Source organism: Trichosurus vulpecula, chromosome 8 (genome assembly GCF_011100635.1).
Source record: "Trichosurus vulpecula isolate mTriVul1 chromosome 8, mTriVul1.pri, whole genome shotgun sequence".
Taxonomy (NCBI): Eukaryota; Metazoa; Chordata; class Mammalia; order Diprotodontia; family Phalangeridae; genus Trichosurus; species Trichosurus vulpecula.
The window spans coordinates 144,191,379-144,479,736 of NC_050580.1; the positions used below are offsets into that span (position 1 = coordinate 144,191,379).

Consider the following 288,358-nt stretch of genomic DNA (forward strand, 5'->3'; position numbering starts at 1 on the left):
AAATAAGTACCAAATGATACGATTTGTGTTATGACTCAAGAGGGAGCAAAAATCAACAATGGCTGGAATGGTCTGAGAAGAATCCATAAGCCGAACAAGGCAGGATTGGGATAGAGAGAATTACAACTCAATTAAACACATATTAAGAAATATCACTGGTATAAGAAATACCTCAGGTGATAGAACTCCCTCTTCAAATGCAGGTCTGGACTTGTGCAGCTTAACTATCTTAGAGAGTCACCTAGAACACTGAGAGGTTAATTTTGCCCAGGATCACATAGGTGGTATAGGTGAGATAGGACTCAAAATGTGGCCTTCCTGTTTTTAAGGCTGGTGCTTTGCTCTATGTCACACTACTCATGTTTACTAAGCACCTAATAAATGCTAGACTTTGGAAAGATGAAGAGATGAAATAAAGACCCTGATCTGAGGGAGCTTACAACTTAGTAGTATGGGTGGTTGGTGGAGAATTAGACATACAGGAGTAACTAAAAGTTAGAAAATGATCAGAGTAGACAGATTCAAGGAGGCAGAGATCACACCTGGGTAAGGAAATAAGGGTATGATTCATGAAGGAGATGGCACCTGAACTAGTCCACAGAGGTTAAGATGTTGTTTCAACAACCTGCTAGCAGCTGCTGTAGGGGTGTAAGACCCACCAACAACCAGCACATAGAAAGCTGCCAACGCAGGTTTTTTTGATCTGCTTTACTAAGGAAAGCAACATTAAGGGGTTAACAATCTCAATTTAATCCGGCATGCAAATATCATTCACTTAGTTCAAGGGGAAAAGCCAGTACCCTGAACTTCAGAGCAAAAGCAAATTACAAACATCGACAGACTTGGTCTGATTCAAATCTCAATGCATAGTTACCAGAGTTTAACAAAGTCCAAACATCCGGGTTTACAAGCTGGAGGGCTCTTAACTACAACTGCCCAGAGTCTCCACATCAGCACACCTTCAAGAGAGCCCTAAGCAAATAGCTCTGTTCTCCCTTTTTATACAGTTTTCAGAGGTCATCAACTGTCACCTGAGCAACCAGAACTTAAGCTCTAATTGGCTCTGGTCTTAGCAACTCCCCTTAGGACCCTGAAGGCTTCACGCCCACATAGGCTTAGCACCCAATAGATAGGGGTTTGCACCTGGGGCTTAGCACCTAATAAGACTCAATCAAAGACACCCAACTTAATTGATGTTACAGATGTCAACAGACAGACATGAGAGAGCCTCTGTCCCAGGCATGGAGAACACTATGAATAAAAAGCATAAAGAGGAGAAGGGCAGGACAAAATCTGGGAGCAGTGAGTAGCCGCATTTGGCAGGACCGTAGGATATATCAATCAATAAGCATATTAAAGCATCTTCTCTATGCCAGGCCCTGCGCTAGGTGTTAGTGATAGACTGGATTTGATGTCATTCATTTAAGAATTCTCAGGTGATTATACTCCTGTAGATACCCTGTCTCTGCAGATGCACACCTAGACCTCTTCAGCAACTGAAAGCCTTAGAGGATTGCCTTGGGCCCGTGGTCATAGCACAGTGGGCTCACAGGATACCAGTAGCTGAGGGTAATTGGAAAAGGCTTCATGGGGGTGTTTGAGCTGGCATTTAAAGGAAGCTAGGGATCCTAAGGAGCAGAGAAGAGCATTCCAGGAATAGGGGCCAGCCTGTGCCAAGGCATAAACACGGGAGATGGAATGCTGTGCTCAAAGGGCAGATGTGAAGAGTTCTCTAAAAGCAGGTAGGAAAAATAGGGTGGTGCCAGATTGTGGAGTGCCTCCAATACCACATTAAAGAACTTTTTTTTTCATTTTGTAGGTAGATAAGGAGTTTACATGAAAAAGAGTTTTGGATTTTAGGTGAAGGGCATATTGTAAACAGAGAAAGCTTTCCATGAGAACATCACAATCTCTAATGTTCTCACTATACTTTGTTCCATTTTATATATTTATAGTACAGTATGATTGCTATTATTTTAATCTCATTCTTTTTTCAGTGGAATTGGATAGGAATGGTCCCAAGACAAGTCACTATCCTGTTATTATTTTAAATTTAATGTTCTATGAATTATTGCACACAATTTTTCCTCTCCCTAAAATGAGTGTTCTCCAAGCTTCTATCAAGAAGTTCTTGGCTTTCTCTTCCAAGGCTCCAGTGATCACTTCAATACAGATGCCTCTCCAGTGCCAAATCTTTTGCTACACTTTTTCCTACAGTTCCAGTCTTCTATGGATATCTTTTTTACCTTTATGACCCACTGGCACCAACTCACCTGGTTTACAACTGAAATTAGCTTCCTCCCACAAAGCTACTCCTTACCCAATTTCTGAATCACCATTCTTACAGTTCTCAAAGCTAATAACCTTAGCATCAGAGAGAGACAGTATGGCAAGAGGCTGGTCTTGAAGTTGGAAGACCTAGATACTGTGTGGCCTCAGGGCAAGTAAGTCACAACCTTTCTGTCCCTTGGGCAACTCTGCGTCACAGACAAGTTAACAATCTATACTGGTAAAGGTTTCCAGGCCAGAAGTTCCCCACAAAATAAAATTTCGTGTCTGAACATACACATAAATACATGCAAAACAACTTTGGAATTGTCTTTTATTCTTCCCTTTTTTGTCCTACACATATGATCAGGTGCCAAGGTAAGGTATTTCTACCTTTTCTTACATCTGGACTGTCATTTCCAGTCCCAGTGCAAACACCGTAGCTCAGATGCCCATGTCTCTTCTCATCTACTTTAACAGGTTCCTGATAAATCTCCTTACCTCTATCTTTCTATTCCCTCTTCAAATCCCCAAATGAAATCTTCAAATCTTACTCCATAGAGCTACCTAATGCACTGCCATCACTGAGGAAAGGAGCACTGTGGGCCAATTTTCTTCATTACCAGCAGCAACTTCTACTGGCTACCTCCTACATATAGGCATATGGACCCAAGACCTTTTGACATGGCAGCATCCCCCAGATTACTGGCCCAGTTTCCAGCCCAGCCCTAGGGAAGCCAGGCAAGTCAAACCACCATCATCACTTTGAAAGCTATCTACCCTCAGACCCCAATAAACTTTAGAACCTTGGGAGTAACAATGCTTCCAGCCCACTGCCCACAGCCATCATCCTAGAAAGCAAATATTTTGAGGATGCAGTCTTTCAACTGTGCCTATACGTGCTTACAGCCACATCTATCAAAGATACAGAAATAAAAGTTTTTGCCACCAAAGTCTCTGGCACTGTCAAATGATTCAACATCAGAAACTGATAATTTTATCAGTGGAAAGGACATAAAATTCCTATTACCACCTGATATGCTGCTGTACTCTGAGAACCATGAGCCCTTTCCACCCAAGTTGCAGCTAAAACTTCTATGGGTTGTCCTCCCATGCTCCTTGAAAGCATGGACTGTCTTGCTTTTCTGTCTGTACCCCCAAAGCTTGGCACACAATAAATAAGCACTCATTGTGTTCTTCATTTTTTCCTTATCATTATGTCTCATTTCCACTCAAAAACCCAGTGTCTTCTCCAAGGCCCACCAAAATAAAGTTTCAGGGCAATCTAAAATCTAGTGCCACCTTACCTTTCCAGACAGTCTTAATCCCCTTACCACTTCCCCTCCATTCCAGCCAAACTGCACTATTTTTGTTTTCCATTTCTCATGCCATCCTTTACTATAGGGATTTCCAACTGTCCATTCCTTCCTTCAAGGCTTAACTCAAATGTGACTCCATCACGATGCTCCTGACCCTGTGCTTTGCCTGGCTCCCTCAGTCTAGAGGAGGTCTGACATCCTCTGACATGACAAAAGAGGCCCAGGAAAATTAAATAATTTGCTTGAGACTGCATTGGTAATACAAAGTGGAAGCAGGATTTGAATGTGATTCTTAACTCCAAATCCAGTGCTCCTTCTACTACTTTGTATGATACAGGGTGTCCTAAAAGTCTTAGAACAGTGTTAAAGTTTCATGGATTATAACTGCACCAAGACTCTTGGGACACCCCATAAATATCTCTGTGCTGTAATTTCCTGTTATTTCCTGTTATATTCTTGAGAATAAGCACAGTCATTTTTCACCTCTGAATCCCCATGCCTTGCACGTAGAAAGTGCTTAGCCACATTTGTTAATCTGAATTGAAGTGATGGAATTTTGTCTGTATGTGGATTTCACAATCTGCTTTAAGGCATAAATATAAGTAATCTTATAACAGAAATATTAAATACTTTATCATAGTCAATGGATATAGTTTCTGCTTCTAAGAAGAGAAACCATAGACCTGTAATTTTCAAATTAGGTTCAAAATCTTTAGATGAACTATTAAATATTGACTTTGAAATCACTGCTCATGGCCCAAATAATTTCTGAAAAAAATTTTAAAAATGTATGCAAACATATTTGAAGGTACAAAAATACTTTGAAATGCTAATTCTATAATCTGCCTAAGAAATTACAGGAAAAAATTTCCCATTCATTTACATTCAATTTTCAATTCAAGCCTTTACTATGTACAATACTCAGTAACAGAGATACACAAATTTAAAACAAAAATAAAAATCACAAAAACTGATTAGTCCCTGATGCCAAGGGCTTTAAAATCTGACAAGAGCTGCATATGTAAGTATCTGACTATCAAAAAAGAAACATAAAGCCTATGGAGTCTAATGGAAAAAAAAATGAGACTGAATAATACATGACCAAAAAGAAATACTAATGCTCAATAGGAGTTAACACTCAATTTCTTTTATGTATATTTATTAGATGGCCTTTCGGATTATATTTAGTTATAAAGAGAGCTAATATAGTTCAATTTTAAAATATTTATTTTCAGAATATATATGCCTCCTAAAAATTTTATCAAACTAATATGATAATATGTTAGAGGACAGTCACTCTATCATATAAATAAATCCTTAAAAAAACTGAAATGCTTAATCTTTTAGCTATTCAGATAATTGAGGAAACACAGTATATAGCTAGCCTCAAACAGCAAATTCCAAGGGATTCCCTGCCCCACCCTTAGTTAACTGATATGACTCACGAATGAAGCATTTCTGGAGTGTGACCACAAAATGAATTTAAAAGGCTTTAAAAAATTTCAACTATAGCTCCATTGTTAACAGGATGAGGAAATGATCCATTGGAAAAACAAATTTATCAATGATTATTTAAGTTAATTAGAAATGCTTTGTAAATTGAAATAAACTAGTTTATATGAAAGCTAAGATTAGTTGAATTTTTTAATGTGTAACAAAACACACAAGGTGAACATATTAGAATACAAAACTTTTATCTTACAAATGATATGAAAGTGCTCTGGAAAGATCTGTTTAATTTACCTTAGGTAATAGAAATAAAAAATGTAAATGTGCTCTATATGGAGTACAATTTGGTCTTATTTGTTGCCCTCTTTCAAATTCACATCTCTAAAAAAGTGGTCACAGATAATCAATGACACAAGAAATAACTGCAGTCAATATAAACCCCCTCAATAGTTTTGAACTTTACAAACAGCATGTGAACAAAACATCTCTTTGAAATCACAATACTCAGAAGGGCTAAGACCAAAATGTGACTGAATTTTTAAAGCCACCAAACCTGTCGAACCAGAAAATGTTCATTCCTTTTACAAACTTAGGGTTATTCAGTCAGAAAATGTAATTTGTGAAGAAGGGTAGTCTGTGTTTCTTGATTTTAGTAGTGAAACTTTAACAACTGTAAAGATCAATGATCAAATTCTGATTTATGAAAAAAAAATCTTGGTAGGTCTCCAGCTAAAACCTGATTGCTTTTCTCTGATTTATTTCATTATCTTAAAATAGTAAAGATGAAAAACTTCGCTAACTGCAAAGGTTATGAGAACAAAATTCTATCTTATTTTACAATACTTATTGACATGGTCAAAGTTTTTTTTGTTAAAGCACTTTGGATAATATCTATAGAATGAAAAGGTCTTCTCTTGCTTTATGGTTTAGTAAACTTAGTGACTTAAAAAATCAGCTGCCTTTTGGCAAGAATTCCTGCTGAGTACTGAGGCACATTTAGCAATTGTGAAGAGATGATTATGTTTTCCAGAAAATCTCTGGTAGTCCTTCTAACTGCAAGAATAAATATCTCTTAGGTATATTTTTCCCTGAAATGTCTTTATTTTGCTACAACTGTCCTTTCTAAATTATCATTTTCCACTGTACTGACTTTTTATGGCTATTTTACTTCCTTTTCTTTGGAACCACTCCTTCGTTTTCGACTTGCTGAGCAGGCAGGTTACTGTTCTTTGTTTCCGCAGTTACTGGATTCCTGTGGCCAGGAACAGGCACTCTTGTTCCACCAACCTGAAAGAGATGAACAAGTATAACATGCTGCAGTTCAAAACATTTGCAATCAATCCATATTCTGTGACTTGATAATTTCTAAGAGGGTTATTCACTCTGTAGGTTAAATCTGTTGAATGTGAAAATCTAAGGCTGGTTTCCTTCCGCCACTTCAGTCTGCCATCTCTTCTTATGGTAAATTGGCAAGAGAATTTTCAACACAGCTCAACATTCCTTGAATTTTTTTTTAATTGAGAGGGATAAGAAAGGGAGGTTGGAAGTACTCCTCTCTCCTATCTCTAAACAAATTTGCCTGAGTTTGTTTTGAGAAACAGGAGGGTTTAAAAATGTTTGCTTGATTATAGAAATGAAGCTGGAGAGAAGGGAAAGGAAACAGGAAAGAAAAACAATCAATTTAGAACTAGAAGGGATCTAAGAGATAATTAGGTCCACTCTTCTCATTTGACAAATGAAGAAATGCAATGCTTTGTCATGCAGAAAGCACTAAATAAATGCTTGTTGATTGACCCAGAGTCTAATCAACTAATAAATAACAGGACCACATCTTAAAGCCAGGTCTTCTTGGTTCCAAATCCTGTGCTGTTTCTACTACATCAAAGGGTAGAGGAGGAAATGAATAGATGGGCAATTAAAGGAAGAGAAATAAGGTGAGAGAATAAGTCTGAGAAAATAAAATAAGACAATAGAAATGGAAAGAGGAAAAAAAGGGGAAAGAGAATTGAAGGAGAAAAGGAAAAACCATGGAGAAAGGAAGACAAGAGATGGAAAGAAAAGAAGAGGAGGAAAACAATTACTTATGGTCAAAAGCCAAACAGAAGTTTTCAATTGTCCTTACCACTGTTTGCCACCTCTACAATCCCCACTGCACATCAATATCAATATTTGCCCACTCGATTTATAGAAAGCGATTTAACCAGATTAATGACAACTTTTAAGGAATATGCCATTTTTTAAAGGCACTTTCAAGTTGACACGGAACCATTAAATACTCTGATCTCATCATTCAATCAATTCCAAGTATACCTAACTGTACTCTAATCTAGGAGTCATTTCTCCATTTCTTGTCCACAACGTGAAAGAGATTTTGTCAAATGATTTACTAAGATACATGTAAAGCTATACTACATTCAATCAACTCATGGTCCTTTTTATATGGGTTTACAAATATTATAAAGTTTAACAGATGAATCCATTTATAGACAAATCACTGAATACTACAGCTGATTATTATTATTAAACTACTTAGATATACTTTCAGGTGGGAAAGAAAATAAGGGGAAAGCAAGCATATATTATGAATTCAGTTGAAAGGCTGACTTCTATTTTGATATTCTCTCAGATGGTTGGCCTAGTGCTTAGATGTCAACAGATGCCCATTTTCTTTTCTTTTTTTTTTAATAGCTCTAGTATCTGAACAGCTATCATGGCAATTAAACATAAATTTTGAGAGCCTCACAAATAAAAGACAAAAACAAAGTGGAAGCTAAAGGGAAGAACGGCTCACAAGTTCTCTTTAGAAGTACAAATAAAGAAGTCAGTAGACACAAACCTTCAGTGGTGAGCAAGCACAGCAACCTGGGTACTTCTTAAAATACCACCCCACTACCCCTTTCCCCAACGAAACAAACATAGTGCCTTCAAATTTTGTTACAGAAAGGGCTTAATATACCTGGAATAGGATCTAGAAAAGACTGATGATTGTGATGTTCAAATAAAAACATCACAGAGGTGGAGAGCTAGAAGGGTCTTTAGGGGCTATCTTATGCAACCCCCTCATTTTACAGAAGAAACTGAAGCTTCCAGGCTATGTGACTTGCCTGTACTCATATTACTAATATGCAAATCCAGATATAAAATGCTGTTTTGCTTTACAGCCACACACAACCATCTTTCCAGTCTTCTTACATTTTAATCCCTTCTATACACTTTACAATCCAGCATCTACCATTCCAACTCCCAGCTCTGTGCCTTTTCCATGGCTGTCCCCCTTGCCTAAGATGCTGCCTACTGGCTTCCCAGATTTTCTTCAAGATTTAGTTCAAATTCCACTGTCTACAAGAGGGCTTTCCCATTCATTACTCCAATCACAGCTTGTACCTTTTTCTGAGATTATTTTCTATCTATTCTGTACAGATAAAATGGTTTACACATAGCTTCCATAAGAATGTGAGCTCCTTTGGGCAAGCACCATGTTTTTTGTCTTTAGTTGTATCCCTAGTACTCAACACAATGCCTGGCACAAAGTGCTTAATAAACACTTCTTGACTGATAGATCTTTTTGACTCCAAGTCCTGTACTCTATGCACTGTGTCATATTCCATCCAGTTATCTATCTAAGCCATACTATTATCTGACATAATACCACTGCCTTGCTTCTTTCCACCCAGATCAGCACCCTCTCCTTCAGAACTCATGTCTCAGTTCCCAAGCAAATGGGCCCTTCCCATCCACCCCTCTCTCACCACCGTTCACCTCCTACACTGGGCATAATAACCAAATCAATAGTACCGCTGATCCTAGAAAGGGTGTGACAACTGACTGCCCTAAGGATCAACTTATTCCAATCCTATGAGACCATCCTGAGGCAAAATGACTACCCACTACCACTTCCCTATATGGACTCACTGTCTTCCCTATTAGAACATAAATTGTTCTTTGAAGGCAGGAAACTCAGTTTTTAAATGTATCATCAACATTTAGCATAGTACCTGGCACACAGCAAGTACTTAATAAATGTTTTTCCTCTTTCCTTCTTTCATGATGATATTTTCTCAAATCATCCCTCTTCCCTCAAACTACTCAAATCCTATAAACAATACACTCCTTCACTCCAGCTCAAATACACAGAGATGATCATTCTTAAATCTGTCATCACCCACAAGAACTGGTCTACTTCCTTGATAAAGAACTCTGGAACTCCTTTATCTGAACATAACTACTTGTTATCCTATCTCTCCCCACATCTTACTCCTTCTAAACCTATTCCTGTGACCTCTAACCCCACCACCCTTCAATACTTTCCTAGACCATCACACCACTGCAGTGGATGAACTGCTCTCCTTCCCCAATTTCACTTCCCTTAGTTAACCTGTTGAACTTCACACAATCTCCTGTCCCACCAACGTCTTACCAAACTCTCATCCTGAATCACATCTGCTCTACCACTTTTGCTCATGAGCTGTCGAACAAACCAGAGAAAGTCACAGAATATCCTAATTGGATCCACCATCAATTTACTTCATTTAGTCTCATCAGGGCCCTCAAAGCAGCAAGGCAATCCTTTTGCTTTTCCCCAAATGAATCTATTCCATTCGCCTCAGCAGCTATTCAAACCTCTTTGATCCGGAAGTCCTTCACATCTCCTCTGCTCACCCTTTATCTGAGAGTCTTGCCTCCTACATTACTGAGATTATTAAGGTCTTTGGTCAAGAGCTTCGGCTTTTCAGGGTCCCTTTTGCATCATCTTTCATTATGTCCTCTTTTACTCCAGCCTCAGAGGAGGAGGTGGCCAGTATCCCATAAACTCTCCATTCAAACCCAGTCCATCTTTTCCACTAGATAATAATAACGACAATAACAAGTACTTATATAGAACTTTAAGGCTTCCACAACTCTGGGAAATAGATGCTATTATTATTCTAATTTTACAGATGAGGAAACTGAAGGCCAGAGGAGTTAAATGACTTGAGTCCGCATTATACATTTGAGGCTGGATTCAAAATCAGGTCTTCCTGACTTCGGGTCCAATGTCACCTAGCTACCTCAAGATTGAACCCACCTCCTTTGAATGGTACAATCATTCAATCTCTTCCTACATACAGCTTCCTTCCTTCCCTGTTGCTTACAAATATGGCCAGTCTCTTCCATTCTTTAAAAAGCCCTCAGTAGACCCAACCAACCCTGTTGTCACCCTATATCTTTCCTTCTTTTTTTTCTTTTTGCAGGGGGGAAGGCAGGGCAATTGGGGTTAAGTGACTTGCCCAAGGTCACACAGCTAGTAAGCGTGTCAGGTGTCTGAGGCTGGATTTGAATTCCTGACTCCAGGGCCAGTGCTCTACTCAATGCGCCACATAGCTGCCCTGCTCTTTCCTTCTTTTCTAAGATTAACTCTTTGAAATAGCTACCTAGACTAACAGGCCTCAACTCCTTTCTACTTAGTCTCTTTTAAGCCTCTGCAATCTGGCTCCTGACCTTATCACTCAACTAAAACTCCTCTACCCAAAGATAACAATTTTTGGGTAGTAAAGATTAAACTACCAAATGTATTTCTTTTCTCAATTCAAATTCTTCTTTACCTCTTTGTGGCATTTGATACTACTTACCACCCTTTTTCCTTCTGAATAATTTCTATGGGTTTTAAAGACATTATTCTCTCCAGGTTCTCCTCCTGCCTACACGACACTCCCTCCTCAGTCAGTCACCTTTGCTTGATAATCATCTGTGTAATGCCACCTAAATAGTATATCCCAAAGCTCCCTGCATCCTCTTCCCTTTTCTTTCCATACTCTCTCACTAGTGACCTTACCATTCTTATGGGTTCCATTAACACCTCTATAGAGGCTACTCTCAGATGTATATATCCAATCCTAGTACTTTGCTTGTGCTCTAGTCATCACCAACTCATTAGACTTTTCAAACTAGATATCTTTTAGTTATAACAAAATCAACATGTCCAAAATAGAACTCATTCTTTTTCCTTCAAAACCTACTCCTCTTTAAAAATTCAGCATTTTGTTTCCCCCAATTACATGTAAAAACAATTTTTAACATTCACTTTTTAAAATTTCTAAGTTGTAAATTCTCTCTCACATACCCCGCCCCCATCAAGAAAGCAAGCAATTTGGTAGAGGTTATACATATTCATTCATGCAAAACCTATTTCCATATTAGTCATGCTGTGAAAGAAAACAGACAAAAAATGAAGAAAAATAAAGAAAAATTATGTATATCAGTCTGCATTCAACCTCCATCAGTTCTTTCTCTGGGGATGGACAGCATTTTTCATCCTAAGTCTTTCAGCACTGTTTTGGATCACTGTATTGTGGAGAAGGCTTAGCCAAGTCATTCACAGTTGATTATCATACAATACTGCTGTTACTGCAGACAATGTTTTCCTGGTTCTGCTCATTTCACCTTACATCAGTTCATCTAAGTCTTTCCAGAAAATCTACCCCTCTTCTTGAACTTCCTTACTTCTATTTAGGGCACCAGCATTCTTCTAGTCATCCAAGTTAACAAACCTGGTATTATATAGTTGAGTACAAAAATACATTTCACTAAATAGGGAAAATAGAAGGAAAAGTGAGAAAGGGGAATTAGTGAGGGGAAGTTAATAGAGATTAGTCCTAAGCATGTACAAAAATATTTGTTGCTCTTTTTGAGGTAACAAATTTTGAGAATCTGAGGGGGTGCCCATAAATTAGGCAATGGCTAAATGAATTATAGTATATAAATGTAGTGGAATGCTACTATGCTGTAGAAAATGATGAAGGGGTGATTTCAGAGAAACCTGGGAAGACTTGTATGAACTGATGCAGAGTAAACAGAATCAGAAGAGCAATCACTACAAAGACAATGATATGATAGATAACTCTGGAAGAAAAATAATTTTATTTGGTAAGTTAGTCTAGATTTTTTGAACCTTGCTGTGATTTTATTACAGTTTCTACCATTTCCTTTCATAATGTGCACTGAACAGTAAATCAAGGTTCCTTAAATATGCCTTTTCTAATTTCTGGTGGCAATGACTAGATCTTGAATTGATATCACAACCCTTCCATTTCTATAAAACAAATCTGTACGTCTCAATTATCTCTTAGATACTTCTCAACATATTGTTGCTGAGTTTATATGAATGGCATTCCATAGAGGGCATTTTTAATTTTATTTTGGATCTTAGCTTATTTTTACTGGCTTTGTCTAGAGATAAACTACATTCAGTTATATCAGACAAATCCAATGATGTGTACTTGTTAGCAACCCTTACTATTACTTGAAGCAGTCTGCTTGTTCCAAAAGCATGTCTGTAGGTTTTTGAATTGTCATTTACTCTTAGAATGTCTATCAATCTTCTTCCTCCTTTTTGATGAGGAATCTATTGATAGCTACGTTCCTTAAAGGGATGGGTCCTGTGTTTTGTTAATATTATATGGGTTTTTGTGAGGGTACCTTCTGAAGCTGTTACTAAAAAGTTCTTTACTTCTTTCTTTGTCCATTTTACAGCTCCAAAAGTATATGTTGTCTGGCATTGAAGAGATGTTAACTGTTTTAAAATGTGTTCTTCGTATTTGGCTTTAATTTCGAGTTGCCACTGAGTTTCTTGACATACACAATGTTCTTCTAGAGAGCCTTATATCTGATGTGAGCCTGGAGAAGACTAAGGTATTTTTAAGTATTTCATTCATCCACTGGTTCAATCTAGACTCTAGATTCAAACTCAAATCCTAAGTTTTTATTTGTCCTTGACAAATATTAAGAATTTCATACTTACTGAGTACAAATGACACTTGAGTATCATAGAGAAGGATTCCACAAGAGGAAGAAGCTGTTTAACGTTCCATACAACTTTTGGCATGACTACCTCTTCAACCTCAAAGACATACACGGGTCTATTCAGGACAGAGGATAGTAATTTTAAAGCTATGTAGAAGTACAAGAAGCTTAAACTATTTCTCTGAAAGACGCCACACTTTATATCCATTGCTGTTAGCATCATTGTGGTGGCATATTGTAAACAGAGAAAGCGTTCCAAGTGGACATCAAAATCTCTAACGTTCTCACTGTACTTGGTTCTATTTTAAACATACGCTATTTCTATTATTATTTTAATCTAATTCTCACCTTTTTCAATGGTGTTCAGAAAGAAATGGTTTTAAGATAACTCACTGTCCTGTTGTTATTCTTTCATATTTAATGCTCTATGGATTATTGCATAGGTTAACAGAATAGCTGCTTCTCTGTAGTTATCAAAAAAAAAAGATTCATCTGTAAACTCATCTCCATAGGAATAGTGTAAGCATTTCTGGTCAAAACTCCAGGAGCAGAAAGGACAACAGGATTGACATACACTTCGCCCCTGCTCCCCCCATGGTTTTGAGTTCTTCTTTTCTGAAAGCTTTTCATTCCATACAGCTTGGAGATTATAATTTTTTATGATTACCTATATTAAAAACATTCTTAAGATTTTTATGTCTCAGCAATTGTGGGCAAGAGCTTTGTCTGTCAAAAGGGTCTGTCAGAAAGTCTTACTGTAGGTTTCTGGTAGAGTTCTCCAAGATACCATGAGGTCTGTAATTTGGGCACAAAGATTTTTTTTTATCTGCCACTTCATGAAACATAGCAAGCTTCTAGTATATCAACAAAGCCATTTAGTCATGTCTTGATCGGTATTTTGGAGATATTAAATTTTTGCAGTTTATAAAATAGTCAATAAACATTTATTAAGTGCCTACTATGTTCCAGGCACTGTGCTTAAGCACTGAGGATACAAATACAAAAATAAGATAGTTCTTGATCTCAAGAAACTTACAATCTAACAGGGGAAGACAAAACACAAAAGAAAGCTCTAAAGTGTGGGGAGATGTTATAGCGGGGGGAAGATACTCAAAATGGGGGCATGATGGAGAAATCAAGCAGAAAAGTGCCAAGGTAGTATAGCTAGGTGAGATATCAGATGTCTGAGCTGAGGTGTCTCTTTAAATGGAGGTTTGGAATTCATGGCTCTACCCCCCAATCAGAGAGGCAGAAGAGATTTTTCCAATAATGAGCTTTTTGGGGCATGGTAAAGTCAGTCAGAGAGGTTCCAAGGTAGTGCAGCAAGGGGAGAAAAAGGAAATCATGTGAGAAATGAGTGAAAAATGCTTCCTTACATAATCTGCATTGATAAGTAAATCCTAGTTCCTTAAAAATAATCCTATAATTTGTGATGGCAATGACCAGCAATAATAATAATAGTAATCATAGTCATTTCCACTACTCTATCACCATCACCATCACAATCATGATTACTCCTCCTTCTCCTCTGCCTCCTTGAATATTTAAGTCTCTTAAGTGGAAGGGGGATTAGACTTTTTGCTTAATCACAAAGGGCCTGGAGTCAGTAAGACTCATCTTCCTGAGTTAAAATCTGGCCTCAGACACTAGCTGTGTGACCCTGGGCAAACCATTCAACCCTTTTTGCCTCAGTTTCCCCATCTGTCAAATGAACTGAAGAAGGAAATAGAAATAGCAAACCAATCCAGTATCTTTGCCAAGAAAACCCCACATGGGGTCATGAACAATCAGATATGATTGAAAAATGACAGGACAACTACAAGAGGGCAAGTGAGATTAAGAACAAAGGGCAGATACTGAAGAGAAGCTGATTTCAGCTTGATATAAGAAAAAATTTCCCAACAATTACAAATATATAATAAAGAAATACGCTACCTTTGGGGCAAGTATGCTTCTGTTTGCTACAGGCTTTCATTTGAAAGCAGGGTGACCACTTCTAGGGAAGGAGATAATTTTTCAGTTACAGCTTAGATTAAATGGGTGTGAAGTTTTGCCTAACTCTAGAGACTTTTTAGGCAGCTCCTAGTTGAGAGTAGATAACAAGAATGTGCAGTGCACCCAAGTTAACAGGATTTCTTTACTTCTTTACCAGTATCTAGGAACCGGGGAGCAACTGTGGATGCTGGAAGTAATTTAGGGTCAAGGACTGGAAGGGAATGAGAAATGAGGGCCAAAGAATTCAATTCAAGGTTGGAGGAGAGTGCCTTGTGAAATTGTAAAACTTTAGGCTCAAGACTATTAAAGAAGGAAAGAGATTCCAGAAAAGAAGTTACTAGGGAAACAGGGAAGTATTAGTGGTCAAAGTGAGAAAGAAAGGCAGGAATAGAAATGAGGCGATGGGAAAAGTAGAAGGCCATGAGAATGATCAGAGGGAAATTTCAGGGTTCAAGAGGAAAAACTCTAGTAAGCCAAAGTGAGAAACTCTAAATATTGTAAAAATGAGTTATTTGATGTTATCATTCTGTTGCTATCACCATTATAAGGCAATCTTTTCCCACCCCAGAAAGACTAGCTTCATTTTAAGAAAACATTTGGAGCCAAATACAATGCTTTTCCCTTTCAGTTGATGAAGTAGCTGAGAATCCTAGTATTAAACTGTTCATTTTCTCTAAAAAGAAATAAGCCACCCCACACACGCAATTATGTGTTTGTCTGACAGACTATAATCATAGTTTCTAAATTAAAAGGAAATCACATCCACCTACAAAGACCATAAATCTCTCAAAAATAGCTCTTCAATCATTATTATTGTTAAGATTGCTAAGAAAAACTTTTGTAGAATAGCATAGGAATAAGCACTTATCCGAGGCATAAACGAGAAGAAAAAAAACTGGAACTACAAATAGAGCAGTCTTAAGTGTAAGGTATTACAACTTTCCATTTTTTTCCCCACTGCTTCCACCCAGTTAATCATAAATTAGTTATTTCTTGGTCAAGTAATCTTATAAGAACATAAAATGGATTCTTCATACCTCAAAGTGGGACTCTAAACTAAAAAAATTTGAGGATGCTAAAAAAATTTCCTAATCTTTGTGAACTAAGTACATTTTATACACACACACACATATGTATGTGTGTATGTATGTACGTATGTGTTTACATACCATCTTCTGAATAAACTCATGGTAATTTACTGCTTAAAACATGGCAAAAATAATATTTTTAATAATTTTTTAAAAAGAACAAAGCCTGTCTTTTTTAAAAATATAAAGTCCTCAAAAAGTCACTGTTTTCAAAAAGAAGAAGGAACATATGCTTTTAGGAACCTGAAATGAGCAGATAATAATACCCAGGCAATAAATCTGGTTCTGATTTTAGCAATTAAGGAAAAATGGGAACTCATAGTATGTCACACAGTTTTACCTTTCTGATAATGGAAGGTATATAAGCTTATTGGCTCACTGATCCAGAGCTGGAAGGAAATGCAAAGATCATTTAGTCTTTGCTGGGAAAATATTATTCTCCTTTAATTAAATTCCATTAGGAATTTATCAGATTGGTCCTTATATAAAGGATATCAAGTAACATTGGATCCAAGATTTAGAGCTGGAAGGGAGAAAACACCTAGTCCAATTAACCTGACTTTACAAATGACAAAAATAACTCCCAGAGAAGTAAAGTAACTCTCTCAAGCTAGTACTATAGAACTGAAATTCAAAGTCAGGTGCTTTAATTCCAAATCCAGCATTCTTTGCACTATACAATATTACTTCTTTGAGCACATAAACGTTATAATTAAGTGAACATTTTGACTTATGAAGTTTGCAAAACAAAATTAACCTTTTAAAAGTTTATTTTTAGCTAATTTTCAACATGACACAAGTCCTAACAACTAAGTTTGTTCCATCAACTGAAGTGAACTAACACTGTTTACACTATTTCCAATACTACTCAACAGGACTGTCAGCAGAATTTTTACAAGCTGATTTGAAAACTTTGTAGAAAAAGAATAGCTAATTTGCATGCTTATATGCAGATGTGACTAACACATTGCATTCCATAATCTTGTTAGGGGCTCTGTATTTTGGAAAACCTTTCAGGATTAATGTTCCAATTACGAATCTCAGGTAACCCACTCTAAAACAGCAAATGCACCATTTGATTTCAAAACACATCTTACCTTTTGCAGCTTTGTAGGGCCTTGAGATTTAGGTGGGAAAGTACAAGGTATTCTTCCATGATGAATATGATAAGGTAATAAGACAGTGGGATCTAATGGAACCCAGGGAACGGAAAGACTGGATGGTACAGCAGGTAAGTTGCAATGAGCTTTATGCAAATTATAGACTGTTCTAGAAAATTGTTCATCAGAGTTTTTGTAGATCAAAAGTGAAGAATCTTCCGCCGCATGACTCAGCAAGTAGGAACCCTCCTGCAAACTAAATTAATACATGCATATATATTACAACTCAACATTTCTGATGATTATGTTAAATTCAAAATCATTTTCTTAGTTTTGATTCATCTAATAAAATGAAAATAATTATGCAACTTCATTGATGAAACTAGTGTTAATAAAATGCTACCTCCAAATATAATAATAATTTAATAAGCAAATAAACTATTCTTACTTTTTCTTTTGAAATAATTATCTCCTATTTAGCCTGTGTATGGCTTGTTTATACATGTTTGCTTGCTTGTTATCTCCAAATTGTGGGCTCTTGGAGGGTAAGACTGTCTTTTACCTCTTTTCATATCCCCAGAGCTTTTTGCATCCCACAGTGCAGGGTGACTGAATGATAACCAGATTTTTTGTTTGGTTAGTTTTCAGGGAGTCTAACGATTTTTAAAATTCTCTCTCCTTGACCTGTCAATTATTTTTGATAGTGGATGTCTCACATTTTCTTCCACCTATTCAGTGTTTTGATTTTATGGTAAAATTTCTTGTCATCTAAGGTCTGTTCACGCCATCTCAAGGAGTCCATTTCCTTCATTAAAGTTTTCTACCTCCTGTTTTAAGCTCTTTTTTCTCCTTCCAATTTTTTTCTCAAGAGCTCTAATTTTATTTTTTACCTCATTGAAAAAAATTAACTTGACAAACATTAACATAAACATATCTATATAAAAAGAACAGAAAAGGGGAATTGCATATGAAACTTAATTTCTATTACACATCACTTTTAAAGAATATAACAAATTCAGAACATTAGTTCCAAAGATGTCCTGCTTTCTATTCTCTTTTGTGCATTTTAAAAGTGCTCTATGCTCTTTTCTTTCTTTTCTCCTTTTAATTATTGGGGTTAATATCACTAAATTGTTATCCTTCATGTACCAAATAAGTATAGTCAAGCCAAATAAACATAGTAATCATGTGTAAAAATCTACATCTCATTCCATACTTCTAGTCTATCACTTCTTTGGCAAGAGGTGAAAAGCACATACTTCATTACTGATTCCTGCAAGCCAAGGATGGTCACTGAATTGACCAGAACTCGTAAATTTTCAAAGTTCTTTTTCTTCGCATTGTATAAACTGTTCTCCTGGTTCTGCTCATTTCACTCGTCATCAACCATACAAATCTTTCTAGGTTTTTCTAAATTTATCCTTTATCATCATTTCTTATGATGTAACAATATTCCATTACAAATACGAGAATTTGTTCAGTTATTTGCCAGTTGATGGGTTATAGCAAAAAGTATTACTATAAAATTTTTGTACAGATGAGTCCTCCTTCTGTGTTTTCTTTTTTTGAGGTATATATCTATATAACTCAGATATATATCTATATTAACAAGTCAAAAGTTCAGTGATTTTTTGGATACAGTTTCAAATTACTTTCCAAAATAGCAAGACCAAGTCATATCTCCAACAAGAGAGCATTAGTATGCTTGGCCTCTAAGAGTCCCTCCAACAATTAATATTATTATTTTTATCTTTGCCAATCTGATGATGTGAGATAGACATTCAGAGTTTAACCTGTTTTCTAGCTACCTTGTGTTTTATAGATACCTTACATACAGCCCCTTGGAATCACTAAATTGTTTGTTCCACTCTATTTTTCAGCAGGGAGTCTGAGACCTGGGCACATTTTTCATGTTTTGCGCTAAGCCATTATTCCAACTTCTGCCTCCAGATGTTTCATTTTTTTGTTTCATTCTTTTAATTATTCTAGTAGTCCTTAGAGCCAAGCCATTTTTCTCCCTCTAAGGATCTGCTTATAGTTATTACAAAATTATTCTCTTCTTTTGGGTTCACTAATCCTTGGGCATCTCTTAATCCATATTTTTTTCATTGTGATAATTGGTTTTATGTACTTAACTCATATCTTAGCTACTCATTTGGGACTTTGCTTCAAGGCAAGGCCCCAACATATTTTCTACTCTTGAATGAGGTGATCAGGCCCTTTTTGGTCCTGTCCTTGATATCTGGTGTTCCTGACAGTAGATTCTACCTCCCCTGTCTTCCTGTGCTGTGACTGCTGATAAGGACTGGCTCTATCCCTTATTGTGCCTAGCAGTTTTGACTAACATTTAAAAAATCAATGAGCAACTTCCTGAAAATATTTATTTTTATGCTTTCACATTTAATTTTTTAAATTAATATTTCATGCTTTCACACTGCGAACACTAACTGTGATTAATTTGGCCAAATCTTGCATTCTAGGACTTTTTCAGCCAACAACTTTGCATCAAATGTATCTGTAACTGTCTTCTATAAAAAACACATGTCTCTGTGAGTGGCCTCTCTACTATGTACAGTATAAAAGCTTGTTCCTAAGAACCCTCTGAATTTGACTTTTTTCAGACTGTGTTTTCATTCTGAAAAGAGGAACATATTGCCATTTTATCTAAAAATGGGGACCTGTGATGTCTAGTGCACTGAAAAATTAAGTGATTTACCTTAAATTATTTGTGTGACAGTTACACAGTTAATGTGGGCCAGAGGCAAGACTTGAATTCAAATTTTCTTTTGCTATGTTTCTTAGAAATATTCTCTGAAAAAATAAGGATAATGGAATCCTTGCACCAAAAAAGAGTATGCTGGATATCCACAAGCTAATATTAATAAAGCATAATGTACTTCAAATGATAGGTATGTTTATATGTTCAACAACTGGCCTGTGTTTAACCTTAAGGTTTGGGTTTGGGGATGAGGACATACAAACACACACACACACACACACACACGCACACACGCACACACGCACACACGCACACACACATATATGCCTTAACTCCCTGCTCTATCCCTTCCAAAAATGGGACTAGCTCAATCTAAAATTAAGTTATACTATTTAATGAACAGTAATTACAATTTACATGCAAAACCCCCTAAATCCAACCCTGACAAAGTAATTAACTAGAATGTACCCCAAAAAGATCTTTTCTATGCCATGTTCCTAATAGTTCCTATTTGTTTGGGTTATAAGAAACTCAGAGAAGATAACGTAGCACTCAGAAACTGCTTACCTACTTATTTTCTTCAGAACATGCTGGAGAACATTAAATGCATTTGGAGTACTATGAGGAATAAATACAAACAAAATAAAGTTCACAATGCTAATCCTTACAAATGCAAAACAAGTCAACTGTTTGCATTAACTAAAAAAGAACAATAGTACTGACAATCCAAAATAGTAAATTTAAAAAATTATCTTTAACTTGAATTAGGAAATAGACAATGACTCCTAGATTATAAACTCCTTGAGAGTAGGAATTATGTCTTATTTATCTTTGTATTTTCCACAGCATCTATCATAGTACATTGACTATGGTACACTGAACTCTTAACATTTGCTAGATGAACAATTTTATTTTTGTAAATCTATCTATGTTTGGTTCAGTGTGAGCTCAGGGTAAATGTGGGGAAATCATTTTATCATGTTTTCTGAAAAACACTCTCATATTCAAATTGTATTTTAAGATGTTCAGAAAAGAACTTGATTCATTTAAGAAACATTATTGGTTGGAGAACTTCAGCAGACCCGGTATAGGAAAGAGTTACTCAAAAAATTACCCCTTGTTGTAAATTAAACCTTGAAAAAGAATTAGAATTCAGAGTAAATTGGTGGCTTCTGGATGAAGGAAGTGTTTTCCACAGGAGGAAACTCCTGAATGAAAACAAAATAAGATGAGGAAAAAATTAAATTTAATCTGTGATGTCATGTTATTTGGGCCTTTTTTTGATCATAAAGAAACAGAATGTGGAGAAGTTTTTATGTTTGAAAAGAAAATAGACTCTAAGTCCTATCAGGAAAGCTGAAGAGACAAAATGATGTTTTGAGTAGAAGGCCACAAGAAATCCAGAAGCTGCAGCTTTGGGAAGACTTCTTTTTTAATATTTGTTAAGTATTTAATTTTCCCCCAGTTACATGTAAAAACAATTTTTAACATTAGCTTTTAAAACTTTTGAGTTCCAAATTCTCTCCCTCACTCCCTCCCTCAACCCACCCCTCATTGAGAAGGCAAGCAATTCGATATAGGTTATACATGTGTGGTCATGCAAAATATTTCCATAACAGTTATGCTGTGAAAGAAAACTTAGACCAAAAATTTTTCTAAATCTGAATCTGTATTGGCTCTCTTTGTTGCGTTTCTCTCATAGGAGTAAGTGAATAGTACAGCTATTGCTATTTCAATAGTGAAGTTCTTATTGAGAAAGCAGTTAACCAGATTTTATTCTTCCCCTTCTTCTGTGTTAGCCATGCCTGCATGCCTCAACCTACACATTAACAAGTATCGATTGTTTGTTTGCCTGCTGACAGTTACAGGAACTTCTGATTCCCAAGAGAAAATAATCAGCCTTTATAAGGCTTGCTGTGCAAATTTAAACCCAACAAAAGATGTAAAATACCCTAACATACAGATTAATTTTAATCCCAGCTGAGGCCAAACATAGTTACAAATGAATTAAAACGAATTTATGAGCTCATATCAACTGACAGTAAAAGAAAGCTGAAAAACAAACTGGATAACTCAGAATTGAAATAAAATAGAATTTAATAAACAAATGAATAAACAAGGGAGAAAATCCCAAACTGTAGAGTACAAGGAAGACTTATGGAGATTAAAACTTTAATGTGGATAAATCACAAAAAGATAAGAGATGGGGTTGTAATTGGAATTTTAAGAAGGAATATAAACTTTTTTAAGGGTCAGCTAGGTGGTGAAGTGACTAGAGCACCAGGCCTGGAGTCAGGAAGACTCATCAACCTGAGCTCGAATCTGACTTCAGACACTTCCTAGCTGTGTGACCCTGGTCAAGTCACTTAACCCTGTCTGCCTCAGTTTCCTCATCTGTAAAATGAGCTGGAGAAGGAAATGACAAAGGACTCTAGTATCTTTGCCAAGGAAACCCCAAATGAGGACATGAAGAGTTGGACACAACTGAAACGAATGAACAATAACAAATAACCTCTTGAAGAAAGGTTATACTGTGCCCAATTTGTGTGACTCTGAGAGACTGACAGTTCTATAAGCAGTGATACCTTGTACTATTTCCTATGGTCATCTGACTTTACTTCCTCTGACCTGTTTTGCTAGTAGTGTGGGCCACACCAGATGCCTTTGGATGACCTCAGAGACATATTTTACAAAGTCTTCTCAGTCCCTGAAATAGCAGAGCTGGCTGCTCTGGGCATTTTATTCTTGATTTGGAACTAGTACAAAGGTAAGTCATTGTCTTATCAATTTTTTTCACCTACCACAATAAATTAAATTGTCTTACTTGAGTGTTGCAAATTTCTCTTTGAGTCCATCCATCGGAATTTCTTCAAGCATAAAAAGCTTTGATGTAAATGCATCAACATGCCCTGAAAATATAGGTCAAACCTATTTTTTAAACTGTCACAAAATGAAAAAGGAGAATCAAAATAATCCCCCCAAACAAATTAGTTTCTTAAACCCTTTAAAATGGTTAAACATTAATCAAAGTACTTTAAGTTCTCCTTAAAACCTCCTATGTACTACAATTTCAAATTAATTTTAGTCTTTTTAAAAATGACTTGTTACTATTGAAAGTTTTTTCAACTGAAAATATTTCCAGTATTGAAGTAAATTGACATCAAACTTGTAATTTGTAGATGTCTTTATTTTTAAGCTTAAAAACTCAAGATTTTTTCAATCTCAAAAGTTCTATAATTTCAGTGATATACACAGCATCTTATTCATAGCCATCACAACAGTGTAAACTCAAATGGAAACGGATCTCTGCAGGCCACATATTGACAAAAACTAGAAATTAACATCATCTGTGTTGTATTGTATTTTCATTTATTTTGTTAAACACTTACCAATTATATTTTAACCTGGTTCTGGCTCATCTCCAGTGTTTGGCACATACAGTGCGTTTGACACCTCTGCACTACAACATGTCCACACCTTAGCTGACAATTTCTTCAATTATTTTGGGCAAAAATAGTCATCATTAATTATTTTGGTGGCTAATTGTTGGGTGATTCTTTAAATTTATCTAGGCTTCTCCTTTGACAGCAATCTGTTGCTAGGCCTATACTTAAAGTCTTTTCAGCTTAAAAGGACCTGCCACAACTTAGGTCATTGGCCTGGCCTTCAAAAGCCCACCTTCACTTTTATTCTACAATGAGACACTGGACTAGGACTTTAGTAAAAATGTCCAGTGTAATGTCAAATTAAGCAAACTCACTGTGTTTATCTCCAAAAAACATGTTTTTATGATTTAATTTTGGTTGTCAAAGTATGACTAGATAAGAGGTATTTCATTACACAGTTAAATGTATTACTACTACAGTTGCTAAAATTCACCACAAGACTTCCCAATAGCTACCTCATGATTTAAAATAAAAAAGACTAATGTAGAACTACACTTCAATATGCCAAAGATTCAGGATTTTATCCATATGAGCACTTCCTCCAATGCAAATTACAAATCTTCCTTGCTTTAGGAGATGAGGCCAAAAATGTTATTACATATTTCTAAGACCTCGTTATCAAAACAAAGCACCTAGCAAACTAATTTAAAATAAATTAAGGTAACTTAAATTGAAGAATCTGAAAAACTAGATTTCTTAAAAGAAATATTTCCACCCTAAGGTTGTTACTGCTAGCAAGCACTTCTTTGGTTAGCTGTCTCCAACACTAATGAGAAATAACATATCATTTTCCAAAACAACAAATACATTCTTCCTTATATCCTCTTAAGTTATTTGACTTCATAAACTATGTTACTGTTTTCAATTTCACCTTTGCATCCCTATCACAGTTACTCATTAAATGGCTTCTCTAAAGAAGAAACAAGTGAATGGTTTGTTATAAAAGGGAAAGTAATTTTTTTAAAAAATAGAGCTTGCTAGCCCTGATAAACATGCTAATTGTAAATAAAAGCTTCGATAGTAATGGAACTTTCTTAAATGATATAAATGTTTTCAAGTGAAATCATAGTTTATATCTAATGGTTTATATCAAATATACTCAGTCAAAAACAATTACTGTACACAAAGCACTCTCCTTGGTGCAATGGAAGTTCATAGTCTGGGGAAAAAGTCTTCCTGTTAGGAGTTTACATTCTATAGAGGGAAGATAGGATGACATAAATGAAACAAGCATATCTGTATATATGTTAGAAATGACAGGGTTTTTTTTCTTTTGGTTTTGTTTTTTTTTTTTTTTGCAAGGCAATAGGGATAAAGTGACTTGCCCAGGGTCACACAACTAGTAAGTGTCAAATGTCTGAGACCATGTTTGAACCCAGGTCCTCCTGACTTCAGGGCTGGTGCTCTATTCACTGCGCCATCTAGCTGCCCCAGAAATGACAGTTTTACGGAAGTATGGATATTTTGAAGTAATTAGGGCCTGGTAGTATTAGTCTGAAAAAGTTTGTTAAAGGTAGATATTATGAGCTCTGTGCTATTTAATATTTTTATCAATGACTTAAAGGCATAGGTGGTATGTTTATCAAATATGAAGATAACACCAAGTTGAGATGAACAGCTAACACCCTGGAGGGCAGAGTAAGGATCCAAAAGGATCTTGAGAAGCCATAATATTGAAGAGAACCTAATAAAATGAAAATGAACAGAGATAAATGCAAAGCCTTGCAGGTGGTACAAAAAATCAACTCCAAATGTATGAGATCAAAGAGGCATTGTCAAAGAGCAATCGTTATGAAAAAAGTCTGGAAGTTATAATAGATTACAAGATCAATGAGTTATAAGTGTAATACAGCAACCAAAAAGAGTCAATGCAATCTTGGGACTACATTTAGGCACAGCTTACAGTAGATAGTCTCACTGTACTCTACTCTGGTAAAATCTTATCTAGAGAATTGTGTTCAATCGTGGGCACCGGAGTTTAAGAAGGGTATTAATAAGGCACAGGTTATCCAGTGGAGGATGGTAAAAGGCCTTGAATCCATGTCATATTAGGATCAGTGGCAGGAACTGGGATGCTTAGCTGAGAGAAGAGAATACTAAACAGTGCCAAGATATCTATCTTCAAATATCTGAAGGGCTGTTGGGTAGTTTATTTGCACCCTCATTCCATAGAAAATCAGGGATGGGACCCACAGTAACTGATTAGCTGATCTCTTGGAGTCAGAGTCACATAGAGTCCTTGGGAGTCCAAGAGGATTAAAATGGTTGCTGTTCATAGCAGTACTCATGGGCTTCCTCAGAAGGCAAAGAGGAAAGAAGCAATAGAACCTACCAAGTTAGCTTGTAACCAAATAAAAAAATAACATTTCTATAGTGCTCGAAGGTTTGCAAAGCACTTTAAATATCTCATTTGATCCTCACAATAATTTTATGAAATAGATGCTGTTAAATATCCCCATCTCACAGATGATAAAAATGAGGGTAAAGGTGGTTATCCAGGATCACATTAACTATTACATATTTGAGACTGATTAATTTAAATTCAAGTCTTAACGCCAAATCGAGAGCTCTATCTTCTACTAGCTGATGTCACTACCTCTATATATGACAGGTTAAGAGTACCAGGAAATGGTTTTAACACTGAATAATTACTCTCCTTGCTGCTCCTCGCAAGGGACTCTCCATTTCTCAACTTCAAACATTTTCACTGGCCATTCTCCATGCCTGGAATGCTCTCTCCCCTCATCTCTGTTTCCTGGCTTTCTCAAGGTCCCAGCTAAAATCCCACCTTCTTACAAGAACCCTTTCCCAGTTCCCCTTAATGCTAGTGCCTTTCCTCTAAGATTATCTCCAATTTATCCTCTATAGGTATTTTGCTTGTAAGCAGTTGTTTACAAACGTGAGCTTTTGGACAAGACTGATTTTGCCTTTCTTTGTATCCCCAAAATTTAGCACAATACCTGGCAAATAGTAGTTGCTTAATAAATGCTTATTGACTCACTGATAACACTGGTGGAAAAGGTCTGAATAGGTCTAAAAACAAAGGAAGCTTGAAGCTAAGCACTCTGAGCTATGACAGCTCTGGTTCCATAATCCACGATCAAATGTAAAATACTCTGACCTTTAAAGCTCTTTAATATGGATCCTCTCTACCTTTCCAAACTTCTGCTTTTCTCCCACCCCTCACCCTGCCCCCCTGCCCCCCCCCCCACATACCCTACAATCTAGCTCTCCTGATCTACTTGCTGCTCTTTGCACAAAGCAACCCATCTTCCATTTCCATGCCTTAATAATGGCTTTCTGTTGTGCCTTAAATGCTGGTCAGCCTCACTGCACCTCTTACTATCACTGGCTTCCTTCAAGACTTGTATTATATCCCACCTTCAAAAGGAGGCCTTTCCCAGTCCCAACCCTATCCCCCCAGCTACTAGTGCTTTCCCCTCTCAGATTACCTTCCATTTACTCTGTATATATCTTCTAAGTATCTACTTATTTACTATTAGAACATGAGCTCCTTAAAGGCAGGCACTGTTTTGTCTTTTTCTGAATCTGCAGACCTTAGTATAACTCTTGGCACATGGTAAGCATTTAATAAGTGTTTGCTGTCTGACTGAATCTTTTCCCCAAGAGTGAGATAAACCTCTATCCAGGTGGGATGAATTACCACAAACAAGATGTTAACAGAAATGCTTCAAAAGTTGAATAACTAAACTTTTTAAAAAAACAGTATTTTATTTATCTCAATTACGTTAAGACAATTTTTAACATTAATTTTTTATAAAATTTTGAGTTCAAATTTTCTCCCTGTTTCCCTTCCTTCTCCCCTCCCTAAGAGGGTAAACAATTTGCTAAAGGTTATAATATGTGAAATCATGTAAACCATATTTTCTATATTAGTTACATTGTGAAAAAAACCAGCTTGCACATATTAAACTTCTACTAGCAGCAATAAAAAAGTAGTAGCAGCAATACACATTTATATTGTTCTTTATGGCTTACAAAGCACTAAGTATAGGAGAAATGCAGCAAAATGCAGGTGGATTCCTAGCCACTTCCTAAGAGGGAAGAAAGTAATTAAACCTAATAATTACATAAATCAATAAAATCCTTATAAACTAAACAGGTATTTCAATTATATTTTCCAGTTAAACTGGAATGTTTTTTTTTGTTATTTCATTCATTTTTACTGAAAATCTTTGCAAAATGTAATGTCTCCTTGCCTGCCTAACAATATTACAGTGACAATAAGTAAATCATTGTTTGATTGCAATGAGTATAATCAGAAGCAATTTTTAAAATCTTAGAGCAAGAAATAGGTAATATAAAAGAAGTTACTGTACGCTAATGAGGCAATAATCCAAAAGGAACATGAATCACACTTACCAACATAAAACAAGCAGTTAGAATGCAATAAACTCTCGGTCCATAAGCGACAAAGTTCACTTTCAGTAAGAGCTTCCACACCGTAGCAAGCTTGATACTCCAGTTTTGGCAATATGTAAACTGGAGATTGCTAGAAACACAAAATTAAACTGCTGAAATCTGATTTAATTTATTATTAACTATAACAAATATCTCATATACTTGCATATATGTCATACTTTTCAAAGCACTTGCACATAAATACATTATACTCTCACAACCCTATAAGGTAGGTTAGGTATTAATAGGGAAGATGGGTCTTCATAGATCTATCAAATGGGGCCTTGGTGAGGATGAAGCAAAGGAAGCAGTCAGAAGTATACTATTTTGCTTGGTGGTCTCATCAGCTGCCATGGAATCAAATATCATCTCTATGGAGATTATTCTCAAATATCCTTATCCAGCCCTAACTTTTCTCCTGACTTCTAGTCTCACATTCCAACTGTCTATTGGACATTTCAAACTGGATGTTCCACAGACCCTTAAACTCAATATGTCCAAAACTGAATTACTTATTTCCAGTCCTCCCTCCACCCTCATCTCTCCTCTCTTCCTAATTTTCCTACTATGAACAAGGTTATTATCACTGTCCTCCCAGTTACCCTGTTTCACAATCCAGATGTCATTTTTGATTCCTCATTCTTACCACCAATATTCCATCTGTTACCTTCCTCTTTTACCCCTACTCCAAATACTCTGCAGTCCAGTGACACTGGCCTCCTGGCTGTTCCTGAACACATAATCCTCCATCTTTAAACATTTTCGCTAGCTGCCCCTCATTCTAGAATGATCCTCCTCATCTCCAACTCCTGGCTATCTTCAGGTCCCACTTAAAATCCCACCTTCTACAAGAGGCCTTTCCTGATCTCTCTTAAAGTTAATGCCTTCCCTTTAAGATTATCTCCAAATTATCCTCTATACTTATCTTGTTCATACAGAAATCATTTGCATATTGGTGCCCCTATTAGATTGTAAACTCCTTGGGGGACAGGGACTGTTTTTGCCTTCCTTTGTATCCACAGCACATAGCAGAGTGCTTGGCACACATAGCGAGCATGTAACAAATGCTTAATGGCTTGACTCTGAAGTAGAAAGAAAGATTAGATTTATTCTGCTTGGCCAAAGAGGACAGAACTAGGGCTCCTGGGTAACAGTTGCAGATAGGCAGATATCAGCATAATGTGAACCAAAGATTCTAAAATTTTAGGCTATCTAAAGGTAGAATGGGTTTGACGAAAAGTCTTCTGGCAGAATGTGGACACAGACCATTTGTCATGCTGTGATGGAGGGGGTATTTCTCCAAGTCTGAGATCCTTCTGTCATAAGATTCCAAGATCTAAAGTGACCTGCCCAAGGTCATAAATGGTAGAGTCAGGCTGTAAGCTATATAAAAAGCTCTAATGACTAGAACTCTGAATTCTGTGACAATACCAGATAAAAGAAAATTAAATAAGAAAAAAATTTTTAAAAACTAATTAAAATAAATGTAATAATTTTACAAAGATACTATTTTTATGGGTTTGTGATTTGGGGGGAGAAGGGCTCACTATGAATATTTGCATAGGAAACTATAACCCATTTCTATGACCTCTACTGCCATCTCCAGGAATTTAAGAGAAAAGAAAATAAATTATACCACTTAAAATATTTGGAAGAATTATTTTATGACAACATTTTAAATATTTAAATATTTTAAATATAGCTACAGATGTCATATGTTAACATTTGTTTTTTTTTCTTAGACATATCCTCTGGCTCTTATTTTCCAAAATAATAACCTTATTTGGATTTCTCTCCCTCTCCTCTATTTTCTCACATCAGCCACAAATTAAATTCTCATAAGAGGTTTCATATTTTATACCTTCTTAAGATCTTACTAGACACTTTTTTCCTTCAAAATAACCCTAATATTGGCCTTTTGTGTTCTGTTCCTGCAATTCCATACATTTTTTAAATAATCAGTCTTGGGAACTTCACATTTCATGAAGTCTTTATGAAATTAGGTTTATTTAGACAAACACTGATAAAACCAGAACATTTTAAGATCACTTCATTTGAATTTCATAAACAGAATTTTATTTAGAAATTTGAACACAACAAATAACTATGTTCCAAACTTCATCACATGGACCAAATTAAGCCTCTCTAGTTCATTCTAACATTTGCGAGTGGTTGATTCTCTTAATTTGACCTCTGAATGACAATGATTATATAACACAAATCAGATTATTTAACTGACTACACTGGAAAGGTAAAAGACGGAAATGAAGTTGCACTGAGGTCTAAGTACTAGTTATAAGTGCAAAATATGGAAGAAATAACATGTTAAAATCAGAGAGGCAGATTAGAGAGACTTTCAGTTCTTAGGTGCCAGTAGCCAGGAATCTTCATAATCTAAAGTCTTGCCTAAACAACTTTGCTTTTAGGGAATAAATGTCTTTTGCTTAAAAAACATTATTAAAATCTAAGCACTGGCTTTTAAATAGCTCAGGCTAGTAAAGTTTCTAATATTTATAAATATCCTAAGAATGACCTCCCTTTTAAGTTTTGATGAGCTGGTCTTGCTTCTATGTTAGTATTATGCCATTTTTAAAAAAAAAATTGGAGATGTAAAGGTGTGCTCAAATTCTTTAGTCAATACACAGCAACTTTCATATCAATTTCTTCTTTCTAGATGGAAGTCATTATCCAAGTAACACTGGAAAATTTTTATTTAAAGAGATGCTGGCCATCAACCACTTCTATGTGCCAGTAATTTGGCATACAATACAAGAAATGGATAGGGGCCCATAGGCCAGAAAATGAAAATGAGGTTGACCCTAAAAGAAATCACATGTGACAAGAAAAATTTAAACCAAACAAAAAAAAACCCAAACTCTAAAAATTAAATTCATGGCATGGGTACTTTGCGTAAAATTACTTTTGCTCTGTTATAAAATTTATCATTTCTAAGTACAGAAATGGTAAAAAAAAATGTAGTAAGTAGACCTAAAAAATTTTAAATGCAAACTTATATTAGTTCCTCTAAACTATATCAAATCTGTGACATTATCATTCTTTGACTTTCTCCTGCAAAGCCATAAATGAAATCTAAATTCAGTTCAAAACATTTCTGAAAAATAATGTTTTCTAAAATTCTGAAATAGAATCAATGATGATAAAAGAAACTATCAGAATTGGGCATTTAGTAATTTGTTCACATTTTCTCTCCTTCAAACAGAAGGAAATTAAGAGATATGAAAAATAGCTGAACTCAATCATTAACATCAAGAGAGCATATTATATAACCTAAATTAGGGTAAGCATCTCTAGCAATCTTGTGAGACAAAGTCCAGCCATTAAGCTGCTGTCACCAGCACCTGGTACAGTTTGGGTCTTATTTTTAGGATGTGAAAAGAATAATTATTAAGAGAATATTAAAGCATTTAAAATATTAAAGCAAATATTAAGGGACCCTGTGTGACTATTTGCTGAACAAGACAAGTTAATGGCAGAGATGGAGCCAGAACCCATGTGACAAACTAAGCTGACCAAAACATCTAGTTACTCATCACACTGTCATGTCTAACCACAGGAGAAAACAAGTTTACTGTATAGAGAAAAAGAGGTAACATTTAATTCAACATAACTATAATAATTCCAGAATGATACAATGCTTTCATAGATTCAGAGAAGTTATACACACACACACACACACACACACACACACACACATACACACATAAGCAGGCCTTAAATTTAAGAGAACGATTAAGGATTTTATGCTACAATATGAGCTCTAAAATTCATCAAAGTTGTTTTCTGCCCATTTTAATCAACTTACAGGGATGTAATAGTCTTATCCAAGAACTCCATAAGCTTTAAAAGTTCCAGTCATCCTTATTTAAACAATATTTTATTAAGAATAAAGTGATTTAAATTGTGCATCAAAAAATGTCTCACCCTAGAAAAGTTACTATTGATAAGCTTTTATTTCATCTGGACCTGTGATTTCCTTGGTATTAGAGGGAACCAGTAGAAAAATTCTATATGAATGCAGTTTGCCAACTGCTCTACAACTTAAGGGTCTTAGAGACTTTTAAAATAATTTACAACTTTTTAAAAAAAGCATCATATATGTTTGCTGGTGAGTTTTATATACTAGTATTAGCTTTAGAGCTGAAAAGAATCTTAAAAGTAGATACAATCCAATTCTATATTTTACAGATGATGAAATCGAGACCACCCAGGAAAGTTCAGTAACTTACTCAAGATCACAAACATAAGCAAGAGACAGAGGTGAGTTTCAAAGTTAAGACCTCAGACTGCAAACTGGGTGCTCTTTATATTATTATCATTCTGTCTCTCATTTAAGTCTTCCTTTTTTTTCAACAATTACTTACCCTTCTAACATTTCTCAATTTTTTGGAACGTGGTCTTGTTCCTACTTTCTGGACACCACAACGTACAAGTAATAGCAGATCTTGAAAGTTGAATAACTTATAAACAAGATTTCCTTCCTGAGGTGTTAAATATTCTGATTTGTTTTCAACAAGCATCTGAAGGCTGTGTGGTAGCAATCCTTAAAAGTAATAGATTTGATCAATTAGACTGTATGTACTAATTATTAGTACATTTTTACATTATTAAATTAATACATTTTCATCAATACAAATGACAAGATGATATGACTTCAATTATCTATCTTTCTATAATGTATAGAATATTTTCTTCTCAACTTTGTGTGACCATTTTCTGTTACTAATCCTACCACTATTTCTGCTTTTTTGGTGGGGGACAGTCTTTGTCCCAGAAGGACCTGGAAGTGGAGGTTTAAAGCTACAGGAAAAAGCACTATGGCTCTGGATTCAGAGGACCTCAGTTTAAATGCTACCCCTCATGATTACTACTTATGTGACCATAGGTAACTTACTTAACCACAATGGGCCGCAGTTTCCTCAACTGCAAAATGAAGGGACTGGAAAAGGTGGGCCCTTATATCTCTAGATCTATGATCCTTTTGAAATACTACCTCCTTTACTTTCAAAGAAAATGTGACCAACAAAAAAGCAAACTTAGTGAGAGAAAAAGAAAAAATTGTGTTTGGTACATTTTTAAAAGTGATGTTATTCAATCCTAGTACAGTAAGAATTTGGCTAGAGATGAGCAAAAGAAGAAGGAAAGAGGATTAACTTCCTATCTCCATAATGTGGCTTCATATATTTTCTTTCCCTTAAGGAATGTGATTTTTCTGGAACATTAGTTATACTTATATTCACATCTAATTATATATAAAGGGTATTGATACAAAAATTCTGTAATTAAAATTGAAGATTATTTTAACGGCACTATTCAAAGACAGATAAACTATCAGTCAACTAATACATTATTGTATGCATTCAAATACTGATTCTAGCCCAATACAAAACCAACTTTTCTCTTGTATGACTACTTTTATAATTGATAAAATTTTTTAATACCACAAATATAACTTATTGGGAAAAAAAGAAAAAAGTTAGCATCTAAAGATAAGATCTAGCAAAAGAGAAGGAATCAAGAATTAAGTGACGTAAAGTATAGTGTTCATTATTTTCATGAAGAACCAACATTCTTTTTTTAAATAAGCGTATGACTATTTTAACCAATTTGTGATGGTTCTGTCCATCAAGTCAAAGTACATATTGAACGTGATCAACAAATACAACAAAACAGACACTGTATTTGTCTGCCATTACAACTTTTTTTTGGTAGAACCCCTTGGACTACTCACATTTTATTTGAATAATAATCGACAATCTAGAATTGGACAGTTTAAATTAGCCCATTCATTTTATATCAAGGAAGCTAAAGCTTAGCAGAAGAATATTGTATTAAGTAGTAGAGTTAAGAGTATCAAGAAAGGTCACATTTTACATGAAGAAGAAAGCAAAGAAAGTATGTGAGGAAAGGAGCAAGGAAAACTATTTGCTAAAAATGTCGTGTGAAAAAACAATTACAAATGCCCACTTACGTCCTTTCGGCTTCTGAAATGTTGCAGACCACTTAGATGCTGGGGTAGTGGTAGCAGTGGCTGGTTGCTCTGGAGCAAGGGCTATGGGCTGGTGTTTAGAATTTTCCAAATTCACAAAGGCCTGCTCAGGCATTTTTTTTGAAGCTGGTTTTAAGAGTTCATTTTGCATTTTTAAAATCTGTCCGACTGGATCAAACTTCTTATATAATCTTTTGCCAGACTTTTTTGTAGCACATTTCTTCTGCTCAGGACTACAAGTAGCATTAACTAAGTTTTCTGAAAAAGTCTGAATAGGCACAGGAGACCTTAAAGTATCTAGTACAGGACTTGAATTAAGGATAGGACTCTCTTGCTTGCTATTATTTTGATTTTTACATTCCATGTCAATAATTAAACGTTCTTCATCTGTATCACTATTACCAGAAACATTTTGAGTCTTACTTGCTTCTGATACATCAATTCTTTCTTTAAAGGTATTTGTTTTCTCCAGGACCTTTAGTTTAACAGCACCACATTCTTCATCGGTGGTTGAATCATTTTCTTCACTTAACTCGATTTTTTCTTTTTCAAAGTCTTTGAATGAGGAGGAGTTATATTCAGACTGCTTTGATTCACCACATGAATAAAACTGTGTGTTTTTAGGATCTAGAACATTGTCACATAATGAAAATTCCTGATTATCTTTAATTTTCTGCTCTTCTGGCCCACTGGTTACACTGGTCATCAGCTGTTTCTCCTTTTTCAATTGCTCCATCAGAATCTTTGATAAACTTATAGGATTAGAGGGAATGGTTGCTGTGCTGGATGTTGTGGGAAGGCTTGCTACAGAAGACGATGTGGGAAGGCTAGATGTGTTCAAAGTCTTTAGTGGCTTATTAGCTGTCACTCCAAAAGTTTCTAATTCTGTAACATCCTCATCAAAATTCAGATCTAAGTCATCAAAAGTCTGAATTCTTCGGGACTGTTTAATATCAGAAGGCACCTTAATAAAACAAAACCATTATCACACTATTAGTAAAAAGTCTGTGATCCCACAAAATAGGGTTTGAGAGAATTTCTTAAGATTGACTGAAAATGATTAAGCTTCTAAAAACAAAGATGATTTCATTTTTTGTTTCTGTATCCTAAGCACCTCAAGCAGTGGTATCTGGCATATATCACTTACTTAATAAAGCATATAGACCTCTTTTACATTTTTCTAAAACTTACAAAAGTGAAGGAATGTCAGATGTTTATAAATGTGTTTCCTCACCCGAGCATCACTTTCATCCCACTGAAATATATTCTCCTCAGGTTTGTCCTCAGGTTTGTCCATAAATACAGCAGAGACAGGAATAGCTGAATTTTTGGTTGTCAAAAGATCCAATGGTGCTTCATGAAAAATCTGATTTCTCTCTCTCACTGTCATTTCTTTCTTGGGAAGAGGTGAGTCAATATAAATTACCTTCACTGGCTTGGAACCTTGTGATGAGAAAAAAGGCATTTTTATTTGATAAGAGCAAGAACGGTGGCAACACAGTGTATATGAAGTATAAAAAATATTGGACTAAAAGTAAGGAAATATCGGTTCTATTCCCCAAATTATCACTTTTTTGTGTGTGACCTTGGGCAAGTCATTAAAACTTGTCTCATTTTCTTCATTTGTAAAACAAAAGGGTTGGACTAAATAATCTCCAAGATCCCTTCTCTTCTCTAAAGTTCTCTGATTCTATTGTCAAGAGAAACATATTTTATCTTTTTCATGTACAAGGAATTGGAACAAAAGGCATTTTGGGTTTTCTAATGTGATCTGAATTAAAGATGGTTCTCTCAAATCTAGTCCAATTTTTTTAAAAGTTAAATGAAATTTATACCATAGGGAAAAATTTTCAGAATCTAAACTTATTACAATTTTATTTTCCAATCAACTTCTTCCTTGCTAGGTAGTTAATGTCATTAGCCATCAAGAACATTTTGCTTACTCTAAAGAGTAAAAATATTTTAACCAGTAAGGAGGGCATTTCATTTCACAAGTTAATGCAGATAGGTTTCTTATCCCAACTCAATGTTAATTGCAGTCTCTCTAGAGGTTGTTTCTATTCTCAGTAATGAGGTAGAACAAGGTCTAGAAAACTATAAGATGACTTTGCCATGAGTTTTTCTCCTTGAAAATAGAGGACAACTAGTATTTTTGACGAGAAAGTCTGTAATGATTTTAAGACAGAATTAAATCAATTCAGCTTTAAATAAGTATAGTACCTTATAGTTTCAGATAACCACTGAAAAATTAGTGCAGATAAAGCATCAATAAATCTAAATTCATACAACAAATAATTAAGTGTCCATTATATTCAAGGCACTATGTTAAAAAGGGATACAGAAGTAAATAAAGTTTAGTGCAAAACCATAAAATTCATCAGAGCCACATTTATTTGCACAATTTATAAGCTCTTTATGTTTTGAAATGTTTGTTTATTGACAACTGTTAAGTTTACACAAAAAGATATTTAAGAAATAAACAAAAAATGAAATAAAAACAAAATGCGTTAAATATCTGGGAGTCAATCTACCATGACATACTCAAGATTTATATAAACACAAGTACAAATTAGAGTGATGTTCATCATTCATGGTTGAACCCCACCAATATAATAATAATGATGTTACCCAAATAACCGATTTAATGCTATACCAAACTATTATTTTTTTAAGTCAAATAAAATCATAAAATTCATTTGGAAAAACAAAATGTTAAGGGAGATGATGAAAAATGATGGTAATTCAGGGGAAATCAACTCTCTAGATATCAAAATATATCTTAAAGTAATATCAAAATTCTTTGATACTGGTTTAAAAAGAATTTTTTGCACTCTATGAGGAATTTATAGAAACATGGGAAGACATGAAATAATATCAGGTAAAGTAAGCAAAATCATTAAAATACATACATAATTATAACAACAAAAATGGAAAGAGATAAAACAAAACTAAACACAGATACAAATGGATACATTTTGTAGCTATCTATGCATACGTTATATATATTCACAGATACCTTAAACAAGATATTTATCTCCTTGCTTATAGCATTTGAAAAGAGGCATGAAAGTTTATACAATCATAAAGTATTTTCTCCCCTTCCCTCTTGCAAAATCAGTGTTAGGGAAATCACAAACCTGTAACAGGAATAATCTTCACACACACTGGAATTTCCCATTGTTCCTTGTAATTAGGTGCGTGATTATTCAACAAGGCAAATAATGATCGACTAGTGAGAGCTATCTGAGGATGATATCTCAATACAAGCTTTTCTGCATTTGGATCTGTACTAATATCCTGAAAACAATGAATATTTCAGTTATTTCTTTGAATAACACATTTCTTTATTAATCAAATGTATATAAAATGCAGAGCAAAGTTTGGGGAAAGGAGTCCCAGGACAATTAACTTAAAAATATCTTAAACCTTTCTGTTGGATGCACAAAAGATAATTTGCATTTATTTAATTTACTTTAAAACATCTTAGGACAACCATTATGTTAAGTGTTACTCACATAATGCATTGCAGCAGCTTTCTGCTCTGGTGTATCAGTAGCTGATGTAGAGTTATAATCTATGGAGAGTTGCAACTCAGCCGGCATCGAGGGAAATGATAATTTTGCAAACTTTACATTACCCTAAATAATATGAGGAAAAATTAATGTCTTACTAGAGTGATGGTGATATAAGTTTTTTCTTAGTAAATCTCCATTTTTCTCATCACTGAAAAACAGAACTGAACTCTAACTTCTTCAACATAGCCAAAGTCTGTTAGTAAATATTCATTAAGCAAAGGTTCTCTATGAAAAGGTAACTGCAAATCAGGAGTACAAATAGTCTTTATGTCTTCATCAGACTGATCCTGCCAGTACTTAGGTCAGGGAAGCAACTCTCAGAAGAAAAAGGTACCCTGAGAATCACTGCAATTCTTACTACAATATCAACTATGATATGGCACCAGTGAAGCAAACATCAAAGACTAAACCCTGTCTTAGTGAGAACAAGGAAAAAACTATTTCTAAGATAGAAAACTCGAAGGAATGGAGAAGGGGGAGAGGCCTCAACAATGGGGCTCAAGCTTCAAGGTTTTACTACAAGGATTCCCTTCATAGGAAGGACTGTGGGAACTACTATGGTAGGGCAAGTCCCCACCTGCCTAATACATGTCACCAGGTTCCTTACTGGAGGATGGGCTAGCATGCTTCTGCCAATGTCTCTTTTTGTGAGTAGGAAAGAGATGTGGATACAAGACAGTATCATGCCAAAATCCTTTCCCATTTCTACATTCTATCTAGCTTCCTCCTCTATCACAGGCAAGTTATGTTAGATTGTGCTGGAACAAAGATTATAATGGGTTCTCAATGCATATTAGATATTTACGCTGAACACTTATCCATTTTAATCAAATCCATAGGACCCCAATGCAAAGACATATGACAAGCTATATCACATTAGCAATAAATATTTGTATAGAGGAAGTGTCATCAAAAATATTAACAAGGACATCAATCAACAATCATTTATTAAGCCCTTAATACGTGCCAGGCATTGTGCTATTCACTGGAGATACAAAAAAATAGTCCCTCTTCTCAAGGAGTTTACAAGGTACAAGAAGAGACAGTATGTAAATAACTTTGTATAAATAAGATTTTTATATATATATATACATACATACATACATATATATATATGTATGTGTGTGTGTATGTGTGCATATAAACATAAAATGAAGTTAACAGAGGGAAGATGCTAACACTAAAGTGAACTGGGAAAGGCTTCTTGCAGAAGGTAGGATTTTAGCCGGGATTTAAAGGAAGCCAGAGAAGCCAGAAAATGAGATAAGGAAGAGAATTGTAGGTATGGAGGGCAGACGATGAAAAGGTCCAATGAAAAACAGACATTTCAATATCTGAAGGGGATGGGGGCAGGGGGGAGAAGAGAGTAGGACAGCATTTATATAACACCTACTATTTGAAAGGCATTGTGCTAAGCTCTTTACAAATATTAACTTCTTCCAATGGTACAGATTGCTATTGATCCATGATTCCTCATCCTGCATAATTCTTGTTCACGTATATCTATAAATTCTCCATCCTGGTTCTACCTACTGTATTGAAAAAAAAAAAACCTCTGGTTTTTTAACATTACTTAGGTATCTGTGCAATATTCAGTCCTACGTATATGTTATCCTTTACAGGATTCCCTACAAGGATGGCCTTGCTTCTTTTTGAATCACAGGAATCACAGACCACTTAGTTATTTTTACACTATTTCTTATACATGGGTCATTTATCATTGGTAATACGTTGCAGTTTCTTTAGGCTTAACATATATCTGTCTTTTTCTCTTTTGTGTTATATGCTAATCTGATTTTTCACAGATTGTGATATTCCAAGATTTGCTAACATATTTGCTAACATTACCAGAAGAGTACAGGTGCCAAAAAAAGATGAATTTTTGTTTCCTGAAGCATCTTGGGATAAGTAAAAGCACTATATATTCCTCTAGCAGCTTTCCAGCCTACTCTTTTCCTCTTATTCAAATCCTGCTTACCATCCATTTGAAGTATCAATCCAATAGAAAGGTACTGATGAACTTGGTCTGTGGGTTATCTAATCAACTATATTGTTATAATACGGAAAACAGGTTTTCTTTATTCATTTTGCTTTTTCCAGTGTGAACTTTTAGACCATACTTTTCTAAGTGATTGTAGCTCTCATCTACAATAAGAAGCATGTGGGGAACTTCACAATCTATAGGAAATCTCTCCTGAATTTGGACTCTGAAGTGGACTAGATGGTGGCAAACATCTCGGGTGAACATACATTGTAGTTCTATGCTTCCCATGACGTTACGAATCAAAGAACAATGAAATATTTATAGTGGCACCTTTTGTGACAGCAAAGAGGTGGAAACAAAATAGACCATCAAAACAAATTGTGGTATATGAATATAATGGAATATTACTGTGATATAAGAAACAACAAACATGACGAATACAGAGAAGCATGTAAAGATTTATATGAACTGATACAAAGTGAAGTAAAGCAGAGCCAAGAAAATAACATATACAATTACCACAACAATGTAAACAGAAAGAACAATCGCTACAAAAAAATGAAACCGAATACTGTGAAATTAAGAACAAGTTTGGCCCCAAAGAAAAGATGTAAGAAAACACACCTTCCCCCATCCTTTAGAAGAAGGAGAGGTCCATGGCAGTGAAATATTGTATCTTATTATTTTCAGTGTGTTAGTTGGTTTTAAGGAAATTTTTCCCTTTTTCAAAAAAAATTTTTGTTATAAGAGATGGCTCTCTGGGAGGAGAGAGGAGGATGGATAAAGAAACATCAGTGATATAAAAACAAGATATATAAATAAAAATCTATTACCTAAAAAAAAAAATCAAAGAACTGTTAAAAGTTTTCCCTGTGATTTTATCTAGCACACTTTGGATGATCTCAACATATATAAGGGGGAGAAAACTTTTGGATCTCTTTAAAGTGAAATTTTGCTCTATTAAAATGTGGAATTCACAGAAGTGAAGGAAAAGCAGAAAGAATCACAAAAAAGCAGAACGGTTCTGAAATTCGTTGTTTTTGTATATTTTATATGAAATGTAAGTAGCATATACTGGATATCCATAGTTACATGTACAATCCTTCTGAGATATGTGGAATGCTCCATTTTGTTTGGCAATACAATCAAACAAAAAAAAATCAAATTTATTTCACGGTAAAAAAAAAAAAAAGTCATTTTATCTTCTATACCTGTCAGCTGTGCAACTATGAAGATATGGTTTGCTACAGGATTTCATTTGTGAAGGGCTAGCTGTTTCCTTCTCATCAAGTATGTCCTTGATATATCACAGACATCATTCTCATAAAAATTTTACAAGATGAAAATAGGCTCTTGCTAATCTTGATTTACTATAAATCACTTTTTTGGAGTGGTAATGCCATTTGTGATTTTAACCAATTATTCAGTATACTGTCCAACTTGAAGCACTCTGAGACTCAATTCTACAATATCTTCTGGCACAGATTTCTTCTGTGTATACTTGATAAGGTCTAGCTACTATTCCTATTTTTGTCTTTCCATTTCTTAATATACACACTGGAAATCTAGATGCTATATTCCAAATGTAGTTTTCTACTGTCACTGATAAAGAAAAGAATTTGTTGCAAAAATGTCAACAGATTTGTTCAGTTTTTCACCAATTAGGCCTTTCTCTAATTTTCATCTTCTCTTAAGATGATCTGGCTTTCTGCTACCTTTTTTCTCTATATCACTTCCTTTTATTTTTTTCAGCCAATACAACTTCAAAATCTTTCACCATCATCCTCTCAGCTCTTGCAAGTTAGTAAATATTTTAAAGCAGTACTGATCCCAGGTAACTTGCCATTCTCCAGTAGCTCTGTTAATGGAACATCACAACCCCAGTGGGCAGTCCCTGGTGGCCTCCCTTCTTTCCTCACCTGCTTTTCAGCTTCCTTTTATGTGCTGTCTTCCCCTATCAGATTGTAAGCTCCTTGAGGGTAAAGACTATCTTTCTTTTTCTTACTGATATCTCCAGCACTTAGCACAGGGGCTGACACATAGTAGGCACTTAATAAATGTGTACTGACTTTAACTGAATCCTCAGAAATGTGTTTCTCCACTTGGCAAGGAGATAAGGTGTTTTCTGGTTGAAGTGGATTCTAAGTTCTTTGGTCTCCTTATTATAGTGACTGCTTTCTAAGTAGCACATGAATAACTAGAAAAAAGGTGGATCAACCATATAGTGAGAATTAAAGTGAGACATGCAACTGCTCCTAAGATATCTGGAATTTTTATAAATGTTTACAAGCAATATACATAGTAATGTGTTGACAGATAATCCACAGGGGGGAAGAGATGCCCATATTGATAAAATCAGTGATCCATTCAAGTACTGAAAAAAAAATCTTATTATCACATCAAAACCCTCTCAAAATATAAGATGAAGTCTATGTTCAATGCATGGAAATTTTTTTTTCAAAAAGCACAGTATTAATACTTGAAGTACAAATATACTTTACCAATGCAAGGACAGTTTTTTCTAATTTTAATCCCATCTCTGTTCTAGTTGGGAGGAATCCCATTAAGCTAGTGATTTCATGGAGTGAGTAGATTTCAGGATACTTTTTCACTTGTTCAACTGAAGCACTTAAAAATTGCTACAAGAAAAAAAGAAGAATCAGCATGCATAATATTTTTCTGACAATGTCACAAAAACTAAATCTACTTGCATGATTACTTCAGGTATAAAATAATAAAGCAAAGTATGGGTGTAACTACACATAATTCCAAATAAGATATAATTAATGTGAAAATAGTCATATTATTCATCAACATTCTGAATATTTTTATCTTAATTTATCTGTTCATGTCTAATTTCTCAATATAATGAAAATAAATTTTAGCTGAATTGCTTAAAATAGACTCAACAAAACTAAAATAAACATGCATATGAAAATCTAAAACAAACAAAAAACTGTTATTCAGGCTGCTGATGAAATAAAAAAATTATTATAATAATCTTTCCACTGGCTACTGAGACAATTAGATAAATTAATGGAATTTAAAACTGTAACTTTAAAAGATAACAAAACTCCATGAAATGATTTAAACCCCTTCAAATTATGTTATTGAAAGTATCAAAAACAGGGAGATTTTTTTTTAATTTTTAAAATTTTTTTCCAATTTCATTTTAAAATAATTTTTAACATTCTTTTTTTTAAATTTTGAGTTTCAAATTCTCTTCCTCCCTCTCTCTACACTGAGAAGGCAAGCAACATGATACAGATATATATGTGCAGTCACACAAAATATATCCCCATATTAGTCATGTTCTGAAAGAAAACACAGACCAAAAAAAAAAAAACCTAAGAAAAATTTTAAAAAGCATGCTTTGATCTGCATTCAGACTCCATCAGTTCTTTCTTGGGAGACACACACCATTTTTCATCATGAGTCCTTTGGAAATGTCTTAAATCACTGTACTGCTAAGAATGTGCTAAGTCATTCACAGTTGCTCATCATGCAATATTACTGTTACTGTGTACAGTGTTCTACTGGTTCTGCTCACTTCACTTTGCATCAGTTCATTTAAGTCTTTCTCCTGCTCACCATTTCTTATATCATAATTGTATTACATCATAATCATAAACAACTTGTTTAACCATTCCCCAACTGATGGGCATCCCCTCAATTTCCAATTCTTTGGTGAGATGTTATATTTAATTTTGGCTGCAAGGATCATTTCCCCTTCAAACTGCTAGCAAAAGATTAAAGAAACTTGGAAATTTAATTATGGAAAAAGTTGAAATGCATAGTTTTACTTTTAAAATCCACATTAATTGTGATAACAAATAAGTGATTAAGGAAACAAAGAATTTACTTTCTTTGGTAATTGCACTACCTTCCAATTTCAGGACTCTTAATCACAAATACTTTCTCCACCTGCTAAAAGAGAACCTTTTTGAACCTAATTTAATCAAAAAAGTAGTCTAATTTGTATAAATGAGGTTTGGGTTTTATTTATTTTGTTCCTGATTTTTATTGTTATCTTTTGTTTTTACTTCACCTTTTATTTCTAAATGTATCCTTTCTGTCTCATCTTTCTAGAGAGCCATCCTTTGTAACAATGAATAAAAGAGGGGGAAGAAAGCGGTTTAGTACAACTGAACAACACTATTTCTGATGGTAATGGTCCTAAACCACCCTGCCTACAAAGAAAAGAGGTAGATTTCCTCCTCTCTTCTTCCTGCCCTAGCTTGTTCATGACAATCACAGAACACTTTTTACTTTTGTTGAAGTCATACTGCATATTACTTTCCTAATAATTTTTACTTCCTTTTGCATCAAGTTATGTCTTCTCATGCTTCTCTGAAGTCTTCATATTCACCATTTCTCAGGGAACAGTAATATTATATTACACGCAATTACAATTTGTTCAGCCATTCCCCAGTTGATGACCATATGCTTTGCTTTCAGTTCTTTACATCTAAAAAAGTTCTGCTATAAATATTTTGGTGTCTACAGGACATTTCTATCTTTGATGTCCTTGGAACACATGTCTAATAATGGGATCTACAGGGCAAAGGGTTTTGGACATTTTAGTAATTTTCTGAGTATTAATTCCTAATTGCTTTCCAGAATATTTAGACCTTTTTTCTAAACAATAACTTATATGCATGAGAAAACTGATTTCATCACTTAGTCTTGATAATTTTATTTATTGACTTTTCTCATGCTTGTTCGAAGTGTTTGGAACTTGAATAATCTGCTTACCCCAGGTTTTAAGTTTTGTTTTTTTGCAGAAATATGTCAGATGTCTTCTTTTGGTGGAATGGTCAACTTCTGTTGAGGATAAGGCACTGGTTTGCACGATATGTTACATAGGATTGCAGCCTGATCTCCTCTGTTTTTTTCATAAATGCAGAACAGCAATGTTATTCAACTTGTTTTTCTTCATATGTCTTTCTTTTGGTTACTTGCAAAGTTTATTGTTTGTTACTGAAATAGTGAAATGTGACCACTTTACATCTTGGAGTTTGAAGTTCAGGGTATTTTTCTAGCAAAAACCTGTAGATTCTCTCAAGCTAAGCTTTATTATCTATATTCAGAAGTTCTAATCTAGGCAACCTTCTTATACTATTTCCTGCATTGTGGAACAGAGGTTCTCTTATTTGTCAAGTTCTTTTGGGAGACCCTGTAATTCTGAAGTTACCTTTGTGCATCCTGTCTTCAAGGTCAACAGTGGGTTTGCCTTAGAGCTTCTACTTTAGATTTTCCATCATGCATTCAATTTTTGTTTTAGGTTTTTGAATTCTATGTTGAAAGCTCTGATTTCCAACTTAAATTCAGTCCTAATTTCTTCTTCTAAGAGTTTTGCTTCTCTTTTCAATCATTCTAGAATTCTTGCTATTGTTCCAGGATCTCTACGGAGTCCACAATTCTCTTTTTCATCAAGTAACATTGATTCATTTTCTTTTACATTATGCTTATTCAATGTGTTTTGGCTTCACTTTTTAAGATCACCTCCATATTGTTTTCCTTTCTTTGTACATTTTTATTCAGGTATTCTTCCCTTATCTTTTTTTGGTCTTTAAGCTTTTCTCTTCCTGGTTTTGGAATTCCTGCTCATTCTCTGGTCCCTGCCCTTTCTACTGCTGCACAGATAAATGACAGGACTATTGTGAAGCCTCAGCTTTCTCAGGTTTGGAGACAGGATTCACTGGGCCTAAGTCTGTACCCTAAGCAACCTCTTGGGGGAGGGGACTGGCCCCAGCCAGGCTTCCAGTGCCCTTTCCCTCATGACCTATGCAAATTACAGTTCCTTTTCCTCATATCCAAGAGGTTTTTGCTCTTTGTTTTTGTATCATTGCACCACTTTAACAGGCTGGTGAAGCTTATGTACCTTCTTAGAATGATGTTTTAAATGCATGAAAAAGATTACAAAAGAAATTACATTTATCAAATATTATATTTAATTAATAATATATATCACAAATAATATATTTATTAATAAGAAAAAGTTCAGGGATCCAGGTTAAGACCCCCTATCCCAGTATACAGTTGGGAACATCACTACATTCTCCATCAATGTCTTCTTTCACCATACAGATGGGGCAGAATCAGAGTCTGCTATTTCCTACAGAATTGTGGAGTTGGGCTTCAGGAAGTCACTGCTACGAGAGCCCTATAGCTGAAACCCAAGTCATAAAGCAAGCAGGCTTGCTTGTACTCTTTACTGTGGACATGCAGAGTTAGATGGAGATAGGGAAGGTGGATGGGAACTGTAAATGCTAACATTCTTGAGGCTTTTTACACCTTCCCTTTCCAAAGGCAACATAGCATAGTGGACAGAAAGCCAGACCTGGGTTCCAGTCCTACCTCCAACACATCCTGGCTGTATGACCCTGGGCAAGACATTGAACCTGTATTCTAGGCAATTCTCTAAGACTCTGAGATGCAGAGAAGTTGCTATCCTGCATTGAGAGATACAGTTTTATCATCCAAGAGTTTTCTACATCAATGAACTAACAGATCTAGCCCCTATCTTTTTTTTTAAATTATCTTTACATCTTAGATAGGGGTTGTGCATTCTTATCTTGTGGAATCAGCAACAGTACTCAACATCTAGAATATAATTCCTTTCTTTTGAAGTTGTGAGGTTGAAGAAATTTGCAGAAAATAACCACTTCACTATTTTGCCAGTTATATGATCCTGACAGACACTACTTTTTCAAAGCTTCATTAAAAATATGTTTTATGAGAGTTTGGGGGCAGAGCCAAGATGGCGGCTGGAAAGCAGGGACTAGCTTGAGCTCCCCGCCAAGTCCCTCCAAAAACCTATAAAAAATGGCTCTGAACCAATTCTAGAACTGCAGAACCCACAAAATAGCAGAGAGAAGCAGGGCTCCAGCCCAGGACACCAGGACAGCCTGGGTGGTCTCTGGGTAAGGTCTATCCTTCACGGAGCTGGGAGTGGAGCAGAGCAGACCCAGCGTGGGCGGTGCGGACCAACCAGAGCAGAAGCCTGGCAGATCGTGCCCTACTGCCCTGAATCAGTGAGCTGCAGCAGTTACCAGACTTCTCAACCCACAAACACCAAAGACAACAGAGAAGGTTAGTGGGAAAAGCTGCTGGAGACAGAGTGAAAAAAGGAGTTCGAGGTTCGGCCACCGCCCCAGGGGCAGCAGAGGTGGGGCAGCGACAGAACTATAGCTGCAGTTGCTTCTGACCCCAGGCCCACCTGGTGGAAGGAATTAAGTGGCAGATCAGAGCAGGAGTGAAGAGCCTGCTGAAGATCTAAGTCCAGTCCGGGCTGGGGGTTCTTGGGGAAGGAGGACTGCTGATGTGGCAGAGCTTGGAACATAGTTCTCTTAACTCTACAAGCAGTCACACCCCACTGAAAAACTCAAGGGTCAAGTTAGTTGGGTGGGAATACAGCCAGGCAGTGAAAACGCACCCAGATTCAGTCTCAGACTTTGGAATCTTTCTTTGGTGACAAAGAAGACCAAAACATACAGCCAGAAGAAGTCAACAAAGTCAAAGAGCCTACATCCAAAGCCTCCAAGAAAAACATGAACTGGTCTCAGGCCATGGAAGAGCTCAAAAAGGATTTGGAAAAGCAAGTTAGAGAAGTAGAGGAAAACTTGGGAAGAGAAATGAGAAGGATGCGAGAAAACCATAAAAACAAGTCAATGACTTGCTAAAGGAGACCCAAAAAGATACTGAAAAATATACTGAAGAAAACAACACCTTAAAAAATAGACTAACTCAAATGGCAAAAGAGCTCCAAAAAGCCAATGAAGAGAAGAATGCCTTGAAAGGCAGAATTAGCCAAATGGAAAAGGAGGTCCAAAAGACCACTGAAGAAAATACTACCTTAAAAATTATATTGGAGCAAGTGGAAGCTAGTGACTTTATGAGAAATCAAGATATTATAAAACAGAACCAAAGGAATGAAAAAGTGGAAGACAATGTGAAATATCTCATTGGAAAAACCACTGACCTGGAAAATAGATCCAGGAGAGAGAATTTAAAAATTATTGGACTACCTGAAAGCCATGATCAAAAAAAGAGCCTAGATATCATCTTTCAAGAAATTATCAAGGAGAAGTGCCCTGATGTTCTAGACACAGAGGGTAAAATAGAAATTGAAAGAATCCATCGATTGCCTCCTTAAATAGATCCCGAAAAGAAAACTCCTAGGAATATTGTCACCAAATTCCAGAGGTCCCAGATCAAGGAGAAAATACTTCAAGCAGCCAGAAAGAAACAATTTGAGTATTGTGGAAACACAATCAGAATAACCCAAGATCTAGCAGCTTTTACATTAAGAGATCAAAGGGCTTGGAATACGATATTCTGGAGGTCAATGGAGCTAGGATTAAAACCAAGAATCACCTACCCAGCAAAACTGAGTATCATGCTCCAAGGCAAAATATGGACTTTCAATAAAATAGAGGACTTTCAAGCTTTCTCAGTGAAAAGACCAGAGCTGAATAGAAAATTTGACTTTCAAACACAAGAATCAAGAGAAGCTTGAAAAGGTAATCAAGAAAAAGAACAAGAAAAAGAAATGCAAGGGACTTACTAAAGTTGAACTGTTTTGTTTACATTCCTACATGGAAAGATGATGTGTATGATTCATGAGACCTCAGTATTAGGGTAGTTGAAGGGAATATGCGCATATATATATATATATATATATATGTGTGTGTGTGTGTGTGTATATACATATATATGTTTATGTATATATATGTCTACGTGAATGTGTATGTATGTATATATGTATGTGCATATATATATATATAGAGAGAGAGAGAGAGCGAGCAGGCACAGGGTGAGTTGAAGATGAAGGGAAGATATCTAAAAGAAACAAAATCGAATTAAGGGATGAGAGGGGAATATATTGAAAGAGGGAGATAGGGAGAGACAGAATGGGGTAAACTATCTCGCATAAAAGTGGAAAGAAAAAGCAGTTCTGTAGGAAGAGAAGAGAAGGCAGGTGAGGGGGAATAGGGGAATCTTGCTCTCATCAGATTTGACCTGAGGAGGGAATACCATACATACTCAATTGGGTATCTTACCCCACAGGAAAAAAGGAGGAAGAAGATAAAAAAAAAGGGGGGGATGATAGAAGGGAGGGCAGATGGGGGTCGAGGTAATCAAAAACAAACACTTTCGAAAGGGGACAGGGTCAAGGGAGAAAATTCAATAAAGGGGGATAGGTTAGGAAGGAGCAAAATATAGTTAGTTTTTCACAACATGAGAATTGTGGAAGGCTCATACATAATGATACACATGTGGCCTATGTTGAATTGCTTGACTTCTTAGGTAGGGTGGGTGGGAAGGGAAGAGGGGAGAGAATTTGGAACTCAAAGTTTCAAAAACAGATGTTCAAAAACAAACAAAAAAAAGTTTTTGCATGCAACTAGAAAATAAGATACACAGGCAATGGGGCATAGAAATTTATCTTGCCCTACAAGAAAGGAAGGGAAAAGGGGATGGGAGGGGAGTGGGGTGACAGAAGGGAGGGCTGACTAGGGAACAGGGCAACCAGAATATACACCATCTTGGAGTGGCGGAGGGAGGGTAGATATGGGGAGAAAATTTATAATTCAAATTCTTGTGAAAATCAATGCTGAAAACTAAACATATTAAATAAAAATAAAAGAGAAAAAAATTTAAAAAAATATGTTTTATGTTCAGCAAATTGGGACCGTCCAGGAAAATTGAGAATGTAGCTGCTCCATCAGACATTCTATGTTATGTACTAATCTACTGAGAGAAATGATTATTGATAACCAATCATTTGGGGAGATCCAGAATCCACCCCTTTTTATGATGTCTTAATTTTTAAAAGTTCAGTCTCTTGAAGAACATTGCTGATAATGAGATTGGACTAACTTTCTTGTTGAGACTCCACCAAGGTGGAGTAGCCATTGAATTCTGCTCAGGCTTGGGTGGGGCATAAATTCTTTGAATAGACTGCCCACAACTGGGGGTAGTCTGGGTATAGAGATAGTCTTTCTCAGTCCAAGAGTGACATGATGTCACTCTCAGCCCCTCATTGTGATTAGTTCTCTCATTATTAACCAATCACCCAGGGGAACACCTACTCTTCAAAGGGTATATAAACTATGACCCCACTGCCATGATTGTCTTTTGGTCTAAGACAGCCAGCCAAATGACCATCCTTTTATTAATAAATGTGGTAGGCTTATTAATAAAATGATTAACTTACCAAGAAACTATGTCTCTTTTTAATTGCCATATTATCTAAATTAAAGTCCTTCCATATTAGGAAGACCTTGGTAATGAAAAACAAAGTCTTTTAGGGAATCTAAAATTATTAAAAACAAACGTCTTGTTTCAAAAACAATGCATCTAAAAACAAAAGAGAGCTAAAGTTTTCAATACGAGTCTCTAAAAAATCATACTTTGGCAATAATTTTATTAAAAACACCTTCCCTACTCAATATTGCTAACAAAATAATTATTGCTAGCTTATTCCACATATGAAAAAATGGACTAGATACTGCATTATGAAAGCCATGTTTAGATCCCATAAAACAAGAATCATAAAACTTCCTACATTTTAGTTCACATGCAAAAAATAAATTCTCATAATTCTTTTGTAAGCTTTGTTTTTTCTTTAAAAAAAAGTTTTCCTATCTTATTTTTATATCAGCTGTATTTCCATATATATCCTCCCCTCTCTAGAAAATCATTCTCTTATAATAAAATGAAAAAGAGGAGAAAAAAAAGTTGAGAAAAACCTAATCAACATACATCAATCAAGTCAGTCAGTATATACAATGTTTTATACCCATTGTCCCTTGCCTCTGCAAAGGGGAAAGGAGGTATATTTTCTCAGCTCTTTTTAGTATAAAATAAAATGCACAGGATTACAAAGAAACTAAACTTGGTTATTTTAACCCTTATATTATTTCTTTTTTCTGTTTTTGCTTTTCCCATTTATTTTATTGTTTTCCCGGTTCTGCTTCCTTCATTTTGTACCAGTTTACAAAAGTCTCTCCATGTTTCTCTGAACTCTTCATAGTCTTGGTTTCTTTTTTTTTTTTTCTGGAGGTGGGAAGGCAAGGCAACACAGCCAGTAAGCGTGTCAAGTGTCTGAGGCTGCATTTGAACTCAGGTCCTCCTGACTCCAGGGCAGGTTCTCTACTCACTGGGACACCTAGCTGCCCCAGTTTTCATTTCTTATGCAATAGTAATACAATACACCTAAAGTACTCTCTATTTGTTTATCCATTCCCCAATGAGTAAGCATTTTGGTTCTACTTCTTTGCTATACAAAAAGTGCTGATGCAAACATTCTAGTGTATATGGGCTCTTTCTTTCCATCTTTTAACTTCTTTGACTATAATACCTCACAGTGGAGCATTTGGTCACTTTTTTTTAAGATAATTGAAAAATGCTTCAGTTGATCAATTTTAAATAATGAAAGGTACATTTCAGATATGATAACGTATTTGTGGGTAAAACTATAAAAATCCATGAAACTGTAAGTAGCACTTAACATTTGCTGGATGACTGACATATTAATACTTAACATGCTAGGGTAATAATCTCCATAGTTAGCTAGTTAATTTGATCAAATAGCCAAAAATCACTTGATATGTTAAGTTTTACATATGTTTACATATGATGTGGCAAATACTAAAGTTAATGTACTGTCCTGTCTAGTTTGCTGTACTGTGCTTTCCTGACTAGTGACTTCAGCACCCTGCCTAACCTTGCAAAAGGAGCAAATTTAGGCTTGACGTAAAGAAAATCTTAACAATCAGTACTATCTCAAAAGTAGAATGAGCTGTCTCAGTGTTGAGGGTTTGGGAGATAAAGTCCAGGAACCCCAAGACTGGAGTTCCCAGACAGGGTAGTTGAGGGGGAGTACCCCACGAGGACCTGAGTACTGGAGAGGGTCGGGGCTGTCTGGAACGAATTCGCGGACTCAAGCATTCTTTAAGTCAAAGTGGCAAAGATTTATTACGCTTTTCAGCGGGCAAGAGTTCTTAGGGACCCTGCAACCTTACGGGGTGGAGGTAAAGTTTTTATAGGATATTTGATGGTAAAACATGTGCCAAATATGTTAATTAGGTGATTTGGGGTAGAATTAGGGAGTGGTTAAGGGGTGGTCAGTTCTTAAAGGAACATGCACTTTTTGTATCTACTGCGCAGGTATCTTACCCAGAGTTCACTGGGAAACAGCCCTAGGTGGGGGCTACATGGAGGTGTGTTTTTAGGCCTGAAACGTCACTAAGTCAACTAATGGTCAGGGCTGACTGGGAAATACCAGGCTGCTTCCATCAGTGTCTTGCTAGACAAGAAGAATGTAAAAGAGTATATATATGTCTGGGTCTAGCATGCATATGATAGAGGTCAGTGAGTAGTAAATATCTCTATGGACCAGTACACAGCCAGTTCAGCACGTATACAGGGAGTACAAACTAATAAATTCTATAAGTACAGCTGGCCACAGTATCAGGAGGAGAGAGAAATGTTTTGTTAAGGCATGCTGTCCTGCTTTGCTAGGACCAATGTTTTGAAGCAAGGGAGAAATATCATTTTCAAACTGGATGTGATTTTGGAACTAGGGTCCAAGCACAGGCACCCAGCACCCCATCATCAGGAGATGGTGGAATCTCCTTCACTGAATTTCTTCTAGCATCGAGGAGAACTGGCAGAGAAAACTCTTTTCAAGGCATATGTTGGACTAGATGGCCACGAGATCCCTTCCAACTCTGAAATTCTGTAATTCTATGACTAGTACTGCTTAAGACATTTTTACCTGTACAATACATTAAAGAATAAAAGAAAGGAAATGTCAATAGATTGAATTTCTGAATTGAAAGTATATTTGCAAATGAACTAAAGTAGATTAATCATGAATCACTAAAGCTGGAAGGGACTTTATCTCAAAGGCCATTTAACCCAACCCCCTCATTCTACCTGAGGAAACCTGTGAAGCCCAGGGAAGTTATTTGTCTACAGTCACACAAGTAGTAAGAATCAAAAAGACAATCTGAACCCAGGTCCTTTGATTCTAGAGGGACTTGTTCTACTCTAACATGCTGCTTCCTACATGCAAAGACATTTTAGAATCTGCTGCATACTAAGGGCAAATACATTTTTGAAATATTGTTGAATATTACTGTTCAATTTCCATAAATGATATTATCTACAAACATTACTATTCTTTACCTTTGTAAATACAAGTGCTTCATCTGAAAGCATATCATAATCCTGACTGCAACTCTTTGCAGCATTCTGAAGAAACTTTAAAAATTCAGCAACTTCATCATTTATACATTTCTTCATGTCCTAAAGGGAAAAGAAAAAAAAAATGAGCTAAGGTATAATAATCATTTGAGTGAGGACTCTGATAATAATTATTTAGGCTGAAGTGTTATTGCAAATCTACTATGATACTTGGCAACACATGGAGGATTAATGAAGTGTTTTAGCAACTTTAAAAATGTCCAATAATCCGTTTTAGCATTTTTCTAATTTCATTATTGCATTATGTTCATTAAATAAATGTTTATATATATACACTGATAAAAATGAATGGGTTCAAACTTTTAACTAAATATTTTTAAACAAACCATTGTGCTTAAAGTTATTTTATTATGGCAATCTAAGGGCTAATAGGTACAGAAAATAAAGAGATATCCATAAATTTTCTTTAAAAACAAAATGTTTAAAAATAATTTGAATTAATGACTTCCTCAAAAAATTCAACATCAACACTTCATTCAAAATTTAAATGTAATAAGAATCTGATTTCCTTGGACTAATTTAGAATTTGTTACATGGTAATAAAGGAGCTATCTTCAATACCTTTTAAAAAGTCTGCTACAAAAATAATTTTTTTTTTGGTTTTTTGGCAGGGCAATTGGGGTTAAGTGACTTGCCCAAGGTCACACAGCTAGTACATGTGTCAAGTGTCTGAGGCTGGATTTGAACTCAGGTCCTCCTGACTCCAGGGCCAATGCTCTACTCACTGTGCCACCTAGCTGCCCCCTACAAAAATAATTTAAGCAATATTTATATAATAATTTTTACCTGTGACTACTGTTCAAACACTAAAGAAACATCTATTTACATCAGATTTATTGCAAGGTCAATAATACTTGGGCTGATGTACTAAAATAAGTTATTCTTATCTATTTGCCACTACTAGGCTAAATTCAGTTAGCACATTTTCAGTCTAAGCCGTATACCTGAAACAAATAGTACGGCACATAAAACGCCCTATAATTCAGACTCTTCATTTAGTCAGTTTGGCTTATTTAACCTGAGTTTTCAATCAAGTTTCTGAAATCTTTTGTCTCTTCACCATAATTATTTTAAATTATTTATCACTAAAACACAATTTGTTGTTCAGTGATGCCTGACTCTATGTGATCCCATAGACTTCGTCTATGAGATACTGAAGTGGTTTGTCATTACTTTCTCCAGTGTGTTCCCATTTTGAAGATGAGGAACTGAGGCAAACAGGAGTTAAGTGACTTGCCCAGGGATGAAGCTAAAGGCTAGATTTGAACTCAGATCTTCCTTACTCCAGACCTGATGCTTTATCCACTGTAATCTCCTAGCTGCCTCCCAAATACAGCAATCTATATTACCTTTTAAAGAGTGAAAACTGTCCTTTTATTGAGTCTGCATTATGAAACATATAATCAGAAATTGGGGAACCCAGAAAAAGCCCTCTAACTCTCAAATTACTAGACCTGGCAGAAATGAGAATAAGTTCATCTCTGGAGTAGGAATAAGGAGGCAAATCCTATTTCAACTACTAAAACAATGCACAAATGCAAAATAAAGGGAGGCTCATTATAACGTATCTTAGCCATTTCCTTAGCAATTATAACTTACTGACTACCTGAATAAAGCAGGAATTAAAGAAAAACACAGGCAAAGAAATCCTAGCCCTCAAAGAATTTACAAACTATAGGACTGGAAGTTCTATGAAAGCAGACACCATGCCTTGTCTTTGTATTCCTTAGGTACCTAGTTAAGCACCCCGTACACACAATAAGCTTCAATACTTCCAAAGGTCTTCATCAGTTGTATCTTCTGTTGATGGTTTTATAACTTCTTTGGCCAAGAAGACCACCTATTATTTGTGGGAGATGATAAGCTTCTCTTAATTTTGTTATGCTGGTCAGCAGATAAAATGAATAGTCCATCACTGCAATCACGTCTGAAGCCTTTCCAGCTTGTTAGGACTGGCTAGAACACATGGCCCTCTGATACAGCCTTTACAACCCCAAGCCAGAAGGAGGCATGGATCATGAAATCATAGATTTAGAACAGGAAGAGCCTTAGAGATCCGAGACCAGCTATCTTATTTTACAGATAAGGAAAGTGAAGCCCACAGAGAAGTGACTGAACCCAGTCACACAGCAAAACAGTGTCTGAGAAAGGATTCAAAACCAGTTCTTGCTCATTAAAGGATAGCCTTAAAAGTACTACAAGAAGTATATTATTTCTGATGAAAACACACATAACAACAATTTTCATCTAGTGCTTTAAGATGTCCTCAACTCTTTACATGTGTTAGTTCATTTAATTCTCAAAACAACGCTGAGAGACTGATATCATTCTTACCCCCTTTTCTGAGAAAAGTGTGGTTAAGTGTTAAAGCATGGTTAAGAAGTCAAGTGACTTATCCTAGGTCATACACCTCATGTCTGAGGCAGGACTCAACCTAAGGCCTTCTAAATTGCATATATGTGCCCAGGTAACAGCTATTGTATGAATCTGTCAGCTCAAACATTTTATGTACTATTATATTAAATTAAACCTCAAGACAACCATGAAATAGGTTAAAACAGACTATTCACATTTATTATGAAAATGAAGCACAGGGAATGAAATAAATTTTCATGCTTGGGATATTAAAGTTCTTCCCACTCCACAACTCAACTCTTTAATTTTTAGCTATAAGTACTTTAATATAAATGTTTTTAAATTCCTAAGTGAACAGTTACAAAATAAATTTTGTCAATAATTTTTAAGGAAAACAGAAGGAGAAAATACATACCAAATACTGGAAATATTCCTTCTTATTTAACCCTGAAATCTTGAAATTTATAGGCTTTTTTGAGTATTTGTTTTGTAAATCCACATAACATTTCTGTTCTCTTTCTGAGAAACGAGAGAAATGAGGATAAGGAATTCTTGGTTCTGGGAAAGGTACAATTTCTATTGTGGTTTTAACATCCCCATTTGCTTGAGCTGCTGAATTAACTGCTGGCTCATTTTCCACAGGGTTTGCTGATGCATCCAAATTTTCTCCTATAGGTCTGAAATGAGGGGAAAAAATTAATTACAATTTAGCAGTACTTGTTTTTTACCATGAAGATTGGTATTTGAAAATTAGGGCTGACAGTGGTGGAGTTTCTTGATTCTGAATCACCAGGCAGAATACATCATGATTAACAGAGTAAATTCTGGAGTACTATCAAAGCTCTGCCACCTGCATCTTGCAGCTCTGGCATTTATTATAGATTAAATATTCCACAGGACATTATTGCATCACAAGTTTACCTTTCAGCCAACGTACAGAAAAACAGAGATACTGGTCTTACTTACACTTCAATTATTATTTCTTTGTGAATAAGGGAATCTTTTCACTTATCCATCCAGGTGTTATATTTATTTGCAAATTTAATTACAAAGATTTAATATATTTTTTGTTTTGTTGCAAATTATCTATAATTAAGCTCAAATTCCTGTGTAAGAAAAACAAATTAGTATGATTATCAGTGACAACTAAAAGCAGATTTTGCAATGGTTGTGCAATCTGAACTGACAAAGTTACTAGAAGATTCTGTACTTCAAGATCCCATCTCCTCAAATACTGAAGAGAACCTCTGACCTATGCTCTTCTTGTCCCACCCTATCCCTCAAAATAAGTTGGTAGTTTTGGAGATTCTGTATAAGTATCTATAGCAGTCACATGCATGCCCAAGCTGCCATGTCTCACAAGCAAAGTAGTATTTTTTTGCCCTCCCTTGTAGAAAAAATTTGTGTAATTATAGTTATATTAGTGGAGTCTTGGTTTGTTTTTTTAAAAACAGTAAAAAGGCACCAACAAGAAACAGAACTAAATTAGTCCAGAGACCCTATGTTTTTTCTCAAATAATGAAGTATGTCAATGCAAGATTTTTCTTCCTGCTCATAACTTCGCAAATAAAAATCCCTTAACAAGGAATATTAAATCATAGACCATCAACAAAAACCATTATCCTACTTGATCACACAAGGCACAGCAACTGAAACTTTTCTACCAGGATAACTGTGCTACCCTCTAAGTTGATGCTTCCTGACAAATGATCTATTAGTGCGGCTTCAATCCTTTAGCTCTTGTTTGGATACGGAAAGATAACCCCCCCGCCCCCCCTCCAAATAAAGAATAGAAAAGGGAGCGGAGAAAAATCTATCCAGGTCACCAGATCTGTATAGCTGACAAATGAGATCCCATGTACTTAAGAGATCTTCACACTGCTAAAAGCAACTCATAAAAAAAACTAGGTCTCATGGTACTTGGCTACTAGAGTCCTTGGTACTTTAGGATCAGAGGTTATATGGAAGAATTATCCAGATATATGCTTGGAAAAAGAGCGAATCCCTTTTAATAATACCTGTATTTACTAAGTTCCCCAATGTTTGAACTGAATACAATGCATAAAGTTTTACTACTACATGATTAAATGCCAAAACAAGTCAACGTTACAAAAAATATTTAGCTAGGACATAAAGCAAAAATTCAAGAACTGCTGGTTTTGAAAGTTCATTTAGCTAGTATACAATTCCAATTGTTAATAAGCAAGTGGTGAACAGGGAAAAGATTCTAGGAATAGACACTAAAGGTAGGCTCTAAAAATAATGCAGGCTAAAGAAGACATAGTTAAACTACTAAGCTTTCTCCAATAACTGTTAAAAAATAAGCATATTTTAGGTTAACAAAATGAACATTAACTGCTGATCTTGGGAGAAATGTATTACAGCAAATTGATTTCTCACAAGAAAAAGTCTTGAGAGCTATTCAAACCTAACAGTATCATGTCCACAACTCTTAACAATACTGCTTCACAGCTGTCTCTCTGAATACAAGAACATGTCTGTCCTTGTGGCACAAACTGGCAAATTTAATTAAGCTACTGCAGCAACAAGATGCTGACTCAGATATGCCAATGCAGGAATGTCAAGAAATTCTAGCTGCTTAAATTGGCTACATTCAGCAAAGAATGAAGTGGCAGCACATCAAGATCATTTCAGTGTGGAGTGGCTGTCAAAATCTTCATCAGGATACAAACCAAAAGCATCTGACAGGGCTTCTCTACCCACATTTACAGCATTATATTTTATTTCAGTTGATGGTTTGAAGTTTTTTCCCTTCATTTTGTCAACTACCTACTCATCTTCTCTTCTATTCAGATGTCCTAGGAAAAAGAAGAGTGAATGGATATATGTATGCAAAACTGCTCTGTTTCCAATATGTAAACTTTAAAAGTTTGGAGAATTTGTTTAAAAATAAATTTACGGAATGCTTCTTCTGCCTTACCTCTATAAATTCTAACTCTTAATTTTGATCACATTTTCCTTTGTCTATCTGATACAGCTTACAACTTTCTAGTTTTCAGTTAATTTTTTCCCTCTAACTTAAAACCCAAAGCTATAAATAAAATCATGGCCAGAGTTCTTGAAATTCTCAAAAAATATTCACGTGCACATTGAAATAAAACCTTTATCTTTAAATAAACAAGTTTTTCCTAAAATTTTTGGTTAAGGCTTTGGACTTTAAGCTCATATTCTTGAAGGCAACATAATTAGATGTAATAATTACTAAAAGAAAAACAGTTCAAGAACTGAATAAAATAGTGAAGAAAATGGAAATTGATGGTATTTTTTGTCTTTGTATTAAGTCAACAATGCTACATTTCAACAGACCATTTTTAAAACAAACTAAATTGAAAACTCTGCATTGGGAAGATAAGATTAGAAACCAAGTTAAAATTTCTGCCTATGTCCTAAAGTGTAAATAATCACAAATGTAAAATTTTCCACACACTGTACAATGATTCAATCCCTGCTTGCACTGGGAAAATATTCTTGTCATATAATTTTCCTCCCTTTATTTTTTAAAGCTATGAGAAAAATCACATCAATTACTGGCTTTCTTCCACTCGGTTTATCAAATTTTGCTTTTAAAGAAAAGCACATTTCAGTTCTGGCACAAAATAATAAACAAAAGAATACACAACCAGAAAATATGGAGGCTAAGCACATTTATCCCATGCCACTGTGAAAAAGCTGCAGTTGAAATAAAAAATCAAACATTATTGTCCTGTATACAGCACTACAGCGCATTCATACCTAGAATGTTACATGTGATTTTGTTTGGCTCAAGAGAGCAATTACTGTGCTAAAGAAGATCGATTAAAATGGTCAAGGAAGTGAACACAGCATGAAGAATATTCATAAGACCCTTGAATAGAAAGATAAAAGCTATTAAGGGCTAAAACTAAAGTTTATAAAATCAAAAAGGGCACAAGAAATCAAGGAAACAAAAGTGTATTCATCAAATCCTAATGTACTAGGATCACAAGAACAATGATAGAGTGGTGTCAAGAAAACCCAAGAACATTCAGGGAAAAAAAGGGTGATTGGCAGTGACAAATACAGCAGAAAGGTCTAGACCAGGGGTGGGGAACCTGTGGCCTTGAGGCCACATGTGGGCCTCTAGGTCCTCAAGTGTGGCCCTTTGACTGAATCCAAATTTCACAAAACAAGTCCCCTTAATAAAAGGATTATAGACTCTAGAGTCTAGACCAATAAGGACCAAGAAAGGGCAGGGAATTTAGCAACAAGGTAATCATTAGTAACCTTGGAGAGAACAGTAGAGAAAGGACTACAAGCACTTGAGTAGGGAGGAGTAGAAAAACTAGATACAATGAATGTTGCCTTTTTTTTTTAAAAGCCTGGTTTGGACTATGGCAGTTGCCTGGTCTCCTTTCCAACCTCTCTTCCACATAGCTGCCAAACTGATATTCTTAATATTCCTGAGCCATGATACTAGGACAAGACACAAATTCCTCTGGCTCCTGCCAATCTTTACAGGCTATTTTACATACAAGCTCCTTGAAGTCAGGGCCAGTTCCAGTTTTTCGCATCCCTGGCACCTAGTACCGACTTTATGCCTACTGAATGGGTGTTTACTTTCAGAAGGTCTATGCTCCAGACAAAGTGGCCTACTTATCATTCCCTAGACATTATGTTCCTTCTTGTCACACGGCCCTCCCCCAAGCCTGAAATGCACTCCTTTACTTCCACCTCACGGAAGTCCTGACTCCCTTCAAAGTTCAGCTGAAGTGCTACATACCTAAGCCCCTCATGCTCTCTACTCTATTTATTATCTGTGTGCCGTGCCATTTCTCCCAATAGCTCCTTGAGAGAAAGAACTATTTTGTTTTTGTCCTTGCATAACTATTACCTTTCCCTGTCTCGCTGAATATAAATGTGAAATAATCAGTAAGAACTTTAAAATTAAAAAGCAATTTTACTGCCAATTTAAATAGTAGATATTTTGTACCTTCAGGTTTTTTTTTAGAAGACTTATCTAAACCAGTAAATAATTGATACCACAACTACTTAAGAAAAAAGATGGTGAATGGATATTTTCTTTCAGATTAGGTATTTTAAAATATATCAACAATAACCTTATAAATTTTCAATTAAATATGAAAATTAACAAATTTTATTAAATACTACAATATGAAAGAAAAGAATAAATCAAAGTTTTACCTTTTGGACAAAATAAGTAGTTCCTTTAGAGTAGGAGTCAAAGAATACTCTTCATATTTTTCTTTCGAGAAAAACACATTCAGACCGTTTTTTGGTGAAACATCCCTATGAAGCAAAGCAATTTACTTGCACTGGACAATTCAAAGTGCTTATCAGAATTAAAATGTCACAAGTGAAGCTTACCCACCCATCCTATATATATTCCCTATAAGAGAAAAAAGTATTAACTGCACAGGATTTAAAATGGACCTTATTTGTGCTTTCAGATCTTTGCTTTGCTAAGTTGCATATTCTGCAATAAAATAAAAACAAAGACTACTGAAGGTTTGTTGCTTTAGGTTGGTTTTCTCCAGTTTTTAGTGAATAGGGGTTTTTTTTGCTGGGGGGAAGGGAGATGTATGTACCACTTTTAAGGGGAAAAAGTTACTAAAGGATATCTATCCAAAGTACTTCTATTAATCCTAGGATTTTATTTTTCCCATCTTGGCAAGTGAGAATGATGACATTAACAATCAAGTCAGTATTATCTGGTAGGTTCTAATAAGCTTCCAAATCTTTGAGACCAGCCTAGCTAAGTTCAGAAGGCTCATCAATCAGAAGGTTGGTTCAACAAGAGATGAATTTTTTTGATCACAGCAATTAAAAAAAAAATCCATGCATTAAGTAAAAAGGCTATTTATACTGGTGGTGAGAGTGCACATACTAATGAAATGGCTCACTTCTGTACATGATATAATCATGTGCACTGAGAAAGCATTTATCTGTAGCAATTGCAACTAATTCAAGCATGTTTACATAAAACACCATAATGTGAATAACAATGAAGCATTTATCAAAATGGTAGGTTTCATTTTTGCCAGTTCTCAAAATGAAAATCTAACCATATAATAATGGTATGCCCATAGCATATCCTATTATGTATCTAGTATTACAGTATATTTAAATTTTTTTTCAAGGTTTTTCTAAAACATTCATCCAAAGAACTAGTTAGATGTAACAATGGTGAAATCATAAGTTTTTATTCTTAGCCTGCATTTCTAGTACTTTAGAGCTTCCAAAGTGCTTTCATATACACCACCTTATTTGGGCCTCACAACAGTCCTGATATGAAGCAAACTAAAGCCCAGGGAGGTCAAATGCTTTGATCAAGGTTACACAGATTATGGAATAGAGAACTCAGGATTAAAACCAGGGCTTCTGATTTCTAATTCAGAGCTCTTTCCACCAAACCACTCCATGTCTCTAGTACTAAGCAACAAGTGTAACGCTTACTGGTAAAATGTCAAAGAAATTTACCTTTACCTTTACATTTTGCAAGGACTATGCTCTATAAAACTGAGGTCTCTGAACTATAAGAATTTTATATAGTTGTTAAAACAAAATAAAACAAAACACATCCCTTAATGAAGAATATATTAGCTTGGAGTAACAAGCCAAAACAAATGGTATAGAGCCTGTGTACTCTTTTTTTTTAATCCTACTTTTCTAAACAGCAGAAGACAAAGGTTAAATAGAGAGGCTTTAGTAAAAGAAGAACCCACAAACCTCTCCCTCTAGATAATCAGCAGGGAGATCAAATAGAATGAAGCCCAAGAAAAATTTCCAAATAGCAAGGTGCAGTCATTTCTTGAGCATGAGCATAACTGCCCAAGATGGTGTCTAAGAGTTCAGGCTGGGGGAATTTCTAGGGTACTGAGTACCTAATTGAGGTCTTGAAATGATTTGATTTCTCTACAAACTGCATCAAATTCTTCTAGACTGAAATCCTTCAAGTCTATCTCTATCTTCTTTTGAAGACCCGACAACAGATTTAACTCACCAGTTGAGCACTGGATTGCCAATAGACATCTTGCATAGTCTTGCTTCACTAAAGTTCAAACTGCTGCTGCCCTGGATTCAATGGAGTTTTAGATTCCCTAATGTCCACCTGGGAAAAAGCAAGGAGCCAGGGTCAAATACATGGAGATAAGTATTAATGTAGCAGAAAAGTCAGCTTGACTAGATTGAACAGAAGTAATTCACTCAGATGTGAAAGTCTATCTCCTCCCTATCCTGACTATACCCAACTCTTTAAAGTGAATTTGCTGTTGAGTTTCTTATTTTGTTGCGCAGCACCATCAGAGACAAGTGAAGTCCTCTCCTGGTTATCATTATTTAGGACAAATAATATTTCTGTTCTGAACATCATTGAGAAATAAATAATACTTTACACTTGCACACAATGTTTTACAGTTCGTAAAGCACTTTCACATACATATTTCATTTGATCTTCTCAACAACTCTGTAAAACTACTGGGTGAGAATTATTTTATTCTTTTTGTTGATGTGGAAATTGGGAACCACAAGGACTGTGATTTTCCCCACCTCAAATAACGTAAAACATCTGGAGCTCACACATACAGATTTTCTGATTCTAAGACCAATGTTTTTTCTACTACACCATAACCTTTTGAAGAACTTACAGAATGGATGCCTTACATCAAGCCTGAGGTCTTTCAGAGACAAGCATGAGATAGCTAAAATTGCACTAGAGTTATCAGAGGATTTGGGTTTGAATACTGGCTCTAGTATGTAATTATCTCACTGGGTCTTAATTTTCTCATTATAAAATGAGAGGGATTGGACTAAATTATCTTCAAGGTTCCTTCTAGGTCTTAATTTATATGACCCACAAAAGTGTACTCCTTCTCACAAATCATAGATTATATATTGAAGCAAGCTAGTTTAACCAGTAATTAAATTCAGTGAATAGAATCTATGTCAATAAAAGATACAAACTGACTAGTCCAGACAAGGTGTTCCTGAATTCAGCATTCTATCTTTAGTCTTCGATCAGGTTGTTTCTCTGTTTCTAGAATGTATTTGCTCCTCAATACCACCTGTTAGAATCTTTAACTTCCTTTAAAAGATCCAACTCAGGTGAACACTCTTTTCTTCCTTCATTTAAAAAGTGCTTATTAAGATTTTACTTATTATGAGCATGGCACTCTGCTAGCTTCTGGGGATACATGTAGAAAAATGAAACACTCTGCCCTCAGTGAGCTTATATTCTTATTGAGTTTTAGAGCTGAAACGGCTCTTCAAAACAATTTAGTCCAACTCTCTAATTTTACAGATGAAGAAAAAAGTACCCAGAGAAGTTGATCTGAAGGATTTTAACCCAAATCTTCTGACTCCAAATACGTAGAAAAGTAAATACCAAATACATTGAAAATAATTTGGGGGGTGAAAGCGTGCTAGCAATGGGGAGAGAAGAGATCAGGATTTGTTTGTGCTACATAATATTCCTCACCCCTTTCCCCCAGCAGAATTCTCCGAGAGCAGGTACTGTTTTTGTTTTGTGTTTGTAACCCCAGCACAGTGGCTTAAGCATAGTACATGCCTACCAAATGTTTCATGGACTAACTGAATGTAAAGACTTTCAGAGCTAGAATGGACCTAGAAATCATTTAATCCAATCTCATTTTACAGATGAGAAAGCTGAGGCCTGAAAGTTAAATACCGCTATCTAAAATCACCAAACTGCTTACTAGATTTCCTTGTTCCCAGACCAACATCCTGTCTAGCTGTCCATCATCACCATAAGGAGCTCCAAGATGTGGGCTGGAATCCTTATTCTAAAATCTAAGAGACCATGGTCATTATGTTGTGTCTGTTTCCTCATCTGAAAAATAACACCAACAGCCCTTCACGATCCCATCTAAGCGCTAAGGCACTCCTCCCTCTCAAAATCGTCTTATATCTACTTTGTATATGTTTTGTGCATAAATATATGCATGTCTCCCTCACAAAGAACCTGAGCCTCTTGAGCTTCGGGACTGTTTCACTTTTGTCTTCGCATCCCTGTGCTTAGCAAATAGCGAGGCTTCATAAAAACTTTAGGAGTTAACAAGTCCGTTGTTAGACTCAAATGAGAAAACATGCTTTGAAAGCAAACCCGTTGTATAATTGTCAGCCGATAGTACTGGTTAAATGATTAAGTTTAGAAGACGGTTTTCATAAATCATAGAATCATCAATCTGGAACTGGAAGGAACCCTAGAAACCATCTAGTCTAACACCCTCTTTTTAAGGAAATTTAGGAGACTAAGGGCAAGGATAATTAAATGACTTGCCCAAGGTAGCCCGAGAATCAAATATAGGATTTGAACTCTGGTCCCAGTGACTGCAGAGCCAGTAATTCCACTATACCAAGCTGTCATCATGTCATCCCTCATCAATAAAGCCCTTTCTTAATGCCAATGACCAGTGTCTACAGGAATTTTATGACCTGAAAGGGGGTGGGTGGGGGGAGGTAACCTCGGAGATGATTTGGTCCCACTGGCTCATTTTATAAATGAGGGATAACACCCGACATTTATTTTAGCACGATGCTTTAAGGCTTACTTTTGTTAAACACTCTTAGACATTATTATCCCTGCTTTACAGATGAGGAAACTGGGGCTTACGTCCAGGAAGAGAACTTTCTACATCATCTTGACTTAAAGGGGCTCTTCTCCCTGCCCCCATCACTAAGCTTTTGGATCCAGCCGGCGCTGGATACAAACTTACAACTAGATTCAACTGTTTCCCTCCGGTGGAGGATAAGGGCTGGAGCGATCATCTCGGAGGCCCTCAGGCGTAGGTGCTTAGTGAAAGGGGGCGGGGAGAAGGGAAGCCGGGAGGGGAGGGGAGTTACATAGCGGGGAGGGAATGCAAAGGTAACACGGCTGAGCAGGGAAGAAAAGGCGAGCCGGCTCCGGTCTGGGAGAAGAGACTGGGGGCAGAGCGGGAGCCGAGAGCGAGCGACAGGGGCTGTGCAGACCCCTGGCCGGATACAAGCCGGGCTCGCCATGTTCTCAGTCCTGTCCCCACAACGATCACGGCCGCGCTCCAGGCCCACGCACCTCCCCGGGCCCTCCTCGCCCCCTCTCTCCGCCTCTTCGGCTCGCCTGCCTACCTCGGGCTCTCGGCTCCGCCGCGACGCCACGACGCCACGACAGCGCCAGGACAACGCGACCTCCCGCTGCGCGGCCCACCCCTCCTCAGACTGCGCCTGGGGGCGCCCGCGAAGTTCCCCCTTTAAAGGTCGCGTGCGTGCGTCGCGCGGCTGTGCGTGATGACGTCAGCGACTTATGAAAGCGAGGCGGGAAGCTGGCGAATCCGGACTGGGAGCTCGGCTTTGAGTCCCGCGGCTCCTGCGGAGCAATGAGGCTAGGGATGCTTAGGCATCCCCGTCATCCGTTCTCAGCAGCATCTTCACTGGCAGCCTGCAGCTACACTCAGTTATTAGTTGTGTACTTTAGGGCAGAGCTGACCACTTCCCTCTGCCTCCTCTCCATTTTTGGGTTGGAGAATGCAGTTGCAAACTCTCCCTCCTTTCCACTGATCCATCTGCACAAATACCTCAGCCATCCACCCAGCCAGTGGGAGTTAAGTTCGGGAGCCCACCCAGTGAGATTTCTCTCGTAACAAACAGTCGAGCAGCAATCCAGTCAGACAGCCTAAGCAAATATTCTGCACCCATGGCCTCCCACCCTTTACCCTCTCACCTATCAACAACAACAACAACAACAACAACAACAAAAAAAAAAAAAAGGGAGAGAGCCTCATTTCTCATCTTTTTAGGGGCCAGGATGGGGTGTTGCAATTGCGGAGAATTGGGCTTAAATGTTAAGAGTTCTTTTCCTTTGTACTGAGAAGCAGCCTAAGGTAGTGGTCCGTTCAATTCAATAAACATCTATTAAGTGCCTACTATGTGCCAGACATTGTGTTAGGTGCTGAGAATAAAGAGAAAGGCCAGAGAGCTGAAACCCAGAGCCAGAAAGACCAGGACCCAAGTCCTACTTCTGACACTACTTTTTGACCTTGGGGCAAGTTACCTGATGACCCGGTGTACTCGGGAATTCTGAGATTCAAGCCAAATTAACAAACATTAATTGTTAGTTTCTATAGTCTCTTTCATCTCTGAAATTTTTTATTCTGTGGGCAATGCTTAAACTTCTGAAATTGAGCTGAATTCAGTTTGGCCATTTCTGATCATATGCATTCCAGTTATTGCACTGCTTGGTCTTCTTGGCATTTTTCTCCTACAGTTTTTTTTTTATTATGTCACTGTATTATACTGTTAGGGACTGTACTACGGTGAACTGAAGGTGTCATACACTCTATGGGAAATGCTTTATAACTGTGCTCATACCCAAGAAGGTCAAGGACAGAAAGAAAGATCCTGTATATAACAACAACAACAAAAAAAAATCCACATCAGCATTTCTTGTAGTAGTCCAAAACTGTAAATAAGGTAGGTGCCCATTGATTGGGAATGGCTGAATAAACTGTGGCATATGGATATAATAGAATGTTACTGGGCAATGGGAAGCAAGGAATTGAAAGCTTAGGGCTAATTTAGTTGGAAGGACACAGGCATGTACATGTGAATATCCATGCCATGTAAAATGTTCAGCAATTATCTATACTGATGGAAGACAGCAGTGGCAGACAGAATTAAAAGGGGAGTCATTTATAAACCATTTTTATTTGGCTCTGGAACAGGCTCAGATTTAAAGGGGTGAATGGTTTAAGCAGGTAGGAGGAGGGATGATTGGAAACTAGGTATCCTTCCTAATTAGACTTAGTCTGCTAAAATTATTTTGCATTTTATGTGACACATGTACATTGACAGCTAAGGGAAGGGGCTACTCTCCCTCCTCCCCCAGAAGAAGCAAACCATTTGGAGATTAAAGATTTTATGGGGACAATCCAACAAGTGGATAGTTTACAAATAGATGGCTGAGAATAGTTTGTAGTTCACTGATGACAGTGCCTCCTCTCTGGGTGGAAAATGAATCTGGAACTAGATTAAATACATAACACATGGTTTGACTTCTTAATACTATCCAATAGCAAAAGTTAAATGAGGTGGAAGCAAAATAATTTTTTCTGTTTGCCATATCTGATAGGAAACTGGAAGACCATAATATTAGTATAGTAATATTAACTGCCATTTATATTGCCCTTAAAGCTTGCAAAGCATTTAAGTAGAAATTGCAAATACCTATTTATTGCAGAACATTCACAACCCTGTGAGGTAAGTACTATAGGCACGCAGTATCTGGGAAGTAGTGAGTTCAGTAATCAGCAAAAGTTATACCCAGTCAACATTGAATAGTAAAGACAGATATAGGAAGGGCAGGGTAGTTAGCTACTTACATGGTGGGATTTTAAGGACTCCAGGAAAGGTCTTTTTTTTCTTCCTAAATGATTCCCTCCCCTTGTGTCTCCTTGATGCCTAAAATCCTTTTTACTAGAAAGTTAAAGTAGTAAATAATCCAGGGTGAGATAACGTTGATTTAAATTTATTCACCAACCATTTATTATGTGTCAACTATATGGCATGTACTGGGCTAAGTGATGAGGAGACAGATACAAAAAATGAAACAGCCCCTATTTTCAAGGAGTTTACAAAGCATTGTTCTAAATGGCTCAGAGAGAGGCACCTATGGATAGAAAGCTCACTGTGGTTTATTCCTCCCTGCTTGGACCATAATTTTAGACCAAGAAATACATGATAACTATCAGACTTTTTTTCAAGATCTAATTTTGAGAGAGACAGAGAGAGACACAGAGAGAGAGAGAGAGACAGAGAGGAGAGAATAATAAAGGCACTGGGACTCAAAAGGGGAAGAGTTTAGACATGGGAGGCTGAGGACAACATGGTACAGTAGGAAAGAGCACTCACTCTGGAGTTGGAGGCCCTGGATTCAAATCTCAATTCTGCAACTATGTGTGTGATATTGGATTTTACTCACTTTACTTATCTGGGCTTCAGTTTCCTGATCTATAAAATCATGGGGTTGGACTAGAAAGCCTCTGAGGTCCTTCCCAGGTCTAGAACTATGATTCCACACAATCCTATGGAAGTACCATATTCTCAAATAAATCAAAGCCTTATTTTATCTACTTCACAAAGGTGTTGAAAAGTCAGAAAGCAAAGTTCCCTCATTTCTGATCTCAGCTTATCACCTCCTTGTATGTAAACTCTTCTCCTAGAGAAGGAAACAGATTGGTGGATCCTTGCAAGGGACTGCAAAGAGTTTTGGCTTTGAAGAAAAAACGTAACCAGAGGCTCAAAGCCCCTTTACAGAAGATTTTGCTCACTAGTGGAGAATGACTACTCAATGATCCATGCCTGCATGAGAGATGGAATTAGCAAGAGCTTGAGAGATAAGAGGGAATTGTTTCAACAATCTGGCTAGCAGCTTCTGTGGGGGTGTAAGATCCACCCACAGCCAGCACCCGGAAAGCTGCCAACAGCACAGGTTCTTTTGATCTGCTTAACTAAGGAAAGCAAGGTGAAGGGGTTGACAAGCTTACTTTAATTCAGTACACAAATATCATTCACTTAGTTCAGGGGAAGAGACCAGCACACTGAACTTCAGAGCAAATTACAAACGAAGTACAAACATCAACAGACAAACCCAATACAGATTCATAGTTACAAACATCTAGGTTCAGCCCGGGAGCTCAGAACAAGGGCTGGCCCAGAGTCATGCGTGCCACCACTGCTGCAGGAATGAGCTCCAAGGAAGAGGAGGCCAACTCCGGGTTTTATATCTTTTTCAGCGTCAGGGGTGAGTCAACCATGTGACTCACCTACGTGACCTAAAATCGTCACAAAGAGGCGACTTAAACCCATGTGGTCTAAGAGCCTCTGCTGTCCCAGACATGTAAACTAGGCCCTCCCTGGAGTTAGCCCCACCTTGAGCCCCACCTTAGTTGTCAATCCACACCCACTAAGGTTTTACACCTAATAGGGATTTGGGCCTGGGGCTTAGCACTTGGTAAGACTCAATGAAATACACTGAATTACTCAAAGTAAACAGAAGCCAAACTCTTCAAGGGCACTTGTTGAATTAAGTGCTAAGGAGCCCATTTTGCTTACCAACACAGGAATATGTTGGAATGCTAATAAAGCTACTCCCAGCCCCAATATTCTAACTTCTTTATGGGCCCCACTGAACAGCAGGCACATTCTACTTTAACCACAGCTCAGGCCCTCTGACCCAATATAGCCACTGCCCCTAGCTAACCACTGCCCTCAGATCCAATTCATATATTTGATCAGGTGTGTTCTTGTACTCAGCCACAATCACATCATCCATTTAGGTCAAGATACCTAACTATCCATCTTGACCAGACAGGAATACAATAGCTAGCCAGTTGGAGGGCAGCATAATTGGAACGTTTGACCACCAAACCATAGAAGGGACCTCTCCTCCATTACCTAATCCCTTGAGAAACCCCTCCTGCCTTTTTAATAGTCATAATTTCTGTTATGTAATTGCATCTTTACCGTATTAAAATCCATCTTGCTTTCTCTGAAGTTGCTGGTTCCTCTTGGAACTTGGCCCTCTTCATGAGAGGCGTCAGTCTCAATAAATGCCTATACTTGGATTAGAGGTGGTCTGAGTCTGAATTCTTTGAGATGGTTCTACCACAGCACATCACGAAACTGCAACAGTTTTTGGCATCCCTGGGTGGGCAGAGACTAAACCCCAACAAACATGTTAAACATCTTAAACTCAATATGTCCAAAATAAAACTCATTATCTTTCCCCCTAAATCTTCCCCAATTTCCACCTTCTCTATTGCTGTGGAGGGCAATGTCATCCTCCCAGTCCCTCAGTCCCTTCTGTCTTCTGGCTTTGAGAAAGAAGACATGTAGTTGCAGACTCCCTTCAGGTCCCTTAAGGGAGAGAAAGACTCTAGAAAGAAGCTGACCTGTAAAGGAGCTAGTATCTTAATCATGTTCCTATTTTCAACTTAATACTCTTGAAACTTTGAGGAATGTCCCTCTGGGTGAGATCTGAGACTCTCAGTTGAGCTGAGATATCTTGCTCCCAATGGGAGAGCTCATTCATTTTATGTATGGTCTGTTATATACTCTCATCTGTACAACTTCTCTGATTTCTGTTTCAAATCAACTTGGTTTAATTAAATGAGTTTATCTGCTAAAGAGTAAAAATAAAAAATAAAATAAACTAGTCAGTCTATTATTATACTTTATATCAGGATTCAAAAACTGGGGCTATTGAAACTTATGATAGGGGCAGAACCTTCCACTTTTAAACAAAAATCTTGTTTGTAAAAATACCCCAACATGTTACCAAATAACACATGATTAACTTCTTATCATATTCTCAGATCAATTCATTTAAAGTCTACTTAATAAGATGTGACTGTTGACTCTTATAATTATTTAAAAATTGGAACTAAATTGAAGGTAATACTTCACCATATAAAATGTTTCACAACAGTTTTTATTTTCCCCTTTTTCACATGAGCCGATATCTGGAAAGGTTCATTCCTCCTTTTTTGCTTTAAAAAATCTGAGTTTTGTTTTTAAATCCTCTGTGTTTTGAATCTCTCTCTTGTACAAGTGATCCCATTCCATCCCATCTCTTCCAACAGATTGCCCTTTCTGTGATCCCCTCCTTTTCCTCGTCCTCCAAGAAGCAGTGTGGCAAAAAACTTGCAGAGCTAGACTTTAAATTAGGAAGTTCTGGGTTTGAGTTCTGATCCAGATACCTGTGTCATCCTGGGCAAGTCTCTTAACTTCTCTGACCCTCAGTTTCTTTAGTTATGAAATGGGGATCGCAGTAGCATGCACCTCAACCAACTCACCAGGTTGTTGTGAGGATCCAATAAGATGGTTTATGGAAAGTGCTTTGCAAACTGTAAAGTGCCCAATGAAAGTGAGCTATTATTATTCTTCTCATCTTATATTCAAAAGAGTTGTTTTTAGGCAGAAACAATCCTGGGATGAGTCACTATTCTATGATTATTCTTTGATTTTCGATGTTTAGCTAACTATCTCACAGGTAGTTAATCTGATTAATTTTTTATTCATCTCCTTTTGGTTCACTGTTATTTAGGACAACTTCAGTAGTATGGAGATGATGTGTATTTCATCTTATTCCCACATGATTATAATTTCTCTGCTTGGTCTCTATATTTTAAGAGCTTTTCATTACATATGGTTTAAAGGTAATGAACGTTTGGTGTGGTTACATCTATGAAAAACATTGTTTTTAAATTTTTATAGGTCAATGTTATGTCCAGGTAACCATGACAACAGATTTCTGTGATGAGGTCGTAGTTCCACTTAAGTTTATTTGTTGAATTCTCAAGAATATTCTGAAGCATTGGCATTTGCTGTTAGTTTATTAAAGATACCAACTTTCTAATGTATAATTCTAGTCACCTGATTATTTCATAAGCTCCATCCAGGTATTTTCTCTGCCTGTCCTCCTTGTCTGGAATGCTCTCCCTCTTCAGCTCCAACTCTTTATGTCCCTGGCTTCCTTTAAGTCGCAACTAAAAGTCTATGTTCTGTAGAAAGCCTTCCCTAACTTTTCTAAATTCTGGTGCTTTCCCCCCTTTACTTATTTCCTAGTTATCCTGTATATAACTTGCTTTCCATATACTTGTTTGTGCGTTGTCTCCCCCATTAGATTGTAAGCTCCTTGAGGGCAGGAATTGTCTTTTGCCTCTTTTTGAATCCTCTATGCTTAGTACATAGTAGGCACTTAATGAATGCTTGCTGATTCATCGTTTGATTGATAAGTGCCTTTGTAATTTTGCCAGAAACATGGAACCAAAAAAAAAATTGGTATCATAAGCACATGCTGTCCTTCTGGATAACTTGAAATAAACTCAATCAGATGGTCATTACCTCCTCCCCCACCTTCCTCTCTACCTCCAAGAAGCAGTGTACCGTAGATGATAGAGAGCTAGACTTTAAATCAGGAAGTCCTGGGTTTGAGTTCTGATCCAGAGGTGAGAGCTTCTATTAGTCCTTTCCTCTTTTTTGAAAAGGAAGTTTTCATCTTTCTATAGCTAATGGTAACAGCTAATAGTAGCTAACATTTATAAAGTGATTATCATATGTTAGGCACAATGCTAAGTGCTTTACAGTTATAATCTCATTGGATCCTTACGACAGCCCTGGGCAGTAGATGCTGTTTTTATCTCCACTTTACAGATGAAGAAAGTAAGGCAAACAGAGGTTAAGTGACTCGCTCAGGGTCACACAGCTAGTAAGTGTCTGAGGCCAAATCTGAACTCAGGTCTTCCTGACTCCAGGCCCTGAATATTATCCACTGTTCCACCTAGCTGTTTTGGAATGATAGATCCTGTACTATGTTTTGTTAATATTATATATGTATTTGGATACTTTCTGATCAGAATTATTTTTTAAAATTGTCCTGAAATTTTTATGGATCATTGTTATTTCCAGGTAATTGTGGGCAACATTGGCAACAGTTTAGTCTGTGATAATGCTCTGACTCCAGAAGTTTTAATTTGTTCAATTCTCACAGATATTTTGAAGCTTGTGTTTATACCATGGGGATTAGCTGTCTGCTAGTTTATGAAAGATGGGGAACTTCTAATGCGCAATTCTAGATTCCAGGTAATATCCTGTTAGATGTTTGGTAGGGTCTAAATCTTTGCAACATGTAATGGTGATGTGTTGTACCATCATTCCTTACCATTTCCACCATTCCATATCATTTCCTTGCGTGATCTCTGAATTGATCAATAAACTCTGACTGCTTCTTCTTGTTGTTGATGTTATTGTCATCAGCTCAATGGATCTGTGATCTCATCAAATTAGCACGTCATTCAATAGTAGAGATCACAACCCATGGCCATGCTTTCTTAATGTGTGCAATTCAATCTTCCAAAGAGTATCTATCCTCTTTTAAGTCTTTTAACATTCCCTGGGTACCATTATTATATTGAGGCTGTTTATTTGTTGTCCCTCATTGTCTACACGTGACTGTTCTTCTTTTCCATTAATACACTTCCGAGATGATCTCAGTTATGGTGCTTCCTGAGCACAAGCCATTATTGTTGATATGCCACACCTTGCTTGTACCCATGTTGCATGTCTCCTTTTGGACAACACACATTTTTAATTTTTCAGATGATTTTTCATGATCATCAAAAATACTTCGTGTATTCAATTTCCCAAATGCAAGCCAATCTATTCTCTTTCTCCCAGATAATATTTACCCCTTTGGTTTTTCCTGTGTGAGGTATTTTTTTTAAAGATTTTCCAATTAACAAGCATTTATTTTTTCTTCTTCCCACCCCTCTTCTGCACAATTTGGGAAAAGAAAAAGAAGTCCTTTGAACAAATGCATAATGAAAAATTACCTTGCCAAAAATTTGTCTCAGTATTCATTTTTAGACCACCTGTATATGACTATTACGCAATCTCTTGAGGGGTTGTGGATTTCACTGAAGAAACCCAGTAGGATTTTAGAACTTGATGCAATCAGCACCATGTCATCCCACCTATAGGAGAGCTTCGAGGACCTTACCACAGGGATAGGGAATGCCTCTACAATATGGGCTCTTCCTAGGACATCCTCTACAACTGGAACAAACACTTTATGTGAACTTTTTGCCTTCTTATTTTCTGCCTCATTTGCTATTGACACGTGATCCAGGGTTCAAGCCTGCTTGTGTTTAATATAATTGGAAGATTAACGAACAAAGCTAACTCTTTGGTTGCATCAGTGAAGGAAGTATAAGTCAAATGCTTTTTTATAATCAACACATAACGAATTCAGTGTAAATCTATATTCTCTTCTCCTTTCAGTCAACTCTGTAAATGTGAAGTGACTGGAGATAGAACCTCATTTGCAAATGCTTACCTGTTTCCTTCTCAATGTTCTCATTAAGGATATCTTTGATATGCATGATTATTTTTGTAAGGATGGAATAGAGATGAGAAAGGAAGCATTTGAGTTAGGAGTTACTGATATCTTCTTGTTTGCCTTTTTCATGATAACACTACCTAGATATATTTTTTTATTTGTTTGGCATTTTTCCTTCTTTCAGGTATTTTCTTAATTATTATTTATTTATTTAATATTTTTAGTTTTCAGCATTGATTTCCACAAGAGTTTGAATTACAAATTTTTTCTCCATTTCTCCCCTCCCCCCCCACTCCAAGATGGCATATATTCTGATTGCCCCATTCCCCAGCCAGCCCTCCCTTCTGTCACCCCACTCCCCCCCATCCCCTTTTCCCTTACTTTCTTGTAGGGCAAGATAGATTTCTATGCCCCATTGCCTATATATCTTATTTCCTAGTTGCATGCAAAAACTTTTTTTTGAACATCTGCTTTAAAAACTTTGACTTCTAAATTCTCTCACCTCTTCCCTCCCCACCCACCCCACTAAGAAAGCAAGCAATTCAACATAGGCCACATGTGTATCATTATGCAAAACCCCACTGTCACCCAACTCCCCCCCCCCCCATCCCCTTTTCCCTTACTTTCTTGTGGGGCAAGATAGATTTCTATGCCCCATTGCCTGTATATCTTATTTCCTAGTTGCATGTAAAAACTTTTTTTTTTGGAACATCTGCTTTAAAAACTTTGAGTTTCAAATTCTCTCCCCTCTTCCCTCCCCACCCACCCTCCCTAAGAAGGCAAGCAATTCAACATAGGTCACGTGTGTATCATTATGCAAAACCCTTCCACAATACTCATGTTGTGAAAGATTAACTATCTTTTGCTCCTTCCTATGCTATCCCCCTTTATTCAATTCTCTCCCTTGACCCTGTCCCTTTTTGAAAGTGTTTGCTTTTGATTACCTCCTCCCCGTATCTGCCCTCCCTTCTATTATCCCCCCTTTTTTATCTCCTTCCTCCTTCTTTCCTGTGGGGTAAGATACCCAATTAAGTGTGTATGTTATTCTCTCCTCAGGTCAAATCCAATGAGAGCAAGATTCACTCATTCCCCCTCACCTGCTCCCTCTTCCCTTCCAAGGAACTGCTTTTTTTTGCCACTTTTATGTGAGATAATTTACCCCACTCTATCTCTCCCTTTCTCCCTCTCTCAATATATTCCTCTCTCATCCCTTAATTTGATTTTATTTTTTAAGATATCATCCCTTCATATTCAACTCACCCTGTGCCCTCTGTCTATATAAGTATATATATATATATATATATATATATATATACACACACACATATATATACATACATACACACACACACACACACACACACACACACACACACACATATATATATATATTCCCTTCAGCTACACTGATACTGAGGTCTCATGAATTATACACACCATCTTTCCATGTAGGAATGTAAACAAAACAGTTCAACTTTAGTAAGTCCTTATGATTTCTCTTTCTTGTTTACCTTTTCATGCTTCTCTTGATTCTTGTGTTTGAAAGTCAAATTTTCTATTCAGCTCTGGTCTTTTCACTGAGAAAGCTTGAAAGTCCTCTATTTTGTTGAAAATCCATATTTTGCCTTGGAGCATGATATTCACTTTTGCTGGGTAGGTGATTCTTGGTTTTAATCCTAGCTCCATTGACCTCTAGAATATCATATTCCAAGCCCTTCAATCCCTTAATGTAGAAGCTGCCAGATCCTGTGTTATCCTGATTGTGTTTCCACAATACTCAAATTGTTTCTTTCTGGCTGCTTGCAGTACTTTCTCCTTGACCTGGGGGCTCTGGAGTTTGGTGACAATATTCCTAGGAGTTTTCTTTTTGGGATCTATTTGAGGAGGTGATCGATGGATTCTTTCAATTTCTATTTTACCCTCTGGCTCCAGTACATCAGGGCAGTTTTCCTTGATAATTTCTTGAAAGATGATATCCAGGATCTTTTTCTGATCATGGCTTTCAGGTGGTCCAATAATTTTTAAATCATCTCCCCTGGATCTATTTTCCAGGTCAGTGGTTTTTCCAATGAGATATTTCACATTATCTTCCATTTTTTCATTCTTTTGGTTCTGTTTTATAATGTCTTGACTTCTCATAAAGTCACTAGCTTCCACTTGCTCCAATCTAATTTTTAAGGTAGTATTTTCTTCAGTGGACTTTTGGACCTCCTTTTCCATTTGGTTAATTCTGCCTTTCAAGGCATTCTTCTCTTCATTGGCTTTTTGGAGCTCTTTTGCCATTTGAGTTAGTCTATTTTTTAAGGTGTTGTTTTCTTCAGTATTTTTGGGGTCTCCTTTAGCAGGTCATTGACTTGTTTTTCATGGTCTTCTCGCATCACTCTCATTTCTCTTCCAAATTTTTCCTCTACTTTTCTAAATTGCTTTTCCAAATCCTTTTTGAGCTCTTCCATGGCCTGAGACCAGTTCATGTTTTTCTTGGAGGCTTTTGATGTAGGCTCTTTGACTTTGTTGACTTCTTCTGGCGGTATGTTTTGGTCTTCTTTGTCACCAAAGAAAGATTCCAGAGTCTGAGTCTGAATCTGAGAGTGTTTTCACTGCCTATTCATGTTCCCAGCCATTGCTTGACCCTTGAGCTTTTTGTCGGAGTATGACTGCTTGTAGAGTAGAGAGTATTTTGTCCCAAGCTTGAGGGGCTGTGCTGTTATTTTCAGAGCTATTTCTACACAGCAAGCTCTGCCATACCAGCGCTCCTCCTCCCCCAAGAACCACCAACTTGGACCGTGACTCAGATCTAAGTAGGTTCTGCACTCTTGCTCTGATCCATCACTTAATTCCTCCCACCAGGTGGGCCTGGGGCTAGAAGCAACTGCAGCTGTAGCTCTGTAAGCAGCCTCAGAGCTGCACCACTTCCGCTGTCCTCCGGGCAGTGGCTGACCATGCACTCCTTCCACTCTGTCCCTGAAGTTTTTTCCCAGTAATCTTCTGTGTTGTCTTTGGTGTTTGTGGGTTGAGAAGTCTGGTAACTGCCACTGCTCACTGATTCAGGGCGCTAAGGCCTGTTCCGCCAGGCTCCCGGTCTGGTTGGTCCAGGCGTGGCCCATGCTGGGCTCTGCTCTGCTCCTCTCCCAGCACAGTGCGATAGACCTTACCTAGCTGCCATCCAGGCTGTCCTGGGCTGGAGCCCTGCTTCTCTCTGCTATTTTGTGGGTTCTGCACTTCTAGAATTTGTTCAGAGCCATTTTTTTTATGGGAGAGCCAGGGAAATGGCTAGTCTTTTATTGGAGGGAAGAAAACATAACACATCTCAAGTAAACCAGTTCAGGGGCTCAGTGGCTAAACTGGTGGGGTACCAGCTTGTAACATGTTCCACAGTTAGGGCAATGCTGTGTCTCACCTTTGTGAAGCCAGAACCAGATGACTGCACTGTTGTCCTCTTCACAGATGGAGCCCACTATTTGCTTGTCCGTGGTGGAAGGGACCAGGTTGGGTTCCTCCTTGGTCTCTGGAACTGCCTTTGGGGCTAACATATTGTATGGATCCAAATCATGCCTTGAAGGCATCATAATCTCTCTCTCCAAGCCAGTAGCCTGCTCCTCATCAGAAGGGATACCTCCTCCGGTCGCCATGGAGCAAACGGCCACCCAAGCAGGGCCAGAGGCCCTCAAAGCCTGGACTCCCCGCAGTAACCTTGAAGCCATCACGTCTGAAACAACTGCGACCAGTTGTAACAGCGGTGCTTCCGGAACCCAGAGCCATTTTTATGGGTGTTTGGAGGGTCCTGGGAGAGAGGTGTAGGCAAGTCCCTGCTTTCCAGTCGCCATCTTGGTCTTTACCCCTCTTTGAGGTATTTTCAAAATTCACCCATTCACTATACCACCTGTCACTTCTGTCTCACATAATGATGTGGCCTTTTTTATTTCCAAGGCAAACTCCTCTACATGCACTCCTGATCCCATTACATCCCCTGTCTCTCACTAATATTCGGCCCCTTCCTGTCTATTGCCTGTTTCCTTGCTGCCCCCAAAGACTCCCACGTCTCTCTCATCTTCAAAAAATTCTCACTTGTTCTATCCATCCCTGCTAGCTCTTGTCTTATATCTGTTTTCCCTTTCATGGTTAAACTCCTTGAGAATATCGTCTACAATGGGGGCTTCCATTTACTCTCCTCTCATTCTTTTCTAAACCCTCTTCAGTTTGTTTTTTTCACCTCATCATTCGACTGAAACTGCTCTCTCCAAAACTGACAATGATCTAATTGCTAAATCTAATGGCCTTTTCTCAGGCCTCATCCTTTTTTACCATCTCTGCAGATTGTCCATCATCCTCTTCTTGATATTTTCTTCTCTCTAGCTTTTTCTAAAACTGCCCTCTCCTGATTCTTCTTCTAATTGTCTGACCATTCCTTACCAGTCTCCTTTGTTTAATCTTCATTTAAGTCATGCCCTCTAACCATGGTTGTGCTCCCAGGGCTTCTCTTCTCCCTTTATTTTATTTTGCTTGGTGATATTATCAGCATCAATAAATTCAATTATTATCCCTATGGATAATAATGGATTCTTAGATCCATTTATCCAGCCATAACCTCTCTCCTGGTTGATGACCAATTATTACCATTAGAAAAGTAAGCCCAAGAAACCTGGGAGTGGCAGCAGTCTCCAGATCCTCAGTTCTGTTTGTACATAGTTGTTTGCATTTGTCTCTTCCACTAGAATGTGAGCTCTTTGAGAGTAGAGATATTTTTTGCTTTTCTCTTTATCTTTAGTGCTTAGCTCTGTTCTTAGCTCATAGTAAGTTCTTCAAAAATGGTTGTTAAGTTGACTTGACTGAATCAGTTTTTTTTAACAAATTCTTGCTGTCTTTCTTTTGCTTTGGAATCACTGATTCAATTTCCAGGATCTTAGCAAGCAGGTTGTACAATTTTTCTTCTTTCTGTTAAGTTAGTGGCAGACTACAGTCAATACCTCTACCTTAATGGCAAAAAGGAACAGGACCTGGTGTACAGTCGTGGCATCAGAGTGGTGCCAAAGCACGGGAAGCCCACTAACATAATTGCTAGGCAGGACCTTCAAAGTCATGTAGGTATCATTAAAAACACAGAGTCCCAGAGATGATGGTCCATTATATTTGAAAGTCATTTCAAAACCCAGATCAGGTCCCATTGTCCTGTTTAAGTGAAGAGTGGAATGACAAAGTGTATTTCACAACATTCAACCCTCGGAGTAGAGAACCACACATGGCTAACAAATGACTGCTCTCTGGATGGGAGGCCACCATGAAAAAACTAGGATGGGTTCAATCTGGCTTCCAATCCCAGAATATGAAGTATAGCCACTCCTCTTTGCTGGTCATGAGACTTTAATCCAAGATGAAGCCAGCTGGATAAACCAATATGGTTTCTTCCTTGAGGAAAAGTATAGAAGGTGAAAAGGTCCTTCTATATAGGTGATCCTCTTTTCTTCCTATCTCATTAGTGTCCAGACAAAGTTCCAGCAGAAAAGAAATCTTCTTTGAAGATACTGGGTATAAACTCAGAATAGATATAAATCTTCTGAGATCCTGGGCCTAGTTCAGCTGCCGAATGATGTGATTGATGCTTTCACCTCGGTAGCCAGGTTTGCCCATTTCCTTGAGAAAGCCCACTCTGTTCTTGGCAGCATGGCGGGCCACCGACAGGGGGAAAGGACACAGGAACCTCGAGACCTGAAAGAAATGTTCTCCAACTGAGCAGATTTCATGGATAATATCTTCCAGGCAAATGATGCTGAATTTCCCTAGACGCTCCTCAATCAGAGTATTATCTGTTAGAGAGACTTTCTTATTATTTATCCTGGCTTGTCCCCATTTCAGAATGAGCTCATGGACAGATTTTAGGTTAGGATATCCCCAAGTTACATAAGGCTCTATAATTCAAAGTTTCTTTAAGGAAGTTGGGGTCATTTTAATGAAGACTCCACTATAAATTTTCTTCAGACAAAGTTCCTCTATTGTCTTTGTCACCTGGTTACTCACGCCATTAATCCTTTCCATACGGACCACAAAGGCCAGATGATGTGCATCCTTTAGCACATAGCACTCAGGCTTCCAATCCAGGCACTTGAGACGAGCTACGTCGCGGACGATCCGATGGGATTCATGGACAAATGATTCGAGGTGCCCGAATTTGAGCTGACTCCCTTTCTTTTGTTTCTTCTTTTCCAAAAGAGCTTGCTTAGCCTGAGCTGCTTTGAGTGCTTGGTAAGCTTTCCTCTTCTTCTGGAGGTTCTCTGGAACCAAAGGAATTTTTTTTCTGGGCTCAGATTCTACCATCTTTCCTGTGTCTCTTACTGAGCATCCAGAATTTCCTTTCAATGATTTAGTTCAAACCTAACCCTGGCTGCCCATCCTGTTCAACTCTTATCCACGTTTTCCCATAATTTTGCCATAGGGGATCCACCCCATCTGCTGGAGGCCTCACTTTTTCTTGGCATTGCAAAGGTATTGGTAGAACACTCTGGCTGTTAATCTGTCATCCCTCATGGAAGAAACTATCTTCTCTTCCTTTATCCTCATCTTTTACTCCTTTTCTGGAGTTCTTTGGTTATGTGTTACAGTCTAATCACCTGTCCAATGTGTTTCTCCTTTGTCCTCCATGTGATATTCATTTTTAGTTATTTGTCTCCTTGTCATATAGCAACACTAGTAGAATATTAGCATTAACATTAGCATTAACAAGCTGGCCTTTGGTTTATATAGAAAGTCAGTGTCATTGAAGGAGCTTTGTAATTTCCTATAGGCAATCCAGGCCATTTTCCTCCCCCTTTTCAACTCCTAGCCAAAATCATTGTCCATCTCTACTGTCTGTTACAGACATACATACTGATACATAGTTCTATAGAGCGTCCCTCCAACTCCATGTTAAAATCTGAGCAAAAGAAACCTTTAGACTACTTGGTTTTTCCTGTGTAAGATCCTTTACTGTATTCAACAAACAATAAGCACATTGGGATCTTAAATTATCTATATCTTTTGATTAATTATGAAATGGTAAAGATGTGGTCCATTGTTGAATACTGATTTTGAAAGTCTGCTGGTTCTCTACTAATACTCTTATTGAGAATGCCCTCAATTTGTATATAGATGACACTCATAAAGATTTTGTTTAGATGGGAGATACTGATATATAGATGAATAATTATTGATGTACTCTTGAGGCCAACTTTCTTAGGTATTAATAAAGTCTGATATTTCCCCCACACCTTTTATATCTTCCACTTTTTCAAATACCATGTATATTGGTCCCTTAGGGTCCTAACTATTGTGCCATCTCCTGCATGGATCTCCTCTACACACACTTGGTCCAATCCAGCTTTTCCCATTTTTATTCTCCTTAGTGCTATTTCTACTTCCTCTATAAGCATATCTGGAATCATGATTTCAAGGTTCAGATGTAGTGGCGACACTGCCCTTGCTGGAGAAAATAGCTTGTTATAACAATTTTTGCAAATTGTTTACATTTTTCTTCTGTATCCATTTTCATCCATGAATGCCCCTAGTATAAATTTGCTTAGTTAGATATCTGATCTTTCCTTAAACTAGTTTTACTTTCCACTGCTTCTCTCTGCTTCCTATGAGATACCATTGCTCCTGTCTATTATCTTTTCTTGTTAGATTTTATAAACAAGTGTGTAATTCGGTCTTGTGTTGCCTTTATCTTCCATCTCTCATTCATTTTGGCAACTTAGGTGTTTGCTAAGGCACTTTCTGGGTTCTTTTGGCCTCCTTGTTGTGATGATTAATTTGTACAGGTTAAACTTCTTGATAAAATTATCTCTGTTATCCATTACCAGTTCTGATTATTACTTATTTATTTAAAAAGTTAAAGATTAAGATGCTTCAATTGTTTGCTATTTTTTGTCATCCTTTTTCTTTCTCTTCCTCCTCCTCCTCCTTCTCTTCCTTCTCCTTTTTCTCTCCCCCTCCCTCCTCTTCTGCCAGATGGCTAACCTATTGCTGACATGCTGTTTCATAGTTAGCTAAGGTGGTTTTCATAAAATGAACTCCTTCTCTTGCCAGTCATACTGAAACTCTTCCAGAATGATAGCAATTGTGAGAGTATGCTCTGCTAGCCTAGCCTACGAGAACTTAGAATTGCCTCTATGCCACAATAAGGCAATGAGGTAGGATTTTGTGGGAGTTACAACAACAAATATAAGTGTATAAACTGCTGTTATGTTCATAGTCTTTTTTTGCCTATATATTCACTATGCTCATTTCAGGGTGGAATGATGAGAACAAAAGATTATTTCTTTTTACCTTTGGGAATGAAACAAAACAAACTCCATCAATTTCTTTATTTTCCTTTCCGAAGAGAACTTGTGAGCCATCTATCTTACTTATTCAATATTGATATGGTTCAATTCTTCCAGTAGTATGTACATTAAATCTTTGGTTGTTGGTCAAGGATGTCACATTATAAATATAAATTTAACTTTTGTAAACCTTCATCAAACTGAGAGATTCTTAGCACTCTTTGTTCCCCACCCCTTTCCCACCACTACTTTGCCACCAACATTGCAGAAACCAGAGGAAGTCACACAGAATCGAGAGCCATTTCATGTTTTTTTGTTTCGTGGGTTGCCTTGGATGACTTACAGTTGTCAAACTTGAAACAAAAATATAGTTTCTGATTTATCATATATTGTATATCTGATTTATAATTTTCTGTTACAAGAAACATAATGTGAAGAAATGTTAGAAAGAGAATTCTATGGAATATGAGTCCAGCGAAGACACTATATTCTTGTCATGGCTGGAGTGAAGCTGGAGAAAACAAAAAGGAGATGGGGAGTTCTTTCTTTCTGGTGACCCTGGGTGAGTCACTTAACCTGTCTGCTTCAGTTTCTCAACTATAAAATTGAGATCACAATGCAGACTATATCACAGGGTTGTTGTGAGTCAAAAGAAATATTTGTAAAGGACTTAGTACAATGTCTGGCTCATTATAGATGCTTAAGAAATGCTTCTTCCCTTTCCCTCTCCCCATATTCATTTTTATCTTGGGAAGAGGATTTTTGAGAAAAGACTAGCTTTGTATGTCGAAAGAAATGAATTGTGTGGGATTATTTTTACACATAGCCTGCTATAATAATGATGGTTTGAGGTGACTAGCTGTGACATCTCAGCTAAAATATTGTAAATAATTATTTACATATTTCATTAAATAATTCATTTCATTTAGTAATTGATACTTATTAATCCTTAGGGGATTAACTAATCTACAGACAGATATGAGAACTATTTGAAAGGGAGGCTCTTTAGTTTGTTACATACAATAAAGAAAAGAAAAAAATAAAATTAATAATAACTTTGGGGTCTCTAATGCAGTTAGGCTCAGGTATTCTCACCTCAGGGCTCTGATTATGCAATCATTTATTAAGCACCTACTGTATACTGGCTCCTGTGGTAAGTGCTTTAAAAATATTATCTCCTTTGATTCTCAGAACAGCCCTAGGAGGTAGATTAAGGTTCTACTATCCTCATTTTACAGCTGAGGAAACAGAGACAAATATTGGTTAAGTGACTTGGCCAGGGTCACACATCTAGTAAATGTCTGAGGTTGTATTTGAACTCAAGTCTTTCTAACTCCAGGCATAATGCTCTATCCAGTGGCATCTATCCAACAGTGATATCTGTTTAATAATAATAATAAAAGTTTAGTTAATATTAATATGTAAATATATAAATATTTATATTTATTTATATATTTTAAATATTAATTATTTATATTATATTAATTTATAATATTTATATAGTGCTTACTATGTTCCAGGTATTGTACTAAGCACTTTACAATTATCTCATTTGGTCATGACAACAATCATGGGAAGTAGGTGTTATTATTTATAAATATTTAACAAAAGAAACAGAAATACAATAAAATGTCGATAACCTTGCATTTTAAAACAGAATCCGCAGGGATCCTTATATATGGTTTAGTGGCCCCTTTTCTATTACAGTTTGACACTTCTGGCCTAGACCTTCTGACTTGTCCAGGATCACACAGTCAGTATATATGGAAGCTTGGACTCAAATTCAGACTCTCCAGCCTTCCAGCCCATTTCCCTATCCACTACTCTTTTCTGTCTCATGAAGACCATAATGATGATTTTTAAAAAATGAATAGAATATCTTCATCTGGATGAAAAAATGCAAACCCCCAATTTTATAATAAAATATATTTTAATATGGTAATTTAATTTTTTTCTTTTCATGCAATTATAATATGCTTTTAAAGTTATGGTTTGCAGTTGGGAACAGCCTATTTAGACCAATGATTATTTCTCTATAGGAGAAAGCCTAGCAATGTGGAATATTTTACTCTCTACTTCCTAAAACCTCACACTTACTCAGCCAACAAAAATATCTCTATCCTAGAAAACCTAAATTTAAAAGAAAATAATAAAAGGAATGAGCCTCCACCACCTCCTCTTTGATGACATCCCAATTCTCAGACAGTGTCCTCTGTGCTTTATTTGCCAATGAAAGTGGACAGCAACTCTCGGGTTTGTTTTGGTGATTGTAATTTCAGGTCTGTCACTCTTGTTACTGTGTACATTCAAAAGGAAGAGAGAACAAAATATATATGATAATCATTTTTGTTTAACTAATTTTGACTTCTAGCAGGTAAATGTATGTAGCAGTGCAGGGGTGATCCTGCTTCCTGTACCTTGACATGCAAAAGGCTCCTAACACTCCACATTCAAACTGAAGAGGAAAACTGAAATATCTAATGAAGCTGCTGTGTATATTTATGAATATTAATGAATAAAAACTGCTTGGATGGTTTACCTTAAAAAAAATCTCTATCCTTCTAGCCAAAGATCAAAGTCTAATATTTTAGAGGCAGTGTGTTACAGAGGCACTGATGAACAGCACTGAGCTTATCATTAGAAGACCTGGGTTCAAATCCCACTTTTGTTACTGGCTGTGTAACTCTGGGTAGGTCGATTAACTTTTCTGAGACTATTTTGTTGCTTATAAAGTGAGTGAAAAGACTGAGTTATGGAGTCCACATTCAAGATCTTGCCATCTCCTGGTGTGAGGTTGTCATGTAGATTTGGAATTCACCCACTCTCCCCTGTCATTGTGGAAATACACCGTCTTCACAGGATGTAATGAAAGCCCTAAATAATTGTGAGCTCTTATCCAGAAGAGAGGGCAGCTAGTTGGTGCAGTGGGTAGTGCACTGGTCCTGGAATCAGGAAGACTCATCTTCCCAAGTACCAACCTGACCTCAGACATTCACTAGCTGTGTTATCCTAGGCAAGTCACTACTTCACCCTGTTTGCCTCGGTTTCCTCATCTATAAAATGAGCTGGAGAAGGAAATGGCAAACCACTCCAGTATCTTTGCCAAGAAAACCCCAAAAGAAGTCATGAAGAGTCTGACACACCTAAAAATGACTAAACAACAAATCTGGGGAGATTATCTTGAGGGCTGGCCACTAGACTAGGTACAATAGTCGGGCTAAGCCAGATATTTTGTGAAGAGAATAGGGTACTGTCCTTGGGTAGATGACAAGAATACATTTACTCTTAAAACAGAAAACAAGACTGTGCACTTTGAGTATGCCAAGGAGCTATGTAATCTAAAGTGCAAAGTCCGCTTGGGCTCAAGGCCTTCATGTAACACACTCCATCTCTCAAGCTGTTTCCAAACTGGCCTTTCAAGGAGGGGCAATTCTTCTGCGGGACTTCTTGTACCACTTTAATGAATGAGTGCAGAAACACATAGAGATTTGCCATCTATCAACAGGTCCAACTCAGTTATGGGGAGAGCAATCTGAAAAAAAAATCAAAGCCTACTAAAATTAAAAGTTATTTTTTGTTGTTTAATAAATGAATGAAAAACAATCTATTAAGCAATAAATATGTTCTAACCACTTGGAACACATAGAGAAAGAAAAAACTTCTGCTCTCAAGATCATATTTTGGTTGGGGAAGCAACATACAGCAGAGTACAGAATGGTAAGGCTTAGGAATCCTAAGGATGTATTAGGGGTATTTACCCTTTGGAGTGGCCCACCACAGTTGGCACCAATTCAGGCTGGCACCCTCCATTCTCCCACACAGAGTGTCTGTGGCAGGTGTAGGGGAAGGGCAATTTAAGGCAACATGTTTTAATGAAAAGAGCACTGAACTAGGAATCGAAAAACCCATTTATCTACCCTGTGTCCTTGGGCCAATCACAACCTCTCTGAGTCTGTTTCTTCATATATAAAAATTGAGCTATGGCTATACTTTTAGGTCCCCCAAAGGGTGAAAGAAAAGTGCATGGTGATCATAAGGAGGCTGAAGCATTATTAATTACTTCTACAGGATAAGTGGCAAACACACATTACCAAGAACACACTAGAAAAGGGGATAGATGGGTCATATAGTGAGAACAGAAATTGGTAAATGGACCACATGGGTGCTATCTTCCTACTCTGGAGATATTAAAAGACCCAAAGAAAGGCCTCTGGTGAAATGGATGGATGCTCAGTGGAGGTTTATGGAAAGACACTAATGAGGATAGTACAGGATGCTGGAGTGTTGCCTTCTGGCCTGGTGGAATGTCCTCTCATACTGATTTAATGGTTCTGTGATCCCAAACTAATAATATCTGTCCCACCTATTTTACAAGGTTGTGACAATCAAATGTTGCAAATGTTTATCTGAGTCCCGCATGGTATCTGCCTCCCTTACCCATCACATTTCAAACTAACTTAGAATGCAAAGTTTACAAGAAGATATCATGTTTAGCATACTTCCACTGAGTCTTGCATATCCAGGGATTCTCAATAACATGTTCATGTGAAAGTGTAGGAATGCCTTACATTTAGTAGGCACTTAAGGTTTATTGAAATGAACTAAGGACCACAGGAGTCTAGCCAGAAAGAGGAAAAAACAGGGGAAAGAATTAATGGGACTAGGGGTAAAAGGTACTACAGGTGTGAAACCAAATAGACCATATTTAGGAAATGTTTCCTATTTGCTAGGCAACATATACATCAAAGATCTGATTTCATTAGGATGCCTACTCTCCTCCATCAATGGAATGAAACCGGTTTGAGCTATAGTAGTTTGCTGCCTTGGAACTGCTGTGGCTGTTCATCAGCCTGTAGCCAATTTGATAAAAGCCTCTTGGAACTTAGGTAGGCTGGTCCTTAGACAGTATACAATACATTGCTAGGTTCAAAGCGTTTCCAATGTGATAGGACCAAACAGAGGTGGCACAGTGGATAGTGGGGCATGGAATCACGAAGACATCTTCCTGAGTTCAAATCTGGCCTCAGACACTTAGTAGCTGGGTTACCCTGGGCAAGTCACTTAATCCTGTTTGCCTCAGTTTCCTCATCTGTAAAACGACCTGGAGAAGGAAGAGGCAAACCACCCCAGTATCTTTGCCAAGAAAACCTTAAGTGGGTTCATGAAGGGTTGGACATGCCTGAAACGACTGAGCAACCCCAACAACTGGACAGGATAGAGTGAATACTCTTCACTCAGCCCATGAGACGTAAGGGTTATCTTCATGTCAAGACGTGGCATGTAAATAATGATGATAATAATAACAGCTAGGATTTATAGGTTTGCTAAGCACTTTACAACCATTGTCCCATTCTATCTTCACAACAACTTTGAGAGATAGGTGTTGTTATTATTATCATATGACTAAGCTCTGAGGCAGAGAAGAGTTCAAGTGATTTTCCCAGGGCCACACAGCTAGCATGTGGCTAAGGCTAGATTTGAACTCAGGTCTTCCTAACTCTAGCTGCAGCGCTCTATGCACTGCGCCAGCTTATTGCCTAGAACATTTTTATTAGATTATTTATCTTTATAAGCAGCTCAAAATATTAAATATTCATTAATGTTATGGGACAGTTATTATTTAGTTTATATATAGGATATATGTGAAAAATACCAGAAGCTCCATCCAATTCTTTGGTGCCTTTACATTTTTGATGGCTTAAATGCCCTGTAAAATAAAAATATGTGCCAAGGATTTACTTGTTGGTCCACAGGGAAACTAGAATATTTAGCTATTAACTTTCACGATTTGATTATGATCAAGAGATATTAAAATGTACTTTTAAAAATTGTTTTATTTTTTAAAATTATTTAATAGTTTTAGTATTCAACATGGATTTCCACAAGATTTTGAGTTACAAATTTTCTCCCCATTTCTACCCTCCCCCCACTCCAAGATGGTATATATTCTGATTGCCCCTTTCCCCAGTCTTCCCTCCCTTCTGTCCCTTCACTTCCCCCCCATGCTCATCCCTTTTCCCTTTATAAAATGTACTTTTTGATAGCCTAATGGAATGATTCTCAAACTTTCTGGTCTCAGAACTATTGTATCCCCTTAAAAATGATTAAGGAACCCACCTCCCCACAGTTTTTATTTATATTAGTTATAGCTATCAATAACTACTACATTCAAAATTAAAATATTATAGTAGTATTATGAAAATTTTTACCTTGTGGACCCACTTAAAGGGTCGTGTGGATCCCCTGAAAGGATCTCTGAGACAGCTAGTCATACCACAAATGAGAACCACTGACCTAATATAATTAATGTGATTGTTCACATATTTTAATATAATTGATATCAATCTAGACACCAAACTTTTAATCTCTTAAAGGTAGCTTGTGGGGCAGCTAGGTGGCATAGTGAATAGAGCACCGGCCCTGGAGTCAGGAAGACCTGAGTTCAAATCCGGACTCAGACACTTGACACACTTACTAGCTGTGTGACCTTGAGCAAGTCACTTAACCCCAATTGCCCTGCCTTCCCCCCTCAAAAAAAGGTAGCTTGCTCCTCTATTAATCCATTTTTCTACTTAAACCAAAACCAAAGATTTTTCTAAAATGGTAGATGGTTTACTGGATTCGGTGTTAATTGTGCAGACCTGGAAACACACCAAACAATTTCATAACCAGTTATTCCATTATATGCAAACAGAAAAGTGAGACAAGGATTTCCATTAGAAGCTGAAGTTTTATTAGAGGATAACCGTACATAACAACACATCTAAAATCGATGTGTTCAATGCACTTTTAATAAAGGTAATGTAATATTAAAGGTACAGTTTTCTAAGTACAATATAACAACATTCATATTAGAATGAAAATTGGAGTATTTAAAAGACAACATTAAATCTCTTTTTTACAGCTGTATTTACAAAATGAATCAAAATACTTTTTTTTTCAGGACTCAGTAAAATAACAAACAGCTGGATATAAGCCGACTACTTTAAGAGTGAACTTAAAAGAAGACCCAATGTAAGTGAAAATTTAAACAATCCTCTAATAAAGATCATTAGCAAAGTTTTAGTACAATACTCTATTTTTTAGGATTCTTGTAAATGGCTTGCATTTTCATTGTGGCAGAAAAAAAGGAGTTTGTACATACTGTACACAAAGAGACAGCAGATATTTATAGGTACAGTATTTTTTTTTGTACTTGCATGAATATTTACAGAAGGCTGAGTCTGGGACTCAGCGAGGTTTGTGAAATTTGTGTGCTTCATCCTTAGACCTACACACTTTCATAATCAGCATTTAATGTGGTATTTTTAAATGTTACTTTAAACACTTGGTTGTAGGAGGAAATATTAACCATAAGGCTTGGTATACTTTATAAATACACCTAAACAATTCAGAAAAAACAATGTTGCAATCAAGTCCATTATTATTACTTAACCTTTATTAAATGCCGACAATGTGCTGGGCATTTCAGAGAACATAGAAAAGATAAGATTTCCTGCTCTTAAGCAGCCTATGATGTCAAATGGAGTAAAAAAGGCCCATGTCTCCTTTTAAGCTAAAGCAAGAAGGAACGGCCTCATGATTTGTATTAAAATGTGTTTTTTTTTCCACTAGCCTGTAGCCAATTGAGTTTTGAAAGGTAATTATTATTAGCATTCTACTGATCATGAAACCTGCCTACCATGTACAATTGCATTTATGTTTATGATAACAATAAATCTTCCGTAAAAATGGAAAATGTCTAGGATTGCGGGTACAAATGCAATGCATGGAAGCCTGAACCATGACATTAGAATTTATCACCTTCAGTTACAAAAAGTGCAGTAAACAGAAACATCTGATATAGGTTTATAAATTGCTCAAAAATCTTTGCTAAAGATCTTATAAATTCAGTAATAGTACAGAACAATTCTAATAAATATTTAATAAGGTTTAACTACATCCTTAGTTAGATATTTGATATATTTCTTTCAAGAATGAACCTGCCAATGGGGTTTGGAAGAAGAATTGAGTTATTAGTTCTGTGTCAAATGACTAATTCAAAATGAACATTACATAATTGACTGATAATGCAAATTTCATATCCAACAATGAGATCCACATTTATTAGATGACAAACATATCTGTCTACCAGTGACTTCTTGTTTGGAAAGTCTGTTCTGCCTTCAAGCCACCAACAATGTTTTCTACAAATGTCTCTTATTTGTAACAGGTGCTAAGTGCACCAGATGCCAAATATAATTTATTAATTAAAAAAGAACGCCTCTAAAAATGTATTGCTTTTTAAACTAGAGTGAGCCTTTGGGTTCTTGAAGCCACAGGAAATTATTTTTCATCTTATCAAATATAATGTTATGAAGCCAAGTTATAAAACAAAAAATGCTGTTTTTATAATCCATATTTATAAGAAAATTTACTCTATTGATGCCAAATATCAATACTAAGGAAGTAATTTTATCCCAATTAAATACACTGTAGAATAATTTATATAATGATACTACGTATTTAAAGAGAAAAGCATGTCCCAAATCTAGCACTCTGATACAGGTACCAGTTGGGTACAGGTAGATATATATATTATATATATATATGTATATATATATATACAAATATATATAGTTATACTCAGTGAAATTAACAAGACCCAAAGGTGGTATTGTCTAGGAATAAAAGGGATTTTTGTTCACAAAAGTAACTTATCTAGCACCACACATCAGAAAAACACAAAAATAGCACACTCTAGTTCTAAACAGCTATGTCTAAAATAGATTATATAGTAAAACAGGTATTATACAGAATAATGTGGTATTTGATAAACAGATAAATATTTGCACTGAGTAGGCTGTTTATAATATAACATTTTCTTATCTATACAGAATGAAAGCCAAAAAGTTAACTGTATAGAGGTGAGCAGAACAACATTAAATATTATGACTCAAAAGCAGAGACAAAGATAAATTTGAAAGAAGAGTAAGAGAAAATGTTTACAGGCCATTACAAGTCCTTAAGTTAGCAGGAAAATAAGGAATCAGTTGCTCAAGTTGAAGAAAGCAGTAAACAAGATTGCATTTACATGCAGATGTCTAAAATTTGTATTTTTTTTAAAATCTATGCACAAAAAGTCATTTGTTTTTATTGCTTGACATTCAGTTATGGCTAGAGTATTTTTAACCTATTTTTTTTTGTACTTTGGAAACAAGAATATTGTTAAAGGTGCCATAAAAATGGACAACATTGAAAATGGTTTGCAAATAAACCACCTAACACTGCAGTTCTTTATACATTTTAAAAGCCTTGTCTGGGGTTTGTCATATGTTAAATATATTTAAATTGGGAAAATATGTCATAGCTTGAAGCCTCCCATTGGCCCAAACATCCAATACAAAAACACATCTCCACAAAAGGAGCAGGCAGACAATACAGGTACATAGAAAGAAGCAGCCAGCTAATGTCCTAATGTTAAAAACATTTACCACTGTTTTACATGAAGATTCAAACCAAAACAGAGAAGAGAATTTGGAATTTAGAAAGATGTATACAGTACATATGTATTTTTGTGAAATAAAATTCACTATATTGCTTATGAGTTGCTTGCATTTACTTATGCAATCTGTTCAGTGATAATCAGCTCCACAGAAAATGTATTAATCCATATTAAGACTGATTGGGATAACGGGTGGGAAGTAATTAGATGAAGCATACAAAGAACAATGAAAGCATAGAGCTGTTGCTTGAAGAACATGATGATGGTGTGTGCAGAATGCAATGTGTTCTGGGAAAGGGTTTCAAGGAATAAAATGGAAAAGGTTAATGTGGTATAATAATTATACCATAAAACTAAATGCAGATTAGAAATACTGATTTTTTTCTAGCCATTCACTTAAAACATTCACATATGGTTTCCATAATGATTCCATAGACCAATACATTTTATGTTGAATTACAAAAAAAAATTCCTTTATGGACTAAATGTAATTATTGCTCTAAGTTCTAGAGGTCAGATTCCTGCCTCAAAAGAGGGTGTAAGGTTTTTGTAATCTGCAATGGCAGTTTGGTGCTGAAACAAGATGTTAAATGGAGAGCCCAACAAGAGCTGATGTCACTAAAGAAAAATCAAACAGAAACAAACTGTTACATAGAAATGTCTGGCTGTTCTATGTTGCAGGGAGGAAAGCCTTCATGTGTCTTAAAATAAGCGATGGAAGAGTTTCTTTAAATTAATTCAATGTGATAAAATTGCTTTGTAAGGCAGGCATTGTAGGATAGAAAAACTGTTCGACAGATGGAACATACCACATTAGAATCTTACCGTTTGTCCCCATTGTGTTTCTGAGGGAGAGGATTTGACTTGTAATGTGTTTTAAAGGTTTTCTATTATACTATATTTTGACACCGAAGTGGTTAGAACATGTTTCCTTAGACCAAAATTTAATAAGTTCTAACGACATGGATGCAATGAGTTTTTTTCCTCCAAAATGCTCTAAGCAGTTACTATGTATAACTGTTCCTATCCAATGAATATATGAAGGTCTCAAAGTATGCTTACGTTGGGGTATTTTGTCTATAGAGCATTTAAAGCTTTCTTCTGAATATTTACTTCTATGGCAAAAAAAGGAATTAGGGGAAAGACAGAGGTGCAAAGGAAGAGAAAGAAAAGCAGAGAGAGAGAAAGGGGTTAGACTGGGTAGAGAGAGGAGAGACAGAGAAAGTGATAGAGGAAGAGTGAGAGAACAGTTATTCACCTCTTGTTTGGAATAGTGTCTTTTAATTTTATCCATAAGTAAACTCTGGAATATATTCTTCATTGTTGAAAGCTGAAAATGTATTTGACATGAACATTTTCGTGATAATTATAGAACTAGCACACAATATTGTGCAATGGAACTCTGAACGATGTTCCTTTGTTAATACGCTTAATGTTCGTTTAGCTTTAGAACAGAATGGCACGGCTTTATGCCATTTTTAAGCACATAAGACCAAAGAGAATATAGGTTTCAGACAACAAAACGAGACAAATGTGAATAGTTTACATACTAATGTTCTTATGCAGTTCACTTGTGCCTTGGAGGGATATTATTAATAATAATGAAAAATGAAATTTGTCCCAGTAGTACTGGCCACCCTGTTTTAAGAGTTTTAGAAGATCCCTGAGCACATTAGTTTCTGACTCTTAACCCCAACTCCAAAAACGATAGGGCTTCTATTGTTGATAACAAGATGGATTGTCATTCACAGTTAAGTCAATCATAAGGTGCTTATTTACCCTTTTTTCACCAATCAGCACAAAGAACTGTCAGAAAATAGCTTTTTATTTTTTTAAAAATAAAAGTACTAGAAGGACATGTGTGATTTAAACAATAAATGTTTGAGACAGTGGCTTTTAGGATAATTATCTGGCTGCCCCTCAACAATAAACAAGTGATTCAATCGACATTCCTTAGCAAAAAAGAAAAGAAGAAAAAAAAAGAAAAAAAGGCAAAAAAAAAAACCTGTACAAATATGTATTTTTTTTCCCTGAGGGATCAAGGTACACCCGCAAGTGCTCTATGTACATATTGCACTATAGAGGAATGAAGAACATGTGCAAAAAAGCAACAATGATAGAAGCTTACAGACTAATTCAACTTTTTAATTAGGACTCTGCTATGTTGTCTTGCATTTTGGAATGTCGGAACACAAACAGCTATTCCTTAGTCAAAAACTTAAGAACATGTATTTCTACTATGGCACATTCAATGAAATAAAAAGTTTTCCAAAGACAGATAGACAAATTCCATCAAGAAAATAATACAAAGTTTGTTTGTTTGTATTTTTTTTTTAGAAAATTACATTACTTTCTTTCATTGTTTCACATTACAAAATCTTTTTTTTTCTTTACACAAATCACATTTTATTGCAGGAATATTTCAAGTGCCATCAAATATTTATAGAAGGGTTAAAAAAATAGAAGTCTCTCTAAAGTGGTCCAGACAAGGCTTTGTATAGAATAAATCTTTTTTTCCACCTTCTATTTTTGACTTACATATTTTGAATACATTTTCTTTTTTCCATTGACACTTAGTAGCCTAGAAGCAGTCAGACGCTCACTCACATTGCACACACATTCATTCACTCCCCCAACCTTCCCACATGCTCACATAGACCTGGGTATCCATACTATAAATGTACAAACTTCGTAAAGAACAACCAAACTTAGAAGAAGCAGTGTCTTAAATCAACTTTGCTTAAGTTACAAAGGGTGAATAAGGGTTTTAGAGACCTAAAAGTATACTGCACTCTCTAAAAACAAAACAGCCAAATTCTATACTTTAAAGCAAATAGTTAATCTGCCTGAAGATTCATTTTGCCATAAGCTGTAGCTTTATTTTCTACCGTGAGCAATGCCAAAATTGTCACAAGAAGAAACAGGCTGTATAGACACCACTGCTATATATGGTATCCAGGTTTTCTAGAGAAGCCGTATTTGTTCTAATCGAGAGTGGTATGACATGCTTAATAATGGGATAATGATGTTGATGTGGGACCAGTCCAAAAAGAAAAGAAAGAAAAAAGAAATCTCTGGTGGATACTTTTTAGGGACAGGCAACTTCAATTATAAGAATCATTAAAAATAATTATTCCCACGTTAGCAAAGGAATACATATTGTAGATGTTTCTATAACAAGGAAGAAATGAGAGCAGAAAGTGAAAATTCAGTTTTTCACATTCATTTAAGCACAGCATATCATTAATGGGATATATCACCACACTTCAGATCTTGGATCCTAACGGTCTAGTCCTATAAAAATGTGTCTAGCTCATAATATTTAACATCCCCTTGGTCTTCCAAAAAGACCTGGTAGCAGCATTATATTGCTCTATCTTGATTTATCCCTGCCTCTCCTTCAGAAGCGATGCTACTCTGAAGTGATGATACCCAAGATTTACATCTGGTACAATGTTAGATCTTTTCTAGAATAGGTATCACAGCAATCTCAACATATGTTCAACATCAAGGTCTGTCTCACCCTTAGAAAAGCTCAGCTCACTGGAATCTTGAAAATGGACACTGAAATTAAGTTTAGTTGCTCTTTAAAAGTACTAGCACCTGAGGCTGGTCATATTCAGAAAGCTTTGGTTAAAAAAAGTTAACATACTTTAATAAAACCACCTCCAAAATTTAGTAAATCAGAAATGACTTACAATGAAACCAATCAAAGAAAAATAAAGATATACAGTAACTCATTAGTCAGCCCAGTAGGATATAATGGACAAATAAAGACCTTGGATTGACTTAGTATATATACTTTGCAGAAACTGACAATGGATTCCTAGGGGAGCATATTTTTCTAAATGAACAATTTTGACTGTTACTTTCTGTTAACTGACAATCATTCTTTATGTAGCCACATGTTAGGGTATTTAAATAGTTTATTTTCATTTTCTGTTTATTGTTAGACAATGATTACTGATAAAAAATACATGTGTCATGTATATGTATCTATATAATATTCAAGCCATTATTTAGGTTTCATACAGATCCACCATCCAAAGAAATTCCCTACTTTTTCAAAAACCCTAAACAAAGGAGTCAAATGAATATGAATTAAATGATTTTTTTTTCTGAAGCCCAAAATGGCAACAGAATATAAAGTTAAAATCAATATTCCATGGGAAAGATTCAGGAGAAAATTCTAATGGAAAAGTAAAGGTTTCTGTGTGTATAGGAAGAACTGATTGAAGTTCCATTTGTTACCTTGAGGCCACAAAGGACATTCTCTTCTTAGTGTAAGCTGTAGAAGTCCTCTTGGCCTTGTGCAGATGAGAGGCAAGGTATATTGAAGAAATGTGGGGAAAGTTTGTATTTGAGATTGAGTGACTAGCTACAAAAACCCGTTCCAGAAAACTGTGGGTGACCACAATTCCAGAAAGCAAGACTGGCTTTGCACATTCTCTTTGTGTGTATGAGTTCCATCCTGCTACTGAAAAAAATTGTCCTTGCAAATACATTTGGCACTACTCTTTTGCTTCTAGCACGATGAAATAGAATGAAAATATTCAGGTCCCTTGTGAGTGTGACAGTTATCAAACAATATCACAGCCATCAAATACTTTTTGCCCTGAGGCATAGAGTAGCATATGGGTAACAGGGCTGAAGAGTTCAACACAAAAAAAAAAACCAAGTAGAAAATCAGGTGTCTAAAATCCCATGTTTTGGAGCTCAGTATGATACCTTGTGGGACCAAAATGAACACTTATACACTTAAGAGGAAGGAATGACCATCCTGTTCTGGAAATAAGCTCACTGTACCTTGAAATTACTCCTTTCCTATGGGAATGGAGGAAGTCCCCCTTCTCCCACTACATGAGAACCCCAACTACATTCCTACTGATATGACAAAATAAACTGCAGCCCTGATTTTCCTACTGAAGACACTATGTACTGGTGGTATCAGCTTCACTTTCTAAACATAAAGACATTTTACTCACTATTTAACAAATAAGATAAAATGGTTCAACACATCTTGCCTGTCCTACCCTCTGCTGACTACAAAATGAAGAGTGCAATATTTTCTAGAATAGCTAATTTAGAGTTTATTCAGTGATATGCTTTCAGGATTCCGACCCCTTTTGCCCCTAACTCATGCCTCCCTTTAGTCTGTGCTTTATGACCACAAATTTGTTCTAGTAGTAAAAAGTAAATTCCAATAAATACACTCATTATGGATTTGTTCCAAAGCTCAATGATTGCTACTGGGAGATGTCTATATACAATTACTGGATTCTGCATAATTAGGGCTATAGGATTTGGGGGGCGGTGTAGTGAGGAGAACAAGTGGCATTTTAAAAGTTTTTCCAAATGTGCCTAACAGTCTGCACGCTCAGTCTCCACCTAGAGTTGCAATTATACTTTTTTAGGAAGCTTAAATACATTCGTTTTTTAAAACTTGCCAAAAGGCAAAGCGTCCTTTAGGGCTATGTCAGTTTCAGACTCAGAGTCCGTGTATGAAAAATGAACATAATCATTTCTAGATATGACCAGCCATTCTTTTAAAAGTATTTTTTGAAAACAGCAGCATAAACACCTCCTCGCGTACCTTCCAAGCCTTTTTTTTTTTCAGTTAAACTTGCCTTTCTGGTGCACGTGCGACACAACAATGAACACGCTAGCATTTAATTTAAAGAAAAAAAGGTGCAAAATGAAAAGTGCCTTATCAATTCAACAAGAAAAGCTATACCAGTTACTACATTTTATATTAATTAAAACAATATATAAACAATATCTCTTTAGCTATATATAGTCTTCATGCCCATTTACCCTGTAATATATTATAATGCTATTGTTGCTATTGCTATGGACCCTTTCCGTGCTGTCCTGCCTACTGGCAATAATAGGTGAAAAAAATAAAAATCTTCCTTCATGAGACAATGAGCAGGCTATACAAACCAGGGCAGTCAACCTCTGCTCTGCATACCCAGCCGTCCCTGGTTACTATTGGACTTCTCTGTTCTGACTAGAAAGACTGGTTACTTGGTAGAAAGTCTGTGGGCAGTGAGCTACAAGAAAAGACAACCTTGTAAACAGAGGTCAAAGGTCAAGAAAGCCAAGACAGAAAAAGGGTCCAGATCTGTAGGCATAATGGAAATCATATGCATGAGAAAAACAAATTCGACTTTTATTTGTTTTCACTGTTTCTCCTCCTTTGCCTGACCCCGACCACCGAAAGATGTGCAGTGTGTTGGCTCTCCAGGTCTGTGCAGGGCCATATAAAGTGTCTTGGTTAATTTTTTTTTTAAATGTTTGTACTTCAGACATTCTAGAAGTGCTTAGGTGATAACATTTACCCATCAATTTGCATTGCTGGCTCAAATTCTGAAGTGAACAACTCCTTGTATAACGGAGGAAAATGAAGTCGCACAATGTCTGGGTATATTGCTTTAAATGCCATAAGCTTTTCTGTATGTCGTCCACATAGTGCTCTTAATGTAGACACCTTGCATATTAACTGTAAAGAGAAGGAAAGACAGAGGGTCAGAGGGGAAAAACAGTCAAGGACTGAGAATTTTTTTTTTAACCTGGAAGGAACCTTAGAACAATAATACCCTTATTTTATACTTGGGCTTCTCTTCAGTCCATATAAATCCTTCTCCTTCACTTTAAAGATAAGGAAAATTAGCTCCAGAAAAGGTGAATTAACTTTGCCAGATATGCACAATCAGTCACCGGCAGAACCCGATTAAGACCCATGTAATCTAATCGACAATTCAGGATTTTTTTCCACCATGCCACATTGTCTTCCTCTCAACATGATGATAACGACAACATTAGAGTGCTTTAAGGTTTGCACTAGGAAGTGCCCGAGGTTGGTTTGGACTCTGGTCTTGCTGGCTCTAGGTCCAGTGCTCTATCCACTGCATCGCACCAAGCTGCCCCAGTCATCAGCCCTGTCTACCTATGTCAGAATCTATGAAAGTAACTGAATTTGTATTTGCACTGCAGGCAAGGCAAAGGAGAGCTAAGTCCATTAGAAATTTTCTCCTCTAGCTTCCTCCCCCTTCACTTACCTCCATGCCACCTAAAAATATAATAAATTTTCAATCTTCATCTTTTCCACTCACCGACAAATATACTCCAACTAGTCACCACAAATAAACAAACTAGCAAAGCACCTACCAAAATGCTACAACACACACAGACAGTACAGATAGTCTAAGACAAGGAGTCACCAACTGGAGACTTTCTGGCTCCCACCTTGGTTAATATTCCATCTTCCCGATGATTCTTCTGTAGGACATGCTGAAGTGCTAGTTGAATTTTCTGCTGTAATTTTTCTATTTTTACCTTCTCCTGCAGCCACGAGCGATCTAAAAGTGAGCAGGAAGATGGCTGTAGTATTCCTCTAATATCACATAATCAGGAGTAGTCCTTGTGTTTCTCCAATAGAATTTATCAAAGCTCTTTTAAAGTCTGACGACACTGGTTCCTTCCCTCTGAGATCATCTCCAGTTTATTTTGTCTATTGCTTGTCAGTACGTTGTTGTTTGCATGTTGTTTTCCCCATTAAAGTGTAAGATCCCTGAAGGTAGGGAATGCTTTTTGCCTTTATTGGTATCCCCTTCACTTAACAGAGTGCCTGGCATATAGTAGGTGCATAATAAATGACTCTGGATGGACTGATGAATCCTCTCTACAATTTCCTTTGGAATTTTGTAAAGCAGGGCACAGGCAATTAAGCTTTTATAAGCATTTGTTTATAAGCAATTAAGCATTTATAAAGGATAAATAGGGCAATGTGTAAGACCCTGAAATAACTTGCTTCTTAGAGGAAAAGTAGGATCTCTTCATAACTGGATATGCTGTTTGAACTTAGCATGTGTATACATAAAAGTAGATGATCAATCACAAAGCATTTATTTAGCTCTTGCTAAGTGCCAGGAACTATGCTAAGAGCTAGGGATATAAAGATAAAACACATAGTCCCAGCCCCCAAAGTGCTCACATTTTAAAAGAGAAGACAACAAGTACATAAATAGATAAAACTATCATGGGCACTCAAATTTTCAAGATAACTAAATTTTTAGATGAAACTACTACGGCCTGTAAGTGTATACAGTACGTCCATATTCAAGTGAGTGTCCTTTCTGGAAAATATTAGAACTACCTTATAGTTTAAGGCAACTAAGAGTTTTACTAAGACTTCAAAGTAGCAAATTACTTCAAGAAAAATAATGCAATTGTATAAAATATTTCATGGCAGGAAGTAGTAAACCAATGGAATTTATAACTTCAAAATACAAATATAAAGAGTGGGACAAAGTTATGCAAGGTAGTGCCAAAATGGTTTGTTAAGAGATGGTAGAATGTTTCAAGGGGGTACATTCCCGCTTTTACTGTCAATGCAAACAAGATCCATTCACTTTACTTCTGGAATCTTTACTTATAGAATATAGGCTAGATCAGAAGGGGGGGAAGCTGCAGCCTTAAGGCCACGTGTGGTGCTCTACGTCCTCAAGTGTAGCCCTTTGACTGAATAAAAACTTCACAGAACAAATCCTTTTATCCTTTTATTAAGGGGATTCATTCTGTGAAGTCTGGATTCAGTCAAAGAGCCATACTTGACCTCTAGGCTACAGGTTCCCAATCCCTGTGTTAGATGAACCACTGGTATGACCCGCTGTGGGGCAATTATTTTTTAAAGGTCTTATTTGAACTGGTATACTTTGGTGGATCCCAATTTAGCAGTTTGGAGAAAACCTTTTTTTTATCTAGTCAAGAAAGGGAAGTTATACTTACTAATATTAAAATCAGAAGTTCTTTGCCTGGACAATCTTAAAGCTGTTGTTTTTGTTAACAGAAATCAGTCTTACCTGCAGACATTAATACAAATGCAGAAAACAATGCAATCTCATCTTCAGTCAGGTGCATAGAACATAAACTCTTTCCAAATTCAAAAACAAAGCTAATAAAGTCTTCACAACCTGTCAAAACAACAACAACAACATAAAAGACTTCGAATTTGGGCTAACATCCTAAGGGAAAAAAAGATGTGGCTATCATACTATTCAGGTATAAGGATCTGATCTGAGAAAATTAAATGATTAATCTATGTTCAGAAGTGGCAACAGCAATTTTCTAGGAGCAAGTAGGTGGCACAGTGGATAAAGTTCTGGGCCTGGAGTCAGGAAGACCTAAGTTCAGATTCAGCCTCAGACACTTACTACTTGTGTGCCCTTGGGCAAGTCACTTAGAGTGTCTACTTTGGTTTCCTCGTCTGTAAAATGGGGATAATAATAGCTACCTCACAGAGGGTACTGTGAGGGCAAAATGAGATATCCAATAGCATTTTGCAAACTTTAAGGTATTACATGAATATTAGAAGCTATTACTACTACTATTACTACATCTTTTATTTGTATTTTTAATGGAAAATTAATTTAGTTATGGATTGATTAAAAGACATACACAATTTTTTTCACCCATTTTTGTTTCCTAGCTTACTTCAAAATTATTAAAATACAAACATTCTGTGAATTTGCTAGTAAAGAGATATAATTTAACATAGCTCTATCCTGGCTTTATATATACACAATAAGTTGAAACATTTCAGCGATAGATTTCTATGCACTGGGTGTGGTGTGGTGTGGTATGGTGTGTGAGTGAGTGAGTGAGTGAGTGAGTGAGTGAGTGTGTGTGTGTGTGTGTGTGTGTGTGTGTGTGTGTGTAGGTGTTGTAGCAGAATCGATATGGTACTGGATTTGGCATCAGGAAGCCATGGGTTCAAATACTAAGTTCGATGTTTACTAGCTGTGTGACCATAGGGAACTCACTTAACCTCTATAAGCCTCAGGTAACTCTCTAAAACTGTAAAATATTACTTGGAAATGGATCTTACATGAACAGATATCAATATATTAAGGAGTAGTGATTTTGTCAGTGTGTGAGTTTTATTGGTGGAGGAAGTTCTTACAATGATAAACTCACAGTTCCTTAAAACGGATGTGTATTAATATAGCATCCATTGCTGAGTAATAATTTATTTTGTTCTAATTTTGGAATTCTTGCCTATACTTATCTCAAGACCAGTATAATACATCTCATTATCAAAATTTTGTCAACAATTTTTGCACTATGAATATGATTATTTAATATCTAGAGGACAAGCAAAAGGATATAACATAAACTCTTAATATTAGGTTAGATATGACAGGAATTTATGGTACCACATATAAGACTGTAAAAGCTTTTTAGAGTTTTCTATAGTGACACAGTACAAAATGAAAGAAGAATAAAACATTATTTTCTAGCTTTCAAATAAGTAGCCTCCATTTTGGATGACACTACCACTCCAAGCATCTCTTTCTGTTGTCCTCTTTCTTACCTAAGGATTTGAATACATCAGGGCTAGCATATTTCCCATCAAAATATACGGTGTTGTTCTGAGAGTCAAAGGCACGGCACATTCTGATAAACACCACTTCCAAAGAACCTAAACAAAGACAAAAATGGTTTGTTTTATAATACTTTAGGGAATTTATTCCTATACAATGAATGGAAATATGCTTTTCAATGGTATAGGTGATGTAATGGGTACTGTATGTAATTTAACTGGTCGGCTCTATAGTCACATGAATTTCTTCTGAATAAGTGAGATGTATCACTATCATTAAAGATGATTGTACTGAGGCATCATTGGGTTTTACAGAAGAGAAGATTAATTTATAAATTACAACCTCAGAATCATCTCTGCCTTTCTATGAAGAATCCTAGCGTGTTGCTAGGGGAAAGAAAAATGCTTCAAACCTATATGTGCACACAACTGCATACACTCATGTGTGTGTATGCATATATGTATGTATATATGTATATGTATGTGTATGTGTGTGTGTATATATACGTATATATGTGTATATGTGTGTGTGCTAGTTTAAAAAATGGTAATTTGGTGTCTACTGAGCACCATAAGCAGCTCTCTTCACTCCCACTCCATCCAAACTTCCCACAGGGTCAAAGAATAAAGAAATAAATTTTATCAGAATTGAGGAATACAAGTACATATCAAACATGGTTATTTATTCAGAAAAAAACCCATAATGAATCAATTTTTTAAAATGAACATAAACCATTTAAAGTTGGTTTTTTGCTAAGAGAAACATGAGCTAATGACAGCAGAAGAAAAAAAAGATCATCTCTCCCACCTTAACAAGCATTTCGTTCACATGCAGTGTGAAATGGGCCTTGAAATTTGCCTGCAAAGCACATACCTGCTTTTAAAAGCACAATTTGATCGTTTTGACACAGTTCCATAAATCCATCAATGCGTTTGGCAAACTCCACTACATACTGAATAGCTTCTGTTATTTTGACCGCGCACAACTGCCACATTACTTCTCTCTGCTGTGAAAGAGAGAAAACAGGTTACCATACAAAATTACCCACAAAGTGGGCATAATTGGTTTAACCGGTATAATGTTTTCAAATCCGTCTTAGGTGGTGGACTCCAGTTGGACTCAAGTTGTGTGGAGGTGTTCTATATACTTCATGTATATAAAAGCAATAGTACATCTATTTTAATTTAGATTCAGGAAAATAATTTTCAAGTCTCGCCTCTTATTCCTCTCTCCCTAACCCCTACAAGGTGTTTTTTTCCTCCTGCCTAGGACAAAGACAAAGAAGAGATGCTATGAACACAAATAGCAAAAAGCCCAAGTATACCATTGCTTCAGCAGAGACAATCCCACTGAGCCTTTGGGAATGCGATGGTGCCTTCTTGCTCTCATTTCGTAGCCATTTCAAAAGCAAACCCAAATAATGCTTTGGTGAGCCCTAACCTGTCCACCTCTTGCCTTATATAAGTATGATCCTAGAATAAACTGGAGGGTAGCCTGTCTGTAACAGTCAGTTTCAGGTTCGTTCTGCTAGCATGATAAAATGGAAAAAAAAATCACTAGATACCTGAGCTCTGGTTTTGGCTCTACCATTAACGCTCAGTATATATGACCTTGGACAAGTAACTTAACCTCGCTGGGTTTCTATTTCCTTCTATAAAACTTCCTCCTTAAGTCTGAGCCACAAACTGGTGTATTTGGTATAGTGTGTTCTAAAACCTTTACACACCCTCTGAACACCTGATTCTTAACTTCAAGAAAACTAAAGTTGAGACTATTTTACTCCATCTTTCTGGTCTTTAAACTGTCAAATGTAAAAAACATAAATATAAACTCATATAGACTTTTGGGAGTTTACCTTATTCCTTCACTTGTTGACAAGCTGAAAGCAATGTGTGCAACCTCACCAGCACAATGAGAGCCAAGTAAGACCGCAAAATGGATATTATATTTCCTTGTTCACTGTTAAACTCTCCATAACCTCCTTCTCCAAACCCTCAACCCTCACCTCTTTGATACATTATAAGTGAGAGACCTAAAAAGAGATTCTGAAAATATTCTCCAAGATTCTACCTTGTTCTGATAGTTTTCAATCTCTTCCTGGAGAAAGGTCTGCCATGTTATCTGTTGTAGCTCCTCTCTCAAGTACTGGCAAGTTTCCATATGTGACTTGGAAATATTCTGTGCAAGGTGTTCTAAGTTAAAACAAAACAAAAAAGGTCAGAAAGCACAGTGATTTCCCTGCTTTGAATCTTCAAACCAAATAAACTTTTTTGAATTACTCTGGCATTTTTCAGAACGTAAAACAAATAAGCTTATTAAGCCAGGGGTTCTTAACCTGGGGTTGTGAATTCTGCCCGCTCTCCCAATTATGATAATTGCATCAGCACAGAGCAACCTAAAAAAGTTCTAGCGCAAAAAGGTGTGGATTGGGGTATATGGCAAAAAAAGGAATCAGAAATCCCTGTAAGTCATTCTGAACAATTCACTGAGCACCTGGTTTAGGAAGACAAGACCGAAGAGTTTGGACTTTGCCAACAGACAAAGAATGGAAACCTTTTAGAACTTTCTGACCTTGATAACATCTGTCCCTCTATACAGATGCCTGGGAAAGAACGAAAATTAAGCCAGACATAACTAAAACATGAGGGAAAATGAAACCAATTCATTTTAGATGTATTCAAGAGCCCTTGGAACTTAAGGTAATATCTGATCCCTTTTTAATGGGCTGAGATCTGCACAGGTATCTCCTGTGCAAATAATCACATGGGGAGAATTTAATCTTGATGGATTAGAAAATTATGTGGTTGCACAAATGTAGAAATAGATAATATAACTTCTGAATGAGCATTTAATTAATGCCTACTATGTACCTAGTACCATATCAGATTCTGTAAGGGATATGAAAAAAGATATGCTATGGTCTCTGTCTTGTAGGGAAGACAAGATTTATACACTAAAAACAATTAAGTGTAAGGTTAAATGTAATTATATGTTATATAAGGAATATAGAATGAGTATTATGGGAGGTCAAGGCGAGAGAGAGCCATATTAGAAAATTGGGAGATGCTTCTTGGAGGAGGTAAGGTCTGAAACGATTTTGAAAAACGGATATAAAGAGGCAGTATGTGTGTTTTTACACGTAGTATCAAGGAAATTAAAACACTGTCTGGGAAATAATATTGGATAGGTTAAGAGCAACTAGTTACTAGGAAAAACATCAAAATGTAGAGTTTAGACTTGGTGAGACAGAGAAATGGAAGATTAGTTCAGTAGCAGCTTGTTAAGGCAGACTGAAGGCAGAAGGGACATCAGAAATCATCTAGAAGCTAGGCAAAGAAGTTCTGAAAAAGGAATGGTAGCACAGAGAATTGAGTTGAAGGGTTGAATTCAAAAGTTATGACAAAATAAGAGCTAATTAAGACTATCTGGTAAAAACATGTAACATGAAGAAGAATGGATATGGGGGCTGACTTGGCTACACTGCCAACAAAAATTCCCATTTAACCAGAGGTGGTTACACCTTGAACAGAATGAGAATTTTCTATGTGGAAACCACCTTAGAATGATGATATTTTACAGAAAGGAATAACTAGCAAAACTGGTACATAAGGCAACAGGGAACTCATAATGCCCAAATAATCCTGAAACGAACCAATGAACTACCTTCTGAAGATACATAACTTTCTTGATAGGACATTTTCATTGGTTTTTGTAACTCTTTCGAATAAATTAAAATATTTGTAAAAAATTTAAATTGAACTTGACCACTGAAAATGTTGAATGTAGAATCGGCCAAGTTTGATTCAGATTGTTAAAAAGTTTCCAATGCTATTGTCAACAGTAGAGAACATGGCAAGTTGGACTGTGTAAAAATGCTGTACTTAGGCCCCTAGAGATCCAGTCTGCCCCAGAGGCTGGGCCCCAATAAATCTGGAATGAACTCCCTATGGTCCTTTAAACATGGTATCTACCTCAGCCAGGACTTGTACTCATAAGGTAGGTGATGGAGGTAGAGGGAGGGGGAGATATTATTCTATATTATGCTGCAGTCAGTACATCTACTTACTGGGTCAACAGCTGACTGAGTCCTATCTCATCATGTAAAATGGGTCCATTTTTCTTGATATACTTGACCCAAATCACTTTCTTCCTACTTCTAGACCAGTCAGTAAAAGGGGTACAACTGAATGTTTAAATGTGAACGACTCACCAGTAGAGGGCAGTGGCCACATTCTCACCAGTTGGTATTTTACAATGTTTTTGATTATAACTCACACTCTTTATTTGTTAAGTTCTGATTAGGTTTGGGTTTTTAGAAAATCGTATTGCTCTTTGTAAAGCCTCTGTAATTCAGCAAATAAGAAAATATCACACTGATGAAAAGTTGGGAATGTAGTTTATTTCTTCCAATAATGCTTTATTTCTCAATTATGGAAATAGGAAGAAAAGAAAATAACTTTCATTTTCTACACAGGTCTCTAGGGCTGTTAGACTGTGCTACCTAAACCAAATATAAAACTTCATGATGGAGCCAAATTATCTAGCCAGAAATTTAGAAGTGTTTCCATTAAAAACATAGCGGGGTGGGGGGGTAGGAGGTGCATAAGACGCCACTCTGGAAGGCTAAAAGAGAAAAATGAATTGGTAGTGTAGCATATGCTAATTAAAATCTAATGACGAAAGTTATTCTGACATCACATCATTGTGAGTATAGAATTTCATTTACTTAATGTTTAAGACTTAAACACCAAAATTTAAAAAAAAATGCATGAATTCTCTTAAATTCTAGAACATTAGCACTTAACTTGCTAGTTCCTGTCATAATATGGTAATCCTCTTAGTTTAGCATTTCAATTGAATAAAAACTGAAGTGTCTACTATGCTCAAGGGACTGAGCTTTTAAAGGAGAATTGGTGTTGTTCAAATTAACCAAAAATTAACAGAAACATTAAAAAAATTAAATTTAAAAATTAACAAAAGCAATCAAAATTGTTCAAATATGATGTTGGAATCAAATTACACATTTTTTCAAGTCAACTCTGTTTTAGTTCTATATTTCAGACTGATATTAGCGGGAAGGAAGGGAATAAGCTTTTATACAGCACCTACTGTGCCAGGCACCATGCTAATATTTGAAAGCCCCTTGTATAAAGTACCTACAGAAATACTCAGGTCCCTGGGTCCCAACTCCCACTGTACTGGAGTAATGATAGCAATTTTGGTGTGTGGCTTGTTACTTTAGTTACGTGTGTTAAAGCAACAATACTGCGCTCCAATATAACAACAGAGAACAGCAAAGAGCAAATAGAATTTATGGAGACATGTCAATAAAATTAAAACAATCTTGGGTCATTAAAAAAGAATGTTAGTTTTGAATCAAATCCTTGCTTATCTCTATAATCTTGTTTTTCTCACATTTCTGTTTAAAGGCCAATTGAGATTACAAGATAAAGAGTTCTGGGTCCATTTTGAGAAAAACAACAATAAAATAACCTGTCTTCCAGTTCAGAGGTTTTCCATTAATTGAGAAAGATGTAAAGATACCTTTAACACTATTCACTGGTTAAAGTTGATGCTTAAAAAAAGTGCTCTTATGGGTCCAGATTCATAAAATCAATATTAATGATGAAGTGCAAAAAAAAATTCCACTTGTTCTATTTTCAGAAAGCTTTTGTGGACAACAAAAATCTGCTCCCTTCCCCACAAAAAAAAAAAAATCTAATGGGGAAAGATGTAGCGAAGGCAGGAGAAATCCTCCAAAAGAAGAGCACACAACTACAGAACGCAAATGAGGATTTCAATTGCTCACAAAGTCTTTCTGCTCCTGCTGTTAATTTCCCCTCTGAAGTCTTAATTTTCTCAATGTCACAGATCAGTCACTTCCACAGCAACTCATGGAAAGGTCCCAGAGGATTAGAACCTTGAGTAAGGAATCACCAGGAGGAGCAGATCCAACTAAAACCCCACAGAGGTTCTTATTGAGTCCCCTGATAACAGTACAATGCTTTAAATCCAAGCAAAATGGCAAATGAGAATTTCCTAGAAAGGATTTTTTTTTCTCATTTTTACAGTCCTGTCTAAATTTAATCTAAAGCACTCTAACAATGATAACCATGAACAAATTACAGTTATTTTTGCAGTGATTAGTCAGTAAAGTGAACAGATTGGGTGGTTAACATCCATTACCAAAATCTGTGGAAGAGTAAACAAAATTACAACTCCATTGAACTCAGGTCTTCCTGATTCCCAAGTCTAGCACACTTAACTCTTTGGAGAATATGGCGATAACTGGAAAAATCTAAAAAAATACCAACGATAACATTTCCTAAACCTCAAAAATTCCTGTGCCATTTGAACTTCCTGCTGGAGGTAATGCATTTCCTTACCTTTGGTGGTGATTCACAGGCAATTCGATAATTGACTAAGTAAAGAGGAGATGACTACACAGGATGGAACTGGAGGAACCGGAGGGTTACTCAAATGATAAGGTCGGCTATAATTTCTAAGAGCACACTCATCAGGAGAAAGCTAAATGCATTAACTTTTCATTCAGAGGGTATTATTAAAGCAATTATGGAAACTTTTCTCTGGTATTACCTAATTCTGCCATGGATACAGTCGGAGAAGTCTCTCCATTTGTGAAAGAGCAATAAGGGAAGAAGCCCGACGCTGGTGTGTAGTCACATATTGGTTCTGGTTTGATTCCATTAATATCAAGACCCGACTGATCTGGAGAAGGCTGTATGTCTAAGTAGAAGCTGCTAACTGCGGAGTCTGCTTTGCTACCTTCGGGGGTATGACCATCGATGTAATTACTGAGGTCGTCGTGAAGCTCCGTTAGCCCATTGGTGGTGATATTATAGGTAGGAGTCAGTGGCTCTGCCTCCCCAGGCTGCTGCTGGTGATCTCGCTGCTGCTGCTGCATTCGGTGTTTCTGTACCTCGGCGTATAAGCTGTCCCTCTGCTTTTTTGACATCCGACCAAATTTTACAGCTGGAGGGGGGAAAAGGAGAGATGCACAAATGTATACATGTATATGTACATACGCGCACACATATATATGTGTGTATACATTTATATATATATATATATATGCATATGTGCCTAAAACAAACAAATATGTATGTATACACACACCAACACACACAACATTAGGTGTTCCTTGGGAACCTATAAATTAAAGTAACAGGATGAGACACACACAGGTGTGTGCTATGTTATTTTTTTCTTAATATCTTTACATAGTTGGGAGACAATATCAGGGCAGTGATTATATGGTAACTAAACTGAGCCCAAGAGCCTACAGCTGAGAATTTAACTGGGGCAGCTAGGTGGAGGAGTGGATAGAGCAGCAGCCGTGGAGGCAGGAGGACCTGAGTTCACATCCTCACATCCAGCCTCAACATTGACTAGCTGTGCTACTTTAGGCAAGTCACTTAACTATGCCCGAATGGAAGGGAGCGAGAGGGAGGGAGACAGAGGGAGGGAGACAGAGAGAGACAGAGAGAGAGAGAGAGAGAGAGAGAGAGCGAGAGAGAGAGACAGAGAGAGAGAGAAAGAGAGAGAACGAGAACGTCTCTCATGTTCAGTTTCCTTATCTATTAAATGGAGATAATGATATAATAATGGGACTTCCGTGCAAATGGAATAACAGATATAAAGTACTTTGCAAACCTTAAAGTGCTATATAAAGGCTATCCAATATCATTGCATGTATTAACATCCTCATTTTACAGATAATGAAACTCCAGCCATGTGAAATTCCTACAGTTATTTAGGTAGTGAGTATCCAGGGCAGGATTCAAACCCCGATCTCTCTTGATTTCAAGTTCAGACAGACACACAAACACAGTCTTTATGGTCAAGAGGTAGTTTATGGATAGCTGATTATAACTGATTATATATTACAATATATATTGATTATAATTTGAGCTCCAATCTAGCCTCAACACCTGTGTTTGCCTCAATTTCTCACACTGTAAAATGAGGATCATAATAGCACCTAACTCCCGTGGTTGTTGTTGAGGACCAAATGAGGTGATATTTGTGAAGCATTCAGCATAGCACCTGGCACATAATAATGCTTCTTCCCATCCCTCAGGCCAGCCACTGAAGTTCTTATACTCCAACTCCATTCTGTGCTCTAGGCTTTGAGTCATTTTCCTCCTTTATTTTGAAGCATCTGGTTTTTTTTTAACCTAAAGAAGATTCCTGATTTGGTCATGGTAGACCCTAGAGCATCACTGGGCCCCACTTTTCAGAAAGCGTACAAAACCATTCTGCTATTATTGGTCTCAAGTCATCAACACTCGAATTTTGGCTTCAGTGTTTCTCCCTTGGGATGTGCCTCCAGGTACAAAATGAAGAGGATAATTAGGGAAGTTATCTGGGGATCATCCGGCTTGTACAATTATTTCTCCTGAAACAATCAGATAGATCACTGAGGAAAAAATTATTTATTAGCTTGAATCATTCCTGCAAAAGATCACAATTCTCCACTTTACAGAAGTAGGCAAAAAGACTCTGTTGAGTATGCTATTATAATTAGAAATTAGATATAGAAAATATGAATTAATTCATCTGACCTCCACCTTATTGTTTCAGGGGAAGAAAAATGAAAATGAGTTTGCTGGCTTAGGTCAACACACTAGATAGTTGTTAGACATTTTTTTAATGCCAAAGAACACTTATGATATACTACATCTTTTTCCACACAGAAGAAACTGATTAAGATGGAACATCAGTCATAGTGATCAAAACTTGGGTGGAAAAGTCGCAAAACCTACACAGACCATTCTGCAGCCTGACTGAATATGGGCCAGGGGTTTAGGTCCATAAGAGCGAGCATTTATATAGCACCGAAGGTTTGCAGAGAGCTTCACATATGTTTTCTCCTCTGATCTGCACAACTACCCTGTGAGGTAAGTGCTATTATTAGCCCATTTGTACAGATGAAGAACCTGAAGTTGAAAGAGGTTAAGTGACTTACCCAAGGTCACACTGCTATCAAGTGTCTGAGGCTGCATTTGAATTCAGGTCTTCCTGATTCCAAAGTCTAGCATTCTGTCTATTGCCACCTAGATTCCCATAATTTCCCAATTACAAAACCTGACCTCAAACCCCAAAGAGTATACACCATTTATCATTTGCAAAAAATCTAGAGACCCTGGGGCCATCATTCCTGAAACAATTAAAAAATATATGTCCCATTACATCCAATGAATACATTTAGGTCGAATTGTTACTGTTCCATATGTACACAGTAACTTCTGTCTTACCCTATAGTGGCTTCATAATAATACCTTTCAAAATAAGAAAGAAAAACTGTTCTTGAGAAAATATATTCTCATCCTGTGACTTTAATTTACAGGTTCCCAAGCAACACCTAATTTTGTCAGCTCAGTGCCAACAGAAGAGAAAATCTGCTGGCATTGCACATCACAGGAATTTCTAAGAATATGGTGTAAATTGTTTGTGACCTGCATCTGTCAGCTCCAAAAAATTTCAGTTTAATTCTTTCATATTCCAAGAGCCATGCACATATACCACTGCCATTGTGGGCTGCCATCTGCATAAGAACCAGGTCCACAGGAGTTTCTAAATATTGGATTCCATCAATATAGGAGACTTTATTGGATGGCATGCCCAGTAAGCTGAAGTTGATTTCTACAGGGTGGTCCTTTAAAAAGAAACTTTATTAGAAAAGACATTATATTCAATTGGATCTCATGAAAGGACCATCCAGCATTATGAAAAGACCTCAAATGTACATAATGTGCTTTGTGCCCAGTTTCCATGCATTTGAATAACTGTTTTACAATCTGGTGTTGATTATTCTGTACACTTAAGATAGTTTCCCAGACAAATCTAGAATGTCTTATAATTGGATGGTAGATGGTTTATCCTTCTTAAAATATTTTTCCTTAATGAAAAGAACATTTGTTGCTGATCCAAGCTCTGCTTTATTCTCATATACATTGTGTGTACAAATATTTGATTTCAGCATACAATTTTTCCAAATATGCACTGCAAGTCAAAATTGATTTGCTCTGAATGTCAATAAACCTTCGGGATAAAGCATCTGTCTACAAACTACAAATTTGGGGGAGTTGCTTTGCCATCTGGCAAAATGTAATGGGAATTCATAGTATGAAGGCATTAAGATTTATACCTATGTTTAATCAATGCATCTCCATATAGTATCTTAAAGTCATACCTTGGAAGTGTTCTGACACATTTTCTTTGTCATGCCACCCTCACTGAATCAACTTAAACCAACCAACTCTCTGGAGATGCAGCAAATAGGATCAACATCTACGTTACAACGTGAAACAGGGGAATATATGGAAGCACTTGGTTCACATTTTAACAGGTATTTTAACAATCTCTTCCTAAGAAAGTGTGTCACTCTGCCCTAGGAAGAAAACTCAAATTGGGAGATCTCACCATCTCGAGACATCCCTACAGCAAGGCATTTCTGTAATCGACAGTGTTGGCAGCGGTTTCTACTAGTTCGATCAATCAAACAATTCTTCTGACGAGGACAGGAGTATGTGGCATTACTTTGCTGACTCCTCCTGAAAAAGCCCTGTGATTTAAGTCACAAAATGTAAAAACAGTAGGTTAGTATCAGTTTTATCTACCCAGTGCTAAAGACAGTATACTAAATGGCATTAATATTTAATGGAAAATTAAACTTGTATTGGATTCATCTAGGAAATCATTAATGAAATTAAAGCTAGTGTTTATTTTTTTTTCCTGAACAAAATGAATCTCTTGAGTCCAATCCTACAGTCCTTACACATGCAAAACTCCCTTTAATTTCAGCAGGGTTGCATAAGGAGTTTTGGATTTGGTTCCTTCTTTGTGGCCATCAATGATTAAAAGAAATTCCCTTGGAAAAGAAATGGAAGGAAATTAATCACTCACCTGTGTTTTCTGTAGATTTCTAAAATATTTATTGCACAAAATCACACCAAACAGGAATATACTTTTCTCTGTTTTCCAAAGTTTAAACAATAACTTCACACCAGAAATCCTGGTTGGCTTAGGTCCCAGAAACAGCACTGGGAATGCCCCAGCTCATTTTAGCTCATTTATTTAGTTCAGCTTAGGTCAAGTCACTTCACTTCACTTGTTTGGGTATCAGTTTCCTCATCTATCAAATGAGGGAGTGAATTAGATGATTGCTGACTTTGCAATCAGGTTCACTTCTTTTTCTTGACCTTTAATTAATTAGTCAGTCAATAAACATTAATTAAGTGCCTATTATGTGCCAGGCACTGTGTTAAGCCCTGGGGACACAAAGAAAGGCAAAAGACAATCTTTGCTCTTAGGTAGCTCCCAGTCTAACAGAGGAGACAACATGAACACAGGGATATACAAACGACATATAGGGTAAATTGGATATTATCAATACAAACAAGGTACTAGAATTAAGGGGGCTCAGGAAAGGCTTCCTGTAGAAGGCTGGATTTTAGTTGGTTCTTGAAGGAATCCAGAGAAGCTAGGAGGTAGAGATGAGGAAGGAGAACATTCTAGGCATGGAAGACAGCCAGTTAAATTTCTTGGAGATGGGAGAGGGAATGTCTTGTTCAAGGAACAGCAAGGAGGCCAGTGTCACTAGATTATAGATTATGTGGGGCCTGGGCGAGTAAGTTATAAGGAAACTGGAAAGGGGTGTGCGTGTGTATGTATGTATGTATGTGTGTGTGTGTGTGTGTGTGTGTGTGTGTATTATGAAGAGGTTATGAAGAACTATGGCCATCCCAAAGAGGATCTTATGATTTGATTCAGGGTAAGAGGACATTGATGGAATTTATTGAGTAGGGGGATGATGTGGTTAGACCTGAACTTTGGGGAGATCCCTTTGATAGCTGATCAGAGGATAGACTGAAATGAGGAGCAACTTGAGGCAGGCAGATCAACCAGCAAGCTATTGCTTGCTATTGATCAAATGAGAGAAAATCCGTAAGAGCCATTAGCATGGTGCCTGGCGATTTGTTGTCATTGTCTTGTTTCAGTCATGTTTGACTCGTTGTGGCCCCATTTGGGGTTTTCTTGGCAAAGAGACTGGAGTGGTTCTCCATTTCCTCTTCCAGCTCATTATACGGATGAAGAAACTGAAGTAAACAGGGTAAAGTGATTTGCCCAGGGTTGCCCAGCTAATAAGTATCTGAGGCTGGATTTGAACTCGTGAAGAGGAGTCTTTCTGATTCCAAGCCCAGTGCTCGATCCACTGCATTACCTAGCTGCCCTGTCTGGCACACAGCAGGCTTTTAATAAATGTTTATTCCCTTCCTCTTTTCTTCTCATTTATTCCGCCCTCCTCTGCCACCTTTCAGCTTTCTTTTGGATACTGTCTTCCTCCCATTAGATTGTGAGGTTTTTGAGGGCAGGAACTATCCTTTACTTTTTCTTCAAACTCATAACCCCTGTGCTTAGTACAGTTCCTGACACACAGGGTTTTTTCAGTTCTCATCTGGCTGCACCACTCTAGAACTCCGCTGACTTTCCCACTATGCCCCAGGAAGCTCAATATTGGCCATCCTGCAGGACCCCATCAGCCTCATTACTACCCTCAGTCCAGCTGATTGGAGGGTGGAGCCGTGAATTCCCAAAGCTTCTGAGCTAAGGGAGTTCAGCTCAGAACATCTCTTCACTTCTTATCTGGCTACACCATAGGGGGACATCTTTAACTTTTCTCCCCCACCCTCGAATCAGGTAGCTCAGCCCCTGTCGCCCTCCACTGCTTTTCTGCTTCCTTTTGTGTTTTTTTTTCCCCATTAGATAGTAAGCTCCTTGAGAGCAGGACTGTCTTTCTTTTTTTGTATTTGTATCCCAAGCACTTAGCACAGTGCTCTTTCTAGCTACGGGGCACAGTAAGTGCTTAATAGATATTTACTAATTGACTGCTTAATAAATACTTACTAACTATTGTGATAGTCCAGGCATGAGGTGATAAGGGCCTGCCCCAGAGTGGTGCCAGATCAAAGGAAAGAAAGGGAGATATAACAAAGGTAAAATGGAAAGGCTTTGGCAACAGGCTGCATATAGGTGAGAGATAGTGAGTATCTGAGAAGGACTTCTGGGTATGGAGCCTGGGAAGATGGCAAACATACAAAGAATGCTATATCTAGAAAAATACCTTACATGTACATGTTGAACTGAAATCAATCTAGGCCACCATCTTCACTTTCCAGATTAAAAAACTGAAGCCCAGAGAGAAGAAATATCTTGCCCAAAGTCACAGCGTTACTTGATAGCATAACCAAGTCTCTACTTAACAGTATCCCTTATCCTGTGAATCTAGATGGTACTTGAACTCTTAGCACCAAACATCTCGACAGACTACCTAATGAGGTTGGTAAACTTCCTCAGTCCTTTTTATTTTTTAATCATAATGTGCCCTGAGGAAACTCCTTGATGCTCAAAGAGGCAGAGGTGGTGGTTTTAATACTGGCAAGATACATAGGCCACCCACTCAAAGGATTAATGTTAGAAGTGGAAAAATAACAGACAAAAGAGCAGGCAGACTTTCAGTGAAACCAGTAGTGTAGTGAGGGGAGATGACCAGCGTATTTGCTTGCCCCAAGCCCAAATTCATGGATATCCCACGGGGAAGAAGGGAAGCTATAAGAGCTAAGGCACATGACATCATATGTCCTCCTATGCCATGAAACGTCAAAGGCAGCTCAAGTCCCATAAGGCCAACGTGCAAGCCGAATAACTGAAAGGAAGTAGGGACTACTGTACCTCAGTTTGCCTTGGCAATATTTGGGGAATTTACATGGCTATGGCACACCTGGGAATCACAAGCATTTGCAGTTTTGGTCTTTAAAAGCTGACAAAACCACTTGCTTTCAGCCTCAATCCCCTTCTGCTTCTCACTGCTGACCTACATAGCTTCCACAGCTACATGAGGCTCCTGAAAGCCCAAAGCTTACAGCCAATGCCCTGGAAACCCTAGGGACAGCTTTTTCAAAGCAAAGTCTGGCTGACCTCTTCCACCGAGTGTTCACTGTCCAGACCCTCCCCACACTCCTACCCCCAGTGGCCAAGTGATCATTACAGAACATTGTCTATACTGTGGAAGTCGATCTAGCTCCGAGTAGATACTTGTACAGTTTCTTCAACTAGAAGGCTTGGCTTGGAGATACTCTATGTCCTCTGAGGACCAGCCTAACTGAGTTTGTACAGGCTCATCACAGGTGGAGAGGAATGATTATTAATAACCAATGATTTAGGGACATCCAGAGTCAAGTCCTGATCTTAAAAAGTTCAGTCTCTTGGAGGACACTGCTGATGAGACTGGACTAACTTTCTGTTTGAGACCCCTTCCAGGTGGAGTAGCCATTGTGTTCTGCTGAGGCTTGAGTGGGGCATAAATTCTTTGAATAGATTGCCCAAGGTGGGAGGCGGGACTTAGAAATGGACAACATAATCAAAGTTCAAATCCAGCCTCCCACTGTAACATTCATTCTCTAATTAATTGTTAACCAGTTAGAGTGGATTGCCACTCCTTCCAAAAGGGCATTGAAGCTATGAGCCTGACCCATCATGATTGTCTTTGGTCTGGGAGAAAAATGGCTAAATGATCATTCTTTTATTTAAATGATGGCATTATTTTAAAATGATCAAAGTACCCAGAAATTCTGTCTCTCGAGCCTTTTTAATCATTAAAAAGTGGATGAAAATTCTAACTGCAGTGACTCTCGAAGGCTATCAACACCAAGGGACATATACTTTATGTCAATCCCAGAAATGATCATTGTGCCTTCCATCTGGCAGGTGGCTCAGCAAATGCTACGTGGATTAGTTTTAGGTTTATCATGAAGAAAGAAGGGAAGTGTACAATGAGAACTTCCTGGGAAGTCCAATGACTTAGAGGGAGGCATGCTATCTACCATGGCCCCTTCCTCCTGTGTCTCCAGCACTCTACACTTTACCACAACCTTCGGAGGTAGCTGGTATATGTTTACATAGATGACGACATATACGTACAGTCAATGCATCAAGGAGCTATCATTTCTGTCATCGCTCTCTTCACATACAAAGCTCGAGTTGTAATTTAGGAGATGATCCGCAAGAGTTGCTATGGTCAGAGTGATCACCCTGTGGCCAGCCTGAAGATGAGCTTCACCAAGCTTTGCTAAGCTACACTGTAGGTCTATTGTAGGAGGACCATCGCCGGGCCCACATACAAAGCCTTTCTAGCTCAACAGAGCACACCACAATTTGTGCTTCACTAGCACAGATTAGAAGAACTCCCTACTCCAATCTCCCACCTCCAGCATGCAGCAATCTCAGTAAGACATCAGTAGATGCACACGCGCACGGCGCGCGCGCACACACACACACAGAGGTACACACAATCTGGTGTTACCCTACACCAGATCCTTAACCTCTTCAGGCCACTGTTAAATGAAATGAAAGGTCTGGATTAGATGATGTCTAAAACTCCTTGCAGGGCTAAATCTACCAACTTATGACTTGTAATCATCCTCCACTCTTCCAGAGTCACTGTTGCTGTTTAGTCATTTTCAGTCGTATCTGACTCTTCATGACCCCATTTGTTGTTTGCTGGGTAAAGATGCTGGGGTGATTTGCCATTTCCTTCTCCAGCTCATTTTACAGATGGGGAGATTAAGGCAAATAGGATTAAGCCACTTGCCCAGGGTCACACAGCTAGTAAGTATCTGAGGCTGGATTTGATGAGCCCTCTTGACTGCAGGCCTGGCACTCTATCCACTGTGCCAGTTTGGTGCCCTGACTCTTCTAGATACTGAATCTCAATTTCTATAGTCTTTTTTTTTTAATATGGGCTAGATATCACCTTTAAAAGATTGTCTCTGAACCCTCTCTAATTTCTCTATAGCTTTTAAAATATGAAGACTAGAACTGAAGGCTAGCTCTCTTAAGTAGGAGTTAGATTCATGACAAGTACATTGTAAAAAATTACCCTCTGTTTTCTAGACACTAAACTAAGATAATGCAATCACTACTAATAAAGTCTTGGTATGTTAGCACTGCTTGTTGATAATCTACCCTGCAAGGCTGAACCTCTAAGGGGAGTGAATAGCCACAGGCTGACTAAATGGCTTTTTTTTTTTAACAGAGAAGGAGGGAAACCAATTAAAAAAAATTTGTCTGGCTATAAAGTGATGAGATTCATTTTTATGATACAAATAATACCAGGCCTCATATACTCATATTAAATGATATAAATGAAATAGTATAAGCATAGGACTTGGAAGTCAGGAAATTTGGGTTTTTACCTCCACTTCTGACTCTTACTAACTATGGTGGATTGGGGATAACTCTTTTAACTTCTCAAAACCTTGGTTTCCTCATCTGTCAAAGGAGGATCATAAAGCGAGAAAAGATCCCAGAGGTCATCTAGTCCAACTGCTTCATTTTAAAGATGAGGGAAAGGAGGCCCAGGGAAGTGAAGGAAGCCTTGTCCAAGGTACAGAGGAAGTAAACATTTGAGGTAAGATTAGAACCTAGGTCAGTCCTCTGACTCCAGACTCAGAACTCTTGTTCTTTTTGTATCATGCTATATTAACATTTGCTTGGCCTCTTTCATGGGATTATGAGGAAGGTGCTTTGTAAATCTAAAATTGTAGCAAGCTATTACTATAAATGAGAGTTGTTTTTTAGCCACTGCAGAAGTCCAAACATATACTACAATCTGCTGTCGTCAGTCCAAACATTTTTTTTTAAACTACTCTTTTGGAACTGCTATTGCAGCCAGTTTATGAGTCACACAACCAAATCAATCTCATTACTTTATAGCTATTATAAGTTGCTGCTTAGATCCTGAATATTAAAAGCCTATTTGGTCATCCATGTTATTCACCAGGCTTGGCTCCCAATACTTTTTAGCTGTTTTTCCAAAAGTCAAATTCACCCTGAAGGCAATTCTAGGAAGAAGAATCCCAATGCTTTTTTTTAAGCATAGGTATAGCCTTACAAGGGCACTGCTCTGAAGGAGACAGTAAACATTTGTTTGCATAAATTCATAGGAATGTCAGACCTAAAACTGAAATGACATCAGGGGCTCTCTAGCCCGACCTCCTCACATTTTACAGATTAGGAAACTGAGGCCCAGAGAGGTTAAGTGACCTTTCCTATAGTTATGCAGAGATGGGATTTGAACTCAGGTCCCCTGGCTTTGTTCCTTCCACATGCTGCCTCCCAAAGGTTCCATGGAATGAACAAGACACTTAGAAGACTCTTGGAATTCTACATCCACCACTTATGACATGTCTGACTTTGACCAAGACACTTAACACCTTTGGGCCACAGTTACCTCATCTCTTAAAATAAGGGGACAGATTAGATCTCCTCTGAGGTTCCTTCTGTTCTGGTATATAAATAAAAATTAAGAACTAGGCCTATTACACTGTAGTTTCTCCCTCCCACCCCATCCCCCAAACGCTGACCCCAGAATGGTCCCTAAGTACTTCATTTGTTAGCAAAAATTAACTGTCAGAAATTTTCAGCAAACACAAGAACCGAGAACCTGAAGCCATACTTTTACGTTAACAGTGGTGTGCCCAAAGCTTTTCACCAGTGATTTCTCAAAAGACAAATGAAAAAAAAGCCTCCTTAGGACAGTAAGAAATGATCTTGTGTTGGGCTGGGCCTTCCTTACAGTGTCTGAGAGGACAAAGATTCAGAGAGAGAGCTGTTCAAGCACTAAAGAAAACAGGTGAGAGAAAACAGGATGGATGACAGGATCTTGACAGGCTCAGGGAGCAGAGAGGGAGAAAATTCCCTCAGGGAAGCAAGCTGGCAGCTGAGAGAAAATTCCAGGGCCTCTCTCGCCAAAAGCCCCAAACCCTGAACAAGCAAGCTTGAGGGCAGGATAAAACACTGTGGGGAGGAATTCACGACCCAGTCAAGGGGAAAGGTCAGGCAGTGAAAAATAGATGATCCAAGACAAGTCACAACCTCCTTGTGCCTTGGTTTCCTCAACTATAAAATAAGAGTCTGGCAGAGGATACTAAAGACCCCCTGAGCTTTCCTGTAGGTGACTGCCAAAAATGTGCTAAGAAAAATAGGAATATGCATCTTCGGACTTTTATTTTTTGTAAAGGATTGTAAAGGAGCTTGCTTAAATTTTGCTTGAGTTGTGCTATTTTAATAAAGAGGTACATTTCTAATATTTAAAAGACACAAGAATTTCTGGGTATAAATCTGGTCGGGGTGGACCAATGGCCCAATAACTCTTGTGCCGCAGGACTGCTGATTGTGGTGACCTCCCAGTACCTAGGGGCCTCACCAAAGATTAATAAAAACCACCAACAAGGACATTCGCCTACCTGTGCCTTCCACTGACTCTATAACAAAGGAACAGTTTGGGAATTACAAAACAGTTTGCTGGCAAGAACTGAGTGACACTTTTTCATAAAGAGCTTCTATCTTCTTAAGAGGTTCCTCCTGCCTGCTTTTTAAAAGAGACTTGCTTTCTGATGTTTCCTAACATTTATTTTATAGGATCACAGAACCTAAGACCTAGGTGGGATCTAGTCGTATCTAAAGTGCCTAGTCTATGCCCCTCACTCTATAAATGAGCTAGCTAACTGAGGCTCACATTAGTGAGAAGGACTTGTTATTACTTAATTATATAACACAAGACTGGAATCATGGTACCCAAATTTCTGGTCCAGAATTCTTTTCATTAACACTACACTTTGTTGTTGTTCGGCCATTTTTCCGTTGTGTCTGACTCTTCAAGACCCCATTTGGGGTTTTCTTGGTAAAGATATTGGAGTGATTTGCCGTTTCCTTCTTCAGCTCATTTTACAGATGAGGAAACTGAGGCAAACAGGGTTAAGCGACTCGCCCAGGGTCACACAGCTAGTAAGAGTCTGAGGCCAGATTTGAACTTAGGAAGATGAGTCTTCCTGACTCCAGGCCCAATGCTCTATCCGCTGTGCCACGTACACCTGCGCCCCCATCTACACTAACAGTTTAAAGTACATTTGGTTCCCACCTCCAGCAGGTCTTGATAGCTTCCATCCATTTTCTTCTTGTTTCATTAAATGCTTCCTCTAGTATCCTCAATTCTATTAGATTACTTTAAAAATGCTTTTTGATTCATTGGTGGGTCTGTCCAATGTTAACCCAAGAGCTTGTTAAATATTTTGTAGTCTACTGGATTTCTAAACCCCTGCCTTCAGCGTCACCCTCTTCCCCCTCTCCATTCTAGAACCAAGGAAAAGTAAGGATAGTTAAATAATACATTTGACATATTGATTAAAAAAAGCAGTGTCAAGGAGCCTTTTTAGAGGAAACATTCAGGTCTGCTGGTTGTCCAAGTTCTGTTTATTGCTTCTGACGTAAAGAACTACCTATTTCAGTTTTGTGAAATGGACAAAAAGACTCTTTGACTCGTGTGCCTGCTTGAACAGAACCTTTGAAATATCAATACAGTTCTTATCAGCATCACCGATAGTTTCAACCATTTGTCCCTGTAAGACACCTAGCCTCCCATGCCACAGTATCAAGCTGACTGGTACTGCTAGGGAGACCTAGGGCATGGAAGCAAGTGGGCTTGGCTGGTGTCACTGGCTCATCCTTTGTATGCTTCCTCTTCAGATCAGCAGAGGCTGAAATGCTGAGCTGATGTTTGGTCTTTTGACAATTTTCAGTTAATGAATTGATTCCTACAGTTCATTAACATACCCACTTCCACTTCTGTATACACATATGTCTTAATTAGCTGCTCATTGGCTGTTTAATTACAAGAAAACAGCTGACAGCTGCCTCGATGCATTCTAATGGCAGACGGCTTGGAATGGCTACACATTTCCTTTTGACAACCATGACTTATTCATAACTCCGTGATTTATTGTGAATACTCATATGCTTACATGAATCATTAAATTTTACAGTATTACCGGCAACTGACAATTAGGAATTTGGGAATGGGGGTACTTTACTTCCCTCCCCCCTGCTAAAAAAAATAACTTTGCCTACTCCATTACTTTCAAAAAAGGTAAATAATATATAGAAAGATGACATTTTTGCAGTCATTCACTTGGGACCTTTCTTTCAAGAATATGACTGAGAAAGAACAAATATTTTTGGCAAAACATTTTGACATAAATGATGACAGAAATTCTTTTAGCTAATAGCTAATTACCTGGTAAAAGAAAATAAAAACACTCGTCTGGTTTTAGAGAAAGTGATGAAATATGAAAAAACAGAGAAAATAGAGAAAGATGAGTAGAGAAAAGAAATGTCAGGGGAAACACCAAAAATTGGGAGGGAATACTGAGCCCTAGAGAATTATAATGGGACAGGTACACTTGACTGGACCAGCAGAACTCAAAGAAAAGAGGCAGACAGTTCTGACACTCTCTCTATTGGCTTTAGACACTATCAATTAACCCTGTTTGCAAAAATTTGCTAGAGCCGTCCCCACTAACTGCACATGACAGCAGTAATAAAAATGTGGCATCCTTAGAATATTTTTCCAGCTCTAAGAAAGGCTGCCCCTCCCAGTAGAGTACTGTGTACATTCTGATACGCAATTATAACTGATTTCTTCTGTCCCAATCAGCAAGTGTGATGGTTGTCTTTGACTGTAGAGAGCTACATAAAAGTCTAAACCAATTGAGTACCCAATTGTGGGCCTAGAACTTTCTGCAAATTGAAAAAGAGGCAGTCATCAAGGTTTAGTGAAAAATGAACCAATCTGAAACAAATTAGGAGGTGAAAACATTCCTCCTGAGTGTGAATCATCATGAAACTGAAAGCTTTAGCTGAACAAACACAAATTTCTTCTCATTACTTTTTAATGCACTTATTTTTTAAAACTGGAATTGACACTTTTGAAGTCAAAAGGACACGATAACATCCCTGCCTCCCTTTCTGCAAAACATAATATTTATTTAAAATGTCTGACCTAATGTTCTTTATGAAATTGAACTTTAAGATAAAAATAAGAAGTAGATGTTGGACATGAATATAGCAAAACTGGAAGGAAAACCTGAAATGGGTCTTAAAATGCCAGTGAAACTTCACAATCTCGAGACGAAAAAATTTAGCATTCACTAATAAGCACGTATCAAGAAGGACTTTCATGGAGAGGGTCTTTACTGCTAACAATTCCCCCCCAGTACCAGTGGTTTCCTAGGTACTAGGGAGTTGTAGGTGAAAAGTTCCTGTCCCTAGGAGGCAGATGATTGTCTCTAATGGTCTTCAAGAGATGTCTGGGAGTGCTAAGACATTAAATAACTTGCCCATATTCACAGAGCCAGTATGTGTCAGAGCATGAACAGAGGTCTTCCTCAGTTCCAAAGTTACCACCTGTCTACTACGCCAGCTTATCCTGGCACCTGTGCTCAAAGTCTTTGCCCTCTGATAGGACCGCTAGTCAAAGGTCCAGAGCTGAAGAGCACCCTTGAGGTCTTTTAGTCAAAACTCTTTATTTTACAGATGAGGAAACAAAGGAACATTTAAGTATCCAAGTTTATACAGGTAACAAGCATCAGGGGTGGGATTTGAATTCAGAGTCTGACTCCAGCACACTCAGCATTCTTTCCAGGGCTTGTGCCCCACTCCATGGCCTTGTAGAGACCAACAGTCAGTTCCACATTATGAGAAGGCCTGGGAAGAAGACTTTCATGGAGCCATGATTAATAATAGGAAAAGCTGACATTAATATAGCATTTCACTGAAATATTTCAGTCCCTCTCACATTTATTTCACAATAACAATATTTAATCTACTTCTAATTTCGTCAGTGAGGGAGCTCCCAGTGAGGCACTTCCTCTTACTAAGACAGATAGATTGGGGTCTCCCTCTGCAATGTATGGTGTTAGAGAGCTTTCCGAGTCGATGAGGGGTTAAGTGACTTGCCCAGGGCCACAGAGTTAGTACATAGCGGACCTAGAACCTGGGTCTCTGGGGTCTCTATCCACTATGCTGAGCTTACCTCTCTTTCTAAGCAATAAGCTGACAAAGACCTAAGGTCAAAGTTTGCCTCAGATACTTACTGGCTGTGTGACCCTGGGCAAATCACTTTACCTCTCAGCCTCAGTTTACTCAACAGCAAAATGGGGATAATGGTAGCACCTACCCTCGTAGGGTCATTGTAAGCATCCAATAAGAGAATATTTAAAATACTTTGTAAACCTTAAAGAGATATATAAAGGCTAGCTATCATCATCATCATCATCACTGTTATCATATTACTTGGGAATTGTTTTCTTCTAGGTAAATGACATCAGATAATTTACACATTTTCTCTTTCTGAAAAGGGATATATTCTTTCATTGCAAAGTCATTTTTACTTATAATGGAAGAAAAGTATTAACTCTTGCTTCTAAGGCAAAGAGTGTCCTAGACTAATACAAGTCTTGCTTGAAGTAGATATTCAAAAGATATTTGTTGAGTAAAAGAAGAATCTATTCCTAAGTCTTTAGGAGGAAAGTAAGACCGATGACCTGATTGTGAAACCCCAATGTTCTGATCAACTGGGCCTTGTAGAACTAAAAAAATGTAACAGTAAATAAACTCAAGAAAAATCTAAATGTCCTTTTTTCTCCCAAATAAATTTCTCACTTTCAACTGAGAACACCCCTACTATTTTCCGTGCCCATGTTTTACAAAAGAAATACACTAAAACACTAAAATTTTTCTTTAAAAGATTTTCAGTCAATGCAAAAAATTAATCCTCTTGGCTCTAAAGACCAATTTTCTTAATATTAAATGCATTCACAACCCAGGAGTTTTATTTCTGATGTGGAAGTAAGAGGAAAAGACCTTTGGCTTAGCATGTTTCCTGTGGTCCACATAGTCCATAGCTTACCTCTGCTCACTCAGACCAGGAGTCTGCTTGTGTTCTGCCCCTTTCTTGTATAACACATCTCACCAGCCTGGTTTCCATCAATGCTTCTCTAGAAACTCTCAGCACAGGACGACCTTCTCTCTATTGCTATGATTACCCTGTATGACTAATTTAATTTAATACTTCAAGGATTTCCTTGATATGGCGACTCCCTACATTAATAAGAATCAAAAGAGTTCTACAACTCAGCACTTGGTGCTTGAGAATTGCTCTCTCAAATGAATCTGTTATTTCAATGCTTCAGGAATTCCCTCCCACAATGCCGATCTCAACCCAGCTGTGCTTGCCCATACCATTTGACTCTTGTCCATATCTGCCCCTAGGGAATTTAACCAACAAATAGGACTCTTTCTCCTGATACTTGAAAGGGTACTAAGGCAGGACTCTGGCTGTCTACCTGTTATTCCTTGTTCGTGTCATGGGACCAGCCCATTTTCTCTTTCTATCACGCATTTCTCTGATGATGTCTTTTACTCCTATTCTTTTTCAGAGTGCAGCTTACTCACACCCCTAATGTGTTTTTCCATTGCCTTTCATGTGATACTCATTTTAAATTTCTCAAACACAGCTAACTGTCTTCTATTTCTCACTGTCATTCAACATCAAAAATGCAACATTAGTATTGAAAAAAGACGGATATCTGCTTTCACAGGAAGCTTGAGGTCAGTAAAGGAGCTTTGCAATTTCCCAAAAGTAATTTGGTGCATTCTTCTCTTCCTATTCAACTCTGGGGCCAGTAACTCACTGTCTCCCTGAACTGTCAGAGAACCTCTATGGCCAAAACTTCATTACGCTGTAGCCAGTCTCTTGATGAGCTTCTCTGATTTTGGCTAGGTTGGATTGTTGGGCTTCCACTGCGCCAGAATTAAAAATTCTACTAACATTTGGGTTAAAATTCTAGGTTTGAATTTTATTTGCAAACAGCAATGAGGAGCGTCACGAAAACAGGAGAGATTACCATGGAAAAAAGGAGAAGACAGCCAAGGATAGAGTTTATTGGGAACATTATATTTAAGAGAAGGAAAATGGAAGGAGGAGTAAAAGAGAGTATAGGGAATAGTGAGAATGCAATCACAGAAGCCAAGGGAAGAAAGAATATCTAAGAGAGGCTGGTTATCAGGAAAAAATACTGTATAGAAAGTCAAAGAGGGTTGAAGATAAATCCACTAGATTTGGGGACAAAAAGTTCATTAGTAACCTTGAAGAAGGCAGCTTCAGGGGAGTTGTAGGGATAGATGTTAGATTATAAGGTGATGATATAAAAACAATGAATGGGAACTAACTGGTGTTTCTATAAGTAATGGGCATGACTCTAGCTCCATTTTCACATCTTTCTTGATATTTCTATGTCCATACCTATAGGTATTTCTGGACTTGTTACTGGTGCAAGGAACTCCCAGTAAAGAAATGCCCTCTTATCATGGAGATGTAAAACTCTGTCTCAGCTGCCTGGAAATGAGAGATTAAGTGACTTGCCCAGCATCACACAGCCAGTATGCATCAGAGGTAGGACTTCAATCTAGATCTTCCCGAGACCAAAGAAGGCTCTTTAATCACTAGGGTATGGGCAGCTAGGTGGTACAGTGCATAAAGCACTGGCTCTGGAGTCAGGGGGACCTCAGTTCAAATCCATTCTCAGAAACTTATTAGTTGTGTGACTCTGGGCAAGTCACTTAACCCTGACTGCCTTTCAAAAAGAAATCACTAGGTTATGCTGCCTCTTATTATAATATTTTTTAAAAATTACATTGTGGCCATCTTTATTATTAATGTGCTCTCATGTACAATCGGAACATAAGCTTTCATAGGACGATGACTGCATCATATATAGCTTTTCATTTCCCACAGGACTTTGCATACAATGAAGGTTCAATGGTTTGATTTCATACAGCAATATTTTAAATGATCAAATTTCACTTAAACATGGGATTGAGGGAATTTTTCTAACAGGACAGTCATCTGGAGCTAAGATCCCAAGGAAAGAACAACAGCAGGCAGTGAGGCAAGGGTTACATTTGAACAATGGAGCAGAATACATCCCCAAAGTATTGCCACACTTAGTGTTTGCATGTAATTCCTATGCAAATATAACTATAATAAAATGTAAAATGATTTCTGTGCTTCTCAAAAAACAAACCTAAACAATGAATAGGCTCTCTAATTCCCATAGGCAGTATTTAAGCAGGAAAAGTTTAAAAAAAGGCTAGTTCATAAAAATAAGAATTTTATACACTTTTTTCTCATCAGATATATACTTAGAAAGTTTCCAAAATATTTTATTCTATTACATGGAATAGTTATTTACTTCTAAATCTACTATACAGATTTAGATAGGGCAAAAGGAAGCGGGAATGATTATTTATTATGTACCTACTATGTGTCGGGCACTTTACAAATACTGTCTCATATGATCCTCACAACAACCGTGTAGGGTAGGTGCTATTTTTCTATTTTATAGTTGGAGAAACTGAGGCAAACAGAAGTTAAGAGACTTGTCCAGGGTCACACAGCTAATAAGTCTCTGAGGCCACATTTCAACTCAGATTTTTCTGACTCTAGATCTGATGCTCTGTCTACTGTGCTTGTGGAGGCTCTAAATGCTAGACAAAGGAAATTGTAAATTATCTTACTAAAAACAGGGAGTGACTTGAATGGGAATGACATAGATTTGTGTATTCTCAACTGTTTTACAAAGAAGGATGCATTGGAGAAAGGGGATATTAGAGGCAGGGAGACCAAGTCATATGGCACTAACAAAAAAGGTGATGAGAGAATGAACCAAGGTGATGGTAAATGAGAGTGGGGAGGGATATTGTGTAGGCAGAACACAGATAGGGCTAGAGGATGAAGGAAGGGTCAGAGATGGCTTGAAAGTTTGAACCTGCAGGGCTGAGAAGATGGTGGCACCACCAATATAAATAGGTGAGTTGAGAGAATGGGTAGGGTTTTTTTTTCCTGGTGGGTGGGGTAGATAAGGAGTTCAGTTTTGGCCATTTTTAGTTTGAGATGTTGGCAGAACATTCATATGGAGAAAGTTAGAAGGCAATTGGAAACGGGGGAATGGTGCTCAGGGTAGAGAAAGGGGTGAGATGTATTGACAGGAGAGATATCTAGACAGAAGTGGTAGCTGAAACAATGGGAGAAGGGAAGATCACTAAAGAAGAGACGATTGACAGGGAAGAGGATGGACAATGGCCAGAGATTTAGGGGAACAACCAGACTTTAGAATGGGATGAGAAAAATAAACCAGTAAAAGAGAATGATGTCTGGCCAGAACAAGAGGAAACCCCCCACCTCCCACCCCAACACTATCGTCTTAGATGCCAAAGGAAGAGTTCATGGGGGTCAGCAAAAAGTTGGTGGATGAGGACTGAGAAAAGGCCATTGAGAGAATCGTTTATATGTAGTAATAGGGTCAAAACTCCACTATTATATGGTTTCAGAAATCACAGACTTAGAGCCGAAAGTAACCTTATAAGTCAGTAAATCCAATCTTCTCATTTTACAGATGAGAAAACTGAGGCACAAGCATGACTTGCCCGAGGGCCATACAACTGGGAAGTGAATTTTAAGTTTACTTTTCTCCAAGTTCAGCACTCTATCCACTAGAGGTGCCTCTGTGTGCCAGTCTTAAAATAGGTAAAGGATAAATGGATGGTGGATGATAGTTTTATCGTACAGCAGCGTCATAGGAAAGGGTTTTTTTTCTCTCCAAGTATAAAGGAAAGAAGAACAAGTCTATTGGTGGCAGAAAAGTAGTAAACAGAAGAGAAACTGAAGATGAGGGAGAGTATGAATGATTAATGTAGCAAGTTTTGCCTTGTTATATGACAGCTAACTGTTAGAAATGTCTGGATACCTCATATAAAAGTAGGTTTTCCTGGCTTTTCTTTGATAATTGTTTTAACTTTCTATTTTAATTTGCATATCTATTAAGAATTATAACAACTAAAAAAATCTTCACATTTATATAGGACTCTAAAGATTTACTAGGCACCTTCTACAGAGCCCTGTGAGGGTGCTAGTATGCTAGTATGATGATCTTGGTTTTTTTTGGATGAAGGAACCAAGGCTCAGAAAGGTTTTGTGACTTGTTGCAGTCAAGTAGATCTCCTGGGTCTATGTCCCACACCTTTAATAATTATGTCTCACTTTTTCTAGTCATCAGGTTTTTGGGAGGGATGCAAAAATGCATGCTGAGAACCAGTGTTGATGTCTTGTAGACCCCAAACAACATTTCTGTGATATGAAGCCTGGAGATATCCTTTCCCACAGTGAGGAAAAGAGGAACACAACTGCTTTCAATTTAGCTAATCCAGAACAACCGAGTGATCTAAAGCCTACTGCTGCACATGCAGCAACTTCAAAGCCCTTTTTGAATCCCAAAGTACAAACTTGTCAAAAAAATCCATTTTTGTTAGAAACGCTACCTAGGCATTGTAGAGAAAGTTCAACAGGTGAATTTCACCAAAGATTGTAATACTTATCTATATTTTCTGCAATTCATTCACCATTATAAAGCATAAATACAAAAACACTAAAATCTATAATTATAGAGTGAGATAGAATACTGGGAGGACCTTCTGGATAATTCAGCCCAAAGGGACAATTTCACCTAAGTAATTTTATCTGTCTTGGCAGACGAATTTGTATACTTTCTCATGACAAAAATAGTAATAATGACAGCATACATCTATATAGTAGTTTAAGTTTACATAGTGCTTTCTTACGACCATCTGTAGAGGAAGTAGAGGGCGTAATATTATTTTCATTACACAGATAAGGAAATTGAACCTCAAAGAGTTGAAGTGACTTGTCCACACTCACAAAGCCAGGATTCAAATCTGACAGCACAAAAATCAGGGCGAGAGAAAATCCAATAAGTTTTTCTGTTTCACTTGGCCTCTGTTCTATCTGAATTCTCAGGGTCTTATTTTGCAGTTTTAAATGGAAAGCCACCTCGGATCTCCTTAGAAGTAGATTGATTTGTACTCTTATCATAGGACCACAGATTTAGAGCAAGATCTTAAAGCACATCTAATCCAGTCTGGTCATTATACAGATGAAAAAAGGAAGGCCCAGAGAGGTTAAGCCACTACACAAGTAGTAAGTTGAAGAGACAGGTCCTCTGAGTCTAAATCTAAGAACTTTTCCCACGGTACCATGCTGTTTTTCTTGAATAAATGAATTACCAGGGCAGATAACATATGAAATAATATATTGATAATTATGAAATAATTCTAAAAAATAACTGAGAAGTAACAAAGTTTGGGGCTTGTATCTTCTGGATTCTCCAGTCTGGATTTCCCACTTAGGGAAATAGTGTACCTATTACATCCTTGGAGTCAAAGTGAGAATTTATCCCTTAAGCAAAGTTCTGTGTAAATGGCAGCTATTAGCTTGACCAGTTCAGCCTGCATGACAGCATGAGGGCAATTATATAGCAAACCCAGATCTGATTAGACTTTCCCATAAAATGAGAATCAAAGAACAAATCAAAGTTAGCTCAGGTGCTTCCTTACTGAAAGGTATAAACAATGAGACTGAATCATTCTAATCCATCCTGGGGCTGCCCTATCCTCCCAATTAAATGGTATAAACAACAAACAGCTTCCTCTAGCTAACTTTTATAGAAGCTAGTGTGTGTGTGTGTGTGTGTGTGTGTGTGTGTGTGTGTGTGTGTGTGTGTACACACATGCCATGGTTGTAATTTAACTCTAAACCTAAATGTCTTTTCACCGTGTACTGTCAAATCTGATCCTTCAACATTCCAGGAAGCCGAATTTACAGAAATTGTGAGAGTAAATAATACATTTTATTTTTTTTTAATAAGGCAGAAACAAAAAAAAATGGGGCTTACCTTGCAGCCTTCACATGTAATGACACCATAATGGATTCCTGATGATTTGTCTCCACAGATCTTGCATGGAATAATTTCAATTTGAGCTGCAACAGAAGCACGCAACCAGTTAATTACATTTTCTTTTAAACACCTTATAAAAGCGTTCCCTGATCAGCATTTGTATAGTGAAAACTAATAACCTGCTAAACATTATACTGCATTAACTATTCATTGCTGAACTGTGAGGGTCCCCCTAGAGCCTTGGACTAAATTATGGCTGCCTGTTATATAATAGCTTTCGGGTTATTAAAATGGGTCATTTGAGAAGGTGTTTAAGAACCCACAAGAAGGCTAGAATCAGCATTTCAAAGCCTTAAAGAACTGGAGAGTTCGCATTTTAGGCCTCAGAGCTAAACAGATACTAAAATGTTTCCTCCAATCTCATTCCCCCACCATTATTTTTAAAAGGTCATAAATCTGTCTTGGCTGAGAGTCACATTTATGCAGTTAGAGGAAAATACTCTTCACGAAAGTCATGTCGACTTAGGAAATGTTATAAACCAATTCAGATGATTAATAAGATACATATGACTGAATTAAGAATCCCCCGATTCATTTTTTCTTTGGATTCAAAAAAAGTTGCGTGTTAAATGTTAATCCATTTATGTGGATGGGTTAACTGCTATATTTCAGCCAGACAGTTAGTTTTCTGTATGTTTTAATAATGATGAACACTGACAAGTAGAATGTTTAGCTGCTAGGTTATTTAAATGTGTAGCCCATCCTCTAGCTCCATGTTCACAGATTCCTGCCAAGTGACTAAAGATGTCCCTCACTTGCAGATTAATCAAGTAATTAATAAATATTATACCAAAGTGCTTAAAACAAGGTTCTAAGTACCTTTCTTAAGCAAAACAGATATAAAATGTGCCTTTTAAAAATATATATAACTAAAAACAAAGAAATAATCCAAGAAATGTAATCATGAGCTCTTAAGATTTTCTTAGATCATACATAAAATGGAAGTAATATATAAAATAATGTATAAAACATTAGTGAACCATATAGACATGGTAACCACCTGCACTCAACTTAACCCATGATTTTAACTATCAAATGCTGTATCTACAGTGACAGCATATTTACACATATCCCACATTTCTCTCCACACACACACCATCTACAATGTCCTTTCGTAGCCTTTTAGTATATAATAGTGTACACTTACATAGTTTTTTGCATATTTCTGTTATCTTATTCGATCCTCACAATAACCCTATGAGGTAGATGGTACAAACACCTTTATTTTATAGGGGAAGGGGAGGAAAGGGAAGAACCATTTAAATAGCATCTCCTATTTGCCAGGTGCTAAGCACTTTAAGAATGTCACATGTGATCCCTCCCAACAACCCTGGGAGACAAATGCTTTCATTGCTCTCATTTTATAGTTGAGGAAATGGAGGCAAACTGAGTTTATACTATTTGCCCAGGTAGTAAGAGTATGAGGCTGGATTTGAACTCAGGTCTTCCTGACTTCAGGTCTAGCACTCTAACCACTGCACCACAGAGATGCCTCAAGAAGAAAACAGAAACTAGTTGCTATTATAAAGACTTTCTCTCCAGGTCACATGAGACTACTTGAACCAAGGTGCCTATGCTGCTCTTCACTCATGTGAAAGAACTAAAACCATCTGCATATGATTTTGTGCTGATGCCACTCAGCCATTGCAAAGCTTCTTAAATCAGTCCCACAACCACCCAACAGGTGAACAAGCAACACAGGAGAAAACTAAGAAGATGACTAAGAATGACTAACATTTGCACTATTTATGGAGTTAGATTGACAACCCATTGGGCTGGTTCCTCAGTCTGTCTCTGACAAAACCTGCAGATGGACAATGCATACTTCCTCCATATCCCTAACTTGTAAAAATCTCTTCTTTTAAGATGTAGCTTGGGCTCTCTCTTTTTCCTGAAGCCTTTCCTGATTGCGCCCCCTCTCCTAACTGTTGGTACCCTTCTTCCCACAGTACCTTGTACTGAGATACCCTGCAGATATTTGCATTTATTCACTTTATACTTAAGCTACTATATTTTAATACATTTGTCTTATCCCTCCCATTAGAATGTAAGGAGAGATTGTTTTATTCTCTGTACTTGTATCCACAGACTCTAGCACACAGTAGGTATTTTAGAAATACTTGCTGATTATCAAAGAAGCTGGCAAAGCATCGCACACTATTTTTATGGAAAAGACGGAAAAGTATGGGTGAGACGACAGGACAATCAGATGGATTTGGAACTGTTTGAAGGGCTGGACTTAAGAGTTATTAATGGTTTGATGACAACTTGGAAGGAGGTCGCCAAGGGAGTGACCCAGGAATCTGTGCTTCAACCTTTTCTATTTAATATTTTATTAATGACTTGGATCAAGTGCTGCTTCAACTAGATAAAAAGCTAATCGGGAAATATTGAACAAATTAAATTTAAAAAAAAAGAACATAGATAAGTCAATATGTGGCCTGCATGGATCCTTGTGTAGATTTAGCAGCACCATTTCTATTTTGAGTTTGACATGACTGAGGGCAGCAGGCAGAGCAGTGGACAGGCTCCCAGGCCTGTAGTCAGGAAGACTCATCTTCCTGAGTTCAAATCTGGCCTCAGACCAGCTGGGTGACCCTGGACAAGTCACTTAACCCTGTTTGTCTCAGTTTCCTCATCTGTAAAATGATGGACAAGGAAATGGCAAACCACTCCAGATCTTTGCCCTTGAAAACCCCCAAACGGGGTCATGAAGAGTTGGACACAACAGAAACAAATGAACAACAGAAATAACAACTGATTTGGATAAAGGCATAGATGACAGTCTATTTAAATTTGCAGATGACACAAAGCTGGAGGAGAGGTAATATACCAGATAACAGAGACAAGAGCTAAAAAGATTTTGGTAGGCTAAAGCATTAAGCTGAATCTAGTGGATGTTATTTAATACGAAAGCGTCAGGCACTGTATTAAGTATTTTATAGATATTATCACATTTTATTCTCACAACAACCCTGGGAGGTACAGTCAAGGAAACTGAGGTAGACAGATGTTTAGTGACTTACCTAGGGTCACACAGGTATTAAGTGTCTGAGGCTGGATTTGACTCCACACCTAGCCCTCTAACCATTGTGCCATTTAAGGATAAATCTTTAAAACTCTACTACTTGGGTTAAAAAAAAACAAAACAAAACAACAAATGACTTCACATGTACAAGACAGGGTAGGTGTGGTTAGACAGCAGTTTGAAATATTCTCTTCCTGAGCTCTACTCCCATATCTCCAAATGCTTGTTGGACACCTCCACCTGGATGTCCCCAAGGCATTTCAAACTCATCTTGTACCCAATGGAACTCGTCTATTTCCCGAAGCCTACCTCATCACTTTATTTCTGTCTTTTAGGTGTACAGATTTACAAATTAAGAGTCCTCCTCAACTCTTCCTTCTCACTCATCTCCCTGTATCAATTGTCATCAATTGTTAAACTCTGTCAATATTCTCTCCAAAATATTTCTTGTATCCATCTACCTCTCTCTACTTCCACAGCCATGACCCTAACTCAGAACTTCATTACCTCCCTCCTGCAATATTCCAACAGCCTCCTAAAAAAACTTCCCTGCACCCAGCCTTTGCTCTTTATAATCTTTCTTCTACATAGCTGCCAAATCTGTAAACTTAAAGTACTGGTTGGACCATGTTACTCCTCTGATTAAGAAACTTCAGTGGCTCCTCTAAGATTCAAATACAAAGCCCTCTGTCTTTCAAAGTCCTTCACAATATGGCTTCCAACCATTTTTCACCCCCAGGCTGATTTCATATTATTCCTATCATGAACTCTTAAGTTCCAAACTGGACTCCTTGCTCTTCCTGGTACACACCACTCTATTGCTTATCTTCCTGACTTTGCACTGGTTGTGTCTCCCATGCCTTTGAAATACTTGCCTTCCTCACCTTTGTCTCTTGGCTTAGTTCCTTTCAAGGCTCAGGTCAGGTCACACACCTTTCCCAATTCCCTCAGTTCTTAGTGCCCTACACTGAAATTACTTTGTATTTCATTTGTTTAGATTTCGTATTTACTTCTGTGTCCATACTGTCTTCCCTCAAGTAGAATGTAGGCTCCTTGAGGACAGGGGCTATTTCTGTCTTTGTATTCCCAAGGCCTAAAGCATATTAAATCATTAAGAAATGCTTGCTGAATTGTATTCAATTACTGGTTTTACTGGACTACAAGCTCAGTATTAACTGATAGTGAGGTGTGACTGTCAGAAGAGCTAATGGGATTTGGAGTGGCATATGAGAAACAAAGGGAAGGAAGAAATAAAGGAACAAATAAGGAAGTCATATACAGAGCTCATAAGGCTATATCTGGAATAGAATATTCAATTCTAGATGTCACCATTTAGGGCATTTACAAGCTACAAAATGGCGACAGGGCAATCAAAATTCAGATCGTAGATTAAAAGCTAGAGGGGAACTGAAAGGAAATCTAGTTTAATTTCTTCTTTTTACAGATAAGGACACTGAGGCCCAGAGACGTTGAGTGGCTTACTGAATTGTTACATTCCATATTACTGAAGGCTACACAGGTGTTGAGTGATAGAGGCAGAGGTGCCTCTGACTCCAAATTCTTTCCACTATCTCACATTGGATGGAAGATGCAAACAAAAATTAACATTGGTGATAAACTTTCTAACAACAAGATAGCTGTTCAAAATGGAATTAACTGCTTAGAGAAGAAGTAAGTTCCCCTGTTAGGTCTCTTCAAGCAGAGAAGGGACAGCCAATGATTGGATATGTTACAGTGGCGGATTTTTTGTTTGTTTGTTTTGGCCATGGGTTGGCCTAGATAGTCATTGAGATCCCTTCCAAATCTGAAATTCCACAATCCTGAGTGGGGTATATTATTGGATAGGAGTAAGAAAGGGTTGGGTTCCATTTGAGAAATTATGTAGTGGGTTAAAAAATCTCAAGCTTTTCTCTGAACCAAAAAAAAATCCCCACCTTTAAATAGTGATGTTCATGCAGCAATGCTACATGGCTGAAAGTCACAGAATATCACAATCTGTCAACAATAAAAACGGCAGGTGAGGCAAAGCACAATGAAGAGACAGGCAGAAGGCAAATATAGGCTATGGCATATTACCACTGAAGAATTACATGCAAGAGCTGACATTAATAATATCCAAAATATCATTCATAGTAGTGTCGCTTGTTTGCACACAGCATAAACTCCGTATACTGGATCATGCAACACAATGGGTTTATGGTTGCAATTAGCAAAACTTAAAATTTGCACGTTGTCTTTTCTGTGCTAGCATTGAATTCTACTCTGAGTGCTCCAAAAGCATTTATCTTTTTGATATCTGCAACTGGCCACTTAAGTAACCTGTGTTACTTATTATTTTCAGTATCATGCAATCAAACTTTCGAGTATTATGTCATAAATAGCAGAAGAGGGAGGTTACTGCACAAAACAAGAAACTGGTGACAGCTCTGAAGGGCAATATCTACCAACAGTTACTTCTATTTTTTTCTCCTAATGATTAAAAGGAAAGAATCAGGTCTTCATTCCCCAGTTTCCGTGATTCTACTGATGTCTAAGATCCAATGATAATCAGAAAATGGAAAAAATCTCATTAGGTCATCTAGTTCAACCCTCTGTAAAGGCTGCCTGAAGCCATAGCAAGTACACTGATTGTCAACTCCATTCTCCCTGACATACAGAAACTGATCACAGACCACTTAAATCACATGTACAAAAAAGCAGGGAACTGAGCAGGTCATGTCAGGAAGATGTGTAAAGTATATAAATGAGTTTAGAAGTATCTTTATCAGATCTAAAACAAGTCATTTCAGAACGATCCAATTTGGCTCATAAGTGACTGCTAATGAGAAATTAACTGAGGTGGGTTACGTTTGGGGTCAAAACACTTAGATAAAAGAAAAAAAAGAAAAATAATCTGATACCTATCTGTGCATCTATTTATTATCACTCATTTTTAAAAATTAAAATTTTTATTTTTTAATGTTTTAATTTAAAGTTTTGAGTCTCAAATCCTATCTTTCCCTCTCTCCTTTTCCTCTCCCCTCCCTGAGACAGTAAGCAATCAGATATAGGTTATACATGCGCAATTATCTAAAATATTTCCCCATTCCCTACAAGAAGGCTGAAATAGCAGGAATAAAAAAGATGAAATAAAGAAGGGAAAATAGAATGCTTCAGTCTGTATTCAGTCAATATTAGTTCTTTCTCTGGAGGTGGTTAGTATGCTTCATCATTAGTCCTTTGGGATTGTCTTGGATCATTGTATTGCTGAGAATTGCCAAGTCATTCACATTTCTTTATTAAACAATATCGCTGTTGCTGTGTAAAACGTTCTCCTGGTTCTGTTCACTCCACTATGCATCAGTTCATTTAAGTCTTTCCAGATTTTTATGAAATAATACTGATTGTTATTTCTTATAGCACAATAATATTCCATCACAATTACACAGCTCATTTAGCCATTCCGCTATTGATGAGAATCCCTTTGATTTCCAATTCTTAGATACCACAAAAAGAGCTCCTATAAATATTTTGGTACAAATAGGTCCTTTCCCCCTTTTTTTGATGTCCTTGGGATATAGACCTAGCAGTGGTATTGCTGCATCAAAGGGTATGCAAAATTTTATAGCCCTTTGGGCATTGTTCCAAATTGCTCTCCAAAATGGTTGGATCAGTTCACAACTCCACCAACAGTGCATTAGTGTCCCAGTTTTCCCACATACCTTCCAATATTTATAATTTTCCTTTTTTGTTGTATTAGCTAATCTGATAAGTGTGAGGTGGTACATCAGAATTCTTTTAATTTGCATTTTTCTGATCAATAATGATTTAGGGCATTTTTTTCATATGACTATGGATAGCTTTGACTTCTTTATCTGAAAACTACTTGTTCATATCCTGTGACCACATATGGATTTGAGAATGTTTTGTATTTTTATAAATGACTCAGTTCTCTATATATTTGAGAAATGAGGGCTTTATCAGAGATGCTTGTTGCAAAATCCCCCCTGCCCGCCAGTTTTCTGTTTTCCTTATAATTTTGGTTGCATTGGTTTTGTTTGTGCAACACTTTTCAATTTTATATAATCAAAATAACTTATTTTACATTTCTTAATACTCTCTATAACTTCTTTCATCCTAAATTCCTCCCTAATCCATAAATCTGACAGACAAATTATTCCATGTTCTTTTACTTTGCTTATGGTATCACCCTTTATATGTACATCATGTACCCATTTTGACCTTAACTTGGTATATTGTGTGAGATGTTGGTCTATACCTAGTTTCTGCCATACTGTTTTCCAGTTTTCCCAGCAGTCTTTGTCAAATAATGAGTTTTTGTTCCAAAAGCTTGGCTCTTTGGGTTTATCATATACTAGACTACTATGGTCATTTACTATAATGTAATTTTGTACCTAATCTATTCCAATAATCCACCACTCTATTTTTTAGCCAGTACCATATTGTTTTGATAATTATTGCTTTATAATACAGTTTGAGATCTGGTATGGCTAGATCTTCTTTCACATTTTTTTTCCTATTCCCTTCATATAGTTGGGCTTTTGTTCTTCCAGATGAATTTCTTATTATTTTTTCTAGCTCCATACAATAATTTTTGATAGGTTGTTGGTATGGCACTGAATAGATTAATTTAGGTAGAATAGTCATTTTTATTACATTGGCTCAGCCTACCCATGAGCAATTAATATTTTTCCAATTGTTTAGATATGACTTTATTTGTGTGAAAAGTGTTTTATAGTCGTATTCATATAGTTATTGGGTTTCTCTTGGCAGGTGGACTCTCGAGTATTTTACATTGTTTACAGTTATTTTAAATGGAATTTCTCTATCTCCTGCTGCTGGACTTTGTTGGTAATATAGAAATGGTGATGATTTATGAGGGTTTATTTTGCATCCTGCAATCTTTCTAAAGCTGTTAATAATTTAAGTAGTTTTTCAGTTAATTCTCAGGGTTTTCTAAGTATAACCAAATCATCTGCAGAGTGATAGTTTTGTTTCCTCATTGCCTATTCAAATTCCTTTAATTTCTTTTTTTTTCCCTTATTGCTATGGCTAACATTTCTAGTACAATATTAAATAATAGAGGTGATAATGGGCATCCTTAATTCATCCTTGATTATACTGGTAAGGCTTCTGGCTTATCTTTATTACAGATAATGTTTGATGATGCTTTTAGATAAATATTAGTTATAATTTTAAGGTAAACTCCATTTATTCCTATGCTCTCTAGTGTTTTTAATAGGAATGAATGCTGTATTTTGTCAAAGGCCTTTTTTGCATCTATTGAGATAATGATATGATTTCTATTGGTTTTGTTATTGGTATGGTCAATTTTGCTGATAGTTTTCCTAATATAGAACCAGCTCTGCATTCCTGGTATAATCCCATGATGCTTGTGATATGTTGTTGTCATCTCTTTGCTAGTATTTTGTTTAAAATTTTTGCATCAATATTCATTAGGGAAACTGGTCTATAATTTTCTTTCTCTGTTTTGGCTCTTCCTGTTTTGGGTATCAACGCCATATTTGCATCATAAAAGGAATTTGGTAGGACTCCTCATTTCTTTTCCCAATCTTTCTTCTGCTTCTCTAATTTGCTTTTGAAAATCTTTTTTCAGCTCTTTCAGGAATTCTTTTTGGGCCTGAGACCAAATTACATTTTTCTTTGAGGCTTCACATGGAGCCATTTTGACAGTCTTGTAACTTTCTATAGTCAAGTTCTTTTTTTTTGTTGTTGTTTTTGCTCAATTTTCTACCGTTTTTCTGACTTGGTGTTTTAATATGAGAGTTGGGTTCTGGTACTTCATTGTCCCAAGCTTTTGGTGCTGTGGCTCTGGGTCTTTTGTTGGCTTTCACTGGGCTTCAGGGCTTAGCTGCTTGCTTTCTCTAGAGGGTAGGCTTTTTAGGTGCTGGCCTGCTCTAGCGGTGGAGCCTTGCTGCTGTATTAGTATGGTCTTTCTGGTGGCTGGCCCTAAAGGAGACATCTTGTTGCTATTCTGCCCCAGGGGTGGGATCCTGCTGCTGCTGGGTTGCTATGGAAACAGGGTCTCTCTGCTAATAGGGCCCAGGGGCGAGTTCTCACTGTTGGCCAGCCCCAGGGTGGGGCTTCACTATGGGTCAGCAATGCAGTCAAGGCAATGCTGGTGGCTTGTGCTGGGGGTGGGGCCTTGCTGTGCTGCACACACCACTCACCTGCCTGGATGGCTGGCTGGTTTGCTGAGGGTGGGGCTTCCCTGGTGGATTGCCCCAGATTTGGAGCCTTGCTGTGAGGCTGGCTGCTGCTGCTGTTGTTCTTGGACCTTGCTCCCCTCCTACCCCAGTGAGACAGACTTTTGCTGCCAGCTTGGTAAGCTGCTTCCCGGCTCCTGGATCAATTCCGAGGGGGTTTTCTAGTTGTTTGGAGGGTAATTTGGGAGGGCTTCAGAGGGTTCCTTCCTCACTCTGCCATCTTGGCACTGGAAGTCTAGCATTCATTTAAAAAAAAATTCAAAATTTTCTATCTCCCCTTCATCCCTTTCTCTATCCATTGAGAAGGCAAACAATAGACATTATCCGTTATGAAGTCATGCAAAACATATTTGTGTGTTAGTCATGTTGTAAAAAAAAAAAATTACTATGTTATTTTTACATCTAGGTTGGTAAAGTTCAGGAGGAGGTTTAATCTGAAGTAGTTCCAGACCCTAGAAATTAGATGATTTGCTTATTTGGCCCAGAGGCATTCTTATTTTAGACATCATTGAGGAAGTGCATTTCTAGCTTTGTAACAGAGATTTAGGCCTACCTTGTAGCAGCTGGAGTAAGTATACTGGGTTAAACTATCAAGCCTGCCCCAATCAATTGGTTCTGTTTCTAAAATCCTTCAGACTGGGCATGGTCTACACATTATCAAGATATCTTTCCCTGGACTGGTGTACACCAAGGGATACTTGCTACAATATCGATTCCCAGCAGTCTATACCTAGATCTCCAAGAGCCAGGGCCATTTGTCTAGGCACGCATGCATTCGTTTCTTTCTTTTAACAAAAAATGTATTTCATTCTGCTGGCAGTGGTGATTACTCAATCAGGATTAGCCATGATCAGTAGTGTGAATGTATTTGATTTTTTTAGTATGGGAAACCAAAAAAGCACTTGGAAGATTATTCTATAGCAAGATGCATGCAGGTCAATAAGCTTTTATTACATGCCTATCATGTGCCAGCACTGTGCTAAATGCTGGAATAGAGCACATTGGTAAGATTAAATACATGGGCATAACTGGTTTACCATTTTATTCCTTGTCAAGAAAAGCCAATTATTAAAGACATTGTTTTATAGTAAGAACTAAATTCTTCTTGCCATAAAAAGCAATCTCTTTGACTGAATGCTAATTACACATGATTGATTATACATGTTGATACCTGTAGATCATAGTTTTATTGAAAATCTGCAACAAAAAACCATAGGGTCTTTTGTTGATTCACTATCAAGTATTTCTTCTCATAATTCAAAGGAATCAGTGGGGAGAATAATGATCAATACCACTGGCTCTTCTAATCCAAACTTTGGCACAGTCTTGGTTCCATAATTTAAACTTTTGGCTCAACACTCATAAATGTGTGTGTGTATGTGTATATAGACACACACGCATATGTATGTACACACATATTTATGTACATATAATACTAATATAATGTGAATTGTATACCTGAGAGTCTCAAAGTCAGGAAGATCTGGGTTCAAGTATCATCTCTGATACATAGCAACCAGATGACCCTGGGAAAATCATTTAACCTCTCAAAGGTTAACTGGCCCCAAAGGATCAGGGACCCTAAGGAGCAGTATCAATTGCAATCCCAAGGGATCAGGGGTCCTTCCTGGTTAAGAAGAGCAGTGGCTACACGTCTCCCCAGATCATACTATCTTGGATTCACCAAAAACCTCTAAACCCCCAGAATCAGCTCTGAAAACAGTGGCACAAAAAAGCCTGAAGCTTGAAACAGTGCCCTTCCACCCCACCCTGCCCCACCCATTCCAGGAACATTTAAGTACATTAACATAAAATTCCAAATCAAGAAATAGGGTAGAAAAATGAGCAAATAACAAAAGAACCTGCCCATAAAAATCTACTATGGTGGCAGGGAGGAACACAACACAAACTCAAAAGAAGACAATGAAGTCAAAACAGCCGCAAGCAAAGCCGCAGAGAAAAATGTGAATTGGATACATGCCCAAAAAGTATTCCTGGAAGAACTAAAAAAAGGTTTTTAAAAATCAAATAAGAGTGGTAGAGGAAAAAACAGACAAAGAAACAAAAGCAAAGGAAGGAAATTATGAAAAGATAATAGCTTGGGACAAGAAGCATGTCAAAAAAATACTGAATAAAGTAACACCTTAAAAAACAGAACTGGCCAAATGGAAAAAGAGGTACAAAAATTCACGGATGAAAATAACTCCTTAAAAAGCAGAATTGCCTAAATGGAAAAAGAGGCACAAAAGCTCACTGAAGAAAATAATTCCTTAAAAAATAGAATTGGGCAAGTAGAAGCTTATGACTCTATGAGACATCAAGAAACAATAAAACAAAAAAAAATCACTGGTCCAGTATATATATATATATACTCCCTCCCCCCTCCAACACATGTGATTTCATCAGTGCTGTGTTATATATCATGTTTATGTGAAGCTCTCTTTTGGAAAGAACAGCTGGATCAGTGCTCTGCTTTCATCACACCAACTCTGTTTTTCAGAATAGAACTTTAAAGAGACAATTACTCTCTAGAGCTTACCTACTTTCCACCTAATCAGACAGCAAATTCATGGTTAAATACATTATGTTGAATACACACATACACACAGAGCTTACTATCTCTTCCAGGCCAAATACTGTTTTCTCACACTAACGTTCTTTTGAAGGAACATATGTTTCTTAATCCATATGTAAATTAATTTTTAAAAAGCATTTATTACACATTTACTATGTACCAAGCACCACAAACTGAGCTAGCTTCCTCTTCAAAGGCAAGAGATTTCTGTCAGACAACACCACTATCAATGCTCATAAGTATATTGATTAAATTAGGTCTCATTCATATTCAACACAGCAAATAAGGATATTGTGTGACGTGACATCTGAAGACACACACATCTGATAATGAAGTGAATTTTACAACAAACAATGCTACTATGCAATATTCTAATTCTCCCACATTTTCAGCTTCATTACCTAAATAATTTGTTCTCTTCTGTGCTCTCAGTAATTTCAGCAAGCTCCTCACACCTGCAGTTTACATTTTTGCAGTTTCAAGGAGCTGCCAACAAGTGGCAGTGGAGTTTCAGGAAATCCTTAAATCTAAGTGTTAACTAATTAATTAAGTGATCATCTGGCTAGTCATTCATTTAGCATTTTACTTAAAGGGTCATTTATTTTCTATGGGAGAAAAAGAGTATCTTTCTCTGGAGACAGTTTTTTGTTTAGATATTATGAGAATGGCATAGAAGTCCCAGTACATTTTAAAAAGCAATTCAAATTTTAGGTGCAGCTATTGGAACAACATACTACGTGAACTAACGTTCTTGCAATGACAATACCACGTATACTTAAGGTACCCTTCCTTCAAAACGGAAATGCCTTTCTCAGGGAAGGCAGAAGGATAGAATAGAAATCAGAGGACCTGAGTTTGAATCCCAACACTTCTAATTATTAGCTGTGTGACTTTCACCTACCCCTCTAACTTTTCTGGGGCTTACTCTCCTCATCTGCAATATTAGGGATTTTGTAAATTATTGCTAATGTACCTTCCACATCAAAAGTCCTAAAAGAAAATAAGTTTGCAACCACATTTTCCATTAGTTTGGCCAACTGAAGTAGAAACTTATTGTCGAAGATACCACTTTTATTTCCTTTGGGTAAGTTCTTTAGGTAACTACTGCCACCGTAAGGAAGTATGGCATCTTTATGTTTTTCCAATACTTAGCTTCCTCCCTTAAAGTCCTCTTTCAAGATAGAAATAGAAACTATTACTGGACATTGCCATGGGTGGCTGAAGCATGAATGAACTTTTCCCACCTGCTTCTCTCGATTGCATAACTGTTCTCATTAGAAGTTGGGCTAGCTTCAGTGCAGAATACGAGCTACAATATCTAAGACTTCACACAACTTCTCTAGCATCTCTCTCTGACCACTGGCTAGCAATCTATGCATCCTATGTTAAAAATGAAGCAGGTGTCAATGCTACTTGTGTTTGGGTTGGTTATTGCTTCTGGGAGCTAGTGAGAACTTCTGAGGCTGCGAGATTCTTCGATGGCATAAGCTCTGACCCTCTACCCTAGGGATGCCAGCACAAATTTCAAAACAGGCCCCTGGCCTCACTAGTAGAGAGGCTGGAATTTTGGCACACCAAGATGGCTAATATTCATCTCAAATTCTTCCCTCTCATTTCCTAGTACATTTCTCTTTACAGTGATTTCGAAGTCTATCATTATTACCACCTGGACAAGCTTGCTTCAAATCCTTTTCACTATGAAATTACACTAAACAATGCATAAAAAACAAGCGGGCAGTGTAAAATGTATTATGGGCCCTATTCATAAATAGCATAAAATCACAAAAATGGAGAGAAAAGTATTTATTAAGTGCCAACTTTGTGCAAGCACTGTGCTAAGAGCTTTACAAATATCATCTCACTTGATCCTCACAACAGTTTGGTGAGGTTGGTGCTAAAGAGGCCAAACAAACCTGTAATAGAAGCTTTTTCTGTGTGCCTAAGAACTGACACACAAAGAAACTGGTGAAGGTCACATGATTCAGGAGTAAAATGACATTCTTCCTCATTCTTTGCTTAAAGCCAGAAATATCTGTCAGAGGTCATCTGGTTCATTTTCTTGGCTGAAGGTGGGCAATGGCCAAACAAATAAGTACCTAAGTCTATTCTCAGATTCCAGGAAAGATTTCTCAATCTCATGCCCCATCTCCCCTCCCCCAACCCAATTGCAGGAACTCATTCCAATATAACAACTCTAACAACATTAGTTGTTAGAAGACTTTGCCTCATACAATAAGTGCTTCATAAATGTTTGCCAATTCATTGATTTCCTATGTCCGCTCCCACCACAGCTGAAGTTCATCTAGTCCAGTCCCTTCATTTCAGATGAGGAACTTAAGGCCTAATAATGTCAGGTGGGCAGTCACAAAGGTAGTAAACATTGAAAGTAAAATTAGAACCCAAGTCTCTGGTCATTTGAGCTAGTATTCTTTCCACTCTGCAATACTGTATCCTTCTTCAAAGGCATTAAAATAGATTTCTAGTGAAATAGCTTGTGTCTTCCTTAGATAGAAACAATCTAAAGTTTTAGTCTAAGAGCCAGGAGATCTGGACTTAAGTTTTGGCTTTTACTATTAGCTCTGTGATTCATTCTATGCAAGTAATTTAAATTTTGCAGTTACTCTTGGAAGTCTGTTTTCAGCACAGGTTGACTTCAAGTTTAAAGGATGCGTAGAAATCAGGTTGCTTCAGTCCTACTCCTTCATCAGCAAGGGCTGTATTATTTATTCAACAAGGTGTTGGAGTACAGGGCTAGACACTGGGTTCAGGTGATTCTTGGGCTTTCCAAGGATTATTGGAAAGAGCTGAAGAAGCCCTAGTGAAAAAGATTCTTAGGGTGGCTTCTGGGTATGGCAAGTCTTCAAGCAAGCCCTAGATCTGACAAAGAGCCTTCAACAGTGTGGGATTCAGATACAGGTTGAGTATGCACAAATGTCTAAGCATAGGGCAGCATTATGCCAAAAACCCAAGTCCACTGCTCCAGGTGAGTATTGTACTGGGGTGGGTAAACATTTGTTCTGCAGCTTTGGCTACTGAATTTTTCTAACTTTTCTTTTTTTCCATGAAGGAGCCAGTATCAGTCTATAAAAACATTTAAGTTTCATTATATGGATTCCATTCAACAGCAAACATTTATTAAGCACCTTCTGTGCATACACACACACACACACACAACCTCTTTAGTCCCTGACTCACATTCAACCAAAGGATCACAAGAGACCAGAGGTTTTTTTTGTTTTAATCAATATTTCACATGGGACATTTTGCTGAAGAGGAACAAAGGGGTAGACGCAAGCAAAGGATAGGAGAGCTAGGGTCACTTCCATCGTTGGTACTGATACCTAACTCCCTGTGTGGCCTCAAGCAAGTCACTTACACCGCCTCCATTTCCCCCATCTATAAAATGGGAATAACACTTACCTCCCAGGCAGGTTGTGAGGATTAATGAATGTTTGTAAAACTCTTTGAAGATGAAAAGCTCTACATAAATGCTAAGCTTTAGGAAGCTTGGCAGATGATTCTTGGCAAGGACCAGGACGCTGTGTCCTTACTACCCCCAGCAGGTTCTACCACAAGGGAAGAAAGAAAGATTCACAGTACTGTAATTTGCATTTGCTAACTAGGTATACTTATTTTTTACTTTGTTGGCTCCCCAGATCCCTAATGGAGAGACAGACAGATCCACAAGCTGCATTATCTGACCCAATGTATGAAAGAATTCTAAGAAAACAAAACTAAGTTCACAAGATTGCTGGCTTTAGTTAGTGGAAACAAAAGTCTGTTCTTTATAGCAAGAACATGGTGCCTATATCAGATTGCATGACATCTTGGAGAGGGGGGAGTGGAAGGAGAAAAACAATTGGAACTCAAAATCTTATAAAAGTGAAAGTTGAAAATGAAAAAAAAATTTGGAAAATAAATTCTTTTCAATTTTGAGATATAGGCATTACATATATACCTAACCCTCTTTCACTCAACATAGCTTCTAATCTGATTGGCTATTTGGTAAAGAAAGTTTCCATTCAAATGTTAAAATATCACCTCTTTCTTTCCCAGTGTTTAATGCCACATCTTAGAAGTTAGTTTTTACATATTATTATTATTATTCTTATAATGACATTTTAAGGAATTTACAGTTATTTTTAAAGTTGTGTCATCTGCTTAGGAAAAAAATAGTGTGAAGAAGCAGCATTCGCAAACCTAGTCTAAGATGGGAAAAGTTTTGAGTAGGCAAAATCTTACAGTTTTTCCTTATCTACTTTATGTATATTAAAAAAACCCACAAAAGTTTGCAACACATAGTCAAAACACGCCTTTGAATCTCACAGGGTGAAGCAGTTGAACTCTTTTGTACAACAAATCACTGAAGAAGCAGGCTGGCTGGATACATCTTCTGTGGCTACATGTCTTTTTTTTATGAATAAGCAGTTATTCTTTCCATGGGAATGGATTATAAGTCCTCTAAAATATATGTTGCTACTTTTAATAGATTAGGTTTCACTTAGAACTAACTGACCCACACTCCTTAAAGTCTATGTAACTTTACCAGCAAACTCAAACGAGGACATTTGGGACGTCTCCTTTGTCCCTAGATAGGCACACTAAGAAGCCAAGAGAGGAGAGATTTTTTTTTCATGCAGGTGCAAGAATGGATGACCTTGAGTTTCTTGGTATTTTGGAATCTTTGGTCTTTCAAATCATTTTTGGCTCTTAATTCTCTCTAGAACCATCTAAGCTTTTGATTTACCAGGTGAATGAATACTGTCATGCTAAACTAAGAGAATACTACAATAATAGGAAAAAAGAATTTCTTTCTAAAATACTTCATTCTATCTTTTCCAGTAAGCAGCAGCCTACTTTGGCAAAGAGAATCAGCTAACCAACCAACAAGCACAAATGTGTTATCCCTTTCATGTCAAAATGATGCACCACTGACCCACCGTCAGCAGAACACATACTGTATATAGTATTGTTCTAGCAGTTACAGTTGATTTGCATTGATCACATCTCTGTGTGTATGTTTTTTTTTTAATCTCAAAAGCATAATTCGTCATTAACTGTTGGCCGAGATGCAGCGCAAAGCTAACCGGATGATTTGGACAGTTACCCTAGGATATGAGAGTATCCTCTTAAGACACTCAAGGTAATTCTCTTCAATTTATGTTTCTTCTTGGAGATTCTCCATAGCCCTAGAGTCAGAATCAGGGGAAGAAAATAAAAGATGATGTTCTTTTGAGTCCTTTAAAGTTGTTCATATGATATTTCACATCACCAAGAAAATGGAATCTATTATCTTTCACTAAGTAGCCAGGATATATGCAGGGAGGTTTCCTAACATCTTATTTTCTAACCTTATATGATTCTGAGTATCAGTGGAAGGAACCATACACTGCACCATACAGAGCTCCAACATTTGGTCTAATCTCTATTAATGATCATCTGTATTCCATCAGTCTCTCTTTCAGCTAATTCCTTTTCCTTAAGCCATTACATTCATATAAAGCGCTCTTCTTGTAGTAGGTAAGAACAATGGGGTCAGTACTGGGCTTTCATCACTCCATGTTGACTTTTCACAACAGAATAAAACTTCTTTAAATACAAATATAATCTTGTAGGTCTTATCTATTTTTCACATAAGCAGATCTGAATTTCATGGTTGACTACAGCTTGCAAAATAATTCCAATTTCATACATTAAAAAATCATCCCCCAGGATACTCAGTCTAAAATCAAGGGATAATTACCTGGTGATAATAGCACTCTGCGTGAAGGTAAAGGGAAGTAGGCCAGCCTAATCCAGTGGTTCTGAAGCTTTCTATGATGACAGATCATTTTAGTTGGAAAAATGACACCAAAGATGCCCAGTACCTTTTTACTCTAGCCTAACACCTGCTTTGCTAACTTAAAAAAAAAAGACATCATTCCCCTAAAAACAATGAGAATGGGTGTAACTTTGAATGAAAAACAATGATACTATATCCATGTCACTTGAGGCTGAGGGGTGCGGGGGGGAAGAGAAAAGGAGAGAGTGACTGGCTAAGTCCAATATGGTGTACTACTGGCTTACAGGTTTAGTGACTAGACTTGTAATTTCATTGGTATAAGGAACTCCCAGGTGAGGAAACTCATACTACAAAGCAGGCTGGCACCCTGTCTGGAACTTATAGTCTCAGGGAGCTGCCTAGAACTCTGAGAGGTTGAGGGACTTGGCCAGTTTCCCATAGCTAGTAGGTGTCTGAGTGAATTCGGGTCATCTTGGCTTCACGGCAGGTTTTCTATCCACTATATTTTACTGCTTCTCTAGTGTTATACATACTTTTGTAATTTTTAGAACTGTAAACCTACAACATCTAAGCAGCACATATAGCATTTGGCAAGGCCTAAAACTCGTCAGGCTTATTCTGAATCATTAAACTGTATTTTTTGAAATCTCTTGATCATATTTTCCCCATAGCAAACAATTGAACAATGAAAAGCGATATGATGAGATAAGTTTTTCTTGACTCTCCCACTAATGAGCATGCACTGTGGGTACTCTTAACTTCACTGTAAAGCTTTCCATTAAATGTGTAATCTGAAATGCTACTGTGAGAATTTTAAACTAAACCATGCATGGAAGACATGGGGACTAAGAGTGAATCAGGTATGCAGTGTTTCTTTTAAAGCCTAAACTGAAATACAGTTCCTTAAATGCCCAGCTACTCAATTCAATTCCGTTCCTTAAAGAGTCATCTTTAGCCAGTTTCCTTTTGTTTACCACCTGCTGGCTATAAACTCTGTTCATGACAGACTAATACTGATATTCAGATTCAAGAAAAATATTACATAGACACCACCTGTCCCTCTCCTCCTCAAGATACCTATTAATCTTATCTTGTTTCCATTTGCAGATTATATTTTGATTAGGAACTAAACTGATGCTAAACATATATTTAATTATTTAATGTGCATTACTTAAAAAATTAAGCACCGGAATGGGATTGGGCTTAGCCCTTGGAACATTTCCATGTTTTTGTAATGTGAGGAAGGATATATGTGACAGTGATTACAGCTAGAAATGAAAGGAATTCACAGGAATAAAGTAGACGGCATTTAATTTCTTTTTATAATACAAGCTACAAGAGATTTGACAGTTTTGGTCCTGTGATGGATGCTTCCAATAAGAAGTCTAACCACAATTATTCCAACTTAGAAGAAAACTACAGTGTTTTAGAATAACATTAGTCACTTACTTCCTGAATCAAGATCCACACTAGCCCTCAAGTGCATAGAGGTTGGTTTCTCTGAGGGTGACAGGTAATAAGAAGACATGGACAAAGAAGGTGGGTGAGGCAGGGGCTAAGGGTTGGAGTGGCAGCATGGTAGAGCAGAAAGACCCCTGGGCTAAGAATCAGTAGAACTAAGTCCTGGAACTAGCTTTGCCACATTAAACAGCTGTGTGATTTTGTGGCAAATCTCTTAGTCTCTGTTTCCTCATTTATAAAAATGCAGCAAGTAAGCTGAAAGATGGAGCTTCAAGGTCTCTTCTGCCTCTGAATTTTTGGATTGTATGATTAAAGGTGAGCAGAATCTATCACAAGAAAATGAAAAGGAAGGACTGCTTATAGATAAAGATGTCTAGAAACCAGTAGGTGTCACTGCAGTCAGGAGGAAGATGTGACAGAGAAGGATAACTGAAATAAACTGTGTTAGACTTTCAATTTGTAAATACACAGTTGCTATTTTCTCTAAAGAGGGAGGACACACTGAAATGTTCTTACCAAGGCTCAATATAAAAGTTTAATTAACTAAATTGCCCTTTATTTTTGGTCCCGTCATATGTATCTAGATGGCTAAGTTCGAACTCCTTACATGTATCTATCTGTACCTTTGCCTATATTTTAATACTGTAGCTTTACTAAATACAAAGCAAATTCTTTTAAATAATACTTTTTTATAACAAGAGGGAAAGTAATGTTATTACTGTACGAATGTGAAGCAAAGGAAATTTTTTTTTTCCAAAATGAACCACTTCAAATTATTTAGTCAGAAACTGTATTACAGTTACCCTATACTTAGGTTGTTTTTGTTTTCTTTTTCTCCTCAAAGGTCTCAAATACTTCCTTGTTGCATTGAACCAACATAGTGGTATCCATAAAAGGGAACATGTATGTCACAAATCTATTTTCATTTTTATCAACTTTTCAAAACAATGCCTACCCTTTTAAGCATCTTAGTGCTTGAAGTTCTGTGATTAGGGGTGGCCCAACTGATTCTCCATCATGTTGCCCAAATTGAATCTTCCAAACTTTCTCTTTTCCTTTTTCTATTATTCCATCTCTTATTTTATTGAAAAAATAGGCCATTTGCAATGTTCTCCCTCTTCTTAGTCAATAAATCAATCAATAAACATTTATTAAGAGCCTACTATATGCCAGGCACTGTGTTAAGTGCTGGGGATACAAAAAGAGGCAAAAGACAGTCCTTGTCCTCAAGGAGCTTACAATCTAATGGGGGAAACAAAGTAACACATACAAACAAGCTATCTACAGGATAAATAGGAGATAATTAACAAAGAGAAGAAGATACAATCATCCCCCATTCTCTCATTTTTAAATCTCTGATGAAGACATGGCTCTTCTCTTCACTAAAGTCTTCCCTTCTACTTGTACTTTTGATTGCTGATGCTTCCCTCCTCTCTCTTCTTCTCTGGTAAAATGCCTTCACAATCATCCAATTGTCTTCCAATCTTCCAACTGTTCACAATACAAAATCTTTCTGTCTTCTGGCTCATTTTCTGTTTCCTACAAAGAGGCCCTGGTCTCATTCATCCTTTTAAAACCTTCATTTTATCCCACCATGCCCTTAAGCTATCATCCTCTATGTCTTCTTGCTTTCACAACTAAACTTGCCAAGGCTCTGTTCTGGGACCTTTTTTCTTCTCTCTTTATACTCTTTCAGGCACCTCATCGCCTTATCTGGGTTCAATTTTTATCTCCATGCAAGAGGCCCCCAAATCTATATATCCTGACCTTATTTCTCTCCTGACCTCCAATCCTTCATCAGCAACCACCTACAGAACTTTCTGAAAGGGACACAGGCATCTCAAATCCCACATATTTATCATGTCCAAGACCAGTCTTTTCCCACTAAAACACTGTTCTTCTAAACTTCCCAGTGACTCTTGAGGGGACCCTGCCCCCATCCTTAATGTAGCCCAGAGTCATTCTTAACTTTTCATTCTCCCTCACCTCGCACATCTCATAAATGATCAAATCTAGTAATTTCTACCTCCACAAACTCATTCATATTTTCTCCCCTTCTCTCTATTCACAAAGTCAACACCTTAATTTAAGCCCTCATTCACTTCTTGCCAGGACTTACTGCAGCTGCCTCCTAACTGGTCTAATTGTACTCTCTATTCTAGTTCAAGTCAAGTCAAAACATTTATGAAGCACTTACTATATGTCAGGCACTAAGCTGAGCTCTGGGAATACAAATACAAGTAGAGGGAAAGACGCCTCATCCTCCAGGACCTTACAAGGGTGCTGGAAAAGGGGCAGAGGAGGAGGGAGGAGATGAAGGTATCCAGTACAGTAGAACATTATAGAGATGGTCAGGAATAGTCAAGAGGGCAACCTGGAGCAGGCTGGCTTGGGTCACCTCTTTGAACTGGACATTCTGAGAATAATCATCTAATCAGAGGGAGAGGCCATCGGACAAATTCTGACTCTGCTACTTGATACCTAACACGATTTTAGGAAAGACAAAGTTTTCCCTTTCTAAGCCTCAGTTCCTTTATCTATAAAAGGAGGGAGAGAAATGGATACTAGATGGGCCACCAAAGTAAGGTCCCTCCAGAATCTAAATCATAGAATATAAGGAGACTTAAAAGTTCATGGCACAACTAAGTAAGTATTGCTTTAACAATATTGCTAATAAGAGGTCTATCAGACTTTGTATGAAGACCTTGAGTGATAGGAAACTGAATACCTCCCAAGGCATCACATTTGATTTTTGGATTGCTATAATTGTTGGGAAGTTTTTCTTTACATTATACCTAAATTTTCTTTTTGGCAACTGTTATGATAGGAAAAGGAACATATACACAGAGAGGGGTAAAAGTTTTAGTATTGACATAGGTTTAGATCACACTAGTTACAATAAAATTAGAGGGACTTTGGGTACTAATTGGGCATGTCAAGGATTTTAGAATAGAAATAAATCAAACATGGTCATAAACAATTTAATAGTCTTGCATGCCTATTTACTGGGGCAGCTAGGTGGCACGGTGGATAGAGTGCCAGATCTGGAATCAGGAAAATACGTCTTCCTGAATCAACTGGCCTCAGACACTTATTAGCTATGTGACCCTGGGCAAGTCACTTAATCCTGTTTGCCTCAGTTTCCTCATCTGTAAAATGAGCTGGAGAAGGAAATGCCAATCCACTCCATTATCATTGCCAAAAAAACCTCAAATGGAGTCATTAAGAGTCAGACACCACAGAAAAATGATTAGACAACAATAACAAATGATTGTTTACACGGAAACATAACCTGGACAGCTTTATCTCTGCCATGAGAAGTCAATGGCAACTTCCTACCCACTGCTCCTAAATCTTCTGCAGGGTGGGGCTGAGGAGCTCAAACAAAATAACTCTTCTTCTAGTGTCAGTTTGCTCAAACACTTGAAGACAGTGATTGTAACCTCCTATACCTTCTCTCCCCCAAGTTCAACACCCACAGTTTCTTGCTTCAACTGAACCTCATTAGCAGGATCTCAAGGTCCTTCATTATCCTGGGTATTCCTCTCTGGATGCTCTCTAGTTTATCTGTCTCCTTCCTAAAATATGGTACCTAGTACTAAACACAATATTCTAATTATGATCTGACCAGTTTCAGGAGGACTATCAATTTCCTCATTCTAGACAGTATTCCTCTTTCAATGCAGTCTGAGGTTAATTAGTTTTTTTGGCTTGTGGACCACTAAAGTACCCAAGTCTTTCCACTGAACTGTTCTCTACAAGCCTGCCTGATTTTGTATTTGCAAAACTGATTTTTTGAAACTGAATTCACATTCTTACTGGGGAAACAACATGCAAATATCTATGTACATACAAGATGCCTGCAGTATAAATAGAAGGTAATCTTAAAGAGAAGGAATTGGGATGGGGTGGAGGGACCAGGAAAGTGCTCTGGCAGAAGGTAGGATATGAGTTAAGTTTTGAAGGAAGCCAGAATAACTGGTGTTCAAGGGTGAAGAGGAAGAGGATCCCAGGTACGAGGATGTGTCCTGTGTGAGAAACAGCAAGGAGGCCAGTGTGGCTGGATCCTAGAGTACCATTACTTTATGACCAAACCTGATCACACCTACATTAAAGTAGTCAGACAGGGCAGAAATCCTTATTACGCATTAACATCTCACAGGGATAAATTGAATCTGCTCTGATCCACCCTTATCATTCAAAAATAAAACGGCATTTCCACAGAAGGGAAGGACAAAGTATTTTAGTTTCCTGTTCCTGGAATAAGCTAGTTGAGTTTATCATTTAAAGATGAACTGATTGCCTTACCACAGGACTAATGATTAAGTCAACAACAACTAGAGAATGTAGTCAAAGTACCAAGCATTTTGAAAATAAAACATTTTTTCTAATTCTTAGCAGGAACATCAGAATTTAGGAAATAATGTGTACTTAACTGTCCAAATAGTGTTGGATTTGGAGTCAAAAGAACTGGGATAGAACCCTGGAGGTTTAGACCTTCAGCAGGTCATTTAACTCAACAGTAAAACGAGGAGGATGTTGGACTAGATGGTCCCTAAGGTCCTTTGCAGTTCTAAACCTATAGTTTTAGAATGTATCGTTACTATTTTATAGAAACATGAACTGAAATTAAATTTTATAGCATTGCCTCTAAATATTATTATTATGATTTGGGGGCAGTAAAGATTATGCCTGTTTCCTTATTTGAAAACTGCTGCTCTTTCTTGCTCGCGGCTCTGGGGCATTTATTGGCTCATATTGTAGAGAATTTAAGGATATCAATCAGCAAATATTTATTGCATTCCTATAACGTGTGTAAGGCTTTGGCTCAGGTCAACTCATCCTAAGGGGAAGGAGAAACATCAAGAGTAGTAATATGAGGAAATTAGAAACCTCCAATGTGCTTTATACATTTGGTATTGCAGAAGGGCAAATTATATTTCACTAAAAGGTACTTTTTAAGCAAGACTGTAGTAGCTAGAAAATAAAAATATTATTAATCTAAACAAATCCTTTCCAATGTTCTTCTTCACGAAGCTTCATGCACAGAACATCTACTGTTCCTATAACTATAAGCAAAGGTCACATTTAATACATGCATTATTAACAAAAACTACTTAACAGATATCTTTAAATTGGCAGAGGGCCTCATCAATTAAGTAAATATTAAAGAAAAAACTCTACTATTTAGAAGACATTGGAGGATGTAAGGACTAGAACAAATAACTTATTATCAAATACACCTCCAAATGTAGGAGCTCTCAGCTCTCCAAAAAGACTTAAAACAAGTTTGTAAAATTCCTCTGTGCCTTTAAAGGTGAAAAATAAGATGAGAAACTATTCTACATGAAATTGTTCTAAAAGTAAGATGTTACTAATTTCTGTTCCTTTGTTGGTTTTTTAACCTTAAGTCCTATCTTAGGAAAACTTCATGGCTCATGTCAGTTAAAAATCATTTAACAGATATTTACTGAACACCTACTATGTGCAAGTCACTATGCTAGATACTTTTGTACACTACAAAGATATATGAAACATGATCTCCTATTCACCACTAACAAAATAATTTAGAAAGATAATAACCTCATTTTTTTGAGATGGTAAGTAAAGTTCCCATTAGGCCAGTAGGAAGGAAATCCAGGAATGGAGCCTGGATTGTACCTGTGCAGTCTAAGGCCATAATTCCTAGTTTTCAGGCCAAGTAGACAAATACTACATATCAGGAGCATGATTACAGAAAAGGCCACTTGTTGCTGATATCACTTTTACCCCTGGTCTCCCTCATAAGTGGCAACTGCTCCCTATTCACTAATAAATCATAACCCCCAAAGGGGTGCTGGGGTGGGGCAAAGATAACCATAATGGTGATTCAAGAAATTGCTGAATTAGTTTTCTGTATACTACAGAAATTCAGCTTGGTCCGTCTGAACATACACATAGATCAGTTTCTAATACTGGAGCAATCAAGTCAAATGGCTTTGATTAGAATTGGGCTTTGATATCTCAGGACTTGTATTAAAAATTAATTTTCCCTATGGATATTTCATGTAGCATAAACATTTATTTAAGTACTTCTATACCTATGTGAAAGCTATAAAAGTCTTCAGAGGTAAATTGCTTTACAAGTAGAATGAATTTCCCAACAGAAAATTAGAAAAATAATTTTTAAAAAGTCTTTTTCTACTTCTAAAAAACACCAAATTGAGGGCTTTGTGTTATATTTATTTAAAAAAATAATGATCTCAGATTTAACAAGGTTAAGGTTATAAATGTCATTGCCAAAATTTATATTAAAACCCCCAGTGAAATCTTGTCTAACTGCTAATTGAGGTTTTCTACACAAAAGCATGCAAACCACATTTTCACATCTTGCAATGGGAAAGTCTTTTTTGCCTCTTGCAGAGGTATATGTTAGATTGCACAGATGACAACTGCTTTGTACTAGTTAGTTATGAAACAATGATTGAAGTCAGGATTCTTCTGTGATTCATTTCAGATTATGTCAATCGAAGTCACCATTTGGCTCTCCTCCTAGGCAAGAGTTTCTTTTTTGCTTGTCCTCACTACAGCTTCCTGTGCACACTATGATTTAAATGTACTGGTCCTCGGGAGGAGTGACTGATATGAGAGAATTTGTAAGATCAGGAGAAATGTAAAATGAATATTTTATCTTGTATATTGGGACACTATCCTGGAGAAGAAATGTACGAATACCAGAACTGTTTAACACTATATGCATTCTGTAAAGAAGGAAGTGGCAATCAAAAAGACAGCATTAACAAAAGTTTTTTAAGTTACAAAAAATGTTTTGAGAAGTGGCAACTTCATAGGAATAAGTATATGGCCTCCCAAGATGACTATGTTGGATGTGTAAGTTCTGGTTTTAAAAAAATATTATTATCTTATAATCATATCTTATACAATTAAAAAAAGCTCTTACAAGATAACATTCTGTTCTGACTTAAAATTTGTCAAATGTAGGCAAATTCTGATATCGTGATGCATAATCAATACATCAAAATATGCTTTCAGATGCTGTGCCCTGAAACAAACTGAAGTTGTTTATTATGCTACCTACAGAATTAAATTAGAAAATTATATGATGAAGAATTTAATGCAGCCTACAGCTAGGCCATAGGTTATTACTGAAAGTAATAATCAACATGGTTTCTGGTTTCATAGCAAGAGTAGGAGACTTGAAAGGACTCAGTGGTTTCGCTGCTCTTAAGAAAGGAAAATACTGAGTCACTGCATTGCCTCTTGGTTATCATTAATGTCACTCAAGCGAAAACATTGTCTCCATGAAGACTACAGTCATTCCTCCCATAAAGAGCATGAATTTCCACACTCACTGGCATATCATACATTAGGCTACTCCTTTTTCAAGAGGGATTCTTTGGGCAATTAATTCTAGGCAATCATATGTATAAGGCTCTTAAATGAAAAGGAAGACTGAATTCACAGAAGTAAGCCAGTAATTGCCAAGTAGGAATTTGTTCCTTGTTGATGAGCGCTGTAAATTACAGTGAATTCTTTCAATCTCAGTGGCAGGAAGTAGGGATGCTGCAGCTTACGGTTTGCTGGTGTTAGCTCAAAGTAATGCTACTGATTAAAAAAGCAAGTACTTTTTTTTGCATTTGGGAAAGTCTTGATGTGTTAGGTTTAAAGAGGCCATTTTGACAAGAGGAGTTTGGGAAAAGGAAAAAAAAAGCCCTTAAGTATTCACAACAATTTTGTATAACACATATAGCCCATTAGGTTGAGAATATAATACTCAAAACATTACACAGAAGATAATCTAAAACCATCAACAAGGGAATAGTTAACGAAACTGGGGTTCATGAATATAATTTAATTACTAAGTTGCAAGAAATGAGAAGCAATATAATAGTAGATAGAGTTTGCTTTGAAGCCAGAAGGCCTGGGTTCAAATCCTGCCTCTAACATTACTGGCTGTATGACCCTGGGCAAAACATTTAACCTTTAGATGTTTTGGATGAGCACAAATCACCAAAAAAAAGATGATGATCTGCATGGGAGGGAATTTCCCACACCAGCTCCTATACCCAACCCTCCATAGCCTCTAAAGTTGATTTCAGCTCTAGACTGATGGACTATGATCCTAAGAAGAGGATGAATGTAAAGAATTCAGAGAAGCCCAGGAAGACCTATGAACTAACACTAACTTTTAAATAATTGGCATTAAGAAAACAAATACCCAGTGGCAGCAAAACCAGAAACAACTGTAGGTGTGGAAAAACTAAATATTCTGTCTCATTTGGATGAATTGTTTCTGAATAGTTTTGCTGAACTGCTATTTTTTTTTCATTAATTTAAGAGATGGCTCTTTGGGTGGGAAAAAGGGAGGGATAAATTGGGAAATGAAGGTGATATAAAAAGAGGAAATATCAATAATTTTAAGATGAAAAAAAATGGGGAAATGACCTTTAAATTTCTCCTCTCCAAAAACAAGGAGAGCTAAATTAAGACGAGTACCTTGGATAGAATGAAAATTTCATGTGGGAAGGTTAGCTAGGAGCTACTGGTTTGGGCCATGCCATTGAGATAGGCATAAGCATAAAGTAAAAAAAAAAGCTGTAACTGAATTTTTAGATGCTCTATTCACTTTAAAAGCACTAGTCTATCAGTTCAAGCCTTTTTTTTCCTTCTTCAGCGCAAGGATTCCTAAACATCTCGGTCATTAGCTTTTTGTAACCCACCTATTCTGATGATTACCTCTCTTTCGCTGTCAGGTTGTGGTAGTGGCAGGATCTTGTTCTAGTCTGACCTAGTCAAATTACTTTGGCCATTTTAATAGCCATTTTAAAATCTCAATTCAAATCTACAGGATTAAGCCTATTGTTTAAATGCCAACCGCCATTTGTTTTTGTGTGGCTTGCAGTTTGGGAGGACCACTAGTGTTTCATGTACCATCATTTTAGAACTCTGTATTACAGTGCACTAGATGCTGCATCCTATTTTCCATGGTTTCTAATTTATTTCCAGTCAGCAAGTTCGGGACTGGGGCAACCCAGCTCAACTTCTATTTAGAAAAATATAAGTGGTTCTTGACCACTGGATGGTGAAAATATGTGTTTGTTTATACTTGATGTGCTTTCTTTCAAGGAACCAGAATGGAAGAGGGATAGTTTAAGTCATGAAATCCAGCTGAGAAGTGCACTGATTTAAGTTGTATACACTCCAAGGCCTGTGATTTTCTTGGCATGATTCTCCTTCCACTGATGCAGACAGCAATAGCTCCATGATTTAGTAAGTGGTCTTCAAGAATTATTGTGGTTGAAAAAAAATCACCATCCTGTGGCCAGCTTAGTCATGAGCCCTGAATTTAACTAAGCCAGTCTTCAGACAGACAGATAACTCTAGGACTAGACCTTTTTAGCTTGAGGAACCTGTCAGAGCTTGCACAACCTTCTAGAACCCAGCTGGTGGTACCTTGCCACAATAAGAAATCAGAGAGGGACTAAGAGTAAAGTACAGGTCAAAACACTACATTCTAGGGTATAAGTACATTAATTAAAAAATACCTTCCAAACAATTCATTTTTTCTGAATGAGTAACAGAAATCTATAGTGGTTTCCCTTTTTCTTTCAAGAATAGGATACCTTCAATTTCCATCTTCCAGCAGCAACCATCATCTAGAGGATATTAATGGACCAGTTAGGTGGCATAGTAATAGAGTGCCAGGCCTGGAGTTAGGAAGACATCTTCTTTAGTTCAAAAATGGCCTCAGACAGATGCTAGCTGTGTGACTCTGGGCAAGTCACTTAAACCTATTTGCCTTAGTTTCCTCATCTGTAAAATGAGCTGGAGAAGGAAATGGCAAACCACTCCAGTATCTTTGCCAGGAAAACCCCAAAAGGGGTCATGAAGAGTCGGACATAACTGAAAAAGGACTGAACAACAATAACAGGTGTTATATAAATACTTATTCCTTTCCCCTTTCTTAAGTCTTCTCTACTTTCCTGGCTAAACATTTTTAGTTCCTTCTGCTAATCCTCACATGGCATTTACTCCAGACCCTTTACCATCCAGGTTGTCTTCCTTCCCATGTTCTCCATTTGTTCAAAGTCCTTCCTAAACTGAGCTGATACTGAATTTGCAGTCCATTTAAATCTCTAGATCTTTTCCAATCTATTTAAACACCTTGTACTTGTAAAGTCAGTTTTTTGAAACCAAGCGTAAGACTTTATGCTGATCATTATAAAATTTTGCCTTGTAAGATTCAGTCCCAACGCTGAAGCAACCTGAATGGACTCTGTTGTCATGTCATGTGAGCAGCTAACTTCAAAAGAGACAAGCAAATGCAAAGTCATATTCATGGGACCATTTCTGAAATAATCAAGGTTAGAACAACCCTGTATGGCAGAATTCCAAATCTATATGCAAAATAAAATAAAATAGTCATCAAAAAAGAGCTTTGAGATTACATTAAATTACTACTTGCACCAATACCAAACAGAAATCAAAGGAAACATTCTATGGGCCTTTTAAGAAATGAGTTTGTAGGTCTTTCTAGAGATTTATTTGTATAGAAAATATTGTGCAGATTATTCTCTTTTAATAGCCTTCAACAAATACCTTTAGTATAAGATTATCAATTAAATTCCACATTTTCCCCTCCCAGGACCCTGTAAAGGCGATTTCATGGCATTCCAAAGTCAAAATCAATGAAATAATAACTATGCCTGATTTGTTGTTGGTGCAGGAAACCGTTAATGTCTCTATGTAGATTAAGACTTCAAATCTGACTGCATATGTAAATTACTGGCATAAGTGATTCAATGTCTTGCCTGTTATCTTTGTGATCCTAGGCCTTTGAAGCAAGAGGAAACGTATACTGCATAATAGCTTTACCACTCTGACCTCAACATGGGGTAAAATGACAGATAAAATGGAGGAAGCAGAAGATGATCACTTAACACAAGTGATTCTGATGCTTTCGTTTCATCCCACCCCTGCTAGATTTCTTAATTCCAATCTATTTAATTGGCATATGGAAAGTATAGCTTCAGTTATGCTCAAGTTTAAGACAGTACAATTATTTTTAAAGATTTATTACTCATTCCTTCTAATGTCATCAAAGGTTTCCATGAAATCTCATTATATTTATGTTTTCTTTCTACATTGTGGTCCTGTCCTGTCTTTGCTTATATCCAGAACAGCAGCAAGGACTAGCAAAGAAGGTGAACACCTAGGGAGGTGGAGTGGTTTAGTGGAAGCCCAGAGTCTAAACGACTCAAGATCTTAATTCCAATCCTGCTTCAGACACTTACAAGCTTTATAATCTTGAGCAAGCCATTGAACCTCTTTTGTCTCACTTTCCTCATCTCTAAAATGAAGGGGCTGGATCATTCCAGAGGGCTGATGAATTATGCTTCCCACTTCTGGAAAGTGATTTGATGGACTCAAGTAACATAATGATATGTAAGTTTTCAGTCTTGGTCAATTTGTGAATTTGTTTTCCTTAACTATTGTTACCAGGGTTTTTCCCAAATAATTGGTGGGCATGGGGGAAAACGAAAGGAAGAAAGGAAGGAAGGAAGAAAGAAAGACAAAGAAAGGAAGGAAGAAAGAAGGAAGGAAGGAAGGAAAGAAGAAAGGAAAGAACAAAGGAAGGAAGGAACAAAGGAAGGAAGAAAGGAAAGAAGAAAGGAAGGAAGGAAGGAAGGGAGGGAGGGAAGGAAGAAGGAAAGAAGAAAGAGAAAGAAAGGAAGAAAGAAAGAAAGAAAGGAAGAAGTGAACTTGGCCTTGAGATGATGTGGGCCTCATTTTCTTTATCTGTTTAACAAGGATGCTGGACTCGATGGCTTCTGAGGTTCTAGATATGTGAACCTCTGATATGAGATTTATATATTTAATTGGGCTAGGAGGCTAGATAATCACTTACTAATAAGCTTTCAGAAATCAAGGAAGTATCATAATGTTATGGTAGAGGAAGAAGGGCTTTGGGAAATGGGTCTTCCTGGGGAAAGCATCTGGAGTGTGGGTGTTGCGTTAAAGTCTTTTTCTGATGCCTCATCTTGATGTGGAAGTCACTCTGGGTTCCTAGAGGCTATGATAATCAAACAGTAACTTGCAAAGTCTGAGCGAGGATGGCATGTGATGGACGGCATGTCTGTTTTCCAGCTAGCTTAGTTCAAAGAGCATCATCAATAAACTGGCCATGGGATAATATACACACAAACATACATACATACCACACACATATTGCCATAGCAACTCTGGAACACTGCCTCATAAATCATAAGGGAGATGTTATCTGGTTCAGGGGAAGGTGAAGGCCCATACTGGTAAAATCTGAGTGGGATTAAAAAAAAAACCCAAACCCAGTTCAATCTTCATAGATATGTTAATCCTTTTTCTTGGGGTCAGAAGGCAGGCAAAGTATGATATAATCTTGCTACCACCGACACCAGTTTCTATCCTTCCTTATCTGTATCATTTCAGGGCAAAATTTAATTTCCTCTAAGACCTACCTGTGGGATGCTCAAAAGAGAACTCATTGTTTCCATCCAATATAGAAAGTAAGTTGCAGAACTGAAATTAAAATGTATCACTACTAATGTAGGTTTAGAGGGGGAGTACAAGAAGGAATACTTTACTATTACAGCTTACAAATGCATGTATTTCAGATGCCAGGAAAAAGTCTTCTTCACATGGCATTCACACATTTATTTTGCAGCAGTCACACAAGCTAGAAGTTTCTAATAGACACTAAAACCCAAAAAGCATAAATTTTCAAATGCATAAAGTTTCAATTTTGAAACCTTTCCCAGGATGCTCAATTGCTTTGCCTCAACTCTTATTTGTGTTAGGACTTCGGCACAGAGTCCTGATGTGCTATAATGGTACACAGGGGCACCTCAAAGTTATAGCAGGACGTACAGTAGGGCAGCAGGAGTGCTAGACTAGGCATTTATAAAACGATGCATGATCTCTACGGTCATTGTCAGGTCTAAAATATTGTGAATCGGTGACATTTTTGTTGAGAGTAAATTCAAGAAAAAATAGGATATATGGGCTATAAAATGACCAATTCTCACATGGATTAGCCCACTGGCCTACTAATTAATTAGTCTCTCTGCCTCAACTCCCTTCATTCAAGACTACCCTTTATAGTGCTTGCAAAGTGATTTTTCTTATGACCATGTCACTCCTCTCCACAAACTCTAGTAGCTCCCTATTGCCTCTAGGATCATAAATGCATTTGCCCATTTAGCTTTTAAAACTCTACTGACTAGCTCCAACCTACCTTTGCAGCCACACTGTCCATTGCTTCCCCTCTAGCACTTGGCTGTGCATACAAACTGGTTTTCTCTCTGCTCTTTACACCCAACACTGTATCTCCAGCCTGTCTCTTTAAACTGGTTATGATTCCATGGTTTCTCACCTCTCCCTCATAGAAGCACTCTCTTCCTTCAAAACCACTCAAGGACTATGCTTTACAACAAACCCTTTCTGACCTCCTTAATTGCTGGTGCTTTTCCTCCCAAAGTACCTTGCATTTATCCTCTTTATATTCTGTATATACGTATGTATCTACGCGTCTCTCTGTAACATACACACACAAACACACACATTTTGTTGTCTCCCTCACCGTAATATAAGTTCCTTGTGAATAAGAATAGTTTTATTTAAAACATTTTCATCCCCAGTGACTAGCACAGATCCTGGTACACAGGTGGCACTTAATAAAGGCTTGTTGATTGATTGACTAAAAGAGTAGCCAGGTAGATGTTCAGAACTCGGTCTTGTTCGGAACTAACATTTAGTTCTTCCTATATAAAGGAGTAATGTCACTCAAGTTAAGGAATGTTACGTTATTGTCATTTTAAAAAAAGAAACCAACAAGATCAAATCGAAAGAACAATGTTCCGATGCCTTGGTAGATCTGTTCTATGAATCTCCAAAAAAGATAGCAAGTTAATAACCAAGGCACCATTTAAAAATAGCTGGGATTAATTATAGGACTAATGACCCATTAAGACTCTAATTTAAATACCAAATCCAGTGCTGAGCAATTATGGAAAAGATAATTTGAAGGAGTCTGTGTGTGCAGAAACTGGGCACAAAAAACACAGAACACTAGCTATAGTTGGTGAATAACTTTGAGGATACGAAAATTCCAAAATATTCCAGGCCATTAGTGACCTCTAGAATCAACAAAATGACAAAGGGCATAGCCAGTTTAAGGATGGCAGTTGTCTCTTTATTTAGTGTTTATTAACTAGCCAGGAGGGGTAGGAAGAGTCAGAAATCAGTATTAATTGTTTTCTCTCTCCCAGCCCACCCCAAAATACACACTTCTCTGATGTCCTTACAATACTTGAATACTCTACAGGATAAAATGAAAATTCTCACAGGGAAAGAAATAAATCTTTGTGTCTATTTATAAGCAAAAGAAACTCAGAGAGCTTCCTGTTTCTCTGTCCTTTGTACCCTGGGCCCACACAATCACAAGCCAAAGCTGAAGTGATAATCTCCTTGAACTTGCCAAGCAAATGTAATACTATTTCAATTTTTAACGTCTTTCAATATTGGGACACTTGAGTGCCTGTCAATGCTCCTGGAGTACACCAGGCAGTTACAGCTGGGGATGTTTCTTTACCTCATTCATTTCCATTTATTAAATATATTCCTTTTACTATTATTTACTACAGTCTAGACATGTCCTATAGATTCATGCTAAGGGATGAGGGTAATGGAAAAGAAATATTTTCCATAACTTCTAAGACCACACAGAGGGAGTGGATGGGCATTCTTTACATACTTTGGTTTGAAGGAGCAAATCAAAATTTGAGTATAAAATGCTGCTCACAATAACACTTTTAAACCTGCAATTATTCATACTGTACTACTTTAGGAAGCCTATAATTATTCTGAAAGCTCTTGCCAACATGTACCCTATTTCATAATTGCCAATGTTGCCTTGTTCAAAAGAATTAGTGGCAGTGTTAAAATTCTGTTTGGTATTAGGTTACTGTTTGAAACAAGAAGTGATTGCACGATGGTGCTACATTAAAGCAGAATGGAGCCAATAAAGTGGAATCAAATTGTCTTGGTATCCACAGGTAGCCAGGAAACACTCGTGCTTCCTGCAAATTTTTACTACTCATTTTCCAAGAAAAACAGTCAAGAACTGAGGGAAAAAAACACTTTTAAGGATATTTTTTGGCCTCTCTCAAGAAGCAGTTACTTGAAAAGAGGAGAGATAATCCATTTCCCCACACCCCTCCTTTTTTGGGGTAATGGTTTCCATTTCCTGTATTTTCTTTAGACTTACTCATTAACAAATTTGGGTAGTGGTTATGGACCATTGCTTAAACATCTCAAAACTCCCATCCTTAGGTGGTCACCTAGACTTGTTGACCTACTTCCTACTTTTTCTTTTACACAAACAGATACTGATATGAATGTATTTCCTTGTTCCTTCAAGCATGAAAGAGTAGTCCCTCCACTTTCCAGTAAAGGAGGGGGTGACAGAGGGGAGGGGAGTTAAGGACAAGAAGATAGAGAGAGAGAAACCTTTTTTGCTTTGAGTGACTAGAATTTCTGATGACAGTTTGGAAAAATGAGACCCATCATAGTTGTTTCTTCTTCATTTCAAGTTATCCATAATTGCTATATTGCTAAGGATTAACAGAAGAACAACTCTGCATTCCATACCCCATCTAAGATGAAAACACAGAGCCCAAATCTACTCATATAACTAAGGGTGTAGTGAAGAACTTCATAAGTAAAAGGAAGAAAATTGATGCTTGAAACAAATAAGAATTTAAATCATCCCTCTTCCCACCCCAGATAAAATTTTATTTCTTATTCTGGTCACACGTCCACACATAAAGTGAAGAGGAGTCTTGAGGCAATGACCCCGGTGATTCAAGTGCAAGAATGGAGCACCTGTCTGGACATTTCAGGCAAAAGTAACTTTTCTGCTTAAATCAGCCAGATTGTTGGGTCTCCAATTTCCACTTGGCTTTGCACATAGCTTTTGACTGTTCTTTATCCTCTAGCAAAGCCAGGACCAAATATCACTTGCAGAGGCAGCTGTGAAAAGAACAGCGGATTGGAGTCTTAAGACCTGGCTCTTCTCATCTTGGCTCTTCTGCTTAACCTCTAGGAGCCTAGGTCCTGCTTGCTGTCTATACAAAAGGATACTAGCCCCACATATACCCCACAGAGTGGTGGAGGGGATCCTTAAGCTAAAGCAGGTAAAGAACAGCACAAAAAAGAGCTATTATTACACAAAAAAGACATGTGGAAGTGCAACCAAAGAATGAATAATTCTCTCCCACCTCATTCCCTCTAGCATTTCCTAGGTTTGCAATCCCCTCTGTGCCTTCATTCTAAACACAAGAAGTTTTCCAAGTTAAGCCTATAATCCCCTTAGTAGTTCCATTTGTACCATATTATTTAAGACTTATTAGTGTGCTGCTTTGGTAACTGACATTGTTTTCGAATTGTACATTTTTTGTCTCCCTCAACTAGACAGTAAATTCTGGGGGTACAGACTTTCTATATTCATCTCTTTGCATAGTGCCAGCCAGTGACTCTTCCCTACTGTAGGTGTTCAAAAACTCTTTACTTAGCATTTACCCCTCAGTGATCTAATCTCTATTTCAAATCAATCATTCTGCAAGCATTTCAGAGAAGTGGCCATCACTGCATGGCATCCCCCTTCTGCTTTCACTAAGATGGGAGAAACTTTCCTCCTGCTTCTGGATGGCTAGTCTTCAAGAAAGCAAGAACATTCCACCATCTTGTTTTCCATTGATTGCTTCATTCCTCCTGCTTCTAGCTTCCATGTGGGCAGAGTGGTTGGCATTTTTTCCCTACACTCATTTTCAACATCACCCACATTCTTGAAGAAGGTCAAACAATTACACAATTGTTACAGTGCTATGTGGAAATGGAGAGTGAGACTTTTATCGAGAAAAAAAAGGATGTGTAAAATGACACATGTGGCCTTCATTTAGAAACAGCAAAAGAATTTCACCAACTGGGATAGTGGTTACGTGACAGGAAGGGACAGAAGAGTGAACATTCTGTTTTAGCTAACTTAGTAACTTACTTTGTACTATTATGTAATGAAAGACAAGGTCAGTTCCACTTGAGTTTAAATAATCAAAGGTTTGACTGTTACGAATTTCCAGGGGGGAGAAATAAAACAGCAAATTCCAGCTTCGGTTCCACCATTTGTCAAGCCCATCTTACCTAAAGAAAGATTCTCTTGGGGTACAACAGAAGTGTCTTGTAATTAGAAATTAATTATTAGAAATGAACTATATTAATTTCTAATATACATAATTTATAAAATATAAGTTTATGAATGAGAATTTTATGAAAAATGAGAGATTATTATTACTAGCAATAATACCTTACTTTATATAGCTCTTACTATGTGCCAGGCGCTATCCTAAATGTTTTACAAATATAACCTTATTTGATCCTTATGGTAGGTGCTATTATCAATCAATCAACCAACAATATGCTAGGTACTGTGCTCATCCCCATTTACATTTGAGAAAATTGAGACAGTCAGAGGTTCAGGGTCATAGAGCTAATAAGTGTCTGAAGCTGAATTTGAACTTGGAGGTCTTCCTGACTTTAAGTTCAGTACTCTACCCACTGTGCCACCTACCTAGTTGCTCCTGCAAGGTAAATCCATTGCTTAAAGCTTCATATTCCAAAGTTAAATATCTTGGTAAATCCTTGTCATTGCTTTCATCACTGTAGACAATCAAGAGTTGACTGAAGTGGTTTTAGTTTTGAGAATGAAATATGATTTATAACAAAAGGTATACGAATTATTTGAATTTGTGTTTAAGTTCACTCTGACATTCCATAAGAGAAGCAACATAGCATAGTAAAAATGGACAGCATTCTGGCATCTGAGTTGGGTTCCACTTCTGACAGATGTGAGCACCCAGGTGACACATCAGCACGCTGAGCTGTAGCAACTTGCTTTGAAAAAGAAATTTCCTCATACTGACGAAATCATAGATCTAGCAAGAAAAAAAAATCTTGTGCCATATTCACTGATATTCACGTATGAAGTTACAGCTGGCAAAGCAGTTTTCCAAAGTGTTTACCACGATACAAAGATCAAACTGTAATTTTCTATTAAGCTTTACTGATTCACCACCTTCTTAAACAGAGTTTGATCTTGAACAATTTTAGCTGTAGTTCTGTAATATGTTAAAAGGTCACACCTATTTTATGATGAGACAGTGTGACATACAGGGCAGCTAGGTGGCACAGTGGATGAAATCTGGCCTCAGACACTTACCAGCTGTGTGACCCTGGAAGAGTCCCTCAACCTTCTTTGCCTCAGTTTCCTCAACTGTAAAATGAGCTAGAGAAGGAAATGGCAAATCACTCCAGTATCTTTGCCAAGAAAACTCCCAAAAAGGTCATGAAGAGTCAGACATGACTGAAATGACTGATAAAGAACAAAATGTGACGTTCTGAATAGAGACCAGTCTTTGGAACTGGTAAGACTTGGGTTCCAGTCTCTCCTCTGACACAATGACTGTGTGACCCTGGCCAATTCCCTTAACCTCTCAGCCAACTCTCTAAGATGCTAAGTTGTAGAGAAGCTACCAAACTACATTAATACAGGGCACTTCCTTCTCTGGAAGTTTACCATTGAAATCAGAGTTCTAGTCCCTATCTGCTTTAAAAATAAATGTTAAAAGAGCTGCTTGTTAACAATAGTCAAGTTCACATGAGAATTCATAAGGTCAACTTGCCCCAATCACACTTTTAACATTTATCTCATGTCTAATACTTAATTTTATTTTTGTCCAGTAGATGACTGAAACGCAATTTGTCAAAAATGGAACGGATTCATTATCTCTCCCCCAAAAAGCTCCCTCAGTTCCTTCCCTAATACTGTAGAGGGAAACACCATTTTCCCAGTCCTTCAGGCTTGCAACCTAGGTGTCATCTGGGATTCCTTATTCCCTCCCCCAACCCCCCAAACCAAGCTGTTGCCAAGGGCTTCCAATTTCTCCTTTGCAATATCTCTTGAATTCTCTCCTCTGACACTGCTACCACTCTAGTGGAGGCCCTCATCATTGATAACTACAATAGCTTACTCACGGGTCTACCTGCCCCATTCCAATCCATCCTCCAGTTGGCCACTAAAGTGATTTTTCTAGAACACAAGTCTTACCATATCACCCTCCTACTCAATAAACTCCAGTGACTTGCTGTTGCCTTCAGGAACAAATACAAAATGCTTTGTTTGGCATTCAAAGCTCTTCCCAACCTATATTCCCTTCCTACATTCCCAGTTTTCTTATACCTTATTCTCCAACACACACTATTTGATGCAGTGTCACTGGCTTCCTGGCTGTTCCAAGAATAAGACGCTTCATCTGTCAGCTACAGGCTGCCTGGAATGCTCTGCTCCAACTACTGACCTCCATGGATTCCTTTAAGTCCCAACTAAAATCTCAGTTTCTTTTTTTAAAAATTAATTTATTTATTTTTAGTTTTCAACTTTCACTTCCAAAAGTTTTAAATTTTCTCCCCATCCCTTCCCAAGATGGCAATTTGATATGGACTCTAGATATACATTCCTATTAAACACATTTTCACATTAGTCATGTTGTATACAAGAATTATAATGAAAGGGAGAAACCATGAGAAATAAAAACAAAACAAAAAAGAAAATAGTCTGCTTCGCTCTGCATTCCAACTCCTAAAATCCCATTTTCTATAGAAAGCTTCCACAACCTCTCTTAATTTCGGGGTTTTCTCTCTTTTAATTTTTTCCTATTTATCTTGTACTTAGCTTGCTTTGTATATATTTTTATGTTGTCTCTCCTAATAGATTGTAAACTCCATGAGGTCAGGGACCACCTTTTACCCTGTTTTGTATCTCTAGCAGTTAGCACAGTGCCTGGCACATAGAAGGAACTTAACAAATGTTTACTGAATAGATGAAGGAAATGCACAATATTTTTCTAAGGCTCTTATCTTCACTGAATTCTTCTGTTTCAGAAATCAGTTTCAAAACATGGGAAGGTTTAAATTTGTCTTTTTAAAATGTTGAAGAATTATAAAACTATGTTATTTCAATGATGAGAAAAATGCAAAGAAAAAATAATTCAACAGTATTTCTATTCTTTACCTTTTAAAACACAATTCTATTTGTAGTCCTCTACACTTTTGTGTTATCATTCTCACTATGTCATACTTCTCCCCTCTTCCCCCATTTCCCCATCTCCAGACTATAATGGCAGGATCTTTTATATAGGAACTTTCTCTCCTCCAGGGCATGGTGGAGTACACTGCACAGATTATATAATCAACAAAACTACTGCATTAAATTAAACAAAGGAAGAAGTTTTATCCAATAACACAGGTGTAGGAGAATTCTGTATGATGTTTTTCTGAGGGATTGTGCTGAATTATCTACATTCTTTTACCTGGCTGTCATTATGAACAATAATAGTCGATTTTGAGGTAAAGATACAAAAATGGCCAGCAAACAGTTTCTCTGAAAAAACTTCATCTCTGTGGGTCTTTAATTGGTGACTTTCTCTTTAATAGCGATGTAACAAACTGAACCATGAGATTGTTAATTCTAGTCTGCTATACTGTTATGTCTAATACATTCACTTTTCATTTTAATCTTCAAATTCAAACCTGGAAAAATCAGAGGAATTAATGCCATCTACTTACTTTCTTTAAAATAAATATTCTTATAAAAAAGCAAAATAAAAGAATATAAAAAGGTTAGCAATTACACAATTTGAGGACCATGTCAATATCTAAACTAAAACTCAGTATGTTAATAGCTCAACTGTACTTCACTGTTACATACTTTAGGTCTTTAATATCAATACCATAATCTAAGGTTAGCAAAACACTATGGCAAATACTTACTTTCTTTAATGGCAAATCCAAACATTCCAGAAACAGTATCTATTCTAGTCCTAAGCAAAAAGCTTGAGATTCTGACAGTGAATGTCAAAGACTACTTTGCATATTGTAATTGAGAAGAGTATCACAGAATGTTGAGACCTTAGAGATCATCTGACCACTTAATCTAGTATTTCCCAATCTGTGAACTGTGAAGGTATTGCAAGATAGCTGCAAGGTCTCCCCATTTATAAATGCACATACACAAATGAGGCATTAGAATAAAACGTGCACACATACACATACATGTATAAACAAGCCCTGTTCCATCACATCCTTTATACATCCAAACGTACATATACAAATAGGGACACCCTCCACATCTCTTGAAATTTTATCATAATTACTTTAAATTCAACTTTGAGTCTACACTCAAGGGATTCCAACTCTCCTTTAGCCACAAGAACCTGTCCAGAATAGATCAGATTTGGTTAAAAATAAATTATGAAAATGAATTTAAAGGAATATAGTATTGGTTATCAATTGTATTGACAGTAATATCTCAAAGCATAACATGACACATTTTAATCATTAATCAGTATATTCAATTAAGCTTTAAACTCTCAATTTGCATGCCCCAAACATACTCAGATACTCTCTTTAAAAAATAGCTAATTATGATATGAAGTGAGGAGCTTAAAAGCTAACACACCCCCTTCAAAGCAACCTCTCAAAGCACTTATGAAAAATGCTTTGAACTTAGAATCAAGACAGGGATTTGACAGATTTATAAAGTTTACCTACTAGCTTAAAACCAGAAGCAAATTCTGCCACAAGGTTTTTGGTCACTTGATATTAGTGGATTGTTAAGAAAGCATTTAGATAGCAAAGTTATTACCACAAGTCTATAATTAACGCACACAGGCACACTAAAAATAGTGTACCAATGAAAGTCTATTAGGCAGTTTGATCTAGAATTAATTGGTTAATGTCTATATAGCACAACTGTACATAAATAAAACATGTGATTATTATAATTATGGAGAACCCAGTTCAAAATCCACCTCAAGTTCAAAGAATAGCAATTTATAATCTAGGCATAAGCATAAGGATTCATATAATTAACTGTAAACTGTATTTATTTTAATGTTATTTCAAATAATTAATAGAAAGTCTCACTCTACTTTCACTCAAAAGTTTGACATTCATTTGTAATGAAAGGATCACTGTTACTAAAAAGTTTGATTTCTTCTCTGCTCCCCCCTCCTCACCCCCTCCAAAGCATTTATTTCAGTTTACTTTGGAGAATTTATCCACAGGATGGGGAGAAAGAAAAGATGAGTAGACATATAGTCACAGTATCACAGGTTAAGTATCCACAAGACACGAGTGCTTTTACAACACAAAGCATAAAACACAAGGTTTTAAAAGATTTTCCCTTTAGCCAATTTATGATGGCTAGAATGCACATACAGTAGATGTTTAATAAATGCTCATTGTCTTTAGAGGAATTTTCTCATCTGTTCATTTCCCTTTTTCTCTGTCTACCATGTAGCAAAGCATTAAGAGACTTTCAAAAATAATTTATTTGAAGAGAAATTAAAGCACATGTGAGTGGCCCCTTCCTAGAACACATTCCTCCCTAATTTATGTTCCTGTATGTGATAGGGGAGAAGAGGGTGACCCTGTGGAAAGCACAAGAGCGTAGGTTATATGATCTGGCAATGAACTGAAGAGATACTATCTACACTAAATGACAGGGAAATGGATCTGGGATAAGAAAAATTGATCAGAACAGGGAGATGAAAGAATAATACCAAGCAATTCCTTAAATCTCACCTGTACTTTTAATTTGGGCTAGGTAATGGTGGTAATGATTCTGGAAGAGGGGAATATAGTCTTGAGTTGCTTTAGCTAAGGTCTCTAAAAGCTTTTCTTAGCTTGTAAGAATGTCCAAATACTTGGACTCAGAATTTGTTCATTGGTACCTTCCTTTATAGGGCATTTCTGAAGTATCTGCAAGGTACTATAGTAACTATAGGCAACAAGGTAGAAAGGATATGGGCGATCTCTGTATTTTTCCTTTTTTTTCAGGCATGAATAAGAAGGAATGAGAATAGAGAACAATACCTCACCCACTTGAACCATGCACAATGTTGGAATGCCCCTTGAAAAAGCAGAAGCATCAGATATAAGGAGAGACAGAATGGATCAGAAACGGGATGGTAAATAGGAAGGGGATGATATTGCTACCAACTGCAGGTAGGGAAGGAGAGAAAAAATGGCGAGGGCTAACTGCTGATGTAAAAATGAGACAGTTCCAGCTCTAGGGAATATTTAACATATTTCTTTCTGACTTACTGAGTAATAAAGCTGGACCTTTTAGAGAACTTAAATGCATATCAATCCAAGTATTTTTGAAATAAAGAGTTATGATGTAAGAGTATGTTTTTTATGAAAGTGGTGTCTTTTTTCTTACATCCAGTTACTGAATGACATAAGGCCAAGAAGTAGGCCATACAGTTCATTGATTCAACTCTAACGTGTTTAATTTTGAGAGCTGGTTTTACACCTAAAAAGCATTATGGTATTTCTCATGGTCTTTTAGAAATTAAAAATACGGGTTGAAGATGTCATCATTAAAAATAGAATAAAGACGTCTCTGTGGTAAGTATATTTTAACACCTCCTTCTTCTGGCATTTAGAATCTAATCTAATCATCTACAATGAATGGACTCATGAAGAAGACTGTGTAATCTGCCTCTTGAAAGAACCAGTGAGAGTGTATTCTACTGAATTTATCATAAGATAAACAAGAATTTATTACACACATGTGTGCTTGTGTATGCATGCGCGCGTGCACATACACACACACCTATCTCCTACATAATTCTTTTCAATCATTGTGACAGCTAAAAATAAAAACTGGGAAAGAGTAAACTAAGTGGCAGTCATATTCCCTCTTTATGCAATGACAAAGTGGGTCAATGAAGGAACAAAGAATTCAGTCAACAACTGACCAAAAACAAAGACTTTTTTATAGTAACACTGTTAGAGACCATTTTAAGAGTAAGGATGAATAATCCAGAGGCAAAAGAGAAAGCTGGGGCTCCAGTGACATATCTCCTTGATGTTCCTTCCACAAAATACTCTATCTTCCAACTCTGTGAATTCTCATGGGGCTTTGCCTAGAATTGTCTTCCTTTTCATCTATGCCTGCTGGCTTCCTTCAAATCTCAGCTAAAGTCCTTGCTACAAGGAGAGATTTTCCTAGTCTTCCTTAATCTTAGTCCCTTCTCTCTGAGATTATCCCTAATTTGTTTGTACTTTTTTTTGTATGCTGTCTCCAGTCCCCATTAGATTGTGATCTCCTTGAGGGCAGGAATTATTTTTGCCTTTTTTTGTATCCCCAGCACTTCGCACAGTGCTTGGCCTGTAGCAGGCACTTAATAAATGCTTTTTGACTTACATGCTAGGGGTATAGAACCTAGGTTACTTTCAATGAGAAGGAACACAATGATACAATTACCATATGACTAAAATTAAATCCTTCTCTCTATGCCTCAGATACGATTTTTTGATTACACTCCCTCAATTTTGAGTAGAAAACATAAGATTGTTTTCTTATTCAATTCCCCTGCTGTTAGGCTATTACTGTCAAAATTACTTAAGTGAACACATTATGGAAATTTTGTCCTCTATTATCAAGAGTGCTATTTGCTGTTACTGTTATTTTAGGTGAAGATAAAAGGTAGCTCTGCCTCACAGGGCTTTTGCAAACAAGGATACATTTTTGAAGTGGTTTGGCTTTCTGAATACACCCTATATTTGTGTTAACTGTATATTTAAAGTATTTCTTTTTCATTTCTCTATATGTTGAGAACAGATTAAAGCAAGGAACCATTAAGAGATTCTTGAGACATTCTATGGCATTTTAATTCCTACCTATCATGAACATCCCTCCACTAAGAACATAAATATTTTAGTTATTTCTTATATATGGCTGGACTAGTTACTAAAAACTTCAAGCAGGCCAAATACCTCCAGTTTCAGGTGCAATTCCATCATATTTAAATGCTCAGGAGTCATCTATGGGGTTACTATTAAATAGGAGCTTACTACTTTGATACGCAGAGTAAATTATGGTGCAAGTGGTAGCAACCACAGGGACTGCCTGGTCAGAACATCCCATTTCTTCCTTTTGATTTCCTTTCCTGCTGCATGCTCACTTTTGCAGTAAAATCACAGTGCTATGTTGATTTTAATAAACATATCAACAACACTATACCAAAGATATGAATTCTAGAGTCTGAGAAACAATGCCAACAAAAAGTTAGAAAACTACTGATTTAGAGAGTGCAAATAGATGGGAAGAAGGGTGGGGAATTTATTGGATAAAATACTTTTCTTGATTTTACCCCAGTGTAAACATATTAAAAATCTCCCTTTTAATTTCTTTAGAAATATCAAGAAATCACACGGGACAGAGCCAAGATGGTACATTGAAGGCAACCCAGTTGAACTCTCTCAACATTCCCCTCCAAAAGACTTTAAGATAATGCCTCAAGTAAAATTTTGGAGCAGCAGAGCCAACAGAAGGTCAGGGTGAGCCATTTTTTCCAGCCTAAGAAAACTTCAGAGATTAGCAGGAGAAATTTGATACCAAGGTGGAGACCTGTCCTGAACCCACACACAAGGCATTGGCAGCAGCAGCTTCAGGAGCTCTCAGCCCAGGGACAGTAGGGGTCTGACCAGACAACTGGTCAGAAAGAGCTTACAGAAGACCCTTTTCTGGCACTGACTGGCAAGTCTTTTGCCCATATGCAGTTCCAGGACAGAGAGGAGTGCCACTGGTCAGTCACAAGGGAGCAGGGGCCCTGGTCTCAGTTCCAAGGCAAAGAGAAGTGATGGCACTTGTGGCTACAAGGACCCCGGGAATCTTCCTGGGTAAAGATGAGAATACAGACCAGGAAAGCAGTGACGAAGCCTATCCCCATGTCACACCACCTTAGAAGCACCAAAAATTTGCAGACCTCCAGAAGTAGCCCTGAAAACGGCAGCATGAAAAAATCTGAAGCTTGAGACCATGCTTTCCTATCCCTAGTTGAGCAGAGCCCAACTTTAACAAAAAATTCAAAATCGAGAAACAGGCTAGAAAAATCAGTAAACAAATAACAACAAAAACTAACCATAAAAAGCTACAATAGTGGTAGAGAAGACCAAGATGTGAACTCAGAAGAACACAATGTAAAAACAGCTACAAAAATAGCCTCAAGGAAAAATTCTAATTGGACACAAGCCCAACAACAATTCCTGGAAGAATTAAAGAAAGAGATAAGAGTGGTAGAGGAAAAATTGGGAAAAGAATTGAGAGTGATGTAAGCAAATTATGAAAAGAGAATTAACAGCTTGGTAAAAGAGGCAGAAAAATATTGAATATAATAACTCAAAAAAACAGAATTGGGGCAGCTAGGTGGCATAGTGGGTAGAGCACCAGCCCTGGAGTCAGGAAGACCTGAGTTCAAATGTGGCCTCAGGCACTTGACACTAGCTGTGTGACCCTGGGCAACTGCCTCAAAAAACAAAACAAACAAAAAAACCCAAAAATCCAGAATTGGCCTAATGGCAAAAGAGGCACAAAAATTCACTGAAGAAAAGAACTCCTTAAAAAACAGAATTAGCCAAATGGAAAAAGAGGTACAGAAGCTCACTGAAGAAAACAATTCCTTAAAAATTAAAATTGGGCAAGAGGAACTTAATGACTCCATGAGACATTCAGAAACAAGAAAACAAAGCCAAAGGAATGAAAAAAAAATAGAAAATGTGAAATACTTCATTGGTAAAACAACTGAGCTGGAAAAGAGATCCAGAGAGATAATTTAAGAATTATAGGACTACCCAAAAGCCATTATGAAAGGAAGAATCTAGACATATTTTAATAAAATCAAGGAAAATTGCCTCAATACCATAGATCCAGAAGATAAAATAGAAATTGAAAGAATCCATTAATCACTTCCTGAAAGACATCCCAAAATGAAAACTATATTATATTATAGCCAAATTCCAGAGCTCCTAGGTCAATGAGAAAATACTATAATCAGCCAGAAAGAAACAATTCAGATATCGTGGAGCCACAGTCAGGATCATATAAGATTTAGTGGCTTCCTCATTAAAAGAAGACTTGGAATATGATATTACAGAAGGCAAAGGAGCTAGGATTACAATCAGCAATGACCTACCCAGCAAAACCAAGTATAATTCTTCAGGGGGAAAAGTAAACATTTAATGAAACAGAGAACTTTCAAGCATTCCTGATGAAAGGACCAGAGTTGAATAGGAAATTTAACTTTCAAATACAAGACTCAAGAGAAGCATAAAAAGGGAAAGATGAAAGAGTAAACTTAAGGGTCTCAATAAAATTAAATGGTTTACATTTCTATATGGGAAGATGATACATGTAACTTCAAAGAAATTTATTCTTATCAAGGCAGTTAAAAGGAGTTTACATAGACAGAAGGCATGGATATGAGTTGATTATTAAAATGATTGCCAAAAAAAATGAAGGGGTGAGAAAGAGGGATGCACTGGGAGAAGGGGGAAGGGAGAGGTAGAATGGAGAAAGTTTTCTCACATAAAAGAGGTATGCAAGGAAGAGCTGTTATAGTAGAGGGGACAATGAAGGCCTTGGTGGCAGGCAATGCTTGAACCTCACTCTTTGGAATTGGTTCAAAGAGGGCAGAACATACTCAGTTGTGTATAGAAATGTAAATTACAGAAAAGGGAAATAGGAGGAGAAAGGGATAAGAGGAAGGGAAGGGATGATAAAAGGGAGGGCAGATTAAGGTAGGTATGGTTAGAAGCAAAAAAGACTTTTGGGAAGGGACAGGATAAAGAGAGAAAAAGAAACAGAAGAAAATGAGATGGAGGGAAAAACACAATTAGTAATCATAACTATATATGTGAATGGAATGAGCTCACCCGTAAAACAGAAGTGGATAGCAGATGGATTACAAATCAGAATCCAACAGTATGTTGTTTATAAGAGACACATTTAAAACAGAAAGACACACACAGAGATAAAATAAAGGACTGGAGCAGAACCTAATATGCTTCAGCTAAACTTAAAAAAGGTGGCAATCATGATCTCAGACAAAGCAAAAGCAAAAATAGAATTAAGAGGGATAATCAGGGAAAGTACATTTTGCTAAAAGGTATTATAAGATAATGAAGTAATATCAAAAATTTTACAGCAAGACCTTATTTCTCAAATATATCCTGACTATAGAACTGAGTCAAGTTTATAAAAATAAGAGCCATTTCCCAATTGATTAATGGTCCAAGGATATAAACAGGCAGTTTTCAGAAGAAGAAATCAAAGCTATAGAGCCATATGAAAAAATCACTATTGACTAGAGAAAGGCAAATTTAAACAACTCTGAGGTACCACGTCACACTTATCAGAAATGACAAGTGTTAGAGGGGATGAGGAAAGAATAGGTACACCAATGAACTGTTGGTAGAGTAGTGAACTGGTTCAGCCTTTCTGGAGAACAATTTGGAACTAGGCACAAAGGGTTATAAAACTGTGTATATTCTTTGACTCAGCAATATCACTACTAGGTCTGTATCCCAAAGAGATCAAAGAAAAAGGAAAAGGACCTAGATGTCCAAAAGTACCTAAAGCAGCTCTTTTTGTGGTGGCAAAGAATTGGAAATTGAAAGGATGCTCATGAATTGGGGAATGGCTAAACAGGTTGTGGTACGTGATAGTGACAGAGTACTACGGCTGTGGGAAAGAATGAATGGGGTGGTTTCAGGAAAAAAAAATGGCAAGACCGATATAAACAGATGCAAAGTGAAGTGAGAAGAACAGCGGCATCATTGTTCACAGTAACAACAATGTTGTAATGATAATCGACTGTAAAAACTTGGCTGCTCTGATCAATACAACTCCAAAGAGCTCCCGATGAAAAAGTATCCACCTCCAGAGAGATAACTGATGAACTTTATTTTTCTTGTTTTTTTTTTGAAATGTGACAAACATGAAAATGTTTTGCATGATTTCACATATACAAATTGATATCATATTGCTTGCCTTCTTAGTGGTTGTGTGAGGGGCGGGAGAAAGGGAGAGCATTTAGAACTCAAAATTTAAAAAGAAAACAACGTTAATAAATAAATAATATATTGGAGAATTTTTTTTCATAAAGAAACATTAATAAATCATACTTTCCTCTAAAGCCCTGCCCAAAATCCTTGGGAGAGCCCTTTGGACAAAAAGGATTTTCTTGAAGAAATGTTTTGATGGTTTTACTGAAACTTTTCACAAAAATTTACTATTGTTAAATTTACATCATTGCCTTCCCAACTTAGAAGTGACTTGGATTCTAAGGGCAGTTAACTTCTGTACTAGTCATAAGACGGCTAGTAGGCTCACCCATCCTTCTTCACAGAAAAAGAATTAAGGTATCAATGGAAGGAAGTCTCTGAGTTAAGGGAATAGTCCAGAAGGAATGAGAGAGCAACTCGATTACTCGAAAAATTCTGGAATGCTAACTCAGTCCTGTATTTTTATGTTGTGATTTTTTTTCCTGTGGATTTCTATAAATGCAACCTGAAATCTTGGGGCAAATGTCAGAGAGCATGCTATGCCAGTCATATTGGAAAACTTGGGGTACTATGCCAGTTTGCACATCTCTCTCCAAGCTAGAAATGGCTTGGACATAGATTAATATGAAATAAAATTGTTTCTGGTAAGCCTGAGCCTAAAAACACAGAGTACAGTACATCTAGATGAAGTTGCCACAATACCACCTTACATTTCCATAGCTGTTTTCTAAAATTTCACAACATTCTGTGCATGTTTAAAAAATCATTTTGGAGAGAATTCTTTCAATGGATCATCTTTGGAGAATTTATAGAGAAATAAAGAAGAAGAAATGCATAGCATAGGAATAGGTAGAAAAGTTGGGGAGTGTGTCACTGGTGGGAGTAGCCACACTGATGAAACCATGGATTCATCAAAGTAATAATTCTGGAAAACCTAACAGTGTCCAAGTAAGCTAGACGCTTTTGAAGGCAAGGAGAACATTCTGGCTATCAGTAGGTCAGAAAGTATAGGATCTGAGTTCTTTCTATCAGTCCCTCAGCTAATAAACATTTAGTAAGTGCTTATTTGATGCCAGGCTCCATGCTAGAGTACTGGATATATAAAGACAAAAAGGAAAACAGTCCCTGCCCTCAAGGAGCTTAGAGTCTAAATTTACAAAGGTTTTGACCTGGATAAAATGTAACAAATGATTTGGTTTACCACAAACAGAAGGAAAAAAAAACACCACCACAACCAATAGAAAGCAGTGAATAATATTTACCTCTCAGTCTGGGAAGTATAAGTACTTACAAAAGCAAATTAAATTACCAACCCTATCTTTAAATAAATGCATGCTACACCAACTCAAATTCAAACGGCACTCTTCAATATAATAATTATACTAGCTGTGACATTAGCCCAGCTGAGAGCATATTTTTATTTTAACAAGCTTGAGTAAATGCATGAATGTGGGTACAGCTTTTTGCCTCAATAGTCAATACTTGAAAGCTGACTACAGCCTTTAATTTAAATGTTCGCTTGTAGCACCAACAGGACCACAGGGTTTCTGTATCAAAGAGGCACTCCCCCATCTTTCTGTGAGAACTGGGAATGAATGGTATATGGCACTAGAAAAACTCGTTTTCCCTTTTCCTGGCGGCATAAGCCAAACACCACTGCCTCATTCATCATGGTAGCATCACAATGAAGTCACTGATTTGGTTTGTAATGAGCAATGTGCAAAAAGGATTCTGGTGGTAGGATGATGCTTCATTCATGTCAACATTCTACAAAGCACAGCATAAAACTAAACACCACCAAATAATGACTCTTTCTTGCATTTAAAAAGCCCCTGCTTTTACCAATATGATTATGGAAAAAGGCACTCCTGTATATAAAAACTGGCTATTATTAATGATTCCGAGGTAGGCAACATGGTCTAGTGGCAAAAGCCTGACTTCAGATGGAATCCTGTAATTGGTTCTTATTACCTGGGAGACTTAGGGAAAATCACTTCCCCTTGCTACCCTTCAGTTTCTTATGTAAAAAGAAGGTAGTGGTCTCGATCTCTAAAGCTTCAACAAACATTTATAAGTACTTATGGTGCAAGGCAAATGAGAAGCAGGTGAAAATGAGATCATCTCTGACTTTAAGGACCTCACATCCTCGAATTCTACTGGAGTTGGGTGACAGGAAGGGGAATTATAATAGATAGATGGGCATAGCCAAAGTCATACAAAGTAGCTTCACGAAAGAAAGATTATTAACTACTGGGGGAAGAGTGGAAAAGAAAGGCTCTGTGTGGAAGAAATCTATGAATTCCATGAGGTTTACTTAAGGAGAGAGTATATTAGTTCAATGCATAGTGTCAGGCCTGAAGTCAGGAAGATTCATCTTTGTGAGCCCAAATCTGGCCTCAGATGCTTACTAGCTATGTGACCCTGGGCAAGTTGCTTAATCCAGAGTGCCTCAATTTCCTTATCTGTAAAATGAGCTAGAGGAGGAAATGGCAAAACACTCTGATATTTCTGCCAAGAAAATCCCAAATGGGATCTTGAAGAGTTGAACATGATTGAAAAACAACCAAACAACACATTCCATATTCCTGTCCATGGGGTAGAAAATGGGCCAGCATGTACAAGGAACAAGTAACAAGACAGCCTGACTGATTCAGAGAAGTAAAGACCCCCCAACTTTACATTATATTAAATTGCAAGGGTGCAAGGGACAGATGGGAACCAGACTGTTGAGAATCTCATCAGGCTAACAATTTTGTATTTTACTCCAGCTGCAGTAGGAGTCATTGATGACTTTTTCTTTTTAGTAGGGGAGTGACCTGATCAGATCTATGAATGGGAATACCAATTTGCAAACAGTATGAAAGAAGTAATGGTAAAGACACAGCCCAGAAGTACTCACCTCCAAATTCTATAATAGGTCAAAATATGTGTTCCCCAATTAAAATTTCAGAAAGGGATCCTAAATATTTACAATTTAGTCATCTGGTCAGTCAATAAGCATTTATTAGGTACCTACTATGTGTCAGGGACACAAGGAAAGTCAAGGAGCTCACAGTCTAATGAGGGAGAGAACTTGCAAACAATAATAGACAGACACAATATACGCAGGATAAACTGGGGATAGCGAAGGACTGGGAAAAACTTCTTACAGAAGGTGGGACTTTAGATGAGACATGAAGAAAGCCAGAGAAGCTAGAATGTGGAGATGAGAAAGAAAAGAGTTCCAGGCATAGGGGACTATGCTGTGTGAGGCACAACAAAGAGGCCACTGTCACTGGATCATGGGGTATACGGGCAGACAGGGGGAAGGGGAAGGTGTAAGAAGTCAGTAAGTCAATAAGCATTTATTAAGCCTCTAATATATGCCTGGCACTGTGCTAAGCACCTGGGATATAAAAAAAAAAGGCAAAAAAAGGAGTCCCTCAAGGAGTTTATAGTCTAATGGGGAAGTCAACATGCAAACAGCTATGTACAAATAAGCTAGGTACAGGACTAAAGGAGAGTAATCAACAAAGGAAAGGCACTGGAATTAAGTGGGATCAGGAAAGACTTCTTGTAGAAGTTTTAGCTTGGACTTGTGGGAAGCCAGGAAATCTAGGAGGTATAGATGAGAAGGGAGAATATTCCAGGCATGGGGGACAGCCAATAAAAATGTTCCCACGTGGGAGATGGAGTGTCTGAGAAGACTGGAAAGATAGGAATGTGACAATTTAGGAAGGGCTTTAAAAGCCAGAGAGGATTTATTGGAATCCACAGGAGTTTATTGAATGGGGAGATGATATAATTAGACTTGTAGAAGGAGAATCCGACAACTGAGTAGAAGATAGATTGGAATGGGGAGTCTTGAGACAGGGAAATCATCCAGAAGGCTACTGCAATAGTCCAAGTGTGAGGTTATAAGGGCCTGCATTCGGGTGGTTACAGGGTCAGAGCAGAGAAGGGGGCGTATATAGGAAATGTCATAATAATGGTAGAATTGACAAGTCTTTGCAATAGACTGGACATAGGGGATTGGGAATGAGAATGAGGAAATCCAGATGACATCATGATTGTGAGCTTGGGTAACTGTAGTGGTTCTCTTTCTTGCTCCGTGTGTGTGTGTGTGTGTGTGTGTGTGTGTGTGTGTATGTGTGTGTGTGTGTGTGTGCGCGCGCGCATGCACGTGTTTATGTATACACACACGCACACATGCACACGTACTTGGACCAACAATTAGCGTAAGCAACTTTTTTCTTGGTAAGCTTGTTCTTACCTTCCCCTAAAATATCTTCTTGCCCAAGCTGTGAAGGCACAAGAATTCTATTTTAGCTACTCTTTTGTGAATTAAAGAACTCATTTAAAATGCAAATACGTTATAGGAAACACATTAAGTCATTATCCTACATTAAAACCTTAGCCCAAGGGTCACACTGAAGGAAAAAAATACAACTAATGAAGGTGGTCTTACAACCCCAGACTTTAAAATGTTACAAAGCAGTTATGATTAAACCTTTCTGTTACCAGAAAAAAAAGTGAGGAACACTAGAGAGTCAACTAGGTGTATACAAAACAAAAATCACCGTTCAACTAGCCTATTGCAAGTTTTAAAAATTAGAGAAAGGATTCATTTAACAAACGTACTTGGGAAACTGGTTACCAACCTGGTGGGAAATTGATTTAGACCCACATCTTATACCATATGCCCCATATCTGGGTGCAAGATTTGCACATAAAAAAGTAAAAACAAAAAAACAACCCCCCCAACCTAGTATTAACATGATCACAGAAAATAGAAAAAAAAGTATTTATCTCTTTTGTGAAAGCAAGATACCATATCATCTCCTCCCTTCCTCTCCCTCGCAAACATTTAATAAACTCTAGTGGTTTCCTATAAATTCCAGGATCAAATATAAATTCCTCTGTATGGTGTTCAAAGCCTTTCATAACCTGTCCCATCAACCCTTCTAGTCTTCTTACACCATACTTCCCCTTAGTGTACTATGATCCAGTGACACTGGTCTTACTTGTTGATCCTTTTCTAGCTATTCCCCTTGCTTGGAATTCTCTCTCTCTTAGTCTCTGCCTCCCAGCTCCCTGATTCCTTCAAGTCCCACGAAAAATTCCACCTTTTGTGCAAAGACAACTCCAAAGGACTCAGGATGGAGAATGCTATCTACATCCAGAGAAAGAACTATGAAGTATGAATGCAGATTGAGGCACACTTTATGCCTGCTTTTTTCCCCCTTTTTTTCCTCTTTTGTTGTTTTTTTTTTTGGTTCTATTTCTTCTTTCTCATGATTCATTCCATTCGTCATAATTCTTCTTCACAACTTGACTAGTGTGTAAATAAGTTCAATTTGAAGTTATACGTAGAAGACATATCAGATTCCGTGCCATCTTGGTGGGGGGGGGGGGAGAAAATCTGGAACTCAAAATTATGTAGAACTGAGTGTTGTAAACTAAAAATAAAAAAATTAGAAAAAAGAAAAATTCCACCTTTTACAAGAAACCTTTCTAGATCCTCCCTGCCAGCCCTCCCCCCATGCTAGTGCCTTTTCTTTGTTGATTGCCTCCATTTTAACATGAATATAGCTTGCCTGTACATAACTATTTGCGTGTTATCTTCCCAATTAGACTGTGGGATCCTAGAGAATAGAGGCTGTTTTTGTCTTTCTTTATATGCCCAACACATAGTAGACCCTTAATATTTACTGACTAACTGAAGGGTTATTCTGTTTTCACTATGCAACAGTTACCTATAGGTAACGTGAACCTTTGATGACTTCTGAAGAATTGGAATTTTGAACAATTAATTTTTCTGTGTTAGAAGTAGGTTGAAAAGAAGAAAAAATGGAAGGCCAACTCTGTCCTCCACACAGTCCTTACATATGAGACATGGGACAGTTAAGTTCTGAAGAGGAGATAACAGCAAAGCAGAACAAAAAATCCAACAGATTTGTAATGGGAAAGCATGAACTCAACTCCCAACTCTAGTTACTTATTAGCCCTATCACCCTTTGGCAAATCCCAGTGTCTATGGGCCTCAATTTCCTCCTCTGTCAAATAAAAGTGTTGGGCTTGGATTTTGGAAGGATTTCCTACCATTATAAAAGAATTCAAGTTTTCCTTGATGTTGCTCTACTTTTCCCATCTTCTAAAAAGGGAATTCTAAAATCTATCTATGTATAATGTTGAGACTCACTTTGAATTCATCATACCTCATTTAGATGATTAGATAAATAAAAATAATTAGATAAGTAAAAAATACTGCTTTATAAAAAGTATCCATCTTAATTTAGGCAAACAAAACCCCTTTATTTGCTCAAACAAATAAGGAAGCAATCATTATAACAGACTGGGTTTTGTAGACATTATGACAATAGTGTAAAGGAATTAATTGCAAAAGTAAATATTTTTACAATAGTAAAATGAAATAAATAATTTGTAAAACCTCTGAGAAGTATTTTAAATATTGGACAGTGTGGCTTGTTCGGGATTGGGAGGAGGGAGAAAAGTTAGGCTTCTCTTCAGTGGTTTTTATAAATAGTGTGCTATTCCTGGGTCCAAAAGCATGGTTAAAGAACTTAAAATTTCAGATAAAAAATTTTATAACCTGCCATAGTTCTCTTAATAAGAAAACATCAGAAAATGAATGTGTTTTACATAAAAACATGTACATTAGCTTATGGAATTCAATTAGGCAAATATTTTCTTAAGCAATTCCTTATCTTTAAGACATTGTGTTGGGATTTTCTGTATGTACAAAGCCAAGAATGAAAAAAAAGGAGCCTATAGGGTATGCAGCATGTTCCACCTATAATTCCATGCAAAGGAAGTGATATGTGTTCATCATATGTTCTCTTGGACCAAAAGTGGTCATTGCAATTAATTGAGTTCAGCTGTTTTTCAATGTTGTTTTCAGGGACAATTTTGTAGAGAAGCATACACATTCTCCATGCACCGACATTCTACTCCCAACTACAAAAAGAACTGAAGTCTCTTGGTTGATTTACTCAACTGGATTTGTGATTTCATCGATGTGTGTATTTCTTCTTGTGATTTGGACCACAACCAGTCCACCCCTGCTCAAATATGTCCTGTGCATGTCTTCCCATAAATTCACCACAAGGAGTCTATCCAATGTGCTGGGAATCTTCCTCACTTCTTCTACTTACATTTGCAAAATCCAGCATTCTCTCAGTTCTGTTTTGAAGCTTTAAATTTTCCTATCTCTAAAAATATTTCTAATTTTTAAATTTACAGCAAGTACAGGGGGAGTTGTGTGCCTAACCAGATGAATACTTACTTTTTACAAAGCAGTATTTTTTATTTATCTAATCATCTAAAAGAAATATGATGAATTCATAGTGAGTCTCAACATTATATATAGGCAGTTTTAAAATTAAATTGCATGATCACTTAACATCTACACCATCTTATTTGATCTTCACAATAACTCTGTTATGTGGGAAGTAGTAGTTTTATCTCTAGTTTACAGATGAGAAAACTAAGACCGGATAATGCTAATAGCACTCTAAGGTTGTGAAGTGCTTTTGAATATATTACCTCCTCTGATCTTTGTAACACCTCTGTTAGGTATTATGACCTTCATTTTATAGATAAGGAAACCGAGACCAAGAAAAATTTAAGTATATGGCTAAGAGGGTCATATGGCTGATGGATAGCTGAGACAGGATATGAATTCAGTTCTTCCTGACTCCAAGCCTGGCACTCTAGCCACTTTCCCACCTAGCTACCTGACTTGGTCAAGATCTCAAAGCTTCTAAGAGGCAAAGTACATATTTAAAGCCAGGCTTACTGAATCAAAGTTCAGCAGCCTTTCCACAACACCAAATTGTTTGCCTCCCTAAATCTGATTTCTCAGCATCACAGGGGCTCTGGAACTTTGAGATTTCATTCCTGCCCCAAATCACAAATATTGTTGTATGTACTGAAGAAATGAGATAGGGCTCATGGTTAGCTAGTTTACTAGTTTGGCTTTGTATCATTAAAAATTATTATTTACAGATTATTTGTTTCAGTCTGTTTTTGATTTAGCGAATAAAAAAGTGTTAAGAACCAGATGCCCCAGGATATGACTGTACTGACTGATTCTAGACATAATGATTTCCTTATCTGTTGTAAGAATTGGGGGCAAAAGGTCCTGGTAAACTAAGATATACCAAATCGGTTTGCTCAATTAAGCATTTTGATAGGACAGAAGGAGCAAGTTATGGCCCACAGTCTTCCCTCTCAGTTAGTGTTGATATTTGAGAAGGACTGGTGAAGAAAGAAGACATAAATGCCCAAATGCTGAATGCCAAGGAAAATGATTATTACATAATCTTAGACCATGTTTCCCAACCACAGGTTATTTTTCATAAAGATCCTGAATACAGGAAGGAATAGGCCTTTAACACATTTAATGATTATAATAGAAATGAGGGTGTTAAACAGATGGCACAAAACCATTCTTATCTAAATTAGGCCTTTTTTATTATTATTTGTTGAAGTTCCAATCTAGGGTCAAGGCCATCTCCCTCTCTGTGACTCTGGGTTATGGAAGACGATACAAACCAAATTAAAGGGCATAGATCTTCCAGAATGACCAGATCTGTTTACCACACAGTAAAAATTTCCACAAGCCACCATTATTGCTTGACATACAGTGCATAATATGGTGCTTGCTGATTGATTAGTGGGAATAGTTTTAACCTGAAAAAGGAAATGGGACAGTTCTAGAAATTCTGCTATTCTGTGGGATATTTTTACAGGATAGAAGTCATCACCAAAGGGGATTCTTCCCTGTCGGCTTGGTCTACCGCTCTTTTGATCAAGAAAGGATAGAAAAAACTATTTGTAGAAGATTCCTGACCAAATCACAAAGCCTTTGTAAACCATGCTTTGATATTAAACTCTAGTCTCTACAAAGAGAAGGAAAAAAATCCTCAAAAACATACCAGCAACAATGGTCCAGTCCTCAAAATCTACTCCCTCTAAAGATTAAGAGAATTCAAAGAAAATGAATAGTTTCCCCCTTCAGAATCTCAAGTGTTTTTTAAATGTTTCAATTTACCATATAAATTATGGATAATCTTATTGATTTGGCTATTAGTCTGTTTTCTGTCTTCTGTTGTACTTTATGTATTGCCACAAAATCAAATAATCCTTCTGAACATTTCCCTAGAGTAACCCATATAGAACATAGAAATCCAGGTGCCTGGATAAATCTAAACACCTAAGTAATCTGCTCAGTATTTGTGCCCTCAGGTGGCTGAAGAAAAGAAGATTAAATTTATTCCTGTCTTCCCACCCCCCATCCCCACAAAAGGGGGAATTCTATAATGGTAGTTCGGTATAAATTAGTTTCTTAGGAAGGAGAAAATTAATTGCAGTTTAATACTTTGTCACTGATTTAACCATCATTTGTTCCTTCCTAAGAAATATACTCTAAAAAGCTTTTGGACTGACTAACATGGATGTATTTTAATATTTCAAACGCCTGTGAGTGAGTCGGTGAAGGTATGTCCAACATACCATTACAACTCCTCTACAACTCAGTAGACAGTCCTAAGACAGTCCCTAGGGCTGAAAAAAAAATCATTCACCTTACAACAACCTTCTTTAATCAATCAATCAAAAAACATTTATTAAGAGCCTACTCCATGCTAGGTACTGTGCTAAGCAACAGTCTTTATCATTATCATCAACTGCCTCTCCAAAGACAATCTTGCCCTGGCCCTTTCAAAAGCATCTTTTTCTTTTGGGGTTCTCTTACGATAGTCCCCAGAATAAATGACCTTGGAAAATAATCGTGTGCCCTAATTCAGTTACATGTAAATTAATCACTTTCAAAGACATCTCATGATTTCCAATCTGTGATGTATAAATAAACTCCAAAAGTTAAGTTCCCAATTATTAATTTTTTTACTTTGTTTACTAAGATGCTACCTTTTTTAGGACAGTATCCTGTCTATTAATGTGAATAATATGACTATTTATTGGGTCTGTCCAACAGCATTAAACATCAGCTTTGCATTTATTAATCATTTCATAGAAAATCACAACTATTCAAGGGCATACTACAGAGAACTTAAGATGTCAACTGTTGATACACAAAAACAACAGTAGACTATTTCAAATTACCTATCACATTTACTTGGTTTACATTATTTATTATTTAATACTAAGGAAGAAACAAGAAAACCAAACCCTAAGACAACCATTCTGTTCCACATGTGGCATTGAGATACTTAAAATGAGGTCTAGAGCTGAGATAGTGATTAATTTAGGAGCTGGTACAGCAGGTTTAAACTTCTTTATCATGCACCCACACACCTGTTAAGTCTGATTCAGCAAAAGTCCACCCACAAAAGGGAAGAGGGGAGGAGGAAAAAACAAACAAACGACAAGCTTGATTTCCATACTCTGGAAACCTAGGAAAACAAGTACAACCAGGAAAAATCCACTTGTGTCCAATGTGCTTTCTACATAAACACGTTTTTTAGGTGAATTTCTCCCTATGTTGCATTAACTTAGGTCATAATTGGCGATGCCACAGAGAAATACAAGAAAATCACATATTTTTGTTTTTCTTAATCAAACAAAAATTTGACAGTGAGCCATGGCAGCTATGGTTTGATCCATTTTCCTCCTGCTGGTCATTTATGCAATGAAGATGATGTGCAAAAATTATTTTGCATTTATAAAAGGAGTTGTCTATGATTCCATGGGGATCTAGCTATAAAGCAGCCATGTATCTCAATACAGTTTCTTTTGTCTCGTTCTTGCTCTTTGATGTGTAAGTCAGTTGAAAAGTAAGCTGGGATCTCTTTGATGTTGAACTTTGAGACTTTATTGTTACTAGCATGCCTACAAGGAGAGCTGTCAGTCAATTTTTACATCTGAACACCCATGTTTCATTATGGTACCTCTTTTACAAGCATCAACCTCTAAATACATGTTTCCAGATTCTTACTGATTACCACACTACTCTTAGAGAATAATGATGTGCTCAAAATACAATTGAAACAACTGAATTTTCAGTAAACACCTTCAGGTAACATCTATACTGGTCTTCAACCAAACTTTTTAAGCAGAAAATAGTCTTAATGAAAATATTTTTTGCAAATAAAACATTTTGAAAACACTCATACCATCTTACTGTTTAAACATAGGGTAACCAAGATTTCTATTAAAGAAACACTGAAATCATAGGAGAATTATTAGCCCCACCCAAGAAGGAATATGAACACAGGGTGCAAGCAAAACAGCTCCAATCCCACTACCTGTAAGGGGCCTTTCCTAGTCTCCTCCTACCCTCCATCCCTCACCCCCACTGCCAATACCTTCCCTGTGAGATTATTTTCCATTTACCCTGTATATACATAGTTGTTTGCATGTTTCTGCCTTCATTAGTGAGCAGCTGCATTTTTGTTTGTATCCCCAGTGCTTAGTACAATGCCTGGTATATACTAGGTGCTTAATAAATACTTGCTGATTGGCTGACAATAGACTTGTGAGAATGTCCACAAAATTTTAGGATGCCTTAACCTATCTCAAATAACTTGATGTGTTTTGTAACGATGGTTGAAACCCAACACTTCACTTCGAAATTGTCTATGAAACAAACATTTACTCTTGGAACATTATTTTTCGGGCTCCTATCAAACAGAGTATTTCTCCAAATAATGTCATAATTAGAAAATACTTGTTGGCATTGGCACAATTTAAGTTAGGAAAAAAATTCTTTCATGTTCTTGGAGACAGCTGTTAGGTCAATAAGCCTTTACCTACTTAAAGTGCATCCATGTATGTGCATTATGTATGTACAAGTTCTCAAGTGGATGCCTCTATTTTTAAACATGGAATGTGTTAATTTTTAATGTTCTTGTTATCATGAGCAGTATAGTATCCTCCAATTGGCTTCACTTTTCAGGCTCATCGACTAGCTTCTAGTACTACTGGACAACAGGAAATACTTTTGGCAGAACCTCCACAAAAGCAAAATACAAGTTGACTTTGCTGACTTCTTGCAACCCTTGTTTATGTCTACCTGCGATTAAAAAAAATGTTTTAAGGTAAACCAAGAGTTTTGAGTCATCAGTTCCAAAGTGAGGAAATATAATATTTGTGTCATAAGAAAATCTAGATGTCATTTTTCTTTTATAGATTGGCAAAAAAAGCCAGTTATAATTAAGAATAGAATGCCAAAAGTGTTTCCACTTCTTGGGTTTCTGAAGGAATAAAATCAGTGTTGTACACTAGTGATGTAATGCTGAAAGTGGTGTTAAGGTTCTTATTTTCCTCTTGTAGAGTGTGGCCTCTTTGAGGGTAACAGAAGTTTTATTTTTGTCTTCAGATCCCCAGAACCCAGCATAGTGCCTGGCACATAGTAAATGCATGCTTATTAAATTACAATTACAAGTACATTTTAGGAGTTTTAACCCAACTATCAAAAATTTAAAAAAAGGCTTTGAGGCTAGAATTTGATAGTCAAGGTACAGGTACAGGTACAAATATAAGATCCCAGTCTGGAAGCCTTTATTGTTACTCAAGAAAATCTGATACTTAATCTAGACAAGTAGGTTACCAAGTAATTCTACAGACTTCCTTTTTTTAAAAAAATCTATTATACACTTGGAAACAAATAGCTGATTAGATGGTATTTCACTCAACTTTTTTGGTATCTGGGGCAGGAAAAGATAAGTAAGAGAGAAAATCTGAACAAATCTTGAACCAAAAAACAAAAACAAATCAGTACTCTATCAAAGGCTCGCAGCATCATTCCACATTAGATAAGACTTTTACGGAACCACAGAATCTGAAAAATCAAGAAATCCCAGAAATCATCTGATCTGACCCTCTCAGTTTACAAAGTAAGAAACTAAGGTCCAGAGGACTGAAGTAACTTGCCCGTGGTCATATAACTAGTTGGTAGTAGAACTAAATCCAAAATCTTTGTCTCCCAATCCAGTGTTCTTCTAACTACAGCACACTTCCATGGTACCAAAACTTTGTTGTTGAATACTGGAAAAATACTAATGGTTTCCTCAAGACTCTAACTTCTATGGAACAATCACATATTATTTAGTGTCCACACAATAACAAGGTGTGATTTATGAAATCCATAGCACACAGAAGCACAGTTCACAGGCAAAGAAAACTGCTTCATAGCACGAATAGGAACAAATCCTTATAAACGGACCACATAAATAAGCTATCAATCACAAAAGTAGTCTTCTGGCCTTCTCAGGTATGATTTCACATCTGCCCTTCTCAGGTATGATTTCACGTCTGCCCATCCTCATTTCTACTCTAACCAACAACAGGCCAAATCGACTTAAACTCAAGTAGGCACCAAGTATATGACAAAATCAACATAAAATTTAAAAGGTGACATAGAGAAAAAGATTGTTTTTATACTCAGTACCACTGTCACCCTTAGAGGAAAATTACATGTACTAAATAAAGGAAATTTATTTTAATTCAATATCTTAAATCTAACCTCTTTGCTACCTTTTTTTCCTTTGAAGCAAATAACGCTCAGCACCTTCTATAAATAAAAGTACTATATTGGCCTTAACTATATCAATCTTTATTTTTCCCCCCGCTAGAATTCCTAAATATTCTATTCTATTTTAAATGACATTCACTTGACAGAATCTACAAAACTCTTTCAGTATAGTAACTGACAACTGGTTCAGTTGAATTCAATTTCCCATTGCATGTTTCAAGTCCTGAGATGGGAGCAGAAGCTAATACTTTTCACAGAGCATTTAAGTTCTTAGCTTAGGGTTCTATGAACTTATTTTAAAAATATTTATTTTGATCATTACATTTCAATTTAATAGGTTTTCTTAGTTACCCTATGTATTTTACTTTATGAATTTAAGGCCATTATTCTGAGAAGGGGGCAGCTAGGAGGCACAGTCGATGGAGTGCTGGGCCTAGAGTCAGGAAGACCCATGTTCCTGAGTTCAAATCTAGCCCTCAGACACTAGCTGTGTGATTCTGGGTAAATTACTTACTCTGTTTGTCTCGGTTTCCTCATCGTTAAATTGAGCTGGAGAAAGACATGGCAAACTGTTCCAGTATCTTTGCCAAGGAAATCCCAAATAGGGTCACAAAGAGTTGGACATGGCTGAAAAATGACTGAACCTTCTGAAAAGGGGTCCATAGGCTTCTCCAGGCTGCTGAAAGAGTTTACGACATAAGAAAGGCTAAGAACCTTTGAAATAGCAGAATACTAATGAAAAATACAGCTTGAAAAAATGTCATATTTCAATTCATATATGTACACAGACTCGTTCTTTACTGCATATTTTTTTAAAATACACATCACAGTAAATGTTGATTATTTTTAAGATGATTTATATCACGTAAGGTACTTCTTTAATTAGGGAGGAATTCAATTATGAACTGAACTACTATTCTGTGAAACTCTTACAGATGATCCATCTGATAGGATGCTTCTTGAAACAGTGAAAACAAGAAATGAACTCTGCCAATACTCACAGGTCTGAGAGCAACAATTGTTACTAAGGTCCAGATAAAAGCCCAATAGCAGCATAAAATTCATTGAAACATTTGAATTTGGAAAGATATTTTAAAAGCAACAATGGCAACAAACTGCATTGTATATTTAAAGAAACAGGAAGTAAAAGATTTTATCTAGATCACAACAGGAAAGTTAAAACTATATTTTTTGTTTTTCCATATGTAATGTACAACTTGATATCAAACTCTTGTTAAATTACACCATTTGTTCTAAAGTTTATAAAACCAATTATGAATGCATTTCTATTATTGTATTTCTCACAGCACTTGGAACTGAGCTTCATTCAAGGAATACAAACTATATTTATCATCTGAGTTAAATATACTTAAGTGCATCAAGTAAACCCTTTACATGTTTTGGGAAGAAAGGCTGGAAGTTTTAGTGTTTAAGTTGTTTTAATTTACATCTTTCAGCTAGCCCCTTGACCCCACCTTTTCCTGTTAAAAAAAAAAGGAGTCTGCTGATTTAAGGAATGAAAGCACTAAGATAATTAGGCAAGGCTAGAAACTGTATTTTAACGAATGTAGGACAAAACTTGGGAAAATAGAACATAGGTGAAGCAGAGTGATTCAGTGGATTTGGTTTTACAACTACTTATATAGCCTTGGTCAAGTTATGTCATTTCTCTGGACCTCAGTTTCCTCATTTGTAAAACGAGGGGGTTGAATGAAGTGAATTCTGAGGTTCCTTCTAGCTCTAAATTTACGATGCTCCGCTCTTCTAAGACAGAGGTCTATAACTGGCTATTTCTTCCCCCAGAGCACAAGACCATAGTTATGCCTGCAATAGAGACAAGAAGAGTTAAAAATAAAAACCATCACCTCATTTAACTTAAATTTATTTTAAAAAATCAGAGGTGACTGCTAATCTTCCCATTTTCTCCAAATGAGTACTTTTCTTTCATCTGATTTCTCTAAATAATTGTGCAGCTGATTGAGCAGGTGAATTTTTGAAATATATCTGTGAAGGGAGATACAGGGTACACTATCCCAACTTAGAAAACAATTTCTACTTTTGGTCTCTCTTTGCCATTAGCTGGATAGATAATCATTGGTGAGCTATTACGGCTTTTATCCTTCATGGGCCTGAAGCCACTAGAGGGCATCCTTGATTCAGAGCTGATGCAGAATTGTGCTAAAAGCCATCATTCAAACTCTTTCCTCCTATGCACCTTTAATTAGGTTGCACATTTATTTTTGATTTACCCAAGTTTACAACAATTAATTTCAGACTGATGGGAAACATTAATTTCCAATAAAAAAATAACTAACATCTTCTATATAGGCACAGAAAGAGGCAAAGACACGGTATAACTCAAGATGGGACTGGAAGACATCCTAATTCATGAGCCTTAAAGTAAGACACTCTCAAAGTTCAGAGAGAAAAATTAGAAATTTTAAACAACTTTTTCTTATTCCTTCTCTTCCCCACAACTTAGCTCTTAGGTGCTATAATAAAAGTAAAATTAGTACAAATGAACTGTTCCAGCTACCTCTGTATCCCTTTCACCAGGCTCTGTGCACAGTGGGCACTTGAGAAATGTCTGTGAATGGAACTGGCATATGCCATGAGAAGTAGGCTTTTGGCCATCTAATCTATTTAGAGGCTCTACCTTCAGGCTCTGTTCAAAAGATCTCTTCTGAATATGTTTACAAGGATTCTCCCTTAGATATCACTCTCATCATAGGAAAAAAAAATATACCAAAAGTCAGAACACTCCAGAGTTATCTACCAAAAAAGCATATTAAAACTAGAATATGAATTTGTGACTACTACTCTTCCACCAAATAAATGGGGCTACAGTCTAGTTTGCTTTATTAATGACTCATCCTCGCTGAAGATTAAGTGTTGGAGCAGATCATCTGAGTTACAACCTTCCAAATAATCTCATGCAAGGTTAATGATACTCACCTAGATCCTCTTATATCAGAAAAGGACTTAATAAAAATCATAAAGGAAAATGTCTAGCGGTAGGCAGATAGAATAATTTCTTTTATGAAGAATCATTTTTTAAAATAGTAATTTAAATATATTAGATTCAGAAGAACATTACCTAATTGAATCTCCTCTCCTCTCCCATAAACCGCAGTGAAGAACTCCCATAATTGTGTATAAATTCACATATCAGTTCTTAAAGCATCTTGCCTTTCAGAAAGAAAAATATTAAAAGGAAAGATGGCTGGATTAGGAGTCAGAAGACCTGGGTTTTCATCAAAGCTGTGATACTTATTAGCTATTTGACATTTGGTAAATATCTAAGCCTCAGTTTCCTTTTTGTTTAAAAAAATTAGAGAGGAGAGGGAGGAAATAATATTACCTGTCTTGTCTCTGTCATAGGGTTGCTGTTAAGGATCAAACAAGGACATATAAGCAAAAGTTTATTTTTGAAAGTTTACATTATATATTTTAAAGTTTATATTTGAAAAATATAAAGTTGAAGGGATTTTATAAATAAGTAACAACTGTCATTTACCTCCCACTTATGATATACTTAGTAAATTCAGAAATAAAACCAAATCTTAAAAATGAAATCCAGAATAAGTCTACTTAGAAATATCAATTTAACAGTTTTTCCTTGCCAGTAACGCCTGGACATTTTTAAGTTTTCCAAGTTAACTATATCAAAATATGACAACTCAGAAACATGATCACAGTTCAACTTCCCTTCACTTTGCCCATTTCATATCATAATATGCTGTTGTTATACATTGAAATCTCTTTCCTCCAGTTTTGCCTCTGTAAAGGTGGTACAAAGAATATATGTTATATCATGTTATACTTGATAATGACAGATTAAAAAATTCTAACTATGAATCTCATTGCCTGGCACAAAAGACTAGATGGGTGATGGCAATGGGGACGAGGGGTTAAATCATGCAAAAAACACAGTTTGGAAATCATCCTCTAACGAGGGTAAGTTTACAGCCAAACTTTTAGCATGATACTTCAATCTACAGCTCAGGTACCAGTGGCTTTCCATCTGTCACACACCATAAATACACACAAAAGACAATTATTATGTGGAAAGAACATGGAATTTTTGGTGCTATTTATTGCTACACAATCTGTTGTACTACCAAATTTTAAAAGTAGTTCTGCAGTTAAATCATATTTCATTTTCACTAGTAAATAACAAAAAATGTAAAAACATACGTTGTTGGAATTGTTTTCCTACGATGATATACTTTTATTGAATTTCTTGCACAAAGGTACAATTACTAATCCTAAAAGCATCTTGAAAGACATTTTTAAAAACCTCAGATACAGGAAAACTGAACCTAATTTACGATAGAAAATGGGAAAAAACAAAAAATACTTTTGCAGATCCTCCTATAGGACAAATGTTTTCAATTTATTTGCTTGCCTCTTTTTAAAGCTTAAAATGAGCTGATTCTATCTCGGATAGGGTACATTTTGAGGTTTCCCACACTAGCCTTTTCAGTTAACCACTTGATTATCACATTTATTTTACCATATACCTCCTAACATGGAAAGCAGTTTAGTAAGAATAAAATCAGTCCCGTGCCAGAGTCTATTTTGGAAATATATTTTATCTGCACAATTATTCTTTAATCAAAAGTACTTTTTGAATCAAAAGTATTTTATTAGGCCTAAATGACCAAGATTTGAAGTACTGTCCCTTATGAAACAATAATCTTAAACATGAAGGGATGATTCCAGTCTTCCTTGGAAGCGGGACCACTCAGTATAAATCATATATTGAAAGTTCCATGTGAGTGAAAATTGCATTGTGATTTCCTTGAGTATGATTTTTTTTTTGGAGAGGGGCCTGGTGCTCTGTAAAAAAAAAATGTTCAGAAAGCAGCAGCTCTTAAAAAATCACGCTTCATTTTTAAATTCTGGCAGAACTTTAATTGGATAAACATCTTTTACTTTTGTCACAGACTGAAAAAAGAAAAATGTCAGAACAAGATGATCCCAGTTGCTACATTCTTTTAAAAAGTGGCCATTTCTTTTCCTCCTTTGAACTTACAAGGCTGAACATCCAGCCTTGTAGTGAGTGACAGCATTAGCCATCCTGGGCTGGAGATGCAACCTTCACCCTCTTTCAACCCTACATTTCAAAGGTCAGCCAACCTAAGCAAGAAGTCCCTGCTAGTGATGTTTAAGAATTAAGATGATGACACCAATGTTCTTACCAAATGACTGTGGGAATTCAAAGGCTCTAAAAATATAAGACCACACTTAGAGATGAAAATGCCATGAATCATTAAACTATAAAGCATAGTCGAGGTGGTAAGGTAACTAACCTGTATTTGTACAGGAATGGTACAGGCTTAAAAAAAAAAGGACCTCAATGATGGTGCATTTATTTACTTTGACTGCATTCATCACTCCTATACCTCCATCTGCATTAGACTGAATTAAGGAGATACATTAGGCAAAGGAATATAACCTGTTGTGTGTGATGAATATATCCCATTTCCTTTAAATACCAGACTATAGTGTGACATTTGGCCAATGAATTTTTCTGATGTGCAGGACAAGTCATCCCCTGATTGTAAATGCTATGCCTCGATATTTCAGTTTGCCTTAGAAATAATCCAAATGGGATTAGGATTGTATTGGTAATATAATAAACAAAAACAAAACTGAAAGATGAGGACATAAATTTGCTCAAATGAAGATTTATTGCCTCTAAGTATAAAATCACTTTAAGCCTAAACTCATTTGACAACTAACACAGGGGAGGGATTTTCTTCCCTTAGGTTCAGAAAGATTTGTTTAATGATATTTTAAAAATATAAACAAATCAGTCAACAAAGAGTGTTTCTGTCCTATGATTTCCCATTCTCTTCTCCCTTATACATATACTAGAAAAAGTGACGATGTAAAGAACATTTCTGTTTTGTATGAAAACCAATTACATACAATCTCCAACATATGGAGCCAATTTGAAGTATTCAAACTGAAGGGCAGTAGGAAGTGTTTAATATGATTCCATGCCAGTGTTTTTTCCCCTTAAATCCAATACAGAAACATTTATGACATTCCTTATTTTCGGACACACTACTCTTCTTTGGTGTAAATTTACACTGAAGTGAGATGATCTCTTTAAAACCCAGAATGTTACAAGATCAGGAAAAAATAAAATATTCTAATTACCTAGATATATTCTATTTCTCCCTTGTGCAACTAAGCTTATAGAAAAATTGCATTCCCAGGGCTTCTGATCTACTTCTCTCAAAGCACAATACTATGAATCTATCATTGTGTGGCAGCCAGAGGTCACTCCAAGACAAATGTGTAGGCAAAAGCTTTGGGGTAGGGGGACTAATTCTCAGGAATTTATTTGTCAATGATGATATGGAATGTCATTTTGTACTAGAGATAAAAAAGAAGTATATAAACAACACTAAATAAAAATGTTAAAATGAACTTTCCATATTGACAGAAAAGGAAAATACGTAATATAGATTATAGTTGACTAGCAATGTGCAATTCCATTTTAAAATATACCCTGCTCATCCCTCTTCCCTGTCAAATGAACACTAGGTTGAAATGAAAATATATTATTCACATCACAAAAAGCAAGATCTCTTTAAGAATAAAAATAGTTACAAAATTAAGCAATATATTCTGCAAATAATAGAGTTATATGCCTTAGCAATTTTACACCTGCATGATCAAAGGTTTTTAATTATCAGTTGAAAATCCTAACACCGAAGGGCTGATTTGGGGGTGGGAGGAGAAAGAAGGATTTTCTTTCTTTTACTATATCTTACAATTCTGTAACCGTAGTAACTCCATTCCTGGAATGACTGTTTCATTACTGCCAACATTTACACTTGAAATTTCTTTTTGTTATTTGTTTGCATTTTAAAAATAGGCTAGATCACATTTCCTATAAACCAGGGAGAAAAGATATAAAATTTGCACATCTCATAGGAAGATTTAATCAAAAGCAGGCTGTTTTATTTTTCAAGAAGTTTCAACCCGCTGATAATTAATTTAAAAGATGTTACCCAATCTCTACTAAGGAAGGCAAAGCTCTGAGATCCAAAAGTAAAACCTATGTTTATTAGTGGTGCCCTTCATTGATGGATTGCAACAACGCTCAAATCTAGCAAACCTTTAACCAAGTCATCAAACCTAGAACATATTAACAGGAGCAAGATTAAAACATCCAAGGCAAATGGATCGTGCATAATTAGAGGGCCTATCCACACGAAATAGATGCGAACCTAGAATCATGATGCAGAAAAACAGAGCCAAAAGCATGTCTGTGCTAGATGCATGTTCACAACGTTTCTGTCCTTGGTGTCTGAAACACCAGGTAAAACCGCTCCTATATCCTTCATCGCTGACACAGGTTATCAATACACACCACGACATTTTTCCTTCCTCATCAAAACTTCTCTTTTCCTGGCTGAACTGTGGCTTCTCGCCTCTTTGGAGACAGTGACAAAGGCACAGAAAACGTCACCTTTGTCACCCCCTCCTTTGGCAGCATCTAAAATACACTGAATGTTGGTCAGACAAGGCACAAGGGCAGGCGACTTAAGGAGTACTAGGTTTGCAGCACTCTGTCGTGCGTTTACTGTCCCTTATGCAACAGTAAATCATGCTAACCCCAACCTCTCCCTCTGGAAATCATGTGGGCAGCTAAGTTCTTTTTAAACAAACATTCGAAAACACACAGTATAAAGTGCAGCTGTGGTTCCCAAAGTTTGCGTGCGTCTCTGCATGTCAGTCGGTGTCCGGTTTGCTTCTGTCCCCGGGTCACTTTCTAAAGCTTTCTAAAACGTGGAAGGGGGAGGGGAAAAGGAGAGGGAGGGGGGAATGACCAAGGGACATTTCCCCGGTTCTGGCGGGCACTTTTGCTCTCGGCCCACAGTGGCTAGCCAAACTCCTTCCCGTCCTAGTGTCTGGAAAACCCGCCCTTCGCTGGCCTAGCTGTCCCTGGGCAGCCAGCGGTGCCGGATCTCTGTGGCCAGGACCGCTGGGAGCCCTAGGGATCAGACCTGCACTAGGGGGGAGGGGTCAGACTGGGACTTCGCTCAGAGGTTGACCACTGAGCAAGCGTACGCAAGGGTTAGCGGGAGGGAGAGGGTGCAAACCCAGTGAAGCGGGGTCTTCCTCCTGCCCCTCCACCCTAGGTGTGATAACTATGAGGTCAGTTGGCAAAGCTCAAAGAAAGCGCCGCTTCCCTTATCTTTGCCCCCTCCCCTAGCCGAGCTTTTAGGCCACGGGGAGCGCATTGGGTTAGGATCAGGTGGCACAGCCCCCTTCCCCGTCTCCTCCACTCCCTTCCCAGCCAAAGGCTGGACTTAGGTAGAAGGGGGGGGGGGCGAGAAGAGGGGCGCAGTGGGTGCGACACCTGCCACAGCCGCCCCCCATTTCCCTACCTGCACCCCTCTTTCTCCCCTCTCCGCAGAGAGTTGCTGCTGCAAACTTTCTTGCAGAAGGCAGCGCTGCCGAGCCGGCCTGGGGCGGGAGGAGGCGGTAGGGCAGCGGCCACTAAGAGACCACCGAGCAGGAAAGGGGGCGGCCGGGGGCAGGAGGGGAAGGAGTTCTATATGGCACCGACACATTGGGTAGGAGGGGGTAGGAAGCCGCCGCAGCCTTCAGCGGGGCTCGGGTCGCCCCAGCGCAGTTACCTAAAGCCCGGATTTGCCCGGCCCCCTTTCCCCTCAACCCCCACCCCCACCCCCACCCCTTGGGAAAGACTAGCAAAATCAGGACTCCCGCTCCTCCCCCCTCACCCCCCACCTCTGCCCCCACCCCTTCTCCCACTCGCCGCTCCCCTTCCCCCTCCCCGGCTCGGGCTCTCGGCTCACCTTTCATCGCTGCAATCACAAAATACATCATTTAAGCCGAGGTGCACAGAACGCAGGGAGAGCGGATGGTCCGAACCCGGAGCCCCTCTGCTGCCGCTGCCTCTGCCGCCTCTGCCGCTGCCGCCGCCGCCGCCGCCGCCGCCTCTTAGGCTGCTGCCGCCGAGGCCGCCGCCGCCCGAGCTCCAGCAGCAGCTACCGCAGCTGCCCGCCCGCCGCCGAGAGCCATCCCCAACCATATGAGGCTCCATGTGACCGGCTGACATCACGGCCGCCGCTCTGTTTACACCGCGCCCCTTTCGCTCCGGGCCGCCCCGCCCCGCCCTCCCGGGCCAGGTGAGCGCCGCCGGGCTCCCCCTACAGTCCAGCCCCGCGGACCTGGCGGGGAGCGCCCCACTCCCCCCCACGCCCCGGGCCAAAGTGTCCTCGCCCCCTCCCCTTGCCCTTCCTCTCCCCTCCCCACCCCCACCCCCGCCTATTCTCTTCTCCTACCGTTCCCTCGACCCCTGGTGTCCCGCACTTGTTGCAGAAATATATTTTGCAGGTAACGCATACACACAGGCTGCAAAAGCCATTCTGGTCATCCACTCCAACTTTCCCACCCCGTGGTTAGAAATGTTCTGCCCAGCTGACGATGGCTACCTTCCCTCACCCTCTGGGAAGTCCTCAAATACATCCCCCCCCCCGTCCCCCAGTTTGGAGTCTGGAAGCTGTCTAGTCTTTTGTTAAAACTCCTTGGTGTATCCCGAGCCCCCTCCTGTCCCCTCCCTCCCCCATTTTTTTTCGACGTGATTCTGGGCACTGGTGGTCAAAAGAGACTAATTTTTCTCAGCTGGGGGGAGGGGAGGAAGGGCGAATTGCAAACAGTAAACTGCTGGATCCTAAGCGAACGAAAAGGCACATTATTAGCAGAGGGGATGGGCTATTTGTTTTACACAGCAGCAGAGAACTATAACTCTCCGGACTTTCTCACACCCACTACAGACGTTAGCTGGGGTGAGAACCGCGGACTTTAGCAGAAAACCCTCCAGAAGTATCTAAGGCTCGAGACGAGCCCGAGTTATTTTACATAACCAAGTTTGCCAGACAACCGGCCACTGCTAATATCCTTGACCGATGCTCTGACCCCAAGATGAAGAATTCAAATACCATTTTTTAAATTAAAAAAAAATGCTACTTAGTTTTTCCCTCTGGGAACAACAACAACAAAAATTTAATCTCGTTTTTGTAAAATATAACTGATTGGAAACCAACACTTGAAAAACAAAATAAACCCCAAATCTTCTAAGTTGTTATTGTTTCTGCTTAGCCTTATGAGGAACTCACATGCAATTATTCTTCAGATGCATTTCTTTACAATGAATTTCAGATGTATAAACAAAGATTATGTGCTTTCAATTTTAGCAAGTATATATGTGTGTGTATGTAACTGAATAGAACATTTTTTTAAAATTACAGAAATAAGTTCTAAGTACCTGCTGCTGAGCCTCTAAGCAATTTCCAGTTCTGTTTTCTGTTTGCCCTATATTTCTATTTCCAACTTCAAATACAATCTTTCCAGAAAATATTTACTTGCCTTCATTGTAATTAAACAGAGAACACTTGCAGTTTTACTGTATAACAGAAATATAATTTTCCGTGATTCATGCCATAATTTCTAACAGAGGCATACTATCAACATTATGGAAAGCAAGGATCTATATCTTCTACTCACACCCATTCTCCATCAAAGTTGTCTTTAGAGTTTTTTTTAACCTGGTGCACAAGCCAAGAAATCACATAAGCTCACTGCATCTTATACAAAATCATGGTACTTCAGACAGTCATTCTACCAAGTTAATACTGTTCAGATTTTTCTTTGAAAATGAAATCCTGAAAATAAGAAAAGGTATAAAAGTGTGACACAAAGACATACCCATGTTAATTCAGCTGGACAGCCATAACGAAGTGGACAAGAACTTCAAACTAATCAACCATATTCCCTGTATTGTTTACAATTATGAAATTAACTTACACCACATCACCATGATGCAACCTCATCACAAAATGAAGCAACGTCACTCTATCACACTGACACCACCACACATCACTTCTCCCTTGATTTCTCTTGTGCTTCTGATGGAAAAAAGGGGAGGGAGGGAAGGAAACTCCAGTCTTTTCTTGTAGCAGGTTCCCAGATATAATTTTCTTTCCCTTGGGGCAGTGGGGGAAGGCAAGCAGTAGGAGGAGGAATATCAAGGACTTTATCCCTAGTGGTATTTTTCAATGCCCCTTGCTTCACTACTTAACACTCAGATGTATAGCATCCAGAATTCAGCATTTTTAAAATAACAGACTCCGGTTTAAAGTACAGAAATGTGATGTTAAATACTTACAGTGGCATTGTAAATAATAGCAGACTATGAACTGAAAAGTGATATAATCCATTAGTTCAAGTCTGGCTGTCAGACATCTGACCCCAAGGAAGCTAATAATACTTATCTGTACTTATTTACAGTCGGTTTGAAATGAAATTGGCAATGTAGAATGACACATAACATGCCAGGCAGTTGTAAGTATGAGAGACAGAATCAGAAATAATTTTAAAATTACATGCCCTAGAATGTTTACTTGAAATATTTAAGATTCATTATTTTCCAGGACATTTTCCAGGGTAATATAAGATCTGAACTTGCCCTTTAAGAAACTATTGCTTTCTCATCTAATATCTAATAGGCAAAATATTTCCAAGTGTTTTAAATGTTAATTTTAAAATGTTGATGAGATTTGTAAATACATGCTTCAGTCAAAGGTATTCATCTTTTAACCCATATTGAACTTCATTTTAATAAAATGTATTCAGAAAATTGGAAATGATTAAAAAAAATTGAGGCTACTCTAAAAAATGACACAAGGCTGAGAAACAAGCAATCTGGGGAAACAAAAGGTCCCAAATAGACTAACAAATTAACAATGGCTATATAAACACAAGCATTTCCTTCCATTTCTGATAAATGTTGAAAGAAATGTAACCCAATGAAAATTTTATTTGATTTACCAAAATATACTGAATTAATTTTTCTCAATTCTTGTGTAGTTGTTTTCCCATTCATCTCTAAAGTGGATAAATAATACTTTTTTTTTTTTACTTAGCAGTAATTAAAAGGACTGGGAGTATTTATTTTAGATAGGATTACACCCCAAATTTACACTAGCTCTCAGAAAAAGAAGGAAGCTTGTATTACAGCTCTGAACAAATGTAATCTATCCTGGAGTCCCCCAGAGAAAGCCATTGCTCCACATGATGTCCCTATATCCTAGGTTTTGCATTTGGATCTATGATTTAGTAAAGAGATGTATGATTTTTTTTTTAAAAATCAACTAAACAGCTCCAAAGTGTCTTTGAGAGAAACTTGCCTTATTTCTGCAGGGGTCTAGAGCAGCCTATATTCAGGATATTGACATCTATCACCCTTCCCATTTCATTGGCTAACAGAAGAAATAATACTTGCCTTTCTAAGAGTAGTTTTAATTTTATACCATAGAGAACCTGAGTCCATGGTGTATCAGATTGAGTAATACAATGCTATTGGCAGGAATGGCAGATTGTTGGAACAACAAATTAGTCTATAGCCTGACCCTAGCTTATAATGCAAGGGTGATTTCCAGTTTTGCTGATCTGCTTTAAAGTAGGAAGTCTATGGCTCTGCCTGTGGATCTTCCTCTGACCCTGGTTTTCTTTGTCCAGTACTGGTATGGAAGCTTGTTAAATCAATTAATTTATTTCTAGCTCTACAAGAAAGGGATCAGTAAAAGATTAACGCAGTCCCAGTCAGCTAGACTAAGCTATCTTTTGCCATTGTTTTGTTGATGTACTTACAACACCTTTGGTAGTTGGGACATTCTCAGTGACCTATAGTCAAGACACCTCATCTCTCATATACTACATAGAACCAGGCCAGAAAGGGATTTCATAGAAAACCTAGGAGCTAATGAGAAACATATTTACATTTTGAAAGTGGAATTGTTTCTACTGAGTCACAATGAATCAATATCTCATAAAAGGAAATTTGTACCTGGAATGACATCTGTGATTTCTAGCAACCATAGAGGGCTAGGGCTCTTGGGTTTTATGTGGTAAATACTGAGATGAAACAAAAATAGATCATCACATCCTGAAGTTTTCAAGCTGGAAGCAATTAGAGATCCATTAGGGCCTATCCCCTCTTTTTTCAGAGGAGGAAACTGAGGCCCAGAGAAGGTGACTATATTAAGTCATGTAGCTTATTAATGCCAGAGCAAAGACTCAAATCAAGATCTTTTGACACCCAGTCTGGTGTTCTTTCCACTGCCTAACTGGAACTTTCCATATGCCATATTAATAGTGGAAAGAGCATAAAACTTAAGTCAAAAGACCTGGACTCACTCCCAGCTTGGCTTACTAACTACTGGGCAATTTACTCATGTTCATTGAGTCTCAGATACCTCATCTATCTATAAATGGGGATATTATATCTGCCTTACCCAGTTCTGACTGAAGATGGATGTCAAAACACTTTGTAGCTTTAGAATATGGTATAAGCCATTATCAGTGGTAATGAAGTCTATAGAGCATATTTTGTATTAATCAATGATCCCCAACCTTTTAAGAATTACAATTTATCCTCCCCTCTCCCCTGCAACACACATAAGGAAGGGTTACACGACCTTGTCCTTCTGCCCAAAATACGTGTTTAGGAGGTAAAAGTATCGATTAGGCTTATCTCACTTGTAACTTTTTTTAAACATAAGATAACCACGGAAATACAGGTCACACAGAATCACTATGTTTCTGTGGTAATAGGATACAACCATTAGCACACATGGGGGAGGGGGTAGGTTTTTTTATTTTAACCTTGACCTGTGATTTCATCAGGGCAGGGAACTATGCAATATAAAAGCTTCCATGCATTGATGAATAGAAACAACTCTTCTGTAATTTAGATTTGGAGAATTGCCTAGAATCCTGAGAGTTGAAGAGACTTCCTCCTGCTCACACTGATATTATGTGTTTGGCAGAACTCGAACCCAAGTCTTAATGACTCCAAGGTTGACTATCTATTACCCTGGGCTTCCTCTCTTTGTATAATTAGGAAGATGTAATTCCATAGAAGTCACTCTGTAAGTGAGGGGAAATTTAGCTCTGTAAATCGGTTTACATAGTATTGTGCTATTCTTCTTGGGTGACTTACAACTGATTTAGTGTGCCTATTCATTTGATGGGACATTAATAGTGAAAGATTTGATTGGACACATGAAGTGTCTCAGTCAACTGAACCCTTAGGGCAGAGACATTGTGAATTGTCTTTCACACATGTATTGGGAAACAAAGAGAAATTTTCATCTTGTAGCTATCACAATGAGGAAAAGGAGCAAAATTCAAATAAAGGCAGATTTGAGTTACCTCTGCAAAGGAACCAGATATGCAAAAAAAAAAAAAAGATAATGGCTTATCCCATCATCCCAAGGAGCAGGTACCTGGCTACTTCTACACATACCAGATCAGGAAAGAAAGAGAAACTTAACCAAGTCCAGAGAACATCCCCTTGCCTGCCTTTACAAAACAGCCATTAGCACTAACAAGATAATGAAGCCCTTTGGTAGAGAATAGATAGCAGCCAATAGTAAAAGCTTGATTTTTTTTAATGCTTAATTTTTAGTTACTCACCATCATTTTTTCATTTCCCCTTTCTTAGGATACCCTCTTTTCTCTCCCCAGTCTGTGCCTATGCGTGTCATCAAGACCAGATGAACACTTAACCTCCTTGGAGAAGCCTTCTCTGATTTATCCCATCCTACTTAATTACTTTCTAATTCTTCTTCCTCTGTTCTCTGGAGTATAGGTTGTCCATTCTAGCACAGAGTTCTCATGTTGCTATGTGGTTGTCCTATAGTTCTTTCATTTGTTTGTGCCTGATTCTCCTTGCTAGGGTATAAGTTCCTCCAGGACCTGGACTACAGCTTCTACTCCTTTTGCATCCCTCAGTGGCACCTGGTACAGTGTTATGCATGTAATGTGGACTCTACAAATTAATGCTGAATGAGTAAGTGGGGGGTGGCAGGGAAGAGGAATTGGCTCTTTAGGAAACAAATTTCTTTGCAGCTCATCTTCCCAGTGTTATTTTAAGGATTTAAAGCCAGTTTTATAGCTTTGAAGTCAAACCACACTTTAAATTAATTTTTTTTATCAGTTCTACAATTTCATCAGTGTAGGGAGCTTCTGGTGAGGAACTTTCTCTACAGAATAACTCAGCATCTTGACAATTTATATAGTCTTAAAGAGTTGCCTAGCACATCGAGAGCTTAAGGGATTTGCCCTGGGTCACATAGTGAGCATATGTCAGAGGCAAGCCTTAAACCCAGGTTTTCCTGACTCTGAGATAAGCTTTCTATCTACTATGCCATACTGTTTCCAAATTAAACTTACTAGCTCACAGTTATATAGTGCTTTCTTCCATCAAAGTCATACTTTAAAGTCTAATTGTAGCAAAAAAGTGAACCTGGGTTCTCAAAGTATATCCCAGAAGCTCTCACACTGGCAAGCTGGCTTGAAGTATAGATCTGGCAATAGACAGGTATTATAGTCTGAGATCCAGTTTAGCTAGTCTGGAGAGAAAGACTCATCATCCAAAGTTTGGCCACAAGGTGATGCATTTTTATTCCTATCTGATTCACAGTGAAGGCACAGAAATGTGAGATCTGCATTGGTAGAGGGAACGTGCCCATGCATCTCTAAAGTATTGAAATATATAGTGATTTTAAGGTTTACAAAGCACTTTTATTAATCATCGATCAATCTACAAGCATTTACTAAACACTTAAATATTCTGGGCACTATTCTAAGTACCAGGGATATAAAGAAAAAGGAAGACCAATCTTTGACTTCAAGGAGCTTACATTTTAATGGCGGAGACAGCATTTACATGTGTATATACATAAATAAGTATATGCAGACACATAAAAGTTGAAGTCAAGGTAATTTTGGGGCTAGATAGTGCCACATATTATTATCCTCATCCTAAAGATGAGGAAATGGAGGCTCAAAGTCTTTAAGTGACTTACCCAAGTTTATATAGGAAATATCAGAACTAGGACTAATATTGATGTCTCCTGACTCGAAGTCCAATTTTATTTACCCTAAAACCATACTGTTTCATATCATAGAAGCAGAAGCCAAGTAGAGATGAATATCATTTTTACCAGAGACTTAAAATATATAAGGAACATTTCTGGATAAATGGTTCGTTTAAAAAAATCATTTGACCTATTTCAGATTCTGTGAGAACGTTTTATTGACAAAGATGTTCATGCTTCATTTAATCAACATTCCAGCTTAAAAATGCTATTTTGAATAATGGAAAAAAGATGGGCATTTGTAGATGCTTTCCCTCATTTTCATTACTTGTAATTAAGAACCATAAAGTAATAGATCTGTCTCAGAAAATTCAAATCTCAACTGTTAGTGCTCCAAGGACAAAAGGAAAATTATTTTTCTTTTGCAGGGAAAAAAATGTTGGTGTTCATTCAAGTAAACTAATCAATTATTCTGTGATTTGCAATATGCTTTTTATGAATATTGACATTTCAGTCAGTTGCACTATATGTCAATAGTGGTTTTAATGTTCACATTTAAGCTACAGCTTACAGAATGTGATTCATCTAAGTTGACACTGTCTGATAGAAGTCTATTTGCTACTCCCAGAAGCAGGTTTATATTATTTATGTGTGATACCGTATTAAAGTAAGATTCATGTGAAAACTAAAACAATGATGCTGTGTTTGTGTTTAGATCAAAATTCCAGTTCCTGTACAATTTTTTAGGTTCAATTTTTTTGCACAACATAAAGACCCCTTTCTTGAACTAAGAACTATTCCCACCATATGAAAGATGGAAATTGAGTCAAATCTTCCACTCTGTTTGCTATCTATGTAAAATCTAGAACTCAACAATGAGCTCTAGAAAAGAATAAATTTTCCAAAATTAATACCCTTCATGTAGACAAAAGTTTCATAAATGCTAAAATAGCTTGTTTTTCCTTGTGTTTGATACTGCTCAATATTTTGGAATTAATTGGCAAACTTCTTTATAGCTTAAAAATTATGACTCTAATGAAATTTAGGCAAGTATGCAAGAAATTTTATCACCAGCTTCTGCAATTTAGCAGGATTAGCATGTGTAATTGTGAATTATTGCACAATGTAATAAATTAATTACTTGCTAATGGAGAAACATACTATACATAGTTGTAATTATCCTATTTGAAAGTAATGCTTCCATTTGTGTATTTAAGAAACCACTTGATGTACAATAAATTAACTCTTCAGAGTAGGGCTTTTCTGTGTTGCGAAATTTTAAAACAATTTTTTAAACTCTTAGTGAAAAGCTGGCCATAAACAGAAAATGAAACATCAGTGCTAAAATTTCACACGAACTCCAAATGCATCTGCAGGAAAATGTAGGGAGTATTCAGAATACATTTCATACTTTTCCATGGAACTATTCAGGGTTTTGATACTTTTTCCTCCTTATTTTACAAATTATACCTATGATGCTATTTTCATATAACATAACCTTTGCAATATAGATGAATATCATATGCTTTTGCTTCATCTCCCTTAATATCCTAACAATACTACTACTACTACTAATAATAATAATGATAGCCTTATAATACTTAACACTGAAAGAACCAAGTCTTCAATGCATGTTTTAATTAGTTATTTTATATTTATTGAATATCCATGACATACACAGTGCTACATAAAAATACAGTAGCTAATATGATGATGATGTTTATAATTATTATTTGGTCTAAACTTTTGAATTCATCAGTATAGGAAACTCACCAATATGGAAAACTTCCTCCACTGACTCAAAGAAATGACTCTGGTTGTAACTATCTCCTTAGAAAGTTGCCTGGGGTATTAAGAGGGGAAGTAGCTTGTCTGTAGCCCCACAGACAATATGTGTCAGAGATCACAGGTCTGTCTCTTGGGCCTGTTCCTTCTCCCTCCATGAGCCATGCTGCCTCTCAGTCTTGAGATATTAACACAACACACAAAATTTTCCCATGGAGAATACACTTTTAAATTTTATAATTAAATTGAAAGAAGTTGAATTGTTTATTTAGTGAGGCAGTTTAGGAATTGAGTTTAGTATTCAGAAGCTATTAGTTTATGTAATTGGATTTGTTGTAAAGGTGACTATTACAATAAGAGACACAAAAAGTCCAATTTCCCCTTTGTTCAGGATGCTTATGTTCATGTATTATGGAACAGGGTTTTTGTAAAGCAGAATACAGTGGTGATTTGATTTCGCATCTTTCAAGATGACCTAAATCAATTGGCACACCCTTTACAAGAGGGGGGAGTAAATGGATGTCAATCACAGAGCTGGAAGGGACTTCAAAAGGTCTCATGGTCCAAACAGGTGAATTGCTAAACCATCCCAAACAGATGTTTGCCCATCATTAAATAATTACAAAGATAAGCAGGAAATGCCATTTTTAATGTTACTTTTTATACTAGTCAAAGGTCAAATTGCGTTTCACTGGGCAATTTAAGTCAAATGGAAGTTCTCTTCTTATGATTAATGCATAAATTAGAAATAGTACAGTTTGGAGTTTTCAAAATCTATTTTAAAAAAGCTGGTAAGGACTGTTCCTTGTTACTCTGTTAGAAATAAGCTTTACCAAGCCAAAAAAAGAAATATATTTTACATGTCTGTAGCAACCCCTGTTGAGCTCTACTGTATCATCAATTACTGTCCATGTTGATTTGCACTAACAGTATTATGTAGACTATGAATAAAAGAAAACTATCTTATGTTCTCAACTTTAATGATGCTTTCTGAGATTGGTATGTTTTAAATCAGAAGAATTTAGTTACTACCTCATTGTTTGCTAATGATAGGATATATCCACGAAGAAGAAAACAGCATTATATTAATGTGTGATATTAATATTAATGGTATAATTGAGGCAGCAGGTGGTGAAGTGGATAGAGCACTGGGCTTTGAGTCAGGAAGACTTAAGTGAAAATCTAGACTCAGGCACGTCCTGTTTATGTGACCCTGGGTAGGTCACTTAACTGCTATTTGCCTCAGTGTCCTCATCTGTAAAAATGGTGATACCAATAACACCTACCTCCCAGGATTGTTGGGGATCAAATAAGATGACCTTTGTACAACGCTTAGCACATGTGTCATCATTCAGTCATTTTTCAGTTGTTGTGTCCGACCCTTCATGACCCCACTGGGGTTTTCTCGGCAGAGATATTGGTGTGGTTTGCCATTTCCTTCTTTCACGCATTTCACAGATAAGGAAACAGAAGCAAACAGGGGTAAGTGACTTGCCCAGGGTGACACAGTTAATGAGCATCCGAGGCCAGATATGAACTCACGTTGGCCTGACTCCAGACCCAGCACTCTTTTTCATTGTGCCACCTCGCTGCCCATGGCTGGTAAACAGTAGGGATAACACAAATACTAGCTATTATACTCATTATTATCACAAATAATGAGAATAATAGCTGACATTTACAAGGTTTGCAGAGCAGTAGATGGACACACACCTAGGACATAGGTCCCATAGACATTGTGGTGGAGTGAAAATTGTGTCAGATATAGAGGCAGAAGGCACAATCTTGAGCTGCGTGAGATCTGCATGACCCTGGAGAAGTCGCTAGTCCTCTGTGAGCCCTAGTTTCCTCTTCTGTAAGATGAAGGGGTTAGAACAGATGATAGCTAAAGACACTTCCAGCTCTACGTCTATCATCCCCATTTTACAGATGGAGAAGCTAGGTCTCAGAGAAGTTCACTGATTTGCCGTAGTCACAGAACTAAGAAATGTCAGAGGTGGGATCTGAAGCCATGTTCAGCAAGGTGGTTCAGTAGATAGAGTGCTGGAGCCTGAAGTCAGGGAGACTTAAATTCAAATCTGGCCTCAGATACTTACTAGCTGTATGACCCTGGGCAGGTCACTTACTTGCTCTCTGCCTCAGTTTCCTCAACTGCAAAATGTAGACAAGAACAGCACCTGCATCCCAGGTTTGTTGTAAGGATCAAATGAGGTAATATTTGTAAAAAAATACTTAGCACAGTGCCTGCTACATAGTAGGCACCTAATCAATGCATGTTTCCTTCCATCTCTTCTTCACTTCCTTCCTTCTAACTTCAACTCCTTCACTCCATTATATCATTGCTGCTTCTCCATTTGATTTCAAACAAACAAGCAGTTGACTAAAGCTCAGCCAAATATCCAAATATTCAGTCTACAAGGCACCAGGTATAGCAACTAGCTAGATGTTGGTGTTGTGTACACAAAATATCCTAAATGATTGCTTTCTGTCTACGGCTTAAGCATTTCACATTGAAGCATACACTCTAAATCTAAAATGACTGACTCCTTACCTAATTCAAAAAAATATTTTGGGAACATTATTATCCTGAAATGACATATTTTCAGTTTATCTCTTGTGGAAAGAAGACTTTACTCTCCTGAGAACACAAAGAATAAAAAATAATGAAGAAGGAGATCGTAGTTCCTGGCTGAAACCCCCTCTTCAGATGATATCTATTTGCAGCTTGTAAGGTTTCAAGGCAACATAAAGTCCAATGATACTTCTAACAATGATTTTAACCCCCAGAATGTAAATAAGATCAAAAGAGCAATCCAATGTTAAAATGCAACAATGACAAATAAACCTGCACGAACAATTACATTGTTACCATGCATTAAATCTGTATATTTTCCTTTGCATAGTTTTGATGATAAGATAAAATTAAGTGACAAGATTGAAGACTATTAATCTTTACTGGATGCAAATAAGATGATTCACTGACAGGGCAAACTAATTATTTAAGAGTATTGTTTCTTTTATAATTACCAAGATTCAGAAAAGGACATTCACATAATATAACCTTTAGAAAGTGATCGTGAAGGAGAAAAGGGGAAGGAGAAATGAGGAAAGGATGTGAGAGTTAAGGGTAATGAATTTGACTATACGGCAGAAGACAGAGGTAAAAGATCATAAGGAGTGAATGATCTATTACTATAAAACCTATGTTGTTTCCTGATTTCTATTTATATTGTTTGGAGACCATAATTTCTTTTTTTGACCAAGAAGTCAAGTAAAACAGCTGGAGAATTTTGTCACTATTCTTATAAAGAAGTAAACTGAACTAAATTCAGTTAACCATACTAATTTTAAACTCATGATTTAAAAAAGCCCCCACCAAAAAACCCAAATCTTTGTAGATCCACCCCCCCCCCACCTTTTCTGCACAGAGGCACCTGCCAACTATCTTTCATGGATGCACATCTCTTTTGATTATTTCTAAACTACTTTAAATGCTCTTTTACAGGGCTACTGAACAACATGTCAGGAAATAGGAAAACACTATAAAACTACTTCCCAATATCCTTTACCAGACCATAAAAAGTGAGCCAGTTCTAATAGAGTCAAGGTTAATTTAAGACCTTGTTAATCTTCACTTTAAGGTTTTTGGCTTTAATTTGGGAGATGCTTCTAACACACGGCAGTTCTCTGACTTATAGCAACATTCAGGTCTGTGACAAAAACGTCTGCTTCCTCCTGTGTTTATTATATGTGAATTTCTCTGTCCGCAAAATGGCCACATTGTAAAGTTGTGCTGTATTTGGAAAGGCAGACCAAATTTGTTTATAATAATCACAGCTGACATTTATGCAATGCTATATAATTTGTAAAGCCCTTTGCATACATTATCACATGTGAGGAATCCTGTGTGGTAGGTGCTATTATCGCCATATTACAGAGGATGAATCTAAGGTTCAAAATGGTTAAGTACCCAGAGTTACATAGGTAAGAAAATTTATGAGGTAGGATTTTAACTCAGGTCTTTCTGACTCCAAATCCATTACTCCATCCCTCTGCAACACTGTCCCTCTTTAAATTTCCCTAACAAATCATGGTTCAATTTAGTGTGTGTATGTGTGTGCGTGTGCGTGTGCGTGTGCGTGTGTGTGATTTTGTTAATGAAAAAGAAAAGATCAAAGAGTAATCATAGGATCATAGAGGTACAGGTGGAAGAGATCTTAGAGGCCACTGAGCCTACTTTACAGATGAGGAAACCGAGGAATAGAGAGGTTATGGTCAAACCACTAGGAAGTGTTTGAGGGAACATTTGAATCCAGATCTTCCTGACTAGGAAGTCCAATACTCTAGAAATTCCTTCACTTCAATGCCTCTTTCATAGCTTGGGGGAGGGAGGAGTGGGGAACGGGTGGTGGGGGGTGGGTGGGTGGGAAAAGCTCTATCTACCAGAAGTAGAACATAAGCTCAGGCAAGGCTGACCCAGCTGGAAAGCTCTCAGGTGTGACCACAGAACTATGTATGTGCCACTGAGGACCAACCTGGCTAAGTTCAGAGAGGCTTATAACCAGAAAGCTGATGTTCAGGTGAGGAATTTTTTTTGGTGATAGAAACTTACAGAACCTCTTACTAAGGTGTGACGTGTCTTTGAGCTACTTTGTTGGAAGGACTGGGTGAACCAATGAAGTCACAGATCTTCCCAAGTGTTGAAGAAATGGGAATCCGAGGCATTTGATAATTCTATGAATCTTAGCAAGAAGTTCAATTTGCACATGATGTATTCATGATTAATTTTTCATAAGACATTTCAGTTAGTTGATCAAACAATATCTATCGTGGGTCTTGTGTATGTGACACACCAGGAAGAAATGTTGAAGATAAAAATACTGACAAAGATGGGGAGAAGCTATGTTTTTGTGGATACAACAGAAAGGAGGCTATTTAAAAATCAACAAATGGAATAAGCATATACATACAATATTAAAAATAGAGCCGTTATTATAGACAGATGGCTTATGACTGTAATAATAATAATAGATAACATTACTATGTGCCAGGTACTGTGCTAAGCACTTTACAATTATAATGTCATTTGATCCTCACAAAAACTATGGGAGGTGGGTGCTGTTTCATATATATATATATATATATACACATATATATATATATACACACACATACATACACACACATATATATGTATATATACACACATACATATATATGTGTGTGTATATGTACATACACATATACATATATACAATATATTATTATAATATATTGTATGTAATATAACATACTATGATATGTATTATTATAATATGATATGTTATATTACATATATCATATGTAATATAATATTATATATACATAATATAATATAATATTATATATACATAATATTCTAATTTTGTAGATAAGGAAACTAAGTGACCTGCCTAGGGTCACACTGCTCCTAAGCATCTGAGGCCAAATTTGAACTCAGGTCTTCTTGACTCCAGACCCATGCTTTATCCACTGTGCCACCTAGCTGTTCATGTTACATGTTACATACATGTAACATAGGTAACATGACATACATACAGAAGCCACTTCTCTGGCAGCCTCAAACTCTTAGAACATAACCAAAGGCTATGGAAAAAAAAAACAAAATAAAACATAACAAAGCCCATGACAGTCTGGCTAGCAACCACAAAAATCCTTACTCTCCTCACTATGGCCTCATACTGAGACACAGTATCCACAACAGTTCCAGCATGACCAACTCACGGCAGATGGTTGGTCAACAGACATTTATTAAGTGGTTATTATGTGCTGAACACTATGCTAAGTGATAGGGATACAAATAAAGGAAGGAATAGTCCTTGTGCTCAAGGACCTTATATTCTAACATGAGGAGCATCAAATAAGAAGGGATAGGGAAATGCTATTTGTGATTAGTAAAAAGTAACTGCTGACAAGGAAAGAAAGAACAGTGACATTGCAAAAGGAACACTGAATTTGGTACTGGAGGACCTAGGTTTAAATCTTCCCTTTGTGTGTAACCTCTCTAGGCTTTAGTCTTCTCATCTGTAAAATGAAGGGGTTGGATTAAATGATTTCTAAATACAATGATCCTATGAGGGAAGATTAGGAAAGATATAAGAGAGAAAAAAGGACAAATGAACAGATAAATACCAGCAGTTTGAAGCCATTTAATGGAGGGGAAAAGAGCCCTTCATGACACGATAGCTTCTGAGGTTTTCAGTGTATTTGCAGCAGAGTACAAATTAAACCATAAATAACATGAATTTGAACTAAATTTTGCTTAAGAAGGCAGGGAAGTCCATAACATGTTTTAGAAAGATTTTCATTCAAAGCAGTCAAAGTAAAAGGCATTTTTGTCCTTAAAAAGATATGATCCAGCCATCTGGAAAATCTGGTTAAAAAGGTGTTGTCTAAGAATGGCATTGAAATTTCTAAAAGACAGATTAAAATATAGGAATAGGAAAACAGGCTCCTGGCCAGGGATGGAGTAAACCTAAAATGAGTTAGTAAAAATTTATTTGCCTGGAGTTTCACAAATCTTTTAAAAGAGCTTTGAACTGAAAAGGAAGTATGAGAGTAAACTACGCACAGACACACACACACACACACACACACACACATGCACACACACACTACATATATATATGTATATATATATGTAGATATATTGTTCATAAATCCATCAACATAGATATTATAGAGTATAGCTGCAGTGCAGTAAGAGATGTATGGTGATCAAGACACACAGAAGTTCCAAGGAGACTAGAAAGGAGTCATCAAATCTATTGCCACAGATGTGTCTACATATAAATTCATAAAGCATGGATAAAAAGCATGATGAAGTAGATATCCTAGCACTAGGAAGCAGGTGTGACCTCAGTGGTATCACTTAGACTTAGTTGGATGAGGTGTACAATTGAAATATAGCTCTAGATAGGTATAGTTATTCAAAAGAAACTTGCTAAATAAAAGGTGTGGTGGCAGTAATGGGAATTGATGGGTGGTAGGGGGGGAAGAGTAGCATGGCCCTGTGCATTTTGAAACTATTCTTATCCAAGAACTCTGTGGAGGGAGCAGGGAGGGGAGGGAAGGCACAGTAGAGAGCATTTAGGTGAAAAACAACAGAGGCAGAAATAGCAATAATCATGCTTATCAAAATATATTGTAGATCACCTGCATAGACCACAAACCTGTCATAGATAATATGATTTAGTAAGGGAATAAAACCTCTTCAAAAGCAGAGTAGCTAATGATTTCTAGAATAGCCTCAATGTCCATTTAATCCTTCAAAAAGTAGAGTAACCAACAAGAGGGAAATCTATTTTAAATCTGATTCTAAAAAATAAGAAGACTTTACTTGCTGGAATAGAAATGATAAAATTCTTGTGGAGAAGTCACTACTTCATCTTAGAATTTGTAACAGAAGAGAGGAAAGCCATGAATAGTCAGAGAGTCCCCCTAGATTTTAGGAGATCAGTTTTCAGTGAGTTCAGAAAAAGGATAGGTAGATACTCTGAACTAAAATTCAACAGAGAAAGTCAGCCCAGGAGGGATGGGAAGCTCTCAGGAACGAAACTTTGAAGATAACAAAGAGAAACAATTCCAAAGAAAATGAAAAATGGAAATGGTTCAAAGATGAGGATGCACTGGGAACTCACCAACATACTTAGATTTTTAAAAGACGTACATGGAAGATGGAAATAAGGGCCAACAGTGGAAGATCAACGTGAAATCATGCCGTGGGCCTATCAGAGGAAATTCAGGAGTACCAATGCTTAGAATAAGCTGAGACTGGCAAGGAAGGGTAAGTATAAAGAAAAGGGGGATTTTTTTTTGCTAACCTGGGGAAAAGAGGAAGATCAAAAAAAGAGACAAAACCGCTTCTTGATGTGGGTGCGACGATGATGACCGATGACACAGAGAAGGCAGAGATACTCAGCTCTTACATTGTTCCTATTTTCTTTGCAGAGGAGAATGATCTATGGACTGACAAGGGCCAGAAAAAAGGCAAATAGGAAATCCAGACCAAAGATTAGCAAGGGCATAGTTAAAGGGGAACCTAGAGCTGCCCTTAGTAAGCTTATGTCGTCTGGCCCAGGTAAATCATGTATCTGGGTATTGAAAGAAGTGGCAGCTGCAATTTCTGAGCCATTGTCAGTGATCTTTGAAAGCCAATGGCAAATGAATAGCTACTACAGGACTGGAAAAGGGCAAATGTTTCCTTGATTTTTTAAGGGAACCAATGGATCTTGCAAAGTATAGGCAAATGAAATTGGCTTTGATTGCTGAAAAATTCTAAAACAATATTTAAGAGATGGTTAATGGCTTCATCAAGAACAGGTCATACCAGATTAACCTCATTTCTTTTAATGGCAGGGTTACTAAACTGGGAGATTGGGAAATGTTTTAGCAGTATTTCACTGAGATTTCAGCAAAACATTTGATAAAGTCTTTCATGCTCTTGTTGTGGAAAAGATTGAGAGATATGTATGGGCTAGATAATAATAGCATTAAATGGATTTTAACTGATTGAATGGCTAGACTCAAATGGTAGTCATCTGAAGTCGTCAATGGAGTGTCCTAGGGGTCTGTGCTTAGACCTGTGCTGTTTAACATTATTTTAATGTATTACTTGACTAACCATACTGTAGATGGAATGCAAATCATATTTGCAGATGACACAAATCTACCATGGATAGCTAACATATTGGATGCCAGAGTAAGGATTTTTAAAATCCTGATAGACTAGAACATTGGGCCAAAGTAAGTAAAATGAAATTTAATAAGGATATTCAATTTTTTCACTTATATTTATTTTATGAATCTGTTTTATACTTTCCTTCCAAAGACTCAAAATGCCATATAAAGAATTTTTTTAATTTTCAGTAATCAATATCCCCAAACAAAGATATTCAATTTTAAAAATCAGTTAAAGAGGTTTAAAATGAGGGTGGAATGGTTAAATAATGGTAAAATAAGATCTGTAGGTTTTAGAATACAGAAAACTCAACATGGGTCAATAAGAAAGCAGCCAAGAAAGCTATAGCAGTCTTAGTCTATAGTATTAAGTAGTAAAAAGTGAGTTCCACTCTATTTCACTCTAGTCAGAAAGCCTCTGGAGTACTGTGTGCAATTCTGGGCACTATTTTAAGAAGCATGTAGATAAGCTGGATAGTGTACAGAAGAAGACAACCAAGATGGTGACTGACCTCAAGTTCATACTACGTAAAGATTGGTTGAAGTAAGTGGGGATGTTGAGGCCAAAGAAGAGAAAGCTCAGGGGAAATCTGATGGCTATCTCCAAGTAATTGAAAAGCTATCTTATGGAACAGGGATTAAATGTTCTCTGCTTGGTCTCAGAGAGGCCCAAGTGGCAGAAGTGTAAAAAATTGGTGAAAGTTACAAAAAACAAATTTAGGCTTTGGGTAAGGAAAAAAATCCCTAGTTATCCAAAAGTTGAATGGGATGCCTGGGAATGTAGTTCCTTCTCTCCTGAGGTCTTTAAGCAAAGGCTGGATGACCAATTGTTAGGTATGTGTGGAGAGGATTGATTTTCAGGAATCGATTTGAGTAGATGGTCCCTGCTGTCCCTTCCAATCTCAATTTTTGTGATTCAGTGAATTCTAACATAAAGACTTTCCCCATTACAACAAAATACACAGACCTGTTCACTTTTTTAAAAACTGAATTTCTGTATAGATTTTTGTTCAAGTTAAATGTCATAGTCTGGGGCTTCGAAATATTTTTTATCATACAGCTATTTTAACTGTAATGTTATTTGCATAATGGAATTTGACCTCTCGGCAAAGTAGGGAATGAAAAAAGTTTAAAGTCCTTTGAGATGAGCTACTTGGCAAATATAAGAAGTCTAGGAGTAACCGACATTGTTTCCAACCTGACATAATAAAATGACAAATTTGAAGAAACATACTTAATGGTCATCACAGTTTGGGAGTATTTTCCCCCCTGAAATGGATACCAAGTTATTTCCAGGGCAGCTGCAAATCACTGGTGCAACCTGGTTAATTTAGAGTTATAGAAATCATTGCCTCTGGACTTGCTAAGGTATAAAGGTACTGCACTAATTCTGCCATAGCAGGTATATGAAGGTCCCAAAGTGAATTCTGCAAGCTTCTGTGCCTCTTTCTGATCAGAGGACCTCTGCTGTGCGATATCCCAGGGCAGCATATTAAGTGGCAAAAGTAGTTTTGGCTTCCAGCCATTTTCGGCCCCTCTATATCACCCAGCCTGGGCAACAAATCTTTTTTTCCAGACAAAAACCATCATGGCTGCCTCTAATTAACACATACTGTATGTTCCCTCATGCTTGATAGAAAACTTCTTCCCTTATTCTGTAGGAACTTACATTCTAAAGAACTTAAGTTGCCAAACAAAAGGAGTTTCCTGTGGGAGAGCAATAGTAGAAGGAAAAGCTGTGAGCTTCTCCGTATATTCTTATACCTGATCTTCCTCACTAATGATGTCTTCCGTTCTGTTCACACACTTTTTATATTGTCTACTTATTCTTGTCATGGAGGATAATTTACAAGGCCCTTCAACAATACTTTACACTAATGAATCACCAAGCATTTTGCAGTTTTTAATTAATTAGGCCTCATAGCAACCTGTGGAAAACCCTGATTTGCATGACACAATATAAAAATATATCACACAGGTCAGGTGGTCCTTCCAGCCTAGTGTTCTGGCTGACAGAGCTGGAAGGGGCTTGGGGTGACAACATCCTGGAAAAGGTACGTGCTGAACTGCCTTCACCTTTATGCACCTATCACGGACCTATTTATATTAGAACAATAGTGCATAAAGAAATATTTCTGTGTACCTCTTTCCTTTCCTTGGATACATGGGTGACTGTGGATGCAGAATGCTGAATACTCTTTCAGACATTGTAGATGTGTTGCTTGGCTCTGCTTAACTGTTTTATTTTGTTATGAGAAGGCTCAGTGGGGGTGTGTATGGTTTGGGGTAGGGATATATATCCATAAATTACTATGATGTAAGAAATAAAAAAGAAATACTTTTACTTATACCAAAATTAATTTTCAATGGAAGTTATCAGGTCTACTTGACAACCCCAGTTTCTCTTCTTTGTTCCTTAATCCTCAGACTATTTAAAACCCTGGGATTGTTCCCGATGTAGGGAAACAGCTTGGGAGGTAAGTCCACTGTCTTAGAAGCCACTATCTGTCTCTTCCAGTGGCACTGAATACTCCATTAAGCTGGAATAAAATGGAAGTAATCTGTGCTGTTTTATTTTACTATTTTATTTACTTTTGTGAATGATTTTGACAAGACTCTCTAAAAATGTCAACATATACCTTGAGACTGAGTGATTTCAAAAGAATGAAAGACAGAGAGGAGGATAGTGAAAAGTATATATTTAGCCCCTTAAGATGCATTTATAGCTTTTCACTCATTTCAAAATTGTCTTAATTTCTTGTTTGGTGGAGTTATTTTATAACTTTGATAAAATGACATCTTTACTGAATTTACCCATTAAAACGCAATGAAACCTTTTAAAAACTATTAAATAAATCCATTGCAGTTCATGCATCTTCTAGTTGTGCTTCTGGCTTTAAAAAAATCTAATATTGTTTAACAGATCAAGAGATAAAGGGAGCCAAAGGTTTATAGACTATTCAAAAACCTCATTACCTCATCAATACTTTGAAGAAGAAAGTTAGAATCTATTGAATGTGGCAAACATAAAAGACTATTTAAAAAAAGAAATTTATATCTTAACACACAGGAAATGACTGGTTACTGACCTAGAAATCATTTCAGAGTCAGTTGTCTGTGGGCAGGTGGGTCATTAGGTAGTTAGAACAAAAGTCAAAATCAACATCAAATTAAAAGAAAGGAAAACTGTGAGAAAACATGAGATGCAGTCATACTAACTCCAGTCAGATGTGTTTGAACAAATCATTGGTTCTGCTTAAATAGAAATGGACACAACTAAGGACATTGACTTTGCTATCATTCATTAGAAACAATGAATAAGAAAGTCCAAAGAGCTAATAAGCTGCCCCTGCCAGTAGCCACATGATCACCTTGCCCAGTGGAAAACCACAGAGAGCAACCAACCTTTTTAGAGCATAAACTCATCTTCTAAATATTACAGAGGAGAGTGACAGAAGATTGATGGCACTATCAGCTCACAAATGAGTGAAAAACTGTTGAGGAAAAAAATAAGCCTATAAAGAACTTGGTATCAAATTCAATTCAGTCATATCACCCTGAGAGCCTCTACAAATGGAATGCAAATAGACATGAAATCTAATAGTATTTCTACAGTGATCTTGTCCCAGCAAAGAAGACAGTGCCACCAACACATTTGGAATCTATACTTTCAATATTAGATGAGCTTTGTGAGGATATAGAAATGGAATTTAAGATGAAATTGGGAAAAGTAGCAAGAACTGACCAAATACACGGTACCAGAGGTGACAATTTTAAAGCTATTTAGTGATATTTGGACAATAGAACTGGAGGTAGAAAGCATCTTAGTGGTCATTTATTCTAATCCTTTCATTTCACAGATGACGAAATTAAGCAATTTTTTGAGATGTCTCAAAAGGACAAAAAAGATCACAGATGGTACTTTTTATTAAAAAGTCATTTGAGAAAGAAATCAACAACTATCAACCTGTATGCTTACTTTGGCATTTCTATAAAGTCTTTAAGAGAAGAGGTCTATGCATGCTTAGTGGGATCCTTAATGAAAAAGAAATATACAAACTTTTGAAGATATGTTTCCAAAGCAGATTATGTATTCACAGTGACCCAACAAATTGAGGGACAGAGAATATAAGATTCTGCTGTATTTCTGGCTGATTGCAAGAATGCCATTTCAATTTGTAGGACAAAATATAGCCACAGATGGTCTCTAGAAACAAGATGTTTCCACATGTAAATATTAAAATCAGATTATGACTCTAGGACAGAGAGGGTCATAGAAACAATGACTTGATCTGCTCAGTCTCAACATTAAGTGAGGCATAAAATAGGGAGATGTGCTCACAATAAATTGTGGGGGACCTATGCACAGAGAAAAAGAAAAGGGAATCCCTGTAGATGGTGAAATTTTCCAAACACTTCTATTCACAGATGACATTGTGCTAGCAGCACTGAGACAGAACAGTTCATGAGATTCACAGGTATTCAAAAGAGTTTTACCTAATTATCCATATTGAAAGAACAACAACCACAAAAATGAAAAACACCTAATATCCAAATTTGTTACATATGATTGAACTGGGAGACCACTGAATTCATCTATATCTATATTTTGGGAAGGTGGCAAAAGTGATTAGTGAACTAGTTAATTTAAAAAGTGAACTAGTTAATTTAAAAAATATAACTAGTTAATTTAAAAAATTGGACCTGATTGCATTTGTAAATTGTATCCTGCTTTCAATGATTTCAAGCTCACTGCTGTGGCTAATTGTCGAGAAAAAAAATAAAACAAAACAAAACTACTATCTTTGTTTTTACCAGTGGACCACGGAATACCACATTATTAGAAAATTCGAAAATGTAGCTGAAAGAGCATGGTGGGTGTAAGTAGACTATGCCATATTGCCATTGACTTGCACTTGAAAACTGATGTAAAGTACATGTACGATTAGACAAGGAGGTGGCCCAGGCACATAATAAACATGAGAGATAACAGATGTTCGGCTCAAGTATTACACTATAATCCATGAAATACTTTAAAGAACAAGAGAAAGTCCTATAGGAGATTAGGTGAATCAGCTGTTGAAGATCTGTGGAAAGAAGTGGGCAAGAAGGAAAAGGCCTGGAGGGGAATGCAGTCTGTACTAGGGCAGGAATACCCATGCCAGTGAAATGAAATATCCAACCAAGTACCAAAAGATTTTATAATAATTGGAGTTAGGGCCTTTTGAATATAACATTCCTATTCACGTAAATATATCCACTTAAGTTTAAAAAATATTAGGGGAGTGGTTTACACTGTGATTTCATTGGTGTGGCAAACTCTTGGCATGAGAATTCCTTTCATTACTACATTTTGAAAACTTGTCTTTAACATAGTCAGACACCTAGGGAACGCATGGCTAAGTGACTTGCCCAGGGTGAGTATGTGTCAGAGGCTGGACTTTAACCCAGATTTTCCTGACTCTGAGGCTGGCCCTCTATCTCCTATGCTCTGCTATCTCTTAAAGTATTATTAAAATATTTTCCCAGGGCTTTACAGGAAAAAAACAGTAATTTTTAAATTAAATAGAAAATATAAGGCCATAGGAAGAGAGGCTGGCCAATCCAGCAATAAAATCCTCAAGACTTTATTCCTATGTGATATTCTGACCCTTAGATCACGCTCCAGGAGTAGCCAATAAATATTTTCCTGTGAAGAATCAGGAAGATGAAAATGAGTTGAGCTACCATCTATTATTTGAAATGATCAGAAATAAAGGCTCCCTATAAAAATGCCAGAGATGATAGAAACTACTATATCTCAATAAAAAAGTGAGAAGATATAGACGAGGGTATATAAAAATGAAAATCAAGATACCCCATTCCTTTATTCTACCACTAAAGTGATAACCTGAAGAGGAGCCTCAACAATTGACTGATCAAAGACAAAAATGATAGACTACCCACTGGTGAAGCCAAGCCAGAGAAGGGAGGGAATGAGCCCTTCTACAGATGACTCAATGGTTCTACTCTATTGAATGAATAGATAGCACCATTTCAGAACAAATACTTGAGATGAAAGAGGAAGCCAATCAAAACAGAAGAACTGAGGGAAACCATCAAAGGAGTGAAAAATAACAAAAGTCCAGGTAGCGATGTGATCAGCACCAAAATGCTAAACTCCTACAAGAGAGGGGTGTTTGAAGCTACTAAAGAGACTGAATACACTCTGGAATGAACAGACACTGCCATCAAATAGAACAGAAGTGCCACCGTGAGACCTCAAGGAAGGGCAACCTTACTGAATGCGAGCGCCGGAGAGGGCTTGCGCTATAATGTCTTTTTGAACATCTCAAGCACACACTAAAGTTTCCATAAAAAAAAAAAAAACCCAAGACCTAGAGAAAGCCAGTGGCAATCTTGTTAGAAGCGGAAAACTAGTGACCATGCCACACTGTTACATACTGCAATGAATGATGGCCCTGCCAGTCTTCTACTCAGATTAGAAAGAAAGAACAGATGTCATAATTCATCTTATCTTTCAGATAGCCCCTCAATGTCCATCCCAGTATCAGTGACCCTTCTATTACACTCCGGAACAGTGTGTTCTTTGGTTTTGTCTAGGCTATAGCTTAGTTCCGAAGCAGAGCAGGTTGTAGCTTCGTACTACAAACCGGGGAAAAAAAAATCAAGGTGAGAAAAGAAACAATATGGGGCCTGAAGTCATATTGCAGTAGAGTCCTTACCATAGGCAATTGGGTAAGATTAAATGTATGGTTGACTTTTTTTTTAAATAGTAGTATCAGAATGTGGAAACATGCTGAGATTTAACGCTAAGACTCATTTAACATGACTATTATTAATGAGGAAGTGATAGAAATAGGGATATTGAGCAACAGAAACCAGATAAGAGATCGAGTCACTGCAAAACTCTATCACTACCTAAGACCATGCCAAATACATAAATGAAAATTTAAATATTCAGCCAAATATCTACATGAATGACACAGTGTAGTTTCAAAGAATACAGATTTTCTACCAAATTTTTTAGTACTTACCAGTTATTTAGTGTTCTGTTGATTCAGCCTAAAAACTGTGGCGGGCTATTTTATTTTATTCAAAGCACAGTTCATGAATCAAAAGAACAGCAAAAGTTAAATAATGTATTCATGGCTGTGGAAGCCTAGAGGCCATATGTTCTAAATGTTATAGAAAAATGAGACTTTGCTGTGTTAATATTTAAACTAATGAGAGAAAGAAGGAAAAGAAGTATGGGTTTGCTTTTCCTTAGCATTTAATGGTAAGTTGTAGCAGAGGTAGGATGCATGTAATGCCCCTTCCCACACCATTACCTTCATTCTATAGCATAAATTCTATCAATTTGGGTTCTGCACTAATGAATGAAGAAATGGAAATCTCTTATGAAACTTTGCCCTTTTCCCCACATGTAGTTTATTAACACATGTATTATAGTTTCTGGAAGAGGACAAAATGTAAAGTAGTAAAGGTTCCAGCCAATAGAACCTCATTCTAATTCTGTTCCAGGCATGAGGGTGTGGGTCCAGACCAGGGAATCTGTGCAGGCTCTGGTCTGGTCTGAGGTGGCTTTAAGTCTTCTGATGAAGCTGGGATGATGCTGGGTGGCATGAAATGTGTCCTACCATTAGCCCGATGCAGAACCTTTATTTGTCTTCTCCTGGGCCTGCCCATAACCTCTCTCTATCTCTGTCATTGCACTGAAACCAGATCAACCTTTGTGGGGGCAAGTAGAGAGAAAGGGACCCATTTTACAATTTCATTTACTTTAATGAAAGAGATTTTCTCTATACTGGATGTGGAGTCCTATTCTATATAGATGCTAACAATTAGAATGTGAGCTCCTTGAGGGTAACAACCGTATGTTTGCCTTTCTTTGCATCCCCTCCCACACCTAGCACAGTACTTGGCACATAGTAAGCACTTAATGAATGCTTAGTGTTGTTGCTATAACTAAACTGCAGTTTCACTTAGGTTTGCTCTTCACATTACTTTTTTGGGAGGCCATTGTGAAAAACAAAAATCTCAAGCAATTCTGAGGTGGATAGAAAGGGACCCCTGAAGTCCTCTTGGGAATGAAGGGCCTCCTCTAGCCCTGGGCACACAGTAGGTTTTCAATCAATGTTTATTGAACACAGGACTGAGTTTTCTTTGCAAGTTGGCCCACGTTTCAGAGAGAAAAGGGCTTTGGGAAACATCATGAAGAGACCCGCCTTTCTGGCAGAGCCATACTGGCTCTTTCATCATTATACTCAAAGATGCTACTGATGTTGGTGCTCTGGTTAGGCAGCTTTTTTCACTCTGACTGGACTTGCTGAGTCTACTCGGCACACAAGCTGCCACTTCAGAATCCTGTCACGCAGTGGAAGGCCAAAGGACATTTTCCCCTAAGTCCTTTCAACTTCCTGGCATTCCGTTTTTCAACCCCACATTAAAGGTGGTCATGTTTCATCCTACTCCTACTAGCCAATGGGGGTGCTCCAGTTAGACTAGGCAGGGCTTCTGTCACTTCTGGAACCTTTTCCTATTGGGCCCAGGGAGAAGGAACCCAGAAAATATTTCTTCACATTCATTTGGTATCTTTTTTTTTAATGACAGGAACACTAGAATTTTGGGATTAATGATAGAATCCACCCAAGTCACCCTAAAGCTTATGACAACCTGAAGCATGGGTTCTTGTTGGCCAGAAAGCCATATTTCTATCCACTGACAATTTCTTTTTGGTTTCTGAATAATTGTCCTTCATGATTTTCCAAGCTTTTTTATAATTCATTAGATCCAGATAAACAGATTCAGTTTTACTTCCAAAAGAGGATCAATCAAAAATAAAAATAAAAATGAACCTCTGTGCCATTCCCCGACCTCTAATCCCTCCCCACTCAAATATGGCATATTCTAAATTTTGGCCACTTCCAGGCAGAAACTAATGAGATTGTATTTAATTGTGGCAGCAGGGCCCTAATTTGGTAGCATCAACAGAGACTAGCAGTCACTCATTTTGGGTTGAGGTCGCCATTTTAATCTGACTCTGCGAGCAATCCCCTTGTATATTCTTGAGTTTTCATTACTTGGATCTGCAAAGAACCTTCTTCAGTCCAGTCCTGAGGAAGGATTCATGAAACATCCCCAGCCGGTACAACGGGTGTTCTAGCTGTTTCTCTCTCGCTAACTGAAAAGCTCTGTTCCCTTGTGATAGAGTATTTTCTGCAAACCTAAAATTAGTTTAGATCTTAAGTGCTTTGAAATTATTAATTTCTACCCAGTTAAACAGGACAAAGTTGATCTGGAGCAGCTGCCTGAGTGGTCTGACTCAGTGATGCTCATGAAGGCTTTACTGGACATATTCTATTTTAGTTCAAGGTGACCTCAGCAATCACTGTACGTAATGCCATTTCTTTCTCTTAAACCAAAATCCCATTCTCCCCACCCCCCATATATGCATTATATAGAGGATGACTAGGAAGGAGAAGGCTAATTCTTCTTTGGCTATCTTTAATGCCACTGTATATGAATTAATAAAAGAGAAAATTTTTACAAATTTAAAAGGTGATGGTGATTTTATATAAGCATAAATTTGTTGTGTGGCAGAGCAGTGTAGCGGGTAGGGCACTAGACTTAGAATCAGAAGACATGACCTGAGTTCAAATCCCACCTCAGACATTTATTAACTACGTGACCCTGTGGCAAATCATTTAACTGCTCTGTGCCTCAGTTTCCTTAGGTGTCAAATGAGGGTGTTAGGTTCAATGGCATCTAAAGTCCCTCCCAGCTCCAAATCTACGATCCTATGGTCTTAATTCAATTGTGAGAAATCGTTCTGATGGTAATAAGTTAATAAAACCTCACATATTTCATAATATTTGGAGTAAATTTAAATTTCTTAGGCTATTTTCTATTTTTGTGTCCCAAAAATATGATTCTTGTCATATATATCATAGTCTATGCCAACTACATATCTTTTCTTAGATTTATCTCTGATTGGACTTGCTAGTGGCATACGTGTTAACTCTTATTTAGGACAGTAGGTTGTCACTTTTTAAAGTCATCAATGCTTAATTCACTCAATGATGGAAAAATTAGAGGATTTAAATTTGTGCCTTCAGTGTCATGATTAGAGACACAGTCCCCCTTTCCTCCACCCTTTAAAGAGACAGTCATTCCATGGGAGTATTCTCAAATTCTTACATGGGAACCTAGGATAGGCAGGCATCAATAGGGTATGTTTTGTAGCTATTGCTATGAGGGCCAGTCCTCTCTAAGTCATGAAATCTGAGGGGTTGTTAGAAAAGTAAACTGCCCTGCTTAAAATATCCCCAAATGTCTTATCATTAGGGAATCATGGATTTAGTCCTAAAAGGGACCATGGAAGTCAGCTAGTATAACCTCATTTTACACATGAGGGCAATGAAGACCAGAGAGGTTAAGTCACATGCTTGAGGTCATATAGATAGAAAATGGTACAGTTGAGATTTGATCCCAGATCTATTCCTATTCACAGAGATTCATTCTTTTAGACCAAAATGTAAAGATCCCCATGGGACAGTTAAGCACCTATCAGTCATTTATAACATAGGGTTAATTGGTTTAATCAGATACTTTCCTCCAAATAATTAGAAGGTCCTAGAACTAAATAAATGAGAATTTTGATGGGGGAAGAGGAGAAAGGGAATAATTCTGGAGTATAATGTACAGGGTGAGCCTGGATGCCTGCTGCAGTAGGTGACTCTGGGCAGCCAGAGAACAAAACAGGAGTACCCTTGGGTACCAGTATATAGGAGAACAAGGAAGACAGACTTCATGTACTTTATAGTTTTTTTCAAGGAGAAAGCTCTAGTTCAAGGAAGCACACAGTTTTTCTAGAGTAAGAGACAAAAGAGATAAGGAAGATTATGAGTCTGAATAGGATCAGGAGCCAACAAAGACCAAAGGCCTAATCCTAATCTAACATGATTCTAGAAAACAATTTCAAATTATGGTTGTCCCAGCTGTCCCACCTAAAGAGTAAGTACTAGTGAAAAAGAGGCAGAATTATTCCACATGGTGAAACAAGGCTTCATAGCATGGGATGCTGGATTAGAAGCAATACTCCAAAGATGAATGGTCTAATGCCCAATCATTTTACTCCTTTATAACGGAGCATCTAACTAATAACTCTAGCTCTGGTACATGCATTTGGATGTTTCTCTTAGGGCAGCATCACAAAAAGAAACACTGGGTGGTTTTAACTCTTGCACATGACCCACAGACAGCACTTGGAAGCAAGATGAGTTATTAGAGTTAGTGGGAAATGGCTATTAAAAGGGAAAAACACTGAAGCCAGAATTTTTAGCCATCATCTTGTGTTTGTTGTTCAGTCATTTTCAGTCGTGTCTGACTCTTTGTGACCCCATTTGAGATTTTCTTGGCAAAGATACTGGAGTGGTTTGCAATTTCCTTCTCCAGCTCATTTTACAGATGAGGAAACTGAGGCAAATAGGATTAAGTGACTTGCCCAGGGTTGCACAGCTAGTAAGTGTCTGAGGCCAGATTTGAACTCAGGTACACTCATCTTCTTCCAGGCCTGACACTCTATCCACTGCACCATGTGACATTTGTGAAATGAGAAAGGATGGGAAATGAAACATAAAGGAAAAATTTTATGAGACAGGGTGCAGAAACCCTATCTGGAGCTCAAAATGCAGAGAGTTAGCTCTTGGCTCAGAGCTCTTCCAGTCCACGTAAAAGCCCAACCACTCAAAAAGAGAAGGTCAGTGATGTGACTTGAGATTGCAACCACCAGACTTAAGAGAAGTGCTCCTTAGCAGACAGAAAGGAGTTGGCACAGAGGTAGCCTGAATGATGATCGCTGCCAATCTTGCGCATGAGGAAATTGTTTTTGTTTTCCATTTGCCAAAAACCTTTTGTGTATGGTTGAAACCTGTTTATCCTGAACTCCTAACAATAAACACATGGCAACTGGCTCTCCTGATGACAAGTCCTTTTGTTAATGAGTAATGACTGATTCTGCTAGTTTATGTCAATGCAACCAAGTTGAAGCCCAGCTGCCACAAAAATGCCATCCTAGCCAGGTTTCTGCTACACTTAAAGGTGTTGTATTTCATATAAAGAGCTTTATTCTTTGTTTCCTCCTTCCCCCATTTTCCTTTTCCTTCATATTTCCCTCACTCACAGACATTACTACCATATGTGTATGTTTCCTTTTCCTGACCAGATGGGATTTCTCCCTTTCTAAAGTACTCTCACTGGGTAGAGAGTGGTGTCTTTCCCTATGAGCAAAACCATCTCTGTTTCTACATACAAATTGTTAGTATGGTTGATTTTATGCATTTTTGGGGGGCTTACAAATTTAAAAAATCATGGTAACAAGAAAAGAGAATTGTGTATAATTATAGAGCATGAGAAGTGACGGTGTTAAACAATTAAACAAAAGTGTTGATCAAGTCCCAATGGGTGTGTGTCCTCCAGGGTGGTGTTGTGACGTGTCTTCAGTATGTATAAGATTGATGTCCTCTCTCTCTCCTCCTTGTCTTTTACATCTGTCTCCCACACTTACTAGGCACCCACCCAGTTGCACGTGGCACATCACTGGTTGGTAAGGATTGGGAAACTTCCATTTCTGTTTGTTGTCTTGCTAGCATTTCTATATGGACTAAAAGTTAGAAGTACATCCAAACAGTCACTATGAGGACAGAGAAAGGAAATAGGATACTGGTAGGGCATCAAAAGAGACTCTGGAGGAAATCTTAATAGATGCTCCTGATCATTTATTTTATGAGAGTCACTTTTGGGAATTGAGAGAGACCCTCAAATATTTGGGGACTGTATTCTGGACAGTTTAGGGAAGGAAGACAGCAATTGAATAATTAGTGAATTTTCCTTGAATGACATCACATAGAAAACAGCAATGATTGGATACCATCACTCTAACGCTAGGGAAATCCAGGCTCTGCCAGATGAAGTATCTCAAAGGTTAAACACTCCCTCAGTGCTAGGTAGTAGGTAACTCCCTTGTCATAAACCCAAGGTTACACGCCCCCTCTACAGGTAATTGAGCTGGTTTTCAGTGAGTGGAAGACGTTTAAGACCTGATGAAGAGGCTTCCTGATAAGTCTACTAGGGAAGCCCTGAGAATGCATTTACAAATGATCCAGAAGATATAGCCCTTTCAAAGAGAAAGAAGAGTAATAGTGTTCATTTGCTTTCTACCCAAGGATGGTATTTTCACTCGAGGAGACACTGTTTTAGGAGTATTCTTAGGTCATTATATAAATGTATGTATCATTTCTGCAACTAGACTGCAACATTTTGGAATGTAGGTATTATTTTGTGGACTATTCAAGTAGATAGGTAGGATGGTACGGTGGAGAGAGGACTGAAGTGATGTACCAGAAACCTGGGTTCAAATCCTGCCTCTGTTCCTTGCTACCTTGGTGGCCTTTGGTAATTTCTTTCCCCAGTTTCCTCATCTATAAATGAAGAATTTTGATTAGATGGCCTCTAAGGTATGTTATATAAAGCACTTTGCAGACCTTAGCTCACCATATGTTAGCTATCATTATTGGTTATAAGAATGATAATGACGATGATAACAAGCTATAATTTCCCATCCTCTAACCTTATACACCCAACACTGCATTTTCTATTTTTTGGAAAGACATTGACACTTCGTAGTACAGTTTCAGGTGTGAAACAGGCACTTCGTAAATGGTTGCTCATAAACTGAGGCTAGAAAACAAGTCAGAGGTTGTTCTACTATGAGATTTGTGGCCTTCAGTTTCTGCCTAGAACTGGATCTCATCTGTGAAAAGCTGCATGGCTGCACATCGGCTCTGCATTTTGTCCTGATGGTTAACACTTTCTGGATATGGATCCCATGAGAGGAGGAATTGAATCCAATCTAACAAGCATTTCTAAAGCCCCTATTATGTCTAAGATACAATGCTAGGTGCTGTTAAGATGAAGCCAAATTCAACAATAGTCCCTAACCTCAAAGAATTTCCATCCTATTGGGGTGGATGGAGGGGGACTACAATAAATAAATGGATAGTTAACTACATGATTGATTATTTGAGGAGGTGGGGGTGGGTGTCAGGAAAGGTTCTGGAGGTTAGCTGGAAGGGAGCTATAGAATTCTAAGGAGAAGTGAGGAGGGAGTGTATTCCAGGCATGGGGGACAGCCAATACAAAGACCTGGAGGCAGGAGAAGAAATGTTTTTCCTCCATGGGGAACATTAAATAGGCATGTGGAGTGTGTGGAGAAGGAACTTCCTCATGGTTTTTCTCCAAAGGGACCACTAGCAGAAAAGTTCCCAGACAACATCAACTCCTTTTGTAGCACTTGTGGACGAGGGGCTAAGTTTCTCAGTAAAAAAGGACTGAAGGCTCTGACTTCTATTTTGGCCCTGTATCCCTGAAAGCCTTGGAACGAGTCAGGCTGATGCGATGATCCACAGATGCATTTGGCAGGTGAGCAAGAAGTCTTATCTCCTGTTCTTGACTGCGCTTGCTAAGGGGGAAGAGTTTCAGCACTTCCCTGGGCTTGTCTGGGGCTGGGAGAGGTCTCGGGGACTGTGGCTCTTGTTTAAAGGGGAGAATACTCCCAGGGAGATCCTATGGGCTTCGGAGAGACGGCTTGAGGGTTATAATACTTTTGTCTCCTTGATAACAACCGACGTCCTGGACCAAGCGAAGAAGTCAATGGGAGTTGCAACTGAAGACACTTTTTAGTAATCAGATTTAGACAACAGGCTAGATGTTTTCTAAGGACCCTTCCAAAGGTGGTGTTCTATAGGATTTGAACTTGGGTCTTCTGACTCCAAGTCTAACACTCTTGCCCACTGTACCACCCAACTGCTAACAAATATATAAGACCGATGTAATAAAAATAATGATAGCTGACATTTAAGTGATAATAGTAACAGGTTCCATTTATATAGTGCTTTAAGGATTGCAAAGCACTTTACATATATTTTGATTCTCACAACCACTCTGTGGTATTATTCCCATTTTATAGATGAAGAAATTGAGGTTCATAGAGGTTAAGTGATTTGACAGTTAGAATTTAAGGCAAAGTCAGAACTTTGGTCTTTTTGACTCTAAGTCTAGTGCTCTATGATTAACCTTCCTACAGGGTTTAAAAGTTCTTTATGTACATGTGTTACATTTGACTTGCGAAACAGTATTGTGAAGAGGGTATTATGGGTATTATCATCCCCATTTATACACAAAGAAACTGAAACCCAAAAGATTTAAGAGTATGTTTTGGTTTAGTCATTTTTCAGTCATTTCCAACTCTTCATGACCCCACTGGGGTTTTCTTGACAGAGATACTGGAGTGGTTTTTCATTTCCTTCTCCAGATAATTTTACAGATGAGGAAACCAAGGCAAACAAGGTAAAGTGACTCACCCAGGGTCACACAGTTCTTTGGTCACTTTCTGTAGAAACCGTATAGCTGCTATTCTTATCTTAATATCTCCAAGGAACAGTTAGTGTCTAAGGACAGATTTAAAGTTGTCTTCATGACTCCAGGCCCAGCACTCTGTCCACTGTTCCACCTAGTCTAAACCATGGCAACAAAGCAAGTAAATGTTCAAGTCCATACTCTTTCCCTTGATACCACACTTCAACTTCCCTCTGCCCCCTCAACAGAGTAACTGGTAAGCCTATCACATCCACCCTGCTCCTACATATACATGTTCAACGCTGCCAGTTATGTCTTCATACCCCTTTCTTTGAGTGTCTTGTAACATTCTCGTTAACCTTATTTTTAATCCGGGAAAAATACGCTGAGAAGAAAAGCCCACAATCTGTATTGGCTTGGGTTGTATCCCTTGGGTTGTGTTTAGTCAGAGCTCTCAGACCTGCAGTCTTCCAAGGGAGTTGTGGTCTTCCAAGGGAGTTCATTTGAAAAGTCATGTGGAATGTCTACAACTTACTGAGATGTGTCTTCTATTCTGGCAGTTTTGTAGGAGTGGAATCATTGGGCTGTAAGTAGCACAATTGACTTTGTGTGTATTTTGTATTCACTTATCTGTAGGTATATCGTTTCCCCCGATAGAATGTAAGATCCTTGAGGACAAAGACTTTCTCATTTTTTGTCTTTGCAGCCCCAGAGCCTGACATACCCTGGCTGTGTGACCCTGGGCAAGTCATCTAACTTTCAGTGTTCTAGGTAACTCTCTAGGACTATAAGTTGTAGAAAAGATGCCAAACTGCCTTGATAGAAGGAGTTCTCTCACCAAGAATTCCCTATACCAGCAAAATTACAGTTCTAGTCCCTATTCCTGTCCCTGATGCCCAGCCCAGTGCCTGGCACATACTAAGTGCTTTTTATTGATTGCCTAACACCAGAAACAATTCCTTTTTTTCTTTCCAAAGTGATTAAAAAAACCCTTTTCTTTCAGTTTCCCCTTCTGAAACCTGCCTCTTAAGTTCAATTTCCCAATGTCCATAATCATAGAGAGATGTTCCAGATCTATACAATTCCCTTGGGAACATGGTTTTTTTGTTTTTGTTTTTGGTCATTTCCCCAAACCATGCCACGATGCCAACTTATAAGCTCCCCAAACTTTACTCTCATCAGGACTAACACCTCCAGCTCACACACACACCCAAAAGTGCACAGCTTAAAAGAAGGGAGTGGACTCCAAAAAAAATAAACGAGGTGTTCCCTGTTCAAATGAGTACTTGACATGCATTCTCTCTCAAAGAATATTGGAAGTTTTCCCTAAACAGCTGTACAAAGGTTAAAATTTGCTTCTGGCAGACTCGGCTACACTGATGCATCCTACATGGATTTTCCCCTTCTTGTGGTTCACTAAACTCTAATTACAATCATGTAGGACATAAGCTGCTTAGAGGAGTGTTTCATAATGGAAAGTACACTCTGGGATTCATTCTAAAGGAATGGTTTCTTTGGTTTAAGGCATCATCGTGGTGATTAAAACGACTATGCAAAATGGACACATTTTCAGTGCATCTGTTTTCTTTCATGACCAAGGCAAGATCTGATTTCTGTTGCTATTATATTGAGTTTGGTCTGGGGGCACTGATAATTTTGTGCAGAATGATTATTGATGGGGGATACATAGATAGCACAGGGCTATCTATGTGTATGGTGGACTTGAAGACAGGAAGATCTAGGTTCAAATTCTGCCTCAGATGAAAGTCACAAACACTCTGAGCCTCAGTTTCCTCTTTGGAAAAAACAGACATAGTAATAAGAGCTTCCTCAGAGGTGGGGTTAAGAAAATTGACAGAGAAAACCTAAGTAAAGTATTTTGTAAACTTCCAAGGACTATGTAAATCCGAGTTTATAAATGCATTCCTCTTGTCATTATGAGATGGTTGAGTTAATTTTATACCTCTCTGTTTCCTCATGTGTAGAAGGATCAGGTTGGGCCAGGTGATTTCTAAGGTTCCTTCTAGCTCCAATATTCTTTATTTTTCCTTGAAGACCCTCCCACAGTGATGTGGAAGTGATGATTTGTTATGACATGATGGTTATCAAGGTGACTTAGATTATGTCATTCTCTCTTTCTCACCCATATCAAGTTGCTCCCAGAGCAAATAAACAAAGAAAATAGCAGAGATAAGTGCATTATCATTAACATTTCTTTGGTCACTTTCTGTAGAAGCTGTATAGCTGTTATTCTTGCCTTAATGTCTCCAAGGAACGGATTTCTTCCTCTTCCTATCTGGAATCTTGTCCCTATCCTGATTCTACCCATTTTTTCAAGACCCAGATAAAGTCTCAGCTTCTCCAGGAAATATTCTCTGATCACCCCAGCTGTCTTTTGAACTCCTATAGCACTTCTAGTCCCTGATATTCCTCTAGCACTGAATCATATGCTGCCTTTTAAAAGTATTTAGCGTTTCATCTGTATTCTTCATCTTCCAAACTAGACTGCAAACTCCTCAAGGGTAGGGACTATTCTTTATACTTTTTTGGCAATCCTTCTAGCATTTAGCACTGACTTAGGTGCACAATTAATACTCAAATAATTGTTTAATACATGACTACGCTGTTGTTAGGGAGAGAAAATTGTTTTGAATTAAAGGAGGAAAGCAGATGAAAACATAATTTTGAAAAACAGAAATAGACACACATATTCTAATGGAAAGAGAAAATACTATTTCAACCAAAATGATTTTGCTGTCTGTGGAAATTCAGGCATCCTTCCTATATATCTTTTCTGCCCATTCAAGTTAGCATTAGGAGTGTGAGGGGGTTAGAGGTAGTAAGAGGGTGGGCAGTCAGGGATGAGGGCTTCAGAGCAGGCCAAGAAATGGATTGTAGAGTGAGTACAACTAATTCATCACCACAGGCAAGCTCTCTGGAAGTCACATGAAGGCCTTCTGCCACATACTTGGTTTATCCGGTGCTTTCTCATGTTTAAGATGAGTGGCTTTTCTGGTTAGACCAAATAGGACTGGTTGCCACCAACATTGTTGCCCAGCCAGGATGACATCGCCATGTTTGCATTCTCTGCATGCACTAAGTGGTAGGGGTGGTGAGGGGACCAAATGGCTGGGGCTCCTCCTTTGCTGCATCATCCACAACTTACTGCCCTGAGCCTACGGAAAGTTACTGTATGCTAACGTGGCAATAATGAGGAAACCAACATCTGCCAAACTCTTCAAGGCAGTTCTGAGTTTCTTACGACTTCACAGTTACAGCATTTAGTAGATCTAGTTTGAACATGTTCCCTGTACATAACTGTATCCTTTTAGCAAGTTGGTATTTTGGGTAGAAGAAGGAGGGAGGAGGCAGAAAATTTGAGGGAGGGAAGGTTAAAGATGTGCCAAGATCTCATGTTAGATTTCTTTTCCAGTTAATTTTCCTAGGATCTATAACTTCACCGGATTATGCATCTCTGAAGTGCCATTATAAAATAGATGAGAAAACTCTGGGTATAGGCATCAAGTTCAGTTTGAAAAAGGCAATTAATGCTATACCGCCCAGTGCAGGGATCCCTAATCTTTCCGTGTTCCTCCAAATCTTTGTTCCTCCAAAACTTTGAGGGGGGAGGGTGAAGGCCCTGCAGATAGGAAAGGCCTTGAGTGGAGCAGAGGACTTTGTGCCCTCCCCTTCCTGGGAATTCCAATAGAGAAAGAGTCACAAAATTTAGAGAGCATAGAATGTTAGAGATAGAAGGGACCTAAGATTGACAACTTACAGGGACCTCAGAGGTCACTTAGTCCAACCCTCTCATTTTGTAGATGAAAGAAAAAGGAGATCTAGATGACTTGTCCAGCGAGGAAGGAGCAAACCCAGGACCTCTATCTCCAAATCCATCTCCTTCCATCAGACCAGCCTGATTCATTGGTCATCAGGTCTCTACCTTCCTCTCCCCCACTTGACAGCTGAATAAGCTGAGGCCCCAAAAGAGTTTTGTGACTTGTTCAAAGTCATACAGTATACTGATAGAAGAAATAGAAAAAGAATCCGGATCCCTTGACGTCAAGGTTGCTTCTTTTTTCCATAATACCTCCTGACTACAGGCGGGTGACAATCAGTTTGGGTAATGAAGTGAGGTCTGGGAACGACCAGCATTGCATACCAACCCTAACAGAGGGTAAGTAGGTAGTCTGCCTCAGTTTCATTATCCGAAAAATGGGATAATGATACCTGCAACCATTTCCCAAAATCATTCCTTGAAGATCTCCATTCTCCTGAAGTTTGACACTGAGTTGGGGCTGGAAACAGGCAGTTCACTCCTGAGCCCAGGCATTTATGTTTTGGGCTCTGCTGTCCAGAAAATTTGTGGAACTTACTCACAGTTACTACTCAAGAGCTGTGAATTATCCACTAAGGAAAAAGTCAAATAAGGATATTTTTCACTAGTCTGGTTTTGTGTGTGTGTGTGTGTGTGTGTGTGCGTGTGCATGTGCGTGTGCGTGTGCGTGCGCGCTTGTACTTGTGCACATGGCAGGAGTGGGGGTTGGGTGGGGGAAAGGCAGTATTTCCCTCCCTCTTCTTTTTAAAAAGGTTAATGCAAGCATTTGTTTAATATAGATCCAAATTCAATGGTCTTTTAATGACTTAATGGAATGAATTTACCCCCTGAGGTGTCTAATTTACAACTAAGAAATCACCTGACCATAATTTAGGCCATTGACCATACATAAGGGGGAAAATAAAAGCTTTTTCTATTTACTTCTTATTACAGAAGATCATTATTATACAGACAATATGGCCTAGGACAAAGTATCAGACCTTAAGGATAGTAGGATCTGGGTTCAAATTTTACTTCTGACACACACTACTTGTGTGTGACCATGAGCAACTGCTCATACCTCAATGAGAGTCTTGTTAGAGAACAAGAGTTGGTGATTTGCATCAGTGAAGTGAGTTTTTTACATTGGAAGTTTACTATAGTGATGAAATTTTGGGTCCAGATCCCTTTCATTTCCCCACCCCTGCCTTTCCAAAAAATGAAAGAAAAGCTGTTTGGAAAGTTACCACTAAGAGGTAATATTGGGAATAGGGGATGAGATGTCTAAAACAAAAGGGAATGAATATACTTCAGGAAACCAGTTAGTTTGGATTCTCTTCCTAGCCATCTTTAGATGTCCTAGACGGGCTGGTTTCTGTGTCCAGATTTATGGAGAGATTTTGGTTTATCATTAGTAGCTCAAGAAGTGTGGAGAGACATATAGTACAGGGAATCATGACTTAATGTTGCTAAGGGCTTCGAGATCCAGAGATCAAAGAAGCTCTATAAAATCTGAGCATTATTAAACATTCTCTGCTCTGGCATCATTCCCATTAAAAGTCTCAGGGTTGTGACATGAAGAAGGGTAATCAAGCAGACCCTTGGAAACTGGTTCCTTCACTCCTATGGAGAGATGACAAGACCCACTATTAGCTCCTTAATGAAAACAGTTGCCCAATATTCCAAGAACATTTCTTTTCTAGCAGTCAGAAACTTCATAAAAGGATAATTTTCTCTTTGTAGCATAGAATGGAAAGAATTAATTTGAACCTCTTTAAACAGAGTGCCAACAGTAGTATAGGGTGGGGGTGGGGAGGGGGGGGAGAGAGAGGGGGGAGAGAGAGAGAGAGAGAGAGAGAGAGAGAGAGAGAAACCGAAAACATTAAAAAAGAGGGGCATGCCCACATATTTACTCTTCGGTTATCATATAACAAAATCAGCTTCTTTTAATAAAAGTAAAATATAAATTAAATGGCTGAGCTGACAACATTCTTTGGACCAAACACCACATGAATATTAGTTAGTTCCTAAACTAAATTGTGAACTAGGTAAAATTTGCTTTGGGAGGCTTTAGATGTTCTGTATGGGGGCGGGGTGGATTCTGTGTATAGATTTATTTTCCTTTCAGAAGTCTCTGCAACCTGATGTCCAGGCACCTAGTAGCTTTATACCATTCTTCTCCAGATGAGAGTTCACTTAATCACTCATAGACTAGCAGAGAGGGTGGCAATCTTTTGAAATATTTTCTGATCCCCTTTCTCCCAACAAATTTACTGGTCTCATGTATCATTCCCTCAGCATCCTGTTAGGTGACTGGCTAGCTAATCTAACAGACAAATTAGAGCTAAAGTGCTAATAGGCAATAAACAGCTCAATGTGTTATCCCACCCAGCTAATAATACACTTGTTAATTTTGCATTTAAACAAGGGCCTTCAATGCCTTACTTCAAGGAATTGTCAACAGTAGAGATTGCACCTACATAGGTGGGGGAGATCCCTTGGTGGGGAAAAACTATATTAGAAGCAAGTAGCATGTTTTATAAATCTTTTGCTACAGTGATTGGCAAGTAGTGGGTGCTCAATAAATAATTTTTGACTGATTCAGTATTAGCAGGCCATGTAGGTGGTTCTTTATTCTCCCTATGTATGGAGTTGTCAAAGGGACTTTTAAGGTTTATCAGTGATTAGGAAGATTGATTTTCCCCTGAAAATTTATTCTTCAATGGTTGACATAATAGTAAAATTCTCTGCTTTTTTTTCAAGGCCCAAATCAAGACTCTCCTGAAATACTGATCTCCCCCAGTAAGTTCTCCTTGGCTAGCTCCATACGAATTCAATTCAAGAAACACATTTTAACAGCTATAAGTGAAAAAGGCATGGTGATCAGGGCTAGGATAGATACAAAAGTAAAAAGGCCATAGATCTAAGAGCTAAAAAAAGGACCTCAGAGGCTGGTTTATCCACTCTGCCATACTATATAGGTAAATAAAAAAAGGCAGGAAAATGCCAAATGTATATTCAGTTAATGCCTGAGAATTTTAAGGAAGGTTATTATATATCTATATATATATCTATATGTCTATATATATATAGATATATAATATATCATTACATATATATGTGTGTGTGAATATATATATATATATACACATATATACATTATATATAATTTATGTTGAGGTCAATATGGGATGGAATGGTCAAGAGAAGTTTTATGAAGGAATTGGGACTTTAAGGATGGGTAAGGTTTAGGCATGAATAGCAGAAGAGCCTAAAATGGGTTGAGATTAGGTGGCAAGAATATGCCTAAACAAAGTGTGCATGGCTTACTGAAATGGGACAAGAGTCAGCTGGGTAGGCAGGTGTGGTGATGCAAAGTCATCAGACGGGTCACAATGGTATCAGGTCATACCATATTGGATGACTTAATTTGAGCAGAGACTAGTCAGTACAACAGCTGGTACTAGGTGCAATAAAGTGGAGCCCAACCAACATTTTTTCACTCTAGATAGGCCAATGCTACCATGGCAGAGAATGGGGCACTGGGAAAAAAGCATCAGGGGCAAGAGACTGTGAGGAGGAAGAGATAGCAGTTATGGGAATATCTGTACATTTCAACATGAAATGAGTAAATAAGTATGAGCTCCTAGATGGTGAGTGGTCTGTCAGGGCCCATATCGTAAAAGGCATTTTGAAAGTTGTGTGAACTGATATAGAGTGAAGTGAAGCAGAACCGAGAGAACCACTTCTACAATAACAACAACATTGCAAAGAAAAAACTACTAAGAGTCTTAAGAATTCTGATCAATATATGACTGACCATCTCCATGTTACATGAATTTTTTCATCCTAGGAAATCACTTTAGCCCTGGAACTCACATCTCATGGGCACCCTCTGCCTTTGGGGCACCTCCCTCTGACTGGAGAATGGAGGACTCCTCCCAGAATTTCCATTTGGCACAGGGCCCAGGCTAGCCATATCTTCATTTTCTTCTGGCCTTCTCCATCAAACCCCAGTGCCCACTGGGTAACTCCTCTCTCCCATCCTTTAATCTTCCTTTTGTATATTGCCTTCCTTCATTAGTATGTAAGCTATCTGGGGGCTTCTCCAGTGCAGTGCCTGGCATATAGTAAGTGATTAATAAATGTTTATTGACTGATTCCAAAGGACCAGTGATAAAACATGCTACCCACCTCCTGACAACGAGGTGATGAATTCAACGTACAAAATAAGAGATGTGATTTCAGACATGGCCCATACTCTGCTTGATTACAAATGTTTGATATGGTTTTGTTTTTCTTTTTTTTTTCATCCAAAATTCTTTTTTGGAATGATCAGTTGCTGGGAGGTGTCACATGCTTGGAGAAAGTTGTGTGTTGTATAGGGTGCAGATTCAAAGCTGTATATGCAACCCTCTCTGTTTTCTTTTGTTATGGAAATCTTGTCTTGTTTGGTGATTAAATTCTGAATTCAAAATAAAAATAATTAAATACAAAGAACCCTTTAATAAATATTTTTGGGTAAACAGGAAACAGCACCTGTTTTATCTCAAATCTTTTAGACATGTTTGCTGTAGGATTCAGTAACAGAACAATGTGGTCACTTGGGAAGAATAGGTAAATCCAGAAGCAAAGCCGCAGATGAGCTTCCGGTGACCAGAATGGAAAAGATTATGGGTTGATCGTTACTCTTCTCAGTTCCACTTCTCTCCAAAGATAGCATGTGAGTTAGTGTTCAGTTTCGATAAGAAAGATCCCATCCCAGGATGGCTGTATTTAAAATGAAGTTGTTTAGATCATAAGAGTTTGATATAAAGGAAGGCTGGGCAGCTCAAATGAGAAAGATCCCACTTTGAGAAAACATTTTGAAAAGTCTATGGCACTTAATTTTAGAATTTTTGTGATCATAATTTCTTTAAAAACTAAGTTCTCGATTCATTTTATTGTGCACATAAAAATAACCAGGAGGTCAAATCAATAGGTACCAAGAGTATAGAAAAGGTAGAAAGAGCCCTGGATATGAAAGGCCGAGGATCAGTAAATCGATCAGCACTTACCCATTGTGTTCCAGGCATTTCAAAGTGAGTTCTAATCCTGACTCTGGCACTTATTAACTATGTCACCTCAGGTAAATCATTTTTTTTCCCAACTAGGACTTAGTAGTCATCATTTCACCCCTCAAGTCCTCAGCTTCCTCAGCTGAAGGGCATGGGAGTTGGGCTAGACAATCTCTAAGGTCCATTTCAATTCTGAATTCTATGACTTTTGAGTCTCCAGGTCTAAAGGCAGGTGAGCACAGGAAAACTATCAGGGATTAGGGGGACCAAGCTTGCTGGCCCAGGCAGGGCTAAGTATATAAATAAAGCTCACCCACCCCTGAGAAAAGGAGGCAACATATAGTCTAAGGTGATAGGAATGACTGTACTTATACATCTGAAAGTCAGAATGTTAAACCACAGGGCTACCGGTCTTTGTTATTTCAGATCCAGAATCTTGCATTGCCAAAGACGGAAGTGTCTGGCTCCTAGTTACTCGCTTGTGTGCAATCCAAGCATTGCTTTCTTCCTCTATAGTTACCCAGGAGTTAAGAGCTGCATGTGAATCACTGACCATTGAATATGATCCTGAAATGATGCTCAGATTTTACTTTTCCAATTATTTTGACACAGGAAGAACTATTGCTCGTATGACCTCTACTGATATCAATCAACAAGCAGTCATTTAGCACTATGGTCCTTTGGTACAGACAATTATCAAAGCGTCTCTGCCCTTAAAGGGCATCTATCCAAGAAGACAGCAAATGTGTGTTTGTATATACAGCAAGAAAATCACTATTTTGCAACAACCTTAAAGTGTCTGAAGGAGTAAAAATATTTTCATGAGACAATGTGGCCTAACAGAGAGAGCTACAGAATGGGAGTCAGGACACTTGGATTCCAAATCCAGTTCTGTCATTAAATATCTGTGTGATCTCGACAAGTCCTTTTACCTCTAAAGGCCTTAGAAAAATTACAGAGTTGTTTGGATTATTTCATGAGATCATAGATTTAGAACTAGAAGGGATAGTAGAGAACCAACTCCTTCATTTTACGGATGGGGAAACTGAGACCTGAGAGAGTTAAGAAAATTTCCCAAGGTCACAAAGGTATGTGGTGGAGCCAGGATTTGAACCCACGTCTTTGGATTCTTTCCACTTTGCCATGCTGTATTTCTAAGGTACCTTCCTGTTCTAAAGTTCTATGTCCCTACGTAGGCCCATTAGCTATCTAACCTGGATTCCTCCATCACACCAACCTATATTTCATCTAACTTCGTTTTCCTAAAGGAAAATGTCATCTTTGGGGAGGCATGGTAGTTTCATAGCAAATATTATTGAAGAGGTCCCTGGCTCCTGGTGGCACTTAGCCATTCTATCATTACTGTTATTCAGTGATAAGGAGAGAAAAGATTCACGATTCTCAAATAGGATGGAAGAACAAGGCTTTTGCTTCTTTAGAATTTAGTTCTACAGGGCAAAACATGACCTGTCAAAAAACAGGCATGTTGGTGTGTGCCAGGGGATGGCCAAGACATGCTGCACAGGGTTGGCCTTCCTCCCCTCTTCCCCCCACCCTAAACATATGTTTCAGATTGTGAAACCTCTTATGTGAATTGGAGGGAATGTCTGTTTCTGCTGAACCTGAATAATGAGTTAATAAAAGGTGACTGTGGTTACCAGGGAGCAGAGGCCTTTGAAACTCTCATTGGTTATCAGCTAGTTCCCAAAGACAGGGCCATGGAAGTCAAATTCACTGGACTGTTTGGTTGGTTTTTCTCTCTTTATTTTTTCAAAGTTATTTTTTCCTCTGAATGTGCAAAATCTAAATATTGCACATAAACATAAGGTAACTATTGCATAGGTAGGAATAACACAACTACCATTTTTTAAAAGGGCCAAGTTTATTTCAGCAGAGCAAATTTTGCATGTAATGATTTATTCACAAGGATTGGTTTAATTCATTTTTACCACCTGCATTTTCACTAGACAGAAGACTTGTAACAAAACCATTAATAAAATATTCCATGCAAATTAGTGAACTTCTGGAACTAATTTGTAAAACTTAGACACCAACAAACTTGGAGGATATTATGTGCCAGCCTACTAAGAAAATAGGCATGATATGCTGTATGTTCTGGTTATACTTATGCCAAAGCTGATTAACTGGCTTGTAAATTATCTAGGTCAATTTTTTTTACTTTTTCCTTTTTTCTGGTGAATTCACAATACCAGCTTCAGTAAAGGGTCATCCACTATGATCTAAGGCCTAGATAATATTTTGAGGATTATCTGTGGATTTTCATTACCCAAACTATTACTATCTCTGCCCTTGACTACTCTAAGGAATGGAATTAGGACAAGACTATTCCATGGCAATGCCTCATAAACACTGCAAAAGCAACAGTGTAAATGATCCGAGTATGGACCAGAATAAAATAATCAGAGAGAAGCACTGTGGAATAATGGGCTGGTTTCAGTTTTAGGAAGACCTTGGATTCTGACCCTGCTTCTGACACATACTAGTATATGACTGTGGGCAAGTCATTTAACCTCTCAAGACTCCCAATGTGAAAACACATTCCATCAATGAACAGTTGCCTACTTTAATGGATAGAATGTGTTTCTATACTGAGAGTTCTTCATACCGGTGAAATCAGGATAATTACAAAAACAATAATCAAAATCTCCATTTTTATTAAATGGAAAAGAAGGGGAATGAGGAGAAACAAGGCACTTATCTGAAGAGTGATGTCATTCTAACTTAAAATGGATGAGCCATTTTTATTCATTTATATTCATTTATATTTCTGTTGCATAAAACTTTTCAAGTAATTGTCTTCACAACTCAGTAACTAAACAAACACAGATTAAGTATTTCCTATATTTTAGGTATTGTGCTAATTCCTGGGGACAAAAAGAAAAAAAATGAGACAGAGAGTTCACATCTATATGTTTGAGGATAAGAATAGAGTAATAAGTGCACATAAAGAAGTAAATTCAAGATAATTTGAGGAGGGAAAGAATGCTAAATAAGCAGGGGTACTTGATAGTTTTTTGTGATATGAACCCCTTTGGTGGACTGGAAATCTACGAGCCTCTTCACAGAATAATGTTTCTCAATAGCATAAAATAAAATACATAAGACTTCAAAGGAAATCAATTATATTGAAATATAGTTATCAAAATATATTTTTAAAAAAGCTCATAGAACTGCTACCCCAAAGAAATCAAAGAAAGAGAAAAAGGACCCATATGTACAAAAATACTTATAGCAGCTCTTTTGTGGTGGCAAAGAATTGGAAACTGAGGGGATGCCCATCATTTGGGGAATACCTGAACAAGTTATGGTATATAAATGTGATGGAATGTTATTGTGTTATAAGAAATGATAAGGGAATGATTTCAGAAAAACCTGGGAAGACCTGTTTGAAGTGATGCAAAGTGAAGTGAGCAGAACCAGCAGGACAATTTATACATGAACAGCAATATTGTAAAGATAATCAGCTTTGAATGACTTAGTAACTCTGATTCAAACACTGACCAACCACAATTCTAAAGGACTCATGATGAAACATGCTGCCTACCTCCAAATAGAGAACTGAAGTTCTCAGAGTACAGATAAAAACATATTTTCTTCTTTTTCTTTTTTTATTGCTTCTTAAAAATATGACTAATGTGGGAATTTGTTTTGCATTACTGTACATATTTGTAATGGGTTTTATTTTTCTAACCTCAATGGTGTGGGAAAGAGGAGAGAAAAAGAACTAGGAACTGAAAATAAAATAAAATTGATTTAAAAAATAAAAAGAAAAATTTTTGAAGATTATGGACTATAATTTAAGAATCTCTGAATTAGAGGGAAGAACTTGATAATATGGCATATAACTTTTGTAAACACTGTAGCATTTTCATGCTCTACCAGTTTGGACATCTCAATTTTTATAAGTTAAAATCTTCCCTTTGCTCATGTATAAAATGAGAAGATTGGATTCATGATCTGGGAACCTCAGAATCATCTCTAAGTCTGAGTCTAAGAGTCATTCTTCAATGGCTACTTGAGATACTACTTTTTTATGATGTTTTCCTTTTCTACCCATAGTTGTAAATACTCCCTCTTTCTTCCCAAGGCTCATGACATTTTGCACCTCTCAGTTGCCATTTTATTTTATAATATTTTACACACTTACATTCTCTATTAGAATGTAAAGTCCATGAGGGAAAGGACCATGTTTCAGGTATTTTTGCATCATGCTCAGTGCCAAACGTAGCATTTTGCATATATAGTATTGCTTAATAGACATTTATTGAATTGAATTCTGAGAGAACATAGAAGTCTTAGAAAATAGAGTCAATTAAGGCACATGGCTCACTCTAGTGAGTTAGAAGAGTTTTAATTCCTTAAACTGAAGGAAGCTGGGGATTGGTCAAAAATGAAGAAAATGTTGGTAGACCAAACATTCGAATTTGATCTCCTATCATTATGCCCGTTTGCAAGAAGGGAATGCTGCAAAATGTGAAGGCTGCCTGAGACTGCTGAGTAAGCAAGAAGAAATGATATTAAAATCAGATACCTAACTCTAGTCGTGTAAATAGTTCCTTCCTTTTGTACCCCATCTTACAAAACCATTTTGAGCTTTATTACATAGTAACTCTACCTTTACAAATGAGTTAGAATCTAACTCGTAGAAAATACAAAGTTTCTAAGCATTATTCTTAACAATTTAGGAATAGGATTTTTTTTTCTTTCAATGGCCATAGATAGGCGAAACAGTTCTCTTTTCACTACAAAGTGTAGTCAAATTATGTTAAATGATTACAAACTACTAACAAAATCATGCCAAGGCAATGGTATGGTGGAAAGAACCAGGGCATACATGGTTTTGAATCCCAGTTCTTGCACTTAGTAGCCGTACGATTTATTTAGCCTTTCATTGGGTCTCTCAAGTCATTTAGCCTCTCAAAGTCTCAGTTTCCGCATACAGAAAATAGAGATACTAGTTATTGTAAGTACCCATCTCACGGGAGTATTATGAAGGTCAAATGAGTAAACATGCAAAATGTTTTGCAAACCTTAGTGTGCTATAAAATGTTAGTTATTACTATATCAATCTGAAGTAAGGAATATATATTTTAAAAAATTACATACACATGCACAACCAAAAATAAAGACTTTGACCTTGACAATGGAAGGGATATTTTCCATCCCACTCTTGTTATATTCATATGTATATGCATCACATATATATGTATACACACATGCATTTGCCAGTACACACCACACATGCACAAACACAGAGACCCATCCACACACATACCCTTCCTCCTTTAGTTCTGAGATTGTGTATGAGATGGAGTTCATTCACTATTTTCGGGTCATTCCAGAAAATGAGAAGTATTGCTACATATTTCTCTAATCCATTCAGAAATTACGGTAACCTCTGCTTAGTGTAATTATAGATACTTAGGTATTTTTTTTCCAGTTTTGGCAAAGTCAGAGTGTTTTCCTTCCATCTTTCACATTGCTTTCATCTCTAATTCTGATATGATAATTTTTTTCAGGCTCTAACTGAAAAGCATAGACAAGATTTTGGCTTTGATTCCAGAAAGATGTTGCAGGGAAAGTCAACTCTTGTTCCAGGTACTTGATAAACATCTCAGTAACTAACTTCTCACTGTTTCTAAGTGATTAACATTTTGGTTAACAAGTCCAGAACCCTTCAGACACCATTTGCCTCCTACTCGACAAGTAGGTTAATGAAACACACAATGTACTGCATGGCACTGTGCTTCTCTTTAATAGTTTCTGTCACCCAGTCCCACATCTCTCTACCTCTGTGGCTTTGCAGAACACTGATCTGATGCCTCAGGGCAGGCTGCAGTAACGCAGATGACCATGACTCCAAAATTGCAATTTAAGGATAACTGTTAGGTAATAGTGATACTCTTCTCTATATTCCTTACCCTAACCCACAAGTTTAGAGAATAATGTGATAATTCTGACTTATTTTTAGTGGAAAGGTTATAGTGGCACACTGCTGAACAATGAGTTTTGGCCTGATTGGAATTGATTAGGAAAATGTGGATTGGTTGTTAGGTAGTGGTTTTTTTTTTCCTTCTTTTTTCCCCCCATTCTCCAAGAACACCAGGGAGATAGAACAGGTAGCTTTTCTCAAACTTCTATTGAACATAATGGCTGCAATTAATGGCTTGATAGTAATTAAGTCACAGGAAGATAGAACCATTAAAAAAGCATTTCTTTTCACGTTTGAGACCTTCTCAAAATTTATTCTTGGAGTAAAACTCCAACAACACTTTTTGAGTTAAACTACATTTGCTGGCAACAGAATGGAATAGCATAAACAGACAAAAGGGGAAATAAAGGAAGGTAGAAGGGTTCCCTGAAAGAATTCAAGTCTTCCTGGACAAGGAGCAGCTCTTACCCTAAATGAATCCCAAACCTCCATTTCCTTTGAAACAGAAACATGCTTAGGATAAAAGTGCTGGGCAAAGTGAGCTCTGAATTTTATTTTCAGTTCTTCACCGTAAGGAAAATAGTATGAATCTGCCCAGGCAGAACAGGTCTACCTTCCATTGAATGAGAAAAAGTAGTGCCCATAGGTTTGGATTCCAGATTGGGTTTTTTTTTTAAATGTTCAGATGTCATTTTCTTTTAGGGGCATTTAAGAAGGCAGGCTGGGAAGTATGCTGTGGTTATCACAGAAAGAAGAATCTTTATTCTTTTCAATAGCTCAGATTCATTGAGTTCTTACAGATTTACATGGTGCTATTGTGAGATACATAATTACAAATATTCTTATTTCCCTTTTGCTGAAAAGGAAACTGAGGCTCAGAGACTAAGTGACTTGTCTGTAGTCACGTAGCTAAGGAGTGGTAGCCACAGGTCTTGTACTGCAGTATAGTTTAACATCCCTCATGCTGCCAGATCTCATATCCCAGTCCTAAATACTTAGCAGGAGATGTTTTCTCCATCTCTTCCAGGCTAATTGGGGGTGAAGAATGAGGAAGGACCACAATTCCCAAGGTACTCAGATGTCACTCTAAAAATCTGACCACCACTCCTTTTGGGGAGTTACAGTACTTTAATAGGATTTAGAGTGCAAGGACTTGAGTTCAAGTCTTCCCTCTGCTAATTACTTCCTGTGTAAGACTTTTGGGCAAATTACTCTCTTAGCCTTAGTATTCTCATGTGTAAATTACAGGGTTGGATCAGATGACCTCTAAGATCCCTTGCAACTATGATCTTTTATTTTCCTGACCCCAAGTCCAGTTTTTCTACCTTGCATGTTGAACCCCTTAAAATCTTTCTTAAAACTTAATTCTTTGTAAACAAGGTTAATATTTTCTCTGAATTAAGCACCTTAAGGGCAAGAACCACGTTTCATGGAGATCTGAAAATACTATCCAATGATAAGGGCAATAAAGAAGGATCATCACTAGTTCCTAGACCTCCCAGAGATAGCTTGGTTCCAGTTGTCATGGAAATCTTCATTCTTCTTCTTAAGTTTACTCTTTCAGGCTTGACTTCAGAGAGAGTGACTCCTACAATGCCTTTGCTACCCCCTGCCATGTTCCCATGCAGGAGAGTACACATTCCCTCTGCTTTTACTCTGACCCAGTGTTGGAGAAGAAGAAAAGAACTTAAAAGGAAATCTTAACCCTGGTGGGCCAAAGGAAGGGAAAGCAACTTTTCCTTGAAATGCCCAGCCACCAGCCTTCTGAGGAAATCTGACACTGAACGAAGGAGGAACATTTCTCAGATTTAGATTTTTACCATCTTAAGAAGAAAAATTTTGAGAGTGGAAGGAACTGCCACCATCCGATTTCAAAATGCTAGATCTACAATAAAGTATTTGTTCTTCTTATGTTTGACCAGTTTGAGGCTCACATTGGAACCACTGAAGGCCAGAAGAGTTTATTGATGGTGCTGGAAACAGTAATAGAATGCAGCAGACATGAATACTTTTAGTTCATTTCAAACTGTCAGAAGGAATATTTCTAAAGGGAGGGAACAGAGCCAATAATGGGCTTACTTTATTTTGGCTCTTAGGGCACTGGTAGAATAAACCAATCACTTTAGCTGTGGGGATGTAGCTGAAACTTTCAGAACACAGAGAGAATGAGAGACAAAAAAAATAGTTTAAAAGGAATAACTTGTAAACTTCTGCAATAAGGCAATTTACTGCCCCCACCCCCACCTCACCTCTGAAGAAGGGGGAAAAACCCTACAAAACTTGATTAAAAAAAAAACAAAACCCAAAGCCAAAAACTCCTTTGCACCTTAGCTTAACAAAAGATGTAAAAAAGAGACAGTAAGATTTGTGAATCTAAAACAGGAAAATTTTAAACCTAGACTTCTGTATCTGATATAAATGTGGACCATAAAAAGACTGAGGATTGGGCAGTGACAAGAGCAAGCTACTTCTTTTGTTCAATTAAGAAAATAGTTACATTCTTTAAACTATTTCATAGAGAATATTTCTTTTGATCTTGACATCCAAAGAATAACACATCTGACATCAGTCAGTCAACAAGCATTTATTAAGCACTTATTAATCAATCAACAAACATTTATTAAGCACCTACTACATGCCAGGTATTATTATATGCAGGCGTTATGCCAAGCATTGCATATACAGAAAAAGGCAAACGTTGCCCCTGTCCTTACAGAGCAGGGAAGATAGCATGTACATAATCAAGTGTATAAAGAAATATGCAGCATAGATTGAAGATAATCTGAGAGGAGAAAGCATTAGGAGCTGGGCAGAATAAGAAAGGCATTTCCCCCCAATTGACCCATTTATTTCTTTTTCCTTCTACTGTCCTTCTCCCACTGAAAAAAAAGAAAAAGAAAATCTTTGTAGCTAATAGGTGAAAGGCCACCTGCAGAAGGTGGCATTTGAGCTGAATCTTAAAACCAAGAAGTAAAGTTATGAGAGAAAGGGGAGAGCAAAAGCAGAAGCAATGACAGGAGCTGGAGCAGGTCAATGGGACTGGCTTGTAGAGTGTGTGGAGGAAGGGACCAGTTTATGAAGAATATAAAATGCCAAACAGAGGATTTTATATTTGGTGCTGGCAGTAAGCGGGAACCACTGGAGATTATTAGCAGGGGAGTGATGTGATGCTCATGCTTTAGAAAAAAACTACCTTGGCATCTGAGTGGAAGATGATTTGGGGAGGGGGATAGACTTGAGGCAGAAAATCCAGTTAGAGGGCTATTATGATATTTCAGGCAAAATGGATTATGAACAAGGGTTATGGCTGTGTGAGTGAAGAGAAGGGAATGTATACAAGAGATGTGAAGATAGCCATGACAAAATATGTAAGGGAATGGTGGGAGCGATGCTATTATTGTTCTGTAATTTCAATATTTGGGAAATAGCTGATGCTATTTTACTCCCTTGCCAATTTACATTTCCCCTTAATTGTCTCCACCTCACTTTCTTTGTGGTTCTTCTTAATTACTCAGTCTCTTCATTAGTAGATAAATTCTCTCTGGCTGGCCGATATCGAAGAGGGTCAAAGTCATGGGCAATATACTGTTATATGATTTAGTCCTGGCATAGGGAACTTAAACTATGTCCCTTACTCAGATGAGTCACATTAAGCACAAGTGATGACTGAGCCTCCCTTGGTCAAAAGAACCCTCTGAGTAATTCAAATGCAATTTTCCCCCCTCCCCAAAGCAATTTTATCTTTACTTTCAAACTTTAATCTCTAGTTTTCTTTTCTATGCCACGGTGAAAAGAAATAAAAATCAAGCCCCATACATATCAATTAAAGGCACACAATTAGGTAATAGTCCATTTCTCTCTTAAACCTCTCATGCCTGTTTGCCTTTGTTATTCTGAAAAGAATAGGATTCTAATGATTTCACAGACATCAAACAGTATCAGTGCGTTTTCATTCTCCAGTGTGTGGAGTAAGGATAAGCATGTAAAATATTCCGTTTGTAATGGATATACATGTAATTTCTTAGAATGAACTTTCGATGGCTCAGACCCCATGAGACACAGAAAAATTCCCCTCCACTCAAGTAGTGTCAGAGCTGCTACGTCTTCTTTCAAGAGACTTGTCTGTGAAAGACTGAACATTGAAATGGCAAAAAAAAAAAAATCAGCTGGACAGATCCTTGCCACTACTTTTACTGCTAAATATAGATGAGTTGTCATCTGGTTGCATAAGCAATTTCTAGCTACCACTCTCAGGAAGGGAGGAGGACCATGGGATTCATGTCTGTTGTAGTTACACTCTTAACTGTGCTAACGTTGACCTTTGTGAATTTGGTAATGTCACTCAACACTCTGCCTTGCAAGGCTTACCATCCTGTAAAGGCTGTTCAAGTGGACTGGAATTAGGTAATGATAAAGATGGAGAGTGTTTAGAAGATGAAGAGATATTTAATTTTTTTATTAGATTAAAATGTAATAATGATAAGGGTGACAGTGGTAGATTTGAAATTGTACACAACTTCTTCTCTGGAAGAGGTATTCTTTTCTTAAAAATCAATAAATTATAACTAAATGTGTATTTCTCTTCCTTGGAATCCTCAACTGTTATGAAAGACCTTCATAATGGTGCAGGTAGAGATAGGGGAAGGGTTATAGGATCATAGATTTAGAGCTGGAAGGGACCTTAGATGTCATATAGTCCCACTCCCTCATTTTAAAATAAGGAAATTGAGTTGGATCATAAGATTTCTTTAAGTCCTCTTCCAACTTGAAAAATCTGATTCTATGATTTAATGAAAAGCTTTGGCCATAGACTGGTCTTAAAGCAATAAAGCTCTGCAGCTTTCAAGTACATATAATAATTTAGGGTTTTTTTTAAGTTCAAATAGAAGTCCTCCTGAAATTTACCTTAATGAACAGAAAATAATTTCTTTTAATATAAACATTATGTTTACACATAAAATTGGTTTCTAGAATATTTATATTTTCTACACCAGTAATTAAAAATAATTTCTAGATAGTGTAAAAAAGTACCTTCAACAAGATCAACACCAGTTAACAGTGCTACTGATCCATCCATCCATCATCTATCTATCTATCTATCTATCTATCTATCTATCTATCTATCTATCTGTCTGTCCGTCCATCTATCTACCTATCTATCCATCTATCTATCTTTCATCTGCCTTTCTTCTCTTTATTCATCCCTGTCTGTCTCCCTGTCTGTTTCTCACTTCACACACATAACAGCAATAAGAACATAATGTAGTCTTAGGCTACATTAACGGAAATAAGGAGTCTACATTAAAAGAAGTATTAATTCCGTTATACTCTGCAGTCACCAGACCATATTTACAATAGTGTGTTTTGTTGCTGATGTTACTTTTGAAGGATGACATTGAAACAATGGAGTGTGTCCAGAGAGGGTGCCCAGGATGGTGATAGGTCTAGAAAACAGGTCATATGAGGAACAATGGAAGAAACTGATGTTTAATTTAAAGAGAAAAAAAGAGGGTTGGGAATATTCCTTTTAACTATCTGAAGTTTTGCCATCTGGAATAGAGATTAAATTTATTCTCTGAGCTCCCAGAGGGTAGCACTAGGAACAACGAATAGGTATTACAGGGAAACAGATTTCTGCTCAATAGAAGGATATTTTACAATTGACACTATGCACAGATTAAGCCAAATGATTCACAAGTACTGACCTCCCTCCCTACCTCTGGAAATAATCAAGCAGAAGCCGGATGCCTCAAGTTCCAAAAGGAATTTTTTTTTAACTTTACACAGTTTCTCATTGAGATCTTTTATCCAAAGTGATGTAGTGACAAGACCACTGGACTTGTAGTTGGACAACCTGGGTTGAAATCCTGGCTCTGTCACTTCTTACATCTATTTCCTTGGAATTCATTTAACATTTCTAGGCCTCAGTTTCCTCATCAGTATGAATTGGGAGTTGGGGTAGATGTTCTCTAAGCTCCTTTCTAGCCCTTACTCTAAGATCCTATGATGGTATGACCCCCTGCCCTGCCCCCCCATGTGGCATTGCAGTGGATAGATTGTTAAACTTGATATCAGAAAGACTTGAGTTCAGATCTGGACTCATATTAGCTGTGTGGCCCCCGGGTAAGTCACTCAGCCTGGGGACAATAATAGCAGCTACCTCACAAAGTTATTTTGAAGATCAGATGAAGTAGCATTTGTAAAGTGCTTTGCAAACCTTAAAGTGCTATATAAATGCTACGATGATGATTGTTATTATTATTGTATGTTGGCTCCCTGGTTGCTCAGATTTTTAAAATGATGTGCCTAGAAAACTTTGAACTTTGAAAACAAAAATACACATGAAATTTTAAAACCTTTTGTCTACAGCGCCTAAAGCAGTGATTTGAAAAATCACTTTCAAAATTTCAAAACCCATTATTTCAAATCTATCGAGTTATAAATTCCTACGATGGTTGTAAATGCCTTGGGAGAGAAAGTCTGTAAGTCTTTTGGGGGTGGAGGTGGGGGGTTGTTTCATTTTTCATTGGGTTTCATTATATTTCTGAGTAGATGAAAAATAAGAAAGTCTGGAGCTTTTAGAGGGTTGAATTAGGCCCTTTTACTTTTTCTCCTTTTTTCTTCCCTCCTCCTTTTCCTCTCAGGGATGGCTTATCATGCTAGGCCAATATCTGACCCTCCTTAATTGCCTGACCTTCCTTAATGATGCCTTCTAGCCTTCCTCCTACTTCTTCCCTTCCCCTTACTCCAGTTTTTTTTTTTCCTTAGGATCCCTTAAGAGCCTTTAAATGCTCAGCATGAAGATGAGCCGATTTTATTTTTGGAGCCCACAGAAGCAACCCTGAGGGAAGTTATTGTGTTGCTTTTAGCAACTAAACAAAAAGGTGTGAAGTCATTTGCTGGCTATTTGAGAATGGAAAGAAAATAAGCAGAGAAGGAAAGGTTCAGGCCAGTCTGATGCAACTTGGACAGAACCCTGTTAGAGCTTTTCAGAGACTTATTAGTAACCAAAGAGGCTTAGAGAATTTCAGTTTACCTAACCTCTCCATCAAGTTACTACAATAACATGAGCAAATGATTGTTTTTCTAAAAACATAGTCCATTTGGGGATTAAAAAATCACTTTAAATATGTTGCCAATTGAATAAAATTCCTTTTAAATCCCTCAACTTAGCCTGCTTCAGAGGTAAGAACATTTCACAGAAACTTGTCAGAGTAGAGGGACTCCAAGCCAAATCCTGCTTTGTGTATGCAGTGTATCTCCCAATTAAGCCCTTATTTATTAGGAAACATAAAGGAGATGGGAGACAAAGACCACTTGTACAGACTTGGGAACTATGATGCTGAATAACTAGACTGTTATTCAAGCTCAAAGAGCCCAAGCCGGTCATCCACTTTAGAGAGGAAAATATTTTGGAATCACCCCGTCATTGAAGCATGGGCAAATGAACTGTCTGTGTAATCATGTTCAATTAGATAGTTGTGCCCTTATCAATAATTACTTACTAACAAACCAGCTGGATGGTGCCCATAATTAAGGGCACATCAGGCACCTTTGCAATCCTTTCCAAAGAGAGTATCTGGGCGTAATAAACACAGGCTTGTGTGCCAGCCCAGTGGCTCTGCATATAACACCACCCACTAGGCTTTTACTATACTTCTCTTGACACTTGGCCTTACTAAGTCTGTTGCTCACTACATTTTGATAAAATGGGAATAGAGGAGAGCTTCAGTTTATATTGTTGATTTTGTCCCAAACTGAGAGCTGCAGTAGATGTATAGGAAAGTGCTTCTTTTATGCCAGCGAAGGACTAATAGCTATGTTATTCTTATCAGAATTTTTTCATTCTCATACTATACATAATTACATTCAGTTGATCAACCAGTCACCATTTTTATTAAGCACCTACTACATATAAGGCACTGTGGATACAAAAGCAAAAGAGAAACAGCCCCTCCCTTCGAGGAGTTTAGAGTCTCATTGGAGAAACGACATACACATTTATAGCAAGAGAGCTTTAGAGGAAAAATAAGACTCCTCTCTTCCACTCTACCACTCTTCTTGCTGAATCTACATCATAATTAGTTCTTTTAAATTTATTTAGAAGAGTAATGTAGCAAGTCTTTGGGATAGTGACAAGGAAGGGAAGCAAATACCACATTTGTTCCCTTTGCACCTAATCTTATAGTGTCCATGCCTCACCACCCCATTTTTTACAAAGAACTCATCGCTCCTCAGTAGTGAAACCTTTTAATGATCATTTGTTTATTTGTCTGCTCCACCAGCCAAGAAGCAAGGTGACCTGGCAGATTGCACACGGAGTGTAGGCGTCAGGAACTAGAAAGGTGAATGTATCCCTGCTCAGCCAGTCTGGCTGCATATGCTTAGGTAAGCTGCATAGCTTCTGTGGGACTCAGTTTCCTCACCTGATGATAATGACCAGCCTCATAGGGTGGCAAAGAAGCCTAATTAAAGATTGGGAAGGAGGATGGAAACTTGAAGCATTGCATGAACACAGGTGATTTTCTTCATGTATTAGATTCTGTGATCAGGGTCTACCATGGTTTGGGCTCTCATACTCTTTGGACCAAATGGGACAGAAGGATTACAGACTACTGTAAGATGAGTTACAGCAAGGGGCAGCAAGGTGGTGCATTGAATAGAGCACTGGCCCTGGAATCGGGAGGACCTGAGTTCAAATCTGGCCTCAGACACTTGACACTTACTAGCTGTGTGACCTTGGGCAAGTCACTTAACCCCAATTGCCCTGCCTTCCCCCCTGCATAAAAAAGGAAGAATAACAAGATGAGTTATAAAGAGAGTTCATGACTTAGGAAGAGAAAGGAAGCATTGTGATACAGTGGGAAGAGTACTGGTAGATTTTTGTTAAATCTAAAAAAGTTAGATTCAATTTTAAAAAATTTAGGAGTCAGGAGAGTTGAATTCAAATTCTGCCACTGTCATAGGTAGTAAGTGGTGTAACCCTGGGCAAGTCATGTAATTTCTCTGGGCCTTGGATTCTTCATCTTTAAAATGAAGTGCTAAGCCAGTTGTGCTTTAGGGTCCTTTCCAGCTCTAAATCTATTATCTTATGAAATTCCAGTCATAAACTGTCAATCAAATAGCTTCGTTAGGTTACTTGAAAACAGAATAATCTGTGGTCATTTTCTCATTAAATTTTTAGCTCAGTTCCATACTCTTTAACCTCACTTTCAAAATGTTCTAACACCATTACAAGAAACATGGTGGAACAGCTCATGCATAACTTCAGAAGAGATCTGATAAATCTTGGTCCCTTGAGCCAGAGAAGGAAGGGATTCATAGATTTCTCTGCATAGGAGACTCTGACTCTAAGAGACAAAGAGGAGACCTTTCCAGGCTTCTTGGTCCTTGGAAATCATCCCTTCATATTTCATAGAAAACCTCAGAAGTTGCAGTCAGAGTCTGATTAACTATCTGCTCGAGTCGAAAAGTCTGTTGCCAAGTGTTTCAGTCAAATGAATTGAGCAAACCAACTAGGATGAAGGTGAGATTGTAGGGAAAACAAAACAAAGTCTCAAAGCTATAACCATCAGGTTGAGTGACTGACTTGGCAAACCTTTCTCTTCATAGAAACAGCCTTGGGGAGGAGAAGAATATCTAGGGATCAGAAGTGGAGAGAAGGGTCAGAGAGTGTTTTGCCTTATACATAGTAGGTGTTCAACAAAATATTTGTTGAATGCTGAAAGACACCCTCATGCTGGGTATACTTATTATCCAGACACAATGAACTATCCTCTCAACTAATATAGGTGTGACTCAGAAAGTATGTGGTATTGAATTCATACTGTTTCAGCTGGACTGAAAAAATCAATGGACTCAATACCAAGATGAATTTTTTTTCCTGTCAGGAACAATAATCAGGTGAGAAGGGGAAAAAAGAGAACAGTATTAAACATAGCGAAGTTGGGTGTGGTGGTGCCAGTGGAAAGGTGTGAGGCCATCAAGGTCCAGGTTTATCCAACACCCACACGAGGGGCCGAGTGCACCTGGTACAACTGCCTAGATTGGTGATAGACAAAGAACACAGGTCAAAGGGGAAAATGTCCTGTTTGCTTTGATTGGTCAATATATATCAATGTGAGGTACCAACAAAAGAGCAACAGGGAAAAGAGAAACATTTAGAAAGCATGGTGAGGTCACATTTGGCTCATTGATGAAAATGATGATGCCACCTAAACAGTGGTACAATTAATGGACAATTTGGTATGTAATACACAGGCATTTCCCAAATATATGAATATCCCTTAGGCACAGTATAGCTTACTCTCTAGTTAGGGTAATATTGAACACTAGAATATTTTATTAGCAGTATTCATTCCTTTAATTTTAAAGTTATTTTAGGAAGAGGCAGATACACAGACCGACATAATCACATAACAAGTAGGTTGCAAATATGCCATGATGCACTACGATCATACACATAACCTTGGTCATGAAATTTGGGTCTCAACAATGAAAAATAGCTTTTTTTTTTGCAAAGAAGAACCATTGTCATTAAATATCACAGATAAACTAGGGGTGTTTAAAAGGATTAACCTTTATCCTTATTCTGTTTACTACAATAATCAATGCTATGTGAAACATCTTGTTAATTCTAACCATTTGGAGGGGAGGGCCATTCACACTTTATGCCATTTTTATATAAAAAATGTGAAGAATGGGCAAACAGTGCCAGGTGATTCAAATACTAAACTGTCATTTAACAAGCTGGTTCTCTCATGTACTCCAAGTGAATTATTAGCTACTTGAGGGAGATTTCTCAATCCTGATCCCACTCTGTGTTCTTTAATCACAGGTGCATTTGGCAGTCAGGAAAGGCATGTCATAGTGTTAGTAATCTCAGAAAGAGATATGGATGCCAAATTATACTTGCCTGTAATTCTGAAAGTCATGTCATGGTTCCCTCATATAAACCGCATGCCATACATAATTCTTACTAACACACCACAGTGACTTTCTGTACTGTTTTTTTAAACAATAATACATTCAGCAAAGGGAAGCAGACTAATGTGTTCCTGCGTAGACTACTGGTGACTTCCAAAAGGAGAGTGGGATGATCTATTGAGTTCAAGCTATGTTTATTTGAAACAAGGTAAATTTTCAACTGGGAAGTAAAAGGAAAATCTGACCTCTGGTATGCTAACCCTCCGATGACATCTTAAGGGGACTTTTTTCCCAAAATTCTGGAGTGCTTGGAAATCCAAGGGATTTTTGCTTTTTTGGAGAAAAGGCACTACGTAGGCATTTGACAACTCTGCCAGGACGTCTCAGTCCTGACATGTAACTTTTACTCTTCCAGCCCTGGAACCTTCTTGCTTAGAAACTGTCAATCACATTGACATCGTGTGCCAGTTCTGGGATGTTGATACATGTCTGCCAGAAAAGGGGCCGAAACTAAGAACCTCTTGGATTGCTAGCCTCCACCAAGTACCTGAATACTCCAAACATGCTGCTGTCATACTTATCCCCTGTGTTTCCCTCCCCTAGTTACATGGTGATATTTGAACATCTGTCTAATTTGGATTGTGAGCCCACTGAGCTGAGAGAATGTTGAAGCTCCATAAATAGTAAAATAATAACAGTAATGATAATTACTGTGACCTCCAGGGACAGAGGGAAAGCATAGCAAGCTAGCCTCACCCAAATCCTTTGTGTTTTTTAGCAACTGTGAGCCCTTCTGGGTAAAGTTACCCATTCATTTTGGACATTTTTTTTAACTTAACTACTTACAGTGATACCTTTCCTGTAGTGTCACAACTTTCACTTCAAAATAAATCTAGAAACATTCTGTTCACATATTTGAGGTGCGTGCACTGACTTATAAACTTGGGAGGTAAACATATATCATGATCCATGAGTAAATAGCACTTCATCTTTGTATCTTCAGAAGTGGGTCTCACCAACTCTAGGAAGCCAGTAACACAGGTGGGAAAAAACAAAACAAAACAAAACAAAACGAAACAAAACAAAAACCATTTTCATCCTCAACAGAGAAGCCAACTCCAGAGAGTTTGGGCTCCAAGAGACCTAAGACAGTTGGCCTGCCACAAATAAACAAAAAGACAAAATTGGTCAAAGAACTCTATAAAATATCAAATGTAAAACCTCTTTCACTCCCACCTTAAATGTTAAAGATATGCCCTTTTCCCTCAGCACTGGTTCTCTTTGATGCTATTGGCCTTTACGTATGTACGAATCTATCTCAAGAGAACTTTCCAACATAAGGTTACTCACTAAATCTGTCAACAGAAAAGGTTGTCTAAAAACCCCACCCACATAAAAGGATATTTGAAGACTTAAATTAACTTTTTCTTAAAAAAAGTTTTATTTACATAACTTGTTTTTATCACCTTCATTTATTTACAAAATATATGCCTCCTCCCTTGTTTCCTTCCCAGACCCATCTCTACAACTTCAACCAAACTAACTAGCACATTGTTTGAAGCTGACATTATATTAAGTTTTCTATACCCATAGTCCTCCACCTCTACAAAGTAGGGATGGGGAGATGGTTTCTCATCTTTTCATTGGGGCCAAGCTTGGTCACTGAATCAGCTGATAAACACTGTACGAATGGCCATTTGCACAAAGGCTATCTCAGGAATTGGAGTGACACGTTTCACAAGCAGGAATGTGAGAAACCTTTCTCATGGAATCAACACAAAAAGGCCTGTGGGAACTTAAGCTTTTTGTGGGGTGAAACAAGAGGGCTGTCCTAGGGTGCCCCGTTGAGGGACTTACCCTCACAGAAAGAGTATTAGATTTTCTACTAGTTCCTGATGAGGGAGTCTTTTGGGTGCCTATGAAAGACTATTCTCCTTTCAAGCTAGTTTTGTTTGTTTGTTTTTTTCAGGAGAAAAAGGACAGTTTCAGGTAGGCTCTTAAAGTTGTCAACCTCTGTACATATACACAGGTTAACAACTAATCCCATAACCAATGGGAAGAGAAATAGCAAACTAGAACTTTTGGAAGGAGACTCAGGAACTTTTTTTGGGGGGGAGGGGTAAGGTATGTTATTGTTACTGCTTTTCACTTATTTCCAAAGGAGCATGAAGAAGTTGCCACTTTTCCATACAAGTTGGGGCTTGCTAGTGCAATTTTCAATGTTAAAGTCACACCCTACACTTAGTTAAAAAGCTGTATACAAGAGAGCAAGAGAGGACCTGGCAGAAACCTGCTTCCTCCAGAATTTTCTTTACTGAGAATGAAGGACCATAATGGCTAATCTTATATAAATACCTGATGCTATGCAGGTCACAGGAGAGGATCTCATAAAGCATATTTTCTAATTTGTTTATACTTTGGCATTTTCTGTGACATAGCTACAGGAAGTCTTCATAGTTTAGATGCCTCCCTTTATGTGGCCAAGGGCAAAACGATACATTTCCACTCAATATCCTAGCAAATTCTGTGCACACGGACAATATACCTGACAACCCATTTGCAAATACTATGTCTTTAGACTTTTTTCTTTGTGATGTAATAGTTTTTGGTAAATTTTTAAAAAAATCAAATGCTCAGTAGTGAAAAATAAATACATCCTTTTCCCTCTCCTTATACAACAGAGATACCAAACAATGACTATAAAATAAGTGAGAGCAACTTTTAACCCCTGCTCACTATCGATTAACTTTTAGGACCCAAGTACCTCTCCCTGCCTACTACTCCCCTAAGTATCTTTTCTCCTCTTACTAGAATGGAAGTTCCTTGAGGTCAGGGACTATCTTTGCTTTTGTAGTTGTATAGCTAGTACTTAGAATAGTGCTTGGCACAGAGTAGGGGATGAATAAATTCTTTTTCATTCTGTCAAATGATTACTTCATTCATTCATTCATCTCCATTCCAGGTGGCTCCATCCTGGACCTCTAGATTTGCATGCATGCAAATAGCAGCAGCAGCAGCAGCAGAAACAGCCATAGTTTTAGAGAAAAAAATCACTGGATGATGTCTTATAAATGAAATTTTTTTCAGAATTTTAAACAACCATTTTAGTCACCTGGTCTGAAAGAGATACATTTACAATATCCTGTTGAGTTGTACAGGGAACCATAAAAATCAAGTTGGAATCCTGAGAGCTAGAATTTTGTGGGCCATTAAATTTGTCATCAGGGTGACATGTGTCATTAACTATGGCTCCGACTTCCCAGAGACAATACCAGCAACTGGCCAAACTACTCTTTCTTGAATTAAAATCTGGGGACTCAAGGTTCGTGAAAGCAACTGGCTGGCCCTTTGAGAGTAATACTCCATAAGAGCAGCTTAGAACAGGACCCAGAAATTTTTTCATCTGGTGCAAAACAGTTGAGAAGGTAAGTGGGAACATGAAGAAAGCTCACCAGCACCTGAAAGAATGGTTCTATAATGATGCACATATGCCAGGAGAGAAGGACCAGCCTAGGAGAGAGTCTGGGGACAATGACAGGCCTGAGGAAAGGGAACAATGGAAATAGGACCCAGGAGTCTGTCAGAAGTGGTGCAGATTGGTGAAGGGCTCAGAGGCCAAGCTTAGAGATGGTGGTCACCATATGGGGACCGGTGGTGGTACTGTTTGGTAGGGAGAGTAGTGGAACACACCCTCTGTTGGGGAAAATGAAACCTCCCTACTGACAAAGACCTATCCACCATGCTATGATGGATCTGGTTGTATCTTATACTATGATTCCTCCACAGCACCTAGCACAGTATGCTGAACAATATTTACCAAGGAGATATTTTTTGATAGATTCTTAATGACTAAAAAAATTATGGTGTAAGTCATTTATATGGATAAACACATGAGTTATGTAAATTAATTAACAAAAATTACATATTGCAATCATTTCTAACCAACACCCTGCAACAGGTATTAGCAACCTACTACACAGTAAATGCCAAAGGCATCAGGAGAGATGCCAGTGACCAGGCCCTTAGTAAAATTACAAAATAGCTTAAGTTGGCCATGTTTGATTTTTTAAATTTGAAGTTAGCTAATAACCCCCAAAAGTTCATTTACAAAGTAGAACACAAAAAGAGAAGTATATGTGAAAATATGAGTCTCTATAATGGAATACCTGCATTTGAGCTAGCATTTATATAGTATTTAAAGGTCTCGAAAGAACTTTATAAATACTATCTCATCTTATCCTCACAACCACCCTGGGAGGTAGGTGCTATTATCATCCCCATGTCACAGATGAGGAAACTAAAGCAAACAGAGGTTAAATATCTTTTTTTTTGAGGGCAGGGCAATTGGGGTTAAGTGACTTGCCCAAGGTCACACAGCCAGTAAGTGCGTCAAATGTCTGAGGCCAAATTTGAACTCAGGTCCTCCTGACTCCAGGGCCAGTGCTCTACTCACTGTGCCACCTAGTTGCCTCCAGAGTCTTATCTTACCCAGAGTCTCACATCTAATAAGTATCTGAGGTAGGAATTGAATTCAAGACCTACAGACTGCAAGGCCAGTATCCATTATATCATCATACTCTGATATAGGGATAGTTTTTGGGGAAAGGAGGAGGTGGGATATATTGAAAAATGTAGATGATGTGAAGTCAAAATATGTCAATACATTGAATATGATAATAATATCCTTTAAAGCACTACATAAATGTAAATAACCCAGAAAACTCATCTCATTTATGTTTTCTTCTACTACCCTGAGAAGTAGTTGGCCAACAGTCACATTTTCTTTGAGTCCATAAAATGAAGAGTGAGCATTTTAAGGCACTTAATGCAAAGCATATCTGTTTTAATCTCTGTCTTTAAAAAATTGTCACATTTTTAGAAAAACCAAAATGCTCTGAATAACCTTTTGCTATATTTCCTTTCCTTATTGTTTCTCTATTTTAATAGATCTGCAATGCTTTCCCATACCTTTCTCTCTTTCGATCTGATGCCCATAACACCTGCTAGTAAAGTGATGACAGACTTTGATGCCACATGGGTTTCCCACAACAGAGTTCACTTCATAATAATCAGAGTTCATTCAGCAAGCATGATCCAAGTGACACTGGTTTTGCTATCTGAGATACTACACAGTAGGTTTTCTGTTCCACTAGTTACAAACTACTTTGAAAATAATTTTTCAGCCTGGTATGGGAGTTGATCTGTGAACCTACAGCTACAATCCCCAACCGGTTAGGCAAAACCCAAACCCTTGCAATAGTGTTTAAGGTCACCTGGGAAAGTATCTTCCATATACGGTGCCATGGGCACAGGGCTATCTTTAGTGGTGGGAAGGTCCTGGGGGCAAATCGCCCTGTGTACTCTTCCCCTGTGTCCTAAATATATATGTGTATATATATATATATATGTATATATATATAGATATATAGATATAGATAGATAGATATAGAAGTGTCTATAAATTAGATAGAGGATTGACAATGATATATTTACCAGTGAAACCTCCTTAAAATTGCAATCAAAGGTATCCTTGCTAGGGAAGTGACATCAGAAGACAAGATGCAATTTGAGGGGTTTGTGTTGAAGGGGGAAGGTGTGTTGTTGCCAGGCAGCTCTCCCCATCATAGCCTTGTCCTAGTTTGCCTTGATATCTTTATGAGGCATTGATCATCTGTATCAGAGCCTTAGGTCTTCTCTAACCACCCCATCTCCACCCATTTCCTGCCTTCTAGTTGATCGTCACAGAAATAGTGACTGTCTAAGTACAAGTCCAGCGGGGAGGGTCCAGACAGTTCTAATCTGAATGAAGAGAAACAAATTTCATACAACCTTTGGATTTTTGAAAGCTGCTAGAAAGAATCCATTTTTTTCAATGCTTGGTTTTTAGCAAGTAGAGATAATATTTGTGGTTGGCTCTTTCCTGAATAAGTGTAGCTGAGCTCCCTTTCCATCCAAAACAACTCTTGGGAACATTTGAGATTTAGGGCTTCTGTTATTTGAATTGATGCTTTGAAATCAGTCAATCAACCAGCATTTATTAAAAGACTACAATGTCCCAGGCACTGTGCTCAGTAGATATGTTTTATTGTACTTAGTAAATGTTTTTGAATGAATGAAAGAATTTGAACTCCCCACCACCTGCTAATACTTTTGTTCTTTGTTTTAAGTGAAACTTTAAACCTATTTATATCTGAATAAATACATTTGGTGTGGCAGTCTAAATTTACCTGCCCAAATGCTCTATAGCGCAGTTGCTGCTTTCAAAGAAGATTGTTTCAAGTCACATAGAATACACACACACACACACACACACACACACACACACACACACACACACACACACAAGTTTGCCCTTAACAGGCTAATTTTTGCATTTTTTTCAATAATCCATTTCCATATGGAGTGAATAAAACATTGATAGAATGGAAAATTACTTAAATTTTCTCTGTTGTCCAATCAAATAGGAATTGAAAGCCAACACTAAAACCATGAGGTTTTTATGTGTTACATCCCCAGCAATATTTTTGGGGGTAGAAGATTCTTTTCACTTTTAAAGATGGCAAAACATTCCAACTCAGAATTGTAAACCAGCACAATTTCCATGTGAGCCTTTTATTCTGCTCCTCAAGCCCAGTGGTCATTTTGAGGGGTAAGTACAGGCAGAGATCTGGCAGATCATCTCTTTGGGAGCTACATGGTTATGGGAATCGAGCAGCTTAATCCATCACAAGACACGAAGAGACAAGCTGCATGACCACAACAGATTACAGTGAGCAAGGCATTTGGCTTTGGTGTAAACTCCATTTTTCTACTCTTTCTGCTTCATCAAGAAAACACAGATACCCCCGGCTCTCTCCCATTTCCCCCAATCTCAATTTCCCGCCATCTTCTCTCAACGACTATCCTTAATGCTTTTTAAAAATATATTTCACCTGCATGAAAATGTTAAAGAAGGTAAGGCTCTACCATAGCAAATTTCCAAGTACAAAGTGTTGTCTGGAATGCATTTCATCCTCATTCTTCTTCAAATTTCTAACTAGCTTCAAGGCTAAACTCGTGTCATCTCCTATGGCAAAGCTTTTCCATATGTGATAAGTTATTAGGGTTCTCTCCGTCTTCAAGTTATTATGCTCTTTTCTACATGATTCCTCTCTTTTTACATATCATATCATTACAGTCAATATAACTTCCTTGAGGCCTGGGACTAATTTGTCTTTGCATCTACTTTGCAGAGTAGGTGCTTAATATATTCTTGTTAGATTACATTGGGAAAGTCTATTCCCTTCTCTAGATTCATTGCGATTTGTCCCAGACCCCCACTTTTCTTGGGATGGCCCAGATGAAAGGCTCATCCTCGAGTGGCCCTATAATTCTCCTTATCATTTCTCATATCCTTCAATAGACTTACTTTTTTCCCCCTTCCCTAACTAGATTTTTCATGTAGACTGCTTGGCCCCTTTAGGGGTTAGTTACTTTTTAAAAAGCCACTTACTACTGAATTATAATTGGATATTTGAAGAGAATTTTTTTATCTAAGATGCTTTAAGCACTTTTACAAGGAAGTGAAGCAATATTATTCCTCATTGTTCTGTAGCAAGCTGCATGATACAAAGCACTATTGCTTTCATTTCAGAGAGGAAGTAGCTGAGTCATAAAGGCAATCAGTGGTGGTGATAGAAACAGGGGTCTAGTTTCTGCATTCAAGATCCAGCCTGTCTGTACTAGACAATGGTGCTGCCAATGGGGCAATGGTGGCTGTGTGTGACACATTCTACCCAGTCTTTGATGCCAATCTCTTGCAAAATTTAATGAATCAGCTGATGCTTATGGGAAGATTTCTTTGAAAGGAGTTATTATGTGCTAAGATTCACCATAACTTCACCAAAAAATTCAAAACCCAAAACAACCCAAACCTGGATATATGTCAGTCTTGCAAAGGACTAGCATTTTGACAATCAGCAAAGGAATTAGAAGAGACTCCCCCAATTCACAGAGATAGCTAGGGGAGGAGATATAGTTTAGAGAACTGGTGAATAAGAAAAGCAAAACTTAAAGCATTACATAAATGACTCCATTTTAAAGTGGGAAAAGCTACCAATTATGGCCCAATCTGTAAAGTGAGAGATTAATGCCTACTACTGATAATTATTAAAAAAGAATTGACAAACTATTGGAGAGAAATGTGGACTATGTATTGGCAGCAATGTCTGACTGCAAAATTGGCTATATGCTCTAGCATAGTGAACTGTGAATATTAAAAACCTCAAGTCTCAAGGATTTTTCCTGTACAAAATGCACACATGCATGTACACACACACACCCCTACCTAAGGAATCCCAAGCAGAAGGCCTCTTCATTAGAGCATCTGGCTGAACTCCCAAACTATGCTTTGCCCCCATCCCCATTTGTGGTACATGCATTTCAACGGGCATAACATCAGTCTGCATTTCATCTGCAAAAATCTCAGGTTGGAAGAGAAAAACATCTTCTATTACAGGTGCCACCTGAGAATCCACAAGGAACTTTGGACCTGGGGGAAAGTCTTATTTCCATAAGGAACAATAAGGAGGACTAATTAACTGTCCTTTTCTGATAGGACAGGAAGAACTCAATTCTTGTAATTCTTTTAGGGGGCCATCATGGAAGAATGTCCCAGTATAGATAGAAAGCCAGTTTAAGGAAGGCTATGGTGGAGTGAGATCTCTGCAGAATTTCATTTGCAAGTGTGGAACTTTAACACCGCTCACCAGTCTCTGTTTTTCCAAACTATCTTTCAATGGAGGAGGTAGGATAGACTTGGGGTAGGGAAAACTTGGATTTTCAAGGCCCCCTTCTAACACTAGCTATGTGCCCCTAGAAAGTCACTTAATGTGTCCTCAGTTTCCTTATCCATAAGATGGGAATAGTAATACCTTGTATTACAGCCTTATTTGTGAAGATCAACTCAGATGATATTTGTAAAACTGCATTAAATAAATGCCAGTTATTACTTTTATTTTCATTTACCAAATAACAGCTATTCGGTAAAGCTTGCTAGTGTAGTTTTTCCCAGTGGGATCAAGACATCTTATGCTTTAGGCTCAATAAAAAATAAGTGGCTCTCTTTTAGAAGTAATAATGCACTAAAAGAAGAGAAAGAGAAGAATAAGTTATTTTAAGCCACAGGAATAGGAAGTATCCCTACAACATAGACTTGAAGGCAAGGTTTTATGTTCCATCATCTTCCATGTTTTCTAGGTCTTATGGAAATCAGGGAAACAGAACAATTCGCACCTTTGAGGACTGGGCCTAAAGGTGGGAACACCAGTTTCTATTCCTGATCCTCTCATTGACTTCAGTGACATGGGTTGAATTTTCTCTGTGTTTTTATTTATCCCACAAAAAAAATCACACTGTTTTTGAGGAGTAATAGTTAACTGAAAAATTCACTGAGACAAATGGGATAAAAGGTATAATATAAATGCTAATATGATCCTTTAGCTCAGTTGTTCTTAAAGTATGGCCAGTGGACTCTTGGGATACCAGCAACCCTTTCAGGTGGTCCATGAAGTCAAAACTATTTTTATAATAATAGTAAGATGTTTCAGTTTTTAACATGGTAAATACTGATGGCTATAACTCACATAAATGAAAGCTCTTTTGGGGATCTACAACAATTTTTAAGAGTATAAAACAGTGCTGAGACCAGAAAGTTTGAGAACTACTTCTCTACCTCATCGCAAATGAACTGTCATTTATTACTAGAGGAGAGGGAGGGGAGGAACCTGTGATTTCACTGGTATACAGAAAAACCAGTAATCACTAAGGCAGATTGGCAACTCTTCTGTGATTTATAATCTTCAAGAGTTGCCTAGAGACAATGGTAGTGGGGGGCGGGGGGTGGAAGTCCCTCAGAGTTGCTGGCCAAAAATTGTTGTCCAATCTATGGGCTCCAGAGTGAAATGGGTTTAAGGTTTGGTCTTTGAGAAAGAAGACACACACACACACACACACACACACACACACACACAGAGAGAGAGAGAAAGAGAGAGAGAGAGAGAGAGAGAGAGAGAGAGAGAGAGAGAGAGAGAGAGGGAGAGAGATTTTCTTCTTTTTTTTAATTGAAGGGGCCATCCCTTGACTCGATTCTTAAAGAGGCCTATTCACTGAATGGGTGTTACCTCACTCAATGTGAGAACCTGAAAAGACCTTAGCCAAAAAGGGCCAGGGTCTCCCATTGCATCCCGGGCCATCTCCAGTCATCTTGATGAATATCTGGCCCCTGGACTCAGATGGCTCTGGAGGAGAAAGTGAGGCTGGTGACCTTGCACAGCCCTCCCTCACTCAAATCAAAGTCAACTGCAAGTCATGTCATCATTTCCCTGATGTCATGGTCCTCTTTGAGAGCGAAGGACAAACACAACAACAACAACGAGTCAATGGAAGACTGGATAACTTGTCCATGGTCACAGTCACTTTTCCATCCACTTTACCACATCTTCACCTTATTAACTACAAGGTGGAAAGAACAGTGGATCATCTCAAATTCAACCTTTTGTAGCTGCCCTTAACCAGCCCCCTCTATTGCTAGTGTTTTCCCTCTGAGATGACCTTTCATCTAGTCTGTGTGTCTGTACACACACATACACACACACACAGAGGTATACAAATATTTCTCTCTTCCACATATATGCACATTTATTTATTGTATGTAAGATATAACATGATTATCTATATATGTATACATACATATATATATATATATATATATATGTGTGTGTTTGTCTATAATGTACCTAGTTGTTTCTATGTTGTGCCCCTATAAGAATATGAGCTCTTTGAGGGCGGGAACTGTTTTCTTCTTTCTTTGTATCCTAAGCACTTACACAGTGCCAGGCACAAAGTAGACACTTATTGAATGCTTCTGGGCTGACTGTTGATTTGCAGTGAGATGATCTGGGTTTACATCCTATCTCCATCATTTATTTCCCATGAAACATGGCCTTTCCAAGCCTCTGTTGCATCATCTGTAAATGAAGAGGGAGCGTCGATCAATGCAATAGGCATTCATGACTTCAAAAGATTGATGGTGAAGCATGTCTCCCACCTCTTGGCAGAGAGGTAATAGACTAGGGGTGCAGAATAAGACATATGTGTTCCAGACATTAATGAACAAAAGAAAAAGAACTTCTTTATCATATTTTCAGTTCTAAGCACTGGGGATACAAATGGAAGAGTGAGACAGTTCCATATTTTCAACTTGTTCATATTCTGGAGGAAGCAACACATATAGGAAGGTTCAGCTTCCAGGTAGACAGAAGGCCTGGAGGTCCTTAGGATTGCGTGACAAGGTGGTTAATAAAGCACAGGAATCCCAAACAACAGCAAGTCAGATGACAATGTCCAAGGACAATGGTCAATATGCTAGAGTTTTCTGCTTGATTTTACTATTTTTTTTAATAAGGAAGGGCCTCTAATTTGTGGTGGGGTAGGGGGACAGTGGGTAGTGATAGAGAGGCAAAGAAAGTTAATAAAGTATTTAAAAGATTTCGATTAAAATAAAAAAGGAGTTCAAAAGAGAAACCAAACTAAAAGTACAACTTTGTTTATATCATGTTAAATGTTATATATGTATGTATATGATATATGTACATATATATTTTTTATTTAAAAGAAAACACTAGAGAAGCTTATGATTCCTCTTATTTTTTGAAAAGTGAAATGTTCATGTCTGTTGCTTGTTTATAATAAAAAAGAAAATTAAAGGGGAACTCAATTAGATACTGCTTAAGACCACTTCTAATTTTAAATCTATGATCTGATAAACTTTAATGTAAAGAAAGCAAAATTTAACCTTTAAATTTTCTATATAAAATGGTAATCAAGGATTGTTTTTCTATCTGAAAGGCCTCCCAATGTTAACTATCCCATTCATTAACATAATTTAAACTATAAGAGCACTTTTTAAAACTCATAGAGGCAGGCAAATCTTTATGGTAAAATAATTCCTCACTTATTCTCTATGTCCTGCCTAGGGAAAAGACTGTCACTTAAGAGCCTTGACCCATCCATGAAAGTCAGAGGGAAAAACCTCATACAAACTTGATGTAGGAGCACCAACAGGAACAAAATTAAAAATTTCTTCTTCAGCACATCTGGAATTTATCAGGTACTGAAGAAATTATTGCCCAGAATAAACATCTATCATTCAGTCATCGGTCTGGATTTGGAAAACTGCTTCGATCCCCCCAAGAAGATACAGGTAAGTGGCATTTTAAAGGCAAATATTAAGACAGCATGAGTGAGGGGAAAGGGCATTGGAATGAGAGTCCAAAGTCCTGTGTTCTATTAAGTGATCTTCTGTCCTTCATCGAGCCACCTTTCCTCACAGGCCTCAGTTTTCTCATCTGTAATATTACCATGTGGGGTCTCTCTTCCAGTTCTAAAATTCTATGACCATAATAATGTCCAAAAGATCTATGCAAAGGAGTCATTGATAATTCTAGTGTCTCTCCCCTTCCCCTTCCTGCCCCATTGAAGCAAAGAACAGAAAAGCTCAAGATAAAAAGCTACATCTCTCAACTGTGGCATCCAAATAAACGATGTTGGCCCTTTGCTTTCTTGTGGTGCAATAAATAAACGTCAATTCACTCTGTTAGGCACCCATGATTTTGTCACTTTCTCTTCATTAAATACGATGACCAAATAGAGACCAATATCAAATTTAAGCAACATGGCACGGTTGAGAGAGAGTAACCACATTTGAATCCTAACATATTACTCCTTACTACAGTTGTGAACATGGGCAAATTACTGTAATTCCCCAAGTTTCAGTTTCTTCATCTGTAAAGTAAGGGAGTTAGACTAAATGACTAAGATCCCTGGAAGCCATACATCTGTGATCCTGTAGGCCATGAGTGGCAAAGCAGATAGAATCCTAGACTTGGACTTAAGAAGTCCTGAGTTTGAATCTTACCTTTAGACAGACACTCACTCTCCAAACTTAGGCAAGTGAGTTAACTTTTTTTCAACTTCAGCCCTGATTTTTGCTGATATCTAAGTTGAGTAGTGCCCTGTCCATTACAGTTTCAAGCTGCCTCACAACCTTGATTTTATAAATGTCAATACCAGCAATTGAAATGAAGAGTACAGGGAGATGTACTTTTTCATCAGTCAATTAATTAAATAATTATTAAGTGTCTTCGAATCACTCATAAATATAGTTAAAGGTTAAGGTTGTTCCCAAAAGAAATGGAAAAGCACAGATGATTTTAATACTTTTCCTAATAACCAAAATGACATAGCATCCTCATGAAGAATCTATGTGATAAATCCTTTTGTTGTTCTCTCAGTGATAGATAAGCAGGATTCTTTAGCTCAAAAGCAGTATAGATAGATAGACGTCTCTGCCAGTCTTTCCCCGTCTGCCTGCAAAGGTCTGGCTTTCCACAAAGAAGAGATATTGCTGCCCTTATCAACTCATTTCCAGGAGAAAAGGCTAAATATTTTTTCCTCTATTTTGTTTCTACCAGGCCTCTCCAGTGACACCAGCACTGGCATTGACATGACTCATCATTGTGGGTGCTGTGTTTTATAACACAAACCCGTGTTTTGTAACATGCATCTAGTGCAAAAAAAAATCATTTAGAAACCAAGTTCTTGGACCTGGGCTGTGGTATTAAGATATCAAGATATCAAGAGTCACTATTTAATCCATGAAAAATAAACAAGGCCTTATCCCTTTCTCTTGCCAAAAATAATTAAATAAACAAAAGGTAGAAACTTCCTGCCTGCTCTGCTTGCCATCGGAGGAGTAATCATGAATTTAATTTTCTTAAAACAGAAGCATTTTCAGACTTGTGTTTTCCTGGATAGTTGCCTAGTGGCTGTAATACATAAGGGCGTGTAATTGACAGTAATGTGACTCACTGAAATTTGGCAAAAAAAAAAGTATGGAATTTTTTTAAGGAAAAAAAATTTGAGATTTATCTTTATTGAAAAAAAACAATTACTTTACATTTGGCTCTTAACACTTTTCTTTCATACAAAAAGGAAAACAATCCAATTTGTCTAAATTATCATCATAAGCTAGAAAGGAACGGTGTAATTGCACAATTCATGTAAATAGACGGGGTTGGGTCAGACACAATCTGTGAAAATGGCAAATTCAGATAAGTTATCTGATAAAGTATACATGAAGTTCTTCTTCTAGAAGTTAGTTGTAGTGGACTTACCCTACCACTATTACCTACCCAAGGGTCCTATAATTTGATAAAAGCTTCCCTTGTGGAGATCTTATCATTATTATGGCAATGCCTAGGGCAAATGGATCAAAGTGCCAACATTGACGTTCATGGTACAAAGCTTCAGACTCCCGGCTCTCAAGAGTAATGGATGATGACTCTCCCAGGTGGCAGCAGTTAGAACCAATGTAGCATTCAGACAAGGTAAAGGGTTTCTTCAGGCCATTAGCTCCCTTTGAATGAGGAAAAGAATCATCTGAATTGATTTCACTGTCAGTTTGAAAGGGTCCCCTCTTTTCCAAAGCTCAGATGCAGACACCAAACCCTGGAAAACTATGGATGATTTAGTTCCATTTAGATAAACACAGACTCTCTGAATGGTTCAGATGTTTGTCTGAACCTCCAGGGCCTGTGAAACTCAACTCAGTAGGTCAGCCCTTGTTCCAAGATATAAGGTGTTTCCAGCTACTGGTCTCACTGGGACCAGGGTATTCAGAGGTATGCAAATCTCAGCAGTCAGTGAAGAAAAGGGAAAGGAGGATTGGTTTGGGAAACCAGTTAACTCTTTCCTACCCTCAAAACACTACAGAGGGCCTTTGAGAGTTTTTGTTTCTATATTTTTATCATAGTGGACACATTTGCTGAATTGTACTGATTTTTGTTTTGCCAAATTTGGCTCTCCCAAACTTTGAAAGCTGGAATGGTGGGCATTGCTTTTAACAGAATGTGAATCCTGTGAAGGATTTGGCTTTTATTAGCAATTATTACTGAATAGATACCAAAGGCAGATAATAGCTAACCATTAGTAACTGAAGGAAATTAGTAACTGTGAGGAAATTTTTTCTTGGTATAACAGAGGAGATCAATAGCCAATAGTTCCCTCTAAAGTGTTACCCCTAATCTCTAACAATTTTAGGCTCAGCTGCAAGTGACATGAAATATACAAAACGCTAAGGGGCAAATATCAAGATGGAGTCATAGAAGTGACTGAAGAGAACTACCTGCCAGGATCATAAATGGACCCTGAAACATACCTTAAAACTATAACCCACAACTAGAAGATAAGAGTATATATAATTATAAAATCCATACAATAACATATGGCATAGCAGGTACGAATTATTCAATGTTTTATATATTTCTGGTTCATAATTATATTTTATGAGATATTTCCTAAAGAAGGGAAGATCGTAAAAATAATGGAAAAGATTGAAGATGGGACTTTTAAAAAGGCAACTGGGAAGGCATAAGTAGATACTGACCCATCTGCCTGCTTTCCCATATCTACAAAACCTCGTGAGAGTGATCTGGGCATACATACAGGAAAATATCCTTGATGAAAACCCGAGAAATAAGTAGGAAAGCTTTTTCAGATTACTTTCTATAGCAGATTAAACACAAGATTATTGGTAATTTAAAAGCATGTGACTTGATAAAATAGAATGTAGCTTTAAAGGCTACCCCCAAATAAATCCATAAATCAAAATTGTATAAGATTCTATGATACAACTAGGTACAACTAGAGTGGTAACTTTGTTCAATGACTCACTGAATAAAACATAGGGACATATTCTCACTTGACATGTTTCTGGGTTAAGTAAGATATCCTGGCACAGAGGCCAAAGAAAAGGAGGATTTCTCATATATATATATATATATATATGTGTGTGTGTGTGTGTGTGTGTGTGTGTGTGTGTCTGTGTGTGTGTGTGTGTGTGTGTGTGTGTATGTATAACTAGTTAGCTAGCTATAGCCAAGACGGGAAACCTTAACTGAGTCTTATTCAATGGAAAAAGAAATCCTAGCATTTGCAATTCTCAAATAACAATGCAGAAGTCAAGTATATATATATATCTATATCTATATATATGTATATATATACATATATATATGTATATCTTATTAGTCTAATACTAGCTAAGAAATAAAATTTGTGTGTACACACACACACAAACACACAAGTTTGTATATTTTAAACAAAAGTTCACATTTTATATTCATTCTCGCCTTATTCTTTATAGCACTTAATTGGGATGAAGAACTGGGAGAATGATGAATTTCATATGGAAATGCACTGGAACCTTCATTTTAGCACTATTTTCTGTTTAGTGGAATAAAGCAGAAGGTGGGTAAATCTTGGACTTTATCCAAGAGAGTTGGCTGCTGAAGTTCCCAGAGTGTTTTCTTAAAAAGATTTTTTTCCCCTGTAAGGTGGGCCTCAACATGGACTACCAGAGATCACTTTATAATGAAGCTCCAGTATAATGCTGTCAAAAATGTATAGAGAGTACCTTGACTAAGCCAAGGACCCCACCAAACAGACCACTCTCTTTTTCAGTAGTTTTGCATTGTGCCAGATTCTCCAAAAGCCTATGTGATCCCTGTAAGCAAGGTTATGTCTTGCAACTGCATTAACTCATTCAGGACACTAGGGGACCCAAAGGAGCCTCATAAGGACAAACTTGCTTAAGGTACTAAGAGACTCCAACTAATTAAGTATAAATGTTTGAGGCTCAATTTGCTCTTATTTTACTTCAGAGAAAGCTATCCTAAGGAAAGTAAGTTAATGAGATTTCAACTGTGAGAGGGGAGAGAACTTGGAATTAAAAAAAAAATACATTCCCCCAAACTCTAGGTTGTTGGTTAGAGGTTATCATAACCCAAATCCTATCACCTTTCTCTCACAGTATCAGAGAATTTAGAGCTGGGCAGGACTTTATGGGTCATCAAGTTCAACTTCCTCATTTTATGGAAACTGAGGCTGAGATTGTGTTTTGTCCAAGGTCATCTGGATAGTTAAAAAAAAAGAGCTGGGATTTTAACCCTGGTTGCATCTAAGGATCATAGATCTAGAACTGAATTACTAGCCAATTAACCCCTCATTTTACAGATGAGGAAACTAAGGCCCAGGGATGTTAAGTGATTTGCCCATGGTCATGAAGGTAGTGTCAGAGAAGGGATTTGAATCCAAATCTTCTAACTTGAGAGCCTGTGTTCTTTCCACTGTCCTACATTACTTTGCACTCAAATCATCCTAACTGTATTCATGGCTGGTTGACTTCCATGAAAATTGAATGTCTTGGAAAATTTCCCTAATGGAAGCCCACTAGGCAAAAGTTGCAGGCCACTGCCATTTCTTCCTCCTACATGGAAGATTGTAAGTTAGCCTATAAGTCACTAGTGAAATTCTCACGAGCCTTCTGGGGAGTATACTTTGCTATTTGAAATAGTAATGCTTGCAATGTACCAACACTGTAAGTCTAACACCAGAAACCCTAAGATACTAAAAGAACCAAAGGAAAATTTCCAATCCATAGAGAGTAGACCTTCTATACAGGACCTATGGAAAGGCACTGACAAGAAGAGCACAGAAAAAGGGAAGGCATGAAAAGGGCATTCTTTTTACTTATTTACTAATTCATTAAAGATACATTCTGGATAAACGGAAGAGAATGATGAAAAATGGGCCTTCCAATCAACTTATCAATTTCGGGATAGCAGGAGATCTTATTTCATCCTCTCTTCTCACTATTCCTCTAACTCAATAAACCCTTAATAAGATAAATGCTTAAAATAAGATGGAGAAATCTAAGGTTAGGAGCCCCTCTGAAAATGTGGAGGCAAGATGAAAATTAGAGGATGTTTATCATCTGGAGACAATTCTAAAGAATTTTGTAACCTTGTAATAAAAATTCAGAGTTATGATAAAATTGGTTCGGCCATAGCCTAAGGAAACAGAAAAGGTTAATAAGAAATAAATTAGAACGAAAATTGTTTCTTTTACTGGGCCAAATTCTGCCCTTGGATTTATTTGCACACAGGATTCCCACCAAAGGACGTGAAAGCTTCACATTAATAGCAAAGAACAGAATTTTGTGTCCCATCTTTTGATTCAAGAAAAAATTATGAATAAATAGCAAGAAATAACGAAGTTGAAGGGATAAAGAGTCCCAGATGGCAGGCTAAGCACATGGGTGAGCATAACCCCAACATGAAAAAAAATCTGCTTCTGAAATCCTTGGTTCTTGATTAGTGGAGACAACAGGACTTCACTTTCAGACCAGGCTAAACCCAGCAATTTGAAATATTTTGACCTCGTATTAATACATATAATTTCATTCCAAAAGGCACCACCACAGTGCTCAGTAAGGGATCTGGAACGGTTAGAAATTTTCCTTGAGGATCAGAATTTTGGGTCAGTTTCCTTCACTGGCCACTAGGGAAACATACTGTACTCTCCTCAGGGATTTGTTGTTAATTTCCACTTTGCATGTTGGGTCAGATGGACAGAAACCAATGATAATTGAAACTATCTATTCCTTTCTATATTACTCACATGAATGCCTATAACAGCACCTTCCACTCCTTCCTATGACTCCCCCTCTCCACCATAAAAATAATACAAACAAATGGTGTTTAAGACATCGCTCCAAATAAGAACTTATTTTCTATCTTTGGATAGATCTCTAGCATTCATTTTAGTTTCTTGGACTATGATTTTGGCTTTAAACTTTACAAACCTCTCAGACACTAAAAATTTTTTATCGTGCTGATAGTTAAAATAAAGATGGTAAAAGGCAAACAAAATCCTTGAGTACTCCTTTCAGATAGGGTAGTTTCCAAAATAATTTGGTGCATATTTCATCATATATGAATATGCACAGTACATTTCTTTCAAACAGCTTCAAAGAATGAAATGCTTTTTGGTCCATACCAACTCTACTCCCACTTCCCTTCTCCCTCAAGAAATAAAAATACTTGTCTAACCAAACCTGCTTAAAATAAGATTTTTTTTTCTGCACAAAACTGAAACAATTTAAAATCAATTTTTCAAAATTTGTTGTTGTTGCCGAATTGTTTCAGTTGTGTCTGACTTTTTATGACACCATTTGGGGTTTTCTCAGCAAAGATACTGCAGTGGTTTGCTATTTCCTTCTCCAGCTCATTTACAGATGAGAAAACTGAGGCAAACAGGGTTAAGTGACTTGCCCAGGGTCACACGGCTAGTGTGTAAGGCCAGATTGGAACTCAGGAAGAGGAGTCTTCCTGATTCTAGGCCCAGTACTCTATCTACCTTACAACCTAGATGCCCCAGTTTTCAAAGACACGTTTTTATAACCTCAAGAATTCACCAGATACTGAATAGGTTGGCCTTAGCATTTTCTAAAACCTGGCAAAAATTGGAAACCATAAACTGAGAGGAAAGGAGTATCTATACTGGTCAATACATACGTGTGTGTGTGTGTGTGTGTGTGTGTGTGTGTGTGTGTGTGTGTGGTATTCATCCACCAATATACTAAGAAGTATCAAAAAATTTGAGTGTACATGGAGATACCCAGCATGACACACTGTCAAGAAGTACTCATTCAAAATGTATTTTGTATTATTTTAAGGATATGTGGTCCTAGCTTTCCAGGGTATGTGACCAATTCCAAGCCAAGGCACGCCATCTAAGTCTCTTGCAATCCTTCTGATCCACTCATTAAAGATGCAAGTCATGAGCTGCTACTCTTCCTCTTAGTTTCCCAGTGTGCTCATGTTACAAAGCAACCAGAAATATGAAAACAGATTTTTAGAGCTCAGCTGACAAACCTTAAAGTTAGAAAATAAACACTTTAGTTCTAGTCTGTCACTCCTGGCTTTATATGCTTTACAGTTTCTAAGTAGAATTTTGAGGCAATTCTGGTCATTGGGAGCTAATTCTAATGCATGTTTTCCACAATGCTGAGCAATCTAATCTAATATGTTGCACCATTTATAACAACCTAAATAACCCACACCTTAAGAATTCCTGAGCTGATGATGATGAACTGCAGAAGCAAACTTCCTGCTAAAACAACCTTTAATTAATTTAAATAATTAAATTTGAATTCTTTGAATCCAAACAGCATATATTTGTTCCGAGGAGATCAATAATGATTTCTTTTCGCTATTTTCCCCATATGACAGTCCTATGTGATCTGGAAGGAGTTACAACTGTCACCACATTTTGACAGAGAGATGTAATAGCTGGCAATGACTTGGTTTGTTTAATCAATGGCAGAGTTAAGGCTGACATTCCTGAGTTTCAGACCACAGCTCTTACTAGGAGACCACCTTTGATCCAAATGTAAATATCTTAATCCCCCTACCTCCCATGTAATTCCAGGGCCCAACAACAAGCTAAAGAAACTGCCAATAATGGCGTGGGCCCAGCCTTTTTAACTGTCATGATCAACTGGGAAGGGACTCGTGTCACTTAGTATTTGCTCCCATAAAAATCAGGTGTAAGAGCAGTAGGAGAGAAGTTTTTAACAAGGAGGAAAACCCTAGACAGTTGTCTCTAGGATTCTTCACCACAGCTTCAAGGACAACTAGGAAAAGAGCTGCTATTTGAGGCAACTTCATTATAAAATCATTTTTAATAAGCAATCTTAACAAAGAGAGGGAATACTCTTGTGGAGAAGCCCCCAAGGGACCTAGAGGCTGCCCAGTTAAGTTATTAGGAAGTTTCACACAGGGGACCAAACAGCTATTTCATTGGCCTCAGGGGACAGAGTTTAGTTTTCACCTGTTCTCCAGAGGCATTGGTGTTAGCGTGTCTGCTAACAGCAGATACTGGTAACAATCAATTATCCCCACGTCCCAACTTGGAGAGGGAAAGTGAATTTTCAGTTTCGTTGACACAGAAAGACGGTGAAAGAGAGACAGATAAATTAACTCAATGTGGTTCATTATACTGAAGACTTGGAAATGTACAATATAACAAAGATCCCTAACATGCACCTTGGTTTTCTTTAAATGACACCATATAACCCCATTATAAAGTACTTATGGAATGCAAACATGAAGAATAAAAAGAAGCCTAATTGTCCTCTTATTACATCACACAGATGAATCTGGGGAAAAATTCTTTGTGCTGGTAAATCATTGCAACTTTACTCTGTTTCAGCAAGGCCTGAACATGCTTTTAAACTAGGGCTCAAGCTCCTGTCAAGCCCTATCTAGGACCAAGATGTCTTGAAAGACTAGAACCTCATAGCAATGTCTGGCAAATTAGCAGCATATATAAAAGCAAAGGCAGACCTTCAGATACTTGATTCAAAGTGAATATATACTCCCTCCTTATGTTCCCCTCTTCATCACATGTTCCCACCTTAAAGTTTTGGCAATAAATGATTTGCCAGTATAAATTTTACATCTACCTAGATAGAAAAGCCAAGCACGATTTTATTCATTCTTTTTAATAATCAGGGTAACTCTCCCTTGTCAGTCATATTGCAGATCTTTTCTGTGCTAGTAAAGCTCATAATGCTGTACTATATTTCCTTCCTTCCTTCCTTCCCTCCTTTTTTCCTTCCCTCATCTGTCTTTCTTTCTTTTCTTTTTTCTATTTCTTCCTTCCTGCCTTTCTTCCTTCTTTTCTTTTTTCTAATTCTTCCTTCCTTCCTTCCTTCCTTCCTTCCTTCCTTCCTTCCTTCCTTCCTTCTTCCTTCCTTCCTTCCTTCTCTTTCCTTCTTCCTTCTTCCTTCCTTCCTTCCTTTCTTTCTTTCTTTCTTTCTTTCTTTCTTTCTTTCTTTCTTTCTTTCTTTCTTTCTTTCTTTCTTTTTGTCTGTCTGTCTTCCTTCCTTCCTTCCTTTCTACCTTCCTTCCCTCCTTCCTTCTCTCCCTCATTTCTCTCTTTCTTTTCTTTCTTTCTAATTCTTCCTTCCTTCCTTCATTCCCTCCCTCCCTCCTTTCTTTCTTTCACGACAGAAATGCCTCGAGTGGTATTACTATAAAATAATTTGTCCTGAACTTAGAAATGGAACTGAAATCCAGTACCAGACACTACCTAAGGCACAGATCATCTTAATTAAGCTCACTAATATATATTGAAGTGCCTCGTGTGATAGTGTCCTGGGCCCATTGTGCTGTGGTGGACCAGGTGCTTGTTCCAGAATCATATAACTTAAGTTCAGATTCCAGTCTGACTCTTGCCAGCACGGTGATCCTAGGTAAGCCAATTTCCTCCTCTGTAAAACGGGGTTGATAATAATAATAATTGTACTACCTCCCCCACTGGATTGTCGAGAGGAAAGAGCTTTGTAAACCTTAAGGATACAACAGAAATCATCTTTATTCCATTTAGAACTTTCCTATGCAAAGCACCACCTGACTCTCTTCTTGAAAAGGCTGAAGACTTATTTTTTGAACAAAGTATTCAGCTTACACAGACCCAAGACTTATGGATCACCTATACACCTTTGGCTTCCCTTGGTTCTGGCATCTGTTCAGTCCTGGCAATTATTGAACACAGCTGTTTTCTGAGGATCAGGCAGTCTAAGCATAGAAAGGCTCATCCCCACTTGGTTATAAATTTGATTGGCCATTTGCTTATAAATTTGTCCATGGCAACGTAAATAAAGAATAATACAAAATGGCTACCAGGAAACTGTTCTATCCTGGAAACGAGGCTTTACTTTTTGTGTCAAGATAACAAGACATAATTTCAGGGGAAACTTAGTCACCTCATAATGCCGTACTCCGGATAAGTACTTTTGAAAAAAGACCACCACAAAGACAATCGCACTTCTCTTTGTAGGTGTCTGTTGTCGAGGATGAAGAACTAAAGAAAACCTCCTAAGAGAAGGACCTCCAAATTCAATCAAAATCCACTTCACTACTCACTGACTCCCAAAGAAAAATGGGTACAGAGGAGGATGGAAAATATAAAAATGTTGGAAAGTCCAATTCAGGAATAAGAATTGGGCTTTGCACATAGCAGGGACTTAAAAGTTTGCTGAATTGAATAAACTGAAATGCACCTAAAACAAAGCTCCTATATACTGTAACACTTGAATGGTTAAATCGATGATCTCCCTGGTGGGGAGTTGGGTAAGGGAGAAGGTGGTACTTTTTCCACTATCACACAGTAAAACCCCTCCACATCTTCTTATTGTTGGCTTTTGTCTTTTTCATTCTGTAAATCCTTCCCAGAGAAACCACCCAAAGCAGTGGATGACACCTTCCTCCCTGGCGACCTATGACACAAATTAGACCTCAATGCAGATGATTTTTTATTTCAGCCATTCCTTAGTTTTCATTCCCTTTGTTGTTGTTGTAACTTTCTTTTCCTGTCTCTTTGGAAGCTTTTGTATTAAATGATATTCATTAGATTTCTTTAAAAAAAAGTTTTCTTGGCCATAATACCTTTTTATATTAAGTATAGTCATATATGAATTGTCAATGTGTTCAGAGAGTGAAAAAATGATAACACAAGATCCCATTATAAAGCAGCTTTGGGGTCAAGAGGAATAGTTAGCATGATATTCAAGGGCCCCTACAATATGGTCCTAAGTTGACTTTCTAAAGGCAGCTGGGTGGCGCAATGGATAGAATGCCAGACCTAGAGTCAGGAAGTCTTATCTTAGTAAGTTCAAATCTGGCCTCAGAGACTTACAACCTGAGTAACCCTGGGCAAGTCACTTTACCTCTGTTCGCCTCAATCCACTGGAGGAGGAAATGGCAATCAACTTCAGGATCTTTGCCAAGAAAACCCCAAATAGGATCATAAAGAATTATACATGACTGAAATGACTCAACTACATACTTTCTAAGCTTCTTTCACTATTCACCTTCAAGCATCCTATGACAGAGCCAAACAAGACTGTCTGTCATTCCTTGAATTTCTCTTGCTCTCCTCTCCTGTGTCTTTATTCATACAATTCCTTTTATGTGAAGTGCCCCTATATTCTGCATTGAATATGAGGAAATACTATCCATCCTTCAAGGCCTGGCTTATACATATACTTATACATACTCTCTGAAGCCTGGTTGCTGTCTCCAACCAGAAATAATCCTTTGTATCCTCAAAGCACTTTATTTGTCTCTGTCTTAAGGTACTGACCTCTTTCTACATTCTATGAGAATTAGCCGAGTGTACTTAATGTCTCTAACTAAATCATAAGGTCCTTGACAGCAGGGACCGTATCATTCTTGTACCTCTTATGTGTTCTAGCACAGAGGAAGCAGGTGAGCAAGGTCTATTTGTTAAGCTGAATTGAACATTTCCATGTTTGGCTGAGAAAGATGCACTATTAGCAATGTTTCTGAATCAACATTTTCAAGGATGAAGACCCCTTTTGAATGTCCACATTTTCACAGAATTCTCTGTAATTCTGTTACTAATCCCCATTATTTGAAAAAAGAGGTAACTGGATATACAGTAGCTTGCAACAACTTTTGTGTACCCCTTATCCCCCCTCAGCACCCAGCTCAAAATTCAGAAATACTGTGAATTCCTTTTAACATGCACAACACGATTGGATTAGTAGGATATCCAAAATCTTGGCACAGCATAGCATAGCAGTGTATTTTATTTTGGCACTTACTTTGTGATGTATGACAACATTTAATTTGTGGTGCTTCTTGTGAGAATTAAACTGGGTCTTTAAAATGATGCACATTTAAATATGGGAACATTTTTAGGTGAGGATATTGCATAGCTTTAAATAGTCTTGTTAAAGTGAGTTTTTATGTATAAATGGAAGAAAAGATATCACTTTTATTTCCATTTGTTTCACTGTTAAAAATCAGTATTGATCAAATGAATATTGTGTTCACCTTCACAAGTATCTTCTGTAACCTGAATTCTGTGCTTCTTCAATAGAATGTTTAAGGCTATTCTAAAGAATGAAGTTACCTGGTTTCAAAAAGACTTTAGTATTAGGAACAGCAATTTAGACTTCTTTGTACTAGTCTTCATAATGGGCCTCTATTGTGTTTTTCAATGTTGAACTCAATTGTTAACGAACATATCAATGTGTAATCCATCTACAAAACAGGAACAGTTATGTCCTTTAAAGGTTTTTGTTTTTGTTTTTTGGCAATACTAACAATGGGTTATTCTGAATTATTAGTATTATGATTCAGAATCCCTTTTGACCTTGGATATGAAATGGGTACTTGATCTAGAAAATCATAAATTGAAGAGTCTGCTAACACTGCCAAATGGACTTTCCATAAATGCAGATCTAAGCATGTCACTCTTTCACTCAATAAACTCTGGTGGCTCCCTATTGTCTTTAGTGTAGAACATAAACACCTTTGTTTAGCTTTTCAAGCCTTTCACAGTCTGGCCTCAATCTATCTTTCAAGTCTCACTGAACATTACTCTCTGTCCTGCACTCTAAGATCCAGCCAGATTGGCTTTCTTTCTCTTCCTCACACAGAGCACTCTATCTCCTGTGTATGCCTTTGAACTGACTAGCCCTGCCATACTTGGAATTCACTTGCTCCTCATCTCTGCCTCATAAAATCCATCTCTTCTTTCAAGTGGTAACTCAGATATCACCTACATGAAGCCTTTTCTGATTCTCTTTCTGTCTCTGTCTCTCCCTGTCCCTCTCTCTCTTCTCTCTCTATCTCACTCTGTCCCTCTCCTTTCTCTCCTCTCTGTCTCTCCTCTCTGTTCTCTCTCTCTCTCTCTCTCTCTCTCTCTCTCTCTCTCTCTCTCTCTCTCTCTCTCTCTCTTTTTCTTTCTCTCTTTCTCTCTCCTCTCTGTCTCTCTCTGTATCTCTGTGTCTCTCTGTCTCTGTCTCTCTCTTCCCCTCTGTCTGTCTTTGGCTCCCTCTATCTCTGTCTCTCTCTCATCTCAAAAGATGTTTGTTAATTAATTAGTATGAATAAAATTATAATAAGCAAGGTGTTTTGAATTTTAGCTAATTATCTAGAAATGAAAAAAAAATTAAATTCCATTATCAAAGAACTACTAGGTTGGTTTAGGGGGAGGGGAAAGGGAGGGAAGGGCATGGATTTGGAAAGCACAAGTCACTTTCTGAGATAGAATGAAATACAGCAAAGATTCTGCTTTTCTTCATAATTCACATATCCCTTGTGAAACATATGCATTGTATATATTTTTGATTTGTGAGAACATTCAGTCTTGGAAGAAATGGATAGTACAGATATGTTTTCACCCATTTCTATCTTAATATGCTGACCAGAGACTCAAAATCCAACCCAATCCAGGAAGTGTTTATTAAGCAGGGCACCTGGCTAGATATCAGGAAACAAAGACAAAATGAAAAATAGATCCTGCCCTCAAGGAGCATGCACACTCTACCAGGACAAGGGTTCTTAACCTTTTTTTGCCTATTGGACCCCTGTGGTAGGTTGGAGAAGTCTGTGGATCCCTTCTGAGAATAATCTTTTTAAATGCCTAAAGTAAAACACATAGAATCACGAAGGAAACTAATCATATTGAAATACAGTTATCAAAGCATTAAAAAAAATGTTTATGGGCTGAGGTTAAGAATCCCTCCCTGAGGGAAGCTTGAATTCTAAGGAGAGCTTTATTTGAGTTCTGGTCCTATTGATAGACTGGGTTGCTATGCCAGGTGACTATTCTCCATTCAGCACATTTGTCCCAGCTTTTGTGTGTTTCATCTTGAACTTAGCTAAGAAGACACTGGTTGCGTCAGAGCAGGAACACGACTGTGTAAAATGGTGTCCAGGAGCATAGAGAAGATATGCCTTGTTTTTTTTTTCAGTCTCTGATTTAAAATAGTACCTTAACCCTCATTACCTCACACCTGAATTATTGCAAAAGCCTTTTAGAGGTCTCTTCCAGTACAATTTCCTCCCCCCCAAACTTCCAATATAAATAACATTCCATTACTGTCAAACTTGTTTAGGGACTGTTTTCAGTAACTGTTCCCTTATTTGCTAATGTAATAATAACTGTGCTATATTTTAGATAATATCTTCTATTTTAATACTGCTTCTCAGTTTTCTCAGCACTTTCACCTACATTTCATCTACACTTTGGCTCTTTATCCAAGTCCTGAAAGGTAGTCAGAGAAGATATCATCTCCACTTTATAGATGAGGGAAATGAAGTCCAGTAATATTAATTGAATTGCTTAAGGTCACACAGCCTAGTTGAATAATAGAGTTGGCACCATGAGTACCCAGGTCTCAAAATCATTGTTTAGGCCTCTTTCTGTAACAAAACACTGCCTCTTGTGTGTACATGTTTTCCCTTCCCACTTAGAGTATAAGATCTTTGTAGATAGTGCATCAGTCTTAGGATTTCTTTTGTATCTTTTGTGGTGTGTAGCCCAGTGCTAGGCACATGGTAGATACTCCATAAATAATACCCTGAGGGACCAGGGCCTGCTGGCTCAAGTTTTTTGTCTTTGGTTCTCTTCTTTATTCCATATTTACCTAGAGCTCAATGACCTCATATTCCAAGCCTTTTTTCTGGAATCCTCCTCTCAGTATGGCAGCAAGAAGTATTTTGAAAGAAAGCTTTCCAGGCTAAGAAATGAGTCCTCCAGCTGGCCCATGTGTACTTGGTTAACCTCTTCCCTGGAATGTTTGCCAATGTGTAGACATGACCTTGTTGAAGTCCTCCTACGAGAGAGAACTTCAACGTGGCTTCTACTCACTCCTGTCCCAGTGAAATACACGGAAGCAAGAAATTAAAAGTGTGAGTCATTGGGTGAGTCAGACCTGTTGTCATGGCAATCCTGTAAGGCCATAACCAAGTACCTCCCACTGGCTTTGCCAAAAAGGGTTCTTGAGTTTTCCTGGCTGAGGAAAATAATGTAGATGAGCAGTAAGCCTGGGATTGCTAACAGAGTCTGCATTTTTTTTAAAATGGCCTGAAGAAAAGAAAACCAGAAAATAATTTTTTTTTCCCAGTTTGGGGCCTCCCCTCAGAAAATGGCAAAAATTGTAACAAATTGTGGCAATGGTTTTGTGATATCAACAAATACCTTAGGAACCCATGCTAAGGCCTCAAAACTAATTTTCTTTAAGTCAAAACTCAAAACTAAGTCTAGAGGTAAAAGGTGAATACATTAACCTATTTCATTTTAAACTACTGCAATAACCAATTTTTCACAGATGTAAAAAAAATTATTCAGTTTTAACCTCTCAAAGAAATTTCCTAATTTGTGCTAAATGTATTTTATTATAAAGACAATTAAAGTCTCTTTATAAATGATATAGTTATTTAATATAATCTTTCAAGTATGTACCTGCTTTCAAGGATATATAATTACATGTCCCTACCAAAGCACTATCTATCTATATACATATTGTTTAAAAATTGTACCCAATAAAGCATGTCAACTTGAATATTTAGTAAATAGCTTTTGAAAATTTCTTTCATGGAAAAATTGGTATTTCTAAAATGCTTTCAGAAGCATATTCAAGTCTGGCTTTTTTTTAAAATGTAGCTTCATCAAGGTTGAGTCACCTGTCCCCCAGGGGAAGGGGAAGCAATTGGATATTTTCCTGGTAGTTTGAAAAGTAACTCTTCACATCTTTTAGGAGCAAGGGAGCAGGCCTAGGATGCAAAAGAGGGAG

At 37.5% G+C, this 288,358-nt stretch overlaps 3 protein-coding genes and 1 pseudogene across 3 annotated transcripts; all 4 read right to left on the reverse strand.

Moving 5' to 3' along the window:
- Positions 1 to 4,796: 4,796 nt before the first annotated feature.
- On the reverse strand, positions 4,797 to 65,044 carry ICE2 (interactor of little elongation complex ELL subunit 2). Its single transcript, XM_036736349.1, has 16 exons — positions 64,904 to 65,044; positions 61,785 to 61,892; positions 59,966 to 60,070; positions 55,200 to 55,461; positions 52,352 to 52,471; positions 41,653 to 41,790; positions 37,108 to 37,230; positions 36,730 to 36,889; positions 34,827 to 35,035; positions 33,575 to 34,556; positions 31,968 to 32,146; positions 27,547 to 27,676; positions 22,542 to 22,626; positions 20,285 to 20,335; positions 16,996 to 17,254; positions 4,797 to 6,323 (listed from the first exon to the last, which is right to left on the reverse strand). The coding sequence occupies exons 2-16, from the start codon at positions 61,811 to 61,813 to the stop codon at positions 6,201 to 6,203; spliced, it is 2,955 nt and encodes a 984-aa protein (XP_036592244.1). The 5' UTR covers positions 61,814 to 61,892; positions 64,904 to 65,044; the 3' UTR covers positions 4,797 to 6,200.
- An 11,934-nt stretch (positions 65,045 to 76,978) lies between these two features.
- On the reverse strand, positions 76,979 to 77,371 carry LOC118859111 (cytochrome c oxidase subunit 5B, mitochondrial-like). The gene has a single exon (XM_036769546.1). It carries the CDS (start codon positions 77,369 to 77,371, stop codon positions 77,000 to 77,002), a length of 372 nt encoding a protein of 123 aa, XP_036625441.1. The 3' UTR covers positions 76,979 to 76,999.
- A 1,739-nt stretch (positions 77,372 to 79,110) lies between these two features.
- On the reverse strand, positions 79,111 to 79,979 carry LOC118830048 (annotated as a pseudogene).
- An 8,692-nt stretch (positions 79,980 to 88,671) lies between these two features.
- Positions 88,672 to 201,276, reverse strand: RORA (RAR related orphan receptor A). Its single transcript, XM_036736793.1, has 10 exons — positions 201,039 to 201,276; positions 130,558 to 130,643; positions 112,277 to 112,418; positions 108,428 to 108,823; positions 103,901 to 104,022; positions 102,704 to 102,836; positions 101,821 to 101,928; positions 100,310 to 100,420; positions 98,694 to 98,806; positions 88,672 to 97,947 (listed from the first exon to the last, which is right to left on the reverse strand). Exons 1-10 carry the CDS (start codon positions 201,067 to 201,069, stop codon positions 97,783 to 97,785), a joined length of 1,407 nt encoding a protein of 468 aa, XP_036592688.1. The 5' UTR covers positions 201,070 to 201,276; the 3' UTR covers positions 88,672 to 97,782.
- Positions 201,277 to 288,358: the final 87,082 nt, after the last annotated feature.

Coding starts and splice junctions, on each gene's coding strand:
- ICE2 (XM_036736349.1), bottom strand. CDS start 61,813: ATGTCTATTGGCAATCCAGTGCTCAACTG. Junction 60,071..61,784: donor GGCAATCCAGTGCTCAACTG/GTGAGTTAAATC, acceptor TTTGCTTCATAG/GGATGTTTCACCAAAAAACG. Junction 41,791..52,351: donor AAGCACTTGTATTTACAAAG/GTAAAGAATAGT, acceptor TTTTTCTTGTAG/CAATTTTTAAGTGCTTCAGT.
- LOC118859111 (XM_036769546.1), bottom strand. CDS start 77,371: ATGGCTTCAAGGTTACTGCGGGGAGTCCAGGCTTTGAGGGCCTCTGGC.
- RORA (XM_036736793.1), bottom strand. CDS start 201,069: ATGATGTATTTTGTGATTGCAGCGATGAAAG. Junction 102,837..103,900: donor TTGAAAACTATCAGAACAAG/GTAGAATCTTGG, acceptor TCTCTTTCACAG/CAGAGAGAAGTAATGTGGCA. Junction 100,421..101,820: donor TGATGTATTCAAATCCTTAG/GTAAGAAAGAGG, acceptor TTGTTTTGACAG/GTTGTGAAGACTTTATTAGC.